General features: G+C 43.4%; 5 protein-coding genes and 1 long non-coding RNA gene across 10 annotated transcripts; 4 read left to right on the plus strand and 2 right to left on the minus strand.

Moving 5' to 3' along the window:
- Nucleotides 1-20677: 20677 nt before the first annotated feature.
- LOC124002179 (furin-like) lies at nucleotides 20678-209329 on the plus strand. Of its 3 annotated transcripts, XM_046309524.1 has the most exons (16): nucleotides 20678-21526; nucleotides 28222-28565; nucleotides 51248-51560; nucleotides 115506-115604; nucleotides 126000-126104; nucleotides 134237-134365; nucleotides 137119-137195; nucleotides 168913-169001; nucleotides 173473-173645; nucleotides 199632-199844; nucleotides 201217-201317; nucleotides 204001-204104; nucleotides 204211-204508; nucleotides 204810-204937; nucleotides 205375-205503; nucleotides 206877-209329. In XM_046309524.1, exons 3-16 carry the CDS (start codon nucleotides 51372-51374, stop codon nucleotides 207578-207580), a joined length of 2538 nt encoding a protein of 845 aa, XP_046165480.1. In that variant the 5' UTR covers nucleotides 20678-21526; nucleotides 28222-28565; nucleotides 51248-51371; the 3' UTR covers nucleotides 207581-209329. The 3 variants fall into 3 exon arrangements, with proteins under 3 accessions (XP_046165480.1, XP_046165473.1, XP_046165488.1); XM_046309517.1 differs by lacking the exon at nucleotides 28222-28565 and having other exon boundaries at nucleotides 20679-21526; XM_046309532.1 differs by lacking the exon at nucleotides 28222-28565 and having other exon boundaries at nucleotides 20679-21083.
- A 22317-nt stretch (nucleotides 209330-231646) lies between these two features.
- Nucleotides 231647-250113, minus strand: LOC124002196 (alpha-mannosidase 2x-like). 3 transcript variants are annotated; one of them, XM_046309543.1, is made up of 23 exons: nucleotides 249500-250113; nucleotides 246576-246730; nucleotides 245654-245911; nucleotides 245319-245463; nucleotides 243266-243437; nucleotides 242727-242854; nucleotides 242265-242438; nucleotides 241819-242005; nucleotides 238295-238472; nucleotides 237966-238168; nucleotides 237574-237756; nucleotides 237328-237442; nucleotides 237034-237104; nucleotides 236786-236951; nucleotides 236391-236627; nucleotides 236008-236130; nucleotides 235626-235874; nucleotides 235400-235541; nucleotides 234770-234903; nucleotides 234432-234509; nucleotides 233914-234108; nucleotides 233670-233783; nucleotides 231647-233339 (listed from the first exon to the last, which is right to left on the minus strand). In XM_046309543.1, the coding sequence occupies exons 2-23, from the start codon at nucleotides 246708-246710 to the stop codon at nucleotides 233187-233189; spliced, it is 3540 nt and encodes a 1179-aa protein (XP_046165499.1). In that variant the 5' UTR covers nucleotides 246711-246730; nucleotides 249500-250113; the 3' UTR covers nucleotides 231647-233186. The 3 variants fall into 3 exon arrangements, with proteins under 3 accessions (XP_046165499.1, XP_046165516.1, XP_046165508.1); XM_046309560.1 differs by lacking the exon at nucleotides 234432-234509 and having other exon boundaries at nucleotides 249500-250112; XM_046309552.1 differs by lacking the exon at nucleotides 249500-250113 and having other exon boundaries at nucleotides 246576-247098.
- A 7982-nt stretch (nucleotides 250114-258095) lies between these two features.
- LOC123992774 lies at nucleotides 258096-259260 on the plus strand. Its single transcript, XR_006831311.1, has 3 exons — nucleotides 258096-258140; nucleotides 258390-258628; nucleotides 259127-259260. It is a non-coding gene; the product is annotated as an uncharacterized LOC123992774 (long non-coding RNA).
- A 9247-nt stretch (nucleotides 259261-268507) lies between these two features.
- Nucleotides 268508-278509, plus strand: LOC124002217 (protein unc-45 homolog A-like). The gene is made up of 17 exons (XM_046309570.1): nucleotides 268508-268683; nucleotides 271911-272103; nucleotides 272206-272381; nucleotides 272481-272570; nucleotides 272681-272848; nucleotides 272950-273118; nucleotides 273230-273400; nucleotides 273608-273779; nucleotides 273976-274276; nucleotides 274433-274527; nucleotides 274620-274761; nucleotides 274926-275066; nucleotides 276191-276318; nucleotides 276413-276479; nucleotides 276577-276690; nucleotides 276850-277239; nucleotides 277369-278509. The coding sequence occupies exons 1-17, from the start codon at nucleotides 268660-268662 to the stop codon at nucleotides 277642-277644; spliced, it is 2817 nt and encodes a 938-aa protein (XP_046165526.1). The 5' UTR covers nucleotides 268508-268659; the 3' UTR covers nucleotides 277645-278509.
- Nucleotides 278510-283421: 4912 nt separating this feature from the next.
- LOC124002230 (calcium and integrin-binding protein 1-like) lies at nucleotides 283422-285969 on the minus strand. Its single transcript, XM_046309596.1, has 7 exons — nucleotides 285798-285969; nucleotides 285375-285409; nucleotides 284959-285058; nucleotides 284306-284459; nucleotides 284082-284200; nucleotides 283773-283861; nucleotides 283422-283686 (listed from the first exon to the last, which is right to left on the minus strand). The coding sequence occupies exons 1-7, from the start codon at nucleotides 285846-285848 to the stop codon at nucleotides 283665-283667; spliced, it is 570 nt and encodes a 189-aa protein (XP_046165552.1). The 5' UTR covers nucleotides 285849-285969; the 3' UTR covers nucleotides 283422-283664.
- A 53-nt stretch (nucleotides 285970-286022) lies between these two features.
- gdpgp1 (GDP-D-glucose phosphorylase 1) lies at nucleotides 286023-287743 on the plus strand. Its single transcript, XM_046309584.1, has one exon. The coding sequence runs from the start codon at nucleotides 286526-286528 to the stop codon at nucleotides 287639-287641; it is 1116 nt and encodes a 371-aa protein (XP_046165540.1). The 5' UTR covers nucleotides 286023-286525; the 3' UTR covers nucleotides 287642-287743.
- The last annotated feature ends 615 nt before the right edge of the window (nucleotides 287744-288358 follow it).

A 288358-nucleotide genomic window follows, 5' to 3' on the forward strand; every position in this document is an offset into this window, starting at 1 on the left:
CTCAACAGCCTTGGTTTCTCAAATGACTGCCTTGCCTGGTTCACCAACTACTTCTCAGATAGAGTTCAGTGTGTCAAATCGGAGGGCCTGTTATCCAGACCTCCGGCAGTCTCTATGGGGGTGCCACAGGGCCGACTCTTTTCTCTGTATACATCAATGATGTCACTCTTGCTGCTGGTGATTCTATGATCCACCTCTACGCAGACGACACCATTCTGTATACTTCTGGCCCTTATTTGGACACTGTGTTAACTAACCTCCAGACGAGTTTCAATGTCATACAACACTCCTTCCGTGGACTCCACCTGCTCTTAAATGCAAGTAAAACTAAATGCATGCTCTTCAACCGATCGCAGCCCGCCCGTCCAGCATCACTACTCTGGACGGTTCTAAATTAGAATATGTGGACAACTACAAATACCTAGGTGTCTGGTTAGACTGTAAACTCTCCTTCCATACTCACATTAAGCATCTCCAATCCAAAATTAAATCTAGAATCTGCTTCCTATTTCACAACAAAGCATCCTTCACTCATGCTACCAAACATACCCTCGTAAAACTGACTGTCCTACCGATCCTTGACTTTGTCGATGTCATTTACAAAATAGCCTCTGACACTCTACTCAGCAAATGGATGCAGTTTATCACAGTGCCATCCGTTTTGTCACCAGAGCCCCATATACTACCCACCACTGCAACCTGTATGCTCTCGTTGGCTGGCCCTCGCTTCATATTTGTCGCCAAACCCACTGGCTCCAGGTCATCTATAAGTCTTTTCATGGTAACGCCCCGCCTTATCTCAGCTCACTGGTCACCATAGCAGCACCCACCCGTAGCATGCGCTCCAGCAGGTATATTTCACAGGTCATCATCCAAACCCAACTCCTCCGTTGGCCGCCTTTCCTTCCAGTTCTCTGCTGCCAATGACTAGAACGAATTGGAAAAATCACTGAAGCTGGAGTCTTATACCTCCCTCACTAACTTTAAGAATCAGCTGTCAAGAGCAGCTTACCGATCATTGCACCTATACACAGCCCATCTGTAAATAGCCCACCCAACTACACCCATACGTAGAATGTATGCACTCATGACTGTAAGTCGCTTTGGATAAAAGCGTCTGCTAAATGGCATATATTATTATTATTATTATCCCCATATTATTTATTTTTTGCCCCTTTGCACCCCAGTATCTTTACTTGCACATTCATCTTCTGCACATCTATCACTCCAGTGTTTATTTGCTAAATTGTCATTACTTCGGCACTATGGCCTATTTATTGCCTTTACTGCCCTAATCTTACTACATTTGTACACAATGTAAATAGACTTTTCTATTGTGTTATTGACTGTTTGTTTATCCCATGCGTAACTCTGTGTTGTTTGTGTCGCACTGCTTTGCTTTATCTTGGCCAGGTTGCAGTTGTAAATGAGAACTTGTTCTCAACTGGTCTACCTGGTTAAATAAAGGTGAAAATAAATGTGGTTGTGCTGCAGTTGTGGCAGGAGTACCAAATGGGATTGATGAAGTAGCAGGGGCATTAAGTAGAGCACTGTGTCCAGAAGTGGCAGAGGATACAGTTGAGTCTGTAGTGACAGGAAGAGCAAACAGTGGGCCAGTAGGGGGCAGTCTGTGTGACAGTGACCAGGGCCCCATTTAACTTGCTAAACAGAAGGAGCTCACGCTGTCTCTCTTTCTCTGCCCTTCCTTCCTCCTGCTGCTCCCGCTTATCCTTGGCCTGCGCCTCCCTCTCCAGCCATGCCTCCACCATGGAGAGGAGCCTCTGCCAGCTCAGGAACCGGACTACAGCTTCGTCCAGGGGACCCCAGACCCCACCTCCCCCACCAGCCCCTCTCCCTGCACACCGGACGCTTCCTCTGCCTCACAGGGGCTGCAGGTCGGAAGCACTCTGGTTCACGCTGGTTCCCTGTGTCCCAGCCACCAGGACCAGCCTTGATTGCCCATGTGCCTGAAGACCCAGTGTGATTCACTGACACTTGAGGAAGGAAAGAGAGAAAGAGGAGAGGGAAGAAGACATCACAAACACTTATTTTGCTTATTGAATTCATAATTACTGATTTTCAAAGCCATTGTGCTCCAGCTCCAGATATAATGACTGCATGACTTTTAAGCCCGAGACCTACCCATGTCCACGACTTTCAGCCCCTACCCTACCCTGGCACAATTGCTTCTGCAAAATTTAAGGCCCTGCCCGAAACCAGTATTAACTTCCTCCATTAACTTCTCCTCTCGGTCTGTCACTCGCTCCCTGCAAGCAGCGTAATCTGCATGTATTCTTTTTATGGCGGCTCTGAGAATCCATAGCAACGACTCAGCTTGGGTTGCTCTGCTCAATGATGAGACAGTTTGCTGTGAAATACTTTGTCACTCTAAACTCTGACAAGAACATTCTTATTTTCAATGAAATAACCTTTCCTTTTTTATATTTGACACGGTTGAAGTATGTTATGATCTTAGTCAGATATGACTTCGCAGCAGAGCACGAGCAAATGGCTTAGCTTGTAAATGCTACTGATCAATTTAGTGATACTCGAGCCCTGCACGTACCCTAGTTATGGATGAAGAAAACAGGCCCTACCCGGCCCGAACCAAATGTATAATGTCTGGGCCAAGTTTATTGTAGTTTTGTGTTTTTATATCCATTTTTATTTCTATTAGTTTTTCAATGTTTATTTTGAATTCAGTTTAGTTTCAGTTTGCTGGTTTCTAATTAGTTTTATACAAATATTTATATTTCATTTTTATTTAATTAGTTTCAGTTTCAGTTTTAGTGATAGGGACAGAAAGCATGCATGGGGGGCTAGGAGCCATTTGGGTTGTTTATTGTTTATTTGGATGTCACTTGAGGGACAGTAATACATAAGGTGAATGGTCAGGTAATAGGTGAGGGTATCCTTTCTCATGACTCCAATGCTACATTGGAGTAATTTCACATCCCTTTTGATTAGCTGAGTGTGAAATACTATATCGAAAAAAATGTAGCCCGATTGCCATATGGTTTTGGAAACCTTGAACACTCAACTTAATTATTATCCAAAAAATAACTTTACAATCATAAAAGATACAGTTACAGGGCTGCCAACTTTTGATGAAAGCTTGGAGTGAAATTTGCAATGTGAATGTCATTGCCTCCTATTACAACCCCCTAGACGGGGGAAAATCTTACTGTTTAAAAACTAATTACCTGCATTTCTATGAATTTTGACATGGCTTAGGCCTATGACAAAAAAAGAATTAAACACACAGGTCAGGTGTTTTAAACGAACACTCAAAATGGAATGACTGTTACTTTGTAATTATTGGGGGATGAAATTTAAAGTACAATAATATTATTTATTTATTTTTACATCTTTTTTTGGGGTGGTTTGACAGACAGTAATTACATGAGATAGGGAGACATGCAAATGTTAAGAAACAGTGGAAGTCTGAAAGCAGGGATTGATCCCTGTTCTCAGGTGGAAAGTTGTACACAAAATGTGCCAGGGAGTGTCACCACTAAACCAAAGCTCTGCACAGGAAATACTAATGGTTGATGGCAGTGGGTAACCAAATCATAGATTTCAGTCTCCTTGTCTATAGACTGCTTTGAAGGTAAGGACACAAACATTTTGTAATTTGGGTGAACAATCTCTTTAAGGGCTGGATGAAAATCCTGCTTGTTTTCCAGGAGGATTGGCCATCCCTGATCTATGTTTCCCAAGTGCTGGGTGTTTGAAAATGTTTTTGTTATAACAATTCATTTCTCTAAATCACCAAACCGTCAAGAAAAATCTAATTAATATCAATATTCAGGTTGTTTATGCAGTGGGGCAAAAAAGTATTTAGTCAGCCACCAATTGTGCAAGTTCTCCCACTTAAAAAGATGAGAGAGGCCTGTAATTTTCATCATAGGTATACTTCAACTATGACAGACAAAATGAGAAACAAAATCCAGAAAATCACATTGTAGGATTTTTAATGAATTTATTTGCAAATGATGGTGGAAAATAAGTATTTGGTCAATAACAAAAGTTTATCTCAATACTTTGTTATATACCCTTTGTTAGCAATGACAGAGGTCAAACGTTTTCTGTAAGTCTTCACAAGGTTTTCACACACTGTTGCTGGTATTTTGGCCCATTCCTCCATGCAGATCTCCTCTAGAGCAGTGATGTTTTGGGGCTGTTGCTGGGCAACACAGACTTTCAACTCCCTCCAAAGATTTTCTATGGGGTTGAGATCTAGAGACTGGCTAGGCCACTCCAGGACCTTGATTATTGCATGGTTTGCTTTTTCCGTAAAGTTCTTTTGAAATCTGACACAGTGGTTGCATTAGGAAGAAGTATATCTCTAATTCCATGTATAACACTTGTATTTTCATCAACATTTATGATGAGTGTTTCTGTGAATTGATGTGACTCTCTGCAATCACGGCATGTTTTAGAACTACTGAACGTAACAACGTAAAATTCGATTTTTTGATATAAATATGCACTTTAGCGAACAAAACATACATGTATTGTGTAACATGAAGTCCTATGTGTGTCATCTGATGAAGATCAAAGGTTAGTGAATAATTTTTATCTCTATTTGTGCTTTTTGTGACTCCTGTGTTTTTCTGTGAGTTGGTGGTGACCTAACATAATTGTTTGTGGTGCTTTCGCTGTAAAGCATTTTTTAAATCAGACACTGTGGCTGGATTAACGATAATTTTATCTTTAAAATGGTATAAAATACTTGTATACTTGAGGAATTTTAATTTTGAGATTTTTGTAGTTTTGAATTTGGCGCCGTGCACTTTCACCGGCTGTTGGTGAGGTGGGACGCTACAGTCCCACATATCCCAGAGAGGTTAAACAGCGCTACTCTGTTTACTTACGTGATAATGCCCGAGATACCGGTGTTTGGAGGATATATTGGAACCGCATTTTAATTGAGATTTTTGTTGTTTTGAATTTGGCGCTATGCACTTTCACTGGCTGTTGGCAAGGTGGGACATTATCGTCCCACATATCCCAGAGAGGTTAAACAGCGCTACTCTGTTTACTTACGTTAGGACACTGTTGTCCAGAGGAGCTAGCCAACAACACAGCTAATACAATAACTTCAAACTGAAGCTGGAAAGACTGCAAACTAGCTGCACTTTGTTTCGTTTGACCTTTTTCAATTGGCATTTCTTTGTATATATCCATAAAAAGTATGCCAACTGATTCATGATTTAGACTGGCTGAGAAACGCTGCCTGCCTCTCTCTTTCGTCCCGACTCCTACACGTTCATTACACCGAGGTAAAAACAGTTTCAGGATATTCACCTATAGTTTTCCTAATGTTCACCAACAGCAGATAGGGACTGTCAACATAGTGACAAATCAAAATGTTTAAATTTCAATAGCTCTTTAACCATTACTCCTAAAACTTTCAAAACTGGTTACAGCTAACCCAATGGCATAGACAGACATTGCACACTTTTTTTGTCAATTTAAACCTTGCACTATTTTAAATTATGTATTTACATTTTTGTTTTTTCAATAGCTCATTGGTCATATGACCTATGACTTCAAACCAGGTTCAGAATGTCCACTCACTACACTTCTATATTACACACCCTTTAGTTTGTCCATTTTCATCTCACAAGATTTTACATTAATTTCTCTACATTTAACATTTCAATACCTCCTTGGTCATGTGACCTACTGACCTCAAAAAAGGTTCAGAATACCTATACACTCTGTTTGTCTACTTCCATCTCATGCTATAAGACTTAAATATGTAAGCTTGCATGGACTTCATTTTATAGGGGTGTTATAAAACATTATTTTGGGATGTTCCAGCCTCGCAATAACTATCTGTCATGTACACTGAAAAGATCCGCAAATGGCTGTATGTGGTATGGATCAAGGACATGAGATGTTCGAACAGAGGTGCTTAAAGGAAGACGACAGGTAAGCCTATTGAAAAACAATGTTTCACATGCTCATTTTAATCACAGTAATAGGCTGTGATTTGTCAGTCAGCGTGAGCTTGATGATGTGAAATAATCCTTTTCATAGAATCACTTTCATATACTGTATATTAAGACAGTTTACATAACCTGATAATGACTTGATATTTGAGTGCATTCACAACAAGCCACCTGCAGACAACTTACAAAATGCAATAGTGCATTTGAGGGTTCGTTTTTCTGATGAAAATAGTTATTTGATGCATGGCCTACTATTTCTAACTGGAAAAATAAATTCCTACGTCTTTTGTGAGTGAATTCCTTTTTCCAAAATTGATTTAGGTACATTTTTGTGAAGAGGTATGAGGATTGTGATATGGGTCATTGAATAGTAAAATAATTTAAGGGATCAATACATTTCTATATTGCTTCCCCAGTTTCTGCATGAACCATCAGGCCAAGTGTTTTTGGTTGACCCTACTGGACAGAAAGAGAAGGAGGAATCGGAACACGCTGCATTCAAATTCAGGTCTTAGTCTATTGCACTGGATCTAATACATATTAGCATTTTACATGACATACTGTGAAAAACTCTCTTGGCTGCTGGCTCTGTCACTTTCAGACATGCGCAGAGCAGACTGAAAGGGGAAGGGTAGCTCTTGACTTGAACCACAGGGGTACTCTGTAAAGAGAGAGTAATCCAAAAGGCACAGACACACCCCTTGACTTTCATGTATTCTCTCCTGATTGGCTCTGTGGTGCACAGTCTGGCAGTCTGACTAAAGTGCCAGATTTATGGGAACAAATATTTATGGGAACAAATATTTCCTAACACTTTGGATCCTATTCGTGGACAGTTAGAAGACACAATGCATCGATGCAACATTTTTTTTTTACTAATTACTGTCCATGAGTAACCTCAACCTTGTGAGTCTGTGGGTGTTTGGGCCAATAAAGTGCCAACTCAATTCTACCCGTGACGAGTCTCTCATGCTCCTATGAACGGGGACACAAGGCAATAGTTTTGAATCTAAACCAGCCCTTTTTTACTGGAGTACACTAACCCCTAATTGGGGATCTTTTCTATACACACAGTAGCAGTTTACCAGATGAGAAGTCAAGAAGATCAAAAAGTAGATTGCTGTAAGGGTGTCTTACTTCCTGTGCTGGACCCATTGTCATATCCATTCTGGATTCTGCGTGGTAAAATCATAGCTGAAAAATGTCTCTGCATGTGTATACATTTTCTGCCAAAACAGAACTGCCAAAGGAGGTGGAGTTGCAATCTACTGCAGAGACAGCTTGCAGATTTCTGTCATGCTATCCAGGTCTGAGCCCATACAGTTCGAGCTTCTACTTTTAAAAATCCACCTTTCCAGAAATAAGTCTCTCACTGTTGCCGCTTGTTACAGGCCCCCCTCAGCCCCCAGCTGTGCCTTGGACACCATATGTGAATTGGACACCATATCTGAATTAATTGCCCCCCATTCATCTTCACAGTTTGTACTGTTATGTGACCTAAACTGGGATATGCTTAACACCCCGTCTGTCCTACAATCTAAACTAGATGACCTCAATCTCACCCAAATGATCATGGTACCTACCAGGTACAACCCCAAATCCGTAAATTTGGGCACCCTCATAGGTATCATCCTGACCAACCTGTCCTCTAAATACAACTTTGCTGTCTTCAAACAGGATCTCAGCAATCACTGCCTCATTGCCTACGTCCGTAATGGCAGTCAAATGCTCCCTAAAACACTTCAGCGAGAAGGCCTTTCTAATCGACCTGGCCCGGGTATCCTGGAAAGATATTGACCTCATTCCATCAGTAGATACCTGGTTATTCTTTAAAAGTGCTTTCCTCACCATCTTAAATAAGCATGCTCCATTAAAAAAATGCAGAACCAGGAACAGATATAGCCCTTGGTTCACTCTAGACCTGACTGCCCTTGACCAGCACAAAAACATCCTGTGGCGTTCTGCATTAGCATCGAATAGCCCCCGCGATATGAAACTTTTCAGGGAAGTTAGGAACAAATATACACAGGCAGTTAGGAAAGCAAAGGCTAGCTTTTTCAAACAGAAATTTGCATCCTTCAATTTTTTAAGCAATGGGTAAAGTTGATCAAATTTGTCCACTCTGTTCGTAAAATATACAAATTTTGGGGAACAGAAAACTGTATTGAGATTAAGTATTTCATCGTTAAAAAGATTAGCAGACAATCAGTCAAAATCCATGCTGTTCCATCTTCTCCCACTGCCGGACATTTGGCTTGTGGAAAAGCCAAGCGGATGCTTCACATTTATATATCCAGTGCAATTATCTACCTCATTGTTCTATCTGTGGATAGAGTGCAACGGCAAATTTAGTTATTGCACATGTGCGTGCACTTCAAAGAGTAGGCATTCCCGAATGGAAATATGCAAATAAATGCTAGAACGCGCCAATAGAATCTCAGTAGCTCATGCTTGGCTCTGCCCACCTCCTTACTTGTTTCTGCCCATTATGATTAATTTGCTCCCATTGGAAATTACAGGCTCTGGTCTATCTTGGGTTAGTTCCAAATATCTTTGGTCGTACATGTTGGCCACAGTCAATTGTTCAAATGAGAACCCTATGGCTGTATGGCCTTGTTTCCCTGGAGCTAAGGTTGGGATAGGTTTTCAATTAAAATGGTCAAAAAGAAACAAAAATAGCTTCTTTGCGAAGGGCAATTTCTCATGCAACAATTTTGCAAGGAATGTCTGGGAGTGGTCTGAGTGTGGAGGGGAAAAGAGAACATTTTCTGTTATTGGCAGAAAGGTTTGGAACTCTTATTGGTCTATACACTAATTTACCACATGGTAAATTAAAAATATGGTGGTAGGAAACACTCGCCCATATTTACTCCAATCCAATGCTTATTTTACTGTAAAAATAATCAAGTTAGCTACCTAGATGTTTTTCCCTCTTAGCTACTGATAGCTAGAGATAGTGATGCAAAAGCCGAATATGTCGTTGAAACATTCACAGTGTAGGTTGGGAAAAATATGTAAACCCCTCGGTTAATGACTTCTCCAAAAGCTAATTAGAGTGAGGAGTCAGCTAACCTGGAGTCCAATCAATGAGATGAGAATGGAGATGTTGGTTAGAGCTGCCTTGCCCTATAAAAAACACTCTCAAAATTTGAGTTTGCTATTCATGAGAGGCATTGCCTGATGTGAACCATGCCTCGAACAAAAGAGATCTCAGAAGACCTAAGATTAAGAATTGTTGACTTGCATAAAGCTGGAAAGGGTTACAAAAGTCTCTCTAAAAACCTTGATGTTCATCAGTCCACGGTAAGACAATTATTGTCTAAAAATTGAGAAAGTTCAGCAGGAGAGCCGTCCTGCACAGATGTGCATGTCAGAGCAAAAACCAAGCTATGAGGTCGAAGGAATTGTCCGTAGAGGTCCGAGACAGGATTGTGTCGAGGCACAGATCTAGAGAAGGGTACAAAAACATTTCTGCAGCATTGAAGGTCCCCAAGAACACAGTGACCTCCATCATTCTTAAATGGAAGAAGTTTGGAACCACCAAAACTCTTCCTAGAGCTGGCCGCCCGGCCAAACTGAGCAATCGAGGGAGAAGGGTCTTGGTCAGGGAGGGGGTCACTCTGACAGAGCTCCAGGTTCCTCTGTGGAGATGGGAGAATGTTCCAGAAGGACAACCATCTATGCAGCACTCCACCAATCAGGCCTTTATGGTACAGTGGCCAGAAGGAAGCCACTCTTCAGTAAAAGGCACATGACAGCCCCCTTGGAGTTTGCCAAAAGGCACCCAAAGGACTCTCAGACCATGAGAAACAAGATTCTCTGGTCTGATAAAACCTAGATTTGGCCTGGAGGAAACCTGGCACTATCCCTACAGTATAGCATGGTGGTGGCAGCAAAATGCCGCGGGGATGTTTTTCAGGGGCAGGAACTGGGAGTCTAGTCAGGATCGAGGGAAAGATGAGAGGAGCAAAGTACAGAGATCCTTGATGAAAACCTGTTCCAGTCTCTGAATGTCCTTGAGTGGCTGAGCCAGAGCAAGGACTTGAACCCGATCGAAAATCTCTGGAAACCTGAAAATAGCTGTGCAGCGACGCTCCCCATCCAACCTGACAGAGCTTGAGAGGATCTGCGGAGAAGAATGGGAGAAGCTCCCCAAATACAGGTGTGCCAAGATTGTAGCATCATACCCAATAAGAATCGAGGCTGTAATCACTGCCAAAGGTGCTTCATCAAAGTACTGATTAAAAGGTCTGAATATTTATGTAAATGTGATATTTAAGTTTTTTATTTTTAATACAGTTGTGTGTAGTATAATGAGGGGCCAAAAACGATGTAATCCAGGCTGTAATGTAATAGAATATGGAAAAAGTCAAGGAGTGTGCAGGCACACGCACGCATACACACTCACTTTGGACTCTTACCTTGCTGATCCCCCACATCACATGTGTTCTCTGGTGGTCCGGCAAGCTGCAAGCACACCATTGTTAATGTCCATTCAATAGGAAGGGCCTGTGTGTGTCATGTTTTGTCATTTATTATCTTGTCTTGTCCCTGTGCTTCCCATTCTATTCGTTTCCCTCTGCTGGTCTTATTAGGTTCTTTCCCTCTTTCTATCCCTCTCTCTCCCCCTCCCACTCTCACTCTCTCGCTCTCTCTTCTCTCTATCGTTCCGTTCCTGCTCCCAGCTGTTCCTATTCCCCTAATCAATCATTTAGTCTTCCCACACCTGTTCCCGATCCTTTCCCCTGATTAGAGTCCCTATTTCTTCCTTTGTGTTCCGTTCCTGTCCTGTCGGTTCCTTGTTTAGTATTCACCGTGCTGTGTTTGTGTATCGCCCTGTCGTGTCGTGTTTTCCTCAGATGCTGCGTGGTGAGCAGGTGTCTGAGTCTGTCTGGTTCAAGTGCCTTCCCGAGGCAACCTGCTGTTCACCTGCTGTTCAAGTTCGAGTCTCCAGTTTGTCCTCGTCATATCGAGTGAAAGTTGTGTTTTTTGTTTGTATTTACTTTACTGGATTAAAGACTCTGTTTTCGCCAAGTCGCTTTTGGGTCCTCTTTCACCTCCATGACAGAAGGAACCGACCAAGGAATGGACCCAGCGACTTCAGACGCTCGTTACACTGCCGTCGAGATCCAAGGAGCCATGCTCGGCAGACACGAGCAGGAATTGTCTGCTGCTCGCCATGCCGTGGAGAACCTGGCCGCTCAGGTTTCCGACCTCTCTGGACAGTTCCAGAGTCTACGTCTCGTGCCACCTGTTACTTCCTGGCCTGTCGAGCCTCCAGAACCTAGGGTTAATAACCCACCTTGCTACTCCGGGCAGCCCACTGAGTGCCGCTCCTTTCTCACGCAGTGTGAGATTGTGTTCTCTCTCCAACCCAACACATACTCTAGAGAGAGAGCTCGGGTTGCTTACGTCATTTCACTCCTTACTGGCCGGGCTCGAGAATGGGGCACAGCTATCTGGGAGGCAAGGGCTGATTGCTCTAACAAGTTCCAGAACTTTAAAGAGGAGATGATTCGGGTTTTTGACCGTTCAGTTTTTGGTAGGGAGGCTTCTAGGGCCCTGGCTTCCTTATGCCAAGGTGAACGGTCCATAACGGATTATTCTATTGAGTTTCGCACTCTTGCTGCCTCTAGTGAGTGGAACGAGCCGGCGCTGCTCGCTCGTTTTCTGGAGGGACTCCACGCAGTGGTTAAGGATGAGATTCTCTCCCGGGAGGTTCCTTCAGATGTGGACTCTTTGATTGCTCTCGCCATCCGCATAGAACGACGGGTAGATCTTCGTCACCGGGCTCGTGGAAGAGAGCTCGCATCAACGGTGTTTCCCTGCTCCGCATCGCAACCATCTCCCTCCTCTGGCTCAGAGTCTGAGCCCATGCAGCTGGGAGGGATTCGCATCTCGACTAAGGAGAGGGAACGGAGGATCACCAACCGCCTGTGCCTCTATTGCGGAGTTGCTGGACATTTTGTTAATTCATGTCCAGTAAAAGCCAGAGCTCATCTGTAAGCGGAGGGCTACAGGTGAGCGCAACTACTCAAGTCTCTCCATCAAGATCCTGTACTACTTTGTCGGTCCATCTACGCTGGACCGGTTCGGGTGCTACATGTAGTGCCTTGATAGACTCTGGGGCTGAGGGTTGTTTCATGGACGAAGCATGGGTTCGGAAACATGACATTCCTTTCAGAGAGTTAGAGAAGCCTACGCCCATGTTCGCCTTAGATGGTAGTCATCTTCCCAGTATCAGATTTGAGACACTACCTTTAACCCTCACAGTATCTGGTAACCACAGTGAGACTATTTCTTTTTGATTTTTCGTTCACCGTTTACACCTGTTGTTTTGGGTCATCCCTGGCTAGTATGTCATAATCCTTCTATTAATTGGTCTAGTAATTCTATCCTATCCTGGAACGTTTCTTGTCATGTGAAGTGTTTAATGTCTGCCATCCCTCCCGTTTCTTCTGTCCCTACTTCTCAGGAGGAACCTGGCGATTTGACAGGAGTGCCGGAGGAATATCATGATCTGCGCACGGTCTTCAGTCGGTCCCGAGCCAACTCCCTTCCTCCTCACCGGTCGTATGATTGTAGTATTGATCTCCTTCCGGGGACCACTCCTCCTCGGGGTAGACTATACTCTCTGTCGGCTCCCGAACGTAAGGCTCTCGAGGATTATTTGTCTGTGTCTCTTGACGCCGGTACCATAGTGCCTTCTTCCTCTCCGGCCGGGGCGGGGTTCTTTTTGTTAAGAAGAAGGACGGTACTCTGCGCCCCTGCGTGGATTATCGAGGGCTGAATGACATAACGGTTAAGAATCGTTATCCGCTTCCCCTTATGTCATCAGCCTTCGAGATTCTGCAGGGAGCCAGGTGCTTTACTAAGTTGGACCTTCGTAACGCTTACCATCTCGTGCGCATCAGAGAGGGGGACGAGTGGAAAACGGCGTTTAACACTCCGTTAGGGCATTTTGAGTACCGGGTTCTGCCGTTTGGTCTCGCCAATGCGCCAGCTGTTTTTCAGGCATTAGTTAATGATGTTCTGAGAGACATGCTGAACATCTTTGTTTTTGTCTATCTTGACGATATCCTGATTTTTCTCCGTCACTCGAGATTCATGTTCAGCACGTTCGACGTGTTCTACAGCGCCTTTTAGAGAATTGTCTCTACGTAAAGTTTGAGAAGTGCTCTTTTCATGTCTCCTCCGTTACTTTTCTCGGTTCCGTTATTTCCGCTGAAGGCATTCAGATGGATTCCGCTAAGGTCCAAGCTGTCAGTGATTGGCCCGTTCCAAGGTCACGTGTCGAGTTGCAGCGCTTTTTAGGTTTCGCTAATTTCTATCGGCGTTTCATTCGTAATTTCGGTCAAGTTGCTGCCCCTCTCACAGCTCTTACTTCTGTCAAGACGTGTTTTAAGTGGTCCGGTTCCGCCCAGGGAGCTTTTGATCTTCTAAAAGAACGTTTTACGTCCGCTCCTATCCTCGTTACTCCTGACGTCACTAGACAATTCATTGTCGAGGTTGACGCTTCAGAGGTAGGCGTGGGAGCCATTCTATCCCAGCGCTTCCAGTCTGACGATAAGGTTCATCCTTGCGCTTATTTTTCTCATCGCCTGTCGCCATCTGAGCGCAACTATGATGTGGGTAACCGTGAACTGCTCGCCATCCGCTTAGCCCTAGGCGAATGGCGACAGTGGTTGGAGGGGGCGACCGTTCCTTTTGTCGTTTGGACAGACCATAAGAACCTTGAGTACATCCGTTCTGCCAAACGACTTAATGCCCGTCAAGCTCGTTGGGCGTTGTTTTTCGCTCGTTTCGAGTTTGTGATTTCTTACCGTCCGGGTAGCAAGAACACCAAGCCTGATGCCTTATCCCGTCTGTTTAGTTCTTCTGTGGCTTCTACTGATCCCGAGGGGATTCTTCCTTATGGGCGTGTTGTCGGGTTAACAGTCTGGGGAATTGAAAGACAGGTTAAGCAAGCACTCACGCACACTGCGTCGCCGCGCGCTTGTCCTAGTAACCTCCTTTTCGTTCCTGTTTCCACTCGTCTGGCTGTTCTTCAGTGGGCTCACTCTGCCAAGTTAGCTGGTCATCCCGGTGTTCGAGGCACTCTTGCGTCTATTCGCCAGCGCTTTTGGTGGCCGACTCAGGAGCGTGACACGCGCCGTTTCGTGGCTGCTTGTTCGGACTGCGCGCAGACTAAGTCGGGTAACTCTCCTCCTGCCGGTCGTCTCAGACCGCTCCCCATTCCTTCTCGACCATGGTCTCACATCGCCCTAGACTTCATTACCGGTCTGCCTTTGTCTGCGGGGAAGACTGTGATTCTTACGGTTGTCGATAGGTTCTCTAAGGCGGCACATTTCATTCCCCTCGCTAAACTTCCTTCCGCTAAGGAGACGGCACAAATCATTATCGAGAATGTATTCAGAATTCATGGCCTCCCGTTAGACGCCGTTTCAGACAGAGGCCCGCAATTCACGTCACAGTTTTGGAGGGAGTTCTGTCGTTTGATTGGTGCGTCCGTCAGTCTCTCTTCCGGGTTTCATCCCCAGTCTAACGGTCAAGCAGAGAGGGCCAATCAGACGATTGGTCGCATACTACGCAGCCTTTCTTTCAGAAACCCTGCGTCTTGGGCAGAACAGCTCCCCTGGGCAGAATACGCTCACAATTCGCTTCCTTCGTCTGCTACCGGGTTATCTCCGTTTCAGAGTAGTCTGGGTTACCAGCCTCCTCTGTTCTCATCCCAGCTTGCCGAGTCCAGCGTTCCCTCCGCTCAAGCGTTTGTCCAACGTTGTGAGCGCACCTGGAGGAGGGTGAGGTCTGCACTTTGCCGTTACAGGGCACAGACTGTGAGCCGCCAATAAACGCAGGATTAAGAGTCCAAGGTATTGTTGCGGCCAGAGAGTGTGGCTTTCCACTCGCAACCTTCCTCTTACGACAGCTTCTCGTAAGTTGACTCCGCGGTTCATTGGTCCGTTCCGTGTCTCCCAGGTCGTCAATCCTGTCGCTGTGCGACTGCTTCTTCCGCGACATCTTCGTCGCGTCCATCCTGTCTTCCATGTCTCCTGTGTCAAGCCCTTTCTTCGCACCCCGTTCGTCTTCCCTCCCCCCTCCCGTCCTTGTCGAGCGCACCTATTTACAAGGTACATAAGATCATGGACATGCGTTCTCGGGGACGGGGTCACCAATACTTAGTGGATTGGGAGGGTTACGGTCCTGAGGAGAGGAGTTGGGTTCCGTCTCGGGACGTGCTGGACCGTTCACTCATTGATGATTTCCTCCGTTGCCGCCAGGATTCCTCCTCGAGTGCGCCAGGAGGCGCTCGGTGAGTGGGGGGTACTGTCATGTTTTGTCATTTATTATCTTGTCTTGTCCCTGTGCTTCCCATTCTATTCGTTTCCCTCTGCTGGTCTTATTAGGTTCTTTCCCTCTTTCTATCCTCTCTCTCCCCCTCCCACTCTCACTCTCTCGCTCTCTCTTCTCTCTATCGTTCCGTTCCTGCTCCCAGCTGTTCCTATTCCCTAATCAATCATTTAGTCTTCCCACACCTGTTCCCGATCCTTTCCCTGATTAGAGTCCCTATTTCTTCCTTTGTGTTCCGTTCCTGTCCTGTCGGTTCCTTGTTTAGTATTCACCGTGCTGTGTTTGTGTATCGCCCTGTCGTGTCGTGTTTTCCTCAGATGCTGCGTGGTGAGCAGGTGTCTGAGTCTGTCTGGTTCAAGTGCCTTCCCGAGGCAACCTGCTGTTCACCTGCTGTTCAAGTTCGAGTCTCCAGTTTGTCCTCGTCATATCGAGTGAAAGTTGTGTTTTTTTGTTTGTATTTACTTTACTGGATTAAAGACTCTGTTTTCGCCAAGTCGCTTTTGGGTCCTCTTTCACCTCCATGACAGTGTGTGTGTGTGTGTGTGTGTGTGTGTGTGTGTGTGTGTGTGTGTGTGTGTGTGTGTGTGTGTGTGTGTGTGTGTGTGTGTGTGTGTGTGTGTGTGTGTGTGTGTGTGTGTGTGTGTGTGTGTGTGTGTGTGTGTGTGTGTGTGTGTGTGTGTGTGTGTGTGTGTGTGTTACCTCTCCATACTAAGGACGCTGTGGAAGGTGGCTGTCTCTTCAAACACCATCAGCATGTACACCTCATATATAATGGTGTGCAACTCATACCTGACACAGGGGGAAGGAATGGAGAGAACAGAAAGGAAAAGTGAAAAAATGTATTGAGTAAAGGGTCTGAATACTTACGTAATTGTGATATTTCAGTTTTTTTATTTTAATACATTAGCAAACTGTAACAGCTGTTGGTGGAAGACGGTGAGGACCAAGGTGCAGTGTGGTACATGTTCATGTTTGTTCATTGACACTGAACACTAAATACAAAAATAACAAGGGGAATAACCTAAACAGTCCTGAAAGGTGAAAAAACACTAAACAAAAAATAACTACCCACAAAACCCATGTGGGAAAAAGCTACCTAAGTATGGTTCTCAATCAGAGACAACGATAGACAGCTGCCTCTGATTGAGAACCACACCCGGCCAAACAACAAAGAAATACAAAACATAGAAAATGAACATAGAATACCCACCCTAGTCACACCCTAGCCTAAACAAAATAGAGAAAAAAAGCCTCTCTATGGCCAGGGCGTGACACAAACATTTCTAAAAAACAGTTTGTCCTTTGTCATTATTAGGTATCTGTGTAGATTAATGAAGGAAAAAAGCAATTGAATGAATTTTAGAATAAGGCTGTAATGTATCAAAACGTTGAAAAAGTGAAGGGGTCTGAATATTTTCCGAATGCACTGTAGATATATACCCAAAAATGTACGGGGGATTGGAAATGATGCAGACAATTATGAGTATTGAAACTACAATCTATCTGCAATATTAAGGCTGATCTACCCCCTAAGAAAGAAAATAAAAAAAGGTTAATTATGTGGTGTGTTTATACAATAACAAAGTCCAGTTCGTACAGCCTTGAAACATCACCATTGAATTGTACAATAATACAGCTATTACTACGGTAGGCTTGCTGTTGCTAGCTAATTTGTCCTGGGCTATAAACATTGGGTTGTTATTTTACCTGAAATGCACAAGGTCCTCTACTCCGACAATTAATCCATAGATAAAAGGGTCAACCGAGTATGTTTCTAGTAATCTCTCCTCCTTTAGGCTTCTTCTTATTCTTTCGACATTTATATGGCAGTTGGCAACCAACTTTAAGGCGCATTACCACTCCCAACTGGAATGGAGTGAGGACCTCAGTTCATCTTTCAATCCGACATGTGGATGGATATATGCTCCTAAAAACCAATGAGGAGATGGGAGAGGTAGGACTTGCAGCATGTCAAGTGTCACAAATTATCACAAATAGAACCACGCTACGCAGACACTCATTGAAGCGCGAGAGCAGTATGGGAGCAATTATTGAATAACATGTAACACGACATGAGCAGTGTGGTCAGCATGTTACAAAATAAATGTACACATACATGTTATTCAATCTTTGCACCCTCACTGCACACGTGCGTCAACGACCCACTGCGTAGCCAGGCACTAAATTAGAACTTGGTTCTATCTGTGACGCTTGACGCGCTGCAAGTCCCACCTCTGCCATATCCTCATTGGTTTTTAGGAGCATATACCCATGTGCCATCTCCTTATGAAAGTGTTGGGGCTAAAAATAAAAGTTGCCTCTACCCTAACTTCCGATAACATTTCTGAATGAATATCCATGCAAAATAATACAGGAGATTAGGCCAATCAACCTCATCTGCTGTTTTAGCCAACCTGAAGTAGAGAATCGCGCGCTCGGCATACACTCTTCTCACACCATCTTGACTGAGCTCTCTTGACCCAGTCCGGCAGACTTCCCATTGGTGTCATGCTCATCTCCAAACCCTATATGGTACAGCATCTCTGGGTGCGCAGCATCAGAGTTCAGCAGTCAATTCTCAGACTCTGCATCCTCGCAATTTGTCTCCAGCAGCTCCCCCAGCCTGGGCAGATGACCAAAAATACCAAAGAAGAACCTGCAACGAACGTTGTCAGGGAAATGACCGGACCAAGGTGCAGCATGGTGAGCCTACATTTATGAATTTATGAATGTCGCCAACAAAAACAAGAAACAAAAAAAACAAACGTGAAGCTTACTTAGGCTATACAGGCCACTAACAAAGTAAACTACCCACCACTAAGGTGGAAAAACAGGCTACCAAAGTATGATTCCCAATCAGAGACAACAATAGACAGGTGTCCCTGATTGAGAACCATACCCGGCCAAAATAAAGAAACGAGAATGCCCACCCTAGTCACACCCTAGCCTAACCAAAATAGAGATGGCCAGGGCGTGACAGTTACCCCCCCCGGGCTCCGGCCGCAGAACCTGACTCTATAGGGGAGGGTCCGGGTGGGCATCCACTTCGGTGGCGGCTCCGGTGCAGGACGCAGACCCCGCTCCACCTCTGGCTCCCCCCACTTAGGTGGCGCCTCTGGACTGGGGACCCTCGATGCAAGCCCAGGACTGGGGACCCTCGCTGCAGTCTCCGGACTGGAGGCCGTCGCTGGAGGCTCCGGACTGGAGGCTGTCGCTGGAGGCTCCGGACCAGGGGACTGTCGCTGGAGGCTCCGGACCGGGGGACCGCCGCTGGAGGCTCCGGATCAGGGGACTGTCGCTGGAGGCTCCGGACCGGGGGACCGCCGCTGGAGGCTCCGGACCAGGGGGCCCGCCGCTGGAGGCTCCGGACCAGGGGACTGTCGCTGTAGGCTCCGGACCGGGGGACCGCCGCTGGAGGCTCCGGACCGCGGATCAATGCTGGAGGCTTCGTGCCATGAATCCTCACTGCAGGCTCCTGGCCATGGATCATCACTGGAGGCTTCGTGCCAATGATCATCACTGGAGGCTTCGTGCCCTGGATCATCACTGGAGGCTTCGTGCCATGGATCATCACAGGAGGCTTCGTGCCATGGATCATCACTGGAAGCTTCGTGCCATGGATCATCACTGGAAGCTTCGTGCCATGGATCATCACCGGAGGCTTCGTGCCATGGATCCTCACTGGAGTGAGGAGACGTATAGGCAGCCTGGTGAGTGGAGCTGCCACAGGGCTTACCAGCTCTGGATGACCTGGTGGGCTATAACAGTACTGCCCAAAGAGGAGTAGACTATGGCCGGGTTGGTTCGCTAAAACCCGGTACATTACATCATAAGACTTCCACGACTTCCCGCCGTGCTTGACCTTGATGCGGCGGTACTCCAGTTGAATCCTTTTGATATTCTCCCTGCACTGGTCGCTAGTGTGATAGATGCCTTTCTCTCACAGGACGCCCGCTTTTCGGTTGAAAACATGTTGATTTCTGAGGAAACTCTCCAGCTCTAGTTGGACCGACTCATCTGACCACTGCTGGAGGAGTTCTGCCACCTCTGGGTAAGACCAGTTGCTGCCCCGCTTATATTTTATTCCGCAGAAGTTCATTTTAGATGTCACTTTGACAGATGATAGGTCCTCTGAGTTATCTTTTCTATGGAAATATAAACAAAAACAACCCTGTTTATTATTCTTTTTAATATTTGTATCAAATAACCAATCATTAGACTGAGTTTGGCTAATGTAGCCAAATAGGCCTATGCCTATTATAACGAAATTAGCTAATAAATAATCCATAGGGTAAAATAGTGTAACGACCCTGGGTTTATCTCTGATTGGGTTTGTGTGTTAGCAAGCGAGTCAGAATAAACAGGATCGCTCTTTTGCGCCCTCTCCCATACAACATTGCATGGAAGCCATTATTTATGCATGCGCGGTATAAATCCGGTAGATGCCGCTCGTAGACAGTTTGGAAATGTGGTGGCACCACGTATGATCTAACCAAAGACATTAAATTATGAAGATAGACTAAGGGTGTGTTCGTAAAATCCCTCTCGAGTGCTCTCCTGTCGTTCGTAAATTCAGAATCGTCAGATTGTCTGTTCATAAATTCAGAGCGATTCGCTCCAGGAGCGTTCAGAGCGCTGACTGGACGCTCTAACGGAGTTGATCCGAGCGTTCTGACCACACAACGGCAGTCAAGCACCCAAATTAACTGGCTTAAATTGGCTAGTTTGCTAGCTACTTCATGACAAAAATGAGAGAACACATCATTCTGATCATTTTACTCGCCCTAGCAGAGCTAGGCTGTTTTCATGTTATCTTGGGAGGTAGCGACTAACTGTGCTGCTAGCACCAGTTAAACTCCGTTTTTTTCCAACCTTTACTGCCACCGGTCATATTCAACGGGTGTTGTGCATTCATAAATGCATATTCTGCGCTCTGGCACACACAGGCGAGAGAAAGGAGAAGATAAGATTAATTTACGAAGGCACCTTGAAATTGTCATGGCGACTTTGCCTGGCATCGGGTCGCGAAGAACTGCGCATGTGCCACTATATAAGGTTACTTTCACGAGGTTGGAGTAATAACATGTTCAACTACTTAAGTCATTGGGTGGAATCTAGGTGGTGCTTTTTTTTTCGAGAAATTTAACAACTAGGGAAGAATTGTTCACTTCTCTCACTTCTCTCAAACCCCGGACTGGTCTATTTCGCAAGCGTTCCCGGAAGTCTCGTGATGTTGCGCCTCTGGGTTTAGAAACTCTGTGATCTAACGATGACGTAGGGCTGGGGCGTGTGGATTTACTTCCTGGGATTTGTAGCTTGTAAATGCAGCGTTCAAATATCCGATGTACGAATTCGTTGAACGTGGCACGTGATTAACTTACAACCAGTTAGCGAGTCGGGAATATCAGAGTTTCTTAGTTCCAACTAGCACTTGAACGCGGCACGATTCCTGGCCAAGTGGACGATGTCAGTTTCTCGTATAAAGGAATTTATGACATTTTTAGAATTTTACAACATGCTTTAAATATAATAGTTTGTTCGAATAGAGCAGTATGCATGTCACGGAATTGTGTTGAATGCCCTAACGTTACATAGGGGGGGAAAGCGTGTTGGAAGTCCTAGCTAGCTAGTTAACGTTACTCGGACGGAGGCTAGCTGAAACGACCACCATGAGAGGCAACGACAAGACGTGGAAAGTTTACTCCGAACCAAAGATAACAGAGGGGTGACAATATTGCAGTACCACGATACACCGGGGGACTTGGTGTCTGGGTATGTCACACGAGTAACTCCACAGAGTTCCGAGCCACGCCTCGAGAGGAGAGAGAGCTGTCAACCAGGCAGTTGAGACATGATTTGGTTCTTTCATCCGACAGAATGGTACAAGTCATAGCCAACGTGTGTTGTTTTGTTCTTTGAGCAAAGAGGTTGGAGTTGGAGGTATCCCGATGTGGGTAGTGCCTTGGCGGGCTGGGAGGGAACGAATTAATGAGAGGCATAGGGTAGCATAAGAGCGCATTCTCTTCCAGTGTCTGACAGCGCTGTCAATACTTCACTTCACAATTTGGAGCTAGGACTCGGGAGTTCGGCGAACATTGGTGCTCAAGCTACACATGACCAGCCAGCTGTCTGATGTTATGTTTTATTTGATGAAATTAAACCAGATCTACGAAGCTTGCTTATTGAAGTGCAGGTCCTCAAAGAGATAACTCGTGGTAAGATCTTGGCATAATATATATTTTGTTTGTTTCTAAAGTAAGACATTTACTTGCCTTCAACATAGTCGATTGTGTGTTTTTATTTGTTCCTTCATTTTTTTTCTTCCCCTATATAAATGCCTAAATCACTTTTGTATGATTTGTTTTGCATAAATATCGTTATTACTTATTACTATGTTATTGGCATTTTGAGTAGCATACGTCATTGATAATAAGATCAGGAGTTACAGTGAGCCGACATAATATGACTGGTCTGAAGATAAGTATCAAAGAAACAAATGAAAAGCTTATAGGAGAGTCAGTTTATGTTCTAAAAATGAACTTTCTGTGACCCAGCTAATCCATCCTCGGGCTATTGTATATCTGATGTTTCATGCCCATAGGAATCTCAGCAGGGTAAAACGAAGGTCTTACATTACTGTAGAATGCAAAACAACGTGAAGTGTGGTGGAGTTGTACTGTACATATGCAGAGTTTTCCAATAGGATTTACACTGCATGACACGATTTGCACTTTTTAAAGTAGATATTTTGGTTACTTATCAGGTCCAACGTCTTAGCCTTTTAGGAGGCTACATTCAGGAGCGGTTGTTTTGTTTACCTGTGAACTTCTCTGACTGGCTAACTCTGGCTGTAACTTTTAGTTTAGTTTCGTTTATTTTATTTTTACAGGGACAGTGCACATTAATCAACGTTTCAGTAAAAGTGCCGGTTTTAGCCAGCCGGCTAATTTTCAACTGCAGTCCCTGGGCAGGTTATTAAAAACAATTACAATATAGACAATATCACCATAGACATAGCAACATAGGACAAGCAATACATAGCATACAGACAGAGCAACATAGGACAAGCAAGACGTAGCATACAGACATAGCAACATAGAACAAAAAGCAGCAAGACAAAATTCATAAAAGCAACAAAGTGTTTCCACACCTCACAAGCTACAGACAACAGACAACATGGAAAGCGGCAACACACAGCTAGGGACCATGTTCACAAATCTGATTGACCTTTAGCCATGTCTTCAAGCATTTTGTGTAAGTGTGATATGTGGTGCAGTTATGTGTGTCTGATGGCAGTGTATTCCAGACATGGGAAGCTCTCACAGAGAATGCAGATTTACTAAAGGTGCTTTTCCTTAGGGGAACTATACAGTCACCTCTCATGGCAGACCTTGTGGATCTGCTGCCATATGTCTGGGTTTTCTGTTTAACAAAAATATTGAGTGGAGGGGGAGCCAGGCCATTAAGGATCTTGAATACAAGACATGTGTCGGTGTATTGCACAAGATTTTCCCAACTCAAGAGCTCATGTTTTCTAAGGATGTGACAATGATGATGGCTATTGGGCTTCCTATCAAGCACTTTGAGAGCCTGTTTGTAGACAGACTGAATAGGTTTTAATGTTGTACAGCAAGCTTGGGCCCAACTAGTCAAGCAGTATGTTAAGTGGGGGAGTATCATAGATTTGAAGTAGAGTTTTGCTACCTCTGTAGTCAAACAATTTCGTATAAATCGGAAATTAGCTAGATTGAATTTAGTTATTTGAATTACGTTTTTCACATGCTTTTTAAAAGAGAGGTTGGAATCAAGTATGATGCCAAGGTACTTAAAATCAGATACCACCTGGAGCTTCTCCCCTGACACACGACTCACTGAGCCACTTTGTAACCTGGACCATTACAGTAGTGAGTTCTTGTGCAGCTTGTTGTTTGCTCTTTGCATGCACATATATCACTGTATCATCTGCAACTCATCTGTTGAACATATTGACCGGATGGTATTCTAGAGTGACCTGAATCCTATTGAAATGACACTCACTTGGGAATGGCCTTTATTTAGGTGACACAGATCTGCAGGGAGGACCTTGATGTTTTGTTCATTGGGTCTAAGGAGGTATAGAGTCACTGTCAGGGTGATATAATGGTAATGCTGACATACAACCCTCCTGAGGATTCCATTGACTCAGGTTGTATCAGTGGATTAATGCACCATGCAGTACTATGGGCTGGTGCTTGTCAGTGGCTGGCAGCATTCACCCACTCTCTTTGTGTTTTCCTTAGTAGAGCCAGTCAGGAGCTGAGTCAGACTGAAAATGAAGGGGAAATTCAGCAACTTTTCAAGGACAAATAAAGTTAACTTCCAAAAATGTTCTTTTGTGAGTTTAAAACAAAAAACTATAAGTGCACTTTCATTGTCCTTCAATAGTTGCTGCATTCCTCCTTAAGTATGCTCCTCTGTACAAAGTGAGCTGAGCTCAGAGAGAGAGGAGACAGTGATACCTAGCCACGGCAGCCTCTGACTCACCTTTACACAGCAGATCCACACACTGAAGATGAGAACCGAGGTCACTGCCTGCCATGTGGAGGCCTCCAGTGTGTGTGTGTGTGTGTGTGTGTGTGTGTGTGTGTGTGTGTGTGTGTGTGTGTGTGTGTGTGTGTGTGTGTGTGTGTGTGTGTGTGTGTGTGTGTGTCTCCCACTGCTGTGATGATTATTGTTCCACTCCCTGAGCATTGTGTGTCTCTAGAGAGGATGTGGTGTGGTGGTATGCTCTGTTTCACTCCTCTGCGGTTCAGTAGAAACTCCTGGAATATAAGCCTTTCTAAGAATGAGTCGGCCAGAGCTAGGACACAGGGCTCAAAACTGCAACCAAAACACTTGCATTTGCGACCCTTTGACTTGGCAGTGCTACACTCTTAAAAAAAAAAGTTTATTGGTCTCTAGGGTGGCGTATAAATTGTTTTAGCTGGTCACACTAGGTTTTGGCTAACAATTAGCTTATTTTTTATTGAGATTTATTCAAACAGCAATGGGTATGTAGACCAGGTATTCAATAAGTTTGGTGATGAGCAATTGACAGATGATAGGTCCTCTGAGTTATCTTTTCTATGGAAATATAAACAAAAACAACCCTGTTTATTATTCTTTCACAATTCTCTGTCAATTGTGATGCGCAATTCAGTCATCATGCGCTGTTTGAATTAACATTTCTAAAGGCTTTCCCCAAAAAACCTTCCTCATCAAATGTTGACTGCAAAGCAGGCCTACCTAGCTGAATGATATCATGATGATTTGTACCAATTGCAGGGGCATTTGTTTTGCAAACTATGTCATAAAATGTAGCCTACACTTCACATTGTACAGTAAAAAAACACCGCCAGCGAAATGCAACACAATGATCTCTTGATAGGTGTGCAATTGAAGTAAAGGGCAAGTACACCCTCCATTTGGGGGAGGGGGTTGTTCCCAGACCTCAAAAGTGGACTCCTGATGTGATTTAAGCATTGTTGTGCTCCCCCCTAAAAGTGTGATTTTGAGAGTGAAAACCTGGGGGGGTAAAAGAACTCAGAAACCTGGAAAATATAATTTACCAAAACACAACCTGATTTTATAGGGCCCTGGGTCAATGACGTGAAGTGTCCATTTTGGTGTCCGAAGCATATTTACAGTATTATAGTCCGAAGCATATTTACAGTATTCTAAAAATACATTATAAGATCTAACTTTCCCCTATTTATAGGCATAAGAGTATTCATTGTGAATAATGGGAATTCAGAGAGCTATAGAGCTCAGAAGTAGCAAAATGCCATTAGGATTAACTGTCCACAACTAAAATCAATATGCATAGATTTTTTTGTAAACAACCATAAAAATCCAATAAACTCCTCTGGCATAATTGTGAGGGTATCTGTATTGATAAATACAAAATAATGTTGAGGATCCTAAAATGTATTTCATTTTTATGCTTTAAAATACTTTAGTCCATACATTGGGATTTCATTAAATGTCATTCAGTATAACAGACATTCAGGAGGCATTTCAGACGATTCTTTGCGATAGTCACATGACAGGATATTGCATCAGAAAGAAGATTCAGAAGACCTCCACACAGTGCAGAAAGGTCAGTAAGTCTCTCGTAAAATGTTGATTATTTCACCTTTTTGGTCACTGGTACACTATAATGTCCTGTCATACGATACAACTCTTTAAAAAATATATATTTTAAGATGTCATATTAGATGTGAAATTACTTTAAAAAGCTGTAGATCAAGGTCATAGTTTTTTCATAGTTGGATGGGCCTGTAGAATAAGTTCAATCAATCAAATGTATTTATAAAGCCCTTTTTACATCAGCTGATGTCACCCAGCCTAAAACCCGAAACAGCAAACATTGCAGGTGTAGAAGCACAGTGACTGGGAAAAACTCCCTAGAAAGGCCAGAACCAAGGAAGAAACCTAGAGAGGAACCAGGCTATGAGGGGTGGCCAGTCCTCTTCTGGCTGTGCTGGGTAGAGATTATACAAGAACATGGCCAAGATGTTCAAATGTTCAGAGATGACCAGCAGGGTCAAATAATAGTTCAAGCTGTTTTTTGTCATACGGAGTGTCAATTATGTCATTCATTACTTCGCATGACACATGTATATAGTTTTTGTTTTTTAGGACTATTCTTAAGATTTATGGGAATGTAGTGTATGTTTTATTGATGACATTTACAGTTGAAGTCGGAAGTTTACATACACCATAGCCAAATACATTTAAACTCAGTTTTTCACAATTCCTGACATTTAATCCTAGTAAAAATCCTCTGTCTTAGGTCAGTTAGTGTCACCACTTTATTTTAAGAATGTGAAATGTCAGAAGAATAGTAGAGAGAATTATTTATTTCAGCTTTTATTTCTTCATCACATTCTCAGTGGGTCAGATGTTTACATACACTCAATTAGTATTTTTTAGTAGGGCCTTTAAATTGTTTAACTTGGGTCAAATGTTTCGGGTAGCCTTCCACAAGCTTCCCACAATAAGTTGGATGAATTTTGGCCCATACCTCCTGACAGAGCTGGTGTAACTGAGTCAGGTTTGTAGGCCTCCTTGCTCGCACACGCTTTTTCATTTCTGCCCACAAATGTTCTATAGGATTGAGGTCAGGGCTTTGTGATGGCCACTCCAATACCTTGACTTTATTGTCCTTAAGCCATTTTGCCACAACTTTGGAAGTATGCTTGCGGTCATTGTCCATTTGGAAGACCCATTTTCGACCATGATTTAACTTCCTGACTGGTGTCTTGAGATGTTGCTTCAATATATCCACATAATTGTCCTGTCTCATGATGCCATCTATTTTGTGAAGTGCACCAGTCCCTCCTGCAGCAAAGAACCCCCACAACATGATCCTGCCACCACTGTGCTTCACGGTTGGGATGGTGTTCTTCGCCTCGCAAGCATCCCCCTTTTTCCTCCAAACATAACGATGGTCATTATGGCCAAACGGTTCAATTTCTGTTTCATCAGACCAGAGGACATTTCTCCACCAACTATGATCTTTGTCCCCATGTGCAATTGCAAACTGTAGTCTGGCGTTTTTATGGCGGTTTTGGAGCAGTGGCTTCTTCCTTGCCGAGCGGCCTTTCAGGTTATGATGATATAGGACTTGTTTTACTGTGGATATAGATACTTTTGTTCCGGTTTCCTCCGGCATCTTCACAAGATCCTTTACTGTTATTCTGGGATTGATTTGCACTTCTCACAAGTATTTTCATCTCTTGGAGACAGAACGCGTCTCCTTCCTGAGCGGTATGACAGCTACATGGTCCCATGGTGTTTATACTTGCATACTATTGTTTGTACAGATGAACGTGGTACCTTCAGGCGTTTGGAAATTGCTCCCAAGGATGAACCAGACTTGTGGAGGTATACATTTTTTTGAGGTTTTGGCTGATTTCTTTTGATTTTCCCATGATGTCATGCAAAGAGGCACTGAGTTTGAAGGTAGGCCTTGAAATACATCCACAGGTACACCTCCAATTGACTCATATTATGTCAATTAGCCTATCAGAATCTTCTAAAGTCATGATATTTTCTGGAATTTTCCAAGCTGTTTAAAGGCACAGTCAAATTAGTATATGTTCTGTTCTACTTAGTGTATGTTCTGTAACTTCTGACCCACTGGAATTGTGATACAGTGAATAAGGGAAATAATATGTCTATAAACAATTGGAAAAAAGTACTTGTCATGCACAAAGAAGATGTCGTAACCGACTAGCCAAAACTATAGTTTGTTAACAAGAAATTTGTGGAGTGGTTGAAAAACTAGTTTTAATGACTCCAACCTAAGTGTATGTAAACTTCCGACTTCAACTGTGTATGTATTTTTATGTGTTAAGGAATATTTTGTCTATCTATTACATTGTGAAAAACAAACGTAATGACAACATTATCATAGTTATTTGTTTTTTGTGAAGTCACATATTCAAGTCATAAGAACTTAATATAAGGTTTTATTAGTGTTTTATCAGTACAGTTTTGATATTGAGGGAATATATGTACTTATAGATAGGTGCTTCTATCCATCAAAGAGAGAGTTGCATGTTTAGGGCCCGGAAGAACTCAGATCCTCTTGTTAGGGAAGAGTGGCATCTGAGCAGGAAGCCTTGTTATTATAGTGGTCATGCAGTGACAAGTGCAGTTCAGTAACCAGCAAACCTGAATTAAGACTAAGTTCAATTAGGTTCACACTCATTTGAATAAGGCTAGATCTTTTAGGTAATCAATACAATGTATGGGTGTCAGACTAAGCTGTTGGCTATTACGCAAAGGTTGTTTACAATAGCGTTTAGGAAATATTCATGTATTGTAAGTAATTTTGACTATAGCCTGCAGTATATCTCTGTAATTATATTTGTCTTGTGTTTAGCTACCGCACATGTAAGGAGGATGGGCACATAGACCATCACCCAGGTAGGGAGATGACGACCTCTGCAGCTGAAAAGAGAAGGGATAAACAGAGGGAAAACCAGAGGAGTCAGAGGCAAATGCATGCTGTGATAAACCTCACTCCAGTGTCCATGGATGGTGACCATCTTGAGGAGCACCCTGAGCAATCTACAAACTCAACAGCAGCACCCACCTCAACCCTCAACTCCACAGCAGAGCCAACCACCTTAACATTACCCACCTGAGATGCCACCAACATAGCAGGGACAACCACTTGCTTCATCAACCCCAGAGAGAAGTGATGTAGAGAATATATCCAGTTAGGTAAAGAAAAAGCACAGTTGAAGCAACAAATGATCAGACTAGAAATACACCTTGCACTGTCAAAACGAAAATGAGAAAGAAACAAGCAAATAGGGAGAAAGAAACTGGTTGCAGAGAAGAAGGCAAAGGTCACTAAATTATCGTGTAGGGATTTTTTTTTTCACCTTTATTTAACCAGGTAGGCAAGTTGAGAACAAGTTCTCATTTACAATTGCGACCTGGCCAAGATAAAGCAAAGCAGTTCGACAGATACAATGACACAGAGTTACACATGGAGTAAAACAAACATACAGTCAATAATACAGTATAAACAAGTCTATATACAATGTGAGCAAATCAGGTGAGAAGGGAAGTAAAGGCAAAAAAGGCCATGGTGGCAAAGTAAATACAATATAGCAAGTAAAACACTGGAATGGTAGTTTTTCAATGGAAGAATGTGCAAAGTAGATATAAAAATAATGGGGTGCAAAGGAGCAAAATAAATAAATAAATTAAATACAGTTGGGAAAGAGGTAGTTGTTTGGGCTAAATTATAGGTGGGCTATGTACAGGTGCAGTAATCTGTAAGATGCTCTGACAGTTGGTGCTTAAAGCTAGTGAGGGAGATAAGTGTTTCCAGTTTCAGAGATTTTTGTAGTTCGTTCCAGTCATTGGCAGCAGAGAACTGGAAGGAGAGGCGGCCAAAGAAAGAATTGGTTTTGGGGGTGACTAGAGAGATATACCTGCTGGAGCGTATGCTACAGGTGGGAGATGCTATGGTGACCAGCGAGCTGAGATAAGGGGGGACTTTACCTAGCAGGGTCTTGTAGATGACATGGAGCCAGTGGGTTTGGCGACGAGTATGAAGCGAGGGCCAGCCAACGAGAGCGTACAGGTCGCAATGGTGGGTAGTATATGGGGCTTTGGTGACAAAACGGATTGCACTGTGATAGACTGCATCCAATTTGTTGAGTAGGGTATTGGAGGCTATTTTGTAAATGACATCGCCAAAGTCGAGGATTGGTAGGATGGTCAGTTTTACAAGGGTATGTTTGGCAGCATGAGTAAAGGATGCTTTGTTGCGAAATAGGAAGCCAATTCTAGATTTAACTTTGGATTGGAGATGTTTGATATGGGTCTGGAAGGAGATTTTACAGTCTAACCAGACACCTAAGTATTTGTAGTTGTCCACGTATTCTAAGTCAGTGCCGTCCAGAGTAGTGATGTTGGACAGGCGGGTAGGTGCAGGTAGCGATCGGTTGAAGAGCATGCATTTAGTTTTACTTGTATTTAAGAGCAATTGGAGGCCACGGAAGGAGAGTTGTATGGCATTGAAGCTTGCCTGGAGGGTTGTTAACACAGTGTCCAAAGAAGGGCCGGAAGTATACAGAATGGTGTCCTCTGCGTAGAGGTGGATCAGGGACTCACCAGCAGCAAGAGCGACCTCATTGATGTATACAGAGAAGAGAGTCGGTCCAAGAATTGAACCCTGTGGCACCCCCATAGAGACTTCCAGAGGTCCGGACAGCAGACCCTCCGATTTGACACACTGAACTCTATCAGAGAAGTAGTTGGTGAACCAGGCGAGGCAATCATTTGAGAAACCAAGGCTGTCGAGTCTGCCGATGAGGATGTGGTGGTTGACAGAATCGAAAGCCTTGGCCAGATCAATGAATACGGCTGCACAGTAATGTTTCTTATCGATGGCGGTTAAGATATCATTTAGGACCTTGAGCGTGGCTGAGGTGCACCCATGACCAGCTCTGAAACCAGATTGCATAGCAGAGAAGGTATGGTGAGATTCGAAATGGTCGGTAATCTGTTTGTTGACTTGGCTTTCGAAGACCTTAGAAAGGCATGGTAGGATAGATATAGGTCTGTAGCAGTTTGGGTCAAGAGTGTCCCCCCCTTTGAAGAGGGGGATGACCACAGCTGCTTTCCAATCTTTGGGAATCTCAGACGACACGAAAGAGAGGTTGAACAGGCTAGTAATAGCCAATTTCGGCAGATAATTTTAGAAAGAAAGGGTCCAGATTGTCTAGCCCGGCTGATTTGTAGGGGTCCAGATTTTTCAGCTCTTTCAGAACATCAGCTGAATGGATTTGGGAGAAGGAGAAATGGGGAAGGCTTGGGCGAGTTGCTGTTGGGGGTGCAGTGCTGTTGATCGGGGTAGGAGTAGCCAGGTGGAAAGCATGGCCAGCCGTAGAAAAATGCTTATTGAAATTCTCAATTATGGTGGATTTATCAGTGGTGACAGTGTTTCCTATCTTCAGTGCAGTGGGCAGCTGGGAGGAGGTGTTCTTATTCTCCATGGACTTTACAGTGTCCCAGAACTTTTTTGAGTTAGTGTTGCAGGAAGCAAATTTCTGCTTGAAAAAGCTAGCCTTGGCTTTTCTAACTGCCTATGTATAACGGTTTCTAGCTTCCCTGAATAGCTGCATATCACGGGGGCTGTTCGATGCTAATGCAGAACGCCATAGGATGTTTTTGTGTTGGTTAAGGGCAGTCAGGTCTGGGGAGAACCAAGGGCTATCTGTTCCTGGTTCTAAATTTCTTGAATGGGGCATGTTTATTTAAGATGGTTAGGAAGGCATTTAAAAAAAATATCCAGGCATCCTCTACTGATGGGATGAGACAAGGATATCCCTATCAGCCAAACCTTCCCTAACCCGGATGACGCTAGGCCAATTGTGCATCGCCCCACGGACCTCCCGGTCACGGCCGGCTGCGACAGAGCCCGGGCGTGAACCCAGAGTCTCTGGTGGCACAGCTGGCTCCCTTAACCACTGCGCCACCCAGGAGGCACTAAGTGCCAAAATCTTAAAGAAAACATTGGTGACAATGAAGTAGTTGTTCACATGGACTTCTCAGAAAACTATGCATGTTAATTGCATACTAGTGTGTTGTACACGTTTCAGGGGTGCCAGTCATATGCTACATTATCAGATAGCGTCCGCCACGATGAAAGAGCCATGTGAGCACACCGTGAGCCTATTTTGAAGGAAGTGAAGGGGCAAAATCCCTCTAACTATTCTTCACTTCATGTGTGGCTATCCTGTCACACAGTACAGGAGCAAAAATGATATTTGACCTATTCACCATTTCTTTTGGGATTCAAAGAAGTAACATGGAACTTCTCAGAGAAGGGATACGGTAAAGGTGCTCCTGATGAAGTCGGTGGAGCAGGCAAACGTACGTAGTGCTGATAACATGGTGAAAATGGGAGCAGGTATCCAGACCCCAAACGATCTATACAGCAAACTACAGGAAAACACAAGCTCAAGCGTAAAGTACTTTTGGATATCTGAAGTTGACGTGTGTAGATATGACGATGCAGTGCAGAGTCAGTTGCAAGTGGTTAAAGACACCATGAAAATACATCAGATTGCCTCAGATTACCTTTTCCAAGCTTGGAAGGGATGAGAGAACAAAGCCTATGGGTTGAAACTACGAACCCATAGGCTTTGCTCTCTCGTCCCTTCCAGGCTTGAAAAATGAGCCTGTCATAGCAGATGTAAGCAATGTCCCCACGCGCTCTGGCAGCTTTCATGGCTGGGATAATTTCTTTCCTTTAATGACACACTGCTTCAGGATATTTCTCATTGAGGAAGATATACGTTCTTCTCAAGTTCGTGGCTCTTTCCAGAACAGCTACCTTGTCCTTGAACATCAGGAACTTTACCACTATCGGCATGGGCCGGTTTTCCAGTCTTTCCTTCTTAATGCGTTTGAGCTAATCAGGTGTGATATGACATAGGGGTGGTATACAGAAGATAGAGGTATTTTGTGAAATACCAAGTCCATATTATGGCAAGAACAGCTCAAATAAGCAAAGCGAAACAACAGTCCATCATTACTTTAACCTGTTTGGGATAGGGGGCAGCATTTTCACTTTTGGATGAATAGCATGCCCAGAGTGAACTGCCTCCTACTCAGTCCCAGACGCTAATATATGCATATTATTATTAGTATTGGATAGAAAACTCTCTTAAGTTTCTAAAACTGTTTGAATGATGTCTGTAAGTATAACAGAACTCATATGGCAGGTGAAAACCTGAGAAAAATCCAACCAGGAAGTGGGAAATCTGAGGTTTGTAGTTTTTCAAAGCTTGGCCTACAGTGTCTATGGGGTCAAGTTGCACTTCCTAAGGCTTCCACTAGATGTCAACTGTCTTTAGAAACTTGTTTCAGGCTTCTACTATAAAGGAGGGGGGAATGGGAGCTGAATGAGTCAGTGGTCTGGCAGAGTGTCTCAGACTCGTGACTCGCGTTCCCGACAGAGTTTGCTCTCGTTCCAGTGCTTTTCTACAGACAATGGAATTCTCTGGTTGGAACATTATTGAAGTTTTTTTGTTAACAACATCCTAAAGATTGATTCCATACATTGTTTGACATGTTTCTTCGACCTGTAACGGAACTTTGAGTATTTGTCTGGACGTAGTGCTCGCGCCTCATGAAGATGGATTACTGGGCTGAACACGCTAACAACAAGTGGATATTTGGACATATATGGTGGACTTTATGGAACAAATCAGCCATTTATTGTCGAACTGGGATTCCTGTGAGTGCATTCTGATGAAGATCATCAAAGGTAAGTGAATATTTATAATATTCTGTTGACTCCAACATGGTGGATATTTCTTTGGCTGGAATGGGCTCTGAGCGCCGTACTCAGATTATGCTTTTTCCGTAAAAAAAGAAAAGAAATCTGACACAACGGTTGCATTAAGGAGAAGTCTATCTTTAATTCTGTGAATAACACTTGTATCTTTTATCAATGTTTATTATTAGTGTTTCTGGGATTTGATGTGGCTATCTGCAACATCACTGGATGTTTTGGAATCAAAACATTACTGCACGTAACGCTGCAATGTAAACTGAGATTTTTGGATATAAATTTGCACATTATCGAACAAAACATACATATATTGTGTGACATGATGTCATATGAGTGTCATCTGATGAAGATCATCAAAGGTTAGTGATTCATTTTATCTATATTTCTGCTTTTTGTGACTCTTATCTTTGGCTGGGAAAATGGCTGTGTGTTTTTTTGACTTGGCTCTGATCTAACATAATCATATGTTGTGCTTTCGCTATAAAGCCTTTTTGAAATCGGACACGATGGGTAGATTAACAAGAAGTGTATCTTTCATTTGCTGTATGTGTGAAAGTTACATATTTCTAAAAAAATATTTTTGAATTCCGCACGCTGCATTCTCAGAGGAATGTTGTCGAGGCGCTATAAATGTTATTAAGACACGAAGGTCAGTTAATCCATAAAATGTCAAGAACTTTGAAAGTTTCTTCAAGTGCAGTCGCAAAAACCATCAAGCACTATGATGAAACTGGCTCTCTCGAGGACTGCCATAGGAAAGGAAGACCCAGAGTTACCTCTGCTGCAGAGGATAAGTTCATTAGAGTTAATCTTCACTTCAGATTGCAGCCCAAATAAATGCTTCACAGAGTTCATGTAACAGACACATCTCACCATCAACTGTTCAGGGGAGACCGTGTGAATCAGGCCTTCATGGTTGAATTACTGCAAAGAAACCACTACTAAAAGACACCAATTAGAAGAGACTTGCTTGGGTGAAGAAGCATGAGCAATGTACTTTAGACTGGTGGGAATCTGCCCTTTGGTCTGATGAGTCCAAATTTGAGAGTTTTGGTTCCAACCACCGGGTCTTTGTGAGATGCAGAGTAGGTGAACGGATTATCTCTGTATGTGTGGTTTCCACCGTGAAGCATGGAGGTGGTGGTGTGGAGTGCTTTGCTGGTGACACTGTCAGTGATTTATTTAGAATTCACGGCACACTTAACCAGCATGTCTACCACAGCATTCTGCAGCAATACACCATCCCATCTGGTTTGCGCTTAGTGGTATTATCATTTGTTTTTCAACAGGACAATTACTCAAAACACAGCTCCAGGCTGTGTAAGGGCTATTCGATCAAGAAGGAGAGTGATGGATTGCTGCATCAGATGACCTAGCTTCCAATCACCCGACCTTAACCCAATTGAGAAGTTTTAGGACGAGTTTGACCACAGAGAAAAAAAGCAGCCAAGACATGCTCAGCATATGTGGGAACTCCTTCCAGACTGTTGGATAAGTATTCCTCATTAAGCTGGTTGAGAGAATGCCAAGCGTGTTCAAAACTGTCATCAAGGCAAAGGGTGGCTACTTTGAAGAATCTCATATATTTTGATTTGGTTAACACAATTTTTAGTTACTACATGATTCCATGTGTGTTATTCCATAGTTTTGATGTCAGAACAATGTAGAAAATAGTCAAAATAAAGAAAAACCCTTGAAGGGATAGGTGTGTCCAAACCTTTGACTGGTACTGTGTGGAAGGCCAGCATCCGGGAGTCTCCTCTTCACTGTTGACATTGAGACTGGTGTTTTGTGGGTACCATTTAATGAAGCTGCCAGTTGAGGACTTGTGAGGCATCTGTTTCTCAAACTAGACACTCTAATGTACTTCTGGCTCAGTTGTGCACCGGGGCCTCCCACTCCTCTTTATATTCTGGTTAAAGCCAGTTTGCGCTGTTCTGTGAAGGAAGTAGTACACAGGCAATTTCCCGCATGGAATAGAATCCATTTCTCAGAACAAGAATACACTGATGAGTTTCAGCAGAAAGTTATATGTTTCTGGCCATTTTGAACCTGTAATAGAACCCACAAATTCTGATGCTCCAGATACTCAACTAGTCTAAAGGACAGTTTAATTGCTTATTTAATCAGAACAACAGTTTTGTGCTGTGCTAACATAATTGCAAAAGGGTTTTCTAATGATCAATTAGCCTTTTAAAATTATAAACTTGAATTAGCTAACACAACATGCCATTGGAACACAGGAGTAATGGTTACTGATAATGGGCCTCTGAACCCCTATGTAGCTATTCCATTAAAAATCAGCTGTTTCCAGCTACAATAGTCATTTACAACATTAACAATGTCTACACCGTATTTCTGATCAATTTTATTTTAAATGAACAAAATAAATGTGTGTGTGTGTGTGTACATACAGTTGAAGTTTGGAAGTTTACAAACACCTCAGCCAAATACATTTAAACTCATTTTTCACAATTCCTGACATTTAATCCTAGTAAAAATTCCCAGTCAGTTAGATCAGTTAGGATCACCACTTTTTATTTTAAGAATGGGAAATGTCAGAATAATAGAGATGTATTTATTTAAGCTTTTATTTCTTTCATCACATTCCCAGTGGGTCAGTAGTTTACATATACTAATTAAGTGTTTGGTAGCATTGCCTTTCAATTGTTTTGGGTAGCCTTCCACAGGCTTCCCACAATAAGCTTCTAAAGCCATGACATTTTCTGGAATTTTCCAAGCTGTTTAAAGGCACAGTCAACTTAGTGTATGTAAGCATCTGACCCACTGGAATTGTGATACAGTGAAATAACCTGTCGATTTTCGCATTTATCATCGAAGGACTGAGCGTTACTCCGAGGCCTGTACTCTGGAGTGGGAACGAGGTGGCGGGTCCGTCATGGTCTGGGGGCGGTGTGTCACAGCATCTTTGGACTGAGCTTGTTGTCATTGCAGGCAATCTCAACACTGTGCTTTACAGGGAAGACATCCTCCTCCCTCATGTGGTACCCTTCCTGCAGGCTCATCCTGACATGACCGTCCAGCATGACAATGCCACCAAATCAAAGTTTATTTGTCACGTGTGCCGAATACAACCTTACAGTGAAATGCTTACTTACAGGCTCTAACCAATAGTGCAAACAATGTATTAGGTGAACAATAGGTACAGTGGGGCAAAAAAGTATTTAGTCAGCCACCAATTGTGCAAGTTCTCCCACTTAAAAAGATGAGAGAGGCCTGTAATTTTCATCATAGGTACACTCCAACTATGACAGACAAAATGAGGGGGAAAATCCAGAAAATCACATTGTAGGATTTTTAATGAATTTATTTGCAAATTATGGTGGAAAATAAGCATTTGGTCAATAACAAAAGTAAATAACACCATAATTTGCAAATAAATTCATAAAAAATCCTATAATGTGATTTTCTGGATTTTTTTTCTCTCATTTTCCCATTTCTCTCAAAGGTGAAAACTTTTTTTTGTCTGTCATAGTTGAAGTGTACCTATGATGAAAATTACAGGCCTCTCATCTTTTGAAGTTGGAGAACTTGCACAATTGGTGGCTGGCTAAATACTTTTTTGCCCCACTGTATAGTTAAGTCACTATGCATATATGATAAACAGAGAGTAGCAGTAGCGTAAACGAGTGGTTGGGGAGGCATACAATGCAAATAGTCCGGGTAGCCATTTGATTACCTGTTCAGGAGTCTTATGGCTTGGGGGTAAAAACTGTTGAGAAGCCTTTTTGTCCGAGACTTGGCTCTCCGGTACCGCTTGCCATGCGATAGTAGAGAGAACAGTCTATGTGACTAGGGTGTTTGACAATTTTTAGGGCCTTCCTCTGACACCGCCTGGTGTAGAGGTCCTGGATGGCAGGCAGCTTAGTCCCAGTGATGTACTGGGCCGTACGCACTTCCTTCCCTCTGTAGTGCCTTGTGGTCGGAAGCCGAGCAATGCCGTACCAGGCAGTACCAGGCAGTGATGCAACCAGTCAGGATGCTCTCGATATTGCAGCTGTAGAACCTTTTGAGGATCTCAGGATTTCAGGATTTCCTGCAAGACCGGAATGTCAGTGTTCTGCCATGGCCAGCGAAGAGCCCGGATCTCAATCCCATTGAGCACGTCTGGGACCTGTTGCATCGGAGGGTGAGGGCTAGGGCCATTTCTCCCCAGAAATGTCCGGGAACTTGCAGGTGCCTTGTTGGAAGAGTGGGGTAACATCTCACAGCAATAACTGGCAAATCTGGTGCAGTCCACTAGGAGGAGATGCACTGCAGTAGTTAATGCAGCTGGTGGCCACACCAGATACTGACTGTTACTTTTTATTTTGACCCCCCCCTTTGTTCAGGGACACATTATTCCATTTCTGTTAGTCACATGTCTGTAACTTGTTCAGTTTGTCTCAGTTGTTGAATCGTATGTTCATACAAATATTTACACATGTTGAGTTTGCTGAAAATAAACGCAGTTGACAGTGAGAAGATGTTTATTTTTTTGCTGAGTTTATATACACACCACACTAATGAAGGTAGAAATAACTTTAATTATCTTATTTGACACATTTTTCTTCTCATTTTTAAATCCTTGCTAGTCATTGACCCGCCCTACAACTGTAGAGTGACTGTTCAAAATCACTAACATTAACACCCTTTTTGTAAATATGATCGTGTCCAGTCAAAATGTCATTATTTGTGTATGGAGGGTATAGACTATAGGCTACTTGCTCAATCAGAAATGTAAACATAACATTTAAATGATGTACGCATCATCTGCTTTCCCAGGCCAGTATTCTTTTCAATCTGGCCAGTAGTTTGAAGTTGGTACTAGCCAGGTGTGCCATTTACCTGAATGTCAAGCCCTGCAAGGGCATGCTAATTTTCAAGATTGCTAGTCATTATTAGCCTGGTTCTGAATGGAATGCAAACACATTATGGACACAGTTCAGGTCATTATCACTGCGCAGTGGTATAACATTGGTGTAACCAAATCATGTGCTCGTGCCATCAACTGAAAAAGTTGGTGTCACCAGTGGAAAACGTTAGTCTAGAGCTCTGTGGATGGGTGTTGACACGCACTTGGTGGGTGTTTAGGTTCTTGAGAGCACTTTGTCGCTGCTTGTCTTCATCTTTATCAGGAGGAACTGTTTCAAACTGCCAATTCATGCTCTTCAACAGCAGATAGGTGGAAAACGTTAGTCTAGAGCTCTGTGGATGGGTGTTGACACGCACTTGGTGGGTGTTTAGGTTCTTGAGAGCACTTTGTCGCTGCTTGTCTTCATCTTTATCAGGAGGAACTGTTTCAAACTGCCAATTCATGCTCTTCAACAGCAGATAGGTTCATCCTGGATCACTTTGTCAGTTTTCCTGTATCATTTTACAAGATCTACCTACCTGCTTTGTATAGACCAATACTGATCAATCCTTGGCACTCTCCAGTCTGATAATGCAGAGAGAAAGACTAGTTGGTGTCGTTTAAAGCTGCTGATACGCAGACTTACCGCCAGTTATAGCTGCCACCCAACTACTTTTTGATCACATTAAAACAGTAATGAATCACACACACCGTGTGGTAATCACTGTGCTGAACTCCTCCACTTCTCAGTAGTGTAGTGCTGCTGAATCCCACATCGACCCATAGCTCCCAAGGCTCGCCATTAGCTTTGAGGCATGGATAGGTTTAAACAATGTAATTACTGTATTTCACCTTGCCTGGGTTTTGCCATATTGATGCTAACACCTATCCATTTCTTTCAGATCTACAACAGCGCCAAAAGGGTGGATACTATAGTCAAACTAGGGAGTTCTCCTTTCAAATTGGTAGTGGTGCGTATACAGGGACCAGAGAGCGCTTTAGGAGTGACTGGAACTCAAGTCAGCTGGAAAAAGAGAGGGATAGGGTCATTCAATGCTACTATATTGAAAGAGAGTTCTGAAGGAGATATCAGCTTCACTAAGTCTTTGAGTGAAACAGCATCACCCAACTCCAGTATCAGTTTGTTACAGAAGGTAAACAGTATGCTGCTGCATGTGTAAGTACAGCAGTCCATTTTTTTTGCATAATTGCCAGTTAACTGTAGCTTTAATATTCACCCAGATAATACACTGAATGGCAATGTTTTATTTGTGTGGTATAGATTTGTATCATTGTTTAGTGTCCAGTTAGCCCAAGAATGGACTCTTAAGGAGTGTAGGCGAGCCTACTCCTTTAACGTCCAAGGACCTTATAGGTTATGTTCAGAGGGAAACTGGCTCTGGCACACAAAACAACCAATTATTCTATCTAATTGTGAATCGTATTGTGGAAACATAAAGTGACTTTCATATCACATCAAAATAATTTCACAAATGCAAAACAAACACTTTCTATACTCTGGTTTAACCAGTTTTAACAGTTGTAGCCGGCAGTGTTTTTCAGTTGCAAAAATGTTCTGGTGTCGTTCTTCGTCTACATTTGACATTTTAGTAATTTAGTAGACGCTCTTATCCTGAGCGACTTACAGACATGTGTTCGAAGGCGCTATCTAGCTAATTAGAAGAGGTGGTCATCGTAACATGGAAATATGACAGTCTAATTTTAAACTGTGTTTTGAGTAATTTAACCTTTTTTTGTTTGAAAATGATCTCATTGATATGAAAGTTAAAAGGTGCAATATGCAGAAATCCCGCCCCCATTTCCTGGTTGCTAAAATTCTAATAGTTCGCCTAATTTCATTTTATGTGACAAAACAAGCAATGTATAGTTTAGAGCAGGGTTTCCCAAACTTGGTTCTGGGCCCCCCAACTCATCATCAAGCTTTGATTATTTAAATCAACTGTGTAGTGCTAGGGCAAAAAACAAAACGTGCATCCAGGGGGGCCCCAGAACCGAGTTTGGGAGAGAATCAATGTGCCATCGAAACCGCTGTGAAATATCTTTTCAATTACCAAAAATATTGTATTTTCGGCTGTTTGAAGCTGATGTACAAAACAGAATGTTAAAGATGCAAAAACAAAACTTAAGAATGGGAAGCACTTTTGAATCTGTAAAAGTTCACTTCCCTTTGCACGTCACCTGTAAGAAGTCTGATTAGGACTTTAATGAGGAATCTCACCTATATTATCTTTCTGGCAGGCTTCTCGAAGAAGACAGATCTCATCCATGTCACAAGTGATGCAACTTCAGAGAAATATTTGTAGTGGTGCCAGGTCTCACCCACCAGATTGATTACATGGCAGAGATAGGTTACATGGACACTGTTGGGCATCACTCCTTTCAGAACCTCCTTTTATGCCTTCAGCCAGTAAGAGGCACTATCTGTAACCACTGCCCAGGCATCATTCAGGTTCAGATCGTTGCTGTAGAGGGAGGCTAGTACAGCTTGGGAAAACGTTGAGAAGTTGCGTCTATCCATGAAAATGATATCCACCAGAAAGTACTGGTTTAACACGTGCAATGAAAAATAAGGAACAATTTTAATTGTTTTAACCTAAAATAATATTGTGACAAAATAAGTGTTATTTAAATTGAAAGTATAAACACAATATAGATACTGTGATAGTTAGCTAGATGGAGGCAGACAGCTGCTGACATTATGCATCGCTATATTTCACCACGATAACTTGTTTAGAATATCACAATTTGCATCTGGACAATTCACATTGCAGAATGTAAATGTAGGCTATTGCAACATTATATTAATAGGCTGTTAAATTAACTCACCAATAACGATGTTTAGAGCGCTGCAATCCCTTGCATCTGTTGTGTCATCAATAACCACCGCAAACTTCTTCCCACGGATCTTCTGTAGAACGGCAGTCATATGTTGATTGAACACACGGGGCAGGTAAGTTTGACGGAGGCTCCTCTCATTTTCGGGTAACGCTCTTCCCTGATTGCAATGCTTCACTAGAAACAGCCGTAGCTTTCTTAGCTTTTCTAAGGGGATGTCAGACTCGGCGCACACAGCCACAAAGTCCTGAATAAATGATCGTATTGAATCTGCTGATGCGCTTGCAATAGTAATTGTCGTTTGAAGATGTATGATCTGGCTAACACAGTGCTTTTCCATGTTCTTCACATGGGCTTTAGACTTTAAGTGGTTGTCACACGTAATTTTACGTGTCCAATCAATAGTATGTTGACAGAATTTGCAAAACAGCTTATTGCCTGACTCATAATAACAACTGGGTATTGCTCTACATTTAGGGGTTAGGGTCGAATGATTCGTTTTTGAAAACTAATTGGCGCCTCTTCGACATGTTTCTCAAAGTGACAGCCAAGTTGTGAGGTGACGTAAGGGTTCCACCCACGACCCACCCCAATTGAAAACAGAATTATTTCTCTAGGCCTACTCGTCTGTAATTTTACAATTATGAAATAATTTATCCAAATTATGGAAAATTCTGCAATATTCCACGTTTTACAGTTGATTCCATTTTTTATTACCAGATTCTGTCCGCATGATGGATATCATAGGGCCCTACATAATGGGATCTTAATTAAGCCAGGAACCACCACTCAGGAAACACACCTGTGTGGAAGCACCTGCTTTCAATATACTTTTTATCCCTCATTTACTCAAGTGTTTCCAGTATTTTGACAGTTACCTGTATCTAAATCAATTACATTTTATAACAGTTTCAGCAAACACTGATGGTGATAATGATCAGCAATGACATTTCATTTTCCTGCTTGCCTCACTCTTCTCAGTCCAGTGATGAGCACTAAGATGGTCCTCTCTCATTTGGACAGTTTGAGGTTCAGTCTAGAGTTAGGATGTCTTATGGTAGGACTGTTTTAAACAGATCTTTTGTTCATTTTTTATTTAAACTTTATTTAACTAGGCAAGTCAGTTAAGAACAAATTCTCATTTACAATGACGGCCTAGGAACACTGGGTTAATTGCCTTTTTCAGGGGCAGAATGACAGATTTTTACCTTGTCAGCTCAGGGATTCAATCGAACAACCTTTCGGTTACTGGCCCAACACTCTACCTGGCTACAATACCCACTGTAGTGTGTGTAGATCGCAAGCCGATAGTAAGTCAATAGGGCTAAATGACTAGCTACTACTGTTATCTAGCCAGATAAGAATTGTTAGCTTGCTAGCTACCCACAAAGAATTTGCATCTACCTTGCATAACATTCGTTTTAAGTCATTTTTGCCTGTTAAACTATCTGGTTAGCTAGATTACTACGATTCACATATAGCTAGATGATAGTTATGAAGAAAAAATGTTTACTTTGTGTATATCTTGTTTTGTCTCCGTTGCCAGTGTCCTAGTTGGAAGAAGGTTCACTGAAGGAAAGGTGCAGCGTGAAGTAATACAGTAGGGGTGTGCGAGTGCTTCTCAAATGTCATGTTTTATGCATTCTCCACACTCATCCTCACACGAACCTTCTTAAGGGAACTTCCTCTGAGAGTGTGGAGCACGGTAGTATGCATATTGAGAAATGCAGATTGTCTCAAATTCCCAGTGTCGTTGAGACCAACCACTCAGACAACCAGTAGAGTAAGTTCAAATGTAATTTTAGTCAACATTCTGGCTTGTAAAGATTGTTTCTAAATTTCCAAATAGGATCATGTCAGACGGTACCTAGCTAGCGTTCGCATGAGCTATTACCGGCTGATCTAATAGGCTAAACCACAGTAGGGCTGGGCGACATATCGCCAATACCGGTATACCGGTTTGGGTCTATTTTGTGGCCTCCAGTATATTCTAATGCCTTGATTCCATCTGAAATACACAGTGAAATGATTGAATACTTTATCGATTTTCTAACATTTGTTGTGGTATTGTGTAGAAAGGCAATTTAAATGACAAACTGTAAAATTAATGTATTGTTAGTTGTTTTGGATATCATCTAAGTCTATATGATCGACTATTTTGAAAGTAAGAGAACATTAAAACTTTAACATTTAACCTGTCCTCTCGAGATTCAAATCTTATTTACAGTTTTAGTGCACAATATGCATTGCCAAAGATGTTTGTTCTTCAAATTATGTATTTTATTAAACAGAAAAATGAAGTATATAAATAGCCCACATGTAACGGTTTTCTTCCTGGAAAGGAGAGGAGGACCAAAATGCAGCGTTGTTATTTATAAACATCTTTAATTAATGAAAGATGAAAACGTGAACACTATACAAAATAAAAAAACGTGGAAAAACCGAAACAGTCCTAACTGGTGCAAAACACAGAGAGAGGAACAATCACCCACAACATACCTAAAGAATATGGCTGCCTAAATATGGTTCCCAATCAGAGACCACGATAAACACCTGCCTCTGATTGAGAACCACTCCAGGCAACCGTAGACTTACCTAGAACACTCAACTGAACACAACCCCATAGACTACAAAACCCTTAGACAAAACAAGACACATAATTCACCCATGTCACACCCTGGCCTAACCAACATAATCAAGAAAACACAGAATACTAAGGCCAGGGCGTGACACCACATTTAAAAAGATATTTAGAAAATACATGAAATTGAATTAATAAAAGGGTTATATCAGTTTTAAGTATTATATTGTTCAGATTTTACATTGCCTACATTAATTTAAAATGAGGAAGGGCCCTATAAAATCTGTTTTCTCAGTTTTGTTTTTCCAGGTTTTAGTCCCCCCCATTTGTTTTCAGGATCTCGCCCTCAAAGTCACACTTTTTAAATAGAAAAACAACACAATTGGATGTTATAAGTCCATACCAATGCTTAAACCACATCAGGAGACCAGTTTTGAGGTCTGGGTTATTTCGATTTTTGGGTGAAGTTACCCTTTAATTCAAGTTTGCATCTAGCAAAAGGCTGTTGTTTAGTATTATTTTTGTTGTGCACACGTAATGTAGAATTTGTGAAAACAAATAGGCCTACCGACTGGATTGATTCAAATAATAATGATATCATTGCATGATATTATTGGTAAGCATAGTGGCCAAGACAAACATATTTTCCCGTATTCACTCATATCGTTAAATCATAGTTTGTTTCTAGGTTCATTCAGTAGTTTTTACCAGATATAGAATCCTGTTGAAAAATAATCTTAAAAGTGCCATCTATATTTGTGATACTGTTGTTGCGTCCTGTTGTCATGGCTTTTTGATTTATCAGCGAGTGTCAAAACACTGGTTTTAGATGTCTAAATTCATAATCATTATGCTGAAATAAGTCCTAATATTTTGAGGACCAATACAGAACATTTGCTCCCTACACACAAGCGTCACACTTGTGTTCAGATTACTTGTATTTTGCTAAATTAGTACCTTAAACTGCACACGCACCAATATTTACCAAGCGGTCACTCAAGACTGGAATTGATTTGCTTATTCTACTGTAATCAATAGTATGCGCAAATTAATCACTCACATCAATATTGTATTGAAATCAATGGAACTGGGATAACAACTGCGGCGACATGTACCGTTTGCGCTCTTCTAACAGACAAACCCCAAATGAACTTGGGTATGCTGCATATAGTGTATTCAGACCCTTTTTCCACATTTTGTGACGTTACGGCCTTATTCTAAAATGTATTAAATAAATACAAATCCTCATCAATGTACACACAATAACCCCTAATGACAAAGCGAAAAAACTAGTTTTTTGAAATTTTTGCACATGTATTAAATTACAATATGTATTCAGACCCTTTGCTATGAGACTCGAAATTGTACTCCGGTGCATCCTGTTTCCATTGATCATCCTTGTAGTCCACAGGTGGTAAATTCAATTGATTGGACATGATTTGGAAAGGCACACACCTGTCTATATAAGGTCCCACATTTGACAGTGCATGTCAGAGCAAAATCAAACCATGAGGTCAAAGGAATTGTCTGTCTGGAGTGGCCAAAAGGCACCTAAAGGACTCTCAGACCATGAGAAACAAGATTCACTGGTCTGATGAAATCTAGATTGAACTCTTTGGCCTGAATGCCAAGCGTCACATCTGGAGGAAACCTGGCACTATCCCTACAGTGAAGCATGATGGTGGCAGCATCATGCTGTGGAGATGTTGTTCAACGACTGGGACAGGCAGACTAGTCAGAATCGAGGGAAAGATGAAGCAAAGCAAAGTATTGAGAGATCCTTGAGGAAAACCTGCTCCACTGTGCTCAGGACCTCAGACTTGGGTGAAGGTTCACCTTCCAACAGGACAACAACCCTAAGCAGACAAGACAGCACAGGAGTGGCTTTGGGTCAAGTCTCTGAATGTCCTTGAGTGGCCCAGCCAGAGCCTGGACTTGAACCCGATCAAACATCTCTGGAGAGACCTGAAATAGCTGTGATGCTCCCCATCAAACCTGACAGAGCTTGAGAGGATCTGCAGAGAAGAATGGGAGAAAGTCCCATAGCGTCATACCCAAGACTCGAGGCTGTAATCGCTGCCAAATGTGCTTCAACAAAGTACTGAGTAAACGGTCTGAATACTTATGTAAATGTATTATTTTAGTTTTTTTTTAATACATTTGCAAAATGTCAATAAATCTGTTTTTGCTTTGTCATTATGGGGTATTGTGTATAGATTGAGGGAAATAACAATTTAATCAATTTTAGAATAAGACTGCAACATAATAAAATGTGGAAAAAGTCAAGGGGTCTGAATACTTTCCAAATGCACTCTATATCTGTTGATAGATGACAACCTGTCATAGCCATTTATCAACATATCTCTCTGAGATTTCTTTCCGGTAGATGGCCAATACGGAAAAGGAAGCAACACTTTTTTTGACTAAATAATTTAAACAAATCACTACCTCAAATCTGTTTCTAAGTAGTGACAGGGGTTGGTTTTCATTAGAATGATAGTTTAACCCTCAAATCAATGTGAACCCAAAGAGGAGCGCCCACATTTTTTCTTTTTGCCATGTGGTTTGAAAAGGACAGTCCCACTACGGACTGCCACGTATGACAAACACGGGTACTAACTCAAAGATATTGATCTGTTTTAAGCAAATTATTTCATGAGATTGTAATAACTATACACTTTAATACTAACATCAAGAATCTGAGGTAAAAAGGATGTGTATTTCCTGTAATTCTTGTGTGGTGAAAATGTTAGTCTGTGTAATGTAGTAACACGTTCTGTCCAGCATAGGGAACTTTGCGTAAACTAACTTACTTTTGGTTATGTAGTGTATTTCATTATGTGGACACCTGCTTGCCGAACATCTCATTCCAATATCATGGGCATTAATATGGAGTTGGTCCCCCCCCCCTTTGCTGCTATAACAGCCTCCTGGCATCTGCCAAATTCGTCCGTCGCACTGCCAGATGGTGAAGCGTGATTCATCACTGCAGAGAACGCGTTTACACTGCTCCAGACTCTTGGCTGCTCGGCCATGGAAACCTCTTTCATGAAGCTTCCGACTAACAGTTCTTGTGCTGACATTGCTTCCAGAAGCTGTTTGGAACTTGGTGGTGAGTGTTGCAACCAAGGACAGACGTATTTTACACACTACAAGCTTCAGCACTCTGCGGTCCCTACCACTTTGCAGCTGAGCCGTTGTTGCGCCTGGACGTTCGGGCCATTCTACTGCCAATGTTTGTCTATGGAGATTGCATAGCTGCGTGCTTTATTCACCGGTCAGCAACTGGTGTGGCTGAAATAGCCGAATCCACTAATTTGAAGGGGAGTCCACATACTTTTGTATATAGTGTATTGGACCAGAATGAGGCTCTCCACTACCTATTGCTGCAGTGATGATTCACCATTTTCATCAGATGTTTTCATTATTCATCTTCAGATAAACGCCTAAAAGCCTACATCTACCAGTAGCCTATGCAAATTAGGGAGCCTAATGAACTCACCGATACGATTCGGTAGACTACACTGATTGATAAGACGAGTCACTCACTTTAGCGTCACTGTCTGGCAAGCCCCAACATCCGAGGAAAGGAAACCTAGAAAATCCTTTGGTTTACTTGTCCCAATGCAATACCATGGACATATAACCACATAGCCTGTGGCACATAGGCTATGTGAAACGGGCTAAACAAAATGAGTGTGCCAGAAAACAATAATTAGGCGAAGTGGATTTCAACTCATCGTTACCACTTACATTACATGGGATGTGCAAATTAACAAGCATCATGTTTTTTCCTTCCTCCGTGTAAAGAAATTTGACACAGACATACTGTGTTTACCTGTCATCACTCGCAGTGTGAGTGACAGGTGCCTATCATTAGATTGCTAGAAGATGCGTATCGTTCATTCTAGAAGGAAAGGGCTCGTCGGGCTGGCGAACTTAAGCTTTTAAATTAAAAGTAGTCTAGTTAATATGAAGTGGCTAGCTGAAAATTAGTCTGTAGGAAAACACTGGATGTGATGTTCTCCCACTCAGTCCTATCCTCTGCCTCTGTTGTCTAAGATAGATAGATCCTCCTAATTAAAGATAAGGAACGTTGTGTCCTAGATGTTTTATGGAATGTTTTTTGACAGATTCAGATTTTAATGGTCACCGCGAGACTGGGATATCAATAACTATGTTTTACCACCTTATGCCTGATCATGTTAAATTGCCTTCAGCTTATTGAATAATGGGTGGTCGAGTCAGCGCAGAGCAGACATTGACATCTAAGACTGTAGGGCATTTCCATCAAAAGGACCCATGACTAAAAACTATTTAGTCAGCCACCAATTGTGCAAGTTCTCCCATTTAAAAAGATGAGAGGCCTGTAATTTGCATCATAGGTACACTTCAACTATGACAGACAAAATGAGAAAAAAATCCAGAAAAACACATTGTAGGATTTTTATGTTTTCAAATTATGGTGGAAAATAAGTCAATCAAAAGTTTATATCAATACTTTGTTATATACCCCTTGTTGGCAATGACAGAGGTCAAACGTTTTCTGTAAGTCTTCACAAGGTTTTCATACACTGTTGCTGGTATTTTGGCCCATTCCTCCATGCAGATCTCCTCCAGAGCAGTGATGTTTTGGGGCTGTTGCTGGGCAACAGGGACTTTCAACTCCCTCCAAAGATTTTCTATGGGGTTGAGATCTGGAGACTGGCTATGCCACTCCAGGACCTTGAAATGCTTCTTACGAAGCCACTCATTCGTTGCCCAGGCGGTGTGTTTGGGATCATTGTCATGCTGACCCAGCCACGTTTCATCTTCAATGTCCTTGCTGATGGAAGGAGGTTTTCACTCAAAATCTCACGATACATGGCCCCATTTATTCTTTCCTTTACACGGATCAGTCGTCCTGGTCCCTTTGCAGAAAAACAGCCCCAAAGCATGATGGTTCCACCCCATACTTCACAGTAGGTATGATGTTCTTTGGATGCAACTCAGCATTCTTTGTCCTCCAAACGTGAGTTTTTACCAAAAAGTTATATTTTGGTTTCATCTGACCATATGACATTCTTCCAATCTTCTTCTGGATCATCCAAATGCTCTCTAGCAAACTTCAAACGGGCCTGGACATGTACTGGCTTAAGCATGGGGACACGTCTGGCACTGCAAGATTTGAGTCCCTGGCGGCGTAGTGTGTTACTGATGGTAGGCTTTGTTACTTTGGTCCCAGCTCTCTGCAGGTCATTCACTAGGTCCCCCCGTGTGGTTCTGGGATTTTTGCTCACCGTTCTTGTGATCATTTTGACCCCACAGGGTGAGATCTTGCGTGGAGCCCCAGATCGAGGGATATTATCAGTGGTCTTGTATGTCTTCCATTTCCTAATAATTGCTCCCACAGTTGATTTCTTCAAACCAAGCTGCTTACCTATTGCAGATTCAGTCTTCCCAGCCTGGTGCAAGTCTACAATTTTGTTTCTGGTGTCCTTTGACAGCTCTTTGGTCTTGGCCATAGTGGAGTTTGGAGTGTGACTGTTTGAGGTTGTGGACAGGTGTCTTTTATGCTGATAACAAGTTCAAACAGGTGCCGTTAATACAGGTAACGAGTGAAGGACAGAGGAGCCTCTTAAAGAAGAAGTTACAGGTCTGTGAGAGCCAGAAATCTTGCTTGTTTGTAGGTGACCAAATACTTATTTTCCACCATAATTTGCAAATAAATTCATTAAAAATCCTACAATGTGATTTTCTGGATTTATTTTTCTCATTTTGTCTGTCATAGTTGAAGTGTACCTATGATGAAAATTACAGGCCTCTCTCATCTTTTTAAATGGGAGAACTTGCACAATTGGTGGCTGACTAAATACTTTTTTGCCCCACTGTATGTAGGCACCTAGTCTGAAATGACTAAGCATCTACCAACCCACTACCACGGGCAATGTGGCCTATGTTATTTGTCTCCCACTTTGGTTCTGAAATCACCATCACCCACTAATTAGCTTGTCATTTTACAGATTGTGTTTGAGCTAGTAATGTGAAACTTTACCCTGTATATCTAAAAATCACCATATACTGTACACTGATTGTTTAAAGGAAAACTACAAGCAAGTACTGTACCTGTTCAGCAGGTAGCTCATAGCCAGATGAGTTGTGTCTCGGGTAGCTTACTTTTATTCCAGTAAAACACAATTTACAAACAGCTTATAGATGACAGTAACCTAGCAAATTACATAGGCTTTATTAGTTGTTTGACAACCTAATATCGCGCAAGCCACTTTAGCATTTGGTATGCTGAAGGTGCCACGCAGAAGATCAGGAACAAGCCGCCTATCTCGCATTGGTCAGTGTGCGACACTGGACACTGCGCAGTTTGACTAAGCTACTGATATTACCTAGGGTTGTTCGGCATGCAAAATTACTTGTAGATCAATTACTGTCAATACGGTTACATGCTTAGTTCAACACTGAAGGAGAGAACACATCAGTTGTCACAAAATACTAGGTATTTTCGGGAAGGTAGATCGAAATTAATTTGAGGGGGGAAAAAATGAGTATGCAATTCGTAGCGTTTGAATCGATTTTCTGACCAATGCGGGTTTGGGGTCCTTGGACCGATGCAGGCCTATCTTAAACATTTGATTTGGGGACCGATGCGTATCGGTATCAGTATATTGTATATTGTACTGAAACTCCACCCTACACTGCTGTTTTGTATTGTTCTGCACTGTACTCTACTGTGCTGTGCTGTGATGTCCAAACTTGTGAAACATAAGGAGATTGACATTCATATCCACAATACAGAATTACATCATGGGTCCCTGATGTATTTCTGTTACCGTAATTCCGTTACCGGGTGTAAATCCACTTCACTTACTGTAGTTCAATAACCAAAAAAGATTATTTTCAAACTCAATGTGACATATCATAGCTGACACCCCATTCTTTCTGCAATATGCACCTTTGAATCTTAATTCGGAGCAGATATTTAAGACTTTTTGGGAAACATGGTGAGGGAGATTTTACCGTAATTCCATTACCAAAGTTTGTATCTCCACAGTTTTAAGTAGCCATTGTGTATCGAGTAGCGTAATTCCGTTACCGTGGAATTGACCTGCATCATCACCGTAAGTTATGCTTGGGGGGCTTCCTGAGTCTCTATTCTTACTGTACTGTCTGTGTGTAACTGAAAAGCCCATCTATGGAAAGGCTGAGTGTTCTCAGGGGAGACAGACAGAGCTTTACCCACTCTGTTTTTAGATACCACAGCCTCAGCACAAATTACAGCTTAGCTCTCCCCCACATGACGGCTCACAACTAAGATTGAAGTCAGACTGTCAAAAGCCCAGAACAATGCAAGCTGCCTTCGCACAGTAGGACTTCTCTCGCAAGCAACCCTACTCTCTTGATCCTGTTTCGCCTTCATATGGATTGCGCTCCAACTTGTTCAATTACCGCTCTACTTGTTTTAGGGTTATTCCTTGTGTTTTGCTGATCGGCTCAAAGCATGAAGCACAAACACTTTTGAAGAGGCAGTCTCTCATGCTGTTGTAGCCTCTTTCAGCTAGAGAAAGTCTGTCTGTGTCTCTAGAATAAACTGTGGTGGTAGAAAGTGAATGCATTCTACAGAATGCATGCTGTGGTCTGTGGTCTTTTATTTTTGCTCTGTGCTGTGGCATGTGGGGTTGTGCGCACTGCACACTGAATGAACAAGTACCTGTGTGTGTTTGCGTGCATTCCTGCATACATGCATGTATGTGTTTACAAGTCAATGTGTGGTTTTATAACTTTGTTCTTTTTTTCTTTAGGTCACTTCTCTATTTGGCTGCTGTGAGGGAGGCCAGTGCTGTTACTGGTGAGCATTGACACTTCTCCTCCCCAGAAAGACAGACGGACGGAGTTCCCCTGCCCAGTGCCCCTGTTCTCCTTTTCATGGATGCCAGGCTGGCCCTGCTGCAGCTTGGGACTCTCCTGGTCCTCCTGTCCGCAGCACTGGAGTCGACTCCTAAGCTGACTGCTGGAGAGGAGGTCTACACTAACACTTGGGCAGTCCACATAGAGGGGGGACCGCAGGAGGCTGACCGAATTGCCAGGAAACACGGCTTCATCAACCATGGCAATGTGAGTAGCACAGCAGTGCACCCTGTGGAACCCCTCTAGTCAGTCAGAGTGTATGATCTCTCTATGCCCTGCATCTGTGGTCAGTTGAAACTCTGTTCTATTTCAGTGACAGCCTGCTCAACAGGCTTTAATGTGCAACAAGATATACAGACAGGACAGCCTATAAGCCCTCGTGTTGAGAGTCAGAGTGCATGTCATGACTCTTCCATCCCTTGCTGAGTTTATCTGTCAGCTAAAGCCTGCACTCCTCCTATGGGTTCTATACAGAACAAAAATATGAACGCAACATGTCAAGTGTTGGTCCCATATTTCACAAGCTGAAATAAAATATCCCCAAAATGTTCCATATGCACCAAAGGTTTATTCGTTTACATCTCTGTTTGTGAGCATTTTTCCTTTGCCAAGATAATCCATCTACCTGGCAGATGTGGCATATCAATAAGCTGATTAAACAGCATCATCATTCCACAGGTGAACCTTGTGCTGGTGACAATAAAAGGCCACTCTAATATGTGCACTTTTGTCAACCGGCCTCACAACCGCAGAGCACATGTAACCACACTAACCCAGGACCCCCACATCCGGCTTTTTCACCTGCGGGATTGTCTGAAACCAGCCACCTGGACAGCTCATGAAACTGAGGAGTATTTCTGTTTGTAATAAAGCCCTTTTGTGGGGAAAAACTCAGTCACATGGGTGAACTCCTGCCCAGTCATGTGAAATCCATAGATTAGGGCATAATGCATTTATTTAAATTGACTAATTTCCTTATATGAACTGTAACTCAGTCAAATCTGAAATTGTTGCATGATGCATTTATATTTTTGTTCAGTATAGATAATTTGGGCATACCATACCGTGTGTGTCAGGGTTTCATATGTCTCATATGTATTAAAATGTTCAGTTTGATACAATGAAGTACATGTTTTCAAAATGCAAAGCCTACTGCCTCTAGCTCATTACAAAGTAGTGTGTGACGTCCTGATGAAGCCTGCCTTCCGTTGCTGTTTGAGATGCTGCAGCAGTAGCTCTCGTACTGTCTGTCTGAAAGGCTTTGTATCTGTATGCTGTAAGCGTGTGATAAATGAATATAGTGTAGCCTACACATGCGACAATTTCATTCAAATAAATTACGCAAATTAACATATAGACCGATAAGCATGACCAGTCAAATGTATTTCATTCGACTTTTACATTCATGAATCAGCTAAAAAGCATTATTTCGCAATGGGATTGTTTCTTCTCCCGGACAATTGGCCAGTTTTATTTATTGACATTTCAAAACAAATGTATAGGCCAAAAGCAGGCTATTACCGGCGAACGGAATCCCTGGTCCAGTCACTCCACAGGAGACTTCACTGTCTGCATTGAATACATGCGTAGGAGGCTCTGAACTACAGTACCAACCCTCCCTCCACCCTATCCCCCACAAAAAGAGGATTTTCAGAGCGGTTTTCAAATTGAATTTAGGCTTATCTTCTGCTTTCTTTATGTTGCTGTCCATGCAGCTTCTGTCTTGAGCTCCATCACAGATGTTTTTTCTCCCGTTATAGTAGTAGATCCTACGGCGGTCATAAAGTAGTAGGATGAGATGTGATATTTTGAATTTGTGAGATGCCTCTCGTTGTCACACTCATCATCACCACTCAATTGTCTCCTTGGCTCTGATTGTGTCCTGTAGTTTCTCGCTCTCAGCTGGCTTTGATTGGAGTTCTTTGGTTATTGATTTCATCTAGCAGGAACTGCTGTTGGGATGCTATGAAAGGATTCTGCTGCAGAGAGAGAGGGAGAGGGGGAGGAGGCCATTAGAAAAATGTGCCTTAAATAACCTTTTATTCATAATTGGCTCTTTGAATGCAAGTCATTATTTGCTCTATTGAATAGGCCTTATTCTGCTTTGAGACTGCCAAGCAATCAAGCTCCACACAGATTGACGCACATGTGCATGCCAAACACACAGTCACACACACAGTCTCACACATTCTTTCCCCCAGAAGATAGTTATATGTTTATACCTTCATCGCTTGTTACGAACACATCATGAAGGTACTTCTGGTAGACAGGAACAATGGAATAATAGTAAGTGGGTTTTTCTGTCTTTTCCCTCTCTACAGCCTTGTAGCCCCACTACCACACCAGTATTCCCAGTTGATGCCATAGTTTCGAGCCTGAAACACCTGTATGCCTCTGCCAGTAAAGCACAGGGCAGACAGAGACTTATCCAATCAGAGATCCAGGGCTTGTAAGGACTGGCAGGGGTTGATTGTTATTTTGGGGGACCTAAATTGGCCTGTCTTTTTTAACCTTGGTATCGGGCGTTGTCCTCTGGTGATGTGTCATGAGTTTAGTCTTTCTCTCGCTCTCTTTTTCTCTCTCTCCCTATCCTCCCCGTCTCGTCATCTCACTCTGCGCTCTCGTCCACTTTCACTCTTTCCTTATGCACACATATATTTCATCTCCCTCTGCTCTCTCTGTTTATTCTCTCAAAAGCTCCCCAAAGCATTGTCCTTCTCTGCTCTTTTTCTCTTTCCCTCCCATCACTCACTCCCTCCATATGCTCGGACTCGTAAGTCTAAAACCGATAGATCAATTTAATGGGGAAACATACGTCTGCGTTTTTTTCTGTCATTACTCACTCATGCTGAACAGTGGGTTTGGGAACAGAGGACTCCTTGAAGATGGGTCGGGTTGTCAGAGATGGATGTCTGATGCCATATGGTACAGAGTCCTGCTCACATCCCACAGACAAACAGTAGGCTACATAGTAAAGCCCTACTCTCATTCATCTCTATTCTCTTCTCCCGTTCTCTCCTTTTCTCTTCTTTTCTCCAAACCAAATCAAATGTATTGGTCACATACACGTGTTTATCAGATGTAATTGCGGGTGTAGTGTGTTTTGCGGGTGTACTTGTGCTTCTAGCTCCGACAGTGTAGTAATATCTAACAAGTAATATTACAACATATACCCCAAATACACATAAATCTAAGTAAGGAATGGATTAAGAATATATATATACGTATATGTCAGAGTGGCATTGGACTAAGATACGGTGGCGTAGTATAGAATACAGTATATACATATGAGATGGGTGATGCAATATCTACACACAATTAAAGTGACTAAGATACCATAGAATAGTATAGAGTACAGTTTATACATATGAGATGAGTAGTGCAAGATACGGAGACATAAATGTGTCTAGTGTTTCATTTCCTTAAAGTGGCCAGTGATTCCTAATATTATGTCTATAGGCAGCAGCCTCTGATGTGCTGGAGATGGCTGTTTAACAGTCAGTGGTGTAATATAGAATACAAGACAGTATATACATATGAGATGGGTGACGCAATATCTACACACAATTAAAGTGACTAAGATACCATAGAATAGTATAGAGTACAGTTTATACATATGAGATGAGTAATGCTAGATACGGAAACATTATTAAAGTGGCTCGTGTTTCATTTCCTTAAAGTGGCCAGTGATCCCTAAAATAGGCAGCTGCCTCTGATGTGCTAGTGATGACTGTTTAGCAGTCTGATGGCCTTGAGGTAGAAGTTGTTTTTCAGTCTCTCGGTCCCAGCTTTGATGCACCTGTACTAATCTCGCCTTCTGGGTGATAGCGGGGTAAACAGGCAGTGGCTCAGGTGGTTGATGTCCTTGCTGATATTTTTGGCCTTCCTATGGCATTGGGTGCTGTAGGTGTCCAGGAGGGTGGGAAGTTTTCCCCCGGTAATGCGTTGGGCAGACCGCACCACCCTCTGGAGAGCTTTACGGCTGTGGGGAGTGAAAGAAATAAAGAAATATGCCATTTAGCGGACGCTTTTATCCAAAGCGACTTACAGTCATGTGTGCATACATTCTACGTATGGGTGGTCCCGGGAATCGAACCCACTACCCTGGCGTTACAAGCGCCATGCTCTACCAACTGAGCTACAGAAGGCAGTTGCCTACCAGGCGGTGATACAGCCCGAGAGGATGCTCTCAATTGTGTATCTGTAAGAGTTTGTGAGCGTTTTAGGTGTTAAGCCAAATTTCTTTAGCCTCCTGAGGTTGAAGAGGCGCTGTTGCGCCAACTTCACCACACTGTCTGTGTGCGTGGACCATTTCAGTTTGCCAGTGACGTGTACGCTGTGGAACTTGAAGCTATCCACCTTCTCCACTGCGGTCCCATCGATGTGGATAGGGGGGTGCTCCATCTGCTGTTTCCTGAAGTCCACGATCATCTCCTTAGTTTAGTTGACATTGAGTGAGAGGTTGTTTTCCTGGCAGCGCACTCCCAGAGCCCTCACCTCCTCCCTGTAGGCTGTCTCATCATTGTTGGTAATCAAGCCTACTACTGTTGTGTCATCTGCAAATTTTATGATTGAGTTGAAGGCGTGTGTTGCCACACAGTCATGGGTGAACAAAGAGTACAGGAGGGGGCTGAGAATGCACCCTTGTGGGGCCCCAGTGTTGAGGATCAGCGAAGAGGAGGTGTTGTTTCCTACCTTCACCACCTGGGGGCAACCTGTCAGGAAGTCTAGGACCCAGTTGCACAGGGCGGTGTTCAGACCCAGGGCCTCGAGCTTGATGATGAGCTTGGAGGGTACTATGGTGTTGAATGCTGAGCTATAGTCAATGAACAGCATTCTTACATAGGTATGCCTCTTGCCCAGATGTCCGTCACTACAGACCCTGGTTCGATCCTGGGCTGTATCACAGAATGTCATAAATCAATAGAATGAATGCTTCAATCTAGTTGACATCGGTAAAGTTCTGTCATCTCTGCTTCTTTCATGAAGCAAAGACATTTAGGGATTGGGGGAATTATTGTTATTATTTGTTGTAGATAGGGAGGCAGAAAGCTAGATATAAATATAGTAGGGGAGAAGTTTAAAATGAAAGGATCCAGTTAGAGAGAAGCGAGTGATCGGAACTGAGAGGAAAGAGGAGAGATTATGAAGGCAGGAGAGTGAGTGGGAGGATTTGGCGAGGGGAAAAAGAGTGGGAGAGAATGGATGAACAGTGGCTAAAGACTGAGATTGAGAGTGAGAGGAAGAGACAGAGGGGAGGATTGCTAAGCAACATTTAAACAGTTGTCTGAAATGAGATTATGGAGGCGTACATCCTTAGTCATTGTTTCGTTTAGGTACCAGCCGCACGAGAATAATGAGCCGTATTTCAGACTTTTGTCTCTGAGTAGGTGATAGGAGGCAGCAGGGAGATAAACATAACTAATGCAGTCTTCCAATGTCTCGGCTACACAGTGGCTTTATTTGGGGAGATGGGTGGGTTAGATAAAGGATGTGTGGCCTGGGGATGGTTGAGTGAACAGGGGGAATGATGGCTTAGTCATTCTCACTTCCTTTCTCTCTTGTGGTGGATGTTCTCTAGGGCCAGCCACCAGGGATGTCACTGGAGTTTCATAACATTCGGGCCTTAACCCTGAAGAACAATAAATTGTCTTTTCTAAAATTATTTCCTGCAATTCTACATGACTGGAGACATTAAAATAAAATGTTTTAATACCACACAAATAACCAAAATGACAGGATACAGGATACTCGGGACTCCTGAGTGGCGAAGCGGTCTAACAGGCTGACTGCATCGCGAGAGTTGCAAAATACATTTTTAAATCTATATTATTCAATAATTGCACCCACACTGCTCACGCGCGCCAACGAGTATCTGCGTTGCCAAGGGATAAAATAGAAGTAAATTCTATTTGTGACGTAGATCGCGCTGCAATTCCTGCCTCTCCCATCTGCTCATTGGTTTAGAGAAGCAGATACCCACGTGCCATCTCGTCATTGGTTATACCCACGTGGGTAACTGAAAGACGAACAAGGTCAGTGGCGGTAATGCACCTAATTTATGAAAGATGCCGATCGCAATATAAAGTCAAGAGAAGAAAAAAGCCTAGGAGGAGAGATGACTAGAAACGATTCGGTTGACCATTTTATGTCGGAGTAGAGGACCTTGTGCATTTCAGGTAAAATAACAACTCAATTTTTATATCACAGGACAAATTAGCTAGCAACAGCAAGCTAGCTAAATAGGACAAATTAGTTAGCAAGTGCAAGCTAACTAGCTAAATTGCCATAAATGTGTAATGCTTTTCGACCTATCCCCAAATTAATGTCATTGGTTCAGAGTTTGTTTTGATATTTTAACCTGCGTGTCATGATTGTGTTTGGTGTGGGGGGACAAAATACATTTATGCACGATGGCGCACGCACGCAGCCGGTTTGAGTTCTGTGTAAGGCCTCAGTGCTTGAGGCGTTACTACAGACTAGAGGTCGACCGATTTATGATTTTTCAACGTCGATACCGATTATTGTAGGACCAAAAAAGCCTATACCGATTAATCGGACGATTTTGTATTTTATTTGTAATAATGACAATTACAACAATACTGAATGAACACTTATTTTAACTTAATATAATACATAAATCAAATCAATTTAGCCTCAAGTAAATAATGAAACATGTTCAATTTGGTTTAAATAATGCAAAAACAAAGTGTTGGAGAAGAAAGTAAAAGTGCAATATGTGCTATGTAAGAAAGCTAACGTGTCAGTTCCTTGCTCAGAACATGAGAACATATGAAAGCTGGTGGTTCCTTTTAACATGAGTCTTAAATATTCCCAGGTAAGGAGTTTTAGGTTGTAGTTATTATAGGAATTATAGGACTATTTCCCTCTATACCATTTGTATTTCATTAACCTTCGACCATTGGATGTTCTTATAGGCACTTTAGTATTGCCAGTGTAACAGTATAGCTTCCGTCCCTCTAGCTAGCCATTTCACTTCGGTTACACCAGCCTCATCTCGGGAGTTTATAGGCTTGAAGCCATAAACAGCGCAATGCTTGACGCACAACGAAGAGCTGCTGGCAAAACCCACAAAAGTGCTGTTTGAATGAATGTTTACTCGCCTGCTTCTGCCTACCACCGCTCAGTCAGATACTTGTATGCTCAGTCAGATTATATGCAACGCAGGACACGCTAGATAATATCTAGTAATATCATCAACCATGTGTAGTTAACTTGTGATTATGATTGATTGTTTTTTATAAGATAAGTTTAATGCTAGCTAGCATCTTACCTTGGTTTACTGCATTCGCGTAACAGGCAATCTCCTTGTGGGATGCAATGAGAGAGAGGCTGGTTGTTATTGCGTTGGACTCGTTAACTGTAAGGTTGCAAGATTGGATCGCCCGAGCTGACAAGGTGAAAATCTGTCGTTCTGCCCCTGAACCAGGCAGTTAACCCACAGTTCCTAGGCCGTCATTGAAAATAAGAATGTGTTCTTAACTGACTTGCCTAGTTAAATAAAGGTATAAAAAATAAAACAAAACATTGGCGCCCAAAAATAGCGATTTCTGATTGTTATGAAAACTTGAAATCGGCCCTAATTAATCGGCCATTCTGATTAATCGGTCGACCTCTACTACAGACACCCTGGTTCAAATCCAAGCTGTATCACAACCAGCCATGATTGAGAGTTCCATAGGGCGGCGCACAATTGGCCCAGTGTCGTTCAGGTTAGGCCGGTGTAGGCCGTCATTGTAAATAAGAATTTGTTCTTAACTGACTTGCCTAGTTAAATAAAAGGTTTTAAAAAAGACATTGACACACTGAGATCAATAAAACGAAGAACCCATGTCCTAAATGCAATCAATAGTGTAGGCCAATGAAAAAAAATGGATACATACATTTTAAGTCTACAATATGAGGAGAAAAGTATAGTCCACCAACTTTCCAGCGGCACTCACTTATCCAAATAGTTTTTTCACTCAATTGTGTTTTAAAATATTGCGAAAGATATTGTAGCTTTTGCCTGCTGTTCATTAACAGCCATATTAACAGCCACAACTCAACACTCAGCTGTTTGATATTTGCCATGGGCTGCTCAATTGCGAGATTCCGACTGTAGACCCATGTGCTTGTGCCAAAACACAATCCACAGCAAAAATGTTTTAAATAAGTTGATTTGAGTTATTTCTGTACAGACACGAGTAATTACATTTGGCACATTTATTAAAATGTATCTGCAGCACTTCCAGCACCCCTTCCATGGATTGAGGTCAGTAATCCAATGTGGCTTTATTGCTTAGGTAGGCCAACTGTTACAATAATATATAAAATCATCTATCAGCGAGTAACGCACAATTTTGTATTTGCATCAGTAGGCTAAGTGGCTAAAATGCATCAAAAAAGTATTGGAAAGATCTGGAAAACATCAGAGAAGCTCATCAGGTAGGCTATAGGCACTCACTTCAATTTAGCTAGATCATGAGCACTCACATTTCCCAGCCGAATTGTAACCAAATAGCCAAACGGAGATTCAGTGAAAACAGAAATCTGACATTGATTGATTTATCAAGATGAGTTCCCATGCTTGTCTAAAAGTAACGCAATGACGCTGTCCCAATGAAAACGCTGCTGAAATGATCAGTTGACCACACACGGCAAGTGCTTTTCATGAATTATAACCAGTGGTGTAGTGCTATTTTTTGGGATAACCTAAACGATACTTCTTATGTTTTCTGGGTGAAACGTCCATGCTGCATGCATGGCAACCATTTGATCCCAATCGGTTTAATTGGAATATGCATTTCAATCTTCTTGGATGAAGTAGGCTAAGTAGCTTAACTACTGTTTAATCAATTTCTTGAGCAGATGGAGTTAAACACAGCCACCTGTATTTTGTTTCAATCAAAGCATATTTTGCGTGCTGTTGATTACTGCACACAATTTTTTACATCTCTGCACAATCATCCTAAATTGTCATAAGAAAGTATGATATGTTTTTGGTCTAACAGTAGCCTAACATTATCTATGCTATTATATTCAGTCGTTTATGTAGAACACTAATTAGTCATTAAGTGATCTTGAGACATCGCACCATTCTGAGAAGTGGCGGAGTGCTCTCACTTATAAGGTTGGATGACTTCTACGAACTAAGCTGCGCATTCAGTTGAGTACATTTTTTTTCCGCAGCAGCGCAAAATATTCAGGGCTGACCCAAAATCATTCCTGGTTAAAACCCAGAAAGCCAAGTCCTGGTGACATCCTTGCCAGCCACACACACAGAGAGCTGGCAGAGGGTGTGTGTATTCGGGAAGTCATGAGATATTTATCGCTGAGGTGATATCATCATCATGTAACTGATTATTCCCTTCAGTGTTGTGCTAAATTCTTTATTGTTAGGACACATTCATTTCTGTGTGTGTGTGTGTGTGTGTGTGTGTGTGTGTGTGTGTGTGTGTGTGTGTGTGTGTGTGTGTGTGTGTGTGTGTGTGTGTGTGTGTGTGTGTGTGTGTGTGTGTGTGTGTGTGTGTGTGTGTGTGTGTGTGTGTGTGTGTGTGTGTGTGTGTGTGTGTGTCTATGTTTAAATGTCATGCAGTGTTCCTTTTGCAGCCTGATCACAAGAAATAGATTTTGGTTGTTTGTAAAGGTCCCGAGAACGTCGATATATGCCTTCCTCAGCGCTCACCAAAAAAGATTGCCGAGAACTCTGTGCGAACTCATGGTGCTTGGAGCCGAAACGCGTTGCTCAGACCACTATGGCAGTTCACAATGTTTTAGCAAGCCATGAGAATACTGATGATACCTGATGGTAATAGCCTGTCGTTTTTAATTATTTGGTTTTAAGCCTTTCCCAAACCATAGCCTTCCCCAAACCATACCCTTAACACTCGGGAACTAATGCCTAAACTGTTAACCTTTAGAGTTGTTTCTGTTTTAATCCTGCAACCATGCAGAATTAACCCTGTAAACACACAGAATGAATGTGTCAAAAATAGAAGTTCATCCATAATGCATAGAATTTCGAAGGGAAACTATGAGATCTTTTTGCAGCGTGAGCCAGTCAGGTTCATTGTTCTGTGAGAGGTGACTCAACTTGCTCAGTGGAGAGTGGCTTCAATGCCACCGTCTCTCACACACACACACAAACTCACACACTTTAATAATGTACCTACACATTTAGACAGACACGCAAACCCACAAACCCAGCACAGAAGAACATTATGGTGCTGCATTAAGCAGACACTGCCATTAGCACCTGACATTCGAGCAGTTTTCTAATCCCTGTGGATTGTTAGAGGAAGAAAAGGAGCATGTCTTCAGTTCCTCTCAACAGATAAACTATAAAGGCCGTCAGCTAAAAACAGAGAGTTTGAAAAAGTAATATTGAATCATAATTCCTGCAGTCTTTCATGAGGTAGTTTATATTGTGTAGCTTATATATAACATCACTTTTTTATTCCGCCCTCAATCTCCGTCATCTTTGTTTTTTTCATCCATCCCCTCTGCCCTCCCACTTCCCACTGTTTCTAGTCTCTTTCTCTCTCTCACTCTCATTGGTGTAAACTACATCTCCTCTCCTCCTTCTCATGGCCATAGATAGAGTAGACAAAAACCCAGGCGATTAGCCGCCTCCTGGCACCCTGTTCGCGCCACAGAGCACAGTGCTGCTCTGCCACCACAACCCCGTTGTTGCCATGGAGAAGGTTGCCAGCCAGCAGGTTATTATCAGCAGATTGGGCCCAGTTTCATGTTTAATTAGTCTGTATGTACAGGATACACATGGTATACACTCCAACTAAATGCTTACTTTACGACAATGCAACAACAATAAGAAATAATAAAAAGATAACAATACGAACATAAAGTAAATATAAGTTATTTATATCCTTGTTAGTTAGCATTTCTACTTTTCTAAGATAATCCATCCACCTAACAGGTGTGGTATATCAAGAAGCTGATTAAACAGCATGATCATTACACAGGTGCACGTTGTGCTGTGGACAAATCGGCCACTTTAAAATGTGCAGTTTTGTACCTATACACAATGGCATAGATGTCTCAAGTTTTGAGGGAGTGTGAAATTGTCATGCTGACTGCAAGAATGTCCACCAGAGCTGTTACCGGATCATTTAATGTTAATTTCTCTTCCATAAGCCGCCTCCTACGTCATTTTTAGAGAATTTTGCAGAACGTCTTACCGGCCTCACAAATGCAGACCACATGTAATCACGCCTGCTCAGGCCTTAAAATCCAGCTTCTTCAACTGTGGGATCATCTGAAGAGGGGGCGGGGGGGGAATGCTGAGGAGTATTTCTGTCTGTAATAAAGCTCTTTAGTGGGGAAAAACTCATTCTGATTGGCTGGGCCTGGCTCCCCAGTGGGCGGGCCTGGCTGCCAAATGGGTGAGCCTATGCCCTCCCAGGCCCACTCATGGCTACACCCCTGCCCAGTCATGTGAACTCCATGGATTAGGGCCTAATTTATTGACTTCAATTGACTGATTTCCTTATATGAACTGCAACTCAGTCAAATCTTTGAAATCGTTGCATGTTGCGTTTATATTTTTGTTCATATCTAATTTTATTGGTCACATACACGTGATGCAGATGCTATTGCGGGTTGTGTTTCTCGCTCCAACAATGCAGTAATATCTAACAAGTAATATCTAACAATTTCACAACAATATACACACATCTAAAGTAAAGGAATTAAACCAAGAATATATAAATATTTGGACAGGCAAATGTCGGAGCTGCATTGACTAAAATACAGTAGAATAGAATAAAATACAGTATATAGATATGAGATGAGGTCTGTTTCCGGTTGTATGTAATATAAATTCTAGGCTAATAATTGAAGAAATAACGCACAAAAAAATGAAATACTGCCAAGTTGCTTAGGAGCTAGAAGCACGGCTGCCCTATCTGTCGGCGCTATCTTCTTTCAGTGTATATTCAAGTTATAAAAAATAAATAAAACTGCATATTAAATAACAGAAGAATATCAAGAAATTGTCCATATCATCTAAACTGTTTTAAAATAATATTTGATGCATATTAGGGTTAATTTGCTCATCTGATGGCCATAATATTGGGTCAAATTATTCATTAGATCTATGATTTATTATTCATTACAGCTAAATAGGTTAATGTATTAAATGACATAAAAAGCACATTTCTGCAGCATCCACCCTGAGTGTAGAAAACATTAGGCACACCTGCTCTTTCCATGAGGTACTGACCAGGTGAAGGCTATTGATGTCACTTGTTAAATGGTGGTCCTGTGTAGCTCAGTTGGTAGAGCATGGCGCTTGTAACGCCAGGGTAGTGGGTTCGATCCCCGGGACCACCCATACGTAGAATGTATGCACACATGACTGTAAGTCGCTTTGGATAAAAGCGTCTGCTAAATGGCATATTTTTTTTTTTTTTTTTTTTTTTTTTTAAATCCACTTCAAATCAGTGTAGATGAAGGGGAAGAGACAAGTTAAAGAAGGAAAATATTTAAGTTGAACAAAGTATGGTAGTAGGTGCCAGGGGCACCAGTTTGTGTCAAAAACGGCAACGCTGCTGGGTTTTTCATGCTCAGTTTCCCATGTGTATCAAGAATGGTCCACCACCCAAAAGACATCCAGCCAACTTTACACAACTGGAGGATGCATTGCAGTCAACATGGACCACCTTCCCTGTGGAACACTTTCGGGAGGGTTCAACTTAATATTAAGAAGGTGTTTTGTACACTCAGTGTATATTATCAATGTCCTCATTCAACCATGACTCTGAGAAACATAGAATATTACAATTTTTTTAGGTCCTGTTGATAGTCTCGAATGGAGCTCATCCAGTTTGTTCTCCAGTGACTGGACGTTCACCAATAAAACATAATTAGCATTTTAGCATAAGTATAATACAGGAAAGCAATTTATAGTCCAATATTTACACGTGTTTTGGGGGAGCAAGTATTTAAATTGTTCAGTATTTAATAATATTAAGAGTCTGGTAGTAGCAGTTGTGATGTGTATGGGCGTGAATGAGTGCCTAAGGTGCGGAGAGTCATTGCAGGTGGTCAGTCCAGTTCAAATGTTCAGCAGTCTGATGGCTTGTCGATAGAAACGGTCTCCGAGCCTGTTGCTATCAGACCTTATGCTCCAATATAGTCTGCCCATGAGGGAGGAGGTCTGTTTTGTTGCAGCTCCCTTCCAGTACACACCCTGCATCTGCCTTTGTGATAGGAACAGTGAGTCTCTGTGGATCCCAGGCCACATGGCAGATTGGAACACATCCAACTCCTTCCTGCTAGTGTTGTTCACTCACACCTCTCGTCTTACTTTTATCTTCTTCCTTCCATTCTCTATACCTCCTGTTTTATACTTTTCTCCTTAGGTAATTTTGAATGACAGTAACAGCCAAATAACAGCATTTAAATAAATAAAAAATAATAGTTTTTCTCCTCTCCTTTGCTCCTGACTACATGTGCTGCCATAGAAATAGAATGTCAATGATTGCATAATGTGTGGACTAGCGGCCAATTGCAAGTGTACCCATAGCTGTGTTAGGTGATGCTAAGAAACAAATGCATTTTCACTAAATGTCAATAATGTGGTTGTCAAAATACATCATAAATCACATGAATATGGCAGTTGTTACCTATGTCTAAAAATCTAAAATACTGTACATTATGATATTTACTCAAAATGATCCCAAATATAAAGCAAGTGCCGTGTTTGAACGTTCAAATATGTGGTACAGACCTTTTGTGAAATCAGCAAAATCGGTGTGTTTATATTTGCTCTTACTCAACCTACCAGAGTAAGATCAATATGAATTGGTATTGCTAAGAAGTATTGGAATGTCCTGAGGGTCATCGGACGTCCTTGGCCTGAAATATAAGGTCAAACGTTTTTTTTCCAACTATGTCAATTATGTTCTCAGAGACACAAAAAAACATAGCAAGTTACAAAGTAGAGCCTTGTAGCTTCATTTTGATGTATGTGTTGTCAGGGATTGATCCAAATTCACATTTCGCCACCCCCATTTCCATGATGAGTGCTAGCTTGCTAGTGTGTGGGACTGCCTGACGCAAATGGCTATGGGCTACACTAGTTCATTGAGCAGACACGATTTGCTTAGAATTTTCTCCAAATTATTTGAGAGTTAACAAAGAAATAGGTACTCCTATATGCCTAACTTAGAGTTATTAATGTAACTTTAGTTGTTCTAAAAACGTTTGTTTAGATTTTTAAACATTTTACAGCTGTATGATGCGACTCTAATGATGATTCGAATAAAAGGCATGAGCTTTGCTTAGTTTTTTGCACAGGCTGGACATTCTTCATTAGTCTCTCATTCACAATTTGACAAGAACTTGATAATACATTGAGTTTCACAGCGGCCTCCCCTTTGTGGCTGTAATGCACCATAAAAAAATCCATGCCTTTGTTGTGCCCTACTCCCTGAGTGCTGCTCGCACTCCATCACGTGATTGGGTCTTTATCACAGGCTACAAGTGAAGACAGACACATTGGGGACCCAACTGCACGTGTCCTTAACCAATTCCAGGGCACATATAAGATATTGAAAGAAATGTCCACATTTACTTTTCATCAGCCTACAAGATGAGTAGACCTAACGAACAGCAAAAGCACTAGCATATGTCAATCTACTATCCCACATAATACAAAAGTCGACCTATTCTGTGCGAGAAATAAATATTCCAAATATAGTCTGGGACAGTTGTGGGATACAATAGATCCCAAATTAATACAACCACGAACATAAACATTTTTAAGCAACGAGTCTGACAGAACAGTTTAGCTTAAAATGTTGATAAACAGTCTATATAGACCCTGATGAGGAGACAACAGCACATGGAGAAGTAAACCTTTGTGTTTAATATGGATATTTTATTTTATATAATTATTTCTTCACATTATACGCACAGTAATGCACACATGGCAGTAGGCTATGAACTGGAATATTCCATTAGTGGGAAAACACCATTATCAAAAGTGACCACAAAGGCGATTATGCATGTAATGCTTTTATTCTAAAGGTGTAACGGTTACGTAACCACAGATGCTGGGAGACAGGATGCAAGTACAGGTGAGGATTTAATCATAAATAGACATGAAACTAAACAAGAAACAGCGTCTGAACAAGAGAAACAAAACAGCATCAATGCAGACACGGGAATGAAACTGAGGAAGTGACAAATAGAGGGGAGGCAGTCAATGAGGTGATGAAATCCAAGTCCGATGATGGGCTGTTGCGCGTAACGATGGTGACAGGTGTGCGTAATGATGAGCAGCCTGGCGACCTCGAGCGCCAGAGAGGGGGAGCGGGAGCACTTTTTGGGTGAAAATTATCTTCCTTAAATTTTAAAATCATGCGCTGCTTATGTATGCCAGTTAGGCTCTAAACCCCTTGTAAAGCGGATTAATATGCTTATGTTTTTTAAAATGTTTTTTGTCCACTTTAGTTGTGGTACAAACCTTATCAAAAAATATAGGCCTATGGGCTAGGCTGCATGAGGTGTGCGACTTTGATTAAAAACATTCACAAAAAAAGGCTGTTTCTTATGCTGGGCATCATTCAGAAGTTATAATATATAATTCACAAGTGATAGGCTAATACTCCTGTTGTAAAGAGAAGCAATGTGCTTGATATTAGGAAAGTTGATAAATAAATATAGTAGGCCTAGCCGATAGAAAACTGATGGGATCCTCCTCTTTTAAATAGATGTATCATCAATCTGTTTTCTCACGCAATTGCATAGCCTATAGAAATGTTGCGCAACATAAGCTCTTGGCCTCTCATGAAGTGTTTGATTTGATTTTCGATGACATTTGCATTGATATTAGAGGGTCAATAGAGTGCTGAGTACCAGGCAGATAGCAAGTTTGGTAGACTACTAATGACCATAAGCAGCATCAGAGCTTGGAGAAGCATAATTACAGTGATTAGACGGTCATGTGGAATTTGACTTGCCTTCATAACTCGTGACCGCTGGTGTGGCTGTAATAGAGTAACCGCAACAGCCCTAATTATAGATGGGGCTATCTTTCTTTTCAGCTGTCTCTTCTGAGCCTTATCGTTTGCTGGAATGTGTAGTTTATCCTCCCATCACTAGACCTATCTCATCAACACCAAAAATAACAATGTAACCCAACTCAGGTGAAGGCCTACTTTAGTAAGCTATGTTATTAGACTAGTGTAGCCTTCTGTGTTACAGTTCAGACTTGGTGAGAAGTGTGTGTCTGTTAAGGCGCTTAAAGACAGGTCGCGGTGAAGGTTTCAGACTTCAATGGGAGTAGGGTGGCCAAACGCAAGCACTTTTGCAATCGTTTGTGTTAGTGGTGCTCGCTCCCGTGTACGGAGCCGCTGGCTCAGCACTAAAGCATGAAAATAGCTGAAATCTTGAGCGGCCGCCGCGCATGGTTGACGAATGAGCAGAGTTCATGTTGTCAAACAATGTTTTAATGACAATGAGCTGGCAACAACCAGGACCGCTGGTCTCTTGACATGGTGGAAGATGTTTCTGCGGTTTAATTTCCGTTTAACGCAGCCGGTCTGTAAGCACCTTTTAGGCTGTGTGTGTGTCTGTATGTGGGGATGCTGTGTAAGTGTGTATGTTATTTGAATTATTATTTAACTAGGCAAGTCAGTTAAGAACAAATTCTTATTTTCAATGACAGCCTAGGAACAGTGGGTTAACTGCTTTGTTCAGGGGTAGAACGGCAGATTTTCTTAACCTTTCGGTTACTAGTCCAACGCTCTAACCACTAGGCTACCTGCCACCCCGGCTGTGTGTGTGTGCCGGCTGTGTGTGTGTTTGCATGCAAATGGGTGGTGCCTTACTCTTCAGTTACCACCTTACTTTAAATTAATGGTAATAACATGCTGTATTTATATATTCTATACAGCGATATTGAGATATTCATTATCTAATTTGCATAAAGTAGTAGGAAAAGTTGTATTCTAATTATAGAACTTGTTACAAGCTCTGTTTTGCATAAAGCATCAAGATTTAAAAATTATTAATATGACCACCCTGCAATTATTGGGCTTAAATTACTGTAATGGTGTATTCCATACTGCCTAATTTGCATATGAAGTGCCTAATTTGCATAATATTGCATTTTAATTTCAGAAATTTTGCTTTCATTTCAATCATGTGTTCTACATCAGCCTTGAAAATGTCATAACAGTATGATCACCCTATCTTGAGATATTGGACAAAAAGTGTTGAGTTTAAGGATCGAGACTGGTGATTTGGTGCCTTATTGACAAGGGATTAATCATTGACCTGTCCCCGACCTTTTCCGTCACTTTTAAACAAGATCCCAGCAATAGTAAGTCCTATCCTCATGAAAAGTGGCATGCGTTCCTGAGATGCTGCTCTATAACATGGAATACAAAGTATAACACCAGTACCAATGTTTCATGTTGATCCCTAACACCCTAACATAGGAGCAAAGCAGGAAATGTTCCCATCAAACATATTAGGTGCTGTGAATTGTTCAACTGAGCTGACCTTACAAAAAATACATTCCATTGTATGAGCTACGTCACTCATCATTTGAATTAACATTCTACATGGCCATGTAAATTGCATCACAATACCAGTCTGACATTGCAAGGGTACTCATGAGTTTACCAGTCAAATTGCCAGGGTTAGAGGTTCCAAGAATGTTCTATTCATTCTATTTTCATGTGTGCTGCTGCATTGTGGGTGGCTTTGCTCATTTATTTCCATTGTTGTCTTTGTTCAAATATGTTACACATTTACAGCTAACCCACATGAAAAAATACTATACTATGGTCTAAATAAATGTATATACTGTAGTATTCACTGTAGAGTTTTTGCAGACATGACTGCAGTATACCTTAGTATGTACTAGTGTTTCTGTGGACATGACTATGGTATATTGTAGTAAAACCTGCAGACTGGGGTTAGCTAAATTGGCTAACCAGACTATGCCTACCGTTTAATGAGTGAAACACCTCAACCAGAACATAAGTCACAGGTTCGTGAAAGGCCACCTACTGAGTTGAGTGAACAGCTCAGAGCAATGCGATGGAGCAGAAAACACTTTAGCAAAAATATTACAATTGTAATAAACATTTTATATTTGAACATTAGATAAGTTCCAGGCCCATTATTTAATTTTTTATTTAACCTTTATTTAACTAGGCAAGTCAGTTAAGAACAAATTCTTATTTACAATTACGTCCTACACCGGCCAAACCCTAACCCGGACGGCGCTGGGCCAATTGTGCGCTGCCCTATGGGACTCCCAATCACTGCCGGTTGTGATACAGCCGGAATTGAACCAGGGTCTGTAATGACACCTCTAGCGCTGAGATACATTTCCTTAGACCGCTGCGTCACTCGGGAGCCCAAAGGGAAACGGTACAGAAGCAGATATAAAGAACAAGCAAAGTATATTAAGGTTAGAGGATTAGGTTTGCTCGTTTGACACAGATAACACATTAACAAGAGTACATAAAAATGACTTTGATCTTATACTTCCACTAGATAGATTCTGAAATACAACAGTGCTTCACACAGATTCAGCTGACCAAGTTCACAAGATGACCAAAAGCATTGACAAACAATAATGTACTTCTGAAATGGCCACTGCATTTACATAAACAATAGATATTTTAGAAATGCAAATTAATTTACTTAAAGACAGTCAACTTTATTGGAGGGCACTGCCAATAAACTGCATGGACCTCAAACCAGCAAACCTCTCCAAACAACCCATCTGAAAAAAATGACATTATTGCAGTAGCTTTACATAATCTCGTGGGCCGGCTAAGGAGTATTGTTGTCTCTGAAGGTCTTTGGCTTGGTTTGCTAACTACCTCTCTCAAAGAGCACAGTGTATAAAGTCAGAACATCTGCTGTCTCAGCCACTGCCTGTGACCAAGGGAGTACCCCAAGGGTCGATCCTAGGCCCCATGCTCTTCTCAATTTACATCAACAAGATAGCTCAGGCAGTAGGAAGCTCTCTCATCCATTTATTTGTAGAGGATAGTCTTATACTCAGCTGGCCACTCACCGGATTTTGTGTTAAATGCTCTACAACAAAGCTTTCTCTGCCCTTAACCTTGTTCTGAACACCTCCAAAACAAAGGTCATGTGGTTTGGTAAGAAGAATGCCCCTCTCCTCACCGGTGTGATTGCTACCTCTGAGGGTTTAGGACTTGATGTAGTCACCTCATACAAGTACTTGGGAGTATGGCTAGGCGGTACACTGTCCTTCTCTCAGCACATATCAAAGCTGCAGGCTAAGGTTAAATCTAGACTTGTTTTACTCTATTGTAATCGCTCCTCTTTTACCCCAGCTGCCAAACTAACCCTGATTCAGATGTCTCCGTAATCTAGCATGGGTAGGATGGTTAATTTATAGATTGTCAGGTAAGGGTGCTCTCGAGTGGCTAGATGTTCTTTACCATTCGGCTATCAGATTTGCCACCAATGCTCCTTATAGGACACATCACTGCGCTTTATACTCCTCTGTGAACTGCTCATCTCTGTATACCCGTCGCAAGACCCACTGGTTGATGCTTATTTATAAAACCATCTTAGGCCTCACTCCCCCCTATCTGAGATACCTACTGCAGCCATCATCCTCCACATACAACACCCATTCTGCCAGTGACATTCTGTTAAAGGTCCCCAAAGCACACACATCCCTGGGTCAGTTCGCTATAACTAGCGACTGGAATGAGCTGCAAAAAAACACTAAAACTGGACAGTTTTATCTCAATCTCTTCATTCAAAGACTCAATCATGGGCACTCTTACTGACAGTTGGCTGCTTTGCGTGATGTATTGTTGTCTCTACCTTCTTGCCCTTTGTGCTGTTGTCTGTGCCCAAAAATGTTTGTACCATTTTTGTGCTGCGACCATGTTGTGTTGCTACCATGCTGTGTTGTCATGTGTTGCTGCCTTGCTATGTTGTTGTCTTAGGTATCTCTTTATGTAGTGTTGTTGGTGTCTCTCTTGTCGTGATGTCTGTTTAGTCCTATTTTTATTTTTTATCACAGCCCCTGTCCAGCAGGAGGCCTTTTACCTTTTTGTAAGCGATCAATGTAAATAAGAATTTGTTCTTAACAGACTTGCGTAGTTAAATATAGGTTAAATTAAAAAATATATATTTTGAGCATCTTGAATGGTTGTCACACATTAATAAACTCACTGATGGTCAAACTCAAAACTCAAATATTTGTTCAAGACAGAGTGGTCACAAAATACACATACACTACCTTCCAGATACAAGGTCCTCAACTGAACATGACCAAGGGGAGGTTTTATACATTTCCTGCATGTCCTCCCCTAATAAGGGTGCCCAGGGAAATACTGACCTAAACATTGGTTCCTAGCCTGTCACAATATTCTTCAGTTACAAGATTGTTACTGCTTTGCTTGAGGTTTAGGTGAGGGTTATGGTAATTAGGGCTGTCGCGGTGATCGTATAACCACCACACCGGCAGTCACGGGTCATGACCGCAGTCAAAATCCCATCCAAAACTTGCTAATGGCCCTTGCTAATGGCCTGGTACTCAGCACTCCATTGTCACTAATCACTCTTAAACACTTAATGATTTAATTTGAATAATCTGAATGATGTGGACAAATGGTGATTGAGTTAGAGCTCCTGTTCTGAAATGGACAGGGGAAAGACCGGGACACAATATGCATAAATACTTTATTTTTTATTTTTTTACCGTTCCGAAAGGACAACCGGTCCGATCCGAGTGAGGGATGCAACAGGCACGGAGGGAGAGACGGCAACCACTCTAGCTTGGCTAATTGCATCTAGCTATAACATTACTGTGCTTCTAAACCGTCCTACAGTTATTCTACACAACTCCATTCAGATTATAGCCTAAATAGCAGCCTGTAATGGGCGCGTGTTGGTGGCAGGGAAGTCGGGAGCAGGAGAACGAACTTGGTAAAAATGGAGTTGTTTAATAAATGCTGATAAAACTCCAAAAACCAAAATGTACAAAATAACAAAAATGGGTACAAAACCCGTCGCACACCAACATAATACATGCACATCACAAACAAACAATCTCCGACAAGGACATGAGGGGAAACAGAGGGTTAAATACACAACATGTTATTGATGGGATTGGAACCAGGTGTGAAGGAAGACAAGACAAAAACAATGGAAAATTAAAAATGGATCAGTGATGGCTAGAAGGCCGGTGTTCGAACAAGGAGAGGGACCGACTTCGGCGGAAGTCGTGACACAGCCTGTTGGCTTTTGGTCATTGTAGACTTTCTTTCTAATTTCACTTTTATGTATGTTATTTAAGCAAATAATAAAGGCAATAACAGCAATGAACATACATAATTAATCAGCTGTTAATGGCAATATGCAAATGCAATTTCCATATAAGTTGGTAACGCTATGCATAAGTATAGCAGCAGTTAACAATGAATGTTTCAATATCACGTGCACAAGTACAGTGAAATTACTTTCTTCCCAGCTTTAAACCCAACAATGCAGTAATCAATATCATTGTAGTACTACTGCCAGAAAGGGGGTGCAATAGCATGCGGAATTGTAGGCCTGTAGCTGTAATAGGCTAATTTAGGCTAATTTATCAATAGCTACATAGCATGGCAAGCAAACAAACAATATAAAGCTAACAAAAGTAACCATAGCCATAAAGCAGGCCTAGTTAGCATAACAATGGCCATGCACAAAAGTGCAACAATTATTAACATGTTACCATAACACTACAAGTATCTGGGTATGTATTATTGGTTTTCTGATGATTGTTGGTTATTTATATTGGTAAAGCCAAAACAAACTGCCAGTTGGTTTTTCATCTTTGTACATAATTCCATGCTTGTGATGTGGATGCTGGGGAAGGCATTTGTGGCAGCTGTACCCTCTACCCATCTCTTTTGTCGCGTGAGGATGGAGGGCACTCTTAGCAGGTGTGCCTTCTATACTCTATGGCAATGTATTTATATGGGCAGGTTCAAAGGTGCCTCTTTCAATCCGGGTCCAGCATCCAGACAGAGCTGAGTAGTTAAGCATGACAAACAACTCTCACAAACAACAACCAGTCATTGAAATGTGAGTACAAGCCTTTTATCTTATAAAAGAGGATAAGAAAATAACTCACTTTTGATGGAAAACTGAGGTTTTTGAAAAACAGTTAATTACTCTGAGCTTCATTATCTGGAGCACCAGTATCAAACATAACATCACTAGGACTCGCTCACCATTTTTTGTTTTGTATAGTAGATATTGGCTGCTAACGGCTCAGTCAAACAGCCATTTTGCCTCTATTGATCTGTTTTCTTCGATACTTGTAGTGTTAATGGAAACATGTTGATAGCATAATGCACAACAAGTGCAACAGTTAACTCCCAAGTGATTCCATACATTTAAAGTAGTTCAGAGGGGTTTGCCCTTTCCCCCTCTTTCCCTGTAGAGTTTGTCCTCTCTCCCTATAGTGCTGTACTGAAACAGCTCGTGTTCGATGACCCGTTTTTGCAGCCAACTCTGGATGCCATCTCTTTTTACACTTTGCGTGACTAACTTCATCTGCGATATGCCTATCTGCGATATGCCTAACTATCAACTTGACATCAACCTCCATATAAGGGCATATCATGACGTTTCTAAGTAGCAGGGTCTCCCCCATCAAAGGCGAAGATATGTGCAGTTGTTACCCATCTCCACTGCTGTGGCTTCTTGACAAAACTGATAGTACTTTTGACAAAAATGGCTAATTCGGTCGTACGCCTTTAATAAAACAACAAATGTTTCCACACTTCATGGATTTGTGAATCATGATTTCACTGGCAACGGAGCAGAGCACGGCCTGCATCCAGCAATGTCACAAGTCACATGACTGTTTTTCAGTACAGCACTACAGGGAGAGAGGGCAACCTCCACTGAACTAGGGAGTTTCTCTATTTTGGGATCAGATATCAGAACTACAGGATGTAATGAAAACAGAACCTCTGCTAACCAGAGGTGTGAGAGAATGGGGTTTGGAGAGATCAACACAGCGAAGGCTGAATTCCTGTGATAATGAAACCTTTTCCATAGAGGGTTGATAAGTCACTTCAGGGGCTGGGACACCCTACAGCCATGTCCACAAAAGCATTACAGTGAATACTACAGTCATATCCGCAAACGCACTACAGTTAATACTATACTACAGCAAAGTCAGCTAAAACACAACAGTGAATACTGTGTACTAGTCATTTTGGCAAAAACACTACAGTAAATACTATATTATACTATAGTCCTGTCAGCAAAAACACTACAGTGAATACTATAGATACTAGAGACATCCTTTAAGCTTAATGAACTTTGCTTGTTCTTTATATCTACATCTGTACTGTTTCCTTTAATGGGCCTAGAACCTGTCTAATATTCAAATGTTACAATTGTAATAAAATAAATATATTTTTGCAATGGTCTTGTCTGCTGCATTGCTCAGAACTGTTGACCCAACTCACGAACCTGTGTGTCTTTATGTTCTGGTTTAGGTATTCCCCTCATTCAACAGTAGACGTAGTCTGGTAGTTGTGCCATTTTAGCTAACCCTAGTCGGCAGGTGTTACTACAATATACTACAGTCATGTCTGCAAAAACACTACAATAAATACTGCATTATACTACAGTCATGTCTGCAAAAACACTACAGTATATTAGTCATGTCTGCAAAAACACTACAGTTAATACTATAGTATACTAGTCATGTCCACAATAACACTACAGCAGTGGCCACCAACTGTTTCTAGTCAAATATTTACGTTAAAAAAAGAACAATAAAGCATTGCGTTCCATTTTTTTGTTGTCTAGTGCTGTTGGCGATAGGTGCACCCAATTCACCTGCCTGTCAGGAAATGTGAAGTGTTCCGATTTAGAACCATTTCATGTGTCTGAAGATACAAATCCACCTACCCGGCGGGCCCAGAGAATAAATCAAGTGCGCTATATAGGCCTACCGCTGGCCAATCGGATTACTCAGATGTGTCTGCAGTAGCGTAGCAAGCAAAAATATATATTTTTAAATAAAATACAACAGCAAAGTTGATACTGTGAGGTTTCTAGACTTTTAAAACCATGACTAGAGAGAGCTTGTCAACGAATACAGCAAAGAGCTGCTGTTTTTATGAGTGAGTTTATGTTTAAGTTCTTGCTCAGCACTGTCAACTTTTTATTCAGCACTTCGGCTATATAAGCCATAGAATGTGCGTTCTTCCTTTTTCCACTCGCACTACAACCAGCACTTCATGTCACGTTCTGACCTTAGTTCCTTTCTTATGTCTTTGTGTTAGTTTGGTCAGGGCGTGAGTTGGGGTGGGTAGTCTATTTTCTTTTTTCTATGTTGTATTTCTGTGTTTGGCCTGGTATGGTTCTCAATCAGAGGCAGCTGTCGATCGTTGTCTCTGATTGAGAATCATACTTAGGTAGCCTGTTTTCCACATTTTGGTTGTGGGTGATTATTTTCCGTGTCCGTATTTGCTCAATGCGGGACTGTCGATTTCCATTTACTCTTGTATTCTTTTGTTTTCTGTGTTTAGTTATATTTCGTAAAAATTGTATTATGGACACAACACGCTGCGCATTGGTCCGATCCTTCCTACTCCAACTCAGAAGAGGAGGACGAAAACTGTTACACTGCATCTGTAATTAATGAGGAGAAAAGTGCATCGATAGGCTTGCGTTGTTATTATTAGCATCTTGGGTCATTTTTAATATCGAGGAATATTTCCCTTTTTCTGTTCATAGGAGTAACAACATGAATCCGGTACGACTCTAGTTTAGCCATCAGCTGGAAGACGGTGACCCTTTTTGGTCAGTGGAGGAAAGGGAGAGCAGAGGAATGTTGAGACAGACCCTCAGTCTGCTGCTCTCTCCCTCCGCTGAGACTGACCATCAGATGCAGGCACCATCAGCACAGTAAAATAAAAAGCAAAGGTTTTAAATGTATGCTCATTCAGCTGTGCCTCAAGTAATACAGCAACTGATCTATTGTGATCATATAGTCTACCTCAAATTTTGAAATGTAATTTAAAAATGGTCTGATCAACAATGCATTGGTAGGGCAATTCAAGCAAAGCAATATACGGTGATAATGTATTGGGCTTATAGTCTACTGCACAAACCTCATTTGGACAGTACTGTTTTTAATAGGTTCATGTTACATAGGGATACGTTTTTTAAGTCATGTTAACAAAAAAATCGGAGCAGCAGATCTTGGCTTGCATTTTGACTCAAAGTGATCTTGAGTCAGAAAGGTTGGTGAACACTGCACTACAGTAAATGTCCGCAAAAACTACAGTGAATACTAGGTAAAATCTGCAAAAAAGGTATGGCGAATAGTATAGTTTCAAGTTTTAATGTCATATGCACAAGTACAGTGAAATGCCTTTCTTGCAAACTCAAAACCCAACAATGCAATAATCAATCAAATGTTTTACCAGAAAAAAAAGCAATAAATAAGAATAGGAAATATGAGATGCACAATAAAATAAGTTAGTAAGCATACTATATACAGGAAATATTTGAAAAGTCAGTTCCAATATATATTACATGTGCAGGGATACTGGAGTGATTGAGGGAAATATGTATAGGGGTAAGGGGACAAGGCAACAGGATATAAGATAAACTGAGTATGTGAGTGGGTGTGTAGAGTTAGTATAAATGTATGATTTGTGAGTGAGAAAATGTTGGAGTGAGTGTTTGTGTGTGGGTTGGAGTGACAGTGTGAGTGAGTGGGCAGGGCCCTGTGGGTGTGCATAAAAATTTGAAATAAAAGATCAATAAAGATACAAGGTTAACTCAGTCCATGTAGCTATTTTGTTAGCTATATATCAGTCGTATTGCTTGGGGATAGAAGCTGTTCAAGAGCCTGTTGGTGTCAGACTTGATGCGCCGGCACCTCTTGCTGTGCGCCAGCAGAGGAAATAGTCTATGGCTTGAGTGATTGGAGACTTTGATGATTTTCTGGGATTTCTTTTCACACCGCCTGATTTAGAGGTCATGGATGGCAGGGAACTTGGCCCCAGTGATGTACTGGGCTGTCCGCACAACCCTGTGTAGTGCCAGGCAATCGAGGGTGGTGCTAAAGCCATACCAAGCAGTAATGCAGCCAGTCAATATGCTCTCAATGGTACAGCTGTAGAACCTTTTGAGGATTTGATTCCCCATGCCAAACGTTTTCAACCTCCTGAGGGGGAAGAGGCACTGTCGCGCCTTCTTCACTACTGTTGCTAGTGTGTTTGGACCATTTTAAATCTTTGGTGATTGGGACGAGAGGTCGACCGATTATGATTTTTCAATACCTGTACCGATTATTGGAGGACCCCAAAAAAGCCGATGCCGATTAATCGGCCGTTTTTAAAATGTATTTATTTCTTTGTAATAATGACAATTACAACAATACTAAATGAACACTTTTATTTTAACTTAATATAATACATCAATAAAATAAATTTAGCCTCAAATAAATAATGAACATGTTCAATTTGGTTTAAATAATACCAAAACAAAGTGTTGGAGAAGAAAGTAAAAGTGCAATATGTACCATGTAAAAAAGCTAACGTTCCTTGCTCAAGAACATGAGAACATATGAAAGCTGGTGGTTCCTTTTAACATGAGTCTTCAATATTCCCAGGTAAGAATTTTTAGGTTGTAGTTAGTATAGGAATTATAGGACTATTTCTCTCTATACCGTTTGTATTTCATATACCTTTGACTATTGGATGTTCTTAAAGGCACTTTAGTATTGCCAGTGTAACGGTATAGCTTACGTCCCTCTCCTTGCCCCTACCTGGGCTCGAACCAGGAACACATCAACAACAGCCACCCTCGAAGCATCATTACCCATCGCTCCACAAAAGCCACGGCCGTTGCAGAGCAACATCTACTTCAAGGTCTCAGAGTGAGTGATGTCACCTATTGGAACGTGGTTAGCGCGCACCCCACTAACTAGCTAGCCATTTCACGTCGGCTACACCAGCCTAATCTCGGGAGTTGATAGGCTTGAAGTCAAACAACTCAATGCTTGAAGCACAGCAAAGAGCTACTGGCAAACGCACGAAAGTGCTGTTTGAATGAACACTTACGAGCCTGCTGCTGCCTACCACCGCTCAGCCAGACTGCTCTATCAAATATCAAATCATAGACTTAATTATTACATAATAACATCCAGAAATACGAGCCGTAGGTCATTAATATGGTAAACTATCATTTCGAAAACAAAACGTTTAGTCTTTCAGTGAAATATTTTATCTAACGGATGGCATTGATAAGTCTAAATATTCCTGTTACATTGCACAACCTTCAATGTTATGTCATAATTACGTAAAATTCTAGCAAATTAGTTTGCAACGAGCCAGGCGGCCCGAACTGTTGCATATACCCTGACTCTCCGTGCAATGAACGCAAGAGAAGTGACACAATTTCCCTGGTTTATTATTGCCTGCTAACCTGGATTTCTTTTAACTAAATATGCAGGTTTAAAAGAATGTACTTCTGTGTATTGATTTTAAGAAAGGCATTGATGTTTTTGGTTAGGTACATTCTTGCAGCGATTGTGTTTTTTTTTTCACAAATGCGCTTTTAAAAAAATCATCCCCGTTTGGCAAAGTTGGCTGTCTTTGTTAGGAAGAAATGGTCTTCACGCAGTTCACAACAAGCCAGGCGGCCCAAACTGCTGCATATACCCTGACTCTGTTGCACAGAATGCAAGAGAAGTGATACAATTTCCCTAGTTAAAAGAAATTCATGTTAGCAGGTAATATTAAATAAATATGCAGGTTTAAAATGTATACTTGTGTATTGAATTTAAGAAAGGCGTTGATGTTTATGGTTAGGTACACATTGGTGCAACGGCGGTGCTTTTTTCGTGACTATGCTTGTTAAATGGCCCGTTTGGCGAAGTAGGCTATGATTCAATGAATTAACAGGCACCACATCGATTATATGCAACGCAGGACAAGCTAGATGATAAACTAGTAATATCATCAACCATTATGTTAAGATTGATTGTTTTTTATAAGATAGTTTAATGCTAGCTAGCACCTTACCTTGGCTCCTTGCTGCACTCGCATAACAGGTAGTCAGCCTGCCACACAGTCTCCTTGTGGAGTGCAATGTAATCAGCCATGATTAGTGTCCAAAAATGCAGATTACCAATTGTTATGAAAACTCGAAATCGGCCCGAATTAATCGGCCATTCCGATTAAACGGATGACCTCTAATTGGGACACCAAGGAACTTAAAGCTGTCTACTGGCTCCACTGCCACCCCATCCTGTAGTCCACGATCAGCTCCTTGGTCTTGCTGATGTTGAAGGAGAGGTTGTTGGCCTGGCACCACACTGCCAGGTCACTGGCCTCCTTCCTCTAAGGCTGACTCATCGTCACAGGTGATCAGGCCTACCACTGTCGTGTCGTCAACAGTGGTAGTTGATAATGGAACTTGATAATGGTGTTGGAGTCGTGCATGGCCTCACAGTCGTGGGTTAACAGTGAGTACAGAATGGGACTGAGAACACACCCCTGTGTGGCCCCTATGTTAAGGGTCAGCGTACCCTCACGCCCTGGGGTCGGCCTGTCAGGAAGTCCAGGATCCAGTTGCAGAGGGAGTTGTTCAGACCCAGAGTCCTAGCTTGTTGATTAGCTTAGAGAGGACAATGGTGTTGAACGCTGAGCTGTAGTCAATGAACAGCATTCGCACATAGGTATTCATCTTATCTAGGTGGGTGATTGCATCGTTTATGGATCTGTTGGGGCAGTATGGAAATTGGAGTGGTCTAGGGCGGCTGGGAGAATGGAGTTAATGTGTGCCAGCCTCTCAAAGCACTTCAGGATTACAGAAGTGAGTGCTACAGGGCGGTAGTTATTGTGGCATGAAGCCTTAGAGTTCTTAGGAACAGGAACGATTGTGGTCATCTTAAAACATGTTCAACCGCTCAAGGAGATGCTTGGCAGTTGTTCTGGAAGTCCTCTGTGAACGCGCCCTGGAATACCATCTGGCCCATGGCCTTGCGCGTTTTGACCTGATTAAAGACCATTTTCAAGTCAGCCTCAGAGAGCGAGATCACCCAACCCTCTGGGTCGGTGACGGCCCTCACACCCGGCTCGATGTTGTTGTTGTCAAAGCATGCAGAAAATGTAGAGAGGCATTGTTGTGCAGATCACTTTTGGGTCTTCCTTTGTAATCCATAATGGACTGTAGCCCCTGCCACGTGCAGTGGGCATCGGAGCCTGTGGAATATGATTCCACCGTATTCTTATATTGTCCTTTTGCTCATTTGATGACTCCACGGAAGTCATAGCGGGCCTTGTACTTATTTGTGTATACTACAGTCATGTGACGCAGAGTTGTCATAATGCTTCAGCAAATATTCATTACACCAGGGGTGTTGGTAGATGGCAGGTAGCCTAGTCTATCTCCACAGAGGAACTCTAGTGCTCTGTCAGTGACCATTGGGTTCTTGGTCGCCACCCTAACCAAAGCCCTTCTTCCCCGATTGCTCAGTTTAGCCTGGCGGCCTTCTCTAGGACAAGTCTTGGCGGCCATCTCTAGGACAAAACTTCTTCCATTTAAGAATGATGGAGGCCACTGTGTTCTTGGGGACCTTCAATGCTGCAGACATGTTTTGGTACCCTTCCCCAGATCTGTGCCTCGAGACATTCCTGTCTCGGAGCTCTACTGAAAATTCCTTCGACCTCATGGCTTGGTTTTTGTTCTGACATGCACAGTCAACTGTGGGACCTTATATAGACAGGTGTGCCTTTCCAAGTCATGTCCAATCAACTAAATTTACCACAGGTGGACTCCAATCAAGTTGTAGAAACATCTCAAGGATGATCAATGGAAACAGGATGCAGTCTTGTCTTGTAGTGAAGTGTCTGAATATTTATGTAAATAAGAATTTCTGTTTTTTTTTGTTGCTAAAATAAAAAATTACAAATTGTTTTCACTTTGTCATTATGGGGTATTGTGTGTAGATTGAGTATGTCTTATTTATTTAATCCATTTTAGAATAAGGCTGTAATGTAACAAAGTGGGAAAAGTAAAGGGGTCTGAATACTTTCCGAAGGCATTTGTGTGTGTGTATGTATATACATATATTCCGGCACCGACAGAGATGGCCGCCTCGCTTCGCATTCCTAGGAAACTATGCGGTATTTTGTTTTTTTTACGTGTTATTTCTTACATTGGTACCCCAGGTAATCTTAGGTTTCATTACATACAGTCGGGAAGAACTACTGAATATAAGAGCAACGTCAACTCACCATCAGTACGACCAGAAATATGACTTTTGCGAAGCGGATCCTGTATTCTGCCTTCCACAGGAACATACAGGAACTCAAGTCCTTCTGTTCACCTGACATAGAATTCCTCACAATCAAATGTCGACCGTGTTATCTACCTAGGGAATTATCTTTGATTATAATCACAGCCGTATATATTCCCCCCCATGCAGACACATCGATGGCCCTGAACAAACTTTATTTGACTCTTTGCAAACTGGAAACCACATATCCTGAGGCTGAATTCATTGTAGCTGGGGATTTTAACAAGGCTAATCTGAAAACAAGACTCCCTAAATTGTATCAGCATATCGATTGCGCAACCAGGGCTGGTAAAACCCTGGATCATTGCTATTCTTACTTCCGTGACGCATATAAGGCCCTACCCCGCCCTCCTTTCGGGAAAAGCTGACCACGACTCCATTTTGTTGCTCCCTGCCTACAGAGAGAAACTAAAACAAGAAGCTCCCGCGCTCATGTCTGGTCAACGCTGGTCCGACCAATCTGATTCCACGCTTCAAGACTGCTTCGATCATGTGGATTGGGATGTGTTCCGCATTGCTTCCAACAACAACGTTGACGAATACGCTGATTCGGTGAGCGAGTTCATTAGAAAGTGCATTGACGATGTCGTTCCCATAGCAACGATTAAAACATTCCCAAACCAGAAACCGTGGATTGATGGCAGCATTCACATGAAACTGAAAGCGCGAACCACTGCTTTTAACCAGGGCAAGGTGACCGGAAACATGACCGAATACAAACATTTACATTTACATTTACATTTAAGTCATTTAGCAGACAAACAGTGTAGCTATTCCCTCCGCAAGGCAATCAAACAAGCTAAGCGTCAGTATAGAGACAAAGTAGAGTCTCAATTCAACGGCTCAGACACAAGAGGTATGAGGCAGGGTCTACAGTCAATCACGGATTACAAAAAGAAAACCAGCCCCGTCACGGACCAGGATGTCTTGCTCCCAGACAGACTAAATGACTTTTTTGTCTGCTTTGAGGACAATACAGTGCCACTGACACGCACTGACACTGCAGCCGACGTGAGTAAAACATTTAAACGTGTTAACCCTCGCAGGGCTGCAGGCCCATACGGCATCCTCAGCCGCGTCCTCAGAGCATGCGCAGACCAGCTGGCTGGTGTGTTTACGGACATATTCAATCCATCCTTATCCCAGTCTGCTGTTCCCACATGCTTCAAGAGGGCCACCATTGTCCCTGTTCCCAAGAAAGCTAAGGTAACTGAACTAAACGACTACCGCCCCGTAGCACTCACTTCTGTCATCATGAAGTGCTTTGAGAGACTAGTCAATGACCATATCACCTCCACCCTACCTGACACCCTAGAACCTCCCAAATAGGTCCACAGATGACTCAATCGCAACCACACTGCAAACTGCCCTAACCCATCTGGACAAGAGGAATACCTATGTGAGAATGCTGTTCATCGACTACAGCTCAGCATTTAACACCATAGTACCCTGCATCAAGCTCGAGACCCTGGGTCTCGACCCCGCCCTGTGCAACTGGGTACTGGACTTCCTGATGGGCCATCCTCAGGTGGTGAGGATAGGTAACAACATTTCCACCCCGCTGATCCTCAACACTGGGGCCCCACAAGGGTACGTTCTGAGCCCTCTCCTGTACTCCCTGTTCACCCACAACTGCATGGCCATGCACGCCTCCAACTCAATCATCAAGTTTGTGGATGACACTACTGTGGTAGGCTTGATTACCAACAACGACGAGATGGCCTACGGGGAGGAGGTGAGGACCCTCGGAGTGTGGTGTCAGGAAAATAACCTCACACTCAACGTCAACAAAACAAAGGAGATGATTGTGGACTTGAGGAAACAGCAGAGGGAGCACCCCCCTATCAACATCGATGGGACAGTAGTGGAGAGGGTAGTAAGTTTTAAGTTCCTCGGCGTTCACATCACGGACAAACTGAATTGGTCCACCCACACAGACAGCGTCGTGAAGAAGGCGCAGCAGCGCCTCTTCAACCTCAGGAGGCTGAAGAAATTTGGCTTGTCTCCAAAAGCACTCACAAACTTCTACAGATGCACAATCGAGAGCATCCTGTCGGGCTGTATCACCGCCTGGTACGGCAAATGCTCCGCCCACAACCGTAAGGCTCTCCAGAGGGTAGTGAGGTCTGCACAACGCAACACCGGGGGCAAACTACCTGCCCTCCAGGACACCTACACCACCTGATGTCACAGGAAGGCCATAAAGATCATCAAGGACAACAAACACCCGAGCCACTGCCTGTTCACCCCGCTATCATCCAGAAGGCGAGGTCAGTACAGGTGCATCAAAGCAGTGACCGAGAGACTGAAAAACAGCTTATATCTCAAGGCCATCAGACTGTTAAACAGCAAGCACTAACATTGAGTGGCTGCTGCCAAAACACTGACTCAACTCCAGCAACTTTAATAATGGGAATTGATGGAAATTGATGTAAAATATATCACTAGCAACTTTAAACAATGCTACTTAATATAATGTTTATATACCCTACATTACTCATCGTATATGTATATACTGTACTCTATATCATCTACTGCATCTTTATGTAATACATGTATCACTACTTTATGTACATATTCTTTATCCCTTTACACTTGTGTGTATAAGGTAGTAGTTTTGGAATTGTTAGGTTAGATTACTCGTTGGTTATTACTGCATTGTCTGAACTAGAAGCACAATCATTCCGCTACCCTCGCATTAACATCTGCTAACCATGTGTATGTGACAAATACATTTGATTTGATTTATATTTTTATATACACACATTTGATGTTCTAAGTCCACATCAATGCTTAACTCACATCATGAGACAACTTTGATTTTTTTGTTTTTTGGAGTGTGTAGTTAGTTGTCCTCCTGGTGTTTGGCTAGTGGTGTTTTGGTAATGCGTGCGATAGCAGAGTTTGCTAAACAAATACCCACCCGATTGATACAAATCATCATGATGCATTCTGTAATATTCTTTACATGTGTGCTTTAGACTGAAAAACTATTTCTCCCAAATGCTCTGTGTGACCACCCGCCAACGTGGCTGGTGAAATAGATATTCTTACCCGCTAATGCCAAAATCTACCCACATTTGGCAGGTGTTTTTTTTTTCAGCTCCACTAACCTATCTTCCATCACACCCTCTCACTCTCATTTCTCTTACTTATACACACCTCCTATTTTCACCTCTCCCTCTATTCCATCACCTCCTGTTCTCATAATACCTCTTCCAATCCTCAGGTGTGCCCTCACCTCCTCTCTCGACTCCTTTAATCCACTCTCTTGGAAGTTCCTCAGGTCTCGTCCCCTCTTTCGCTCTTCCTCCTCTCCTCTGACTACTATATCTACCTCAGCCCCAGAGATCTCTCATTTAAATGCACCACATCATTATGAGGAGCCTGCAGCCACAGACTTTTATTTGTTTCAAATAGTTCCAGTAATGAGTTGACACCGCGCCAGAGCACCAGAAATAATTTCACAAAATGTACTCAAAAAGACATATCACAATGGAAGAGAGTTTGACCACTGGAACTCTGTACAGAGTGTGTAACTGTTAATGGCTAAGTACACTTCGGAGAAATGAAGGAAGAAAGGAGGGGGGCAGAGGGAAAGATGAGAGTACAGGTCAAAGAGTTGGTAAAACGTGAATTGTTCGTTAATGATCAAGGCTTCAGAGACCGTCCAGAGCTGAAGAAGGATGAGGGCAGCGTGGCAGCAGGGCAAACTAGAGGTCAGACAAAGGGGCAGATCTAAGTCATGAAAGACCGAGAGGGAAGTGTGGGGGATGGGGGGGAAATAGTGGGAGGAGGGAGCAGAGTAGACAGCAGGTCAGGTGACAGGGTGACATGTGGGCTAACCTGTAGAGAGCAGTGAGGTGTAGGAGGATTAAGGTTATTGACCTGGCCTATTTCTCTATCTCAGAGACCTGTAATGTGACCAGCCGTGTGTGAGAGCTGTCAGGCTAGCTACCGTATCCACTTCAGAAACACAACGTACTGTACTTTTAATGTAATCTCCACAGCAATCCAGGTCATTTGGTTCTGCTATTAGATGAAGCACAGTGAGAACACATTTATTTGAGGAAGTCTAGCCTGTCTGGGGACTGCTTGTGTACGAGGAGGACGCACACAGGCTAAGAATCTCTCTCAGCGCTTCCTTTTATTTTACTGAATCATTGCAAACTAAGACTGACTGCAATACTGCTTGACTAGTCATCAAATGCCTGTAGACAAATGTAGTTCTCTAATCTTTATTTTCCAAATTCTGAGTAGCTTCTGGCATATTTCTCTGAAAGGAAAGTTTCATTGTTCATCTTCACATCAAGAAAATCATTATCAACCTAAATTGGTCTGGCACCATTCTATGCAGAATATAATCTAGAATAATTTAAACGTTCTAGGAAACAATGCCAGAGCTGTTCTATTGGAACACATGCCTGCAGCCAAGGACTCTATCTTCCCTGGGTTCCTCCTGGATTCTTATCAAGCCTTCCAACCAAGTCAGGTGGCTGCTCTTCCCCTGTGACTCTAACCCCACTCTACCTTCTCTCCCCTCTGCTCTGTAGATGAAACAAGTCTGACTCTGTCTAGAGAAAGACACACATTTGTTTCAAATAGTAGGAGGCCTCTTTCATCCCACCCTGATAAAAGGAGTGCAACGGCAGCTCACATTTCCCTTCATGTGTTTAACTGCAACTCCCAGGGAACTCAACACAACCAGAGAGAGAATGACAGCTTGCCCTGGTGTGTGTATTAGCTACTGGAGTCATGCAGGAGAAGATCTAGATAATACTAAAGCACCAATGCCTTTCCACGTTGTCAACATGTATAATTTATGAAGTCCACTCCTAGAAGTATAAGCTTCACACAAGTGTGGCTGAATATGTTCCCCTCTCTCCAGCAGGCTGCTGGGAGGCAGTGGTATGTAAGGGGTTAACCATGCAGGTTTAAGGCTTCTGCTTACTGGATATTTGTGCAGGAGGAAGTGATTTCCAGAAACTGCAGCAGTATTGACTTCCTCAATGTGTTTGTCCACTGTGGTCCATGGTGTCATGTGAAATGCCGTGTAGTACAGTAATAAGACTAACCTATTCCCCATCTCTCTATCGCAGTCTTTTTAGAGCTTATGGGAAGTGGCCATCTGAACTTCCAGTCTGTGTGCACAGTCGCCTAAAGATGACTGGATAATGGGGAAAGAGTCTGGAATGTGTAAAGAGATGGCATCATCAGCATGTCTTCAACAAATCGTTATATATTTCACAATGGAGTGAATGCATTCCATAATGGTGCTACAAACCCCTTATAGCTAAGCTTCTACGTATGTCCAACCACAAGGAATGCTATAAATGGCTTCACTACAAAATATGATAATGCTAGTTCCTTTCTTAGAACAACTGTTTCCCTCTTTAGCCACACAATAAACAATACTCTTGTCGTGGCCATAAGGGACAAAAATAGCCCGTATTAAAAACATTTCCTCGAATAAAATGTTGTTGATTCCCAATCAGTTGCTCCAGGGCATTTGTTTAGTTCAGTAGATAAGGTAACACCTTCCAGAATGTTCTAATCTGAGGAGAAACTGATTGTTTCCTGCGAGAATGAGGGTGAAGGTCATGTGATCTACCCAAATAGAGTGCATTACACATTTATCGTCGTTATGAGGACTATCATGGCACCCCGCATGAGACGATCTTACAATAACCGCTCTGTTCCTCCATATTTTCTCTACTCCCTTCTTCACACTCACAAACAAACACACACACTGAGATATTAATCGAGTGATAGCCTTAATATTTTATGTTATACCACATACATTACATGCTCGGCGCGGCAAAAGATCCAGACTCTGCAGCATCCTAATGAGGCTCCTCAAACAGCAGATGAATAATCAGCTCAACTCTTCTTAACGCCATGAAAAAAAGACCTTTAATATACCATTCACCACCAGCTCCTCTCCCTGTTTTTACTGTGTTTGTGGTTTTGGCTGCCAACAGAGCGATGAGACTTGGCCATGTGATCACACAGAACAGTGTTCAAATGGAATGGTGGTAAATGTCATGCCATTTGCAGCCATGGGACATCTCTCCTTTTAATAGCACTGTAACAAAGCCTACCTGAAATGGCTGAATGTCATCCCAGATAAGCTCCCTGCCTTGTAACTTTGATGCCTATGGTGAGTCTTAGCGGCAGGAAGCTGGTCTGTGTGTGGGTGTGTTCGTGTTCTCTCAGTGTGTGTATTGTGTCTGTGTGTGAGTGCATGTAGGTGTGTGTACATGGGTGTGCGCTGGCATGTGACACTGTGGTCGAGCCGCTTTGCATTACTCCATCACTCGATGGCACAGGGACAGCTTTACTCTGCTCAGTTCAGCGCGGCTCCTTCCTGGGGTTGTATGAGGGCATCCTGGATGAGCCTGTGTAGAAACACAAGTCTATTCTCCTCACATAGAGAAAGCCTGCAGGGTGGCCTGTGGTGCCGAGTTGTAATGGAACGTACCAGCCATTTTAAAAGGGCCTGCTAGGTTCAAAGGAACACATCCCCTTTCTCCTACCTCTATGCCTCAGCCCTTTCCAGAGGCGGCAGCCCCAGACTTTGAGTGACCGGTCTGGACAGCCTGTGTTTGGTCCTTGATCTGAGTCCTGTCTGTCTAGAGGCTTGGCTTCTCTTCCTCAAGGTCTGGTGGGTCACTATCACGCAAGGGAGGAAGCATGTTCATGTAGCACCAAGCGGTTTTCCTGACCACATGACTTGACTAGGACAAACTCCAGATCCTAGTTATAGGTAGGGCTGTTGCGGTGAAGATATTACTGCCACACCAGCAATCTTGACCTCAGTAAAATTCCACATGACTCTTGAGTCATGGTAATCGAGTACAAAGGGCTTTATAAATACATTTGATTAATTGAATAGCCTAGTAATAGGGAGTGTTTTATATTTTCATAATTAATTGGGTGACACTAGCTCTAGTTGTACAGAATATTTCACCACCTTACGTTTCCATCTCCTCCTCTCTTTCAACAGTTTAATGAAATATATTTTGTTGCGATGTTCCCAAACAGATTTCACATGGTTTCCCAAGTGAAGCACCAGGTAGCTGCAGGAACAAGGTTGGAGAGCCCATGGCATGCAGAGTTTACGCGGAATATCACATTTTGCACAACATGAGCATGCTCCTCAAACAGTGGTTGATGCATGGAGTGAAATAAGTGTTCTTATAATTATTTCTCAACTACTCATATTAATCACATGCTCCGCTATAAAAACCGAAGTAGCCGACAAACAGACCGGCGGGAAAGCGCAACGCCTACATTCGCTATTCGAGTCCATGCAGATTCGTAGTGCAGGGGTCAGCTGTTTGTTCACCGGCTCGCAATTGCTAATAACCCATCCGCAACCGCCCGATTACATATGTGATGAAGTGAAAACTGAGGCCCGCACCCAAACATAACCCACAAATATAGAAAATCAGCTATAGGCTACAGTTGAAGATGGCAGAACGATGTTTTTTTTGACAGGGGGCGCAGAACTTTTTTGTTTCTGCCAACACAATATCACACTCATGTTGTGTTGGTTTCTGCTTATCATTTTTGTAGACTATTTATTAGTCAATTTGTCTATAATTAGATACATGTAGCTTCTCTTTTGTCATTATATGTTGCCCTGGAATATTAAAATAAACCCTTGTTCAACAGAATAATGTAATAAATCACTAGAATGAATGCTTCAATCGAGTTGACATCGGTAAAATGGTCTGTCAATTTTCGAGAAGCAAAGACGGGAAATATTTACTGTGGAAAATGTCCAAATAACATCAGTTTGGACAGTTGTAAGGAAAAAGAAAGCTGAGATAATGAGTCAACCCACGCATCACTAATACAGATGCATCTGTTCCTGCCCGTTTGATAATGGGCCATTCTAAATCTAAACAAATTTGACATATTAGTAAAAACAAAATTAAATTGAGAGTAGTCTGATGGGTGAAAATATGATCACTTGATGAGAGAACAGCTGTGCAGCCTGAGGCAAGAAACGGAGCGCAAGCTTTTTTTCTACTTTCTCAAATCATCAATAGTCTATAGTCACATCATGCAGACCATATGTTTTGATTTCTAAGACATTCTAAGGTTTGTATCATTCACAACTAAAGTTGCCAAAATCTAGAATATAGGACCAAATTATCACTTTTACGCTCAAAATAGCCACTTCATATCAGCACTCGCTACGAAATGGGGAAAATATCCTTTCTATTTTATTCAGCTGAGTTACTATGAAATCATATAAAATAATGGCACGGGATTTCTAAGCATAAACTCTTGTCAGCTAAATGAACAAACCTACAGCCTATGGCATGGAGCATAGCCAGATAACATACAGTAGGGTAGGCCAACGCATATTCTTCTGAAATCATTTTCTTCATATCATAATGTTTATTTAGACCTGACTAAAATGCATGTATTTTATTGTGATGGTGTATATTAAATTGATTTATTAGACTTTTCAAAGGCGTGCATCAGCGGCTTGAATATACTGACAGTTTTTCCAGTACTTGTGATCCTATGAGGAAAACTCGCTTGCTAGCCTATATACCGTATAATGTCTAGTCAAATGACCTACTAAATTACTTTGAAAAGGTTAGCTTTTAATATAGTACCATAATAATAATATTCTCTGACAAATCTGTGAGCTGCTGGCCCCAGAACAAGACATCGTGTTAGCTGGTTAACTCTAATAATGGGACTGACCTCACTGAACTCTCTTTGATAAATTGGTGCTTAGGATTTTAAGTCTATAGTGAGCCTAAATGGTGCTTTGGACCATAGATGTATAAGGAATATTCTATGTTGAGTCTCGCTGAGGGATGTTTACGGGTAGCTAGTCAGTTATAACATTAGCACTGAGCTTACAAATATGGGGCTGTGGGTTTTAATTTATAGGGCTTTATAACTTTCTAGTCCAGTGTTAATGAGTTGAGTGGGAGACATTGAGCTGTTTGTATCGTTCAGCTGTATCAGACGCTGAGCAGTATGTATCTAGTCAGGTTGAAACTGCTGGAGACTGACACGATGGTACATTGGTAGGGAGAGGGGGAAAGAAAGGGGAGAGTTAGATATGGAGAGTGAAATAGTTAGATGGAAAGGGTAATGTGTATAGAGGGAGGGAGAGGGTTAGAGAACGGAGGGAAAGTTAGGCTATAGGGAAATATAGAGTTACAGAGATTTAGTGAGAAGGAGGGCGTGAGAGAGAGAGAGAGCGAGAGAGAGAGACTTAGAGAGGAGGGGAGGAGCTTTAGAGAATGGGAGAGTTTGAGCGATGAGTGAGTGGTAAATGGAAATGAAATGGATGTCATTACCCAGTCTGTTTCCCAGAAGGCCTCAGTGGCTGGGTGGCTGGCTTGGCACAGGGGACCCTGGGATATGTTACATGGAAGAGCGGCGAGCGCTATGGTGGGTAAAACACACCCATGAATCATTTATGAGACCCTCTCAGCATCCCACTGCTACAGTACATGCTGGAAGGGACAGCTAACCTGCAGAGGGCTACTTTACACACAGAGCCAGAGAAAGAGACACCTACATTAGGTTTGTGAAGCATAAGTGTGTCTTGTGAGTCTGTGTGTTTACAGGGTCTGACAGCTTCCACTTCCCTTAGTTGTGTGAGCTATGTGTTATTGAAGTGAAGGGCGCTTATGGGTAGAGTACATACAGTTGAAGTCGGAAGTTTACATACATCTTAGCCAAATACATTTAAACTCAGTTTTTCACAATTCCTGCCATTTAATCCTAGTAAAATGTCCCTGTCTAAGGTCAGTTAGGATCACCACTTAATTTTAAGAATGTGAAATGTCAGAATAATAGTTGAGTGATTTATTTCAGCTTTTATTTCTTTCATCACGTTCCCAGTGGTTCAGAATTTTACATACCCTCAATTAGTATTTGGTAGCACTGCCTTTAAATGGTTTAACTTGGGTCAAACGTTTCAGGTAGCCTTCCACAAGCTTACCATAATAAGTTGGGGGAATTTTGGCCCATTCCTCCTGACAGAGCTGGTGTAACTGAGTCAGGTTTGTAGGCCTCCTTGCTCACATACGCTTTTTCAGTTCTGCCCACACATTTTCTATGGGATTGAGGTCGGGGCTTTGTGATGGCCACTCCAATACCTTGACTTTCTGGTCCTTAAGCCATTTTGCCACAACTTTGGAAGTATGCTTGGGGTCATTGTCCATTTCGAAGACCCATTTGCGACTAAGCTTTAACTTCATAACTGATGTCTTGAGATGTTGCTTCAATATATCCAAATATTTGTCCTGCCTCATGATGCCATCTATTTTGAGAGGTGCACCAGTCCCTCCTGCAGCAAAGCACGCCCACAACATGATGCTGCCACCCCGTGCTTCACAGTTGGGATGGGGCTCTTCGGCTTGCAAGCCTCCCCCTTTTTCCTTCAAACAATGGTCATTATAGCCAAACAGTTCTATTTTTGTTTCATCAGACAAGAGGACATTTCTCCAAAAAGTATGATCTTTGTCCCCATGTGCAGTTGCAAACCGTAGTCTGGCTTTTTTATGGTGGTTTTGGAGCAGTGGCTTCTTCCTTGCCGAGGAACTTTCAGGTTATGATGATATATGACTGGTTTTACTCTGGATATAGATACTTTTGTGCCTGTTTCCTCCAACATCTTCACAAGGTCCTTTGCTGTTGTTCTGGGATTGATTTGCGCTTTTCGTACCAAAGTACTTTAATCTCTAGGAAACAGAACGAGCCTCCTTCCTGAGCGGTATGACGGCTGCGTGGTCCCATGGTGTTTATACTTGCATACTATTGTTTGTACAGATGAACGTGGTACCTTCAGGCGTTTGGAAATTGCTCCCAAGGATGAACCAGACTTGTGGAGGTCTACAATTGTTTTTCTAATATCTTGACTGATATCTTTTGATTTTCCCATGATGTCAAGCAAAGAGGCACTGCATTTGAAGGTAGGCCTTGAAATACAGCCACAGGTACACCTCCAATTGACTCAAATTATGTTAATTAGCCTATCAGAAGCTTCTAAAGCCATGACATAATTTTCTAAGCTGTATAATGGCACAGTCAATTTAGTGTATGTAAACTTCTGACCCACTGGAATTGTGATACAGTGAATTATTAATGAAATAATCTGTCTGTAAACAATTGTTGAAAAAAATACTTGTCATGCACAAAGTAGATGTCCTAACCGACTTGCCAAAATATAGTTTGTTAACAAGAAATTTGTGGAGTGGTTGAAAAACGAGTTTTAATGACTCCAACCTAAGTGTATGTAAACTTCCTACTTCAACTGTATTCTTTCCTTCCGTTCACTAATTTGTCATCATTACCACATACACGCACACTCTTAATTTATCTAGATGGCTAACAAGAGGTTATCGTACATACACAGGCTCAATGCTTCTCACTGATGCAATCCCATCTGTAGTCATTGATTGATCGACTGAATCTGGTTTAAAATCAATAGGACAGTTCTCTGAGTGCTTGGCTATAGATTTCTCATAGAAAACTAGGCCCTCTACTAACGAGGCTTCAGCTCTCTTTTGAGAGATAGACAGAAAGAGAGAGATGGATAGAAGGAACGAGAGACAGAGACATGGAAAGAGAGATAAAAACAGAGATACAGAGAGAGAAAGTTAGTGATTACTGGGGCTGTACTGGGTGAACGGATTGCATACTGTTCACATCACAATAGTTCTGAAACTTTTGACATTGCCATCCAGGCAACACAGTGCCTCCAGGCTTATTCTGTACAGGTAGTGACACTCAGTGCCTGCGAGACTGAAATAATCTAGCTAGACACTCACACACACCAGGACGTTTCTACAAGGTAGTGTTTCATAATATAATTTTACATTTTTAAAGTGGAGTGTTTGTGTCATCAAACGTATTTCTAACACCAGTCAAATCCCAAAGAACAGTGATGAGTGGTCAGGAGGGTGTTTTTGTCCCTTCCATTGACAAACAGTGCATTCAGGAAAGTATTCAGACCCATGGGCTTTTTCCACATTTTGTTATGTTACAGCCTTATTCTAAAATGTATTATGTTGTTATTCTCATCAACCTACACACAATACCCCAAAATGTCGAAGGTTTTAGAATTCTTTGCAAATGTATAAAAGATTAAAGAATGTAATATCACATTTACATAAGTATTCAGACCCTTTACTCAGTACTTTGTTGAAGCACCTTTGGCAACGATAAAAGCCTCAAGTCTTCTTGGGTATGACGCTACAAGCTTGGCATACCTGTATTTGGGGAGTTTTTCCCATTCTTCTCTGCAGATCTTCTCAAGCTCTGTCAGGTTGGATGGGGAGTGTCGCTCATCAGCTATTTTCGGATCTCTCCAGAGATGTTCAATCGGGTTCAAGTCCGAGCTCTGGCTGGGCCACTCATGGACATTCAGAGACTTGGCCTGAAGCCACTGCTGCATTGTCTTGGCTGTGTGCTTAGGGTTGTTGTCCTGTTGGAAGGTGAACCTTCACCCCAGTCTGAGATCCTGGGCGCTCTGGAGCAGGTTTTCATCAAGGATCTCTCTGTACTTTGCTCCGTTCATCTTTCCCTCGATCCTGACTAGTCTCCCAGTCCCTGCCGCTGGAAAACATCCCCACAGCATGATGCTGCCACCACCATGCTTCACCGTAGGGATGGTGCCACGTTTCCTCCAGATGTGACCCTTGGCATTCAGGCCAAAGAGTTTCATTAGACCATAGAATCTTGTTCCTCATGGTCTAAGAGTTCTTTGGGTTCATTTTGCGTGCTGTAGTGCCTTTCAATGAGGAGTGGCTTCCGTCTGGCCACTCTACCATAAAGGCCTGATTAGTGTAGTGCTGTAGACATTGTTGTCCTTCTGGAAGTTTATCCTATCTCCACAGAGGAACTCTGGAGCTCTTTCAGATTGACCAAGTAATGATGGTCATCCCCCTGACCAAGGCCTTTCTCCCCTGATTGCTCAGTCTGGCTGGGCGGCCACCTCTAGGAAGAGGTGGTTCCAAACTTCTTCAATTTAAGAATGATGGAGTGTGTGTTCTTAGGGACCTTCAATGCTGCAGACATTTTTTGGTACCCTTTCCCAAATCTGTGCCTCGACACAATCCTGTCTCGGAGCTCTACGGACAATTCCTTCGACCTCAAAGCTTGGTTTTTGCTCTGACATGCACTGTCAACTGTGGGACCTTATATAGACAGGTCTGTGCCTTCCCAAATCATGTCCAATCAATTGAAATTACTACAGGTGGACTCCAATCAAGTTATAGAAACATGTCAAAATCAAATCAAATAACATTTTGTTTGGTCACATACACATATTAATCTAAATGCTTGTTGCGGGCTGTGCAGCCTGCAGTTGCGGGCGGTGCAGTTGCCGTACCAGGCAGTGATACAGACCGACAGGATGCTCTCAATTCTGCATCTGTAGAAGTTTGTGAGGGTTTTAGGGGTCAAGTCAAATTTCTTCAGCCTCCTGAGGTTTCAGATCGTCAGTGATATGTACGCCGACGAACTTGAAGCTTTTCACCTTCTCCACTGCGGTCCCATCGATGTGGATAGGGGCGTGCTCTCTCTGCTGTTTCCTGAAGTCCACGATCCGCTCCTTTGTTTTGTTGACATTGAGTGAGAGGTTATTTTCCTGGCACCACTCTCCCAGGGCCCTCTTTTCCTCCCTGTAGGCTGTCTCGTCACTGTTGGTAATCAGGCCTACTACTGTTGTGTCATCTGCCAACTTGATAATTAAGTTGGAGACTTGCGTTGCCACGCAGTCATGGGTGAACAGAGAGTACAGGAGGGGCTGAGTATGCACCCTTGTGGGGCCCCTGTGATAAGGATCAGCAAAGTTGTTGCCTACCTTCACCACTTTGGGGCAGCCCGTCAGGAAGTCCTGTACCCAGTTGCACAGGGCGGGGTTCAGACCCAGGGCCCCGAGCTTAATGATGAGCTTGGAGGGTACTATGATGTTGAATGCTGAGCTATAGTCAATGAACAGCATTCTTACATAGGTATGCCTCTCGCCCAGATGGGATAGGGCAGTGTGCAATGCGATGGCGATTGCATTGTCTGCTGATCTATTGGGGCGGTAAGCAAATTGAAGTGGGTCTAGGGTGTCAGTTAAGGTAGAGGTGATATGATTCTTAACTGGCCTCTCAAAGCACTTCACGGTGACAAAAGTGAGTGCTACAGGGAGATAGTCATTTAGTTCAGTTACCTTTGCTTTCTTGGGTACAGGAACAATGGTGGACATCTTGAAGCAAGTGTGGACAGCAGACTGGGATAGGGAGAGATTGAATATGTCTGTAAACACTCCAGCCTGCTGGTCTGCGCATGTTCTGAGGACGCGGCTAGGGATGCCGTCTGGGCCGGCAGCATTATGAGGGTTAACGTCTTACTGACGTCGGCCACGGAGAACGAGAGCCCACAGTCCTTGGTAGCGGTCCGTGTCGGTGGCACTGTGTTATCCTCAAAGCGGGCGATGAAGGTGTTTAGCTTGTCCGGAAGCAAGACATTGGTGTCTGCAACGTGGCTGGTGTTCCTTTTGTAGTCCGTGATTGTCTATAGATCCTGCCACATACGTCTCGTGTCTGAGCTGTTGAATTGCGACTCCACTTTGTCTCTGTACGGATGTTTTTCCTGTTTGATGTCCTTACGGAGGGAATAACTACACTGATTCTCGACCTGAGCTCGTCTACTTTATTATCCAGAAACTGAACATTAGCGAGTAATATACTCAGAAGCGGTGGACGGTGTGTACGCCATCCAAATACCTCTTCTCGCCGGCGGTGTTTTGGTTCAGCCTCTGGAATAAGTTCAATTGCCCTGGGGGTAACGAACAAAGGATCCATATCGGGAAAGTCGTATTCCTGGTCATAAGGATAGTGAGATACTGCCCCTCTGATATCCAAAAAGTTATTTCCGGCCATATGTAATAACAGCAAAACAATTCTGGGTTAATAATGCAAGAAATAACACCCCAAAAAATCAAAATACTGCAAAGTTGCTTAGGACCTAGAAGGGGAACTGCCATAAATATCAGCGCTGTCATACATAGGATGATCAATTGAAACAGGATACACCTGAGATCAATTTCAAGTCTCATAGCAATGGGTCTGAATACTTATGTAAATAAGGTATTTCTGTTTAGTTTTTTTTTTTTATACATTTGCAAAAACCTTGTTTTTTTTCGCTTTGTCATTATGGGCTATTGTGTGTAGATTGAGGAAACAAATTAATTTCATATTTGTTTAGAATAAGGTTGTAATGTAACAAGATGTGGAAAAGGGGAAGGGGTCTGAATACTTTCCGAATGCACTATATGTTATATGTTGGAAAGAATGTATGTGTTTGAGTACTCTCATGAGTTGAAGTACTCTCATGTTAGCATGAAACAGGGCTGAAGGTTAAAACAGTTTCAGTATGCTAGCATTTGTTCCAATTAATGGTTGATCTGACACAACATGAAAATGTTTCACTGCACTTGACATATTCCAAACAATAAACACAGCTTTGAGTTAGAGATTTTGGCATTGCTTATACATTTAACCTGCTAAATAGTTGCATTTGTAAATTTGGAGTACTTTATTAGTAGGCTAAACGAATACAAACCTTAAATTGAGTGCTGGGGTACTCTTGTCCATCCCTAGTTAGAAATAAGTCCTTGTGAGACCTTTAAAGCCAGCTCCAAAGTAATACAAGCACATCAAATAATTATCCAAGTGCAGGAACATTTGAAAGGAGTAGAAATAGCTGCACACAGTTTCTCTCAAGCCTGTTTGATTTCCATTTTGAGTCTTGAATGTTCCTTCTCTGTATTTTTAGTGGCGCTTACTTCTCTTTTGAAGTTTCTCTGTCAGTGTTGTGTGTAGTTATCATAGCATTTATCAGATGTTTTATGTAGGCATTTAGCAGAAAAGGGGTGTTTTCATCTGGCTTTTCTCACTCCTTGAAGATATATGGGGTCAACAGAGTAAAACCCCCTGTGGCCAAAGCAGGAGCTAGCTACACATTCTGTTTCATATGCCAATGATGGAGAACTTCTCTCTCTCCCTCGCTCTCACACTTAGAAGGAATTACAGGGAGTAGCCTTCACCCCTCTCTCTCCTCTTGTCCCCAGACAAACCATTACTCTGTATAACATTGGAGCAACGATATAGGCTTGTGTGACATAGGCTTCTAATGCTACTGATAGGCTATAGGCTTAGGCTTACTGCTGTGAAGGTGTGTGTGTGTGTGTGTGTGTGTGTGTGTGTGTGTGTGTGTGTGTGTGTGTGTGTGTGTGTGTGTGTGTGTGTGTGTGTGTGTGTGTGTGTGTGTGTGTGTGTGTGTGTGTGTGTGTGTGTGTGTGTGTGTGTGTGTGTGTGTGTGATGTCGAGATGAATCCAACTCCCATTTAATATTCAATGCCCCAGTGAAGCAGGTTGAGAACTCAGTGTTTACTCATTTGGTTAGCATATTTCCAAACCCCATAGAGGGATTTAAGATTAAACATTCATCCCAGTGGGAACATTTTGAATTAGAAAAGGCTACATTGAGTATACAATGCGTTTCATCTGCCTTTCTCAAAATGTTTCTATTTCCCTCGATCCCTCCCCCTCACTATTAATTCCAATCTCCTCTTTACTCTTCCTCTCACTCTCTTTCACTCTCTTTCTCTGTTTTTGTTATATCTTTCTCTTCTCAGGACTGGTAATCTGTGTCATCATGGTATTCTAAACTCTGGTTCTGTGTGTGTTTGAAAGAGATACGTGGCAGGGAAGTTATCTATAGGTGTGTGTTTTCCTACCTTATCAGGACCAGAATGTCCTGACAAATCACCAGAAATGTCAGGACTTTTTTAATTTCCTGAATTTGTTACAATGCTATTTTAGGCTTGGGGTTAAGGTTAGGGTTTAGGAAAATAGGATTTTGAATGGGAATATATTATTACTCCGGGGAGGGAGGGAGATCTTGGTTTGTGTGTACTGTGAAATGAGGGATGATGAGGCTTTGTAGTGTGGGATGTGTGACATATGGCTGGCCAGGAGATAGAGGCTGGAGAACAGCAGTGGAGCTTCTCAGAATTCACACCTCTTTAGTCCATCTCTCCCCTCTTGTCTCCAATCTATCCCATCTCTCCCCTTCAAATCACCTCTCTTCCCTAATGTCTCCCCTCCTATCCTGTCCTCTCTTTTATATTATTTTCCCTCTCCAGTCCTTAGTTTCTTCCCCTCAAATCTCTCCCTCAGGTCTTTCCCCTCCTCTCTTCTTTCCCTCATCTCCTGCAGCAGACAGACAGCAGAATGGATTTGAAGCAGTCCAACTCATGATTTATCATTGGTCGTCCTGACTGTCACAGTCTCAGCTTCTAGTAATTAACCTTTTTCATTAGCCTCCCTTCGTTCTCCACTTCATTCTCTACTCAGTCTTCCCTTCACTGTTATGCACACATTTCACAATGCCACGGCGTTGTTTTTCTGACACCACTGAATGGTTCTCTATGTATGTATTCTGCCAGGTAATTCATTATGAACTGTCTCTTGTTACAGTGTTGCCCTGAATAACAGGTGTCATGGAAAGACAAAGCCCAGATCCAGATAGACATATGAAACACACTGGATTAGCTCTGAGGGAGCAACCAAACAATTAGTCTGGATTTCACAATAAACAATTAGCCTGCATTTCAAAGTGAATAATTAGCTTGCATTTCAAAAACACAATTAGTTTGCATTTCAAAATGAATAATTAGTGTTTCTGAGAGAAACCCTAGAGTTTCTGTTTTTTAATTTGTGCTTTAGTCAGTAGCCCACTTTGCACCTGTGTGTGTGTGTCGGGGTTTCCGTTATCCGGTAATTGCTGGCTTTTGTCCGAAAATAAAACCCAATGAAAGCTGATAATTAAAATATTGTTGCCGGCCAAATTTACCGGGAGAAAAAACAACGGTAGGCAGGCTATCAGCATGCCACCCACAGGGTTGGGGAGTAACGGATTACAAAAAACGAATTACATGTAATCTGTTACATGTAAGGGAATACAAAAATACGGTAACTGTAATTCGTTATGTTACCAGCAAAAATACTGTAATCAGATTACAGATACTTTTGAAATTCTAGATGATTACTAGAGGATGTTTGTAAAAATGTATATTTTACACTTCTCTGTCTCAATCACATTCAAATCAGCATTGAAAGAAGGCGCAAGTTTAAATTTGTTCCACCTGAGCGAGTCTGACCACAAGTCAGAGACCACTCTGATGACACACCACATGTGTTTGATGGATTCTGGGAAAAGAGCAGGGATAGCTTTTGTAGGATACAGTCCAAGCTATGCCTTCCAATGGTGGGACTGCTGTTGGCATCCAAAGATTATCCAATTTGAATAAACGCTTGGAGGTAAGGATGACAGTAGTGGTGTAGTCTATGGCGATATGTATATCACTTATTATTCATATCTACATAGCGCATTGATGTGAATCACACTGCTGCTCTCTCATTTAGCTATTTGCTGTCACGAATCCCGCTTTCCGAGTCTGTGTTTGCCTGTGTTTCTGTCCTGGAGTGTGTTTCCGGTGTCCTGGAACACACCCTGTCTGGTTGCCGGGCGAATTAGCTTGTTTGGAGATGATGTTCACCCGCACCTGTATCCCATCAGTAATCTGCACACCTGTCCTGATCATCACCTCTCCCCTTCAAAAGCTCTGACCTGACATCCATTCCCTGCCGGATCGTTAGCCATGAACAGTATGTTGTGCCATAGTATCAGCCTCAAGTTGGATATTTTTTTTTTATTTTTTTTTTTACGTATTGCTTGTCTTAAACTGGGAGGATGCGGTTCATTTCTTTTACAGTGTGGGTTAGTTCTTGATCTGCAGCCCTACTCTTACGCCACAGATAAGGATAGGATAGCTTTTGTTATTGAGCTGCTGCGTGGTAGAGCTCTGGAATGGGCTTCAGCTGTTTGGGAACAACGGGACACATGCATGACGTCATACCAGGGTTTCACGGCAGAGATGAGAAAGCTTTTTGACCATCCAGTCTGAGGTAAGGATGCAGCTAAACGTTTGTTCTCTCTTCGCCAAGGAGCTCGCAGTGTGGCAGACTTTGTGATAGAATTCAGGACATTGGCTGTGGAGAGTGGTTGGAATGAGGAATAACTACAAGCGTTTTTTTTTACCAGGGGTTGTCGGAGCAACTCTAGGACGAGCTGATCTCCTATCCAGAGCCTAGTGACCTAGATAGTTTGGTCACCTTAGCTATTCGGGTAGATAATAGAGTCTGAGAGAGAAGGAGGGAGAAGCAGTGGGGTCCATCTAATCAATCTGAGACTCGGTTACCATTCGGGTCAGGAAGTGGACCAGAACGGGTTGATCATTTTCCCTCACACGGGATTAGTGGAGGAGTCCTGCCACCAGATCCTGAACCTATGCAAGTGGGCCGACACGGGTTAACTAAGGACGAGCGCCAACGTAGACGTGAGACCAACAGCTGCCTCTACTGTGGTAGTTCGGGACATTACATCTCCGTTTGTCCTCAGCGCTTGTTAAACTGCTCTGCTCGTTAAGTTTGGGAGGTTTGTTAGCGAGCCAGTTTCAACCTCTCAAGAGCCCTGTCAGACCTCGTTTTCCTGCTACCCTCATAAATAAGAATCAGAGTTTAGCGATTAACGCTTTCATCGATTCAGGTGCCGATGACAGCTTCATTGATGCCGACTTAGTGGAACAGCTGGGGCTTTCCAAGGAGCAATTACCGGAAGCCATTGCAGCAACCACTCTGAACGGCAGTAGTCTGGCACGGATCACTATGAGGACTGAACCGGTTAAGATGTTGTTGTCGGGGAATCATTCAGAGGTTATTTCTTTTTTCATTTTGCCCCCATGTTCCTCTGGTTCTTGGATACCCCTGGCTAAGAGAACACAATCCTTCGTTCGATTGGGTGACTGGTAAGGTAACTAATTGGAGCATTGAGTGCCATGCTAACAGCCTCAGGACTGCCTGTTCTCATGCTGTCCCCAGTCGGGTCATTGAGTCTGCTCCTCCTGATTTGTCCCTGGTTCCTGAAACATATCATGAGTTGGGTGAGGTGTTCAGTAAGCAGAAGGCTCAGTCACTTCCTCCCCACCGACCTTATGATTGTACAATTAAGCTGTTCCCTGGAGCTGCCTTTCCCAAGGGACGGTTATACAGTATTTCTCGACCTGAGCGGGAAGCCCTGGAGACCTACATAAAGGAGTCTCTTGCTGCAGGTCTCATTCGTCCCTCGTCATCACCCCTGGGAGCTGGATTTTTTTTGTGAGTAAGAAGGATGGCTCTCTTCGACCGTGTATTGATTATCGGGGGTTGAATGATATTACGGTCAAGAACAAGTACCCCTTGCCCTTGATGAGCTCCGCTTTCGATTCTTTACAGGGTGCTACTGTGTTTACGAAGCGTGATATACGCAATGCGTATCATCTGGTTCGGATCAAAGAGGGGGACGAGTGGTTGACTGGATTCAATACACCTATGTGACATTTCGAGTACCAGGTGATGCAGTTTGGACTTTCCAACGCTCCAGCAGTGTTCCAAGGTTTGGTGAATGACGTGCTGAGGGATATGATCGGTCTGTTTGTGTTCGTTTACCTGGATCACAACCTGATTTTCTCCAAGGAGCTTTCCAGCCACATCCAGCATGTTAAGCAGGTCCTGCAGCGGTTATTGGAGAACCGTCTGTTTGTGAAGGCAGAGAAGTGTGATTTTCACGCCCACACTACATCCTTCCTCGGGTACATCATCTCCAGGGGTGAGATCAAGATGGACCAAGAGAAGGTTCGGGATTGGGCCCGGCCCGGTACGAGATTGCAGCTCCAGAGATTCCTGGGATTTGCAAACTTCTATCGTAGGTTTATCCGTGATTACAGCTGGGTGACCGCCCCTTTAACTGCTCTGACGTCGTGCACCAGAATTTTCTGTTGGACTCCTGAGGCAGATCGAGCATTTCTGAACTTGAAGAGCCGATTCACCAACGCGCCGATTCTCCCTCAACCTGACACTTCCCGTCAATCTGTTGGTGAGGTGGACGCGTCTGATGTGGGGGTGGGCGCCATCCTGTCCTAGCGTAGCTCCACTGACGGTAAACTCCATCCGTGCGCCTTCTACTCTTGTCGTCTTTCACCAGCTGAGAGAAACTACGATGTGGGTAACCGGGAGCTTCTCGCTGTGAAGCTTGCCTTGGAGGAGTGGCGTCACTGGTTGGAGGGAGCGGAGCAACCGTTTGTGGTCTGAACTGACCACAAGAATATGGCTTACGTGCAATCGGCTAAACGTCTCAACTCCCGTCAGGCCAGGTGGGCTTTGTTTTTTGGACACTTCAATTTTTCCCTGACGTTCCGACCTGGGTCGAAGAACGGCAAAGCGGACGCCTTGTCCCGGATGTTCTCCAAGACGGATGAGAGTGGGGCCAAGACTGAGACGATTCTTCCCCAGAACATTGTCGTGGGAGCTGTTACATGGAGGATCGAGGAGGATGTGATGGCGGCCCTTCGGACGCAGCCCGGCCCCGGTAACGGTCCACCCGGTCGGTTGTTCATGCCTGAGTCGGTCCGTTCTGCTGTTCTTCAGTGGTCCCACCAGCAAGATAACTTGTCACCCTGGCGTTGCTCGGACTATGGCGCTACTGCGCAGATGATTTTGGTGGCCTGCCATGGGAGAAGATACCCGGAGGTTTGTTGCCGCATGTCCTGTTTGTGCTCAGAACAAAAGTACCAATCGGCCCAGCTCTGGGCTTCTTCACCCCCTACCTATTCCTCGGCGACCTTGGTCGCATCTGGCCCTGGATTTTGTCACGGGATTGCCCCCTTCTGTTGGGAACACGGTCATTCTGACCATCGTGGACAGATTCAGCAAGTTTGCTCATTTTGTCCCTCTCTCCAAGCTTCCTTCTGCCACGGAGACGTCTGAGATCCTGGTTAGGGAGGTTTTCAGGGTCCACGGATTGCCCAGTGACATTGTTTCTGACCGTGGTCCTCAGTTTACCTCTGCTGTCTGGAGATCCTTCTGTTTGGCCATTGGAGCTACAGTCAGTCTCACTTCTGGATTTCACCCACAATCTAATGGTCAGGCAGAGAGAGCCAACCAGAAGATGGAGTCCACGCTGCATTGTCTCCTCTGATCCCACCTCTTGGTCATCTCAATTACCTGGGTCGAATATGCCCATAATACCCTTCCTTCATCTGCCACTGGGATGTCCCCCTTCCAATGCCTGTACGGATACCAACCTCCCTTGTTTCCTTCTCAGGAGAGGGATCTTTCGGTTCCTTCTGTCCAGGCCCACATTCGTCGTTTCCACCGGACCTGGCATCGGGCCAGGAAGGTCCTCCTTAGAGTTTCTGACCGGTATCAGATCCAGGCGAATCGTCGCCATATTCCTGCTCCCGCTTATACCATCAGAGATAAGGTTTGGTTGGCTACACAGGACCTTCCTCTACGGACTGAGTCGAGGAAACTGTCACCAAAGTTCATTGGTCCGTTTGTGGTGGAGAGAATCATTAACCCTGTTGTGGTCCGACTCAAATTGCCGGCAACACTTTGAGTACACCCCACCTTTCATGTCTCCTGCCTCAAGCCGGTTCTCCTCAGTCCTCTGTTGCCTCCTCGTCCTCCTCCTCCTCGGATGATCGGAGGTGGTCCTGCCTACACTACACGGTGCGCCGCATAATGGATTCCAGACGGCGGGGTCATAATGGATTCCAGACGGCGGGGTCGAGGTTTCCAATATCTCGTGGATTGGGAAGGATATGGTCCAGAGGAGAGGAGTTGGATTCCTCGGCGTCAGATCCTTGATGACGACCTGCTTCGTGACTTCTACCGCCTCCACCCTGGCGCTCCAGGTAGTCTGCCCGGTGGCGTTCGTCGGAGGGGGGGGGTACTGTCACGAATCCCGCTTCCTGAGTCTGTGTTTGCCTGTGTTTCTGTCCTGGAGTGTGTTTCCGGTGTCCTGGAACGCACCCTGTCTGGTTGCCAGGCGAATTAGTTTGTTGGGAGATCGATGTTCACCCGCACCTGTATCCCATCAGTAATCTGCACACCTGTCCTGATCATCACCTCTCCCCTTCAAAAGCTCTGACCTGACATCCATTCCCTGCCGGATCGTTAGCCATGAACAGTATTTTGTGCCATAGTATCAGCCTCAAGTTGGATATAAATTTTTTTATATTTGTTTTGTTAACGTATTGCTTGCCTTAAACTTACCTCCGTTTGTTCTGTCTTCAGTTACTCACCTGGATCATTTACCCCATTTCCGCCTGGTCGTAGGAGGATTCCACTACCCCATTGGATCCACCAATTTACTCCCATCAACTCACCACCGCTGCCCACTATTCCACCTGGATATAATATCTACCCATTCACGTGTAAATAAATACTCACCTTCTTCCTACTCTCCTTATCCTGGTCTGCTTCTGGGTTCGATTTTGAAAGAACGTGACATTTGCGCCTTACGTGGATGGCTGTTCACAAATCTAAATGTGCATTTGAACCCAATATTGGTTGAATTCAAGAAGTTTACACTGCCTATCAATCTTCTTTTTTTTAAACCAGTGGACAGCCAATGGAAAATGCACTCTTGCAACAGCTGCATAGCGCGGATCCCAGCCTATGGAATAAAAGTGGGGCTTTTATTGCTCAATCTAATTCATGCTGATAAAACACTTTTGATAGACTTAAAGGGGCAATCTGTAGTTGCTACATCAATTTTTGGACTTATAAATTATATATATTAATGTAAAGATAGAATTAAATCATTATTATATGAAGTAGAAAGCGATGGGTTAGAAGAAGCCTACATAACCAACCCATAAAGTAAAATGTAACATCCATATAAGGCCAGCTATGTAAACTTTAACATTGATTTATCCTGCAATAGGTGTCGTTCAATTGGCAACATACATTTTTGTCTTCTTCTAATGCCTCTTAAGGGGAAAGTAATCTAAAAGTAACTGAATAATCAGATTACGTTACCGAGTTTGGGTAATCCAAAAGTTACGTCACTGATTACAATTTTGGACAGGTAACTAGTAACTGTAACGTATTACATTTAGAAAGTAACCTACCCAACCCTGGCCACCAACCACTTTACAATGTGAGCTGGAGGCTGTATGCATTTTGAAAACATACTTAATTGTTTGCAACCTGAATGTTTTACTTCATATTATGAAGCATGTCTTACCTTGCTTCAAAATCTGACCATAGAAACATGTAGGGAATTCTTTTTTAAATACTTCATAGGAGGAGCATGAGTTTCAAGTTTGGGGATGCATTCACTTTATACTACTACCATTTCTACCGATCTGCGTGCCAGTTATGATTTTCCTAATACACATTTTTGTGGAACAGTTTTATTTCAATAATAACGTTTTTGTTTCTCAATCATTGTCACATGGTTAATCATAAAAATCTTAAAATTATATAAAACGGCATTCAGTTGGTGTCTATTCCACAAGTAACCACCGGCTAAATCTATGACGTTAAAATGCCTATTTACTCTGTTCGATCTAACTGCACAATCCACTGTCTCATGGGCCCAGCCATGCACTTTATTAACTTGATGTCACAAAGGGGAGACCAAAGCGCAGCGTGATTAGAATACATTCTTATTTATTGAAGGAAGAACACGAAGAACACTTAAACAAAAACAACAAAAACGACCGCTAATACCAATGAGTGCAGACACAGGCAACTAGACATAGACAATAACCCACGAACCACAATACAAAACAGGCTACCTAAATATGGTTCCCAATCAGAGACAACGACAAACACCTGCCACTGATTGAGAACAATATCAGGCCAAAACACATAGAAACAGACTTAACTAGACATGCAACATAGAATGCCCACTGAAATATTAACCCTGACCAAACATATAAACAAACAATGCAAATAATGGTCAGAGTGTGACACTTGATCTCCACTATAAAAACATATAGACATTATCTCACATTTCTTTCAGACTAACATTTAGTTTTCAACAGCTGAGTTTGAATTAAACCTTGGTATCTGTCTCTCCAACATTTGCAACATTGTTTCAATATTCAAATATTCCAGCTATCCCATAGTAATGGATGTGTCGGGACGAGACAGACAGGCAGGCAGCGTTTCTTAGCCAGTCAAAATCATGAATCAGCTGGCATCATTTTTATGGATATATACAAAGAAATGTCAATTGAAAAAGGTCAAATTAAACGAAGTGCATCTAGTTTGCAGTCTTTCCAGCTTCATTTTGAAGTTATTGTATTAGCTGTGTTTGTTGGCTAGCTCCTCTGGACAACAGTGTCCTAACGAGAGAGCACATTTTCTATGCCAGGCGAAATACCGCCTCATTAGCTCATTGTTATGTATCCAAATAAATGTCACTAGAAAACAGCTTAAAAATGCAAATGCGGCTACTTTGCTGTTATTCTGGCTGCACTTTTTTGACACGACTGTAAATTAGCCGTAGTTGGCTAGCTAGCAAGCAAGGGATGAAAAAAATGTCTCACCATTTTTCATTATTCTCAAGACACGTTATCTAAACACATATTTTAGATGCTTTTCACTGAAAGATGCAACTCAATAATCAGCAAGGACTTTTGCCACACATGCTGCCTATGAAAGACTTCCTCATATGCCATCGTTCTCCTGTTGTAATCCTAGTCATACAGTATTAGCAACCCATACTAAATTGCTCCATCTTTAGATTCACCATCTTTCGAAGTTTCTAACTGAGATATTCATCTCTGTCATATACCGCTCTCATCAGGTGCAGTGTTTAGAATGTTTTTTTCCCCACTAATTGCATTTTGGCAAATGTTTCAAAATGACTTTTTATTGGCTGCTTCCTTACAGGAGTTGCATGTCCTGTTAAGATGAATTACCATAATCTAAATGTGATTTCTGTCATTCTGAGCACTGTTGGTGGACACCACGATGGGTTACGCATCCAATACATATGGATCCGGTAAATATCTCAAATGGCAGATAAATGTAAATCTTCCCGGTCACATTTTCCTATCGGAAACCCTGGTGTGTTTGTGTGTGTGCATTTAGTACGTACGTCCATGATAAGAACAACAAAAGCGCAATCAATGAGCAATTCAGCAGATACATTTCTTTGGGATGTGCAGTGTGCGTGTACGTCAATGCATGTGTGTGTGAGTGACTGTGAGGGCACACAACATTAAAAAGCACAGCGACAGCAGTCAATGAGCTACGACTGTGAAGCTGACATTTCCAACTCTGGAGAGTGGCTGACTAAACACTGACTCATCCTGCTGTGTGTGAGAGGGTTTGTGTAGGATGTGAATGTTGATGTGCATTGGGCTGGCTTTGCTTATGGAGGGTAGGGTATAACACACAACCTGAATTAAAGTGCATAGTGGTTAAAGTGAATTACAGATATTATCATCTCTACCCAACAATTGAGACCAATGTTCTTCCTTAAGAGATAGACATGATTGACACAGTCTCCAATAATCTAGATAGGCTGCTGTGCACTCCCCCTGCTCAGGCACCAGGAAATAGGCTCAGTCTCAGTCAATCCAGCCACTGTGGGCAGGCTGAGCCAAACTACCAAGAAGAGGGTCTCTGGCTGATTAACTAACTACCACATCTGCCAACATCCCCCCAGAACACACACACACGTGTGATTGTGAAATAAGGGCTCAGACTGAGCAGCTCTGTCAGGCACCACTGAGCTGGAGCCAATCCCCAGAGGCCAATATTGACTCTGTCACAGAGAGTGGAGGCCAGCATACCTCTGGAGGAGAGGACAGAACAGAAGACAGAATAGGTCTGACACACACACACACACCAGGACATTGAGTCAGGTTATTAAGTCAGGTAGCGTTGTATTATGTTCATTACCTTAACAGACAGAAATCATGTGCTCTGCAATGGACTAAAACAGAATAACTGATGGAGATTAGCCAGAATCTCAGCTGTTGTATATTCAGTTCTGCTTGAGCGAGAGGGGAAGCGAAAGAGAGACATGGGCAAAACAAGAGTGGGAACAAGAGATTGGGAGACAGTGGGTGGAGAGAGGGGGGACAATCAGAGAGAGTGAGAGAGATACAGAAAAGAGAGCGGTAGAAAGAGGTAGAGATAGTCAGAAAACAGTGAGAGCGCAAGAAAGAAGAAGCAGAGAAGGAGAGCGTTTAAGGAAAAAGGCCATTTTAAGCTTGGGAATTAGGTTTAAGAGTTAGGTTAGAATTGGGGTTAGGTTTAGCTTTTTGGGTTAGGTGTTAATGTGGATGCTACCATGATTACAGATAATCATTAATGAATTGTAAATAATGATAAGTGAAAAAGTTACCAATGCATAAATATCATACCCTCCAAGAAAATCCTACCCTTCCCTGTTCTCAGTAATTGTGAGAGGTTAGCATGTTTTGGAAGGATGGTGTTTGTGCATCTAACGATTCATTCATGATTATCTGTAATCATGGTAGCATCCACATCATGGTAGCATCATGGTAGCATCCACACAAACCCCTAGAGTAGATGTCTGAGGGCCTGCGGAAATCTAATTGTCATAAGGTGAATGCACCAATTTGTAAGTCGCTCTGGATAAGAGCGTCTGCTAAATGACTTAAATGTAAATGTAAATAATAACAAAATCACTATAAATATCTGTCAGTTTAAGCTTTTTTGCAAATCTACGCATCCACCTATGTCGTACTTCCTCATCTGCTGTGAAAGGTGACAGAACTGGATCTGTGTTTGTCAGACCATGAGACATCCCGCAAATCAGTCTTCTCACAAAATAATCTGTTGTGTCTGAGCGATTTGTCCTTCAAACTAAAGATGAGACTCTCACCAACACGATGGTGTTCTCCACTTTGCTCTATGGCCACAAGAATCTTAGGACTCTGAAGTCGGTTCAGCTGATCTGCCAACCTCTGTCTGTAGGGTCCGAACAGTTTGGGCTACACACTAATATGACCCCTCTGTGGAAAGGTGAGACTCTCACAAACACATACAGGGGGGCAAAAAAGTATTTATTCAGCCACCAATTGTGCAAGTTATCTCACTTAAAAAGAAGGTCATACCCCCCCCCCCAGCTTAGACAGGGTTTAGACTGTTATGGTTAATGTAGATGTGTTCAGAAACATATTCTTATTTACAAAAAAAGTCACTCCAAATTGCACAACACATTATTGACCATTAATGTCCGCTGGGCACAACATAATCCAAAACAAACTGTGTTTTTGTGTTTGTCCAAATGTATCCAGCAAGTTTGTGGAGTCACAAGCTTGATGTAGTCATTGCATGCTAGGAATATGGGACCAAATACTAAACCTTTGACAACATTTAATACACTATAAGTTAAATTGTCCAAACACTTATGACACCTTCATTAGTTGTATGTACAGGATACACATGGTATACACCGTCCAAACGAAATGCTTAATTGCAGGTTCCTTCTCGACAATGCAACAGCAATAATAAATAAAAGATAAGAATATGGAGATAAAGTAAATGGCTAGATACATAAATGAAATTCATTTCTAAATGGTAAAATAGATATGAATGAAAGCACCCTCAAAAGGTGACATTGTGACATTACTATCGCCTCATATAAAACATTAGATCTCAAATCCAAACTGCTGGAGTATAGAGCTAAAAAAGTGTTCCAAAACATTTGCACGAGGGAAGAGAGAGAGTGTGAGGTTTTCTCATTAGAGCAGCCAAGCCCCAGCGAAACAGGCACGTACAGGAATCATGAAGATAACATGCTTTAGAGTTTGACCAAATTATGGTTTTAGCCGCCCCAAAAATATAACGTTTTGATTGAGGTGACCAGGTAGAAGGTGCAGCTCGCACCAGTGCGACCAATTCCAAATTTAACTTGCACAGGCAAGTCGAGAGGTCGCAAAATGTGTCTAAAGGGTTGCAGTCTGGAGCCCTGGGTGTGTGTTTGTGTGTATGGGTCACCCTGTTGGTCTCCCTGTGGGTCTGTGTCTGTGCGTGCGTCTGTATCTGTGTGCTGTGATGCATGCAGTCTGTCAAATCTCTTTTTGTGTTCGTCCATATTTTGTATGATGTGTTTATGCTGTGAGTGTATTTAAAGACAAAGGTATGATTGGCTGCGTGACTGAGTTTGACTTGCTTCTTTGTGTGTTACTATAGTGATTCCTCTGAGGGCTCACACACGCTCTCTGTCAAATCAAATACATTTTAATTGGTCACATGCAGATGTGTGTGTGTGTGTGTGTGTGTGTGTGTGTGTGTGTGTGTGTGTGTGTGTGTGTGTGTGTGTGTGTGTGTGTGTGTGTGTGTGTGTGTGTGTGTGTGTGTGTGTGTGTGTGTGTGTGTGTGTGTGTGTGTGTGTGTGTGTGTGTGTGCGTCCAGACTGCTGTTCATTGAGGAGTGTAAAGGTCTCTGTATCTCTGACGCCGTCACTCAACAGATTGGCAGAATTAGTAATGATTCTGTGCTGATTCTCATCTCTGACACACATGAACACAACATGACTCAAACTACATGTATAGTACAGTATATCTTCAGCAAGATTATTTTCCTCTTATCTCTCTATTTCACAAACACACCTGAACGCACAGAGCATGAGTCTCGTACTGTCCATACTGTACTGACACACACACATCTCAGTGTGGATTCCAGTGCTGAGCCCCAGTCTCCTCAACATAGCAGGCAGGTCTCTCTGAGACTCCGCTTGAGATCCTATCAACGGGCCCTGAAGAACTGTAATATTCAATGTTTCTCGAAGGACATGGAGAGAAGTCGCCGATAGACATGGCTGCTTTGTTTTAGGCTCCTGAGCAACTTTCCAGTATTTTTAAATGTATTATGTTATTTCTCACGATATTAACCCAGAACGTTCTTTGCATTATTACATACAGCCAAAATAACTTTTGGATATCAGAGAGGCGGTAACTCATCAACATTTTGACCAGGAATACGACTTTCCTGAATTGGATCCTTTTTTGTACCTTCCAGGGCGATTTATCTTATCCCAGAGGCTGCTCCAAGACGCTGCCAGCAGAGAAGAGGTATTCAGAGTGGACTTTTAGTCGTGGCGTGCACACCATCCCCCGCTTCCGAGTATATTACTCACTAATGTTCAGTCCCAGACAATAAAGTAGACAAACTCAGGGCGAGGATCTCCTTCCAGAGAGACATCAGACACTGTAACATACTCTGTTTCATAGAATCATGTGTATGTTCCATGAACTAATGGTGTGATTATGATAATGTACAGGAACTCAACTCACAATGAAATGGGACCACATTACCTCCCTAGAGAACTTTCTTTGATTATCATCACAGCCGTGTATATCCCCCCTCATGGACACTGGACCTGGTGCAAACTGGAAACTGCATATCCTGAGGCCGCATTTATTGAAGCAAATCTGATGAAAATGCTACCAAAGTTCTATTAACAAATCGTACTCGCACTTCAAAAACTCCTGGCCATTGTTACTCTCCCTTCTGGGATGGCTACAAGGCCCTCCCCCGACCTCCCTTCGACAAATTAGATCATGACTACATTTTGCTCCTCCCTTCCTATAGGCAGAAACTCCAACAGGAAGTACCTGTGCTAAGGTTTATTCAACGCTGGTCTGACCAATCGGAATCCATGCTTCAAGACTGTTTTAATCAGACAGACTGGGACATGTTCCGGGTTGCCTCTGAGAATAACATTGACGTATACACTGACACTGTGACTGAATTTGTCAGGAAGTGTATAGGGGATGTTGTTCCCACTCTGACGATTAAAACCTATCCAACCAAAAACCGTGGATAGAAAGCAGCATTCGCGCAAAACTGAAAGTGCAAACCGCCGCTGTTAACCACGGCAAGGTGACTGGGAATATGATTGAATACAAACAGTCCACTTATGCCCTCCTCCGTAAGGCAATCAAACAGGAAACATGTCAGTCATACAAGGTGGAGTCGCTATTCAATGGCTCAGACAAGACGTGTGGCAGGGACTCCAGAAAATCACAGATTACAAAGGGAAAACCAGCCATGTCGCGTAACACAGTGCCGTTGACATGGGCCGCTCCCGAGAACTGTGAGCTCTTGTTCTCCGTGGCCGATGTTTTTTTATTTATTTTATTTCACCTTTATTTAACCAGGTAGACTAGTTGAGAACAAGTTCTCATTTGCAACTGCGACCTGGCCAAGATAAAGCATAGCAGTGTGAACAGACAACACAGAGTTACACATGGAGTAAACAATTAACAAGTCAATAACACAGTAGAAAAAAAGGGGGGGTCTATGTACAATGTGTGCAAAAGGCATGAGGAGGTAGGCGAATAATTACAATTTTGCAGATTAACACTGAAGTGATAAATGATCAGATGGTCATGTACAGATAGAGATATTGGTGTGCAAAACAGCAGAAAAGTAAATAAATAAAAACAGTATGGGGATGAGGTAGGTGAAAATGGGTGGGCTATTTACCAATAGACTATGTACAGCAGCAGCGATCGGTTAGCTGCTCAGATAGCAGATGTTTGAAGTTGGTGAGGGAGATAAAAGTCTCCAACTTCAGCGATTTTTGCAATTCGTTCCAGTCACAGGCAGCAGAGTACTGGAACGAAAGGCGGCCAAATGAGGTGTTGGCTTTAGGGATGATCAGTGAGATACACCTGCTGGAGTGCGTGCTACGGATGGGTGTTGCCATCGTGACCAGTGAACTGAGATAAGGCGGAGCTTTACCTAGCATGGACTTGTAGATGACCTGGAGCCAGTGGGTCTGGCGACGAATATGTAGCGAGGGCCAGCCGACCTAGAGCATACAAGTCGCAGTGGTGGGTGGTATATGTTGCTTTAGTGACAAAACGGATGGCACTGTGATAAACTGCATCCAGTTTGCTGAGTAGAGTGTTGGAAACCATTTTGTAGATGACATCGCCGAAGTCGAGGATCGGTAGGATAGTCAGTTTTACTAGGGTAAGCTTGGCGGTGTGAGTGAAGGAGGCTTTGTTGCGGAATAGAAAGTAAGTAACATATTTAAGCGTGTTAACCCTTGCAAGGCTGCCGGCCCAGACGGTATCCCTAGCCACGTCCTCAGAGCATGTGCAGAACAGCTGGCTGGAGTGTTTACGGACATATTCAATCTCTCCCTATCTCAGTCTGCATAAAACCCCAATAGATCCACGGATGAATCGTTCCCCATCACACTGCACACTTCCCTATCCCATCTGGACAATAGGAATACCTATGTAAGAACACTGTTCATTGACTACAGCTCAGCCTTCTACACCATAGTAGCCTCCAAGGGTCTTGGATTTCCTGATGGGCTGCCCCCAGGTGGTGAAGACAGGCAACACTTCCACTACGCTGATCTTCAACACAAGTGCCACCGAAGGGTTCGTGCTCAGCCCCCTCTACTCCCTGTTCACCTACGACTGTGTGGCCGCGCACAACTCCAACAACTTCATTAAGTTTGCTGATGACACGATGTGGTAGGCCTGATCACCAATGACAATGAGCCATCCTATAGGGGGAGGTCAGTGACCTGATAGTGTGGTGCCAGGACAACAACCTCTACCTCAACGTCAGCAAGACAAGGGAGCTGATCGTGGACTACAGGAAACAGAGAGCCGAGCATGCCCCCGTCCACTTCGACAGGGCTTTAGTGGAGCATGGTCCACACACACCAACCCAGTCGTGAAGAAGGCACAACAACGCCTCTGCCCCCTCAGGAGGCCCATCAAGATTTGGCATGGGCCCTAATATTCTCAAAGTTCTACAGCTGCACCATTTGAGAGCATCACCGCTTGGTATGGTAACTGTTTGGCATCCGACCGCAAGGCGCTACAGAGGGTAGTGCTTACGGCCCACTACATCACTTGTGCCATCCAGGACCTCTATACTAGCTGGTGTCAGGAAGGCCCTAAAAATGATCAAAGACTCCATCCACCCAAGTCATAGACTGTTCTCTCTGGTACTGCACTACAAGCGGTACCGGAGTGCCAAGTATAGGTCCATGAGGCTTCTAAATAGCTTCTACCACCTTCCCATTGCCTAATCACATTACCCCTACGTACCTCATTTACATTGTACCCTTGCACATCGACTAGGTACTGGTACCCAGCGTATATAGCCAAGTTATCGTTACTCATTGCGTATTTCTTCCTCGTGTTATTATAAAAAAATGAATAATTATTTTCCTCTCTGCATTTGGGAAAGGCCAGTAGATAAGCATTTCACTGTTAGTCTACACATTTGACATTTTAGTCACTTTTATCCAGAGCGAGTTACATCAACAGATTTCTTTTACCTATTCAGGTCAGGGATTTGAACCAGCAACCTTTCGGTTACTGGCCCAACGCTCTGAACCGCTAGGCTACCTGCGCCCAACGACACTTGTTGTTTACGAAGCATGTGACAAAGAGAATTTGATTTGAGCAGTCAGTGAAACATAACTCTGCAGGGATTTGGTACCAGTCAGATATTGCCAGACTGACAGTAAAGTTGGAGGCCACAGACAGAAGGAACTGTCCAACTGTGTGGAGGACAGATGAAGGGTGTAGTGTACAGAATATGCCTTCCCCTAGCCTTAAAAGCTATTTTATGAGTGAGTGGGATTGTGGACCCTGTCCGCAGGTACCACATTGGGACATTTCTGTGTCACTTGTCTGCAGGTACCACATTGGGACATTTCTGTGTCACGTGGCGGAGGTTTCGTAATGTATTTGTCTGTCTCTAGCTGTCTGAAAATGTCATGTGTGTGTACATGTATGCCCTCGTGCTATCGATGTGTTTCTTTGGTTTTCATTGGGACTTGATATCAGTATCTCCAATGTTCTTTTTCTGTGTCTGCAGGTGTTCGGGGATTATTATCACTTCCGTCATCACACCGTAGTGAAGAAATCCCTATCAGGCCACAGGGGAACATATGTCCGACTGCAGAAGGAACCACAGGTATGTTACTGAGTCATAAATATGCAAATGTCCCTCCAAACCACACAATAACAGCTGGACCTGTCTGTGTTTGCATTCTTATTTTGTGGCGCGTATTGATTTTATCCAAATGTTAATGAGAAGAGGAATCTTGACATTAGCCCATCTGTTACACAAGGACGTTCACAGAACCAGAAGTTTGCTTTGTTTAGGCAGCTGGCTGTAACTGCGCTCTCAGCTCTCTCGACAACAGAGAACAAGTATTTTTCACCTCAAAGTCTGCTTGTTCTATTCAAATCCTCCAGCATAATTGTGCATCAAAACTCTACTTTTCAAGTTCAGTTCCTCGAGCATGCTCTCATTCTGCCTTATGCAGTACAGTTACAGGCAGAACCGTATTGTTTGGATCAGTGTTCACTTAGTCAAAAATAACTATGACAAACGAATGACGATAACGAGACGAGATGCAATGCAAATGTTTTTGATAACTGTAGCAAATTAGTTTTCACTTTAGTTGACGAAAATGTGACGAGACGAGAATTCCACTTGAGACTAATGGACATTTCATTTGACAGGAAGCTCCTTCCTCTTTTTTCCCCCGGTCTGATGCATGGTGTGATTGAGCTTATCTGCACGGCTCTCCCACTCAGCTCCCGGGCGGGTCACTCCAGTCACTCGACAATCTTTTGATCTGATGCATAGCCAGGACACAATTGTAACTAACCTAAGCTTGAAACAATCGTGTTTACACTCTATTACGTGTAATTTAGTGTGCTGGGGTATTTGGGTAGAGATCAGGCCTTTTATGTACTACTACTACTGTAAATCTAAAGGGAGTTATCCAGATGCTCAATCTGGAGGACTCTTATGTTCCAAAAGCACAAATACAGATGTAGGATCTTCATTTGAGCCATTTTGCTACAGCAGGAAAATAATCCTGCGGCAAAAGGAAATGTAGATTACAATTATTGGAGAAAAAATGTGTAGGGGTTGAAGATACATTTTTCATTGGGGCAAATCAAGTCTGACATTTTAAAGTGGAAATTACAAACAAGCCTTTCTAAACCATGAATACACTACAAGTTTGCATTACAAAGGAGTAATTAAAAATGAGTTCCTACATCTGTATGCACCCTGATGAAAATGCTGGAAGAGCTTGACACAGCCCCAGGCTGTTGTGCCAACGCTGCTTTCTGGGCCCGGACAGTGTGTTAGCTTTAACCCTTGGCCCCTCCAGTCCTCAGGGCTTCTGGTAAAAACATCCCCTTAGCACAGATGAGTTGTTCCTCCAATTCGGTGCCTTTTGAAAGGAGTCACTTGGTGTAACTTTATCTTCATAAATTACTTTGTCAAAGCAACAAAATAACTAGGGCTTTACAATGATGGATAAAACTTGGAGAAATGATGGGGTCAAGTGGATTCAAATATTCCTAGAATCATAGAGGAAGGACATGTCAAAGTGCTGATTTTTGGCACTTTAGCAAGTCTTTATTTATATTAAAAATGAGGTTTAGGCCTCCTGGGTGGCGCAGTGGTTAAGGGCGCTGTACTGCAGCGCCAGCTGTGCCACCAGAGACTCTGGGTTCGCACCCAGGCTCTGTCGTAACCGGCCGCGACCGGGAGGTCCGTGGGGCGACACACAATTGGCATAGCGTCGTCCGGGTTAGGGAGGGCTTGGCCGGTAGGGCCTGTGGTGGGCCGGGCAAAGTGCGCGCCAACCAAGGTTGCCAGGAGCACGGTGTTTCCTCCGACACTTCCGGGTTGGATGCGTGCTGTGTTAAGAAGCCGTGCAGCTTGGTTGGGTTGTGTATCGGAGGACGCATGACTTTCAACCGTCGTCTCTCCCGAGCCTGTAAGGGAGTTGTAGCGATGAGACAAGATAGTGGCTACTAACAATTGGATACCACGAAATTGGGGAGAAAAGGGGGTAAAAAATCAATTGAAAAAATGAGGTTTATTCAATTCAATTCTTTGTCTGTTCTATACTAAAAGGCACTTCATTTAATATAACAGGCTTTTAAAATGCAATATTGGTGCACGATTTCTACTTAAAATATCAAAGGGTTGGGTCCAGAATCAGCTTTCATCCCAATTTAGGTCTCTTTACTTTGATGACACAAACTAGGTCCAGAAGAGATACACACGTGTGTAGTTTAAAGAGACGGCTCTAGATTCAAATCTCTCTTTAATGTATGTCTCCCACACTACATCCGGAGGTACGGCGGTAGTGTGGGAGACATACACACTACATACCCCCCCTCTGAATGGTTCAATGTTAAGACAACGGCTCTCCCACACCACGTCCCTGTAATAATTACCCTAATTACCCTAATACCACTAGACAGCATTTTTGCTCTGTTAGCCAAATTGAAAATGAAAGGCTTGTAAAATATTCACACATTTGTGAATCATTGCATTAATCAAGTGTACAACACTATGCACAATATGGTTTAGATGAGAAGCTCATGTATAGTTTGAATTGCTGTCCTTATTTGGTTTGTCTGTCTACTATGGAATTTACGGTATGCTAATAGCTGCACTCACACATGAAGCAGGAATGTGGCTTTTGCCACACGACCTCCAAGGCTAGTGTAAACAGAAAAACACAACATCTGATGTTGAAGAGAAAGATCTCACTAGATATATTTTACTACATAGGGCAACTTTGTCACACACACACAGAGAGAGAGAGGGATCAGGCTGGGGAACAGCTTGTCCAGGGTAACCTCGTTCTAACAGAGCCTGCCCAGGGCGAGGCCAGGGGCACTCTGTCAGACAGCGACCACAACAGTAGAGTTGCCAATACACTTAAGAAAAGGTCAAATGTGTGTGGGTGCATGCACACCTGTTCTAAATAAAACACATTCATAGTGTTGGGTTTATGTGTGTTTTCCCCAAGATGGATGTACAAAGTAGGGTGTCATCTGAATATTAATGAACTCAATGTCTTTGCTGAACATGGAATAATACAGAGGAGAGAACTCTGTTTGTGACGGTATAATGTAAGGATTAGATAATGCATGTAAAACGTCAGCTAATACTAGACCTGTCTCTCCCATTCATCACATTGTCTCGTGTCTTCAGCCCTGCCTGGCTGACATACTGCTTATGTACATCTGCTTTGAATAATCACACAGCGTCCCATAACCCCTGCCATTAACCCGGGCAGTCTTTGTCATTAGGGGTGAGCATTTGAAATGATTTCAGTATTGGAATAATATGTTATTTTTTTCGGATATCCAGATAGTCGAAATACATGTGTTTTTAAAGGATTTTTCATTATTTTTAACTTCAATGGAGACTTGCTCGCACGAGAGAGGGGAGGGGCAAGATAGGAGCAGGGGCCTGTGTGTGTCACAGTCTCTGTGTGGCACAGAGGGAGAGAGAGAAAGTAGTGAATCTGACTTGTGCTAGTTAACAAACTTTCATACCATCTGTTAGTGCCTGTATGGACTGCATCAAATGGTTGTAAAGAAGCTAGCGAGCTACCGTAGCAAGGCTAATTGAAGCAATTTAGAGGCATCCTTGTCCTCATATGAACTCCATTCATATGAAACAACAGCCTACCTGTTAGTTGATCATTGTAGCCAACTCCTTCTCATTTTGCCAACTTAATTTCTTCATTTGAATTCCATTTTAATTAGAAATCTCCCTCTTCACTTTTTTGACTGACAATAACAATAAGTGTGGAGTGTAATCATTAAAATGATTGTTTTATAAACATTTTAAATGTAATGGTCTATCCTTGTAGGCTATGTAGTGATGTCACATTTGTATTGAATTACAAAGCCTTTAAAAATATATATATTTGAATGACTGTGCCCGTCCCTATTTATAATCTCCTCCTCCCTCTCCCTTTTCCTCTCCTCTACTCCCTCTCTCTTTTCCTCTTCTCTACTCTCTCTCTTTTCCTCTCCTCCCCTATCTCTCTCTTTTCCTCTACTCTCTCTTTTCCTCTCCTCTACTCTCTTTCTCTTTTCCTCTTCTCTACTCTCTCTTTTCCTCTCCTCTCCTATCTCTCTCTTTTCCTCTACTCTCTCTTTTCCTCTTCTCTACTCTCTCTCTTTTCCTCTTCTCTACTCTCTCTCTTTTCCTCTCCTCTCCTATCTCTCTCTTTTCCTCTACTCTCTCGTTTCCTCTCCTATCTCTCTCTCTTTTCTTCTCCTCTACTCTCTCTCTCTTCCTCTCCTCTACTCTCTCTCTTTTCCTCTCCTCTACTCTCTCTCTTTTCCTCTCTACTCTCTCTCTCTCTTTTCCTCTCTCTTTTTTCCTCTCTCTCTCTTTTCCTCTCTCTCTCTTTTCCTCTCATCTTCTCTCTCTCTTTTCCTCTCTCTCTCTTTTCCTCTCATCTTCTCTCTCTCTTTTCCTCTCTCTCTCTTTTCCTCTCATCTTCTCTCTCTTTTCCTCTCATCTTCTCTCTCTTTTCCTCTCATCTTCTCTCTCTTTTCCTCTCATCTTCTCTCTCTCTCTGTCTCTCTCTCTCGCTCTCATCTTCTCTCTCTCTCTCTTTTCCTCTCATGTTATCTCTCTCTCTTTTCCTCTCATCTTCTCTCTCTCTCTTCTTCTCTCTCTCTTTCTTTTCCTCTCAACTCTCTCTCTCTCACTCTCTCTCTCTCTTTTCTTCTCATCTACTCTCTCTCTTTTCCTCTCATCTACTCTCTCTCTCAATTCAATTCGCTTTATTGGCATGACGTAACAATGTACATATTGCCAAAGCTTATTTTGGATATTTACAATATAAAAATAAATAAAAATGAGAATCAAATTGTCAACGGGACAACAGTAACAACAATAACCAAGTTTCAAAATAACCATACATTCAACAATAACAATAAGTATACAGTAGAGGACATGTGCAGGTTGATTGGTCTGTCAGACACTGTCCAATAATCTTATGGCAGGCAGTAATGTAGTGCGCTGCCAACCCACAGCTCTCTGCGTCCTCCCCCAACAGGACGGGTAGCCTATCCTCATCAGAGAGGTCTTTGAAACCTTGAATAATGGTTTCAAATTTTGGAAAATGACACTCTCTAATTGTTTTATATTTTTGACATTTTGTCAGGAAATGCAGCTCCGTCTCAGGTTCTGCTGTTGTGCAGTGGTTGCACAGCCGTTCCTCTACAGGGAACCAGGTTTTCCTGTGTCTATCCTTCTCAATGGCAAGGCTGTGCTCACTAAGCCTGTACTTTGTCAAGGTTTTTCTAAAGTTTTGATCAGTAACCATGGTCAAATATTTAGCCACGGTGTACTGTCGATTTAGGGCCAAATAGCACTGCATTTTTCTTTGTGCTTGTGTTTGTGTTTCCCAATAAGCAATATAGTTTTGTTTTGAATGTGTTGTAATTTGGTCTATCCTGGTTGATTGGATATTCTGGTCCTGAGGCTTCAGTGCGTTAATAGAACAGGTTTGTGAACTCAGCCCCAGGACCAGCTGGATGAGGGGACTATTTTCTTTGCTCAGCTCTTTGCATTGCAGGGCTTGGTAATGATATGAGAGGGGGTCACTGTATTTTAGATATTTAGTGGATATTGGCCTAATTCTGCCCTGCATGCATTGCTTGTAGTTTTCCTCTGGACATGTAGGATAATCTTACAGAACTCTGCATGCAGGGTTTCAATGGGGTGTTTGTCCCATTTGATGAAATCTTGTTTTGCAAGTGGACGCCACACCTCGCTGCCATAAAGTGCAATTGGTTCAATGACATATTTAATTAGTTTTAGCCAAATTTTAATAGGTATTTCAATTTGAATTAGCTTTTTAATGGCGTAGAATGCCTTGCATGCTTTGTCTCTCAGCTCATTCACTGCCTCATTAAGGTGTCCAGTTGAGCTTATTTTTAATTGTAGTGTGTGCAGAACTCTCTCTCTCTCTTTTCCTCTCATCTACTCTCTCTCTTCTCCTCTCTCTCTCTCATATTTTCCTCTCATCTTCTCTCTCTCTCTCTCTCTCTCTCATATTTTCCTCTCATCTCTCTCTCTCTCTCTTTTCCTCTCATCTTATCTCTCTCTCTCTTTTCCTCTCATCTTCTCTCTCTTTTCCTCATCTTCTCTCTCTCTCTTTTCCTCTCATCTTCTCTCTCTCTCTCTTTTCCTCTCATCTCTCTCTCTTCTTCTCATCTACTCTCTCTCACTCTCTCTCTCTCTCTCTCTCTCTCTTCCTCTCACCTCTCTCTCTCTCTCTCTCTCTCTCTCTCTCTCTCTCTCTCTCTCTCTCTCTCCATCTTCTCTCTCCTTCTCATACTCTCTCTCTTTTCGTCTCACCTACTCTCTCTCTCTTTTCCTCTCCTCTACTTTCTCTCTCTCTCTCTTTTCCTCTCCTCTACTTTCTCTCTCTCTCTTTTCCTCTCCTCTACTTTCTCTCTCTGTCTTTTCCTCTCATCTCTCTCTCTTCTTCTCATCTACTCTCTCTCTCTCTTTTTTCTCTCTCTCTCTCTCTCTCTCTTTTCCTCTCTCTCTCTCTTTTCTTCTCTCTCTCTCTCTCTCTCTCTCTTTCCTCTCTCTCTCTCTCTCTCTCTCTCTTTCCTCTCTCTCTCTCTCTCTCTTTTCCTCTCATCTCTCTCTCTCTCTCTCTCTCTCTTTTCCTCTCATCTCTCTCTCTCTCTCTTTTCCTCTCATCTCTCTCTCTCTCTCTTTTCCTCTCATCTCTCTCTCTCTCTCTCTTTTCCTCTCATCTCTCTCTCTCTCTTTTCCTCTCATCTCTCTCTCTTTTCCTCTCATCTCTCTCTCTTTTCCTCTCATCTCTCTCTCTCTCTCTTTTCCTCTCTTTTCCTCTCATCTCTCTCTCTCTCTCTTTTCCTCTCCTCTACTTTCTCTCTCTTTTCCTCTCCTCTACTTTCTCTCTCTCTCTCCTTCTCATCTACTCTCTCTCTCTTTTCCTCTCCTCTACTTTCTCTCTCTCTCTTTTCCTCTCATCTGCTCTCTCTCTCTCTCTTCCTCTCACCTCTCTCTCTCTCTCCTTCTCATCTCTCTCTCTCCTTCTCTATCTACTCTCTCTCTTTTCGTCTCATCTACTCTCTCTCTCTTTTCCTCTCATCTCTCTCTCTTCTTCTCATCTACTCTCTCTCTCTTTTCCTCTCCTCTACTTTCTCTCTCTCTCTTTTCCTCTCATCTGCTCTCTCTCTCTCTCTTCCTCTCACCTCTCTCTCTCTCTCCTTCTCATCTTCTCTCTCCTTCTCATACACTCTCTCTCTCTTTTCCTCTCCTCTACTTTCTTTCTCTCTCTTTTCCTCTCATCTCTCTCTCTTCTTCTCATCTCTCTCTCTCACTCTTTTCCTCTCATCTCTCTCTCTCTCTCTCTCTCTCTCTCTTTTCCTCTCCTCTACTTTCTCTCTCTCTCTCCTTCTCATCTACTCTCTCTCTCTTTCTCTCTCTTTTCATCTCATCTACTCTCTCTCTCTTTTCCTTTCCTCTACTTTCTCTCTTTCTCTCTTTTCCTCTCATCTCTCTCTCTTCTTCTCATCTACTCTCTCTCTCTTTTCCTCTCTCTCTCTCTCTCTCTCTCTCTCTCTCTCTCTATTCCTCTCATCTCTCTCTCTCTCTCCTCTTCTCTCTCTCTCTCTCTCTCTCTCTCTCTCTGTTCTCTCTCTTTTCCTCTCCTCTACTTTCTCTCTCTCTTTTCCTCTCCTCTACTTTCTCTCTCTCTCTTTTCCTCTCCTCTACTTTCTCTCTCTCTTTTCCTCTCATCTCTCTCTCTCTCTCTTTTCCTCTCATCTCTCTCTCTCTCTCCTTCTCATCTACTCTCTCTCTTTCTCTCTCTTTTCATCTCATCTACTCTCTCTCTCTTTTCCTTTCCTCTACTTTCTCTCTCTCTCTCTTTTCCTCTCATCTGCTCTCTCTCTCTCTTTTCCTATCATCTTCTCTCTCTCTCTTTTCCTCTCATCTACTCTCTCTCTCTTTTCCTTTCCTCTACTTTCTCTCTCTCTCTCTTTTCCTCTCATCTGCTCCCTCTCTCTCTTTTCCTATCATCTTCTCTCTCTCTCTCTCTTCGTCTCATCTCTCTCTCTCTCTCTCTCTCCTTCTCATCTTCTCTCTTCTTCTCATACGCTCTCTCTTTTTGTCTCATCTACTCTCTCTCTCTTTTCCTCTCCTCTACTTTCTCTCTCTCTCTTTTCCTCTCCTCTACTTTCTCTCTCTGTCTTTTCCTCTCATCTCTCTCTCTTCTTCTCATCTACTCTCTCTCTCTCTCTCTCTCTCTTCCTCTCACCTCTCTCTCTCTCTCTCCTTCTCATCTTCTCATCTTCTCTCTCTTTTCATCTCATCTACTCTCTCTCTCTCTTTTCCTCTCATCTTCTCTCTCTCTCATATTTTCCTCTCATCTTCTCTCTCTCTCTCTTTTCCTCTCATCTTCTCTCTCTCTCTTTTCCTCATCTTCTCTCTCTCCCTCTCTCTCTTTTCCTCTCATATTCTCTCTCTCTCTCTTTTCCTCTCATCTACTCTCTCTCACCCTCTCATCTCTCTCTCTCTCTCTCTCTCTCTCTCTCTCTCTCTCTCTCTCTCTCTCTTCGTCTCCCTCTCTCTCTCTCTCTCTCCTTCTCATCTCTCTCTCCTTCTCATACTCTCTCTCTTTTCGTCTCATCTACTCTCTCTCTCTTTTCCTCTCCTCTACTTTCTCTCTCTTCTCTACTTCCTCTCTCTGTCTTTTCCTCTCATCTCTCTCTCTTCTTCTCATCTACTCTCTCTTTTCCTCTCATCTCTCTCTCTCTCTCTCTTTTCCTCTCCTCTACTTTCTCTCTCTCTTTTCCTCTCCTCTACTTTCTCTCTCTTTTCCTCTCATCTCTCTCTCTCTCTCTCTCCTTCTCATCTACTCTCTCTCTCTTTCTCTCTCTTTTCATCTCATCTACTCTCTCTCTCTTTTCCTTTCCTCTACTTTCTCTCTCTCTCTCTTTTCCTCTCATCTGCTCTCTCTCTCTTTTCCTCTCATCTGCTCTCTCTCTCTTTTCCTCTCATCTCTCTCTCTTCTTCTCATCTACTCTCTCTCCTCTCTCTCCCTCTCTCTCTCTCTCTCTCTCTCTCTCTCTCCTTCTCATCTTCTCTCTTCTCATACGCTCTCTCTTTTCGTCGCATCTACTCTCTCTCTCTTTTCAACTCCTCTACTTTCTCTCTCTCTCTTTTCAACTCCTCTACTTTCTCTCTCTGTCTTTTCCTCTCATCTCTCTCTCTTCTTCTCATCTACTCTCTCTCTCTCTCTTTTCCTCTCACCTCTCTCTCTCTCCTTCTCATCTTCTCTCTCTTTTCGTCTCATACTCTCTCTCTTTTCGTCTCATCTACTCTCTCTCTCTTTTCCTCTCCTCTACTTTGTCTCTCTCTTTTCCTCTCCTCTACTTTCTCTCTCTCTCTTTTCCTCTCATCTCCTCTCTCTCTCTTTTCCTCTCACTCTCTCTCTCTCTCTCCTTCTCATCTACTCTCTCTCTCTTTTCCTCCTCTACTTTCTCTCTCTCTTTTCCTCTCCTCTACTTTCTCTCTCTGTCTTTTCCTCTCATCTCTCTCTCGTCTTCTCATCTACTCTCTCTCTCTCTCTCTTTTCCTCTCTCTCTCTCTCTCTCTCCTTCTCATCTTCTCTCTCTTCTTCTCATACTCTCTCTCTTTTCGTCTCATCTACTCTCTCTCTCTTTTCCTCTCCTCTACTTTCTCTCTCTGTCTTTTCCTCTCCTCTACTTTCTCTCTCTCTCTCTTTTCCTCCTCTCCTCTCTCCGTGAGGGGCAGAAGGAATCGATATGTTTCAGGGCCTCACCGTTACTTATTGCATACTTAGGAGGGGATATTTGCAGGCCCTACTCTCTCTGATCTCCTCTCGCTCTGTGGAGTTTGTAGATGTCACACACACACACACACACACACACACACACACACACACACACACACACACACACACACACACACACACACACACACACACAGTGCAGTGATTCTGGAGGCTGTGGCAGTGGCCTTATGGTTTATGTATCTCCTCTCTCTATAAGCCAGACACAGTGTCTAGCAGCCCAGCATTAGATTTGCATTTGTTTGACTGTAGTTAGCTTCATGTCCTTTTTTCAATAAGATAATTTATTGGGCTAGACACTATGATTAGACAGACACTAGACAGACACTACCCACTGGACCGCATATATCGAGCAGAAAGTTCTGGCACATTTGCCTACAGCAGGGTGATGAAACACACATACACACACACATACACACAACTTCTCAGCAGATTAATGAGATTTGCCTCCTAACTCTCACTTTAGATGTTGCTAAACTAACCCCGCTGGACAGTTTGTAAAGTCTGTATGCGGCTGTAGGACCTTAACCATTAGAGTGTTGACGGCCACATGAAAGCCAACGTGGGAGGCAGACTGTGGATAGTTGTCTCTCATGTCATGGGTGTTTCATTACCAGAGCTAATGGGTGTGTGTGTGTGTGTGTGTTCCTCTCTAGGTGCGTTGGGTGGAGCAGCAGGTGTCGAGGCGGAGGAAAAAGAGGGATGACTACAACGAACCTTCCGACCCCAAATTCCCCCAGCAGTGGTACCTGGTGAGCAAGGTAGTAATAATAATTATTCACTTATTTTATATTGCACTTTTTTTTATTCCAGAAAGTATCTCAAAGGCACTTTCTGAAAGGTTAAAGTCAGATCCCCCATAACACTGTACCCTCTATACTGTACCGAAGCCAGGAGTTCTCCCTTGTTGAACACATTGGACAATTTTAATTAGAACCTCTTTAACACCCCTTTGATATTATCTCAAATGTATAAGACAGCAACATAAATACCTGTAGTGATATAGGGATTAAGCCAAGGCAGCTGTGTTAAATGCCTCAAGGAAAACAAGATCTAATCAAATGAGCTAATTGAATAGCTGTCTCCGGGCATTTAGAGTAGCCGTAGGGAAACGATAGAAATGCACTTCGCTGCTGTTTACCCCGTTCACATCTTCAGACCAAAGAAACCCGCTGCCGTACAGAAAGGGCAGGATGTTCAGAGTATTTCAGTGAGAAACCGACTTTGTTTCCCCCCAGTCTGTACGTCTCTTGATATTTAGCTGAAACAGCTGGATGTGCTGCCTGCTGAGAGCACTCATCACCTGGGTATCGTTTATCAAACTGAATGTCGTCAAAAAGTTCTAAAGGGCACTTTGTTTACTTCAACTTTCAAGGCCCAAGTTTATTTGCCATGTGTAATGAATAATTGATGGCAATGACTACATGGAAATCATCTGCAGGCAGCACTGGAAGGAAAGTTTGCCAAAGTTGAAAGCTGATTAACAGGACTGTGACTCTGTTATCAACCGGTTGTCATTCATCAATATAAATGTCACCAAATGCTCCTCAGTTTGTCATATGTTTGAAAGGGTCCAGATCAGAGCTAATGAAACAGAAGGCCATGATGAAACCTGTAGCACTGTTGCTTTCAAAAATAGACAATGTCCATCCTCCTTCTCTCATTTTCTCCTTCTCATAGGCTCAGGGATGCTTTGAATTCCCCTTATCCTCCTCCTCATTTTCTGAACTAAGCCATGTGGTGATGTGAATGGATTAATTCCAGCATTGACTGGGCCAGACATAAATCACCTGTGAATGGAAGACTGTGAAACTACCTCTGTCATTCAGCATTACTGCTCTAATCGGCTGAAGGCTCTGAGCCTGTTCTGCTGTTTGTTTGAGGCTGTTCCACCGTTCCTCTAAAGCCAAACACTGGAGGATTGTTTGTAATGAGGTTTGCATGGGATGAATGCAGATGTTATAGGGTGATATTGCATACAAGCCTTTTGGACAGTGTATACTAACCTTTTATTTGTCCTGTCTGAGTATTTCCTCATGGAATACAGGGTTTGCACATAGTAGGTACTGCCATAGACTATTCAACTAACGATTGAAAATAGTTACAACATTTGCTTCCTCATAGGTTGTATAAATAAGACGACATTATACTGTATGCCTCAAGGATGACACAAGCAGGAAAATAACTGCCTTAGGCTGTGTAGTTCCTTAGACCATGTCAGCAGCACAGTGGCTTCCCTGGGGCTAAAGGCCCTGACAGTGCATTGGCCCAGCAGGATGATTGCCTTGTTAGGAGAAATCAGCAGGGAGGTTTGGGAGGTGGAAAAAGGACCCCTAGGGGGAAGCATATTTTTTCACTCTACCTTTTTCACTCTGTTTTTCTCTCTGCCTCCTTCCTTCTTTCACTTTCTCTCTTTTTTCTATATTTTTGTCTTCACTCCCCATCTATCTCCTACATTTCACTCTTTATCTGTCACTTCCTACACATTCTCCTCTATCTCGCTTCCCCCTCCTGCAATTCTCCCTGCTGGTTAAAGTGGAGCTGTTTTTATAATTCCCCTGAGCAAGGTAAATGCTCTCATCAGGATCTCTCACTTATTCATATTTCCAGCTGCAGGCCTGCTTCCTCTGACAGGGAAATTATAGTCAGCCCCTGCTCTGTTCGGCTTAGCCCCGCCAAAGAGGCTTCCCAGAGACACACTGTGTGTCAGACGCGGCGCCAGCATAAAGTGACTAAGGGGCAGTTGAAATCGCTGATATCTAGGCTAACCTGGGCTGGCTCCTCTGTTCCATGATCATCAGAAATAGTCTGAGAGGGAAACTGATGTGGAGGCATTGTCCTGGCGGAACTTGTGGAGGCGTGGGTAGGCTCTGCACACGGAGCTAGCTGGAACTCGGCAGCATCATCGCTGCTGGGCTGAGCGGCAGCCTCGGTGGTATGATGCTGCTGCTGCTCATCGTTCTCCTCCTCCTTTGTTTGGGTACTTTGGCAAAGGCCATTTCTGATATCCATTGTGGCAGATTAGCTGGTTCAAGCTGGCTAAATAGGCCAAGGCTAATAACACGAACACGTTTTACAGCTAGCTAGCTGTCACGCCCTTACCTTAGTTATCTTTATTTCTTTATTATTTGGTTAGGTCAGGGTGTTTAGTTTTTGTATTGTCTAGGGGTTTTTGTATGTCTAGGTTTGTTTCTAGTCTAGGTGTTTAAATGTCTAAGTTGCCTAGATTGGTTCTCAATCAGAGGCAGCTGTTTATCGTTGTCTCTGATTGGGAACCATATTTAGGAAGCCATATTCCTTGATTATTTTGTGGGTTGTTATTCTATGTTTAGTTGCCTGTTTACACTAGTCATATAGCTTCACGGTTCGTTTTGTATAGTTTTGTTCAGTGTTCGTTCTTTTCATTAAAATAGTTATGTACACTTATCACGCTGCGCCTTGGTCTCCTCGTTATGACGACCGTGACACTAGCTAAGAGTGAAGCAGCTTCAACTGTAAACTTGACCCCGCCCTTATCAATCAAAATCAAATATTACAGGTGGTAGCATATGACGTTATTCAGCTACCGTAGAGATGAGAAGTGTTTTTTTCCCGCTTTTTGTAGAAACCCAAAGGAGCATGCATAACCGGCCAGTGGCTTCCCATGGCCCCCCAATACACACCGCTGCGCGCTCTGTCCACTGTGCTGATTTTTTTGTGCCAACCTGTCACTCAATTAGGACTGTCCCCGACTAAAAATAAATCTTGATCGACCAGGAGTCGATTGGTAGAAATGTTAAAACATATTTTTCCATATATTGACCAATTCTATGTGTTTTAATCAAATCAAATATATTCACTGGGCTTGTCTGATGCTTTAAACAAACAGTTTGATTAAATAATTAAGACACCCAAATGACTAGAGGGAGTCAGACCAGCAATTGATGAGATTTTTATGAACAAATCATTATTTACAATGACAGCCTACCGGGGAACAGTGGGTTAACTGCCTTGTTCAGGGGCAGAACAACAGATTTTTACCTTGTCAGATCGGGTATTTGATCCAGCAACCTTTCAGTTACTCTAACCACTAGGCTACCTGCCGCCCCTGATTGTGCCGGGCCAGGCTCAGACTTGTAAAAAAATTGTGTAAAAAAACAAAACAGCGAGTGACTGTGTGACTAGCACCAATTGTGTGCCTCTCTCCTGCTGCAGCTACCACCACAGAACGTCAAAGTGTTTATCGAGCTGTACTTGTTGCTGAAACTGCAACATAATTGCAGACATTTCTGACTGAAAAGTTCCGTTACCAAAACCCCTAATTTGTTTAGGAAAAACATTCCCTTTTATCCTCAACCCTTGCTCTCTGTACATGACATGTATGCATCGCAGGCACACAACCAAATACCTATTTGCACGGGACTAGTATTACTAGAGAACGTTGCTTATGTAATTATTACTTTGTTTTTCCAGAGGACGATTCGATTAGTTTTTTCCCAAACCGTCCCCTGTAATTCATAGTTTTGTTCAATAAATTGACAGTTATGACGAAAGCCTGGAGGTTTTTATTCTAGGCGTGAAGATACAGTATTTGTCATTGCCGTCAGCTGGTCCAACCCCTGAAGTGCATGAAAAACAAAAAGATGTACAGCATTAAAGAAGAGCCAACAGAGTAGTAGTTCAACAGGAAAAAGGGTTGGGAAACACTGGCCTAAAATGCTCCAACTAGCACATGTTGCTTGTAAGAGTGCCACTCTTGCAACACAGCAGCCTCTGGCACTCCAGAACGGCCTGGAGAGGAGGGTCAGGTTAAAGGTGCTTTTCCTCTCACTAGAGAATGCAGCCTGAGGCCCCAACACACTGAATGCCCCCAGAATCTCCAGGTGTTATAACCTCCGTTCTAGGCTGTCCTGGAGGCCAACAAGATATGAATCCATTACCTAATTACAGCACGAAACAGAAAATAAGTGATTAATAGCTGTTTATTTTAGTTTATCCAACGCACATGATGTAACATTGGTTCCATTTCAGCATTAGAAAACCAATGTTTTTACCTCCTCTCTGAACCGAGCCCAGAACTGCTCCCTGGTCTTGGTCTTCTCCACCTTGCCTCTCCCTCTCCTCCTCCTCCTCCCTCTCTGAACCTGAGCCCAGAACTGCTCCCTGGTCTTGGTCTTCTCCACCTGGCCTCTCCCTCTCCTCCTCCTCCTCCCTCTCTGAACCCGAGCCCAGAACTGCTCCCTGGTCTTGGTCTTCTCCACCTGGCCTCTCCCTCTCCTAACTCCTCCTCCCTCTCTGAACCAACCCCAGAACTGCTCCCTGGTCTTGGTCTTCTCCACCAGGCCTCTCCCTCTCCTCCTCCTCCTCCCTCTCTGAACCCGAGCCCAGAACGGCTCCCTGGTCTTGGTCTTCTGCACCTGGCCTCGCCCTCTTTTCATTGATGTTGAATGTGCCCAAACCCATTGGGTCATCGAGGTCCTGGTGGAGTTGGCTCAGAAATAAACACATAATGCTGTACACTAGTACAGACTAAATATGCACAATTAATTTTTTTGCCCTTAGTCTAATTAAAGGAAAGTTGACTAACCATGTGGCGTATTTTATAGCCACGGCTTCAGTCTGTCAATTTTAAGCCAGTTTGGGTCCCATCCGGATTGCCGGTGGTGCGCACTTGGGCTTACATGGCCTTACTCCTCTCTCCTCCTCCTCTCCTTAATTATTCAGACCCTTTGCTATGAGACTCGAAATTGAGCTCAGGTGCATCCTGTTTCCATTGATCATCCTTGAGATTTTTCTACAACTTGATTGGAGTCCACCTGTGGTAAATTCAATTGATTGGACATTATTTGGAAAGGCACACACCTGTCTATATGAGGTCCCACATTTGACAGTGTATGTTAGAGCAAAAACCAAGCCATGAGGTCGAAGGAATTGTCCATGGAAACCCGAGACAGGATTGTGTCGAGGCACAGATCTGGGGAAGGGTACCAAAATATTTCTGCAGCATTGAAGGTCCGCAATAACACTGTGGTCATTCTTAAATGAAAGAAGTTTGGAACAACCAAGAAACTGTTTTTCAGCGGCAGGGACCAGGAAACTACTCAGGATCAAGGAAAAGATGAACGGAGCAAAGAGAGATCCTTGATGAAAACCTGCTCCAGAGTGCCCAGGACCTCAGACGGGGGGGGGGGGATTCAACATCCAGCAGCACAACAACCCTAAGCACACAGCGCAGGAGTGGTTTCAGGACAAGTAACTGCGTGTCCTTGAGTGGCCCAGCCAGAGCCTGAACTCGATTGAACATCTCTGGTGTCGTGACGTTGTATTAGTTCATGTGACGACTGTTGCTCATCGAATGATTACAAGTTTCTAATTGCGTGATTAACTGAATCAAGCAATTATTAACTCATTAACCTGGGGCACCATGGGAAAATACGTTTTTATTGAGTTTCTATTTCCCAAATGAACTCAAAGAATATCAGAATATCGATTTTACAACAGCCGCTAATTAATCAGTTACCTCTACAATCTCGTTCTGAACGTCGCATAATCCGGGAATCTGCACGGACCCGGGTCTCACCAATGAGTTCGTACCACACCAATCTTAGTTGAGTATTTATTTACTAGAAAGCTAAAATGTAATTTTACCTTTATTTAACTTGGCAAGTCGGTTAAGAACAAATTCTTATTTTCAATGACGGCCTAGGAACAGTGAGTTAACTGCCTGTTCAGGGGCAGAACGACAGATTTGTAAGCTCTGGGATTTGAACTTGCAACCTTCTGGTTACTAGTCCAATGCTCTAACCACTAGGCTACCCTACCCTGATGATAAAAAGATACACATACACAAAAACACATTCTAGACTATTGATTAGAACTTAGTATAACGGGCCAACACACTATGGCGCATGTTATCCAAAATGGGGATATAAAAGAGAGAGAAAAAGAGAGAGTACATGAGAGAAATACACATTTGTGTGAATTTGTCAGCTATGCTTATTCTAACCCTAGCCTTGCCCCAAACTGCTGCTCTTATGGGTCAGAATATAATGATGTAATTACGTGAGGAAGGTCTCTGTGGATTCTCCGCGTGCACCGTCCAGGCTGCTCAATGATGCACTTCTCCGGCACACCTCTCTGGTCGTACTCACAATGTCAGTGTCCTTTTGGCTTAGGAGTTTGCTCCCTCGCCCTTGTTCTGGAAGGGCTCTTCTGAGGACAGACCGCTCTGTAGCTCAGAGCTCACAGCGTAGGAATGAAACAGTGTAGATACGCCGATTCGATGAGGAGTGGAGGCTAGGTGGTTCGACTTGAATTCACCCGCTTAGACACAGCTACTCATCCGTAGCTTGGGTAGAAAAATATTTCTTTGTCTTCAAACTTGTGTTGCATTTTGGGTTTGTTTACTTTTATAGACCTCGGCTGCAGCTTGGGTCACGTAGTCTCCTCTGTAAATTATTTATTCACATGTTTTATACCCTTGTGTCAGAAGTGGGCGTAACCGCCTTTAGGGCAATTCTCTGGGCGTACCTAGTTAAGAGGCAAGGTCTAGATTTGACTCAAATCCAATTTTACACAACTTCACATTTCATCTTTACCAAAACATCCTCTTTGATGTATAAACCTCAAACATATACTAGGTAAACTGTTGACGTTACAATGTTTTCGTAATAACGTCATCTATTATCCTTTAATAACAAAACAAAAATGACATTTTCAGATTCCATCTATCGTCATGACCACCATTGTGGCTGACGGAAACCATTGTTCCAAAGTCCCTTTATTTCATGTTTATTGTTCTGAGGCTGGTTCTCCATAGTAACAGGACAAAAGGAATTTGTCTGTGGCCTAAGATTTACCAGGGGAGTGAGGGGTCATACAATTCCACATCTTCAGACCCCTAGATCTCTCCTCCTCTGTTGGGGTTGAGAGATAATCTGTAGGGTTGTGGTCTCCTGTAACCTGACCTGATCAGGACAGTCATGACACTGGAGAGACCTGAAAGTATCTGTGCAGCGACACTCCCCATCCAACCTGACAGGGCTTAAGAGGATCTGCAGAGAAGAATGGGAGAAACTCCCCAAATACAGATGTGCCAAGCTTGAAGTGTCATACCCAAGAAGAGACTGTAATCGCTGCCAAAGGTGCTTTCTTTAAAGTACTGACTAAAGGGTCCAAATACTTATGTAAATGTGATATTTCAGGTTTTTATTTTTTATACATTTGCGTACATTTCTTTTAAAAAGCAGCTTTTGCTTTGTCACAATGGTGTATTGTGTGTAGATTGAGGAGGGGGAAACTATGTAATCCATTCTAGAATAAGGCTGTAACGTAACAAAATGTGGAAAAAGTCAAAGGGTCTGGAAACTTTCCATATACACTGTACATGTTGTGTTTAATTTTGGAATGTTGACCTTCCTACGTACTGTAGATCGCAAGCTCATAGTAAGTCAATAGGGCTAACTGGTTAGCTAATAGTACTGTTAGCTAGCCAGATGGCCACAAAGAATTGTTAGCTTAGCTACCAATGAATAATTGACATCTATCTTGAATAATATTAGTTTTAAGTAATTTTAGCCTGTTTAACTAGCTAGCTAGATTATTATTATTACGATTCACATATATAACTGATAATTATGAAGTAAAAAGTTTGCTTTGTGTATATCTTGGAAGAAGTTTCAGTGAATGGGGAGCCGAAGTGTGAGGTAATACAGTAGGGGGAGTGTGAGTCCTTTTCAAATCTATTGTTTTACTCATTCTCCACACTCTTCCTCACAAGAACGTACTCAAGAGAACGTGGTCGGAGAATGCACTCGGAGCATGAGAGTTTGGAGCACGATGGGATGCATATTGAGAAACACCCTGTGTGATAGCAATGGCTTCATGAATGCTTGTTCTTCTGTGTTCTCTCCAGTCCAACCCCAGCGAAGCAGACCTGAATGCCAGGGGAGCGTGGTCCCAGGGGTACACTGGGAGAGGAGTGGTGGTCACCATCCTGGATGACGGCATAGAGAAAGACCACCCAGACCTTGCCTCCAACTACGTGAGTACTGCAACCACAACCTGCTCTGTCTCGATAGATGGAAGAAGTACGTTACGAATCGCCTATTCATTTTTTTATATTACATTCTTTCTACCTTCGGAAAATACCACTTATATTTTGTGACAACTGATGCGTCTTCTCCTTCAGTGTCGAACTAAACATGTAACCGTCATTGATCTACAAGTCATTTTGCTGAACAGCCCCAGACGATATCAGTAGCCTAGTCAAACGGTGCACTGTGCCCAACTTTGTGGGCTGACAACAAATCTTTCACATCTGATCTTTTACATCGTTAGGGCACTTTCAGCATTCAAATAGGAAAACGGCTTGCGCTATATTAGGCTTTATTAGTCGAGTGACAACCTATGTACAGAGCATTCGGAAAGTATTCAGAACCGTTGACTTTATCCACATTTTGTTATGTTACAGCCTTATTCTAAAATTGATTACATTTTAAAAATAGTGGTGCACTCCAATCAAGTTGTAGAAACATCTTAAGGATGATCAATGGAAACAGGATGCGGCTGAGCTCAATTTCAAGTCTCATAGCAAAGGGTCTGAATACTTATGTGAATGAAATATTTCAGTTTTGTATTTTTTATACATTTGCATACATTTCTAAAAGCCTGTTTTTGCTTTGTCATTATGGGATATTGTGTGTAGATTGATGAGGAGAAAAAAACGCTTTAATGCATTTTAGAATAAGGCTGTAATGTAACTAAATTTGGAAGAAGTGGAGTGGTGTCAATACTTTCAAAATGCACTGTAATTTGCAAGGTTATTGTTGTCAATGCGCTGTTGAAAATGGTGTTTTACCGGAGACACTCTTATCTGACTTTACCTGCTGAACAGGGCTTACAATAGATTTTATTTTGATTGTTCAGGTTCTCCATCTGCAATGGTTTGGGTCATTTCGCTTTAAACAATCAGTGTATATGGTCATTTTTAGATATAAAGGCAGTGGTGTAAAAATAATTAAGTGGAAATACTTATGTTTTTTAGGGTATTTGTACTTTACTTTCTAGATTTTTGACTACGTTTTACTCCACTACATTCCTAAATAAAATATTTACTTTTTACTCCAATCAATTTTCCCTAGCACCTAAAGGTACTTGTTACATTTCGAATGCTCAGGCAGGACAGAATTATGGTTCAATTCATGCAGCTATCAATATAACGCATTATCATCCCAACTGCCTTTGATCTGGTGGACTCACGAAACACAAATACTGCATTTGTAAATGATGTCTAAGTGCTGGAGTGTGGCCCTGTCTGTCTGTAAAATACAAAACAAACAATTGTGCTGTTTGGTTTGTTTAATATAAGGAATTTGATGTATAGCATTTACTTTTACTCAAGAATGACAATTGGGTACTTTTTCCACAGCTGTACTTTAGTATATTTAATACCAGATACTTTTACTCAAGTAGTATTTTACTGGGTGACTTTTACTTTAACTTGGGTCATTTTATGTTAAGTATCTGGTTACATTTACTGAAGTATGACAATTTCATATTTTTTCCACCAGGGTAAAGTTGATCATTTCATGAGGACAGAAACAAGCTCACTTCATAAATCTTCCAAACGGTCTAAATGGGTGAAATCCAAAGTTCTGTTATATATTCATTGGCTATGTCATAATTAATTTGTCAATTATAAATATTGATACATTACTAGCCCCCACAACTTAATCTGCAACAATGACAGGTTAATTAGTGGGTGATGGTGATTTCAGAACCAAAGTGGAGTGACAAAAAACATAGGCCACATTGCCCGCCCAAATCTGATAGTGGTAGTGGGGTGGTAGATGCCTAGTCTCCCTAATGGCTCACCTAGACATACATCATTTACACGCACGCACGCACACACACACACACACACACACACACACACACACACACACACACACACACACACACACACACACACACACACACACACACACACACACACACACACACACACACACACACACACACACACAGAAGTCAGCTCAGATAGATCCAACTCAGAGGCACAGCACATGAGCTCCATCAGCAGCGGATTTTCATTTTATTTATGCCAGAAATGTTCCCGCATGGAACCAAGTCGCATCGATTCGTTCTCTAATAAAATCGAATCGCACTGAATAATTTACAATTAAAACATATCGTTCCTGTATCGGAGCCCATGTGTCTAGATACATATCAAATCGTCTTGAAAGGGAAAGATGTACATCCCTAATACCTACCTCAAATTAATTTCCAGGAATTGCTTTCGTTTGAGTGCAGCAACAGATGGAGGAAAAGAGACTCTTAAAATCCAATTTCTGCTTGATCTGACAATGTGGTCGGAGGCTTCGTATGGAGGGTGTTACGCAATTGTGGAGCCTTCGGAGACATATGCAGTGGCCAAATCGAGCTCCGTACTGCATCGCCGTGCGCTTCTCAAATTTTGGAACAATGCGGAGGGCTCTGTATAGCTCCGCATTGACATGATTGGTTGATGGTAGGTGGGGGCGAGAGGTTCTGTAAAAAACAGAAACTCACGGTCGGCTCTGACTTCTGCGGGGGCCGCATTGCAATAAATGGTGTACTGCCAATGCAGACGTCGGATTGACGATGCAGAGCCTTTAAGGCTATTGAGATTCATCCTGAGAGTGGTCACTCTCACTATTACCATATGCTTACTTCCTTAACATGAAAGGAAAGGATGCTCTTCAGCCATAGCCTGAGTCTCACATCTCAGACACCTGTTTCTATCTCTGTTCCCAGGACCCTGATGCCAGCTATGATGTTAATGATGGAGACTCTGATCCCCAGCCACGCTACACACAGCGCAACGAGAACAGGTACTGTAATGGGATTTCCCTGCTCTGCCCCACACTACTAAACTGGACCATACATACAGTACATACAGCCAAATGAGCTATGTCAAAAGTTTGTTAGATTGTGCAAGCTTATTTTGCAGGTTCACTGCATCATGTAACGCTGTTTCTTTCAGAATAGGCCCTCAAGCAAGCACTTGTCTTTCAGTCTGTCTGCTCTCATTTACAAACAGCAACAGCCTACAGCAGTCAAACAACACTGCTTCTCTGATGCAGTGTCATCCATTAATAACTTGAGGGGATTGTTGACTGGTGATTTAATCATATGAAATACCAGTATGCACTGCATTGAAGGTACCCAAGAACACAATGGTAGAGTGGCCAGACGGAAGCCACTCCTCAGTAAATTGTGCATGACAGCCCGCTTGAAGTTTGCCAAAAGGCGCCTACAGGACTCTCAGACCATAACAAACAAGATTCTTTGGTCTGATGAAAGATTGAACTCTTTTGCCTGAATGCCAAGCATCACATCTGGGGGAAACCAAGCCCAGCTCATCACCTGGCCAATACCGTCCCTACGGTGAAGCATGGTGGTGGCAGCATCATGCTGTGAGTATGTTTTTCACAGGCAGAGACTGGAAGACTAGTCAGAATAGAGGCAAAGATGAATGGAGCAAAGTACAGAGAGATCCTTGACCAGAGCATTCAGGACCTCGGACTGGGGCAAAGGTTCACCTTCCAACAGGACAATGACCCTAAGCACACAGCCAAGACAATACAGGAGTGCCTTCGGGACAAGTCTCTGAATGTCCTTGGCCCAGCCAGAGCCCGGATCTGAACCCGATCGAACATCTCTGGAGAGACCTGAAAATAGCTGTGCAGCAACACTCTCCATTAAACCTGACAGAGCTTGAGGGATTTGCAGAGAAGAATGGGAGAAACTCCCCAAATACAGGTGTGCCAAGCTTGTAGCGTAATACCCAAGAAGACTCAAGGCTGTTATCGCTGCCAAAAGTGCTTCAACGAAGTACTGCGTAAAGGGTCTGCATTGTGCCCCATCACCCGCCAGCCCCTCTTTTGTTGTTTTTATTTCTTTACTTACCTATTGTTCACCTAATACCTTTTTTCACTATTGGTTAGAGCCTGTAAGTAAGCATTTCACTGTAAGGTCTACCTACACCTGTTGTATTCGGCGCACGTGACAAATAAACTTCGATTTGATTTAAGTTTGTTTTTTTTTTGCTTGGGTTAGCTTTATCATTATGGGGTATTGTGTGTAGATTGACTAATACTTTTTTTTAAATTGAATAAGGCTGTAACGTAACAAAATGTGGAAAAAGTCAATGGGTCTGAATACTTTGCGAATGCTCTTCACATTTAGGCAAGGATAAAGTGACTAGGCAACAGGATAGATTAAAAAAACAGTTTTAGCAGCGTATGTGAAGGGTTAGTGCAAAAAGGGTCAACACCACTACTTCTACCACCACCTCAGAGCCTGAGCAACTTTGTTTGTAGCTAGTGCAGTAGTTTATTTGCCCTGGCTGATACCACCTCCTCTCTCACAGCTTTTTGGTGATTGAAGTAAAAAAGCGCTGGTCCAAAAGTAAAAGGGGGTTTCCAAAGCGCCTCCTCCTCAGGCCCTCTCACTCCCTCACCGTGACCCCAGCGTGTGGCTGTGTCTTCTGCCATGGCTCCATCTCCCGTGGATGAGATTAGAAAAGGGGAAACCCCTCCCTGGCCAAACCCTCCCCTAACCCGGACAGCGCTGGGCCAATTGTGTGCTGCCCTTTTGGGCTCCCTGGCACATCCGGCTGTGACAGCCTGGGATCGAACTCAATGCTGTAGTGGTGCCTCAGCACTGCAATGCCTTAGACAGCTGCGCCACTCTGAAGGCCCACAGTCTTTTTGTTTGTTTTTCTCATTTATTTTGTTTCAAAGCTTAACAGGATCTTGCAGTATGTCAGGAAACATGATAAATGTTTACATTATTTGAGCTGCCTCTGCCTCTACTGTAAATACTGAAGAGATTCAATGCATTTCTACCAGTGAACTGAAAATGGCTTTTCATGTTGTATCACCAAATGTTTTACCTTCCCTTGAACAAGAACCCCGTCTTCTTTTAAGCTGCCTCTTTGCTGTACATATTGGTGTGAGTTGTACTGTATCTACTGTACATATTGAAGTGATTTAACAATTGATTGGCTATACCGAAAGCATTTAAGTCTAGTGTTTTATTCTGTCTCTACAGAAGAGATTCCCTCTCTCTTTTCCCCACTGGGAGAAAAGCAATTGATTTGCATAGTCAAGGCCCAAGGCGTTCACTTTAACCAGGGACCTTGTTTCCATCGTTGCCTGGAGTAGTACTAGAGTAGCTCTGCCTAGTACACCCCTGCCCCTCTGTCTGTTTGAGGCAGGTTCCACTCAGTTCTGCTGACTAGGGAACACAAGGCTACTCCTTGGTTGGTTAAGCTTCTCCTTTCCAGATCCGCTGCTGCTGCACAGAACTTCAGAAAACGCACACAGACAGTGCCCTGAAAAATGATTAGCCCCCTTTCTGATTTTCTGTTTTTTTTTTTTCATATTTTGGACACTGAATGCTATCAGATCTTCAACCAGAACCTAATATTAGATTAAGGGAACCAGAGTGAACAAATAACACAACATATTGATACCTTTTTCATTTATTTCATAAACAAAGTTATGCAACACCCAATGCACTCGTGTGAAAAAGTAATTATACCTTTAGCTGCGATGACTGCAACCAAACGCTTCCTGTAGTTGTTGAACAGTCTCTCACATCCCTGTGGAGGAATTTTGGCCCTCTCTTCCATGCAGAATTGCTTTAACTCAGCAACATTGGTGGTTTGTCCTGCCACAACATCTCAATCGGGTTTAGGTCTGGACTTTGACTATAGGCCATTTCTATAGGCCATGCTCCCAAGTGGCGCACTGGTCTAAGGCACTGCATCTCAGTGCAAGACGTGTCACCCTGGTTCGAATCCAGACTGTATCACACCCGGCCGTGATTGGGAGTCCCATAGGGCGGTGCACAGTTGTCCGGGTTTGGCGGGGTAGGCCGTCATTTTATATAACAATTTGTTTTTAACTGACTTGCCTAGTTAAATAAATATATATAAAAAAAATATTTGTTGCTTTTGAGCCATTCTGGACATGCTTGTGTGTTTTGGATCATTGTCTTTCTGCGTGTTCCATCTGCTCTTCAGCTCACAGATGGATGGCCTGACATTCCCCTTCAGAATGATCTGATACAGAGCAGAATTCATGGTTCCTTCAATGATGGCAAGTCGTCCGTGTCCTGAGGCAGCAAATCATCCCCAAACCATCACACTACCACCACCATGCTTGACCGTTGGTATGCAGTGTTTGGTTTTTGCCAGATATAGCAAAGACTGATCAACAACTACAAGAAGTGTTTGGTTGCAGTTATTGCACCACCAGTTATTGAGTGTAAGGGGGCAATTACTTTTTCATACAGGGTCATTAGGTGTTGCATAACTTAGTTAATTAAATAAATGAAATAAGTGTCAACATTTTGTTATTTATTCATTCAGGTTCCCTTTATCTAATATTGGGTTTTGGTTAAATATCTCATAATATTCAGTGTCAGAAATATGCAAAAATTGAGACAAATACTTTATCAAAGCACTGTATACACATGGTACCTAAGCAAGCACATGCACACACAGTACAGACACAGTACACTACACACACAGTACAGACACAGTACACTACACACAGAGTTCGGCTGTTGCTGTCAAAGTAATTATCCAGGACGGAATCAATATCTGACCATGAAATGAGAAGCAAGTGTGTCTGTCAATAGCTCTGAGCACTGTGTGTTTGGAGTGACCTGAGAAGAAATTATAGCAGATGAGTACAGTAAATCCCCATAGAGGCGTGCGGCCAGATGCTGAGTAATGCTCTCCGCCTCCCCACAATGGGATTATATGAATATTTTCATGGGGAGAAAAGGGAACAGGAGACTTAAGTCGGAAGCTTACGTCCCCTTCCCCTGCCAAGGCTGGTTCATTTGTATTGGTGACATGCAAGGTTGGGTTTTGAATTTGCATCCAGTTAGTAGTTGTTCTGGGTAGCTGCTTTGTACTGCAAGTTGGCAGGACTGGCAGGTACTGTTGAAAGGGTTTCAAGCCAGGTGAGGCTCACTCAAGCAGGTAATTCTTTTGTGCTCCATCATCAGAATGTTTGTCCTCTGTGCTTTCTCTCCTCCTCTCCTCTATTATAGTGCTGTCAATACTGTGGATTGGAGATTGGAGAGGGTGAGAAGAGCCTGAGATTCTAGTAGTCCCAGGTTTAGTTTATTTGTCAGGTGCACGGCATACAGCAGGTGTAAAACAGTTCAGTGAAATGTTTACTTACTAAGCTTTTTCCCAACAATTCAATATCTAGGTGAGAGGAAATAATAAAGTAATAATATAGGTTAAAAAATATATTTATATACACTACCGTTCAAAAGTTTGGGGTCACTTAGAAATGTTTTTGTTTTTGAAAGAAAAGCACATTTTTTTTTGTCAATTTAATATAACATCAAATTGATCAGAAATACAGTGTAGACATTGTTATTGTTGTGAAATAAAAAATTTAAAAATATATATTTTTTTACCTTTATTTAACCAGGTAGGCCAGTTGAGAACACGTTCTCATGTACAACTGCGACCTGGCCAAGTTAAAACAAAGCAGTGCGACACAAACACAAAGTTACGCATGGAATAAACAAACGTCCAGTCAATAACACAATAGAAAAAAATCTATATACAGTTTGTGCAAATGGCATAGGAGGTAAGGCGGATTGGCTGTGTACAGCTGCAGCGATCGGTAAGCTGCTCAGATAGCTGATGCTTAAAGTTAGTGAGGGAGATGTAACTTCAGCAATTTTTGCAATTTTTCCAGTCATTGGAAGCAGAGAACTGAAAGGAAAGGCGGCCAAAGAGGTGTTAGCTTTGGGGATGACCAGTGAGATATATCTGCTGGAGCGCGTGCTACGGGTGGGTGTTGTTATGTTGACCAGTGAAATGAGATAAGGCGGAACTTTACCTAGCAAAGACTTATCGATGACCAGGAGCCAGTGTGTCTGGCGACGAATATGTAGCGAGGGCCAGCCGATGAGAGCATACATGTCGCAGTGGTGGGTAGATTATAGGGCTTTGGTAGACTGCATCCAGTTTGCTGAGTAGAGTGTTGGAGGCTATTTTGTAAATGACATCACCGGAGTTGAGGATCGGTAGGATAGTCAGTTTTACGAGGGTATGTTTGGCAGCATGAGTGGAGGCTTTGTTGCGAAATAAAAAAGCTGATTCTATACTTCATTTTGGATTGGAGATGTTTAATATGTTTCTGAAGGAGACAGTCTAGCCAGACACCTAGGTATTTGTAGTTGTCAACGTTTTCTAAGCCAGAACCATCCAGAGTAGTGATGCTAGTTGGGCTGGCGGGTGCGGGCAGAGATCAGTTGAAAAGCATCCATTTAGTTTTACTAGATTAAGAGCAGTTGGAGGCCACGGAAGGAGTGTTGTATGGCATTGAAACTCGTTTGGAGGTTTGTTAACACAGTGTCCAAAGAAGGGCCAGATGTATACAGAATGCTGTCGTCTGCGTAGAGGTGGATCAAGGAATCACCCTCAGCAAGAGCGACATCGTTGATATATACAGACAAAAGTGTCGGCCCGAGAATTGAACCCTGTGGTACCGCCATAGAGACTGCCAGCAATTCAGACAACAGGCCCCCTGATTTGACACACTGAACTCTATCTGAGAAGTAGTTGGTGAACCAGTCGAGGCAGTCATTTGAGAAACCAAGGCTGTTGAGTCTGCCGTTAAGCATACGGTGATTGACAGAGTCGAAAGCCTTGGCCAGGTCAATGAAGACGGCTGCACAGTATTGTCTTTTATCGATGGCGGTTATGATATCGTTTAATACCTTGAGCGTGGCTGATGTGCACCCGTGACCAGCTCGGAAACCGGATTGCACAGTGGAGAAGGAGCGGTGGGATTCGAAATGGTCAGTGATCTGTTTTGTTTACTTGGCTTTCACAGACTTTAGAAAGGCAGGGCAGGATGGATATAGGTCTATAACAGTTTGGGTCTAGAGTGTCACCCCCTGTGAAGAGGGCGATGACCGCGGCAGCTTTCCAATCTTTAGGAATCTCAGACGATACAAGAGAGAGGTTGAACAATGGCGGCGGATCATTTTACAAAGAGAGGGTCCAGATTGTCTAGCCCAGCTGATTTTTACGGGTCCAGGTTTTGCATCTCTTTCAGAACATCTGCTATCTGGATTTGGGTGAAGGAGAAGCTGGGGGAGGCTTGGGCAAGTAGCTGTGGGTGGTGCGGAGCTGTTGGCCGGGGTTGGGGTAGCCAGGAGGAAAGCATGGCCAGCCGTAGAGAAATGCTTATTGAAATTCTCGATTATCATGGATTTATCGGTGGTGACAGTGTTTCCTAGCCTCAGTACAATGGGCAGCTAGGAGGAGGTGCTCTCATACTCCATGGACTTTACAATGTCCCAAACTTTTTGGAGTTGGAGCTACAGGATGCAAATTTCTGTTTGAAAAAGTTAGCCTTTGCTTTCCTAACTGACTGCGTGTATTGGTTCCTGACTTCTCTGAAAATTGAAAACTAATGCAGTCCTCCAGAGGATGTTTTTGTGCTTGTCGAAGGCAGTCAGGTCTGGAGTGAACCAAGGGCTATATCTGTTCTTAGTTCTACATTTTTTGAAAGGGGCATGCATGTAGCTGGGGGGTTCTAATGGTCAATTTGCCTTTTAAAATTATAAACTTGGATTAGCTAACACAACATGCCATTGGAACACAGGAGTGATGGTTGCTGATAATGGGCCTCTGTACCCCTATGTAGATATTCCATAAAATAATCTTCCGTTTCCAGCTACAATAGTCATTTACAACATTAACAATGTCTACACTGTACTTCCGATAAATTTTATGTTATTTAAATAGACAAAAAATGTGCTTTTTTTCAAAAACAAGGACATTTCTAAGTGACCGCAAACAGTTGAACGGTAGTGTATATGAAAGAAAAAAAGGAAAAAAACACGTGCAAGCTGGAAACAGGTCAGTGCCAGTACCATCATTACATTGTGCAGGTGTACCGGAGTAAATGGGGTAGGTATGTACATGTAAAAAGTGACTGGTAGCAGGATAAATACTAATGGTAATAATAATCAATACTAATTCATATAGCAGCAGCGTAAGTGGGTGTGTGCATGGTGATGGGTGTGTGTGTAAGATTGTGAGAATGTGTTGCTAGAGACCTGGGTGAACATAGAGTCAGTGCAGTTAGCTGTTCAGGATTCTTATGGCTTGGGGAAAGAAGCTGTATTGGAGATGTTGGTCAAAAACCCGATGCTCCAGTACCGCTTGCCGAACGGAAGCAGCGAGAACAATCCATGGTATGGTTGATGGGAGTCTATGGCAATTCTTCGGGCCTTTCTTAGACATCGCCTGGCATGAATGTCCTGAATGGCTGGGAGCGTTTCACCAGTGATGCACTGGGCCATATGCACCACCCTCTGTAGAGCCTTGCAGTCGAGGGCAGGAAGTCCAGGATCCTTGCAGAGGGAGGTGTTCAGTCAGAGGGTGCCTAGCTTGGTAACGAGCTGGGAAAGCACTATGGTGTTTAATGCTGAGCTGTAGTCAATGAACAGCATTCTCACATACATTGAGTTTACAAGACAAAAAGGACACCTTCCTTAAACCCAGCAGCGTTGCAGTTCTTGACACGAACCGGTGCAACTACTACCATACTCTGTTCAAAGGCACTTACAGTTTAAGTCTGTGTTTTACATACACCTTAGCCAAATACATTTAACCTCAGTTTTTCACAATTCCTGACATTTAATCGTAGTTAGAATTCCCTGTCTTGATCAGTTAGGATCACCACTTTATTTTAAGAATGTGAAATGTCAGAATAATAGTAGAGAGAGTGTCAGGCATATGTGTATAGGTGGCAGGGAAGTCAGGCGCTGGAGTCAAACGGAGTGTAAAATGGAGTCTTTTAATAATGTCCTAGTAACATGCTCCATAACACTAAACAGGAAAAGAACATAAACAAATATAGGTACGAAGACCCGTCGCGCACCTATACAACAAAAACACTACACTGACAATAAACAATCTCTGACAAAGACATGAGGGGAAACAGAGGGTTAAATACACATCAGGTAATGAATTGGATTGAAAACAGGTATGTGGGAAGACAAGACAAAACCAATGGAAAATTTAAAATGGATCAATGATGGCTAGAAGACCGGTGACGTCGAACGCCGAGCACCGCCCGAACAAGGAGAGGTAACGACTTCAGTAGAAGTCGTGACAGAAAGTGATTTATTTCAGCTTTTATTTCTTTCATCACATTCCCAGGGGGTCAGAAGTTTACATACACTCAATTAGTATTTGGTAGCATTGCCTTTAAATTGTTTAACTTGGGTCAAATGTTTTGGGTAGCCTTCCACAAGCTTCCCACAATAAGTTGGGTGAATTTTGGTCCATTCCTCCTGACAGAGCTGGTGTAACTGAGTCAGGTTTGTAGTTCTCCTTGCTCGCACTCACTTTTTCATTTCTGCTCACAGATTTTCTATGGGATTGAGGTCAGGGCTTTGTGATGGCCACTCCAGTACCTTGACTTTGTTGTACTTAAGCCATTTTGCCACAACTTTGGAAGTATGCTTGGGGTCATAGTCCATTTGGAAGACTCATTTGCGACCAAGCTTTAATTTCCTGACTGATGTCATGAGATGTTGCTTCCATATATCCACATAATTTTCCTACCTCATGATGCCATCTATTTTGTGAGGTTCACCAGTCCATCCTGCAGCAAAGCACCCCCACAACATGATGTCGCCACCGCCGTGCTTCACGGTTGGGATGGTGTTCTTCGGCTTCCAAGCTTCCCCGTTTTTCCTCCAAACATAATGATGGTCATTATGGCCAAACAGTTCTATTTTTGTTTCATCAGACAGAGGGCATTTCTCCAAAAAGTACGATCTTTTCCCCCATGTGAAGTTGCAAACCATAGGTTGGCTTTTTTTATGGCGGTTTTGGAGCAGGGCTTCTTCCTTTCTGAGCGGCCTTTCAGGTTATGTCGATATAGGACTCATTTTACTGTGGATATAGATACTGTTGTACCCATTTCCTCCAGCATCTTCACAAGGTCCTTTGCTGTTGTTCTGGTATTGATTTGCACTTTTCACACAAAGTACGTTCATCTCTATGAGACAGAACGAGTCTACCTCCTGAGCGGAATGACATCTGCGTGATCCCATGATGTTGATATTTGCGTACTATTGTTTGTACAGATGAACGTGGTACCGTCAGACGTTTGTAAATTGCTTCCAAGGATGAACCAGACTTGTGGAGGTCTCCAATTCTTTCTGAGGTCTTGGCTGATTTTCCCATGATGTCAAGCAAAGAGGCACTGAGTTTTTTTAGGTAGGCCTTGAAATACATCCACAGGTACACCGCCAATTGACTCAAATTATGTGAATTAGCATATCAGAAGCTTCTAAAGCCATGACATCATTTTCTGGAATTTTCCAAGCTGTTTAAAGTCACAGTCAACTTAATGTATGTAAACTTCTGACACACTGTAAGTGAAATAATCTGTCTGTAAATAATTGTTGGAAAAATGACTTGTGTCATGCACAAAGTAGATGTCCTAACCGACTTGCCAAAACTATAGTTTAACAAGAATTTTGTGGAGTGGTTGAAAACCAGTTTTAATGACTCCAACCTATGTGTATGTAATCTTCTGACTTCAACTGTAAATATTTTTGTCTTGGCCGTTCACCCTCTGAATGGCACACATGCAAAATTAATGTCTCAATTGTCTGTAAGCTTAAACATCCTTCTTTAACCTGTCTCCTCCCCTTCATCTACACGGATTGAAGTGGATTTAACAAGTGACATCAGTATGGGATCATAGCTTTCACCTGGATTCTCCTGGTCAGTCTGTCATTGAAAGAGCAGGTGTCTTTAATGTTTTGTACACTCGGTGTAGGTATTCCACTTGTAGGGGTGTGCCGATCTCGTCATATTCGTAATCGTATCCATTTCATCACAATTGATACTCGTAATTGGATTTACTCATATTAGGCTCCAATTCTCAGAGTACAAAACTCAACGGACACTGAAAGCTTAACCAAGTCTAATTCTTCCCAGAGGGTCAATACAGCTGCATTCAGACAAGGACAATTTTACACAAGCACTGATATTTAACCGTTCCTCATAGGCTGTCTCCTGTACAGCTGTCAAACATTGTTCTTTACTCCTAGGCAGGACTCTAGTGACACAGGACTTAAAAAATATATATATCCCTTAAAGTGACCTGACCTGACCTCAACCACCCTCCATCACTAATCCATGGCTCTCTCCTCTTACCAATGCCTGCCACATGTAAAATCGCTTCCCTGCACTCAATCCATTCCAAGCTTAATTGCACACACTATATATCTTCCTCCTATAACCATTAACTCCGGGTGTAGACCCTCTAAACCTCAGCACTCCCTCATTGACATGACTAAGTATATTTAATATTCTCAGAACCCAACACTCTTGATCAGATAACCCGGAAGTGCATTTTAAATGCCTGCAAAGCCTATACCTCAAGTGTGCATTACTGCGCTATAAGTGCATCTCAGAGCACATGGTTATGTTACTTCACTCACGACCCCAACAGATTTTTTTTTTTTTTTAACATGATTTACTTCCTTAGTCCTATGCAACTATCAATTAAATAGGTTAATAGGCTAACACTTCCTGCCTTCATTCCAGACACATATTTAGATGAAGGTAGACTAATTTGCTTGCCCCATATATTGTTTCAAAATAAAAATATGCAATCAAAATAAACAATTTATATTTGTAATTGTATTTTCTAATGATTGTCACTCTGTAAATATGCCTGGGCAAGAAGTAATAATAGCAAGCAAGCATGGGCTTGAATCATGACATAACGACAGACGTCGTCGGCAAAGGAATAATTATACGGACATCAAAGTAGGCCTACTAAACAGCGCCAAGTAGACAGACAAAAACAACCATATGGCCTCAGCAAAGTCGACAGGAAATAACTACATGGAACAAATATATAAACGCAACATGTAAAGTGTTGGTCCCCATGTTTCATGAGCTGAAATAAAAAATCCCAGAAATGTTCCAGACGCACAAAACTTATTTCTCTAACATTTGGTGCAGAAATGCGTTTACGTCTTAGAGAGCATGTCTCCTTTGCCAAGATAATCCACCTGACAGGTGTGACATATCAAGAAGCTGATTAATTTAAACAGCATGATCCGCTCAAAACAAGCAAGTACAGTGTAGAGCAGGGTGGCAGGGTTTCTCTAACTGGACCCTGAGATCCCCCTGATATAGTGTTGAGCAGGGTGGCAGGGTTTCTCTAACTGGACCCTGAGATCCCCCTGATATAGTGTTGAGCAGGGTGGCAGGGTTTCTCTAACTGGACCCTGAGATCCCCCTGGTATAGTGTAGTGCAGGGTGGCAGGGTTTCTCTAACTGGACCCTGAGATCCCCCTGGTATAGTGTAGTGCAGGGTGGCGGGGTTTCTCTAACTGGACCCTGAGATCCCCCTGGTATAGTGTTGAGCAGGGTGGCAGGGTTTCTCTAACTGGACCCTGAGATCCCCCTGGTATAGTGTAGTGCAGGGTGGCAGGGTTTCTCTAACTGGACCCTGAGATCCCCCTGGTATAGTGTAGTGCAGGGTGGCGGGGTTTCTCTAACTGGATCCTGGGATCCCCCTGGTATAGTGTAGAGCAGGGTGGCAGGGTTTCTCTAACTGGATCCTGGGATCCCCCTGGTATAGTGTAGAGCAGGGTGGCGGGGTTTCTCTAACTTGATCCTGGGATCCCGCTGGATGCACGTTTTGGGGCCAGGATCGAGTTTGGGAAGCCCTGCTCTACACTTTACTTGCTTATTTTAGAACATGAACTATTAGAATTTTAGCAACCAGGAAATCGTGGAGTGATTTCTGCATATTGCACCTTTTTATCTTTCATATCAATGAGAATTTTTTTTATTTTTAAGAAAATAGGTAAAATTACTGGAAACACACAGTTTAAAATTACACTGCCATGTTTCCATGTTACAGCGCTTGTTTACGGAAGACAGAGGCAACCACCTGTTCTAATTAGATAGATAGCATCTCCAAACACCTGTTAGTAAGTTGCTCAGGATAAGTGCATCTGCTAAATTACTAAAATGTCAAATGTAAGGGAAGAAGGATGCCAGAAAAATGTTGCAACTGAAAAACACTGTAGGCTGCAACTGATTAAACCAGTTAAAACAGTGAATAGAAAAATGTTTTTTTTTTGCTTTTGTGAAATAATTTTGATGTGATATGAAAGTCACTTTATGTTTCTACAAAATGATTCATAATTAGGTAGAGTATTTGGTTGTTTTGTGTGCCAGAGCCAGTTTCCCTCTGAACATAACCTATAAGGTCCTTGGATATTAAAGGAGTCGGCTCGCCTACACTCCTTAACAGTACATTCTTGGGATAACTGGACACTAAACAATGATTATAAATGTATACCACACAACACAAGTAAAACTTTGCCATTCAATGTATTATCTGGGTGACTATTTTAGCTACAGTTAACGGTAATTATGCAAACAGGCGATATGCAAAGAATTTACTTCTGTACTTGCATATGAAGCAGCATACTGCATATCTTCTGTAACAAACTGATGCTGGAGTTGAATGATGCTGTTTCACTCAGACTGAGTGAAACCGATATCTCCTTCAGAACTCTTTAAATACAGTTGCTATGCATGACCCTATCCCTTCCTTTTCTCAACTGACTAGAGTTCCAGTCACTCCTATACAGTGGCGATTTTAGCATGCACATTTTGGTGGGGCAAAAGAATAAATATGTTTTTGATGAATACCAGCAAAGCCACTACACAGCACTCAAGAATACATTAATTGCACTATAACAGTGACAAACAGTGCCCCCAAACTGTTAGGGCGTCGATAAAGCTGTCCCAACAGCAGAGTCCCAACAGCAGTCCCAACACCTTACCACTGCTACACCTGGCTATCAGTAGAGCCTTGTCTAGCAGAGAAACAGTTCATTTAAAAAAAACAAAGCTGATATGGTTGACTTGCTTAAACAAATGTGTTTTCTACTGACAATTGAGATGTACAAACTATGGCATAAGGGGACGACAAGCGTATAAGAGGCAATCCGTAATTTAGATTAATTCATTAATGAGCGAGCTAAAAACGGATGTAGTCAAAATAACTATTTGTTTAGCACTTGAAATGTACAGCAACAGAATTCAGAACATGAGCCGCTCTTACAGTATTCTCCCTGTACACCAAGTCAGAACCGTAAGACAAATAAAGGGGGCATAGAAACAGACAATGAAAGCTCTTACAATATTCAATGATGACACATCTCTAAAAACAGGCTATAGGCTAAATGTGCACCACCAAGTCAGAATAGTAGGCTAAATTAGGAGGGGAAAAGGACCAAATTATTAGGGTGAGGCACGTGGGCTACAAACAGCTTTATACACAATATACACGTAGTATTACTTTCAGCAGCATACAATACATTTTTGGACTCCCCTTTGTCATCAAAGTCTGGCATTCTCTGGATTTATGGTGATGACCACAGATAAGCCTTTTGGATGGCCACACTCATTGTAGGTTTTAAGGTGACGTTGTGTCCCCATGAGTGACAGAACACTGACCCAATCACGGCTGGTCTTATACGGTCCCGCAGATGAAGAAGCCGGATGTGGAGGTCCTGTGCTGGCGTAGTTGCACATGGTCTACGGTTTTGAGGCCAGTTGGAGGCGGTTTATGATAGAGAAATGAACATTCAATTATCTGCCAAAAGCTCTGGTGGACATTCCTGCAGTCAGCATGTCAATTACACGCTCCCTCAACTTGAGACATCTGTAGCATTGTGTTGTGTGACAAAACTTAACATTTTAGAGTGTCCTTTTATTGTTCCCTGCACAAGGTGCACCTGTGTAATGATCCTGCTGTTTATCAGCTTCTTGATATGCCACACCTGTCAGGTGGATGGATTATCTTGACAAAGGAGAAAAGCTCACTAACATGATGTATACACATTTTTTCCCAAAAAATTGCGAAATAAGCTTTTTGTACATATGAAACATTTCTGGGATCTTTTATTTCAGCTCATGAAACATGGGATGAACACATTACATGTTGCATTTAGATTTTTGTTTGGTTTAGATTGAACAACAATGACTAGCTATGGATTCTGATTCATACACAATGTTTGGAGAAGGGGAGACTTGTGTCCTGAGACAAGTGACTGTCTGAGGAAACGAGAGCAGAGGGAGAACAGCTTGTTCTAATCAAATCGTTGCAGCAGGCTCAACCAATACCCCGCCCATTTCTTTACAGACAGAAGAACTAGTCAATAGTTGTTTAGAGAACACAGTGCTTCTTTTGAGTGAAATAGGAATGCTTGCTGGCAGATAATTATTTTTTTCCCCCAATTACGGATAATTACAAAAAAATACTTTTGGGGTAATTATCAAAATCGTATTCAGAAAATTCTACATATCTGTTACGATACTTGTATTCGGCACATCCCTATTCTTTTGTCTAGGTGGTAGAGGGCAGTGTGGATTGAGATTGCATTGTCTGTGGATCTGTTGGGTCTGTATTCAAATTGGAGGGGGTCCAGGGTGTATGGGATGAAGGACTGGATGTGTGCCATGACCAGCCTTTCAAAGCACTTAATGATTACAGATGTGAGTGCTACAGGGCGGTATTCATTGTAGCAGGTTGCCTTAGAGTTCTTGGGAACAGGAATGGTGGTGGTCAACTTGACGCATGTGGGGATTACAGACTGGGACAAGGAGAGGCTGCAAATCTCTGTGAAGATGCCTTCCAGCTTGCATGCGCATTCTCTGAGGACGTTCCCTGGTGTTCCGTCTGGCCCCGCGGTGTTAGGATTGTTGACCTGTGTAAAAGTCTTACTCACGTCAGCCTCGGAGAGCGAGATCACCCAGTCCTCCGGAAACAGCAGGGGCCCTCATGCAAAGCTCTGATTTATCAAAGCATGCAAAAAAACATTGAGTTTGTCTTGCAGGGAGGCGTTGTTGGGCAACTCACGTCTGGTTCTTCCTTTATAATCCTTTAAAAAAACTAGAATCCTTGCCACGTGTTGGAGCCAGTGTAGAAGGATTCAAACTTATTCCTGTATTGTCCTTTTGCATGTTTGATGACTCTGAGGTTGTAGAGGGACTTCTTATATGCGTTTGTGGCCTCAACCGTAGCCTCAGGGTTAGCTGTGATAGCCCTATTTGTGGTGGCCCTGTCCTTTAGCTTAGCGAGTATCTCACCATAAATCTTTTGGTTGGGGAAACAGCAGACCTTCACTGTGGGGACAATGTCTTCGATGCACTTTCTTATGAAGCCAGTAACAAAGGTCATAAGCTTGTCGAAAGTTATTGGCGGAGTCCCTGAACATATTCGCAGGTAGCCTGGCAGGTAGAAGTGTTGGGCCAGTAACCCAAAGGTTGCTGGATCGAATCATTGAGCTGACAAGGTAAAGAAAATAATAATGTCATTCTGCGCATGAGCAAGGCGGTTAATGCACTGTTCCCCGGTCGCTGATGACGTGGATGTAGATTAAGGCAGCCCCCTGCACCTCTCTGATTCAGATGGGTTCGGTTAAATGCGAAAACACATTTCCGTTGAATGCATTCAATTGTACAACTGACTAGGTATCCCCCTTTCACTTTCCCTATTCCAGTCTGCACTAGCAAAACAGTCCTGTATCTTATCATCTGCTTCGTAAGACCATTTCTCTACTGAGCATATCACAGGCACTTCCTGTTTTTAAACAGGAAGCAGGAGTATAAAGTTGTGATCTGATTTGCCAAAGGGGGATGAGGGAGGGCCTTGAATGCTTCCTTGTGGGTTGAATAACAGTGGTCCAGAATTTTTGCAGCTCTCGTGGCACAGGAGATGTGCTGGTAAAAGTCATACATCACACATTTTAGTAATGCAGAGTTAAAATCCCCCACCACAATAAACACAGCCTCGGGGTGTACGGTTTCCTGTTTGTTTAAAGCCTCGTACAGTGATGATAACAGATGTGAAATCGAAGCATCGGCATTTGACCATCAGGTATTCCAGGTCGAGTGAAAAATAGGACGAAACTCTCTGCTCTATAGTCTGCATACCATTTGTTGTTGATGGGGAAACATGATGACAGGGCTGCTGTCCACAGACTTGTAGTTTCTAATCCAACCACCACCCTGTCGGTCTCTGGGCTTGGTCTTAATCCCTGTTACTGTATATCCTATCAATCGGGAGACACAGTGCACGTATCCAGTGACACAGTTCCACTTTGGATCCCTAATTGGTGCACCTTGGTTAGTACGAGGTAGTTCCAGTATACATTTAGCTCTGTGAGGAGAAGCAGCTAGCTGTAGCAGGTCTTCTCACATCCAAAGCACTCTACTGTGACACCCACCCACTGGCATAGTAATGTTTGAATGTCCTCCCTTTGTTTCACCTCCCCTGAACAATCTTCACCTAAAGTCTGGACACCTCTTACACCTCTGATTGCCTCGCCTTGTTCACCAACTACTTCTCAGACAGAGTTCAGTGTGTCAAATCGGAGGGCATGTTGTCCGGACCTCTGGCAGTCTCTATGGGGGTGCCACAGGGTTAAATTCTCAGGCCGACTCTTTTCGCTGTATACATCAATGATGTCGCTCTTGCTGCTGGTGATTCTATGATCCACCTCTAAGCAGACGACACCATTTTGTATACTTCTGGCCCTTCTTTAAACACTGTGTTAACTAACCTCCAGACGAGCTTCAATGCCATACAACTCTCCTTCCGTGGCCTCCAACTGCTCTTAAATGCAAGTAAAACTAAATGCATTCTCTTCAACCGATCGCTGCCCCCCGTCCATCATACCTACTCTGGACGATTCTGACTTAGAATATGTGGACAATTACAAATACCTAGGTGTCTGGTTAAACTGTAAACTCTCCTTCCAGACTCACATTAAACATCTCCAATCTAAAATTAAATCTAGAATCGGCTTCCTATTTCGCAACAAAGCCTCCTTCTCTCATGCTGCTGTTGGATTCGACATTTTGAACATTTAGATATTAAATAAATGACAGAAAAGAAGCATAGAATCGAAGGAGACTGGGCCTCTGTAGAAAGACAGATAGCTGTGGAATGAGTTGGAATGTGTTGGGGGACGGGAGCAGAACACAGTGTTGATACAGGGGAGACAGATGGACATCTGTGAATTAGATGGAGGGGTTGAGGTCAGATTCCCTTAAGGGAGTAAGGGTTTGGTATCCTGTTACCCTCTTTCTGTTGAACCATAAGATGTAAGGATTGGCGAGAAGGCTTGTCTTAAGTAGGATGTATATAACTGTGATGGGGAGAAATGTTTGCTGTCTGAATACAGCTGTACAGAACCTTTGGAAATAATTAAACTTGGTTAAAGCTTCTCCAGTGTCCATGAGTTATTTCCTCTGAAAAATAAGAACCTAACACTGCCAAACATACCCTCGTAAAACTGACTATCCTACCAATCCTTGACTTCGGCGATGTCATTTATAAAATAGCCTTCAACACTCTACTCAGCAAATTGGATGCAGTTTATTACAGTGCATTCCGTTATGTCACCAAAACCCCATATACTACCCACCACTGTAACCTGTATGCTCTCGTTGGCTGGCCCTCGCCAAACCCACTGGCTCCAGGTCATCTATAAGTCTTTGCTAGGTAAAGCCCAGCCTTATCTCAGCTCAGTGGTCACCATAGCAGCACCCACCCGTAGCACACGCTCCAACAGGTATAATTCACTGGTCACCCCCCAAAGCCTATTCCCCCTTTGGCCGCCTTTCCTTCCAGTTCTCTGCTGCCAATGACTGGAACAAATTGCAAAAAATCACTGAAGCTGGATACTCATATCTCCCTCACTAACTTTAAGCATCAGCCGTCAGAGCAGCTCACAGATCACTGCACCTGTAAATAGCCCATCCAACTACCTCATCCTTGTTATTTGATTTTTTTGCTCCTTTGCACTCAGTATCTCTACTTGCACATTCATCTTCTGCACATCTATCACTCCAGAGTTTAATTGCTAAATTGTAATTACTTCACCACTACGGCCTATTTATTGCCTTACCTCCCTAATCTTACCTTATTTGCACACACGGTATATAGATGTTTTCTATTGTGTTATGGACTGTACGTTTGTTTATTCCATGTGTAACTCTGTGTTGTTGTTTGTGTCACACTGCTTTGCTTTATCTTGGCCAGGTTGCAGTTGTAAATGAGAACCTGTTCTCGACTGGCCTACCTGGTTAAATAAAGGTGAAATAAAACATGTAAATAAAAAAATAAAACTCCTGCAGGGTTGGAGGCAGTTATGTGATACGAAGAGCAAGAGCCAGGTATAACGAAAATGTTTTCCCTCTTTCACTGCCTCTCTTTCTCTCTATTACACAACTTAATCGAAAGCCTTGCCCCCGACTCCTAACCGCAAAGTTCAACACATAAAAAGTGCCCGTCTTTTCAAAGGCCTGGCTATGTTGTTTACCATCTTCCTCTGTTTCTATCTGTCTGAGGTTGTGTGTTTATTTCCCAGACAGCCCAGAGCTTTGAGATGATTCAACAGACAGACTTCAGGAGAGGATGTTGGCAGGTGCCCGACCTTCCACCTTCACACCTGATTCCTCTCTCTCTATGTCTCTCTCACTCTGTATGTGTGTTCCATTATTACCCTCAATGTCCAGAGAGCGGGACCAGAGGGCTGAATGATTGAAATTGTGCCTGTATGTGTGATGTAAGGCTGCTGTGCTCTTGCTCCAGCCACTTCAATAAGGCCCAGGGCAGTGGGGAGCAGTGATTGAGCCCTGTAGATGGTCTAAGCCCCTGAAACCCCCCAGCAGACCAGACACCATCCACAATATACAGATACAGACACTGAGAAGGCCTGATAAATGGAAGATTTAATCAGGTGTGTCAGTGGTGTGAAGAGTTAGTCCTTCCTCGGTGAGACACGGCACGTTTTTAATTGTCTCATTAGCTTGGCTTGCTTTGTTTCTTTGTTTAGAAGCCTCTTTGTTTGACTGGGTTTATCCCACGAGTCTCCTTTAAACCACTGCCGAATTAATCACTTCATTATAGTTAAAGTGTGTGTCTCATTGAGTTGGCGTGCATCTTCTAAAGCCATTTTCAGAAAGCTTATCATTCAGTTAGGTAGTCTTAATCGCATGAGCCTGGTCGAGTTGCCTGATGAGCGATTCTCTTTAGATGTGCAACCAGAGACGTGTGAGCACTGACAAGGGCAGTAGATTGCCCTCTTCCCAAGGCCTGAAAGAGAGAGAATGCTCCCGATCGATTGGGCTCAGGAGGAACTCCAAGTAACTGTTTGAGCAGCAACCAAGGCTCTAGCTTCCTCTGGGCTCAGTTAAGCCAAGCAAAAAATAACCTAATCCTTTTAGCAGGCCCCTGGATCCAGCCCCATTCACTCACACTGCCACAGCACAGATACCCCACAGCCAAAAGCTCCACTACAGTAGGCAGCGGCAGAGCACAAATCCACCAAGTTAGCCAAACATCCCTCCGGCATCAGTCACACACTATAACACACTACATGACCAAATGTATGTGGACACCTTCTCATTCAACATCTCATTCCAAAATCATGAGAATTAATATGGAGTCGGGCCCCCATTTGCTGCCAACACTCTTCTGGTAACGCTTTCCACTAGATGCTGGAACATTGCTGCAGGGACTTGCTTCAGCCACGAGCATTAGTGAGGTCGGGCACTGATGTTGGGCGATTAGGCCTGGCTCGCAGTCAGCGTTCCAGTTCATCCCAAAGGTGTTGGATGGGGTTGAGTTCATGGCTTCAGGCCGGTGAAGTTCTTCCGTACTGATCTCAACAAACTATTTCTGTATGGACCTCGCTTTGTGCACGGGGGCATTGTCATGCTGAAACAGGAAAGGGCCTTCCCCAAACTGTTGCCACAAAGTTAGAAGCACAGAATCGTCTAGAATGTCACTATGCTGTAGTATTAAGATGTCCCTTCACTGGAGCTAGCCCGAACCATGAAAAACAGCCTCAGACCATTATTCGTCCTCCACCAAACTTTACAGTTGGGCCTATTCATTGGGGCAGGTAGCGTACTCCTGGTATCCGCCAAACCCAGATTCGTCCATCGGACTGCCAGAATGTGAAGCGGGATTCATCATTCCAGAGAACAAGTTTCCACTGCTCCAGAGTCCAATGGCAGCAAGCTTTACACCCCTCCAGCCGATGCGTTGGTATGGCGCATGGTGATCTTAGGCTTGTGTGCGGCAGCTCGGCCATGGAAACCCATTTCATGAAGATCCCCACAAACAGTTATTGTGCTGAAGTTGCTTCCAGAGGCAGTTTGGAACTCGGTAGTGAGTGTTGCAACCGAGGACAGACGATCTTTACACGCTTCAGCACTCGCCAGTCCCATTCTGTGAGCTTGTGTGGGCTACCACTTCGCGGCTGAGCCGTTGTTGCTCCGAGACATTTCCACTTCACAATTACAGCACTTACATTTGACCGGGACAGCTCTAGCAGGGTAGAAATTTGATGAACTGACTTGTTGGAAACGTGGTATCCTATGATGGTGCCACGTTGAAAGTCACTGAGCTCTTCAGTAAGGCCATTCTACTGTCAGTGTTTGTCTATGGAGATTGCATGGCTGTGTGATTGATTTTATACACCTGTCAGCATCGGGTGTGGCTGAAATAGCCGAATCCACTCATTTGAAGGGGTGTCCACCATAGTGTCTGCATATTTCAGACCTTTTTGTCTGTGTCTAAAATCAGAACATTCTTTGCGGAAGAGACAAAACAATAACACAAAATGACCACATTGCCTCATACCATTCTGAAGTAAAGGGACACGGCAACCAATAGGCTGGAAGAGGTTGTATTAGCCTGAAGGAGAGAGAGATACAAAATATTCCCTCGCTGTCCCCCTCCATCCCTCAGATAAGATAAAGAGGGCACAGTGACCTTGTAGATAGTGTTTAGGCTTTCTTTCTTTGTCTGCCATGGACTACTGCAGGGGTGGCCTTCCAACCCTTCTTCTGGAGAGCTACTTGGGGATGCAGGCTTCTGGGTTTACACTGAGGAGGGGAGGCTGCATGATGGATGCAGCACCTTTATAATTGGTCTTCTTACATGTTTAACACCTAACATGGATTAACTGGAGGACCGAACCCTTCCTTCAGTCATATAGGTAATGTAGCAGGTTGTTCAGTTAACCCCATGACTTAGGAGTTGGGTACAATAGGTACTGTTCAGAGAAGGTGTTATTTTACGAGAACACAGCCTTTGACTTGACAGTCTTGTCTGTTCCATGTTCTGTGTGACACTTTAACCAGTGCATTAAGGACAGAAAAAGAGAAAGAAGAGAGTGGGTCAATAAAGTGCCTCTAAAATCATTTCCTGCGATTTTTGTTTTGACAAATGTAGAATTAAGATGTCATCTGGTCGTCAGACACACACTCCTGGGCCACTTCCACACATGAAGCTGTCATCTGTCTCATCTGAAAGGGGTCCAGTTCAATTACATTCTGCATCTGTGTATTTGTCTGTTTGTGTGTCTGGTAAATTTGGATGGCTACCCTCAAGCAGCCCAAATTTAAAAATGTGAAAGTCCATCCATGGCTTGTACTTTAGTTGTTGGCCGCTATGAGTGTGGTGGATACCCTCCCCGCTTACACATATTTGGCCAAATTACGATTGTGCCAAGATACCCACTGCCACAAATACCATTTTGAGATCCTATGGATGAAATGATGATATCACTGGCAGCCAGGAATAATTGAGGAAAAATGCTGGCCCAGACAGGCCAGTTGCCTCCTAGCTACTGTTCTGGATTGGACCAGTATAGACAGACTCCGGGTTAGTAGGGCTGCTTTCTCTCTTGATGGTGATTAAAAACATGTAGTATGTTGTGCCTTAGGATCCCCCCTTTCTTTAAAATTCAATCTGACTCTCTTAGAAACGAATGCGACACAGGGTTTCTGTCTATGGCAAGGATAAAAATGTGGGTTTGTTTTGTATGTTTGGCCAGCAGCCAGAGGAATATACTGTGTTTGTGGGTGACATGGCTAGTGTGCACGTTTTTAGTCATGTTCATGAGTTAACTGTCACATTCAGTGTGTGCATTCTTGCATGGGTATGTGTGATTGTGTGTGCACATTGACAAGTTGACTGTTCTATTCATGGATTGGCTGATAAACATGTTACCAAAGCAACACAACGAACAAGCACAACATCTTAATTGCTAAGATTTAACTTTAATTGCTTCTTTGTGTTCACGGATGGTGTACGACATGTTAGCATATGCTGTGCGTGGCATATTGGGGGAAAGGGCAGAGCTGTCAGTGAAGAATAGCCATTTTCATGACAGTGTCATTGCTTATAAATCACTCTAATCCAACGTGTGACAGCCGAGGTCACGCGATAAGTGAAGTGTAGAAAACATCATTTTACTTTTTTCTCTACTTTCCAAGCATTTGTCACAATTTCTCTTGAGCTGTGCAAAACCTTTCTGTGTCGATTAGTATGAATTGTGAAAGTGTCTTGTGTTGCATTTTTTTCTATACATTATGGGTAAATAGCAGGTGGGTAATGTAATGAATTACAGAGCCACGCTCCAGTGTAATCAGCTTCTCAGCTTGAGATAGAGCTCCTACCCTTTTCCTCTGACGCACCAGCAAGGTACTGTGTACTAGGGTTTAATAGCAGGAACCGGGTTTTCCTGCCCAAACCCACTTCTGTATCCTGGGATAAATAACTGTGTGAAAAACTGTAAATTATAATCAATTATTTATATGAACAGCATGAGGTGAAATGGAACTGTTAGATTATATGCAATGTCTAAATCTGGCATCTCCGTGACCTCTCTGCTATCTGCATGATCAATCATCAACGCTCAGGGTGGGAACAGGAAGTGCACCACATTATGCAGCACAATTCGCAATGCATGTGTACAGTATCACGTCATCAGTTGGTTAAAAAAAGTATTGTGACAGGTACTTTACATTTGCTGCAGCCTATGCTGGAGTAATATTAATGCGCGTCTAATTTACACATCTCCATCTCGCTTTATTTTGTTATTGTAAAGATCTTTTTTTTTATTGGAGCTGCAGAGTTTTAAAACAACCTCTATCATTCAAATATCATTCAAATTGAATCCCCAAAAATTCATTCAAAAATGACAGGTTGAAATGTCTTGAGTCAATAAGTATTCATCCCTTTTGTTAGGGCAAGGCTAAATAAGTTCATGAGTAAAAATGTGCTTAACAAGTCACATAATAAGTTTAATGGACTCACTCTGTGCAATAATAGTGTTTAGCAATATCTTTTAATGACTTTCTCATCTCTGTGGAATGCTGGCCCATGTTGACTCCAATGCTTCCCACAGTTGTGTCAAGTTGGCTGGATGTCCTTTAGTTGGTGGACCATTCTTGATGAGCGGGAAAAACCCAGCAGCGTTAGTTCTTGACACAAACCGGTGCGGCTGGCACCTACTACCATACCCCGTTCAAAGGCACTTAAATGTTTTTTCTTTCCCATTCACTCTCTGAATGGCACACATACACAAGAGGGATTGAAGAAGGATTCAAGCTTGCTCTTGTTTGCTGAATGTTAAATACAGCAGCCAAAAGAACTTGAGTGGAGTTTAAAAGAAGACCCAAAACCATTCAGTCTTCAGGAGGAGAAGCGAAAGCCTTCTGCATCTTATTCAAGTCCTATATTATTCAAGCATGCCATTACAATGATGAAGATAAGGACAGAACGTATTTCTTTTAACTGTTGGAAGGGAGGAAGGAATAAAGCAACAATAAAGAGACAAGGAGGAGGTAATACACACTTCACACAACATTAGGTGAAATATTAGGAAAGGTATATGCGTCCGCCTACTAATTATACAAATGTAAAATAGGTTCTATGATATTTCAACATTTAAATCTAATTCGCTAACCTATAATTGTAACTTCCACCAGCATTGCGTGTTCTCTCCTAGCTTCAAGGTTTGAGTGAGGTGTGTAATTCAAGTCCATATAATACCGTATAATACAATACATTATATAAAATAAAGCTTAGATTCATAAAAGAAAACAATTATACCATGGCATTGTTAAATACTTGTTTCTGATTGGCTTGAAGGGCATTCTAGAGCGTGCGTTATTTCGTTCTTATCCCTTGCTTGCTAGTGAGTCAACTACGGCTAACTTAGTCACTTCAAACAGTACAGCCAGAATAACAACAGTAGCTGCATTTGCAAAAACAATGAGCTAACTAGGCACGGTTTAGCCTGGTATAGAAAATGTGCTCTCTCGTGAGGACCCTGTTGTTCAGAGGAGCTCCCCAAAAACACACTACATGATCAAAAGTATGTGGTTGTTACGGTGACCGTATTACCGCCACACCAGAGGTCACGAGTCGTGACGGCAGTCAAATTCCACATGACCGTTTCGTCACGATAATTAGGCTTCTCCAAGCTCTGATTCTGCTGATGGTCATTAGTAGCCTACCAAACTTGCTAACTGCCTGGTACTCAACACTCTATTGTCCCTCTAATCACTCTGACATCAATGCAAATGTAATCCAAACAAACACTTCATGAGAGCACAGGACAGGCTATGCAATTGCGTGAGAAAACAGATTGATGGACTCTATTAAAAAGAGGAGGATCCCATCAGCTTTCTATCGGCTAGGCCTACTATATTTATTTCTCAACTTTCCTAGTATTAAGCACATTGCTTCTCTTTACAACAGGAGTATAGTCTACCTGGCTGGTATGAAAATGAACCATGGGAAAAGTGTCCTCCATTCGCTATTTTCCACTGCCCCTGTTTTGAGACAGGTGCATGATAATGGTCCATTCTAAATCAAAACAAATAATAAACATATAGTATTGAATATATGTAAAGACAGGATTAAATCAAGAACTGTGTGATGGGTGACAATAATAGAGCTTGTGAATGATGCCCAGCTTCAGGCAAGAAACAGCACATGCTTTTTTGTGACTTTTTAAAATTATAGTCGCACACCTCATGTAGCCTAGCCCATAGGCCTATATGTTTTGATAGGTTTTTTTAAAAGATATTCAGGAGCAAAAGGTTTAAAATGGTTGTTTTTAATTCATTGAAGAAAAAGAATATATATATATATATTGGAATGGAATATAACTAATATTAAATAACATTAGAATATAACATTTAATAACAATAACTTAACAAATTAATTGATGTGGCAACTCTCTTAACTAATCTAATTTGTACAAAGTTAGCCCCAATAAAATTAGAGCACAACTCATGAACCTCTTACACTGCTCACACCTAATCCAGTCCCCACCTGTGACTGAAAACAGGAGGAGAGATGCCAATTGAAAAGCTCTCTTAAAAACGTAGCTATCTAGCTATGTGACATAAAATGCTGTGTAAAATAACTAAAAGGCTATAAAGTAACATTAATTGTAAAGCTATCAGTGCCTAGTGGACTGCTAGTAAAGTTGCTAGCATAAACTAGCGCTAATTGGGCTAGGCAATATCTAAATGACAGATGGAAACACATTCAAATCAAATGTTTTATCACAAGCGCAGGGGACTGTGAAATGCTTACTTACAAGCCTTTAACCAACAATGCAGTTCAAGAAATAGAGTTAAGAAAATATTTACTAAATAAACTAAAGTAAAAATCGAATAAAAAGTAACAATAACAAGGGGGTACAGGGGGTACCGGTACCGAGTCAATGTGTGGGTGTACAGGTTAGTCGTGGTAATTTGTACATGTAGGTAGGGATAAAGTGACTATGCATAGATGATAAACAGCAAGTAGCATAAGTGTAAAAACAAAAGTACATGTAAATAGTCTGGGTAGCCATTTGATAAATTGTTCAGCAGTCTAATAGCTTGGGGATAGAAGCTGTTAAGGAGCCTTTTGGACCTAGACCTGGTGCTCCGGTACCGCTTGCATTCATAACCCTAATAGGGGGGCTGGGAGGCAGTTACCCCAGAGGGCTAGTTATACCCATCCGCAGCGCTTGAGTTTCAAGTTTGGGGAAGATCATTTTCATCATAAAAATGCACCTCTATAATAAAAGCACGACATGCATTATCACATTTGTGGTCACTTTTTAGAGTGGTGTTTTCCTGCTAATGGAACATTTGCGCTTATAGCCTAATGCCGTGTGCACATTGCTGTGCTTATAATGTGAAGAAATAGCCTAATGGTTTATTAACATTTTAAGTTAAACGTTCTCATCTGTTGCGTCAGGCTCATTGCTTAAGAGGTTTTTTGATGCTAGTGGTTGTATTGATTTGGAATCTATCGCATCTAACAAAAATATGTATTTCTCATATAGAATAGGTCAACTTTTGTACTATGGGGGATAATAGATTGACATATGCTAATGCTTTTGCTGTTCGTTAGAGCTACTCATCTTGTTGGCTGACGAAAAGTAAATGTGGACTGTTCTTCCAATATCAAATTTTTTTGTACCTTTTTTATTTAACTGGGCAAGTCAGTTAAGAACAAATCCTTATTTACAATGACGGCCTACCCCAGCCAAACCCTCCCCTAACCCGGACGACGCTGGTCCAATTGTGCGCAGCCACAATGGGGCTCCCGTTCATGGCCGGTTGTGATACAGCCCGGGATCGAACCCGGGTCTATAGCGACACCTTAGACCACTGTGCCACTCGGTCATATCTTCAATGTGTGCACCGGAATTGGATAAGGACACTTGCAGTTGTGTCCCCGATGTGTCTGACTTCACTTATAGCCTGTGAGAAAGACCCGATCACGTGATGGAGAGCCATGTGAATGAGAGGTGCTTCGGCACGCAGCAGGGAGAAGGGAATTATAATTATTATATTCAGCCCAAGTGCACAACGGCCACTAGCTGCAAAATACATTGATTTTTTTAGGGGGCATTGTGGCCACACAAAGGGGATGCAGTCGGGAAATTCGAGGCATTATCAAGTTGTGAATGAGTGACTGATGTAGTGTGTTCAGCCTGTGCAAAAAAACAAAACAAAGCAGAGCTCATGCCTTTCTTGCAACTTTTTTCAAATCATCATTAGAGTTGGATCATGCAGCCTTAGAATGTATTAAAACCTCTTGATACTACCCATCCCAGATCCGGGAGCGTAATCATCGACTGACACTAATTAGCATAACGCAACGGACATAAATATTACTAGAAAATATTCCTATTCATGAAAATCACAAGTGAAATATATTGAAACACAGCTTAGCCTTTTGTTAATCACCCTGTCATCTCAGATTTTCAAAATATGCTTTACAGCCAAAGCAAGACAAGTATTTGTGTACGTGTATTGATAGCCTAGCATAGCATTATGTCCAGCTAGCAGCATGTAACTTGGTCATGAAAATCAGAAAAGCAATCAAATTAAATCGTTTACCTTTGATGAGCTTCGGATGTTTTCACTCACGAGACTCCCAGTTAGATAGCAAATGTTCCTTTTTTCCAAAAATATTATTTTTGTAGGCGAAATAGCTTTGTTTTGTTACAAATTGGCTCCATAATATCGACAGAAACATGGCAAACGTTGTTTATAATCAATCCTCAAGGTGTTTTTCAAATATCTATTCGATAATATATCCACCGGGACAATTGGTTTTTCAGTAGGAGCGAAAGGAAAAATGGCTACCTCTGTATTTTACTCGAGAATCACTCTGAGAGCCATCAGGTGACCACTTCCACAATGTAGCCGCTTACGGGTATTCTTCAACATATAGGCGTAAAACTACGTCACAATGCTGTAGACACCTTGGGGAATTACGTAGAAAAAGTAATCTGGTTGATAGCCCATTCACTGCTCAATAGGGACGCATCGGAACGCAGAAATGTCAAAACATGAGTCACTTCCCGATTGGATTTTTCTCAGGCTTTCGCCTGCAATATCAGTTCTGTTGTACTCACAATATTTTTACAGTTTTTGAAACTTTAGAGTGTTTTCTATCCTACGCTGTCAATGATATGCATATTCTAGCATCTTGTCTTGACAAAATATCCTGTTTACTTTGGGAACGTTATTTTTCCAAAAATGAAAATACTGCCCCCTAGTTACAGGAAGATAAAAATCAAAACATATAGCTCAACATTTGTATCACAACTAAAGTTACTTAAATAACTAAAAATGAAGCATGATTCTTGTTTAACTGCTCAACATTCCCTCAAATCATTTAGAGAAAATATCCTTTCTATTTTATTCAGCTGTGTTCAATTGTATTCTTCATAATATAAAATAGAATTCTAAGCAAATCTTGTCTGCTAAATGAACTAGTGTAGCCCACAGCCATATGGCATAGCCAGATCAGGGCCTAACATAAGTAAATCTCAGAGTATGCTATTCTGTTCTTCTGAAATAGCCTACATTTTCATCATATATTACATGGATTTATTACACTTTTTCAAATGTAGATGTTCCAAATGTTTACATCAGAGGGTTGAAGGCTATGCATGAAAGCCAGGAGATGCTAAATATGTTTATGTTAATAATAGTAAATTACCATGAGACTGACAGTTATTTACTTGACAATCACTAGCTGACAAAATTTCATGACCACCATATCCCTAGTTGATCCTAGATGTTTCCACTTCACAATATCAGCACTTATTGGCAGCTCTAGCAGGGCAGAAATTTGACAAACTGACTTGTGCCACGTTGAAAGTCACTGAGCTCTTCAGTAAGACCATTCTACTTCCAATGTTTGTCTATGGAGGTGGCATGGCCTTGTGCTCGATTTCATACACCTGCCAGCAACGGATGTGGCTCAAATAGCCGAATCCACTCATTTGAAGGGCTGTATATATATTTTGTATATGTAGTGGAGTTGCTAAAGCAAGTGCATGTCTCTCTTCTTAAGTGTGTGCGTATACTTGTGTGTGTTCAAGTTATATAGGTGTAAGTACAGTGAAATGCTTAACTTGCAAGTCCTACAAAACAGTGCAGTATTCAATATCAAGATAGTGTAACTCATAAGAACTAAAGACCAAGAGAAATGAGAGAGGAAGCTATATCCTATATCCAGGGTCAGTGCCAGTACCAAATTAACAATGTGCAGGGAGTATCAATACTGGAGTATTTGAAGTAGAAATGTACATGTAGGCAGGGATTAGTACAAAGTGAGTGGTAGAAATACTAATGGTAATGGCAATCAATAATTAATGAACAGCAGCTTAGTGGTAGTAATAAATCTAATCAATAATATTTTTAGCAGCAGCCTAGGTGTGAGGGATAGCAGTAGTTGTTAGCTATTTAACAGTCTTATGGCCAGAGGATATAAGCTGTTCAGGAGTCTGTTGGTCTGAGACTTGATGCATCGGTACCGCCTGCCGGACGGGAGCATGGAGAACAGTCCATGTTTCGGGTGGCTGGAGTGTTTGGAACTGTTTTGGGCCTTTCTCTGACACCCCCTGGCATATATGTCCTGGATGGCTGGGAGTTAACCTCAGTGATGCACTAGTCCGTCTGCACCACCCTCTCTAAGGTCTTCCGGTCGAGGGCAGTGCATTTGCCATACCAGACGGTGATACAACCAGTCAGGATGCTCTCAATGTTGCAGCTGTAAAAGTTGCTAAGGACCTGAGGGGCCATGCGAAAAAATGTCAGCCTCCCGAAGGCCAATAGGCACTGCCATGCCTTCTTCACGACTGTGCTGATGTGAAAGAACCATGTTAAGTCCTCAGTGATGTGGACACCGAGGTACTTGAAGCTCTTGACTCTCTCCACTGCGGCCCCGTCGATGTGGATGGGGGTGTGCACCCGCCCCTGTTTCCTGTAGTCCACCATCAGCTCCTTGGTCTTACTGACATTGAGGGAGAGGTTGTTGTCCTGGCACGACATTGCCAGGTCTCTGACCTCCCGTTGGTGATCAGGCCTACCCCTGTTGTGTCTTCAGAAAACTTGATGATGGAGTTGGAGTCGGAGTCGTCGGTGGAGGGAACTATGGTGTTGAATGCTGAACTGTAGTCAAACAGCATCCTCACATAGGTATTCTTCTTTTTTAGGTGGGAGAGGACAGTGTGGAGTGCGAATGTGTTGTCTGTTGATCTGTTGGCGAGGTATGCAAATTAGAGTGGGTCTGGGATGATGGAGTTGAGGTATGCCATGACCAGTCTTTCAAAGCACTTCATTATTACAGATGTGAGTGTTAGAGGGCGGTAGTCATTGTTGCAGGATGCCTTAAGAGTTTTTGGGAACAGGAATACTCGTAGTCAGCTTGAAACGTGGGGATCACAGGTAGAAAATGTCCTTCAAGATGCCTGCCAGCTGGTCTTCACATGCCCTGAGGACACGCCTTGGAATACTGTCTGGCCCTGCGGCCTTACAAGTGTGTTTATGTACGTACGTGCTGCATGCGTGCTTGTGTGATGCCCAACAGCATGCCAGCAGCAAGGTAGAACTGAGAGGGGTGATGAACCTGCCGTCCTCAGATCGCCTGTCTCTATCTCTTTACACAAGGCAATACTGCTCATAATCATTGATGAAGGTCACAGTAAATCATTCAGACATATCAATAGTATCCCATATTTTTCTCTGTTGGCCTGCGTCCAGTGACCGTCCATCATAGTTTTAGACAGTGCCATGTCTTTCAGTTTTATCTCCACATTTGACAAGGTAGCAGGTCCGGTGAACAGGTCAGAGTTCCATAGCCGCAGGCAGAACAGTTGGCCCTCAGTGTTTTTCGTGTATTCGTTGGTGTGCTGATTAGGCTTGGGCGGTATCCATATTTTTACATGATGGGATTTATGGTATTACCAGCATAGCACACAAGTTAGCGCTAAAAATGCAACAACAAAAAAAGCCCAATGGTGTGCTAACAAATGCTAACAATGCTAAGAATGCTAACGAAAGCACAAGTAATAGTGACATCACATAGACGCTGTTAGCTAAATGCTAACAAACGAAAACTAACAAAGTAGTTGTGTTGCAGAAAGCCGTTATAAGATATCTGATGGCAAACATTTAGTAGTGAATTGCATACAAATGTAGTCACCTCATGTTCGTCACACAACAGCGACTCGCCAATAGATATAGAACGCTATGGACTCAACAGCTCCCGCTTTCTCATTTACATTTACATTTAAGTCATTTAGCAGACGCTCTTATCCAGAGCGACTTACAAATTCTCCCATTGCACTATTTACAAACAAACACGTGGTTGGCTCAACTGTTCTGAGGAACTACAGTAAGCTTCATAATGTAAAATAATGTGACAGGTGAAATTATGATCGCAATCTGCTTTATCTTCTAGCGTATTGCACAAGTTGACTGCAGTTATTAACTTAATTAAAGTAGCTACTGATATTCAGATTTATTGAAACTTAAATTAAATAGTTTGGACGGTATTACGGTATTGAAAAATTACAGTATTACGGTATTTTTCCAAATACCCCGGTATACGTTATATATACGGTATACCGCCCAAGCCTAGTGCTGCTGTGTATTTTTAGCAGCCGTTCTAGAAGTTATTGTTTTTGAAGATCCCTGCGCGGTTCAGGGTGGTTGCTATGAGGAATGAGTGTTTTTGTTAATGAATCCTAACTTGTTCTCTCTTTCTCTCTACCTCTCTCGCTCTCTCTCTCATTCTCTCTCTCATCTAGACATGGAACACGGTGTGCTGGTGAGGTTGCTGCGGCTGCCAACAACGATGTTTGTGGGGTGGGCGTGGCCTACAACGCCAAAATTGGAGGTGACTGAGGCATGCTCTGCCAATAGCTAATTGTGATTGGTTGACTAGGGTCTGCTGTCAGTTGAACCGGGGTCAATTTTCAGTAGAGCACATCGTAGCGATCTCTATACTTGCTAGCTGCCGCTTCTGAATATTTACCAACTTTTGTCTCTAATCTTTTGTCAAAACCAAGTAATTGAATCAGTCTAATGGACTATATCAAGCAACTTTCTGGCCTTTACCTACTTGTGTCCCTAAGCACTCTATCAAAGACAAGCAGCCAACAGTGGAGCCTTGAGAGCAGTCCCCAGCAGTCAGCCATAACTCTTCTACTCCTCCTAGCATGCATCTCCTGGTCTAGCAGCTCAGTGTGTGTGTGTGTGTGTTCTCCTGCTGGGCCGTTCCTAATTACTGTGCAGTGATTAGCATTTAGTGGCTGCGTTGACCCCACCCCCAAAGATACACACACACACACTCATCTCCCACAGCTCACAGCTTTTAGATAGGAGTCAGTGAACACAGCTGGATGGAAAGTAACCCAGCAGTGTCTCTCCATGGGATTCTAACTTCCTGCCCATTTTTAAAATGTTATGTAACTAGGCAAGTCAGTTAAGAACAAATTGTTATTCACAATGATGGTCTAGGAACAGTGGGTTTAACTGCCTTGTTGTTTTTTTATTTTAATTTGATTGTTTTTTTTTACCTTTATTTAACTAGGCAAGTCAGTTCAGAACAAATTCTTATTTTCAATGACGGCCTAGGAACAGTGGGTTAACTGCCTGTTCAGGGGCAGAACGACAGAGTTGTACCTTGTCAGCTCAGGGATTTGAATTTGCAACCTTTCGGTTACTAGTCCAACGCTCTAACCACTAGGCTACCCTGCCGCCCCATGACACTAATGATTATGATGATGATTGTTATAGCGGCATTAATGTGTTAGCTACTGCAGGATTCAAGACATTACCATTCATATTTACCTGACCCCAATTCATCTTTCAAACGCCATCTTGCTTTTATCCAGACTGATTGCTCCATACACACGCAATCAATTTGTGTCTCTCTGCAGGGCCTGTGTTTTTTTTATTTAATTTAATTATTTTTAATTTTTTTCACCTTTATTTAACCAGGTATGCTTTCTAGAGTGTGTAATTTAAGTCTTTGGTTTATCATCTGTCTCTGAGATACAGCAGATAACCTGTGGTTAGCTAGTCAGGTACCATTGCAGTGTAGGACTTATTTGACGATGGCTCATTTCACGCCTTCTGCTACCATTACTGTTCAGAACACTGATCTGAGGCGGTCCACATCAAAGCTGCAGACAGGCCCCTGTCACAAAGAGCAAGTTTTTCCATCCCAAGATCTTAAATAAAACAATTACTATAGTAAGTGCTAGGTAAGTAACGATTCACCAATATGCATCCTCTAGTTCAAATATATAAGTTATGAGTGCATCAGTCTGCGGGTACTCCAAACCGATCCAAATGCATGAGCATGCATCGGTCAGAAAATCGATTCAAACATTACGATTCACCGTTTCACAAATGTTTATTGCTCAAATTACTTGCTTTCTACCTTCCAAAAATACCTCTCATCTTTTGTGACAACTGCGTCCTCTCCTTCAGTGTCGAACTAAGCATGTAATTATGTTGACAGTCATTAATCTGCAAGTCATTTGGCATGCCAAACACCCCGAGGCAATATCAGTAGCGTAGTCAAACTGTGCGCGCTGGCCAAGGAGAGGTAGGCCTATTCCTGATCTGGCACATCTGCGCTTCAGCATTCAAATTGTTGTAAAATGGGTTGCTCAATATTAGGCTTTATTAGTTGAGTGACAACCAATGTAATTTGCTAAGTTATTTTTATCAAATGTTCTGATGAAAACAGAACAACAGCAAAGGACCTTGTGAAGATGCAGGAGGAAAAAGGTACAAAAGTATTTATATCTACAGTTAAACGATTCCTATATCGATATAACCTGAAAGGCTGCTCAGCAAGGAAGAAGCCACTGCTCCAAAACCGCCATAAAAAAAGCCTGACTACGGTTTGCAAATGCACATGGGGTCAAAGATCATACTTTTTGGTCTGATGAAACAAAAATAGAACTGTTTGGTCGTAATGACCATCGTTATGTTTGGAGGAAAAAGAGGGAGGCTTGCAAACCGAAGAACACCATCCCAACCGTGAGGCACGGGGTGGCAGCATCATGTTGTGGGGGTGCTTTGCTGCAGGAGGGACTGGTGCACTTCACAAAATAGATGGCATCATGAGGTCAGAAAATTGTGGATATATTGAAGCAACATCTCAAGACATCAGTCAGGAAGTTTAAAGCTTGGTCGCAAATGGGTCTACCAAATGGACAATGACCCCAAGCATACTTCCAAAGTAGTGGCAAAATGGCTTAAGGACAACAAAGTCAAGGTATTGGAGTGGCCATCACAAAGCCCTGACCTCAATCTTATAGAACATTTGTGGGCAGAAATGAAAAAGTTTGTGCGAGCAAGGAGGCTTACAAACTTGACTCAGTTACACCAGCTCTGTCAGGAGGAATGGGCCAAAATTCACCCAAATTATTGTTGGAAGCTTGTGGAAGGCTCCCCAAAACCTTTGATCCAAGTCAAACAATTTAAAGACAATGTTACCAAATACTAATTGAGTGTATGTAAACTTCTGACCCACTGGGAATGTGATGAATGAAATAAAAGCTGAAATATATCATTCTCTCTACTATTATTCTGACACTTTACATTCTTAAAATAAAGTGGTGATCCTAAGTGACCTAAGACTGGGAATTTTACTAAGATTAAATGTCTGGAATTGTGTAAACTGAGTTTGAATGTATTTAGCTAAGTGTATGTAAACTTAAGACTTCAACTGAATGTGGCTTGTCAAGCACATCTTTACCCCTGAACTTATTCAAGCTTGCCATAACAAAGGGGTAGAATACTTATTCACTAAAGACATTTCAGCTTTTCATTTTTAATTCATTTGTAACATTTCTAACAACATATTTCCACTTTTACACTGTGGTATTGTGTGTCGGCCAGTGACACAAAATCTCAATTTTTAATACATTTTAAATTCAGGCTGTAATTACAACAAAATGTGGAAATTTCAAGGGGTGTGACTACTTTCTGAAGGCACTGCATCTAGATTTGATTTGAATTGAAAGGGTAAGATGCACATCCCTAGTAAGTGCCTATTGAGTGTCAATTAAAGTACAGGGTTGATGATTTCATCTTAAATCAGCCATGAATCCCCCTGTGACAGGGGGAATGGAAGCTTAATATGTGCAGCAGGTAGGGGATATTGAATGCAAGCTTTAAAAATATGTTGTTAAAACATTTATAGCCTGCTTCCTACCACAAAACACCAGGAAATGGCCAGAAACCTGCTTTTACGCTATGTTTTGACTATTAGATGTTCAAAATTTATTTTGAAAAAAATATTTAAAAATGAATAGTTTCACCATATTAAAACGAGAGTTCACGTAACAGGATTGACTTTCAAATGAGAGACATATCACTAATCAGATCACTAATCACATTAAATAAATAATAATCTTCAGAAATTATATTGCCAAAGCAACGAAGGCTTTATGATGAAGACATGTTGCAGTTAAAATCTTCCTAGAAGTCACAGAGGATACAGAGGGACATGTCAAAATGCATAATTTTGACAATTTAGCAAGTCTTTATTCATATACAAATTTGGATTTATTGAATTCTCTATGTGGTCTATATTAAAGGGCACTTTATTTAATATAACTGGCTTTTCAAATTCAATATTGGTGCACAATTTCTACTTAAAAATAAGGCACTCATTTCAATGAATGACCCTGCTACTGGGCTAGTTGGTTTCCCTCAGGTCACAGACACTGTTGGAGGCACCGTAAAAACCCTAAAACCCTCCCGCACTTGTTCGTCAGAAGGAATGTTCTGCCCATCTTGTGTTGTTTGCGAGATGTATGTTTTCCTACCTGGTTGTTTAATGAAGGAGAAGGTATTGACTCTTGTTTTAATGGCCAGCTGTGCTTTTTTATAGCTACAACAGTAAAAAGTGTGTGCGTGTGAGTAAGTGAGCACACTTCTGCATGCTTGTGTCTGAGAGTACAATTGCTCATCACATCTGACAGAGTGACAGGCTCATAAGCCCTTTTTCTCCCCAGTGTGTTTGTCAATATGACAGCCAGACACAAAAGGCTTTGTATCCCAACTGCATCATGTTTATAGCACCCTACCTCTTCACCGCTCATGCTGTCTCTCTGACACAATGTCCCTCTGTCTCTCTCTTTCTGTCACCTCTCTTTCTCCCTTTGTCTCACCCCACCTGTCTATCTACTTTATTTTACCTCTAATTTCACCTGTCTCTCTCTTTCTGTCACCACTCTTTCTCCCTTTGTCTCACCCTACCTGACTATCTACTTTATTTTACCTCTAATTTCACCTGTCTCTCTCTCTCGATCTGTGTACTGACCTTGCGTGTGTGTGTTCAGGTGTGCGTATGCTGGATGGAGAGGTGACAGATGTGGTGGAGGCCCACTCCCTCAGCCTCAACTCGCAGCACATCCACATCTACAGCGCCAGCTGGGGCCCAGAGGATGATGGGAAGACGGTAGACGGCCCCGCCAAGCTGGCCAAGGAGGCATTCCTCCGAGGAGTCACTGAGGTCAGTCAGTGGAGCTAATTCATTACTGGAGCACACATGGTTTATGATGCATACCTACCTAGGGTTGTTGCCATGACCTTATTATTGCCACACCAGCATTCATGAGTCGTGACTGCAGAAATATTCTATGTGACCCCGGAGTCACGGTAATCTCCTTTTATGCACTCTGGACATGCTTTGGTAGTACCCAACTTGCTAACGACCATTAGGTCGTTAATGGCCTGGTACTCAGGGCTCTATTGTCTCTCAACCGCTCTGACATCAATGCAAATGCAATCGAAATTCACATCAAACACTTATCATCAAAACAGTAGGCCTATCATACTTTTACAACTCACCTCACTGTGATGATCAATTTGAAGAAAGAATTTCAACAGCAGGTTGTGTAAAACATGGTTGTTGTGGATGTTGTTTCAAAGCCTAACACAACGAAATGGACAGAGCTTTAAAAATGGATGATTAATTCAAGACTCCCATGAGCAGATTAGAGTTTGTGAGCCTAAGCCCCCCTCCCATTTTTTTTAGAAATATAAAAAGTATGATTGTGCCATTATACAGTACATAGCTGTACTGCATATTACACATGGCAGAAAAATATCAAACAAAACTGTTTTAAGATGTCTTTGGTACATAGTTGGTCTAGCCTATACTCAAAAATTACACAAATTCTAGTAATGGCCTTTGAGTGTGGACTGTATTATTATGCATATTGGATAGGCTGGTTACCTTATCCTACTCCAAAATGTATATCCATTTTGTATAGTGCACGGCGAGGTTGTTGGTTCATTGATTGTGCAGGGCGGCTTACAGTTAGCCTACAATTAGTGAATTTGATTTTAATCGCCTTTTTATATTTCATTGGGTGACACATTACCTTCAGCAGAATATCTTGCCACTATCCGTTTCCATCTCCTCCTCTTTCTGCTTTACTCCTTTATCAAGCGCGCAGATAGGCTGTCAACAGTTTAGTGAAATATGTTTAGGTGCGTAAACATGTTACTATCGATGTTGGAGAGCCCATGACGAGAGCATGCTCCTCAAACAGTGGTTGATGCATGGAGTGAAATAAGTGTTCTTGTAATTATTTTTCAGCTGCTCATATTAAGAACATGCTCCACTATAAACCTGAAGTAGCCGACAAAACAGACCGATGGGAAACCGTGCAGCCTTCATTCGCTATTCAAGTTCCTGCCCGTTTGATAATGGGCCATTCTAAATCTAAACTATTTTGACATATTAGTAAAAACAAAATTAAATTGAGAGTAGTCTGATGGGTGAAAATATGATCACTTGATGAGAGAACAGCTGTGCAGCCTGAGGCAAGAAACAGAGCGCAAGCTTTTATTCTACTTTCTCAAATCATCAATAGTCTATAGTCACATCATGCAGCCCATATGTTTTGATTTCTAAGACATTCTAAGGTTTGTATCACTCACAAGTTGCCAAATAACTCTAAATCTAGCATATAGGACCTGTTTCAAATGACCACTTTTACGCTCAACATAGCCACTTCATATGCGCTCTCGCTCCATAATGGGAAAAATATCCTTTCTATTTTATTCAGCTAAGTTAAATTATATTCTTCTTATTAAAAATTAAAATAGTGTCATGGGGACTTATAAGCATATCTTTTCAGCTAAATTAACAAACCTACGGCATAGAGCATATGTAGATAACATAGGCCAACTCATTATGTTCCTCTTAAATACTTTTTCTTCATATTATGTTTCTTTAGACCTGACCAAAATAAATCATGCATTTAATGTGATGGTGTATATTAAATGGTTCATTAGACTTTTTTTCAAATGTATACTGAACAAAAATATAAATGCAACATGCAACAATTTCAATGATTTTACTGAGTTAAAGTTCATATAAGGAAATCAGTCAATTGAAATAAATGAATTTGGCCCTAATCTATGAATTTCACATTACTGGGCAGTGGTGCAGCCATCCTCTTGGGAGCCAGACCCACCTACTGGGGAGCCAGCCCCAGCCAATTGGAAATAGTTTTTTCCCACAAATTGGCGTTATTACAGACATACATACTCCTCAGTTTCATTGGCTGTCTGAGTGGCTGGTCTCAGACAATCCCGCAGGTGAAGAAGCCAGATGTGGAGGTCCTGGGCTGGCGTGGTTACATGTGGTCTGTGGTTGTGAGGTCGGTTGGACGTACTGCCAATTTCTCTAATATAACATTGGAGGCGGCTTATGGGATGAAATTAACTTTCAATTCTCTGGCAACAGCTCTGGTGGACATTCCTGCCATCAGCATACCAAATTTGAGAGATCTGTGGCAGTGTTGTGTTACAAAACTGCACATTTTATCTCACTGTTCCTAGGCCTTCATTGAAAAGAAGAATTTGTTCTTAAATAATGGTTAAAAAAAAATTACGTTGAGTGCAGCGACACTTCCCATTCAACCTGACAAAGCTTGAGAGGATCTGCAGAGGAACTCCCCAAATACAGTTGTCAAGCCTGTAGCGTCATAACCATGAAGACTCAAGGCTGTAATCGCTGCCATAGGTACTTCAACAATGTCCTGGGTGAAGGGTCTGAATGTGACATTTTTTTTGTTGTTTTGTTTTACATTACTTGTTTTTTTGCTTTGTGATTATAGGGTATTGTGTATAGAATGATGAGGGGAAAAATAAGGCTGTAACGTAACAAAAATGTAAAATGTCAAGGGGTCTGAACTTTATGTCCTACTTTCTGAATGCGTTGTAGCTTCCTCACTTATTCCTTATTTCTCATGTTATTTTTTATTAGTTATAATATTTTGATATTGAATACTGCACTGTTGGGTGGGGCTTGAAGGTTAAGCATTTCACTGTACATGTCCATGTGACAAATAAAAGTTGAAAGTTGAACTTGAACTCTGGGTTTCAAAGTGCGAGCAGCGCAAGTGATTTAGGCCAAACAAGGAGGTGAGTTTGGGATATTGGAATGTATGCATCTTGAAATAGTTTTCACATAACTTTATATATCTGAACTCAGAATCAATTGGGCTAGCCAAAAATAAAATTGGCACTGTGATAGAACATTTATTTTGATTGACGATTTTCGGAATTTTAATACAGCTGTGGCAGGCTCTCTCTCTACCCACACCCCTTTCAAGTCCTATTTTGTTGCACAGTGTTACCAGTCTTTAAATGCAGTAGCAATTGAGCCTGGGGACGAGTTTACAGAACACCCAATACATTACCCATGTCATTCAGATCTCGTGTAATCCCAGCCTACACACACACGCACACCCTCTGGCAAAGATTTCCAGCTGGCAGGCAGACGCTGGAATGAGTTTGAGTGACAGAGTTAGGGCTTTGCATAGGCGCTTTGTTGTGACTTTTGTGGGACTAAATTTGAAAATAACATTATTAACCGGTTCCCATGCTTTAAAAATAAGTTCTGTTCCGGAACAGTATAGATCACTTTAGGTTCAGGTTCTGTTCCTCAAATCATTTTGCTATTTTTCAGTTCTGTTCGCTGAACCGGTTCCAACCCTTGGTGCAGACTCTAGCGCAGTGGAAGTTTCTACTTATTGTTCACCCGTCTTGGAATACCTGATGATCAAATACTGACCCTTCTACCTCCCGAGAGGTAGAAGGGTTGGGTAGAAGGGTTTTCTTTGTTATCGTGACTGCTGAATATATTCCACCTCAGGACAACAACAACAAGCTGGCACTTAATGAATTGTAGGAGGCAATAAACAAGCAGGAAACCATTCACCCAGAGGCTGCTTTTCTTTTTGCTGGCAATTTTAATTCCACGTTACTAAGACACGTGATGCCCACCCATAGCTTGTGCTCCAACAGGTATATTGCACTGATCATCCCCAAAGCCAACACTTACTTTGGCCGCCTTCCAGTTCTCTGCTGCAAATGACTGGAACAAATTTTTTAAATCTCTGAAGCTTGAGTCTTATACTCTAACTTTAAGCATCAGCTGTCTGAGCTGCTTACCGATCACTGCTTTGCTTTATCTTGGCCAGATCGCAGTTGTAAATGAGAACTTGTTCTCAACTGGCCTACCTTTTTAAATAAAGGTGAAATAAAAAAATAAAAAACGTATCAACACATCTCCTTCTCCACTGGGGCTGATAAAGTCCTAGACCACTGTTACTCAACCCACAAACAAGCATACAAGACCCTCCCCCGTCCCCCCTTTGGCAAATCAGATCATGTCTCTATACTCCTGCATCCTGCTTACAGGTTCAGAGGCTATGTTGCAGGACTGCTTTGCTAGCGCTGACTGGAATATGTTTTTCCTGCTGATACCACCGGCGCGCTAACCACCTCCGTCTCGTGCTTCATCAGGAAATACATTGCAGACGTTGTCTCCACAGTGAAGATTCACTGCTTCCCCAATCAAAAACACCGGATTAACACTGACATATGCGCTAAACTAAAGGACAGAGCTACCGCACACAGGGCTATTGCAGCCAACCCCGAGCCTACGGCTAAGGACACGAACATGTACAAGAAGTCCCGCTACGACCTCCACAGAGCCATCAAACAGGCAAAATAACAATATAGGAACGAGGTGGAATCCTATTATACCGGCACCGACGCTCGACGCGTGTGGCAAGGGCTACGGTCCATTATGGATTACAAAGGTAGGACTAGTCATGATGCCTCCCTACCAGTCGAACGCAATACATTTATTTGAGCTGTGCATGAGGGCCCCTACTGTCCCAGAGGACTGAGTGATCTCGCTCTCCAAGGCCGACTTGAGTAAAGTTTTTAATCTGGTCAACACTCTCCAAGGCCACGGGGCTATATGCTATTCCAGGGCGCATTCTTAGAGCATGCACAGACCAGCTGGCAGGCATCTTCACGGTCATTTTCAATCTCTCATTACCCCAGTCTGTAATCCCTACTTGTTTTATGCTGACCAGCATCATTCTTGTGCCCAAGAACACATCATCTCCATCATCCCAGACACCCTGGATCCACTTCAATTTGCATACCGCCCCAACAGATCAACTGACAATGCACTCTACACTACCCTCTCACACGTGGACAAGAGGAATACCTACACTACCGTTCAAAAGTTTGGGTCACTTAAAAATGTCCTTGTTTTTGAAAGAAAAGCATGTTTTTTTGTCCATTAAAATAACATCAAATTGATCATAAATAAATTTGTGGGTTCTATTACAGGTTCAAAATGGCCAGAAACAAATAACTTTCTTCTGAAACTTGTCAGTCTATTCTTGTTCTGAGAAATGAAGGCTATTCCAATGCGAGAAATTGCCAAGAAACTGAAGATCTGGTACAACGCTGTGTACTACTCCATTCACAGAATAGCGCAAACTGGCCCTAACCAGAATAGAAAGAGTAGTGGGAGGCCTCCAGAGCACAACTGAGCAAGAGGACAAGTACATTAGTGTCTAGTTTGAGAAACAGACGCCTCAGAAGTCCTGTCAGCTTCATTAAATAGTACCCGCAAAACTCCAGTCTCAACGTCAACAGTGAAGAGACCACCCCGGGATGCTGGCCTTATTGATTAGATGTATTACTCCCTTACTCTGCTGTCCATTGATTATTGACTGCCATTACCATTAGTATTTACCTATTTATCCTGCTACTGGTCACAATTAATCCTATTTACATGTATACATTACCACTAGTATATTACCACTTAGTGAACAAAACATTAGGAACACCTGCTCTTTCCATTACATAGATTGATCAGGTGAATCCAGGTAATGTGTGCCAGAGGGTGAATGGGCAAGTCAAAATATTTAAGTGCCTTTAGAACGGGGTATGGTAGTAGGTGCCTGGCGCACCGGTTTGAGTGTGTCAAGGTCTGCAACGCTACTGTTTTTTCACACACAACAGTTTCCCATGTGTATCAAGAATGGTCCACCACCCAAAGGACACCCAGCCAACATGACACAACTGTGGCATTGGAGTCAAAATGATCCAGCATGTTGATGCTTCCAACACCAGCATGCTTTCAACACCTTGTAGAGTCCATGCCTCGATGAATTTAGGCTGTTCTGAGGGCAAAGGGAAGTGCAACTCAATAATAGGGAGGTGTCAGTGTATATTCCTGCTACCAGTCACTTTTCAGCCCTGTTTACATGTATATCCTTCTACTAGTCACCTTTCAGCCCTGTTTACATGCATATCCTTCTACCAGTCACCTTTCAGCCCTGTTTACATGTATATCCTACTACCAGTCACCTTTCAGCCCTGTTTACATGTATATCCTACTACCAGTCACCTTTCAGCCCTGTTTACATGCATATCCTTCTACTAGTCACCTTTCAGCCCTGTTTACATGTATATCCTTCTACCAGTCACCTTTCAGCCCTGTTTACATGTATATCCTTCTACCAGTCACCTTTCAGCCATGTTTACATGTATATCCTACTACCAGTCACCTTTCAGCCCTGTTTACATGTATATCCTTCTATTAGTCACCTTTCATCCCTGTTTACATGCATATCCTTCCACTAGTCACCTTTCAGCCCTGTTTACATGCATATCCTTCCAATAGTCACCTTTCAGCCCTGTTTACATGTATATCCTTCTATTAGTCACCTTTCATCCCTGTTTACATGCATATCCTTCTATTAGTCACCTTTCAGCCCTGTTTACATGTATATCCTTCTATTAGTCACCTTTCATCCCTGTTTACATGTATATCCTTCTACCAGTCACCTTTCAGCCCTGTTTACATGTATATCCTTCTATTAGTCACCTTTCAGCCATGTTTACATGTATATCCTACTACCAGTCACCTTTCAGCCCTGTTTACATGTATATCCTACTACCAGTCACCTTTCAGCCATGTTTACATGTATATCCTACTACTAGTCACCTTTCAGCCCTGTTTACATGTATATCCTACTACCAGTCACCTTTCAGCCCTGTTTACATGTATATCCTTCTATTAGTCACCTTTCAGCCCTGTTTACATGTATATCCTTCTATTAGTCACCTTTCAGCCCTGTTTACATGTATATCCTTCTATTAGTCACCTTTCAGCCATGTTTACATGTATATCCTTCTATTAGTCACCTTTCAGCCATGTTTACATGCATATCCTTCTATTAGTCACATTTCAGCCATGTTTACATGTATATCCTTCTATTAGTCACCTTTCAGCCCTGTTTACATGCATATCCTTCTATTAGTCACCTTTCATCCCTGTTTACATGCATATCCTTCTATTAGTCACCTTTCATCCCTGTTTACATGCATATCCTTCTATTAGTCACCTTTCATCCCTGTTTACATGCATATCCTTCTATTAGTCACCTTTCAGCCCTGTTTACATGTATATCCTTCTACCAATCACCTTTCAGCCCTGTTTACATGTATATCCTACTTACCAGTCACCTTTCAGCCATGTTTACATGTATATCCTTCTATTAGTCACCTTTCAGCCCTGTTTACATGCATATCCTTCTGTAGTCACCTTTCAGCCATGTTTACATGTATATCCTACTACCAGTCACCTTTCAGCCATGTCCATGGACCACCCAGTCACCTTTCAGCCCTGAATGTATATCCTACTACCAGTCACCTTTCAACCATGTTTACATGACTACTAAGTCACCTTTTGGTATATCCTTCTACCAGTCACCTTTCAGCCCTGTTTAAATATCCTTTATTATTATTCAGCCCTGTTTATATTATATCCTTCTATTAGTCACCTTTCAGCCCTGTTTACATGCATATCCTTCTATTAGTCACCTTTCAGCCCTGTTTACATGCATATCCTTCTATTAGTCACATTTCAGCCATGTTTACATGTATATCCTTCTATTAGTCACCTTTCAGCCCTGTTTACATGCATATCCTTCTATTAGTCACCTTTCATCCCTGTTTCATGCATATCCTTCTTTAGTCACCTTTCATCCATGTTTACATGCATATCCTTCTATTAGTCACCTTTCATCCCTGTTTACATGCATATCCTTCTATTAGTCACCTTTCAGCCCTGTTTCATGTATATCCTTCTTCCAATCACCTTTCAGCCATGTTTACATGTATATCCTACTTACCAGTCACCTTTCAGCCATGTTTACATGTATATCCTTCTATTAGTCACCTTTCAGCCCTGTGTACATGCATGTCCTTCTGTAGCTCAGTTGGTAGAGCATGGCGCTTGTAACGCCAGGGTAGTGGGTTCGATCCCCGGGACCACCCATACGTAGAATGTATGCACACTTGACTGTAAGTCACTTTGGATAAAAGCGTCTGCTAAATGGCATATATTATTATTATTATATTATATCCTTCTATTAGTCACCTTTCATCCCTGTTTACATGCATATCCTTCCACTAGTCACCTTTCAGCCCTGTTTACATGTATATCCTACTACCAGTCACCTTTCAGCCCTTTTTACATGCATATCCTTCTATTAGTCACCTTTCTATATCCTTCTTCCAGTCACCTTTCAGCCATGTTTACATGTATATCCTACTACCAGTCACCTTTCAGCCCTGTTTACATGCATATCCTTCTACTAGCTACCTTTCAGCCCTGTTTACATGCATATGCTTCTATTAGTCAACTTTCTATATCCTTCTTCCAGTCACCTTTCAGCCATGTTTACATGTATATCCTACTACCAGTCACCTTTCAGCCCTGTTTACATGTATATCCTTCTACTGGTCACATTTTATGTATAAACCCTCTTCAACCATTCCAGTACCCCTGCACATTGAATAAAAAATAAGGTACTGGCACTGACCTGTATATACTTGCATTATCGTGTTTCTTTAACTCTCATCGTAGTTCTTGTGTGTTTTTAGTTATTTATTTTTATACTATTTTCTATTATTTATATTTTTATTATTATTATCACTATTTTGGGAAAGAGCTCTCAAGGTAAGAATTTCACTGCACTATTTTACACCTTTTATTTATTTATTTTTCACCTTTATTTAACCAGGTAAGGTAGTTGAGAACAAGTTCTCATTTGCAACTGCGGCCTGGCCAAGATAAAGCATAGCAGTTCGACACATACAACAACACAGAGTTGCACATGGATGTAACAAAACATACAGTCAATAATACAGTAGAAAAAAAGAAAAAAAGTCTATATACAGTTAGTGCAAATAAGGTCAAATAAGGGAGTTACGGCAATAAATAGGCCATGGTGGAGAAGTAATTACTATATGGCAATTAAACACTGGAATGGTAGATGTGCAAAAGATGGATGTGCAAGTAGAGATACTGTGGTCCAAAAGGAGCAAAATAAATGCATACAGTATGGGGATGAGGTAGATAGATGGGCTGTATACAGATGGGCTATGAACAGGTGCAGTGATCTGTGAGTTGCTCTGACAGCTGGTTCTTAAAGCTAGTGAGGGAGATGGGAATCTCCAGCTTCAGTGATTTTTGCAGTTCATTCCAGTCAGTGGCAGCAGAGAACTGGAAGGAAAGGCGACCAAAGGAGGAATTGGCTTTGGGGGTGACCAGTGAGATATACCTGCTGGAGCGTGTGCTACGAGTAGGTGCTGCTATGTTGACCAGCGAGCTGAGATAGGGCGGGGCTTTACCTAGCAGAGACTTGTAGACAACCTGTAGCCAGTGGGTTTGACGACGAGTATGAAGCGAGGGCCAGCCAACGAGAGCGTACAGGTCGCAGTGGTGGGTAGTATATGGGGCTTTGGTGACTAAACGGATGGCACTCTGATAGACTACATCCAATTTGCTGAGTAGAGTGTTGGAGGTTATTTTATAGATGACATCGCCAAAGTCAAGGATCGGTAGGATGGTCAGTTTTACGAGGGTATGTTTGGCAGCATGAGTGAGGGAAGCTTTGTTGCGAAATAGGAAGCCAATTCTAGATTTAATTTGTGATTACAGATGCTTAATGTGAGTCTGGAAGGAGAGTTTACAGTCTAGCCAGACACCTAGGTATTTGTAGTTATCCACGTATTCTAAGTCAGAGATGTCCAGAGTAGTGATGCTGGATGGGCGGGCAGGTGCGGGCAATGATCTGTTGAATAGCATGCATTTAGTTTTATTTGCGTTTTAAGAGCAGTTGGAGGCCACGGAAGGAGATTTGTATGGCATTGAAGCTCGTCTGGAGGTTAGTTAACACAGTGTTCAAAGAAGGGCCAGAAGTATACAGAATGGTGTCATCTGCGTAGAGGTGGATTAGAGAATCACCAGCAACAAGAGCGACATCATTGATGTATACAGAGAAGAGAGTCGGCCCGAGAATTGAACCCAGTGGCACCCCCATAGAGACAGCCAGAGGTCCAGACAACAGGCCCTCCGATTTGACACACTGAGCTCTATCAGAGAAGTAGTTGGTGAACCAGGCGAGGCAATCATTTGAGAAACCAAGGCTGTTGAGTCTGCCAATAAGAATGTGGTGATTGACAGAGTCGAAAGTCTTGGCCAGGTCGATGAATACAGCTGCACAGTAATGTCTCTTATCGATGGCGGTTATGATATCGTTAAGGACCTTGAGCGTGGCTGAGGTGCACCCATGACCAGCTCGGAAACCAGATTGCATAGCGGAGAAGGTACGATGTGATTCAAAATGGTCAGTAATCTATTTGTTAACTTGGCTTTCGAAGACCTTAGAGATACAGGGTAGGATAGATATAGGTCTGTAGCAGTTTGGGTCTAGAGTGTCTCCCCCTTTGAAAAAGGGGAAAGCTTTCCAATTTTTGGGAATCTCAGATAATACGAAAGAGAGGTTGAACAGGCTAGTAATAGGGGTTGCAACAATTTCGGCAGATAATTTAAGTAAGAGAGGGTCCAGATTGTCTAGCCCAGCTGATTTGTAGGGGTCCAGATTTTGCAGCTGTCTCAGAATATCAGCTATCTTGATATGGGTGAAGGAGAAATGGTGGGGGCTTGGGTGGGCTGCTGTGGAGGGTGCCGGGCAGTTGACCGGGATAGGGGTAGCCAGGTGGAAAGCATGGCCAGCCGTAGAGAAATACTTCTTGAAATTCTCAATTATAGTGGATTTGTCGGTTGTAACAGTGTTTCCTAGCCTCAGAGCAGTGGGTAGCTGGGATGAGGTGCTCTTTTTCTCCATGGACTTTACAGTGTCCCAGAACCTTTTTGAGTTTGTACTGCAGGATGCAATTTTTTTTATTTTTAAAGCTAGCCTTAGCTTTCCTAACTGCCTGTGTATATTGGTTACTAACTTCCCTGAAAAGTTGCATATCACGGGGGCTATTCGATGCTAATGCAGAACGCCACAGGATGTTTTTGTGCTGGTCAAGGGCAGACAGGTCTGGAGGGAACCAAGGGCTATATCTATTCCTGGTTCTACATTTTTTGAATAATGGGGCATGCCTATTTAAGGTGGTGAGGAAGGCACTTTTAAAGAATAACCAGGCATCCTCTACTGTCGGGATGAGGTCAATGTCGTTCCAGGATACCCCGGCCAGGTCGATTAGAAAGGCCTGCTCGCAGAAGTGTTTTAGGGAGCGTAGGACAGTGATGAGGGGTGGTCGTTTGCTCGCAGACCCATTACAATGCAGGCAATGAGGCAGTGATGGCTGAGATCTTGTTTGAAAACAGCAGAGGTGTATTTGGGGGTGAGTTAGTTAGGACGATATCTATGAGGGTGCCCGTGTTTACGGATTTGGGGTTATATCTGGTAGGTTCATTGATAAATTGTGTGAGATTGAGGGCATCAACCTTAGATTGTAGGATGGCTGTGGTGTTAAACATGTCCCAGTTTAGGTCACCTAGCAGCACAAGCTCAGAAGATAGATGGGGGCAATCAAATCACATATGGTGTTGAGGGCACAGCTGGGGGCAGAGGGTGGTCTATAGCAAGCGGCAACGGGGAGAGACTTGTTTCTGGAAAGGTTATTTTTTAGAAGTAGAAACTCAAATTGTTTGGGTACAGACCTGGATAGTAAAGACAGAACTCTGCAGGTTATCTTTGCAGTAAATTGCAACACCGCCCCCTTTGGCAGTTCTATCTTGTTGGAAAATGTTATAGTTAGGAATGGAAATTTCAAGGTTTTTGGTGGTCCTAAGCCAGGATTCAGACACTGCTAGGACATCTGGATTGGTGGAGTGTGCTAGGGCAGTGAATAAAACAAACTTAAGGAGGAGGCTTCTAATGTTAACATGCCTGAAACCAAGGCTTTTACGGTTGCAGAAGTCAACAAATGAGTGAGCCTGAGGTATGGGAGTGGAGGTAGACACTGCAGGGCCTGGATTAACCTCTACATCACAGGAGGAACAGAGGAGGAGTAGGATAAGGGTACAGCTAAAGGCTAACAGAACTGGACTCCTAGTATGTTCAGAACAGAGAGTAAAAGGAGCAGATTTCTGGGCACGGTAGAATATATTCAAGGCATAATGTACAGACAAAATACAGTGGGGGTAAACCTGTGTATATAGTGATAATGAAAGAGATATTGTCTCTAGAAATAGCATTTAAACCAGGTGATGTCACTGCGTGTGTGGGGGGTGGAACTAAATTGTTAGCCGAGGCGTGTTGAGCAGTGCTAGAGGTTTCCGGGTTGGAGCGAGCGGTCGCATCCGCACTTCGCTCCGCAGGTAGTATAACATTTTCATTACATTTCATTATAGTACAACGGTTTGATTTGTCTAATCTTAGCAATTTCTTCTTAGCTAGCTACATAGCCGTCTTTGTATCAAAGATAATTGCGTAATTATCGTATTTCGTCGTCCTAATGTAGTCTTCACTGCTCTGCCCAGCAGCTAGCCAGCTAGCAAACATCCACCGATAAGCAGCACTGTAGAAACTATTACACTCAACTGAACGACTTGATTAGTGTAGTGTTAGCTAGCTACATAGCTGTCTTTGCTGTCTTCGTATCCAAGATAATTGTGTAGTTTAGAGTGTGTAGTCTTAGAGTGATTATCTTAATTTACCGAGGTTAGCTAGCCAGCTATTTGTCGTCCTTAACGTAGGAGACACTGCCAACAGCTAGCCAACGTCTACCGAATAGAACTTCCGCACTCAACAACACTCAACAACCCGGTCGCATTCTGCTTCGCTCCACAGGTAGTATCACATTTTCACTTCATTTCATTACAGTACAACGGTTTGATTTGTTTGATCGTAGCTAGCTACATAGCTAGCTACATAGCCGTCTTTGTATCAAAGATAATTGTGTAGTCTAGAGCGACTTTCTAGGTTAGCTAGCCAGCTATTGTCGTTCTTTTAACGCAACATAACGTAATCAACACTACTAGCTAGCCAGCTAGCCCCCGAATAGCAGCACTGTAGAAACTATTACACTCAACGGAACGACTTGATTAGTGTAGTGTCAACAACACAGCCACTGCCAGCTAGCCTACAAAGTCAACAACGCAGCCACTGCCAGCTAGCCTACTTCAGCAGTACTGTATCATTTTAATCATTTTAGTCAATAAGATTCTTGCTACGTAAGCTTAACTTTCTGAACATTCAAGACGTGTAGTCCACTTGTCATTCCAATCTCCTTTGCATTAGCGTAGCCTCTTCTGTAGCCTGTCAACTATGTGTCTGTCTTTCCCTGTTCTCTCCTCTCTGCACAGACCATACAAACGCTCCACACCGCGTGGCCGCGGCCACTCTAATCTGGTGGTCCCAGCGCGCACGACCCACGTGGAGTTCCAGGTCTCCGGTAGCCTCTGGAACTGCCGATCTGCGGCCAACAAGGCAGAGTTCATCTCAGCCTATGCCTCCCTCCAGTCCCTCGACTTCTTGGCACTGACGGAAACATGGATCACCACAGACAACACTGCTACTCCTACTGCTCTCTCTTCGTCCGCCCACGTGTTCTCGCACACCCGAGAGCTTCTGGTCAGCGGGGTGGTGGCACCGGGATCCTCATCTCGCCCAAGTGGTCATTCTCTCTTTCTCCCCTTACCCATCTGTCTATCGCCTCCTTTGAATTCCATGCTGTCACAGTTACCAGCCCTTTCAAGCTTAACATCCTTATCATTTATCACCCTCCAGGTTCCCTCGGAGAGTTCATCAATGAGCTTGATGCCTTGATAAGCTCCTTTCCTGAGGACGGCTCACCTCTCACAGTTCTGGACAACTTTAACCTCCCCACGTCTACCTTTGACTCATTCCTCTCTGCCTCCTTCTTTCCACTCCTCTCCTCTTTTGACCTCACCCTCTCACCTTCCCCCCCTACTCACAAGGCAGGCAATACGCTCGACCTCATCTTTACTAGATGCTGTTCTTCCACTAACCTCATTGCAACTCCCCTCCAAGTCTCCGACCACTACCTTGTATCCTTTTCCCTCTCGCTCTCATCCAACACCTCCCACACTGCCCCTAATCGGATGGTATCGCGCCGTCCCAACCTTCGCTCTCTCTCCCCCGCTACTCTCTCCTCTTCCATCCTATCATCTCTTCCCTCTGCTCAAACCTTCTCCAACCTATCTCCTAATTCTGCCTCCTCAACCCTCCTCTCCTCCCTTTCTGCATCCATTGACTCTCTATGTCCCCTATCCTCCAGGCCGGCTCGGTCCTCCCCTCCCGCTCCGTGGCTCGACGACTCATTGCGAGCTCACAGAACAGGGCTCCGGGCAGCCGAGCGGAAATGGAGGAAAACTCGCCTCCCTGCGGACCTGGCATCCTTTCACTCCCTCCTCTCTACATTTTCCTCCTCTGTCTCTGCTGCTAAAGCCACTTTCTACCACTCTAAATTCCAAGCATCTGCCTCTAACCCTAGGAAGCTCTTTGCCACCTTCTCCTCCCTCCTGAATCCTCCTCCTCCCCCCCCCTCCCTCTCTGCAGATGACTTCGTCAACCATTTTGAAAAGAAGGTCGACGACATCCGATCCTCGTTTGCTAAGTCAAACGACACCGCTGGTTCTGCTCACACTGCCCTACCCTGTGCTCTGACCTCTTTCTCCCCTCTCTCTCCAGATGAAATCTCACGTCTTGTGACGGCCGGCCGCCCAACAACCTGCCCGCTTGACCCTATCCCCTCCTCTCTTCTCCAGACCATTTCCGGAGACCTTCTCCCTTACCTCACCTCGCTCATCAACTCATCCCTGACCGCTGGCTACGTCCCTTCCATCTTCAAGAGAGCGAGAGTTGCACCCCTTCTGAAAAAACCTACACTCGATCCCTCCGATGTCAACAACTACAGACCAGTATCCCTTCTTTCTTTTCTCTCCAAAACTCTTGAACGTGCCGTCCTTGGCCAGCTCTCCCGCTATCTCTCTCAGAATGACCTTCTTGATCCAAATCAGTCAGGTTTCAAGACTAGTCATTCAACTGAGACTGCTCTTCTCTGTATCACGGAGGCGCTCCGCACTGCTAAAGCTAACTCTCTCTCCTCTGCTCTCATCCTTCTAGACCTATCGGCTGCCTTCGATACTGTGAACCATCAGATCCTCCTCTCCACCCTCTCCGAGTTGGGCATCTCCGGCGCGGCCCACGCTTGGATTGCGTCCTACCTGACAGGTCGCTCCTACCAGGTGGCGTGGCGAGAATCTGTCTCCTCACCACGCGCTCTCACCACTGGTGTCCCCCAGGGCTCTGTTCTAGGCCCTCTCCTATTCTCGCTATACACCAAGTCACTTGGCTCTGTCATAACCTCACATGGTCTCTCCTATCATTGCTATGCAGACGACACACAATTAATCTTCTCCTTTCCCCCTTCTGATGACCAGGTGGCGAATCGCATCTCTGCATGTCTGGCAGACATATCAGTTTGGATGACGGATCGCCACCTCAAGCTGAACCTCGGCAAGACGGAGCTGCTCTTCCTCCCGGGGAAGGACTGCCCGTTCCATGATCTCGCCATCACGGTTGACAACTCCATTGTGTCCTCCTCCCAGAGCGCCAAGAACCTTGGCGTGATCCTGGACAACACCCTGTCGTTCTCAACTAACATCAAGGCGGTGGCCCGTTCCTGTAGGTTCATGCCCTACAACATCCGCAGAGTACGACCCTGCCTCACACAGGAAGCGGTGCAGGTCCTAATCCAGGCACTTGTCATCTCCCGTCTGGAGTACTGCAACTCGCTGTTGGCTGGGCTCCCTGCCTGTGCCATTAAACCCCTACAACTCATCCAGAACGCAGCAGCCCGTCTGGTGTTCAACCTTCCCAAGTTCTCTCACGTCACCCCGCTCCTCCGCTCTCTCCACTGGCTTCCAGTTGAAGCTCGCATCCGCTACAAGACCATGGTGCTTGCCTACGGAGCTGTGAGGGGAACGGCACCTCAGTACCTCCAGGCTCTGATCAGGCCCTACACCCAAACAAGGGCACTGCGTTCATCCACCTCTGGCCTGCTCGCCTCCCTACCACTGAGGAAGTTCAGTTCCCGCTCAGCCCAGTCAAAACTGTTCGCTGCTCTGGCCCCCCAATGGTGGAACAAACTCCCTCACGACGCCAGGACAGCGGAGTCAATCACCACCTTCCGGAGACACCTGAAACCCCACCTCTTTAAGGAATACCTAGGATAGGATAAAGTATTCCTTCTACCCCCCCCTTTTAAAGATTTAGATGCACTATTGTAAAGTGGCTGTTCCACTGGATGTCATAAGGTGGATGCACCAATTTGTAAGTCGCTCTGGATAAGAGCGTCTGCTAAATGACTTAAATGTAAATGTAAATGTAGAGGCTCTACAGTGAAATAAAACAATAGTTACAAACCAGAACAGCAATCGACACGGCATGGTGACGTTAGGGAAAGGCATGCGTAGCTGGGTGATCATACAAGTCCAGTGCTTCAGGCAGCTAGCGGCACGGGGCTAGCAGGCTAACAGAAAGGCCTTAGAGGGATGACGCGACGGAGGGAAGTCTGTTGTGGCCCCCTTGTGAAGTTACATCAGTGGACGGATCAGCAGGGCTCCATGTGGTAAACCAGGCCAATTGGCAAAATGTGTATAGTGGCCAAATAAATATGTCCGAAGGGCCTCTTAAGCCAGAAGTCCAATGTGCTTTAGACAGCTAGCAGGCCGCAGATTAGCGGCTGTGCGTTCAGGGGTCGGTTGCTGCTATAATTCCAGGTGGAGAAAAAATAATAAAACGTATCATAATAAAAGCTTTTTAAAATTTTAAAAATAGGTTCAGAGCTTGCGGTAGGAATCCGGAGATATCGAGGAGAATAAGTCCTACTAGCTCTGGTTTGAGTCACGCTGTACAGACTGGTGAGAGTTGTCCGGGATAAAGGTAGCTGATGACCGCTAGCAAAGGATAGCTGACTGCTAGCTAGTGACTTCGGAATGTATTCGATGGGCCTCGTAAGCCAAAAGTCCGTTCGTTGTGCTCTAGACAGCTAGCATTCAGGGGACGTTAGCTGCGAAGGTCGGAAGGTGATAAGGTTCAGAGCTTGCGATAGGAATCCGGGGATATGGAGAGAAAAATAGGTCCGGTATGCTATGGTTGAATCGCGTTGTACAAACTGGCGAGAGCTTTCCGATCTAGAGGTTAGCTGATGACCGTTAGCTGGCTAGTTAGCTGGCTAGTTTATGTTGGAGATATTCCAGTAAGAGGCAAAGAAAAATACGTTAAGAGAAAAAGCAGGTCCACACCACATTGGGTGAGGCGGGTTGCAGGAGAGTATTTTGAAGTAAGGGTTTAGAAAAATATAAAAAGATATGGGAAGAAAATATATAAAAATATATATACATGGGACACGACAAGACGAACGGCAAATACATCTGACTGCTACGCCATCTTGGAATTCCGCAACACCTGTTGTGCATGTGGCCAATAAACGTTGAAACTTGAAACAAATCTGCAATGACAAATGGCAGAGGAGAATTGGGAGCAAAATCGCTGACACAGAGTTAGATTTAGATAGGAAGGGAATAGAGGATAGCCATCGCTGTAAGAATGTGGGGAGAGGGAGTTTCTGTTATGCAGGTGAGTGAGGACCCAAAAGCGACTTAACAGAAACTGAGTTTATTCAAGTCCAAACAGAAAATAACAAATCCTGAATCCTTAACAGGAAATGTCCAAACGGGGATAACAGAAATCCTCTAGATTGTAGAGGGGAATAACAGGATAAGCGGCCACAGACTGCAGGTCCCTTCGGGTAGGTGCAGGCCGTAGCTGACAGAGACACCTGCTCACACGCAGCATCTGATGAAGGCAAAACACAACAGGACGGAACAAGAACACAGCACAGCAAACAAGGATCCGACAAGGACAGAAGCAGAAACAGAGAGAGAAATAGAGACTTAATCAGAGGGCAAAATAGGGGACAGGTGTGAAAGAGTAAACGAGGTCGTTAGGAGAATGAGGAACAGCTGGGAGCAGGAACGGAAGGATAGAGAGAGAGAGGGATAGAGAGAGGGAAAGAAACCTAATAAGACCAGCAGGGGGAAACGAATAGAAGAGAAAGCACAGGGACAAGACATGACAATATATGACAATACATGACAGTACCCCCACTCACCGAGCGCCTCCTGGCGCACTCGAGGAGGAACCCTGGCGGCAACGGAGGAAATCATTGATCAGCGAACGGTCCAGCACGTCCCGAGATAGAACCCAACTCCTCTCCTCAGGACCGTAACGGGAAACGATGAAGAGGGAATCTAGTGCAATTACTATTATAAAAATGAGACACGGGTAGAGAACTGTAAGAGTTAGAGCAATCAGGACCAAACAGGCCAGGAGAGTAACAACTAGGGACAGACTGAGACACAGCAAGGCTAAGACCAGGAACAGGAGAGAGGCGGTGGCTGTGGACAGACTGAGACACAGCAAGTGCAGGAACAGGACCAGGAGAGATGCGGTGGCTGGGGACAGACTGAGACACAGCAAGGGCAGGAGCAGAAGCAGGAAGAGAGTTACCGGACTTAGTCTGCGCGCAGTCCGAACAAGCAGCCACGAAACGGCGCGTGTCACGCTCCTGAGTAGGCCACCAAAAACGCTGGCGAATAGAAGCAAGCGTACCCCGAACGCCGTGGTGGCCAGCTAACTGGGCAGAGTGAGCCCACTGAAGAACGGCCAGACGAGTAGAAACGGGAACGAAAAGAAGGTTCCTAGGACAAGCGCGCGGTGACGGAGTGTGAGTGAGTGCTTGCTTTACCTGTCTCTCAATTCCCCAGACATTCAACCCGACAACACGCCCCTCAGGGAGAATTCCCTCGGGGTCGGTAGAGGCTACAGAAGAACTGAAGAAACGGGATAAAGCATCAGGCTTGGTGTTCTTAGTGCCCAGACGATAAGAAATAACGAACTCGAAATGAGCGAAATACAGCGCCCAACGAGCCTGACGCGCATTAAGTCGTTTGGCAGAACGGATGTACTCAAGGTTCTTATGGTCAGTCCAAACGACAAAAGGAACGGTCGCCCCCTCCAACCACTGTCGCCATTCGCCTAGGGCTAAGCGGATGGCGAGCAGTTCGCAGTTAGCCACATCATAGTTACGTTCCGACGGCGACAGGCGATGAGAAAAATACGCGCAAGGGTGGACCTTATTGTCAGTATGGGAGCGCTGGGACAGAATGGCTCCCACGCCCACCTCTGACGCGTCTACCTCGACAATGAACTGTTTAGTGACGTCAGGTGTAACAAGGATAGGAGCGGATGTTAAACGCTTCTTGAGGAGATCAAAAGCTCCCTGGGCGGAAACGGACCACTTAAAGCACGTCTTGACAGAAGTAAGGGCTGTGAGAGGAGCTGCCACTCGACCGAAGTTACGAAAGAAACGCCGATAGAAATTCGCGAAACCGAGAAAGCGCTGCAGTTCGACACGTGACTTAGGAACGGGCCAATCGCTGACAGCATGGACCCTAGCGGGATCCATCTGAATGCCTTCAGCGGAAATAACAGAACCGAGAAAAGTGAGGAGGAGACATGAAAAGCGCACTTCTCAGCCTTCACATAAAGACAATTCTCTAAAAGGCGCTGGAGGACACGTCAAACGTGCTGAACATGATTCTGGAGTGACGGTGAAAAAATCAGGATCTCGTCAAGGTAAACAAAAACAAAGATGTTCAGCATGTCACTCAGTACATCATTAACTAATGCCTGAAAGACAGCTGGAGCATTAGCGAGACCGAACGGCGGAACCCGGTATTCAAAATGCCCTAACGGAGTGTTAAACGCCGTTTTCCACTCGTCCCCCTCCCTGATGCGCACGAGATGGTAAGCGTTACGAAGATCCAACATAGTAAAGAACCTGGCTCCCTGCAGAATCTCGAAAACTGAAGACATAAGGGGAAGCGGATAACGATTCTTAACCGTTATGTCATTCAGCCCTCGATAATCCACGCAGGGACGCAGGGTCCCGTCCTCTTCCTTAACAAAAAAGAACCCCGCTTTGGCGGGAGAGGAGGAAGGAACCACGGTATCGGTGTCGAGAGCTACAGACAAATAATCTTCGAGAGCCTTACGTTCGGTAGCCGACAGAGAGTCTAGTCTACCCCGTGGGGGAGTAGTACCCGGAAGGAGATCAATACAACAATCATACGACCGGTGAGGAGGAAGGGAGGTGGCTCTGGACCGACTGAAGACCGTGCGCAGATCATGATATTCCTCCGGCACTCCTGTCAAATCACCAGGCTCCTCCTGTGAAGAGGGGGCAGAAGAAACAGGAGGAATAGCAGACATTAAACATTTCACATGACAAGAAACGTTCCAGGAAAGGATAGAATTACTAGACCAATCAATAGAAGGATTATGACACACTAGCCAGGGATGACCCAAAACAACAGGTGTAAAAGGTGAACGAAAAATCAAAAAAGAAATGGTCTCACTATGGTTACCAGATACAGTGAGGGTTAAAGGTAGTGTTTCACATAATATACTGGGGAGAGGACTACCATCCAAGGCGAACATGGCCGTGGGCTCCCCTAACTGTCTGAGAGGAATGTCATGTTCCCGAGCCCAGGCTTCGTCCATAAAACAGCCCTCCGCCCCTGAGTCTATTAATGCACTGCAGGAAGCTGCCGAACCGGTCCAGCGTAGATGGACCGACAAGGTAGTACAGGAACTTGACGGAGAGGACAGAGTAGTAGCGCTTACCAGTAGCCCTCCGCTTACTGATGAGCTCTGGCCTTTAACTGGACATGAAATGACAAAATGACCAGCGGAACCGCAATAGAGACAGAGGCGGTTGGTGATTCTCCGTTCCCTCTCCTTAGTCGAGATGCGAATACCCCCAGCTGCATGGGCTCAACACCTGAGCCAGTGGGGAAGATGGTAGTGTCGGGGAGAGGGGGACACAGTTAACGCGAGCTCTCTTCCATGAGCTCGGTGACGAAGATCTACCCGTCGTTCTATGCGAATAGCGAGTTCAATCAAAGAATCCACGCTGGATGGAACCTCCCGGGAGAGAATCTCATCCTTAACCTTAGCGTGGAGTCCCTCCAGAAAACGAGCGAGCAACGCCGGCTCGTTCCATTTACTGGAGGCAGCAAGAGTGCGAAACTCTATAGAGTAATCCGTTATGGATCGATTACCTTGACATAGGGAAGACAGGGACCAGGAAGCTTCTTTCCCAAAAACAGAACGATCAAAAACCCGTATCATCTCCTCCTTAAAGTTCTGATACTGGTTAGTACACTCAGCCCTTGCCTCCCAGATAGCCGTGCCCCACTCACGAGCCCGTCCAGTAAGGAGAGATATGACGTAGGCGATACGAGCAATACCCCTGGAGTACGTGTGGGGCTGGAGAGAGAACACTATATCACACTGGGTAAGGAACGAGCGACATTCAGTGGGCTCCCCAGAGTAACAAGGTGGGTTATTAATTCTGGGCTCCGGAGACCCGGAAGCACAGGAGGTAACCGGTGGATCGAGGCGGAGATTGTGAATCTCCTCCGAGAGGCCGGAGACTTGGGCGGCCAGGGTCTCAACGGCATGTCGAGCAGCAGACAATTCCTGTTCGTGTCTGCCTAGCATCGCTCCCTGGAACTCGACAGCAGAGTAGAGAGAATCTGTAGTTGCTGGGTCCATTCTTGGTCGGATCTTTCTGTTATGCAGGTGAGTGAGGACCCAAAAGCGACTTAACAGAAACTGAGTTTATTCAAGTCCAAACAGAAAATAACAAATCCTGAATCCTTAACAGGAAATGTCCAAACGGGGATAACAGAAATCCTCTAGATTGTAGAGGGGAATAACAGGATAAGCGGCCACAGACTGCAGGTCCCTTCGGGTAGGCGCAGGCCATAGCTGACAGAGACACCTGCTCACACGCAGCATCTGATGAAGGCAAAACACGACAGGACAGAACAAGAACACAGCACAGCAAACAAGGATCCGACAAGGACAGAAGCAGAAACAGAGAGAGAAATAGAGACTTAATCAGAGGGCAAAATAGGGGACAGGTGTGAAAGAGTAAACAAGGTCGTTAGGAGAATGAGGAACAGCTGGGAGCAGGAACGGAACGATAGAGAGAGAGAGGGATAGAGAGAGGGAAAGAAACCTAATAAGACCAGCAGGGGGAAACGAATAGAAGAGAAAGCACAGGGACAAGACATGACAATATATGACAATACATGACAGTTTCAATGTAAGAAATATGATTCATATAACATAAATCTCACATCTAACACTCCTAGGATAATGGACCGATGGAAAGAAAATAATAGCCTGCAGCAAAACAGGACATTTTGTGTTTTACTGAAAAGATTCCCATAATGATTTGAACTGGGGAATACCTGTTGATTTAGATTTAATCCATAAGAAAACAAAGCAATGCATCAGTAGAACCATGCTGAAAAGAGATGGTCTTCTTTTTAAGGTATCAGGACTGGTGAGCTGGAAGAGAGCAGGAGAGTCCCACTGAGTCACACGCTGGGACAAACCCTCTACAGGGGATAGGGATTGGAAAATAACATTCTCACAGCACTTCTTTAGATCCGTAAAGACTGTGGGCGCATTCCCTAAGCAGTACTGTAATGCGATGTGTGAGATACGATTTGTTTTGTTCATGTCGTTGGCACTCCCACTCCCACCTCTACTGTTTCTCATCTCAGTCTCAGCTGGAGTTGAGGCACAACACAGTGTGTGCCTATCTAGCCCCTCCTTCCCGTCATATCTCTTTCTAGCCCCTGCTCTTTTATGCAACCTCTTTCACATGTTCAATCAATCCCTCTATTTCTCCATTGGGGATGAGCACGGATATCCGAACGGATATTAGTATTCGATTACTTAGTGGGGTTCCGAGAGGTGTAGTGGTCTAAGGCACTGCATCTCAGTGCAAGAGGTGTCACTACAGTCCCTGGTTCAAATCCAGGCTGTATCACATCCGGCCGTGATTGGGAGTCCCATGGGGCGGCGCACAATTGGCCCAGCGTTGTCTGAGTTTGGTTGGGGTAGGACGTCATTGTTAATAAGAATTTGTTCTTAATTGACTTGCCTAGTTAAATAAATTGGGGGGGGGGGTGATAGGCCTATTTTTATTATGGAAAAAGTGTTGTTATAAATTCAATATTAGATTTTCCTTGTGACATTGTTAAAGGATATATATATATATATACCATGACCTGTTACTTTTTGCGGAAAACTACGGAGAAAAGCAGCCTGTCCTGTGTTTACCTCTCCCAGGTGCATTTGCATCATTCTGGCTGGACAAGAGTCACTTTTTTTATTTATTGTGAATTTCGACTATATCCGAAGAAATGTGATATTATTCGAACAGTGAAATAATGTCAAATGCCCATCCAGTGCCGCTCTGCTATATCCATATCCTTTTCATTGTTGAATGTTGTCTTTCTCCATCTCTATTGTTTTCCCTCTTCCTCTTCTCTCTCCCACTCTCCTTTCTCTCTGCACTCTCTATTTCTCTCCTTTCTCTCTGTACTCTCCATCTGAAGGATATTTTCTCCTCAGTATGTAGCTCCTCTTATATATTTGGTTCTGAAAAGAAAAAGCTTCAAAGTGTATCTTTATTGTGATATGCCTGCATTTCCATTGTTATGATGGAATGGCCCAGTTGTGACTAATGGCCTCCTTATGGAGATGACAGAAGGAGAGAAGTTGGATATATGTGTATTCAGTAGATAATATTATACTGTATCATCATGCAGCTGCTGCTCCTCCTACCAGTCCAGTACAATCATGCCCTCCCGAGTTGCGCAACGGTCTAAGGCACTGTGTCTCAGTGCTAGAGGCGTCACTAAAGACCCTGGTTCGATTCCGGGCTGCATGACAACCGGCCTTGATTGGGACTCTCATAGGGCGGCGCACAATTGTTCCAGCGTCGTCTGCGTTATGGTTTGGCCGGGGTAGGCTGTCATTGTAAATAAGAATTTGTTATTAGTTAAATAAAGGTTAAATAAATAAATACATTGGAAAAACTGTCCACATTTAGTTTTCGTCAGCCAACAAGATGAGTAGGCCTACCGAACAGCAAAAGCATTAGCATATGTCAATCTACTATCCCCTATAGTACAAAAATAGACCTATTCTGCGTTGGAAATAAATATTCCAAACAGTCTGGGACAGTTGTGGGATGCGATCGAACTAACTTCAGTGATGAAGTGATCATTTTTAACTGGCTTTTTCGCAGCAGTAGTCTACCATATAGTTCATGATGCATTAATAAGAGTTATGCCGGCAGCAGTGCAGTGTGTGTCAGAAAGAATACAACAGCATATCACATCCAGTGAAAGGATGTCAAGGCTTTCACAGGATGGAGGGGTAAACATCCTTGTCTGGTGCAATATTTCACACTATCAGTCTCTCAACTGAAAACTCACACACATACAGATGCATGCACGCACACACACACAAACTCCATCTGCATCCATCTCTCCACATACACACACTTGAACGTGCGTGCGTGTTATATCTATGCCTGTGTGCTATACTGTATGTCTGTCTGTGCTATACTGTTTGTCTCTGTATGTATATCTGTGTGCTATACTGTATGTCTCTGTATGTCTGTCTGTGCTATACTGTTTGTCTCTGTATGTCTGTCTGTGTGTGTCTGTGCTATACTGTATGTCTCTGTATGTATGTCTGTGTGCTATACTGTATGTCTCTGTATGTCTGTCTGTGTGCTATACTGTATGTCTCTGTATGTCTGTCTGTGTGCTATACTGTATGTCTCTGTGTCTGTGCTATACTGTATGTCTCTGTGTCTGTGTCTGTGTCTGTCTGTCTCTCTGTCTCTCTCTCTCTCTGTCTGTCTGTCTGTGTGTGTCTGTGCTATACTGTATGTCTCTGTATGTATGTCTGTGTGCTATACTGTATGTCTCTGTATGTCTGTCTGTGTGCTATACTGTATGTGTCTGTGTGTCTGTGTGCTATAATGTTTGTCTCTGTATGTCTCTGTATGTCTGTGCTATACTGTATGTCTCTATGTGTGTCTGTGTCTGTCTGTGCTATACTGTATGTCTCTGTGTGTCTGTGTCTGTCTGTGCTATACTGTATGTCTCTGTGTGTCTGTGTCTGTCTGTGCTATACTGTATGTCTCTGTGTGTCTGTGTCTGTCTGTGCTATACTGTATGTGTCTGTCTGTCTGTGCTATACTGTATGTCTCTGTGTCTGTGCTATACTGTATGTCTCTGTGTCTGTGTCTGTCTGTGCTATACTGTATGTCTCTGTGTCTGTGTCTGTCTGTGCTATACTGTATGTCTCTGTGTCTGTGTCTGTCTGTGCTACACTGTATGTCACTGTGTGTCTGTCTGTCTGCTATACTGTATGTCTCTGTATGTCTGTGTGTCTGTCTGTGCTGTACTGTTTGTCTCTGTATGTGTCTATGCTATACAGTATGTCTATGTGTATCTGTGTCTGTCTGTGCTATACTGTATGTCTCTGTGTATCTGTGTCTGTCTGTGCTATACTGTATGTCTCTGTGTCTGTGCTATACTGTATGTCTCTGTGTGTCTGTGTCTGTCTGTGCTATACTGTATGTCTCTGTATGTCTGTCTGTGTGCTATACTGTATGTCTGTCTGTGTGTCTGTCTGTCTGCTATACTGTTTGTCTCTATGTTTGTCTGGCTGTCTTTGTCTGTCTGTCTGTCTATACTGTTTGTCTCTATGTTTGTCTGTCTGTCTGTCTGTCTGTCTGTCTGTCTGTCTGTCTGTCTGTCTGTCTGTCTGTCTTTTTTTGTGTAGATACCCGTGTGTCATCCTTGCCTATATGTGTTCATTTCCAGGGCCGCGGCGGGCTGGGCTCCATCTTTGTGTGGGCGTCGGGGAACGGTGGTCGTGAGAAGGACAGCTGTAACTGTGATGGTTACACCAACAGCATCTACACCCTGTCCATCAGCAGCACCACCCAGTACGGCATGGTGCCCTGGTACAGCGAGGCCTGCTCCTCCACCCTCGCCACCACCTTCAGCTCTGGGAACCCTAACGAGAAACAGATAGTGAGTAGTACTGACACACACACACACACACACACACACACACACACACACACACACACACACACACACACACACACACACACACACACACACACACACACACACACACACACACACACACATCTTCCATGCATTTTCAGCTCTAGAAACCCCAATGAGAAACAGATGATGTGAGTCATCATTAGCAATCCCTCGAGATCCAGGATGATCTTTATCACATACAACAAAGCAGAAAGTACAACATAAAACCGTCTCCTAATAATGAAGCATATCGAAACACCCACACACCCACTTCAACCTCAACCAGAAACATTTAGCAAGTACCTCTGATACGCACACACACACACCTCTAGGATCGCTCCAACACACATCAGAGGAAACCTCATAGAAACAGATTGACACTGAAACACAAACACACAGCAGCGTAAAACTCCACTTGAAACAGATAGTGATTCATTCCAAACGATTGACTAATATAGTGCGACTAATGTAGTCACTATAGTGACTAATATGACTATAGTGACTAATATACCAAACTGTAGTGACTAATATACACCACTCTTCCCTGACCACAACTAATATGAATCCTCCTGCAACTCAATGCTTTCTTCGCGTTCCTCCCAAACACACCAGAGGGCTGCTGCAGGTGAACAAACACGTCTCTCAGTCTGGCAGTGTCATTGTCTTACTCTGAGGTGGTTAACTGAAGGCACAACGCTCCAACTAATGCACTTCTGCTGCTTGCTGTCTCAACAAGCAATCAATCGCAATGTTTACACTCTGTTATCGGTACGGTTACAAGACAATAACCAGTCACAATGTTTGTGACAGGACCAAGTTGCAGGTGGTGTTTCAGTTCATGGATTCAGTTCGTGGAAGATCCTCTGCTTTTGTGTCATTATTCCAGTGATGTAAGCTGTAAGAACCAGTCTTGATACCCTAAAATGAACGCCATCTCTTTTCAGCGTGGTTCTAAAGAGATGTGTTCACTAGACCGTAGTATTTTCAGTGTTCTGGGGCATACAGTAGCTTGTAAGTTACACAGACACACACACACTGAGTGGGTTGATTAGCTAACGTTCTGCCTGTCATACCTGATGTGTCTTCACATTGCTCCAGACATGCCTCATTAACTCTGCCTCTGACAACAGGTACAACACTCTGGACGTTGCTGAGCCTCCTCCCTTTCTTCTCTATCATTTTTTTTGTCCCTCCTGGGCAGAAGTCACCCAATGTCAAAATACTCACAACTCTTTATTTTGCATAGATAAGTAATGCGTTTAAATGAGTTGTTCCATTTGCATGTGAGATCAGCCCGTTTTTCTGTAGGAATCTATATGACCGTTCTTTTTTCTTGTCTCTCTTCCCCTAGGTGACCACAGACCTGAGACAGAAGTGTACAGACACCCACACGGGGACGTCAGCATCGGCCCCCCTGGCTGCTGGGATCATCGCCCTGGCTCTGGAGGCCAAGTGAGTTACCTCTGTTTAGGGATGGGCGCGGTTATCTGGAAATCCGAACGGTCGTTAGTATTCGATAACTTGAGTGAGTGTTCATTTTTGGATAATTTATTTTTAGGCTTATTTTGACAATGTGGCATTTGAAATACTTTATTTAATAAAACAACACATTTTTGAATGTAGTTTTTTATAACCGCCCGTTGACCTACTGCTGCGCGTTTAGCCCTTGTCTGCCCTGACATCAGTATGCTATTTCCACCCACTTCAAATAGCAACTACAGGGCGCATACAGAGTTTCAATTAGACCTGACAGATCTATGCAAAATACTCACCAGAAACTATTTTTGTAACAGAATCAGTTCTATCGTGGCGAAAAACTATGTAGAAAAGCATCCTGTCCACTGTTTACCTCTGCCATGTGCATTCGCGTCATTCTGATTGGTCCAGAGCATGTTTAATTTTGTTTTGTTTTTTTTACCCGAAAAAAATGTAATGATATTATTTGAATAGTGAAATAATGTCAAATGACCAGCAGTATCTCAGTTACACGCTAATATCTCTGTTAACCTGTCATCTCTTACTAGAACAGGGCTTTCCAACCCTGTTCCTGGAGATCTACCATCCTGTAGGCTTTCGCTTCAACCCTAATCTAGCGCACCTGATTCTTATAATTGGCTGGTTGATAAGATGAATCAGGTTAGTTACAACTGGGGTAGAAGCGAAAACCTACAGGAGGATAGCCCCCCCAAGAACAGTAGACCACCTCTGTTTAACTAGTCTCTCAGTAGAACATATAGTATCTCAATAGAATAAGACAACTGCCCTGAAAAGAATAGTGTGTGGTGGCTTGTGAGACTGGCATGGCCAGCCGGTGATCAGGTCTGTAGACTACTCCTATAGTAGCCTACATCTCTTTGTATCTCCTCCCTCATTATTGATAGGCTGTCAGATCCAGTCAGCTGTCAGTCCTCAGGCTCATACACTCTACATCTTCATTAGCGCATGCCTGGCATGTGTCCGAACTGTCCCCCCACAAACACTGTCACTGGGCAAAGACAAAAGGTGTGTATAGTAGTATACGGTGCATTCGGAAAGTATTCAGACCCCTTGACTTTTTCCACATTTTGTTACGTTACAACCTTATTCTAAAATTGATTAAATTGTTTTTTTCTCATCAATCTACACACAATTCCCCATAAAACAAACAGGATTTTATACATTTTTGCAAATGTAGAAACAATTCCAAACCGAAATTTTACATTTACATAAGTATTTACATTGGTAATTTGATAAAGCACCTTTGGCAGCGATTACAGCTTCGAGTCTTGGGTATGACGCTACAAGCTTGGCACACATGTATTTGGGTAGTTTCTGCCATTCTTCTCTGCAGATCCTCTGAGGCTCTGTCAGATTGGATGGGGAGCATTGTTGCACAGTTATTTTCAGTTCTCTCCAGAGGTGTTCGATCGGGTTCAAGTCCGTGCTCTGCCGGGGGCCACTCAAGGAAATTCAGAGATTTGTCCCTAAACCACTCTGGCATTGTCTTGGCTGTGCGCTTAGGTGGATCAGGTTTTCATAAAGGAAAAAGTCAAGGGGTCTGAATACTTTCCGAATGCACTGTATGTACTGCATACTGGTAGTTATTGCAACCCTCCAGCCACTGCAGCCACAGAGAAGGGCGTTGTCAATGCAGGGAGGAAGTTTGCTTCAATATACCCTATCATTCACAGACAATGAATGTCCAAACCCAATAATTCTCCACAAAGTGTAGATCACCTCAGTATTTCCTGAGAGAGAGCAATAATAACAGATCTGCCTGCATTTCTCCAGCAGATGGAATTCATGGAGATTGAATCATTTAATAAGGAGAGCGCTGTTTTTCCAGCGAGGTGACATTGAGTGGATGGAGGGATGTCCATTAATAACACATGAGTGTGAGACGTGAATGGTGACGGAGGGAGTGTATGGATGTGAAAGGTTGTTGAGGTGAGAGTCTGCTGCTTCCACTACCTCTGTCAAGCTGCGGAGCAGTTCTAGCGCTTCTATTTCTGCCTCGGCCCGGCGCAGGCAGCGAGTTGAGCTGTAAACCCATGTGATTCATGGTTTGATTATCTTTGCCCGCGGGCCTCCATTTCTCTGCTCACTCCAAAGGCATGAGCTCCCTAAACTTCTTGTCCTCTCTGCTCTACCTACCTACATACTGCCGCTCCCTGCTAAATCAGCTGGAGAGGTTTAATGTGGCCCTTCTATTTAGTGGAAGGTGACCCGTCCTGGCGTCCTTCAAGAACAAAACCTTTAGCAGCCCGGCTTGACGTCATTACTGACTGCTCTACGTGGGCTACTGTTCAGTACAGTACTCTGCTATACTACTTTAAGGTGTTACTGTGTTCTCTCACCATTAAACACCAGTGTTTTATGGCTGCCTTTTATTATGGTGCTGTTACTGGACACTGCTGATAAAACCTTATGGACCAGGTGCACGTCCATTTCACTGCTGTGTGTGACTGACATTGACATGTCTCTAGTGGTGTTTGTATCCACCTTTTTGTGTTGCATGTCTTTCTTTCCTATCTGTCTGAACTTTGAACCTGATGTGGACGGACATCTCTCTTTCTCTCTCTAGAAATGTCTCATAAACTCTCTTTTATTCGGACATCTCTAATATAAGAGTACATATCTTTCTCTCTCTGTATAGTATGAACCTGACGTGGCGGGACATGCAGCACTTGGTGGTGAGAACCTCTCACCCCGCCCACCTCAGCACTGACGACTGGAGGACCAATGGAGTGGGCCGCAAAGGTAACAGGAGAGCTCTCATTGGACATGCCTTGGCTGACTGAACTACATGATAAGTGGACACTCTGACTCTTTGGAACTTCACTAATGGTTTTTCTGTCTCTGTCAGTGAGTCATTCGTATGGGTATGGTTTGCTGGATGCGGGGGCCATGGTGGCTCTGGCTCAGAACTGGACCAGCGTGGGCCCACAGCACCAGTGTGTCCTCACCATGCTCTCAGAGCCGAGGGACATAGGTAGCCGGCTGCTGTTCAGTAAGACATTGGACTCCTGCTGGGGCAGACCAGAGTATGTCAATTCTCTGGAGCATGTCCAGGCCCGCCTCACTCTCTCCTACAACCACAGAGGAAACCTGGCTATACACCTCATCAGCCCCCTAGGGACACGCTCTACCCTGCTGGCTCCCAGGTACACCCTCACACACACCTACTGTACAAATACAAAGGAAACCTCATCAACCTCATATCAGTCTGATAGATACACCATCCTCCAGGTAAACATAAACATATTCACGGAATAACACAGTGTAGTGTTTGTCGTTTTTAATTTATGTTTGCTTGAAGTGCTGTGTATTTTTAGCAGCCATTCTGGGAGGTATTGTTTTTGAAGAGCCCTTCATGGTTTAGGATGGTTGCTATGATATCTATGTTTTTGGCTGTGAGCCCTAACTACTCTCTCTGTGTCTCTCTCTTTCTCCCCCTCTTTTCAGGCCTAAAGACTATTCGCCAGAGGGATTTATTGACTGGGCTTTCATGACCACCCACATGTGGGATGAGGACCCTCGAGGGGAGTGGACCCTGGAGATTGAGAACGTCTCAGAACAAGGACACGACTATGGTAAGAGGACATCTGTGTACCTTCATACCCCTCCTCACATACACGGGAGAGGTTCCTCCCTCCTCTTTCCTCTCTCCTTTCCCTTCTCCTTACTCCAGAAGGTCTCTGCTGTCGTTTGTTACAGTCTCAGCACAGCAGGAGAAATAAGATGAGTGATTCTCTTTACTCCCTCTGCCTCCTCTTCATCCATATTCCTGTCCACACCATATCAGTTCTCTCGCTCGTTCTTAATCAGCAATTGTTCTCCTCTCCCTGTGTTTGTCAGTCAGTTCACCTACCTCTTCACCGTCATCATATTAGTATCTCTCTGACACTCACCCATTCTCTCCTCTTAGAGGTATTGAATTGTTCATTCCTTCTGTTATTCTTTCTCCCATGAATTTGAAATGTGTTCACCCTCTCTCTCTCTCTCTTCCTTTCTCCTCCACCCCTCCCAGGTGAGTTGAGTCAGTTTACTCTGATCCTGTACGGTACGGGCTCCAGCTCCAATAACCCCTCGTCTCCTGACTTCCCCCGGCCTTCCAACAACAGCTGCAAGACCTTCGACTCCCAGCAGATCTGCATCGGTGAGACTGACTGTCCAAGACACACAGACATCTGTAGCACTAAAAGATTCCAGATGGGATTAGAAGCCTCTTGGTGACACTCAGCATGTGGATGTGGGGTTCTGCATATGATGCAGGTTGGCATTTTTTGAGATGACTCATGTGGTCCCGGGGATCGAACCCACTACCCTATGCTCTACCAACTGATGCAGGTTGGCATTTTTTGAGATGACTCATGTACTAGAGGCAGCTCTGCAGAGTGGTCACTAGCTGGCACAGCCACAAAGTTATCAAATCGGATTTTAAACCTATGCTTAACCTCCACCAAACTGCTAAAGCCAGGTATACACAACACGGTTTTGGCCCCAATATAGTTTTTGAGATCAGAGACAAAATTCCCATCTCGTTGCCTACTCGGGGTGCGAGCTGGCCCCAACACTCGTTTAATGTGAGCGAGTAAGCGACACAATCTGATTCCATCTTTGAGCAGTTCCAGACATCCCAATATTTTCAAAAATGTTGGATTTTATCAGCACAAAATCTTCAATGCTCTTGCAGTGTGAGATGTGCAATGACAAGTTTTAAGAAAGGTGATCAGCAATAGCCTATGAGAGCTTTCAAAAAGAAGTATCCAGTGAGATGATGACGTTGTTTCGCATCACACAAAATGTGTAGACTCTCGAGCAGGAGCGATGCATTTGTACTTGCCTTTAACCAAAGTGAAAAACGCCTCTGAAGTTCACAAGCAATGTTATTCAAATCAAAATGTTGACCAAATATTTTAATTCTGTATGGCAGGTGTGAATGTCTGACTGAAATTTTTTTCGTGAGACATTGTGGTGGTATCGAAAATCCTCACGGCCAAGTGAAGAATCTTGTAGTGTGTGACACCCCATCTGTGCCACATCGTGTAGTGTGCGTACCACTACTTTGGCAAGACAAAAAAACACAGGAAAGAGAGTCGTTTAATGTGAGAGGCTCAGCGATGTTAGGATTTTGAAAGTCGTGTAGTGTACACCCGGTTTTACCATAATGCCTAAACCTAACCTTAAATTAAGACCTAAACGCACATTTTTGCTTTCATACATTTCTACGATATAGCCAATTTTGACTTTGCAGCTGGCCCATCTAGCGAAACCACTCGGTTCTGCCTCCAGGGCAAGACTTATGACAATAAACATCAACCTGCACATATAACAGGAGTGTAAAAAGGCTTAATTCGTGGCATGTTTTTGCTTTTTTGTGTGTGGGTGTATATTCAAGCCTTTGTCCCCACTGAATGCTCAGAAAATCAGCACCTCATCCCCATGTGTGTGTATCATCTTGCTTTCTCAGTGTTTCTCTTTCTCTCACTCATCTCTTCCTCTCTCTCTTCCCCTCTCTACCCTTTCCAGAGTGCAGCCGAGGCTTCTCCCTGTTCCTGCAGGGTTGTGTGAAGCTCTGTCCCCCCGGCTTCACCACGGGCCCCCAGCTCCTCAACATGTCCCTGGACAACTGGGTGGACTTGTCCTCCGTCCAGTCCTGCCTGCCATGCCACCCTGCTTGCCTCACCTGTTCCGGCCCCGGGCCCAGCGATTGCCTCTCTTGCCCCCCTCACAGCCACCTGGTCCTCACCGCCTGCCTGCACCAGAACCAGATCCAGCGCAAGTCTCCCACTGGCCCCGACCTCCAGGGAGATGTGGGTGGACCAGGGGAAAGCCCAGTGGGGTTAGAGCAAGAGGGAGGTGGGGGAGTGGGGGAGCCTCCAGGACCTAGCCTGGCCCTGTCCTCCCCTCTGGCCACCCTCCTGGCTGTGCTCAGCTGTGCCTTCATCCTGGCAGCCTTTGCCGGGGTCTTTTTTATGCTGCAGCTGCGCACTGGTGGCGCCCCTTGGGCCCGGAGGACCAAACTGCAGTCTGTGGAGACGGGGGGATGGGCTTCGGGGGGCTTCGGCCTGGGGCTAGGCTGGGAGAGGCAGGGCAGGGTATCCTATAAGGGGATCCCCACCGTGTGGGTTGACGAGGACCAGGTAACATTGGGGGGCTCTGATTCCGACAGTGAAGAGCTGAACTGCCACAGTGAGAGGACAGCCTTTATCAGGACACAGAGCTCTCTCTAGCCCCCTCTCTGACCCCTACATCTGGAGGAAACTCTCTTCAGAGGGTTTGGTCTCTCCAGCCCCTCCCTCTGCTAGAGCTCATGGGTCTGTAGTGGGAGTCTGGTTCAGGCATTGTCCCTGGCTAATAGACAGAGATTCTGATCCAGGGATGTAATGGCTCAGCCCAGCAAGCACCTCCTGGTCCACTGATTCACCCTCAAGCATTAATCAACTGAAAATGTTTTTGTTTTATAATGACTATATAGATATATATTATTTTTGTTTTATTTTTTGCTTTTAAACACTTGAATAAGATTATTTGCCCTGGCCCAAGGGTCTAGGTAATGGTAAAGTACAGTTTTCACTATTATTTCCCATTGACCTTTAGTTTATTGTAGAAAGGCCGATTTCTGTATTTTGAAAGTTGCATATCTTGAAAACTTGATTGCTGTGACATGCAAAACATTTTGGGACTATATCAATGGACTAATGAAACAAAAGATAGTTTTGGGGTGGAGTTTTCCTTTAAGCAGATGTCAAAAGAGATGTCCGTATGTATTAGTATACATGTGTGCCTATGTGACAGTGACTTTGTAGACAAGAACTGAATAGCCTCCCAACACAGTTTCTGATTGGATGAGGACCACAACAGGGTTTTATTTAATGTACGAGAATGAGAGAAAGTTGCAGATTTGGGCACTGATAAATGCCTACATTTGAACGCAGTGGCTGTACAGTAACATGCTACACATGACGTCAGACCTCAAGCTCTGCGCTTCACAGCGCCGAATGGGTTTCGACTGACAGCCGTTCTGCACTTGAACACCGCACGCGATATGAAGTTGCCCCCATCTCGCTCACTAATTGGGCAACTTTTTTTGTTGACTGAGTGAGGGAAAGCTGTAAATTAATGACACTATGTATTTTGAAAGATGAGACGTTGAGGATTATAACTAAATACTGTTTTGATGTCATACAAGCAAGCCAAACACCCATGAGTCCAAATGTGTACTTCACATTTCCGTATATGATCTATATTTAAGGTACAGTTACAAGATCACATGGCGTCATACCCTGGGTTATTCTGAACAGAAAGTGCATATGTTTGTCTACTGTGAAGAACATTTGACGCAGTACATGCACCTGAATGCACTCATGACTCCTTTCTATGCGCACCAAAATAACGATCTGTTTCCCTGAATTGCATTTTGAAAGCCTAAAACTGTAATATCGTGTTTTATAATTTAGCTAGTCATGTTGGCAATAGAACAAGCTTTCAAATTATACCCACCTGACCCAGATTGCGCTTTATAATGGTTTTTGGATTGCGTAAACAACACCAGTAATTGTGTAATGGCGGGGACAATGGGTTGTGTTCCAAACAAAACAACTTCAAGTGTGCTTGCTCTAGTTCCTCAACGGCACATCTAGAAGAGCTCAAAACAGCACCTTATAGTTGAAGGCTGTTCTTTGAGTCATATAAGTGCATTGAAATTACTTAGGAAACGTGCTTTGGAGAGGTGTGTGGCCACTTGGAGACACCAGTTAGTCCTCTCACTCTCACTCTTGTCAGTAGTGCTAAGCGATTTTCGATGTCGGTTTCGATGTTTTTTTTACATTAAATGCTCTATGCATTATGTAGGTTGAATACTGTAACAACACAGAATAAAACAATTAATAAAATACAATGATGGTAGTGACTGCCCATTACTGTTTATCACTTATGAACCATCATTTATTCACATTACTTTAATAAAATATTTAAGTTGTTGTGTATATTACATTTGTTTTATTTTATGACTTTATTATTTAATTCCATGTCATCATCTCATCTCTATAGAGCTGCTGCCTATGCTGTCTGACAAAATCACTATTTTGTAGTTCTTCAAAGTCAATTAAGGCATACTTTTATGACTGCTGAATACCAACTATCAATCACTTAGATCATGTATTTTCAGGTAGACACCACGCTAAACAACTGCTGCTCTCTAAATTCCCTCAGGGTCGCGCATTCTTCTCTCTCCCGTAGCTGTCATTTAAGACCGACTGAACAAGTAGATGAGCAATGGATTATGGTGATTGTAGTTAATTTCCACGTTTTATGCGCTGAACTATGTAGGATATTGGCCAATTGGAAACCACAACTCCCTACTACATCACACAGTTCAGGCTGGATCGGAATTATCTCTAGAGAAACTGAGTGATGTGAGCATTGAGTTCACAGATACATTTTTTTTAACGAACGACTACGGTCAATTTGGTTAATCGCTCAGCACTAATAGACAGTGTAATGTTTTGATTCAGTAAGATGAACTGTTCTTTCCTCACCTTTCAGTCTTAGAATTTCCCATAATCTCCAAACTTTTCCTTTCAATTGCTTCCATGGTTATGCATATGCTTTTAATATTTATTCTGTAAGAAACCTTTCAATTTAGCCCTATCAATAGTCCCACGAGTGTAAGGGGTTAGGCCCAATGCAGACGTTTTTTCTCAATATCAAATAATTTTGGGGTAACAATTGAGTACATTACTGTGATAGTTTTTTTAACCATTTGATTGAAAACAAAATTTTCTTAGCAAGAGCAATTGCAATTCAAGAGCAATTCTTAGCAAGACTGTTTGGGAGTGGTGTAAGTGGGGAGAGGAAAACTAGCTGTTATTGGCAGAGGTTTGGAACGCTCATTCTTATTGCCTGGTGATGTCACCAGGCAGGCCAAAACTCCATCCCACCAAAACAGTGTCTTTTCAAACAGCTCTTACACTAAAAGGGCATTATCAACTTTTTTTAATCAATTTCACAGTATTATTCCAATCTCGTAGTGTGGCAATATATATAAAACACAGGAGAATCACATGTTTGACTGCACTGGGCCTTCAAACACTTTTTTGTGACACTTTTTCCTACCGTTTGTTTTCTGAGTTTCCTACTCTTCTCCATAATCAGTGGGCTCCAGCATTTCTTAATCAGCTAATAAAACCCCAATATAGACAACACATCAAAAATACAGCAGACTTTTTTGGTGTAGTCTTCAAGGTTTTGATAACTATTGAGCTTTAGCTTAGCAATATTGTCACCAACAGCTTACAAGCACTTAATACCAATATAGATAATTGTTGAAAGGCCAAACTTCTAGTATTGTGGTTTTGGGATGTAAGTAGAAAGCTCATGCATCAATCAGCAAACAGATACACTACAGAACAAGTGGGTGAAGGGATGGCAGGTAATGTTAGCCAGACACTTTTTTCATTTGCGCAGTGGGTTACTTACAGAAGGATTACCAACCCTGCAGTACTGTGTTCCCATCTTTCTGATGTAGAAGATGAAAGAAAACACTTAACCCAAAGCTATTTGACCTTCTCAACATGTCTCTATTCTCTTGCTATCGGCAAGAAATAAGATAATTTTGTCTTCATTTTCCCCATATGGAGGCTCTATTGATTTGCAGGGTTTGTTTCTCTGCCAAGTCTTTATCAGTGGAAAAAAGATAATAGCTTTCTCTTGTTATTACACATTTCACATATTTTGACAAGCAAATGTATTGGCCTGCAGGTATTTGAGTCAGGCATTATTAAGTTATTTGTCAACTTTAAGAACACATATTTTGGACTGGTCTATACAATCAAAGCTCTTGAGTATTGTATGTGATAAGAACTGCTATGGTGAAATGTTTATAAATCAGTTACAGCATATTTTAAATAGATTGTATTTTCTATCCTTTTATATTTTATCCTTTTTTATTTAACTGATGATTGATGTCAATATTGTGGGGATAAATGTCGTGCTAAAATAAAAATGACTTTGTAGGTCATGTGAGATGAAAGCTGGTGTGTTAACCCATTCTGTGCTCTGTATCACCCTTGTGGAGCTCTGTGTCGGCGTGGTTTCACAGCAGTCAGCAAAAGCTTACAGACACTCACAACACACACGCCACTAATGCTTTGTCAGTGCCCGCCAGCGATACACAAGCCCACTTCCTCATATCTAGGGCTTCTGTCCTCTACCGTTTTCTCTTCCACTTTCTCCAGCTACCGGAAGAGCATCACCACAACCCCCTAAGATACAATAACTTCCTCTCGTCCTAAATACTGCTGAAATACAAGGACATTAATATTTAAACTAGATTCATATGGAAAGTTTTGCGTGTCTGTAGGTTGTATTTGTGGAGTTCATTAACAGGAAATGTCCTCCATTCCCCAGTAGAGGGGAGCAGGTCTAAGATAATAGTACATTCTGAATGCACCCCATAATTAGATCTACAGGGAGAACCTGTGCATACCTTGCATGGCAAGTATGTGTGTTGAGTGAGTGAGCAAATGAGTGTGTCTGTGCATGTGTTGAATCTGAGGAAATGGAGAGTCACTTGTCATTCACTGACCCATGTACTTGTGTGTGGGTGTGCTGTAGGGGTTGTTCAGTGGTCATTTAGTCTGTCTCTTTGTCGTTCTGCAGGGGGATGGAGGAAGGATCTACTGTAGTGGAGGCTATCTGGCTGGTTTGGATCTCCTGGAGGGGGCCAGGCTGGCAGGATGGATTCTGCTCCTGGCTATTAAGCAGATCCCCGTAGAACAGTCATGGTCTATGGAATACTGTTCACTAGTGTTTCAGTTAGTTTGCGAAGTTGGCCTTTTAAGCTCTTGGTTCAATTTGAGTAGTTCTGTAACATGCCTGTTTCTGCCAAGGAACAGAATACGAAATACTGGGCAAAAACATAAAAAAATCGTGATAAAATGCTATCAGTCTAGTACAAAGACAAGCTACAAAATAAAGAATAAATAGTATCTTATCTACAGGATAAGATAAGGAATAGTATTACTGTTGTTAAAAAGGTCAGTCAAAAGGTCAAATTCTGTTAATCCAGAAATAAATCCCATCTGATAAAACGGATTACAATGCAGTGTTTTGTTGCCCCAGGATTCCTCCAGCATCATCTCTCCTCTCAGCCCTCTACCTCCCTGACTCCATTATCCCCCTCCCATAAAGGCACAGCAGGCTCTCCTCTCTGTACTGTGGAGATCACCCTCAGGTCCTCAACCTGGTCTCAGAGCATTTTGCATTATTCTGTACGTAAATCTGAGGCACTCCATTTCGTATGACATATTACGAATTTGCAAAATGTACAAAATGTAACGAATTTGCAAACGTACAATATGTTATGAATTTGCAAAAGGTATATGTCAATCACCGTATTCTTATCGGAAGACTCAAGAGCCTTGGTTTCTCAAATGACTGCCTCGCCTGGTTCACCAACTTCTTCTCAGATAGAGTTTAGTGTGTCAAATCGGAGGGCCTGTTGTCCCACAGGGTTCAATTCTGGGGCCGACTCTTTTCTCTGTATATATCAACAATGTCGATATCGCCAGATGTGTCTCCCTGCTTAAGCCAGTACATGTCCAGGCCCATCTGAAGTTTGCTTGAGAGCATTTGGATGATCCAGAAGAAGATTGGGAGAATGTCATATGATGAAATCAAAATATAACTTTTTGGTAAAAACTCAACTCGTCGTGTTTGGAGGACAAAGAATGCTGAGTTGCATCCAAAGAACACCATACCTACTGTGAAGCATGGGGGTGGAAACATCATGCTTTGGGGATGTTTTTATGCAAAGGGACCAGGATGACTGATCCGTGTAAAGGAAAGAATGAATGGGGCCATGTATTGTGAGATTTTGAGTGAAAACCTCCTTCCATCAGCAAGGGCATTGAAGATGAAATGTGGCTGGGTCTTTCAGCATGACAATGATCCCAAACACACTGCCCGGGCAACGAAGGAGTGGTTTCGTAAGAAGCATTTCAAGGTCCTGGAGTGGCCTAGCCAGTCTCCAGATCTCAACCCCATAGAAAATCTTTGGAGGGAGTTGAAAGTCCCTGTTGCCCAGCAACAGCCCCAAAACATCACTGCTCTAGAAGAGATCTGCATGGAGGAATGGGCCAAAATACCAGCAACAGTGTGTGAAAACCTTGTGAAGACTTACAGAAAACGTTTGACCTCTGTCATTGCCAACAAAGGGTATATAACAAAGTATTGAGATAAACATTTGTTATTGACCAAATACTTATTTTCCACCATAATTTGCAAATAAATTCATTAAAAATCCTACATCCTAAAATGTGATTTTCTGGATTTTTTTCTCTCATTTTGTCTGTCATAGTTGAAGTGTACCTATGATGAAAATTACAGACCTCTCTCATCTTTTTAAGTGGGAGATCTTGCACAATTGGTGGCTGACTAAATACTTTTTTGCCCCACTGTATTAGAATATGGAAGAAGTTCAAGATGACGGTCAATTACCCTCAGTCTGGGGCTCCATGCAAGATCTCCCCTAGTGGGGCATCAATGATCATGAGGAAGGTGAGGGATCAGCCCAGAACTACACGGCAGGACCTGGTCAATGACCTGAAGAGAGCTGGGACCACAGTCTCAAAGAAAACCATTAGTAACACACTACGCCGTCATGGATTAAAATCCTGCAGCGCACGCAAGGTCCCCCTGCTCAAGCCAGCGCATGTCCAGGCCCGTCTGAGGTTTGCCAATGACCATCTGGATGATCCAGAGGAGGAATGGGAGAAGGTCATGTGGTCTGATGAGACGAAAAATAGAGCTTTTTGGTCTAAACTCCACTTGCCATGTTTGGAGGTAGAAGAAGGATGAGTACAACCCCAAGAATACCATCCCAACCGTGAAGCATGGAGGTGGAAACATCATTCTTTGGGATGTTTTTCTGCAAAGGGGACAAGACGACTGCACCATATTGAGGGGAGTATGGATGGGGCCATGCATCGTGAGATCTTGGCCAACAACCTACTTCCCTCTGTAAGAGCATTGAAGATGGGTCGTGGCTGGGTCTTCCAGCATGACAACGACCCGAAACACACAGCCAGGGCAACTAAGGAGTGGCTCCGTAAGAAGCATCTCAAGACCTGAACCCAATAGAAAATCTTTGGAGGGAGCTGAAAGTCCGTATTGCCCAGGGACAGCCCGAAACCTGAAAGATCTGGAGAAGGTCTGTATGGAGGAGTGGGCCAAAATCCCTGCTGCAGTTTGTGCAAACCTGGTCAAGAACTACAGGAAACGTATGATCTCTGTAATTGCAAACAAAGGTTTCTGTACCAAATATTAAGTTCTGCTTTTCTGATGTATCAAATACTTATGTCATGCAATAAAATGCTAATTAATTGCTTAAAAATCATACAATGTGATTTTCTGGATTTTTGATTTAGATTCCGTCTCTCACAGTTGAAGTGTACCTATGATAAAAAGTACAGACCTCTACATACTTTGTAAGTAGGTAAATATTTTCTTAACTCTTCTTGAACTGGACTGTTGGTTAAGGGCTTGTAAGTAAGCATTTCACGGTAAGGTCTACACTTGTTGTATTCGGCACATGTGACAAATAAAGTTTGATTTGACTCTGCAACTTGTAGATGCATTTGTTGTTTGTTTTGGTTATGTTTCAGAATATGATTCTTAACAGTTCTATGTGGATGCTAACGTGATTACGGATAGTCCTGAATGGATCGTGGATAATGATGACTGAGAAAGTTACAAATGCACTAGTATCATACCCCCCTCAAAAATGCTAACCTCCCCTCTTATTGTAATGGGGAGAGGTTAGCATGTCTTGGGGTATGATATTTGTGCATCTGTAACTCTCACTCATTGTATAAATTTAAAATCCAAAGTGCTGGAGTACAGAGCCAAAACAACAAAACATGTATAGTAAGCGTCATGTGGTAATGACACTGGGAGGCTGTTCTCTGATCCCATGTACCATGCCCTGTCAATGAGCAAGGCCCTTAACTCCCCAGAAAGAAGAATACCGGTTAGGAAACTGTATAATGTGGTCAAACCTCTGTCTGGAGAGCTACTGGGTGTGCAGGCTTTTGATTAAGCCGTGCTCAAACACAGAGCCAGTTTATCAAGGTCCGGTTGAGCAGCTTATTTCTAAAAATGTGGTTTGTTTGGAGGGGGACAGGAATAAAAGACTGCACACCCATTAGCTCTCCTGGAGGATGGTTGACCACCCTTGATCTAAAACATTGTAACCAAATACATTTTTTGCCTTTTTAAATAATTTGCTCATTCAATATATTAAAAATGAAATGGTTATGGTAGGCTACAAATCTTTTTATTCAGCTGAAGCAAGCCCACAAATTTTCAGGAAATGTAGCTTTTCTAGTTCAGTCATTTATTTTAGCTACCTTAGAAGTGTTTACTTTGCATGCTGACCAGCATTTATTAAGTTACAATGTCCCATACATTAGATGCTTAAATCAACTGGAAGTATCTACAAAACAAGTTTAAGTCACTTAATCCAAAAGAAAGGCTACATCTAAAAAGAAATCCTAATATTAATGTTCACGATTGACAAAATCTAATTATTTTATTCACGATCCCAACTAATACAATGGCAAAGTGAATCGTTATTTTTGACAAAAATAATCGCTTAAATGAATCATATGAAATGTTCAAAAAAGTCAATTAACTTTGTATGGCTGCTATTTTTATTGACTTGGCCAAAGCTTTTGATACAGTAGACCATTCCATTCTTGTGAGCCGGCTAAGGAGTAGTGGTTTCTCTGAGGGGTCTTTGACCTGGTTTGCTAACAACCTCTCTCAAAGTGTGCAGTGTATAAAGTCAGAAAATCTGCTGTCTCAGCCACTTCCTGTCCCCAAGGAGTACCCCAAGGCTCAATCCTAGGCTGCATGCTCTTCTCAATTTACATCAACATCATAGCTCAGGCAGTAGGAAGCTCTCTTCCATTTATATGCAGATGATACAGTCTTATACTCAGCTGGCCCCTCCCAAGATTTTGTGTTAAATGCTTTATAACAAAGCTTTCTTCGTGTCCAACAAGCTTTCTCTACCCTTAACCTTGTTCTGAACACCTCCAAAACAAAGGTCATGTGGTTTGGTAAGAAGAATGACCCTCTCCCCACAGGTGTGATTACTACCGCTGAGGATTTAGAGCTTGAGGTAGTCACCTCATACAAGTACTTGGGAGTATGGCTAGACGGTACACTTTCCTTCTCTCAGCACATATCAAAGGTGGAGGCTAAAGTTAAAATCAAGACTTGGTTTCCTCAATCGTAATTCATCTTCTTTCACCCCATCTGCCAAACTAACCCTGATTCAGATGACCATCCTACCCATGCTAGATTAGAGACATAATTTATAGATTGTCAGGTAAGGGTGCTCTCGAGTGGGTAGATGTTCTTTACCATTTGCTCATCAGATTTGCCATCAATGCTCCTTATAGGACACATCACTGCACTCTATACTCCTCCGTAAACTGGTCATCTCTGTATACCCGTTGCAAGACCCACTGGTTGATGCTTATTTATAAAACCATTTTAGGCCTCACTCTCCCCTATCTGAGATACCTACTGCAGCCATCATCCTCCACATACAACACCCGTTCTGGCAGTCACATTCTGTTAAATGCCCCAAAAGCACACACATCCCTGGGTCGCTCGTCTTTTCAGTTCGCTGCAGCTAATGACTGGAATGAGCTGCAACAAACACTCAAACTGGACAGTTGTATCTCAATCTCTTCATTCAAAGACTCAATCATGGACACTCTTACTGACAGTTGTGGCTGCTTTGTGTGATGTATTGTTGTCGCTACCTTCTTGCCCGTTGTGCTGTTGTCTGTGCCCAATAATGTTTGTGTGATGTTTTTGTGCTGCTACCACATTGTGTTGCTACCATGTTGTTGTCATGTTGTGTTGCTAGCATGCAGTGTTTGTTTTATTTTCACCTTTATTTAACCAGGTAAGCAAGTTGAGAACAAGTTCTCATTTACAATGGCAACCTGGCCAAGATAAAGCAATGCAGTGCGACATAAACAACACAGAGTTACAGATGGAATAAACAAGCGTACAGTCAATAACACAATAGAAAAAGTAAGTCTATATACAGTGTGTGCAAATGGCGTGAGGAGGTAGGCAATAAATAGGCCACAGTAGCGAAGTAATTCAAATGTAGCAGATTAACACTGGAGTGATAAATGAGCAGATGATGTGCAAGTAGAGATACTGGAAAAGAGCAGAAAAGTAAATAAAACAAATATGGGGATGAGGTAGGTAGATTGGGAGGGCTATTTACAGATGGACTATGTACAGCTGCAGCGATCGGTTTGCTGCTCAGATAGTTGATATTTAAAGTTAGTGAGAGAAATACACTGCTCAAAAGAATAAAGGGAACACTAAAATAACACATCCTAGATCTAAGTGAATGAAATGTTCTTATTAAATACTTTTTTCTTTACATAGTTGAATGTGCTGACAACAAAATCACACAAAAATGATCAATGGAAATCAAATTTATCAACCCATGGAGGTCTGGAGTTGGAGTCAACCTCAAAATTAAAGTGGAATACCACACTGATCCAACTTTGATGTAATGTCCTTAAAACAAGTCAAAATGAGGCTCAGTAGTGTGTGTGGCTTCCACGTGCCTGTATGACCTCCCTACAACGCCTGGGCATGCTCCTGATGAGGTGGCGGATGGTTTCCTGAGGGATCTCCTCCCAGACCTGGACTAAAGCATCTGCCAACTCCTGGACAGTCTGTGGTGCAACGTGGCCTTGGTGGATGTAGCGAGACATGATGTCCCAGATGTGCTCAATTGGATTCAGGTCTGGGGAACGGGCGGGGCAGTCCATAGCATCAATGCCTTCCTCTTGCAGGAACTGCTGACACACTCCAGCCACATGAGGTCTAGCATTGTCTTGCATTAGGAGGAACCCAGGGCCAACCGCACCAGCATATGGTCTCAAAAGGGGTCTGAGGATCTCATCTCGGGACCTAATGGCAGTCAGGCTACCTCTGGTGAGCACATGGAGGGCTGTGCGGCCCCCCAAAGAAATGCCACCCCACAACATGAATGACCCACCGCCAAACTGGTCATGCTGGAGGATGTTGCAGGCAGCAGAACGTTCTCCAGGTCGTCTCCAGACTGTCACGTCTGTCACATGAGCTCAGTGTGAACCTGTTTTCATCTGTGAAGAGCACAGGGCGCCAGTGGCGAATTTGCCAATCTTGGTGTTCTCTGGCAAATGCCAAACGTCCCGCACGGTGTTGGGCTGTAAGAACAACCCCCACCTGTGGACGTCGGGCCCTCATACCACCCTCATGGAGTCTGTTTCTGACCGTTTGAGCAGACACATGCACATTTGTGGCCTGCTGGAGGTCATTTTGCAGGGCTCTGGCAGTGCTCCTCCTGCTCCTCCTTGCACAAAGGCGGAGGTAGCGGTCCTGCTGCTGGGTTGTTGCCCTCCTACGGCCTCCTCCACATCTCCTGATGTACTGGCCTGTCTCCTGGTAGCGCCTCCATGTTCTGGACACTACGCTGACAGACAGAGCAAACCTTCTTGCCACAGCTCGCAATGATGTGTCATCCTGGATGAGCTGCACTACCTGAGCCACTTGTGTGGGTTGTAGACTCATACCACTAGAGTGAAAGCACCGCCAGCATTCAAAAGTGACCAAAACATCAGCTAGGAAGCATAGGAACTGAGAAGTGGTCTGTGGTTACCACCTGCAGAACCACTCCTTTATTGCGGGTGTCTTGCTAATTGCTTCCTAAGTGGACAGTTTGATTTCACAGAAGTGTGATTGACTTGGAGTTACATTGTGTTGTTTAAGTGTTCCCTTTATTTTTTTGAGCAGTGTATATGTCTCCAGCTTCAGCGTGTTGCTGCCTTGCCATGTTGTTGTCTTAGGTCTCTCTTTATGTAGTGTTGTCTCTCTTGTTGTGATGTGTGTTTTGTCCTATATTTATAACACATTTATTTTTAATCGCATCCCAGGAGGCCTTTTGCTTTTTAGTAGGCAGTCATTGTAAATAAGAATTTGTTCTTAACTGACTTGCCTAGCTGATTGTAAATAGCATGTGAACATTTAGAAAGCTGGCGGCAGAGGGTACTGCGTTGTTCGTAACTTGTTTTGTACATAATATTGCTGCTACCATCTATTATGACTGAAAAGAGCTACTGGACATCAGAAGTAGGATTACTCCCCTCAAATTGTACGAGGAGTCATTGAGTCGGACGCGAGAGATATACTATGGTCACCTGGTCAGTCCCAGATCCCCGTGATTCGCTGGAAAAGGAAACTTTAGGTTTCGTGGAAAGAGATCAAGATGCCTTGTGAGGATCAGGTGACAAATCTGCCCTTGCCTTCCATTCTGCTAGCTAAAATTCAATCCCTGGAAAATAAATGGGACGAACTGAAAGCATGTTTATCTTACCAACGAGACATTAAAAACTATAATATTTTTGTATCTTTATTGAACGAGGAAAGTCAGTTAAAAATACAGGCTACAGGGTTAACTGCCTTGTTCAGGGGCAGAATGACCATGTTTTACCTTGTCAGCTCGGGGATTCGATCCAACAACCTTTCGGTTACTGGCCCAACGCTCTAACCACTAGGCTACCTGCCGCCCCAAATATCTTATGTTTGTCGTCGTTCAGCCACGACTCGGTGAATAAGAACATACAGTTGGCGGGTTATACACTCTATCGGCAGGACAGAACAGCAGCCTCTGGTAAGACACGGTGCAGGGGTCTATGCAAATTTGTAAACAATAGCTGGTGCACAATATCTAAGGAAGTCTCAGGGTTTAGCTCGCCTGAGGTAGAGTATCTCATGATAAGCTGTAGACCACACTATCTACCTAGAGAGTTTATCTGTATTTTTTGTAGTGGTCTACATACCACCACAGACTGAGGCTGACACTAAAACCGCACCTAACGAGCTGTATTCCGCCATAAACAAAGAGGGAAATGCTCATTAAGAGGCGGCACTCCTAGTGGCCGGGGACTTTAATGCAGGGAAACTTAAATCAGTTTTTCTATCAGCATGTTAAATGTGCAACCAGAGGGAAGAAAATACTAGACCACCTTTACTCCATACGCATACAAAGCTTGCCCTACATTTGGCAAATCTGACCATAACTCTATCCTCCTGATTTCTGCTTTCAAGCAAGAAGCACCAGTGACTCAGTCTATAGAAAATGTGGTCAGATGTAGCAGATGCTAAACTACAGGACTGTTTTGCTAGCACAGACTGGAATATGTTCAGGGATTCTTCCGATGGCATTGAGGAGTACACCACATCAGTCACTGGCTTTATCAAGAAGTGCATCGAGGACGTTATCCCCACAGTGAATATACGTACATATCCCAACCAGAAGCCATGAGCTAAAGGGTAGAGCTGCCGCTTTCAAAGAGCGGGACTCTAACCCGGAAGCTTATAAGAAATCCCGCTATGCCCTCCGACGAACCATCAAACAAGCAAAGCATCAATATAGGACTAAGATCGAATCGTGCTACACCGGCTCCGATGCTCGGCGGATGTGGCAGGGCTTGCAAACTATTACAGACTACAAAGGGAAGCACAGCCGAGAACTGCCCAGTAACACAAGCCTACCATACAAGCTAAATAACTTCTATGCTCACTTTGAGGCAAGTAACACTGAAACGGATGCTGGCATCAGCTGTTCCAAGCGACTGTGAGATCACACTCTCTGCAACAGATGTGAGTAAGACCTTTAAACAGGTCAACATTCACAAGGCCGCTAGGCCAGATGGATTATCAGGACATGTACAGCTGGCAAGTGTCTTCACTGACCTTTTCAACTTCTCCCTGTCAGAGTCTGTAATAACAATATGTTTCAAGCAGAAGTCCCTGCCCAAGAACACAGCCTGCCTAAATGACTACAAGCCTAGCCATGAAATGCTTTGAATGGCTCAAATACAATTATGCCAGAAATCCTAGACCCACCTCAATTTATGCAGATCCACAGATGATGCACCATCACTGCCCTTTTACAAAAGGAACACCTATGTGAGAATGATGACAGCTCAGCGTACAACACCATAGTGCCTTCAAAGCTCATTAATAAGCTAAGGGACTGGGACTAAACACCTCCCTCTGCAACTGGATCCTGGTTGTAGGAGGTCAGATGCCAACCTCAACACAGGGGACTGTCAGTCCCCTCCTGTACTCCCTGTTCACTCATGACTGCAAGGACAACACCATCAACCTCTGACACACCGATGAGACGGCCTATAGGTAGGAGGTCAACATGACGACAGGAAAAGGAGGACCAAGCACACCCCCATTCTCATCAATGGGGATGTAGTGGAGCAGGTTGAGAGCTTCAAGTTCCGTGGCGTCCACATCACCAATTAACTAACATGGTCCAAGCACACCAAGACAGTCGTGAAGAGGGCACAACAAAACCTATTCCCCCTCAGGACACTGAAAAGATTTGGCATGGGTCCTCAGATCCTGAAAAGGTTTTACAGCTACACCATCGAGAGCATCCTGACGGGTTGCTTCACTGCCTGGTGTGGCAACTGCTCGGCCTCCAACCGCAAGGCACTACAGAGGGTAGTGCGTACGTCCCAGTAAATCCCAGGGGCCAAGCTTCCTGCCACCCAGGACCTCTATACCAGGCGGTGTCAGAGGAAGGCCCTAAGAATTGTCAGACTTCAGCCACCCTAGTCCTAGACTGTTCTATCTGCTTCCGCACGGCAAGCGGTACCAGAGCACCAAGTCTAGGTTCAAGGCTTCTGAACAGCTTCTACCCCCAAGCCATAAGACTCCTGAACAGCTGCACAGACTATTTGCATTCCCCCCCACGCTGCTGCTACTCTGTTATCAATGCATAGCCACTTTAATAACTCTACCTACATATACATAATTACCTCGACACCGGTGCCCCCCACACATTGACTCTGTACCGGTACCCCCTGTATATAGCCCCGCTATTTTTGTTTTACTGCTGCTCTTTAATGATTTGTTATTCTTATCTCTTCCTTTTAGCATTTAACATTTAACATTTAAGTCATTTAGCAGACGCTCTTATCCAGAGCGACTTACAAATTGGTGCATTCACCTTATGACATCCAGTGGAACAGTCACTTTACAATAGTGCATCTAAATCTTAAAGGGGGGGGTGAGAAGGATTACTTTATCCTATCCTAGGTATTCCTTAAAGAGGTGGGGTTTCAGGTGTCTCCAGAAGGTGGTGATTGACTCCGCTGTCCTGGCGTCGTGAGGGAGTTTGTTCCACCATTGGGGGGCCAGAGCAGCGAACAGTTTTGACTGGGCTGAGCGGGAACTGTACTTCCTCAGTGGTAGGGAGGCGAGCAGGCCAGAGGTGGATGAACGCAGTGCCCTTGTTTGGGTGTAGGGCCTGATCAGAGCCTGGAGGTACTGAGGTGTTGTTCCCCTCACAGCTCCGTAGGCAAGCACCATGGTCTTGTAGCGGATGCGAGCTTCAACTGGAAGCCAGTGGAGAGAGCGGAGGAGCGGGGTGATGTGAGAGAACTTGGGAAGGTTGAACACCAGACGGGCTGCGGCGTTCTGGATGAGTTGTAGGGGTTTAATGGCACAGGCAGGGAGCCCAGCCAACAGCGAGTTGCAGTAATCCAGACGGGAGATGACAAGTGCCTGGATTAGGACCTGCGCCGCTTCCTGTGTGAGGCAGGGTCGTACTCTGCGGATGTTGTAGAGCATGAACCTACAGGAACGGGCCACCGCCTTGATGTTAGTTGAGAATGACAGGGTGTTGTCCAGGATCACGCCAAGGTTCTTAGCGCTCTGGGAGGAGGACACAATGGAGTTGTCAACCGTGATGGCGAGATCATGGAACGGGCAGTCCTTCCCCGGGAGGAAGAGCAGCTCCGTCTTGCCGAGGTTCAGCTTGAGGTGGTGATCCGTCATCCACACTGATATGTCTGCCAGACATGCAGAGATGCGATTCGCCACCTGGTCATCAGAAGGGGGAAAGGAGAAGATTAATTAGGCATTCTCTTAAACTGTATTGTTGGTTAAGGGCTTGTAAGTAAGAATTTCACTGTGAGGTCTACACCTGTTGTATTCAGCGCATGTGACAAATCAAATTTGATTTGTGTGCTGTATGAATTGTCTTTAATACAGAAATCCTCTGAAGCCAACAGCCATGTGAGAAAATTTGTTTGAAAATTACTAGTTGTTCATTGTTGAATTACTAGTTGTTCATTGTGAAATTGTACCATAGTTTTAAAGTGTATAATGAATACACAAAACAAATTAAGGTCTTGTCAGAGTTGAACTTACTGTCCCATGTTGATAAACAATCAGGTAGAAGGATTTAGTAACTACACACACTCACACATAGTGCATCTAAGTAGGCCTAGCTACAACCATTCTGTCCTGGAAGTCAATTCTGCTTTCCACAGAGGTGAAATACTTTACATTTTTCCCTGACAGAAACTGCCTCCTGTGACCTGCTCTGTTGGCCTGGATGACTATGCCTCTCATGCCTTGACTCATCCCTGCTCCACCCAGCTGTAGCCACATCACAAGGCTTTGTGAGGAAGTTATGGCACATTGCAACCACTAGGGTATCAACCTTGCTTGGCAGTAGGTTTATTTTTTGGTAGAGGATCCTCCATCTGGCCGCAAGGATCCCGAATGCATTTACAACATTTACATTTAAGTAATTTAGCAGACGCTCTTATCCAGAGCGACTTACAAATTGGTGCATTCACCTTATGACATCCAGTGGAACAGTCACTTTACAATAGTGCATCTAAATCTTAAGGGGGGTGAGAGGGATTACTTATCCTATCCTAGGTATTCCTTAAAGAGGTGGGGTTTCAGGTGTCTCCGGAAGGTGGTGATTGACTCCGCTGTCCTGGCGTCGTGAGGGAGTTTGTTCCACCATTGGGGGGCCAGAGCAGCGAACAGTTTTGACTGGGCTGAGCGGGAACTGTACTTCCTCAGTGGTAGGGAGGCGAGCAGGCCAGAGGTGGATGAACGCAGTGCCCTTGTTTGGGTGTAGGGCCTGATCAGAGCCTGGAGGTACTGAGGTGCCGTTCCCCTCACAGCTCCGTAGGAATGCCTTCTCCACTGTCATTCTAGCTCGACAGAGACGATAGTTGAACATTTCTTTCTCGTAGCTGATGTTGTGCCCAGCTTATGGCCTCATCAGGTAGGGCTTTAGTGGGAAGGGAGTGTCCCCCACCATTGTGCATGGTATCTTTCCAAAATCTTCACCCAAAGGCAGAAAGGCATCTTGGGGCACCTGCAGGGTTTTTGACACCATTGCCCTTGGGGAGTTGGCATAGACTCCTCCGTCGCTGTTTCTCCCAAAATCCCCCACTTGAATAGCTGTGAAGCGGTAATTAGCATCCACAGGGGCGAAAGGTTCCTTTTTACAATTTAAAAAACAGCTCCCTGAGTTTGGTGGTCATGTTTTCCATCAACTGATCCCAAACAATTGGGAATGTCCAATTTTTCATTCAACTGTTGGGTAGATTGTCTCCAGATTTCCTCAGTGGGTAGTGGCAAATGGGTCGTCAGTATCCTCCTCTCTATGGCCTCACAGATATCCATAATGCACTGCGACACTGTCTCGAATCCAAGACGATAGGTGAAGGCCAGGCTGCAAATAGTCTCCAGATGCCAAATACCTGTAATGACAAAATAAATGTTTTGTTATTGGTTAAACAATCAATTCTATTTTACTCTTCACAGAAGTTGAATTGTGCAAAACCAGATGGAAGTCCATCCGCAACACTTTTGTAAGGCACCTACGGAAGTCCCAGCCCAGTGGTTCTGGGGGAACCAATCAGAAAGAATGGAAATACATATGACAATATTGTCATTCTTGTCAGCCTGAACAACAGTCAAGACCAACCACTAACAGACACGGCTCAAGACCAACCACTAACAGACATGGCTCAATACCAACCACTACAGACACGGCTCAAGACTGGCAGCCAAGAAAAAGAAAACAGGTCAACTATCAAGATGTGGATGAAGAGCTGCTTGCATTTGTCAGGAAGCAAATCCCTTCTGCTCCTACCTCGACAGGTGAGGTATTTGTGCTCAGCCTTGTGCCAGAGCTGAAGAAAATAGGAAAAAACAAGGGTTGTCTGAAAGTGCAACTACTATCATTGATTGTAAACTGGGATGGCCAGCATGGAACAGCTCTGCCCACCACCACAACAGCTCTTTGATGCTCCATATGGAAGAGTTGGACTGCAGCCTATGATGTACGGCCAGCCCAGGCATCAATACTCCTACTCACCAGGATCTAGGTCTCCAACACATAACTAGGATGACCAGCAGGCAACACCAATGCCACCACCACGGCCTGCATTACTTACCAGAACCTAGGTCTCCAACACATAGCTGGGATGACAGCTTCAGTACATTCTCTCAAGAGAGCTGGGACAGAGGCTCACAGTTACATCAATAATGCCCTCCTGAAAGGCAGATCCCAGCCATGTGCATACTTAGGCCTATGTTCTGTTTTAGTGTTTTTAAAAAGGGAAACATTTATGTATGCACTATTTGCACTTTGTTGCAGTTATATATGCATTGCATCTTGCATTTAACTTTTTTTAAATCGTTTTCTGCTATTCAGTGGATATTGTTATTGGGAGGGATATGCCATATTTGTTTACATGCCTTGCTGTGGCTGTTCATCTCCCCTACAACAGGTGCACCATGCCTTGCTGTGGCTGTTCATCTCCCCTACAACAGGTGCACCATGCCTTGCTGTGGCTGTTCATCTCACCTACAACAGGTGCACCATGCCTTGCTGTGGCTGTTCATCTCCCCTACAACAGGTGCACCATGCCTTGCTGTGGCTGTTCATCTCCCCTACAACAGGTGCACCATGCCTTGCTGTGGCTGTTCATCTCACCTACAACAGGTGCACCATGCCTTGCTGTGGCTGTTCATCTCACCTACAACAGGTGCACCATGCCTTGCTGTGGCTGTTCATCTCACCTACAACAGGTGCACCATGCCTTGCTGTGGCTGTTCATCTCACCTACAACAGGTGCACCATGCCTTGCTGTGGCTGTTCATCTCACCTACAACAGGTGCACCATGCCTTGCTGTGGCTGTTCATCTCACCTACAACAGGTGCACCATGCCTTGCTGTGGCTGTTCATCTCACCTACAACGGGTGCACCATGCCTTGCTGTGGCTGTTCATCTCACCTACAACGGGTGCACCATGCCTTGCTGTGGCTGTTCATCTCACCTACAACGGGTGCACCATGCCTTGCTGTGGCTGTTCATCTCACCTACAACGGGTGCACCATGCCTTGCTGTGGCTGTTCATCTCACCTACAACAGGTGCACCATGCCTTGATGTGACTGTTAATGTCACCTTGAATAATTATAAATCAAAAGACTAAACAAAGAACGGTGTGTCTTGCTTACCTTGAATATAATGAAGACACTATACCTGATCTATCTTCTTCCTTAGATGTAATGGAACATAGGCCTACATCTGTGGAGTATCAGTGTGCTGGAGTTTCTTTACACCATAGTATACTGCTTTTCTCCATGCACCTGCTTACACAGTACAACCTTTTACAATAACTAACCTTAAGAGTGGCAGCTAGTCTTTTCTTTGGCTCTATTGGTGTCCTGTAGTTGGTTGCCTGCTTGGTGAGGTCTGGGCCAACAAAAGACAGTGTCCATCTCTTCTGCACTCATCCAGAAGTATCAGTGATGTTGGGGCACAGTCCAAGAGCAGCTCCTGGACAAGGTGGTAGCATTGCCCATGCTCCCTTCTCAGCACATCTATGAGATGCACCCATAACTACCACCTCCTTCCCTGTCTGCACCTCAATAATTCAAGGGAGACCAACTTCTGTTTTAGCAGGTGGTGTCTGTTTAATCCATGTTGTTTAGAAAAGCATGCATAAAGTATTTATTTTTTATTCAGTAAATGCATTGTTTATATCTAATACCAGTGTGGTTTGGTTGTGAAGTGAAAGAGACTGGCTAATTATAGTAATCAGCCTGCCATCATGTGTATTATTGGCATATGGGAGTCTGTAAGAGGAAAGCGCCTAGATGTGTAAAACTACAATTTGCATTTATTAAATGTATTAACTCCTGTCCTGGCATCACTACTGTAAAATATGCAATCATGTACTTACCCATGTATCTCGGTGCAATCAGAAGAATCAGAATACATTTCAACACGGTCACTGAAAAATGTAGGCAAGAACAGGCTCGAACATCGTCCCGCCCCCATGAGAAGTAATATTATTGGCTCAGAGTTTGATGTGATATTTCAGTGTCATGATCTTGTTTGGTGTGTGTGTGTGTGTGTGTGTGTGGGGGGGGTCCGGTTTGGGCATGTTTAAAAAAGTAAATCAAATTTAAAAAAGGAATAAAAAGTATTATGAAGACAACAAACACAAAAAAAAACTGAAATATGCAAACAAGAGTACATAAACCTAACAGACAGGGTTTGGGCATGGTGTCACACTGCCATAAATGCAAGGTAAGAAAAGTCACGTTTTGTCACACGATTTGGGACAAATCAGTCAAGACACCGACCATGATAAAGAGTTAAACAGTTTTTAAATGAACTCGTGAATTTGATTGACTATAGCTATGATCTCCCTTATATCTTAATGTAATGACATGAAAAAAATGCCTTATCAACAGCTGTAACAAGTTGTCTAGTGGTAGGAAATCCTCACTGGCACTATAGTTTATATACTGAACAAAAATTCATGCAACATGCAACAATAAAGATTTTACTGAGTTACAGTTAATCTAAAGAAATCAGTCAATTGAAATGAATTCATTAGGTCCTAATCTATGGATTTCCCATGACTGGGAATACAGACATGCATCTGTTGTTCACAAATACATTTTTATTTTAAAGGTAGGGGCGTGGATCAGAACTAGTCAGTATCTTGTGTGACCACCATTTGCCTCATGCAGCAAGGCATCTCTTTCACATAGAGTTGATAAGGTTGTTGATTGTGGCCTGTGGAATACTGTCCCACTCCTCTTCAATGGTTGTGTGAAGTTGATGGATATTGGTGGGAACTGGAACATGCTGTCGTACACGTATTTCGATGGGGCGGCACGGGGCCATGAATTATGATGAAACATGGTGATGGCAGGGGATGAATGGCACGTCAATGGGCCTCAGGATCTCATATCCTCACCATGGGGCCCTCTCTTCACAACGTTGCAAACCGCTCGCCCACACCGTTCCATACACATGGTCTGCGGTTGTGAGGCTGATTGGACGTACTGCCAAATTCTCTACAACGACATTGGGAGTGGCTTATGACATAAATCAACATTCAATTATCTGGTAACAGCTCTGGTGAACATTCCTGCAGTCAGCATAACAATTGCACACTCCCTCAAAACTTGAGGAATCTGTGGCATTGTGTTGTGTGACAACTGCACAAGTAGTCTATTATTGTCCCCAGCACAAGTTGCACCTGTGTAATGATCATTCTGTTTAATCAGCTACTTGATATGCCACACCTGCCAGGTGGGTGGATTTTCTTGAAAAAGGATAAATGCCTCACTAACAGGGATGTAAACATGTGCACAAAATGAAAGAAATACAATTTGTGCATATGTAACATTTCTGGGATCTTCTATTTCAGCAATTTTTTACATTTAACTAGGCAAGTCAGTTAAGAACAAATTCTTATTTACAATGACTGCCTAGTGGGTTAACTGCCTTGTTCAGGGGCAGAACAACAGCTTGGGGATTCGATCCACCAACCTTTCGGTTACTAACCACTAGGCTAACTGCCGCTGGGAAAAACATTTTACATGTTGCGTTTATACACTGAGTATACAAAACCTTAACACCTGCTCTTTCCACAAGGAGAATCCAGGTGAAAGCTATGATCCCTTACTGAGGCCACTTGTTAAATCCACTTCAAATCAGTGTAGATGAAAAGGAGAACGGTTAAAGAAGGATTTTGTCTTGAGACAACTGAGACATGGATTGCGTATGTGTGCCATTCAGACGGTGAATGGGCAAGACAAACAATTTAAGTGCCTTTGAACAGGGTATGGTAGTAGGTGCCAAGAACTGCAATGCTGCTGGGTTTTTTCACACTCAACAGTTTCCTGTGTGTATCAATAATGGTCCACTACCCAAAAGACATCCAGCCAACTTGACAACTGTGTGAAGTACTGGAGTCAACATGGGCCAGCATCCCTGTGAAATACTTTCGGCACCTTTTAAGAGTCCATTCCCCAACGAATTGAGGCTGTTTTGTTCTTCAACTCAATATTAAGGTATTCCTAAATGTTTGGTATACTCTGTGTATTTTTCTTCAGTGTAGAAAGACAACAGTTTTATCCGTTCGATTTGGGTGGATTTATCTTTATTGCGGCAAATTATGGAAACTGTTTTTCAAAATGATTATTGCAGAAAAAAGGTACGCGGAGTACGTGATGTCAACACAACTATGAAGCTCCACTACACATTTAATTCTAGACTGACTGCTAAATCAATTTTTAAACTATAGAAAATGATGTTTCTTTGCAGGATCGTTTTCCCGACTTTAAAGAATGGCTGAATTGCTTTTCTGGTTGGATGGATGCAAGTTTCACCATGACATGCACACAATATTGTGAATCTTGTGTGTCAGATTTCTATAATAGTTTGCTTTATAAGCAGAATGATTTCCATAATAATCCTGTTTACACAGACACATCTGACATCAGGCTACCCGATGGGACCTTGATAAATGCAGAAAATCACTAATCAAAATAAACTTACCACAGAGACCATGTTTCTGTGGAGATTATTAACAGCCTCAATGTAACAGTAGAACTTTAAACCGTCCCCTCGCCAATACCCGGGCGCGAACCAGGGACCCTCTGAACACATCAACAACTGACACCCACGAAGCATCGTTACCCATCGCTCCACAAAAGCCACAAGCTCAGGCCTAGCCCTGATATCAGGAGCCTGCGGCAAAAAGTTTGATGAAACAATTGAGACTGAAATGAATAAATCAGACATATTTAAGGACTTCCGGGTCAAACCCAGAATCAGCTGTAACTTCAACAGTAAAACAAAGCTTAAAACAATGTGAGTGAACCCTGAACACAGCAAATGAATGGTGAAGTCGCTTCCGTAGACTTCTTTCTCCTCACCGCGCTATAAAAGCCATTTTCAGTTTTCCCTCTCCCCGCTCAGACCACTCTGATACAGTCCTAGTAAAATGATAGGTAAAAACCTATTTTTGCCCATTTTAAATGGAAACCTATTACAGTAAGGTACTTAAATTGTTACCCATAAATGATTTGATATTGATATAAAAACGGCTGCATTGGGCCTTTAATAAAAGGTGTTAACATAAAGAGTTGGTTATAAGAGGAAAATAAGCAGTGGCAAAACACATTCCAAGTATCATATTTGATCTTTATTGTGTCTCCACCTTGTCTGCAATTGATTTCTATGCATCTTTTTTGAAACACACATCCAGGAAGAAACAAAAACTGAGGAAAACATAAAATTATTCCTTCATAAATTCCATCTTAAAAAATTAAAAAAAGTGCTACAACAAATCACATACAAGAGACAAGTCTACAGAGTGACTCAGACACAGACAGTAGGAAATAGAGGAGGAGAAAGGGACGACAGGGGAGAGTACTGTACTAGGTACAGTGGTAGTGTCATGTCATGGTAGAACATATAATCAGAGGGAAAAATGCAACCTGAAAAGTGATGCAGGTACATTGGTAATCTGGTGGTCCAGTGTGCTGGTACTTCAACCACACCTCTGTTCTTTTGTTGTCATATCAATAGAGGAATTGGCTACAGCACATACTGTATAGAACCAGGCTAGTGCCTGAGCATTGTGGAGTGAAATGTTGGACCGTAGGGAAGTGTGTTCTGAGGAAGGAGTGTAAAACACCAGGGATGTAGCGAGGGAGGTATAACAGAGGACAGCAAGGTGGAGAAATAGAAAAAGCCCAGAGGAAAAGTAGCATTGGACACTAGGCAGTGGAGGCTGGTGGGAGGAGCTATAGGAGGACATTGTTATGGATGGAATGGAATTTTAAAAAGGGACGTTTCAAACACAATGGAAATGACATGTTTGACTCCGTACCATTCATTCCATTTCAGCCATACCAAATAGATCCTCCCACCAGCCTCCACTGATGCTAGAAGAGGAGGAGAAACATCTAGTACGTAGAATGTATGCACACATGACTGTAAGTCGCTTTGGATAAAAGCGTCTGCTAAATGGCATATATTATTATTATTATTATTATATGGCAGAGAGAGAGTGGCCCGATATCAACATAGTGCATCTGCTATTACTGATGATTTACCTTCACCACCAAAGACATATGGATCATAGAGTACCTTCACCCAACCAGGGTCAAGGCTATAGAGATGTTTTATGATGAAAGCTGATAAATAAAAAAGACCACATATGCAAAAAGTACACTGGTTGTCTAAGTCAACCCTGGAGGACCCCTGTTAATGTCTCCACATAATTAGGTAGTGAAGGTTGAACCACAGTCCTCCCTGCCTGGCTTTGAAACAAGGAGATAAGGAAGTACGCCGATGCTCCATCATCACAACACAGACTCACTAATATGACGATTAGCAGTCCAGTGGTATGAACCGAAACCTTGTCCCCGATACTGCACTCTGGGTCTCACTACACACTCACTACTCCTCCGACATACTGCATCTTCACAGAAGTTTTCCACAGCAACATAACAATGTGTCATATGTTAAACACGAGGTATAGTCATCATAGTTGTATCTTCCACTGCATACAGGAGAGTACACAAGAACAGCTTTAGGAGAATTTAAATACAAACATAATTTAAATTCCATTCCAGGTCCTCCACTGCCAGCCAACTCATCAGGAAATGACAGCGTTGTCCAGACCATCTATAAGCAGGGGGGGGGGTGAAAGGATAGCAAGCCGTCCAGTTCATTCGACAATGATGACTGACAAAAAAGCAGTGTGAGGATTGGGATGTCTGTAGTGTGTGTGATCTAGTCACCAGTCTGGTAGTGACTACAGAGTGACTGTAGTGACCTGACATACAGTATCTTACAGAGCCATAGCTACTGAGAGAGAGAGAACACATTCACACTGCGAGTACACAGCTGCAGTCAGTCGGTTAATGCAGTCAATAGAAAACAATGAGCAGTGATGGGCACCTAATGGAATGAACAGTTCTCTAGTCCGCCGCAGGTAGGCTCCATCAGGATTATATATAGATTTTTTTTAACTGTCCACACCAAATAAAGCTTTAGAAATTGCACTCGTCGCCACGTTATTCCCAGGTCCTTATCCTTGTGATATTTACATTCAGTAGTTAGTCCAGGATGGGATACAAAAAAATAATCAAATGAAGTGATCTTACAAACTGAAAACAAAGTATGTTTGTGTTACTTGACATCACTACTGCAATGCAAAGGCAGAAGACCGCCAGTATCTGTTCTGTGATAAAGACAGCACCTGTATTATCACAAGCACAAAAGGTTTCTGGTTCTGAGATTGTCTGTGTCTGCGACAGCCATCTTCTGCCCCCTGCAGATAGAGTCTAGTCATGAAGGCTGAATTTACAGTTCAGAGTGTGTAGTGCGTGTGGTGTGTAGTTGGTGTGTGGTACGTAGTGTATACACAGGTTGGACCAGGAAGCACCAGCGTGGCCACCCCTCTGTGCACTGGGATGCAGTTTTCCTATAGAATAAAACTGAACAGAGCAGGACCAGGTGGGACCAAAACTGGTCTGGATGGGTCTTGTCTGGGCCTGGACTGGTGTGGAGGTGTGTATCTGGGCTTGGCTAGCGCAGTTTGAGCCTGAAGGCTGAGATCTCCATGGGCTCCAGGCTGACGGAGGAGTCGTTGGCCATAGGGGGGCTGGAGTACATCAGGGACAGCGACACGGGCTGGAGAAGCTGGAGGTCCAGGTTACGGAACAGAGACGACAAACCCAGCTGGAGGGATAGCCACAAGGAGAGAGAAGTAGAGAGAGACAGACAAATACACTTTGTGAAAGAGGGGTAGAGAGTGTGTTTGACAGAATAATCTTTCCAGACTACCATAATGACTCCAATTGCATGCATGTGCAACCTACAGTACTATCCAGTTGTGTCTGTGGTAAGCCATGTGTGTAACCTACAGTACTATCTAGTTGTGTCTGTGGTAAGCCATGTGTGTAACCTACAGTACTATCCAGTTGTGTCTGTGGTAAGCCATGTGTGTAACCTACAGTACTATCCAGTTGTGTCTGTGGTGAGCCGTGTGTGTGGTTGAGGACCACTGACCTGTCCCACGGTAGTGGTACAGTTGAAGCCGGGGTTGGGGGTCTCCAGACCACAGTCCAGACCTTTTCTATGCAGGATGAGGGCCGTGTAGGGAGACGGGGAGTGGGTGTCCTGCTACACGTCACACAAACAGCAAAGCAGAAACATATCAGCATCAATGGTAAACACACAGAACCCTACATGCATTATATCTTCCAGTATACTGACGCTCAACAAACAAGAGAATGTCTTCACTTCTAGTTACCTGGTGCTGGATGCTGCGCAGGTTGATCACGTGGAAGTCGCAGGGCAGAGCCCCTGTGAAGGGGGCGAAGGTGTGCAGGGGAGGGATGCCACGCTTCTTGGGCAGCACGGGCAGCGCAATCACCTCGTGGTTGAGGATGGCCGAGGTCAAGTGACTGAGTAGGGAGGGGAAGCTGGTTGGTCCACTGTCCACCACCTGAGAGGCAGAGAAACACATCACAACAGACAACACGGGTCATATCTGACAACTAACCCCATCCCACCGTGCTTAGCTTCAGCACTCAACACAGCAGGGAAGCTGCAGAGCTGAACAGCTGAAAACATTTATTTTAATTTTAAGCGCATATCCAATTCCAGGATGCTGCTATGGCAGACCTTTGAGCTACAAGGCAGAGGGCAGCTAAAACACAGGTTAAACTAAAGTGAAGAACTACAGCTATAGCACAGATTACACAGACAGACTACCAGCCAGCTACGGCTGGGGAGCAAGCAACCTCGCTGTTGCCGTGGCAACGTTACCTCTTGAGCACCGCCTCTCAGAGTGATTGTGATGAGCGAGTGAAACATGGAGGAGAGTTTGGCAAAGAAGCCAGCATGCTGGAGTGCAATGGAAGAGCAGACAGACAAAGATAACAAAAATAAATGAAAGGGGGTGACAAAAGAATGGAGGGACAGTGGTTAACAATCGCAGCATGAGAGAGATGAGACATTTTCAACAACTGCTGATAAACAGAATTCCTGGCTTACCCACTGTTTCCACTCAGACTATATTGGCTTCATTTGCTTGGATATGACACCTATAAACAAGATCCAGGAAGTTCCAGTAACTTCCATCTGAGGACTCTAGACTGACTGACCTTGTTGCCAGTGGACCTACTCTCCAGTAGGAGGCGGAAGCGGTTGGCAGTCTTCTTGTTGTCCTTCAGTCCCTGGCCCAGGCCGCGGTTATCATCTTGCATCAGCCGCCGGTCCAGAATCACCTCCAACTGGCCTGAAGTATGGAAAAGCAGAGACATGCACATAGAGCTCTATCATAGATCCTGGATATAATGCCATTTATGATTGACATTCCCATTGACGACTTCCACCATTCTAACTGGGTGGGGATTCCTATGGGTTGGGAGCGTTCAGACAAAGATCATAGCATTGTCTTCTTCAAATTGGGTTGCCTATGGATGGTCAATTGCATTGTCCCTGCCTCTGTTGTGGTAAAAAGCTGAGGTATGGGCTGGAGTAATATAACCAAATTCATAGACAGAGCTAAAGATGCAAGGACTGGCCAAACTATGATATCAAAAAGGCTATATAGTGTTTGTTACATTTACTTAGTTTACAAACATTGGCTTAAGACAAGCTTATATTTTGGGTTCGACAGTTCAAATAAGCACATGAGGCATTTATATGTGATATTCTTAAAGAGTCAATGGGTACATATCATTACTTCATAAATCTCTTAAATTGATGTAGCAACTGCAGTCCTTCCCTACCGCTCTCTAGGCTCGTGGCACCCAGGGCCTGGGCAGAGTGCAGGGTGAGGCGGTGCTGGCTGTCCTGAATGTAGGCCTGGCTGGCGATTGGGTAGAAGTTGGCCTGCAGGGGGAGCTTCAGGAAGCGGCGTCGGGGCTGCATCTGTGGAAACATTACAGTATCGAGGTACATGTTGAAGCCAAAGGTCAGACATTCTATAGTGTAAAGTGTGTGTTGTGGTCTGACCTGGAATCCGTTGAGGTCTGTGTAGAAGGTGTCGTCATTCTGGATGTCAGTGACCAGCCGCATGGCCAGCTCCTTGTTAGACTGTTCTCTGATGTCCACCATGGTGGTGACATCCAGAGACAGACCATCCACACCTGGCACATTGTGTATGCGGATGGTCTGTTGGAAGTGCTGGTAGAAAGCCACTACCTCAGAGAAAAGAGGTCCCTCCACCACACGCACCACCGGAGGCTCCTTCTGACTGTAGGGCTGAAAGATGGAGAGACAGTGTGTTTCTCTAATGGTTAAGGTTAGGATTGAGGCAGGTTATTGATCCAAAAATGGTCTACATGTAACGTACTGTATCTCTAGTAGAGGTAGGAGGGTTTTAAAGCTTGCACACCTTAGCCTTTCCGTCAGGCAGGAAGAGGTAAGCCCCGCTCTTATCCTTGGAGGACCGAGTACCATATGTCACAAACTGGATCTGAACCTTCAACTCCTGAGGGTCATCTTTGCGACGGATACTCTGCTCGAGAGAGACCATATTATACATTACACTTCAACCAACTGAGTCTGTGCTGCCTATTTGGAATTCATCAAATGAGAAAAGGGCCTTGGACGAATTTGATCATTTTAGTCAACTTTTAGGCTGAATTCCAAATCTGTTAGAGACTAAGCACAGTCAGTGGCTGCATCCCCAAATGACAATCGAGGCCCTTGGCCAAAAGTACTGCATTACATAGGCTACCATCTTGGCTGCAGCCAGCCTTCTACCCATCCACGCACCTCCAGCAGGCCTGTGGTTCCTGAGAAGCCCAGTGTGAGGGACTGGGTGGAGGTGTAGAAGGGTTGTGGGTCTGCCGTCTGGGAGCGGAGGGGGAGGGGATCCACGGCGTGGGCAGTCTGCCCCCGACCAGACAGCCTCAGCAGGGTCTCAGAGCGCAGCGTCATGGGGGTGTCGGCAGAGTCATACAGGTGGAACACAGCCAGGCCCAGGGCAGGCAGACGCACCATGAAGGAGGCCTGTAGACAGGACAGAACACAGTTAAAGACACACACGGCAGACAGACCGGGGCACTCATGCTACACCTAATATAATCAATTAATCTGTCAAATGAAGTACCAAGCAATGCCCATTAAGTAGCCATTGAGAGCACCACAAATTAAAACAGCAACCACACCTGGAAGACCTCTGCGCTCATCTGGCTAGCAGAGCTCCACTGGGCACTGAGCTGCACAGGGAGGGTCTGTCCGTCCTCTGTGAGCACCCTGACCCTGGCAGAGTTCACCAACACTGTAACCACACACAGCCTATCCTGCTCCACCGGGTTGAATAGCACCAGGTACCTGACGGAGAGACAGGGGGATATCAGTCACAAACACCGGACCCATGAGAGACTGTAGTGGGGCAGAGCGGGGGGGGGGTTACCTGGGTCCTGACTGGTCCAGTTCAATAAGAGTGCGCTGGGGCAGGGAGTCTTGGGTGGCACGTCTGTCATCCTATAGGATAAGGATATGAGTATGAGATTGTCAGTTGCACTGATTGCTTACACTAGAGAAGCACTGAGTAGTAGATCACAACTCCTTTCAACCACAGAATCCCATTGGAAAGTGACAGAAAAGAGAAGATAGACTTATATAAGCCATTGTAACACTGTTGTAATGCATTGTTAGAGAGCTCCATGTCATGAACAGGTTGACACTCCCAGTCCTTCTCCCTCACCGTCTCTAGGAAGGGTTCTGTCTGGTAGAAGCGATACACATCCTTGTTCTTCATCACTAGGAAGTGGGCTGCGTTAATGATCACTCTCTTCAGGCCCTGCAGGGAGTGCAGTAACCTACAGGAGAGACCAAGGACCAAGGACACATCATCCTAATATTCTTGAAGTTTGAGACATGAGTGTCTTTTATCAAACCAGTCTCCCCAAACCAGGCACATCTCTATTCTGCGTATCTCTTAGCTACTGACCTGTTGCCGTAGTCAATGACCACGTTCTCCTTGGCGGTGCCTGTGATGGCATCGTGATGCTGGAAGAGGGCGACGGTACGCCTTGCGTCCGTCAGCAGGGCGTAGTCTGAAGTGGGGTAGCGGCCCTCCATGCCTGTGTGGCGAGCATGAGCCACGGCAAGACTGAACAGGATCTCTGCCCCCCTTGGGAACACCACACAGGAATAGTTTAACAAAGACAAGTGAACCTTTGACAGTGTGCATGACAGGTTTCCATCTTCCAATTATTTAGCTTTTGAAAACTACACATGTGGCTAACATTGTTGAATTAACAACAGAGTAAGGCTCAGATGCCAACCTGCTGTTTCACAGGTGTATTAAAGCCATGTCTGTCAGATTCCACCTGGCCTTACCGGAGATGGGACTCCAGCACGCGGTCCATGCTCTTGTAAAAGGGCCGGGAGGTGTAGTAGCCGCTCCAGTAGTGGTCCTCGCGGTCTGCGTACGCAAAGAAGTCCCCGCTCAGCACCGGGTAGTCTGGGGGTCTGGCACCCTGGGGCACATTGTTGGCCTTGTAAACCGCAGTGAAGTATTCGGTCAGGGTCCCAAACTGGGCCTGGAGACATACAGGAACACAGGTGAGATTGATGTTTAGAGAAGACATTTTTAGATTCAATCAAAAACTAATGTTCAATAACTAACAGACCAGAAGAGCCAGAGAATTGTGGGCTTGGTCTCTGACCTGCACGTGCATCTCGGGGTGAGAGTTCATGTAGTCAAAGAGTCTCTGGTAGTTGAGATACTGCTGGTCCCACTCCAGGGCCTTGTCGTAACGAAAGTCATCTCCTAGTGGAACCAGGACCACCTTACTGCGGAAAAGCTTGGACTTCTTTCGGTACTGGTCCAAGAGCAGGTGGGCCCTAGGGTGGAGAGAGATTACACACAGATTAACATCACAATTGTGGCTTGTGGGTACCAGTATTACAGGATTCAAAACAATAAATTCCTGAACAGTGCTTGCTTTAGAACAGTGGTTCCCAAACTTTTTACAGTCCCGTACCTCTTATTAAAACATTCAACCTCCAGCTGCATACCCCCTCTAGCACCAGGGTCAGCTCACTCTCAAATGTTGTATTTTGCCATCATTGTAAGTCTGCCACAAACACACACTAATATAATACATTTATTAAACATAAGAATGAGTGTGTTTGTCTCAACCCGGCTCGTGGGGAGTGACAAAGGACTCTTATAGGACCAGGGCACAAATAATTATATAATACTAATCAATCATTTTGCTCTTTATTTAGCCATCTTACATATAAAATCTTATTTGTTCATCAAAAATTGTGAATAACTCACCACAGATTAATGAGAAGGACGTGCTTGAAAGGATGCACAGAACTCTGCAATGTTGGGTTGTATTAGAGTCTCAGTCTTAAATTATTTTCTACACACAAGTCTGTGCCTGTATTTAGTTCTCACGCTAGTGAGGGCCGAGAAGCCACTCTCACATAGGTACGTGGTTGCAAAGGGCATCACTGTCTTAACAGTGTGATTTGCCAAGGCAAGAAACTCTGAGTGCAGCCCTATCCAGAAAACTGGCAGTGGTTTCTGATTAAATTCAATTTTCACAAAACCGCTTGTTGCAATTTCGATGAGGCTCTATTGTTCTGATATTGGTAGTGGACTGGAGGTAGGGCATGAAAGGGATAACAAATCCAGTTGTTTGTGTCATCCATTTCAGGAAAGTACCCGGGGAATTGCGCACCCAGCTCACTCAGGTGCTTCGCTATATCAAATTTGACATTGTCCGTAAACTTGAGTTAATTTCCACACAAAAAAAAAAAAATCATACAATGATGGAAAGACCTGTGTGTTGTCCTTGTTAATGCAGACGGAGTAGAGTAGAGCTCCAACTTCTCAATCATAGCCTCAATTTTGTCCCGCACATTGAATATAGTTGCATTGAGTCCCTGTAATCCTAGATTCAAATTATTAATTTGAGAAAAAAAAAAAATCCCCACATAGGCTAGTCGTGTGAGAAACTCGTCATCATGCAAGCGGTCAGACAAGTGAAATTTACGGTCAGTAAATAACACACTAAGCTCGTCTCTCAATTTAAAAAAAACGTGTTCTTTGCTCTTTGATAACCAGCGCTCTTCTGTATGTTGTAAAAGCGTTACATGGTCGCTGCATAATGCAAAAAATACACAAGAGTTCAGGGGCCTTGCTTTAACAAAGTTAACCCTTTTCATTGTAAAACATCTTTCAAGCTGTCAGGCATTCCCTTGGCAACAAGAGTCTCTCAGTGGATGCTGCAGTGTACCCAAGTGGCGTTCGAGAGCAACTGCTTGCACGCGCGTTACCACTTCCGCATGTCTCCCTGACATGGCTTTTGCACCATCAGTACAGATACCAACACATCTTGACCACCAAAGTCCATTTGATGTTACAAAGCTGTCCAGTACTTTAAAAATATCCTCTCCTGTTGTCCTGGTTTCCAGAAGAGGATGTCTTCCTTAAATTGACCCCCCATAAACATAATGAACATATACCAGGAGCTGTGCCAGGCCCGTCACGGCTGTTGGCTCATCCAATTGTAACGCATAGAATTCACTGGCTTGTGTGCGAAGCAGTAATTGTTTCAGAACATCCCCTGCCATGTCACTGATGTGCTGTGAAAGTGTTGTTTGAGGAAGACATTGTCTGTATAGTTTTTATGGCCTTTTCCCCCAGCTTTGTCCCAACCATATCCACGGCAGCAGGAAGAATGAAGTCCTCCACAATAGTATGGGGCTTGCCTGTCCTAGCCACTCTGTAGCTCACCATATAAGACGCTTCTAGCCCCTTCTTATTAATGGTATCTGCTGCTTTTATACATGTCTTACTACTCAAGTCATCTTAATTGTCGCTCAAAAAAATCCTGTGGTTTATTTTTCAATTTGGTATGTTTTGTTTCTAAATGTCTACGCAACCGTGAAGGTTTCATCGAGTTGTGAGATAGTCCTTTTGCACATATAACACACAGTGGCTGAGGAAAGGCACTACTCCCAATATAAGTGAAACCCAACTCAATGTAGTTCTCATCATATTTGCACCTCTTCGATGGTCCAACATCCCTGTCTGTTTGGTGCTTTCCCGGGTTAGGGGACGACGGTAGCTCGTCGGCTGCATCAGATTCACAACTGTCAGTGTCCATGCTAGCTGTGCTAACAATAAATGTAGAATTACTGATGCTAGCATTGGATGTGCTTGTGGAAGCAGAATAACTTGTGTCATATATAGGTGCAGGTGTAGTACTGCTGGTAGTAGCAGTACTACCAGTAGAGCTGGTATGTGTCTCTATGGACGCAGGCCTTACAACAAAATGAGAAGCAGCTACGTTTGGTTACATACGGACCGTTAAGTGGAATTCCCGCGAGAGAGTAACGGTTAATGTGATTGGATGTTAATTATTTGACGAGGCTACCTGTATTTGACATTGTGTTGTTATTTCACTGAACACTAGATGGTTTAATTGTATTTGTGGCAGTAACACGAGGCCTTTCAGGCGAGAGAAACCCCACCGAAATGTATAGCCCCGCTGGAAAATATAAATGGACTGTTTGAAAATGTGAGAAATAATAATAATAATAATAATAATAATAGGTATTTATTATTTTAAATGTGAATCACATTTTTATTTGGCATACCCGACGGTTTGGGAATATCTGCTTTAGAATATTGACATTATTGGCAATAGCAACGTTTCTGTTTAGTGACCTTGGTCAAAGCATACATTTAATGAAAAGGAGAAAGCTTGCAAGCAGTGTGCAGAAATGTCTTCTTTTGAAATGCATTACATATTCAATCACATCTCTTAGATGTGTGAGTGCATCCCAGTGCAATGCCAGTGTTACAGGACAATAGATGACTGTACATGACCTTAGAAAATGGATTATATATATAAAAAAAGGACCTTTAATGGAAAAAGGCAATCAATAGATTTCAGTTAGAGAACTATTTTCTATTAGTCTCTCTCTGGAATATCTGCTTTGTAGAATTCTATGAGGCGTTTCTTTTTTCTACACAAAACTAGTGATTGACAAGCCAGTAGCATCTTTCCTGTATTTCTGCACCCACACCCCCCTGTTCTACTGCAGAGCTCTGACATCTCCTCACCCCCAATCCCCCACACAGTCCCTGGAAATGCTCCTTGACCCCACACCCCCCCCCCCAGCAGTGTGGTGTACAAGGCCCCGGGGAGGCTCTCTCTGCTTGGCTCACCTCTCTGCCACGTTGGCCTCCACCACGGCCCGCGGAGGAACCTTCCAAGGACAGTTGACCCGGCCTCCTGGGAGCCTCTTAAAGTCGAACTGGCAGCAGATCTTGGGGTCCGGCCCGCAGGTGTGTGGCACGTCATAACTGTAGAAGGGCATCATGTGGCAGAAGATGTCCGTTCCCGACTTTTGGTCTGGCAATACAAACAAAAGGAAGAAAATAGTTGACTTATTTGTAGTTTGTGAATATAAAAAGTTTAATGTAAATACAAGCAAGGAACACAGTTACTGTTCTTTGTTCAAACTATAAAATTGGCCATTGCCACATTTCCCACAAACTCAATTTGACTTTAAAAGACAGTCCAGAGTTGCAGCGCATTCCAGAGAGAAAAGCACATTATGGTGTAAATAGATGAGATGGTTTTCCTGGGAGCAGACCAGCCAGCCACTGACCCCAGGCCTGCCTCCACATGAATTCCAGGCTGCGGCTGGAGGCAAAGTGCTTCTTTATAGAGTAATGGACCCTCTGGATGAGCATGCTGGTCAGGTTGGCCCTCTTCAGCAGGTAGGGCATGGTGGCACTATGGCCAAAGGGGTCCACAGCCCAGCCTGACCGGGGGGTAACACCTACAGTAGGGCACAGCACAGGAGGGTTAACATCATGGAAAATACAACAGAGCATGGTGCACAGTTGATATGTCATCTTAAAGGAACTCAAACAGGAACAGAAGACATAACTACGTCCAAAGTCATACAGGATTTCACACAATATGCACAAAAGGTGTCGTTGCAAAGTTATCCGCTCAGAGTTTGAATCAGTTTAACTTTCAAATGCTTCCGCTCCAAACCTTAGGGTACAAAGCCCCTTACATGAATAAGAAAAAGTGTCTCGGAGAGGGCAGACGTGTCACTTACCTACGTTCTTCTCCAGCCACTGATGGCCTTCTATGAGCTGGTCGATCATGGCGAAGTAGTGAACGTTGGCCTCATCACTCATCACCCAGCCTCCAGTCACCATCTCCAGCTGACCACCTAGGATTAGCCTGAGACATCCACACAGTAGGGAGATGAGAAAAAGCAAACTCTTACTCCAAGCCACTGCATTAACCAGAAAGCAGGCTATGTCAGGAGTATCTAGTCTCTATGACAAGGCAGATGTGAAGCACATTAGTTAATTACTGTAGATCACCCTGCTAATGTGGCCTGGCAGGTTGTTTACAGCCTGTGATAAGTGATACTGAAAATATACTGTTTTGCTAGTTAGGTAGACATTCACAGCTGGACGAGTTCCTCATTACAGAAAACAACTGAAATCAAATCTACTAAGACCGGCACTATTGACTCTTCCCCCATGTGGGCAATCCTCAAAAGACAGCTCAAATACTTTAAGGAAGAATCCATTTGGGCAGTAGTAAGATGCCTGATAGCTAGTACTGTGACTGTGAGACACTTACTTGCGCATGGCTTCCTGCTTGTGCATGTCAGCACTCTCCCACCACTTGGCGAAATAGGAGATCTCAGACCAGATGAACTTCCTGCGTGGGTCCTCAGTCAACTTCACCAGCATGTTGTTGAAGATGTGCTGCGTCTGGTCTGTGTAGTACTTATCAAATGTCTTTATCCAGCCTGCCGGGATGGGAGACAGCAGCACAGAGGTAATGAGCAAAACAATACAGATCAGGAGAAACAGGGTCCTGTTCAGTAGGACTGGCAGTACGGACGCAAAACGCTTCAACTGAAAACGGGAGTTCCTTATTGGAAAAGTTCCTGAGGTAGGCTTTGGCTACCTCCCTGATTCAAAGCATTTATGGGTCTACAAAATATTTATTTATTTTATCTTTATTTAACCAGGCAAGTCAGTTAAGAACATATTCTTATTTTCAATGACGGCCTGGGAACAGTGGGTTAACTGCCTGTTCAGGGGCAGAACGACAGATTTGTACCTTGTCAGCTCGGGGGTTTGAACTCGCAACCTTCCGGTTACTAGTCCAACGCTCTAACCACTAGGCTACTATTGTACTGTACCATTTCCTATATTGTATTCTGGATTGTGCCATGACAAGATGAGGGGTAAGAGCAGGTCAGCAGTACAGTACCATACAAAACAGCTGTGCGGTATTAAAAATAACACCCGTTTTATTATTTAAACAGAACAGAAACTGTGCCTTACAATGAGCCACCTTGAATGCATTGTTAAAGGATGAGATGCATGTAGCAACGGATAATGTAATACCTGCTAATAATTTAACAACATTGGCATTTAAAATGTAATAAATGCTGATAATGTGATAAATTGCCAATAATGTAGTAAATGCTGAATGCATAACTTAAAGTTTTTGCGTATGAAATCATTATTACATTATGCATTAATTATTACAATATAAAGTGGGTTTAAAAAAAATACACAAATGTAATAACAATTTAAAATTGCTTTCTTTAAAAGCATGCATATTAAGCATCACACACTTGAGGAACACTTTGCATTCATTGCCACAACAAACTTGCAATTTGAAGACACCTTGTAGTCATGTGATTATCCAAATTGTAATGATCACAAAAATATTCAACAGGAGTTTCACTCCTCCTTATCCCAGGACTGACCAAGCTACTTTGCCTTAGAGTGCAGATGGAACCACTCATGTCAGACTGATTCACTCACACACACTAAACCCATTGGTTCGGTGCCAAAAACTGTGTTTTTTTCCACTACTGCCTTAAGTCATCTTAAGAGCCTCACATATGGAAGTTCTACATAGTGAAAGGGGCCTTTTACCATTGCGTTGTCTGCAGGTCTTGTTATGACTCTACGCCAGTCCTGCCATTAGACCTACTTCACTTTACCTGCAGTCTTGTTAAACCTTAAAAGGTCTGGCCTGGCTTTTGGAGGACATCCCAGTACAAAAGAAAAAAACAGCTTTAGCGTGATTCACTGACAAGTCCCAGTGGTCTCTCATAGCTCTCCGCAGACCCAAGACTAGCTGTGAACATTTACTCAGTGACACCTTAGTAATGAGTAAAGTCAATTCTAATTCAAATGGAAGCATAATGAATGGCCATTCCTGTTCTTGAGTGACAACCTGCAGGATCTACCACTGTCAACAAGTCAATAACTGTCAAGTTAGCTAGCGGGCCTCACACTGGCTGTAAATAAATCTAATGGAACTGTCAATCTCTGGCTAAAAATCAAATCTTGTGCCAAGTAACAGACATTCTAATCTAAAAATAGCCTAGACGTTGGCATTCTAATGTAATTATGTCACTCCATTTGTCAATCCTGTCATCAGCAGGTAATAGCAAAACATTAAAAATGTATTGAATTGTGGTAAGAACCAAAAAATAAAAGGTCTTCCCTGTCACTAGGCCTCAATCACACTTTGCAGTTTTGAAACAGCAAGGTAGATCTACTACCTGACCTCATCCAATAAGAAACCCTAATTTTCATTATTCATTTCATAATGTTTTGCTAAGGTGTGCTCTGAAGAAACTTGCTTTTGAGGCATGCCTCACCTGGGTCGTTGTGAGAGTGAGGGACCACAAACACCTGCAGAGGCTCACTGTCCCACTCCCCAGGCTCATAGGTGATCTCAAAGCCCTGCTTCCACACACCCCCATCCACATTGTCAAACTTCAGCAGGGAGTACACGTCCAGCATCTGGAAGACAACAGACCGAAGTTGGCAAAGTGGTGAGGGTGGAGAGAAGAGGCAAATCACATGAAATCGGTAATCTCTCACCTTAAATGTGTCACGTAGACAAGAGACAGTGTGTTAACAATTACATACGCATATGGCCTACTGATGGCCAACAGAACAATACCCAGAAAGTCCCTGGAGAGCAGCTCACCTGCAGGTCGGTCTGTCCACGGCGGCCCTGGGCAAACTGGCAGTCCTGGGGCTTGACAGAGAGGAAAGTGGGGCGTCCGTCAAAGGGCAGGACCCAGGAGCCGTTGGCACTGCGGAAAGGCAGCTGTCCGCTGGGGGACACAGCGCCGGTGTCAGTCAGCTCCAGGACAGAGTCCTTGATGTGGCTGATGATCTGGTGGTTCTCCTCCAGTAGCTGCTCCAGCTGTTCAATGCGGTTCTGCAGAACAGAGATCTGGCTCTAGAATGCAGGAGGAAAAAGGCCCCGGGAGGAAAATGGAGATGAACGTCACAGGAGGAGCTAAACATGGCAAGCAAGTCTATTTGGATGGATACACTACTTCACTGTCCCCTCCTCAAAGGAAACACTGTTGTGAAAATCCAGGTTGTTGTTCACTCAAGCTGTTGCAAATCCATAAATGAATAAATAAAAGCAAACAATTTATGAGTCCTATTTGAGGCAAATGCCAAAAAACAAGTTTAGGCCAACATGACAAAAATCCTGTCAGAAACAATTCAATCCAGGCTTCATTATTTACACTGTTGCTGGAGCAGGTCTTCAGGTCACAAATATCAGCACAGCTGTGGTGGCTGGGCATCTCTACACATGGTGTGTTTATGAAAATAGCTCAATGCCTCTCAGAATACAGTACAAAATAAATGGATAAATGAATTATTTAAACATGTATGCATCTCACCAATTAGGCCCTAGAGTATTATACGTTTGATAATTACAGCTTTGATGTAACTCAAATTCAAAGGAAAAGTGTTCATTAAACTTGAAAAAGGTACTGCCTCTGGCTTGTAACAGCACACAGATGTATCACAACAACGTGGTGTTTGATTGCAGACAAGGGTTGAGACTAACAAGCTTACTAGTGGTTCCATGTCTATAGATGGCTTACCCTTGGGAAGTTCCCGCCGCCGTTCTGTCTCCTTGCAGGGTCGTGTTGGACTCTGTCCAACATCAGGTATAAGGAGAATACTGCCACACAGAATATGGCTCCTCCACACACAGTCACCTGCTTCTTCAACTTCATCCTTTAGCCTGTAGAAAAGCCTTTTGAGGGGCAAAAATAAATAAATAAATACCTTGACTTGTAGTTCTTTACCTCCAAGATAAGCGGGAATGGTCCTTAGTTAGGACAGAGTGGAGTGCAGTCCTTGGAGTGCAAAAAGTGCCTGAAAGTGACCGGCAGGACCAGTGTCAGCAACAGTTCCCCAACCTTGCCTGCACTCCCTTAGACTTCCATTAACCAGAACAGTCAGGGGCGGAACAGTTGGCAGAGAAGGTGGATGTAAGGGTGTAGGTGTGGTGAGGGACATAGGGTACTTAAATCAGCAGTAGCTGGCAAGCAGTCTGTCAGCTCCGGCCAAACCACAGCCGGGCTCCTTCAAAGTGGCCCTTGTGCTCCCAACCATCCAAACCTGAGATTTGCGGAGGAGGGGGGGGACACAAAAAAACAAGCACTAAACAGCGAGGGCTCAAACAGGGAGCCTACTGTCTCCGCAGTATGGTGTCTGTGTGTGTGCAATCCTTTGGTCCAGTCCAACTCCCTGGGCTGTGTCTAATTCTTTAGCACTGGCAGAGTCCCCTTTCAATCTGGTTGGCTGCCAGGGCATAGCCATAACAGAAAGCACATGGCTTCAGTGGTGCGGAGAAACAGGGGTGAATGAAGAACTTGGCTACAGGTACCACCAGCTCTTTAGATAGTCTTTTTCGCTTGGCTCAAAGCACTCCAGTATGAGACAAATGTCACTACGATGCTCTCTTTGACAAAGCCTAAGCATATCAACAATGGCAAAAAAAAAGACATTTCCTTGGTCACGTTTGCATCATGTTTAAATTATGTCCTAGGGTCCTTTTCTGAAGCCGGAGGGTAATAATGTCCGTTTAAGGAAGCATGGCCAAAAAAAACTATGTAATCCTGCATTTAGTACTCAGTAAAAGGCTGTATGCAAGTGTGTAGGAGAGGGGAGTCACAGACAGATCTTGATAAAGAATGTATACCAAGAAGCAAAATAACCATGCTGAGCCCAGTGGCCTGGATTTCAGGACGCTTGCTAGCTAAAGAAAGACAGGTGTTCCTCCTTCCAACAGCAAATCCTGTATGATCATAATCCTATCAACTAACAGGCTGTCAGTGACAGCCTTGCCATGGGGATTTGTGATGATAAGACCCAACACTTACACTGGCTGCAAAACAACTAAATGGTTCCCAATTCAAAAATGATGTGTTGGGCCATCTGTGCATGATGACTAAACCTCTCCTAACATGGAAATGACAGGCTCCAGTGATATTAGCTAAGTAAAGTATTCTGCCTTTAATATAAATGAGCTTGCAATCTTTGCTAGGAAAAGTCACTGTTGCAAGCTCCACATTTTGCAATACATAAATCACTACATGAGGATATCAGACTCCAAAGACTAGATTTGATTATTTCCCATGTGTGAGCTTGTAAGAAAAAGATGGGCCACTGACTGCTGATTCCCCTTCATCAATACAGATGATGGAAACCGAAGTGGTAAAGAAATATCAGTTTGTGGAAATGTATCCTTGTTTGTCGAACCTGTAAATGAAAACAGCAGCAATCAGTGAAGTCAAATAAAGCTCCGGGATAGTTAATGTTGATTTACCCGTGTGTGGGATGAGGTGTGAAGCAACAATAACATGGCAACTCAATAATTCTTCATCTTTCAAGCAAATAAGTATCAATATAGCTAGCTAGCTATCAAGATCTAGTGACAGTGACAAATATATTTTTCGATGCTAGCTAGCTAACTTTACTGAGAGAATCTATGCATACTCACGTTACCCCTACCTATATCTACAAATTAACACAATTACCAGTACCCCTGCACATTGACTCGGTACAGGTATCCCCGTTATTGTATTGTGTAACTTTTATTTTATTTATTTTTACTTTAGTTGATTTAGTAAATGTTTTCTAAACTATATTTGCTTAAAACTTAAAAAGCATTGTTGGTTAAGGGCGTGTAAGTAAGCATTTCATAGTAAGGTCCTGTTGTAATTCGGCACATGTGACAAATAAAGCTTTCATCGGATAGTCAATGTCATTGTATTTTTAAATGAGCTAGGTAGTTCCAAATAGGATACCATTCATACACAGGCATAAACTATGATTCATGCAGTCATGCCTGACAGACAGCTAGCTATATTAGCTAGGATCTACAATGACAGGTTGGGTGGATTTCCAACAATTTGAGTGTACCCTAGTGTACATACGTTTCAATCTGTGCTGCGAGTCAACTCAACTGACATTAGAATAAAAAATACATTACATTGCAAGAGCTACATCAGCTAGCATCATTTGAATGAACAATCTACATCACCATGGCAATCCAGCATCAATTGACAGAACATTCCAAATTACCATTTAAATTATTGCATCGCAATACCTGGCAGTCACTGCGAGTGTACCTATGAGTTTACCAGTCTACTTGTCAGGGTTAGAGTGTCCAAGTCCGTTCTATTTCTATGGGTAGGCATTTCTCTGTTACCATAACAACTTAGCTAGCTAGTTAGCCTGTCTGTTTCATTTGCGCCTGTTAGCTAGCTAGCTAGTTAGCTAGCAGGTGCTGTTACATTACTGCATTAGCAAGCTTGCTTCAGCAATCCTTTTGCCACTGGAGTTTGCACTCATCTCTGACTGACTGACAGCTGCTGGGCACAATCCCACGGCTCAAACACTGTAAGGTTTGCTAGCTAACGTTACGTTAGTTATCTGACTACACAACCAGTTCGCTAGCATTAGCCTGGCTACCAGTAACTAGCTAGCTAGCTCAGTGTCTAAGAAATCAACCTACCAGTCAGAGTCAAATCATCCCGAATATCTGTTTTCAAAAGACATTGACGTTATGATGCCCGTGGACGGTTATCCATAGCTACCGAATGGTTTTCTGTTTCGCCGTCAGCAATAGATTGGATATGCGTGTCAGAGACGAAAGAGGAACCGAAATATCCCACTCCCTCATTTTTTTCTTTCAATGAGGTGAGGAGGAGGAGTCTACCGACGTGTCCATAAGCGACTTCAGTCACCATTCATTTTCTGGTTTCAGGGTCATTCAAACATCGTTTTAAGCTTTGTTTAGCTGGTGACATTTACAGCCGATTTCGGGATTGTATATCGATTCTCTCTCCTTAAATATGTGTTATCTGATTTATTCGTTTCAGTCTCTGAAACTTGTAATCAAACTTTTCGCCTCCGGCTCCCGATGTCAGGGCACAAAACAAGTCTCCTGAATTAGCCTAGTGCGCCCAGCTATATCCTTCCCGAGTTTTCCTTGGCTAAACTAGCTGGCTAGCGGAACTATGCTAATCCTCACTGCCAAACTTCATAAATACTGCACCCTCAACTTCAAAAGTAATTTGCTAGTTATACAATAATTAATCAAAGAAATTCGCTGGAAAGATCTTGAAATTATTTACTGTAAGAAAACGGTGGCGAAGGACATCATTACTACTTAACGCGGATCTAAGTTCAGTTTTGATATCCACCGGCATTGACGTAGTGTTAGCTGGACGTTTCTGACTGGTAAAAATAATATAATATAATAATATATAATAATAATATATAATATAAAAATATATAATATATGCCATTTAGCAGACGCTTTTATCCAAAGCGACTTACAGTCATGTGTGCATACATTCTACGTATGGGTGGTCCTGGGGATCGAACCCACTACCCTGGCGTTAGAAGCACCATGCTCTACCAACTGAGCTACAGAAGGACTGGTCTTGGAACTGTGACGACGGGCAGCCTATCCCTGCTTGGCTCTATGGGCTAAGAAGTGATTCTGCCAACACAGACAGATATGTACCACAGGTTGGTGGCACGTTAATTGGGGACGACGGGCTCGTGGTAATGGCTGGAGCGGAATCAATGGAACCGTATCAAATACATCAAACACATGGTTATTATGAGCCGTCCCCCCCTCAGCAGCCACCACTGATATGCACAGTCTTGTACCCTTAACCTTTTTTGTACCCTTAATCTTATTTGATTTAAATCTGACTTAATATATTAATCTGATTAATATAATGCGTAATCCTAGAATGACATGAGAAAATAGAAATTCTACAGATCACAATGACTACGATGAATGGGTAAATTACTTCCGGACAGGAAGGGTCAACAGATCTCCTCCTGCTACTCTGAGGGGACATGCTTTTCACACCACTACAATACAAAGTGATTTTTGCAAACTCACCCTTTCCCTAACCTTAACCTCAGACTCCTAACCTGCTACTAAAAAGTCACTATGGTATCGAAGTGGCATGAAAATAGTGTTTCCCGTCTATGGGAGAGCATCCCTTAACCTCTTACAGTGAAATAATACCATGCTATTGTTTGTGGAGAGTGCACAATTATGAACTTGAAAATGTATTAATAAACCAATTAGGCATATTTTGGCAGTCGATACAACGTTTTGAACAGAAATGCATTGGTTCATTGGATCACTCTAAATCTAAAACTTTGCATATACACTGCTGTCATTTAGTGGCCAAAATCTAAATTGTGCCTGGACTGGAATAATACATTATGGCCTTTCTCTTGCATTTCAAAGATAGTTTTTTTTCTTTGTATTATCTTTTACCAGATCGAATGTGTTAGATTCTCTTACATTAATTTCACTTTTCCACAACCTTCAAAGTGTTTCCTTTCAAATGGTATCAAGAATATGCATATCCCTGCTTCAGGTCTTGAGCTACAGGCAGTTAGTTTTGGGTGTGTCATTTTAGGTGAAAATTGAAAAAAAGTGTCGGATCCTGTAAGCAGACAGTGGTAGGCTTGATTACCAACAACGACGAGACGGCCTACAGGGAGGAGGTGAGGGCCCTCGGAGTGTGGTGTCAGGAAAATAAGCTCACACTCAACGTCAACAAAACTAAGGAGATGATTGTGGACTTCAGGAAACAGCAGAGGGAACACCCCCCTATCCACATCGATGGAACAGTAGTGGAGAGGGTAGTAAGTTTTAAGTTCCTCGGCATACACATCACAGACAAACTGAATTGGTCCACTCACACAGACAGCATCATGAAGAAGGCACAGCAGCGCCTCTTCAACCTCAGGAGGCTGAAGCAATTCGGCTTGTCACCAAAAGCACTCACAAACTTCTACAGATGCACAATCGAGAGCATCCTGGCGGGCTGTATCACCGCCTGGTACGGCAACTGCTCCGCCCACAACCGTAAGGCTCTCCAGAGGGTAGTGAGGTCTGCACAACGCATCACCGGGGGCAAACTACCTGCCCTCCAGGACACCTACACCACCCGATGTTACAGGAAGGCCATAAAGATCATCAAGGACAACAACCACCCGAGCCAGTGCCTGTTCACCCCGCTATCATCCAGAAGGCGAGGTCAGTACAGGTGCATCAAAGCTGGGACCAAGAGACTGAAAAACAGCTTCTATCTCAAGGCCATCAGACTGTTAAACAGCCAACACTAACATTGAGTGGCTGCTGCCAACACACTGACACTGACTCAACTCCAGCCACTTTAATGGTGGTGGCACCGGGATCCTCATCTCTCCCAAGTGGTCATTCTCTCTTTCTCCCCTTACCCATCTGTCTATCGCCTCCTTTGAATTCCATGCTGTCACAGTTACCAGCCCTTTCAAGCTTAACATCCTTATCATTTATCGCCCTCCAGGTTCCCTCGGAGAGTTCATCAATGAGCTTGATGCCTTGATAAGCTCCTTTCCTGAGGACGGCTCACCTCTCACAGTTCTGGGCGACTTTAACCTCCCCACGTCTACCTTTGACTCATTCCTCTCTGCCTCCTTCTTTCCACTCCTCTCCTCTTTTGACCTCACCCTCTCACCTTTCCCCCCTACTCACAAGGCAGGCAATACGCTCAACCTCATCTTTACTAGATGCTGTTCTTCCACTAACCTCATTGCAACTCCCCTCCAAGTCTCCGACCACTACCTTGTATCCTTTTCCCTCTCGCTCTCATCCAACACTTCCCACACTGCCCCTACTCGGATGGTATCGCGCCGTCCCAACCTTCGCTCTCTCTCCCCCGCTACTCTCTCCTCTTCCATCCTATCATCTCTTCCCTCTGCTCAAACCTTCTCCAACCTATCTCCTGATTCTGCCTCCTCAACCCTCCTCTCCTCCCTTTCTGCATCCTTTGACTCTCTATGCCCCCTATCCTCCAGGCCGGCTCGGTCCTCCCCTCCCGCTCCGTGGCTCGACGACTCATTGCGAGCTCACAGAACAGGGCTCCGGGCAGCCGAGCGGAAATGGAGGAAAACTCGCCTCCCTGCGGACCTGGCATCCTTTCACTCCCTCCTCTCTACATTTTCCTCTTCTGTCTCTGCTGCTAAAGCCACTTTCTACCACTCTAAATTCCAAGCATCTGCCTCTAACCCTAGGAAGCTCTTTGCCACCTTCTCCTCCCTCCTGAATCCACCTCCCCCCTCCTCCCTCTCTGCAGATGACTTCGTCAACCATTTTGAAAAGAAGGTCGACGACATCCGATCCTCGTTTGCTAAGTCAAACGACACCGCTGGTTCTGCTCACACTGCCCTACCCTGTGCTCTGACCTCTTTCTCCCCTCTCTCTCCAGATGAAATCTCGCGTCTTGTGACGGCCGGCCGCCCGACAACCTGCCCGCTTGACCCTATCCCCTCCTCTCTTCTCCAGACCATTTCCGGAGACCTTCTCCCTTACCTCACCTCGCTCATCAACTCATCCCTGACCGCTGGCTACGTCCCTTCCGTCTTCAAGAGAGCGAGAGTTGCACCCCTTCTGAAAAAACCTACACTCGATCCCTCCGATGTCAACAACTACAGACCAGTATCCCTTCTTTCTTTTCTCTCCAAAACTCTTGAACGTGCCGTCCTTGGCCAGCTCTCCCGCTATCTCTCTCAGAATGACCTTCTTGATCCAAATCAGTCAGGTTTCAAGACTAGTCATTCAACTGAGACTGCTCTTCTCTGTATCACGGAGGCGCTCCGCACTGCTAAAGCTAACTCTCTCTCCTCTGCTCTCATCCTTCTAGACCTATCCTTCTACTCCTCTCCACCCTCTCCGAGTTGGGCATCTCCGGCGTGGCCCACGCTTGGATTGCGTCCTACCTGACAGGTCGCTCCTACCAGGTGGCGTGGCGAGAATCTGTCTCCTCACCATGCGCTCTCACCACTGGTGTCCCCCAGGGCTCTGTTCTAGGCCCTCTCCTATTCTCGCTATACACCAAGTCACTTGGCTCTGTCATAACCTCACATGGTCTCTCCTATCATTGCTATGCAGACGACACACAATTAATCTTCTCCTTTCCCCCTTCTGATGACCAGGTGGCGAATCGCATCTCTACATGTCTGGCAGGCATATCAGTGTGGATGACGGATCACCACCTCAAGCTGAACTCGGCAAGACGGAGCTGCTCTTCCTCCCGGGAAGGACTGCCCGTTCCATGATCTCGCCATCACGGTTGACAACTCCATTGTGTCCTCCTCCCAGAGCGCTAAGAACCTTGGCGTGATCCTGGACAACACCCTGTCGTTCTCAACTAACATCAAGGCGGTGGCCCGTTCCTGTAGGTTCCATGCGGACTGGGACATGTTTCATCCGTCAGATGGGAATATTGACGAATACGCTGCCTCGAGTTCACAGAACGGCACAGGTCCTAATCCAGGCACGATAAAAACATTCATCTAACCAGAAACCTGGATTGACTGCAGCATTGCTGTTGAAACTGGGCGAACCACTGCTTTTAATCAGGGCAAGGTGTCTGGCCATTGAATACAAACAGTGCAACTATCCCCAGAAGGCTATTAAACAAGCAGCGTCAGTACTGGTGGAATCTCAATTCAATGGCTCAGACCAAGAGGCATGTTCTCAGTCAATCACGGACTACAAGATGAAATCCAGCCCAGTCCTCCAGGATGTCTTGCTCCCCACTGGCTTTTTGCCAGTTGAGGACAATACAGTGCCACTCACGCCTGCAAGAAACATGGTGCTCTCCTTCACTGCAGCTGTGAGGTGAGTAAGACATTTAAACAGTACCTCCAGGCTGCAGGCCCAGACGGCATCCCCAGCCGCGCCCTCAGAGCATGCCAGACCAGCTGGCCGGTGTGTTTACGGACATATTCAATCAATCCCTATACCATTGCTGTTCCCACATGCTTCAAGAGGGCCACCATTGTTCCTGTTCCCAAGAAAGCTAAGGTAACTGAGCTAAACGCTGCTCTAGCACTCACTTCCGTCATCATGAAGTGCTTTGAGAGGAAGGACCATAACTCCACCCTACCTGACACCCAGACCCACTCCAATTTGCTTAGTCAAATAGGTCCACCGATGCAATCTCAACACACTGCAAACCCCTAACCCACCTGGACAAGAGGAATACCTAGGAGAATGCTGTTAATCCTACAGCTCGGCATTCAACACCATAGTACCCTTAAACATATGTCGAGACCCTGGGTCTCGACCCCACTATTGTAAACTGGGTACTGGACTTCCTGACGGGCCGCCCCCAGGTGGTGAGGGTAGGCAACAACATCTCCTCCCCGCTGATCCTCAACACGGGGCCCCACAAGGGTGCGTTCTGAGCCCTCTCCTGTACTCCCTGTTCACCCACGATAAGCCAGCACGCCTCAACTCAATCATCAAGTTTGCGGACGACACAAAGTGGTAAATGATTAAATGTAACGAGACGGCCTACAGGGAGGAGGTGTGATTTCTTTGGTGTCAGGAAAATAACCTCACACTCAACGTCAACAAAACTAAGGAGATGATTGTGGACTTCAGGAAACAGCAGAGGAAAGAAATATGGAAAGTAGTGGTCAGCTAGTTTTAAGTTGCATACACATCACAGACAAACTGAATTGGTCCACTCACAGACAGCGTGTGAAGATGGCGAGCAGCGCCTATTCAACCTCAGGAGGCTGAAGAAATTTCAATGCTGTTCACCAAAAGCACTCACAAACTTCTACAGATGCACAATCGAGAGCATCCTGGCGGGCTGTATCACCGCCTGGTACGGCAACTGCTCCGCCCTCAACCGTAAGGCTCTCCAGAGGAGTAGTGAGGAAAATCAAGGGGCAAACTCACCTGAATTCCAGGACACCTACACCAGTTGTTACAGGAAGGCCATAAAGATTATCAAGGACTCAACCACCCGAACCACTGCCTGTTCACCCGCTATCAACAAAGGCGAGGTCAGTACAGGTGCATCAAAGCTGGGACCGAGAGACTGAAAAACAGCTTTATCTCAAGGCCATCAGACTGTTAAAACCACCACTAACACTGAGTGGCTGAAACACTGTCATTGACACTGAAACCAGCCATTTTAATAATGGAAATTGAAATGATGTAAATATATCACTAGCCACTTTAAACAATGCTACCTTATATAATGTTACTTACCCTACATTATTCATCTCATATGCATATGTATATACTGTACTCTACATCATCGACTGCATCCTTATGTAACACATGTATCACTAGCCACTTTAACTATGCCACTTTGTTTACTTTGTCTACACACTCATCTCATATGTAAAGATGATACCATCTACTGTATGCTGCTCTGTACCATCACTCATTCATATATCCTTAGTACAATCCCCTTACACTGTGTATAAGACAGTAGTTTTGGAATTGCTAGTTAGATTACTTGTTGGTTATCACTGCATTGTCGGAACTAGAGAGCACAAATTTCGCTACACTCGCATTAACATCTGCTAACCATGTGTATGTGACAAATAAAATTTGATTTGATTTGATTTGATTTGCTCTACAACATCCGCAGAGTACGACCCTGCCTCACACAGGAAGCGGCGCAGGTCCTAATCCAGGCACTTGTCATCTCCCGTCTGGATTACTGCAACTCGCTGTTGGCTGGGCTCCCTGCCTGTGCCATTAAACCCCTACAACTCATCCAGAACGCCGCAGCCCATCTGGTGTTCAACCTTCCCAAGTTCTCTCACGTCACCCCGCTCCTCCGCTCTCTCCACTGGCTTCCAGTTGAAGCTCGCATCCGCTACAAGACCATGGTGCTTGCCTACGGAGCTGTGAGGGGAACGGCACCTCAGTACCTCCAGCCTCTGATCAGGCCCTACACCCAAACAAGGGCACTGCGTTCATCCACCTCTGGCCTGCTCGCCTCCCTACCACTGAGGAAGTACAGTTCCCGCTCAGCCCAGTCAAAACTGTTCGCTGCTCTGGCCCCCCAAAGGTGGAACAAACTCCCTCACGACGCCAGGACAGCGGAGTCAATCACCACCTTCCGGAGACACCTGAAACCCCACCTCTTTAAGGAATACCTAGGATAGGATAAAGTAATCCTTCTCACCCCCCCCTTAAAAGATTTAGATGCACTATTGTAAAGTGGCTGTTCCACTGGATGTCATAAGGTGAATGCACCAATTTGTAAGTCGCTCTGGATAAGAGCGTCTGCTAAATGAACTTAAATGTAAATGTAAATGTTAATAATGGGAATTGATGGGAAATTATGTAAAATATATCACTAGCCACTTTAAACAATGCTACCTAATATAATGTTTACATACCCTACATTATTTATCTCATATGCATACGTATATACTGTACTCTATATCATCTACTGCATCCTTATGTAATACATGTATCACTAGCCACTTTAACTATGCCACTTTGTTTACATACTCATCTCATATGTATATACTGTACTCGATACCATCTACTGTAGAGCCTATGCTGCTCTGTACCATCACCCATTCATATATCTTTATGTACATATTCTTTATCCCCTTACACTGTGTATAAGACAGTAGTTTTGGAATTGTTAGTTAGATTACTTGTTGATTATTACTGCATTGTCGGAACTAGAAGCACAAGCATTTCGCTACACTCGCGAAACATCTGCTAACCATGTCTATGTGACAAATCAAATTTGATTTGACAGGAACTGACCATTTATTTTAACGTATTCATCATCTTTGTTTTAGCCTAGCGCGATTGATTGAGACCTGCAAAGCTTTGTGGGATGTACTCAAAAGCCAATGATTAAATAACCATCTATATCTTAAATCGATTTTTATGTGCACTCAGAAAAGTTGTTACATTATGATGAACTTTGTGAAATATGTTTTGATAACATTTGGTCCATCTGAGAATGTGTTCTTTTGTTTAATAAAAAATATCCTTCATTTTTATTATATTGCAGAGTATTATGACATAAACATATAGCAGAGTGCCTGACTATTCAGCTAATTATCTACTAGTGATGGATGATGACTGGATTGGGAGGAAGGTTTGGAAAAGGATTTAGGGATGATAAGGGACCAGATAGGGAGGTAAACAGGACATGCAAGGTTTTGCCATGTTACAAGCAGATCCCTAGGTGAGCATTCCCTGTGGAATGCCAGGTAAGTTTCCTGCTCTACATCATACATAAGCCACACGAAGCACAAACCAAAGGCAGGGGAATACTGTGGACTTAAACCAGGTAAGGCTATCCACTTTATCCTTCTATCTTAATTAAATCCTCTTTATCTTTAATTCTGCCTTGTTGGAAAAGGACCTGTAAGTAAGAATTTCACTGATAGTTTACACCTGTTGTATACGAAGCATGTGACAAATAAAATGTGATTGATTTAATTTGTAATATTAATTAAGTCACCTATTACTAACAATTGTAACTAACAATTGTCTTACATATCTTATATGCAACTAACAAGCTGCTTTTTATTGGCAGAAATCCTAATAGGGTGTAGGGTGTGGAGCTATGCTGTGTGAGGCCTACTCTGACCACTGGGGCGGTCACCACACAGGGTTTCACTGTCCCCGCCTCTCTGACCCCCCTGACCTGTCCTTCTGTTGCTGGCAAGGAGAGGGTCTGGGGCTCAAACAGTGCTGCCCACGTTCCCAGTACCACAATAGCACGAACAGCAGTCAGACAGGGACCAGAGTGAACTCCAAAGAACCTGTTTACAGGTTAGTAACCATACTCACCTAAACCTGTAGGCTAGTATGGCTACCCTAGGAGAGCAGAACTTTCTATCCAGCATTTATGTTGTGTTTTTCCTTAGATTGAGTGAGCGTATGGTAGGCTTTTTGGTTGATACAACATACTTCACACCCTATACTTGTTGCTTTTGTGGAAATATAAGCAAAACTGACACTTCAATAATTCATTAAACAAGCTGTTAGGAATATATTAGAGACAGATGGTGTTGTTTGTGACTCATTTCAGCCTTGGAACACTTATGGGCTTTGATCATATTGATATTTCCTGTGTTGTTATTTTTGCATTGTTGTTATGGATGTTTATTTGTTTTATTTTTTGTGGGAAACTGATCAAATCAAATTATTATCCTAAACTTTGGGCACTGTCTGCAAAAAATGACTTTCATGGAAGCATCATAGTCATTGACCACTGGAAAGCTTGGCTCTAGTTCTTCATGAGAGCTTTCTGTTTTGATTCCAATACAGCTACAGGTCCCTGTTCCAGACTGTGGTTCTGCTCTATGGGTCCTTGGTACTGGTCCTGATGCTTGTGGACTTCCTATGGTTCTGTCGTGCGCGGGGTCTTTCAGTAACGGCAGCTCTTACGAGGCATGTCACGTGTCCCCCGTTGGATCTCTAGCCTCCTCTTCCCGTACAGCAACAAGACACAGCAGCAGCTCTACTGCTACCATGGCAATGGGAGGGACTCACAAGTCCTAGGTGAGCACAAGATCCCTCAAGACTCCTCTTGTCTCTAAGGTAACAGAGGACACAGACAACAGTGAGGCAATTTGGCTGACCCATTAAAGTGTCCTAGGGGAGAAATGGCCATGCCAAGTTCTACATTTGAGCATTTGAATCCCTTGATGACCATCAATTTAAAACAACAAAATACTGGATAACATACATACACTATGGCATAACATGGTGTTTTCGTGCATATGGATCACACCAGAGTATATAGGGATAATGAGTGATCATAAGATATCTTATGGTTTTGCTTGTATATTTCCAATGTGTATAGTTTTAATAGGTACATTTATTCCCATCAGCACCATATTTATTAGGATATACAGTGAATCAGTAAACTACTTTGTCTCTATACTGAGCAAGAGGGCTCATACCTAATGCCCTGCATTGGGTGTCTACTTCAGGTAAATGTATGGAACATTAGATGATACTGTATGATATCTATGGTCTGTCTTTTGTCATCCTTATCATAATGAAATACAATGCTTTATACTAAATAAAAGTTAACATTGCAGCTCTAATAAAATCAATACTTGGTGAATCTTTTTATTTAGGGATGAATCTACATTTTCAGAATGATTACCTGGAGTAAAACGGGGGAGGGTCATGCTTTTTCAATTTCAGTGAACGGGAGGGTCATATAATTTGTAATTGATGAAATGTCAATATTTCTCAGTGTTTTAGAATAAGTTGCTTATTAGGCTATATATTGATGTGTGCCAGATGCTGCCCCTCATCTCTGATTCTCTGATGGGCATGCAATATCAAGTGTGCCTATAGGCTATTTAGTGTGGTCTCAATAAAATGATCAATAGGCTACGAAGTGCATTATCGGAGAAGCACAGACCAAAGTTATATTTCTAATAATAGCTGCTGGGATAGTGTAAATACAACTAGGCTGCAGTACACACTGCAATGTATATTCCAATCCTGAGCCCCCCCTGACCTCCTGAACTGCCACAATAGACCTACACAGCACAGCCAAAAACGTGTTTTAGCAAGAGCAGAGCAGGACTGTCATGTTTTGTCATATATTGTCTTGTCCTTGTGCTTTCCCTTCTGTTCGTTTCCCCCTGCTGGTCTTGTTGGGTTCGTTCCCTCTTTCTGTCCCTCTCTCTCCCCCTCCCTCTCTCACTCTCCCGCTCTCTCTTCTCTCTATCGTTCCGTTCCTGCTCCCAGCTGTTCCTATTCCCCTAATCAATCATTTAGTCTTCCCACACCTGTTCCCGATCCTTTTCCCTGATTAGAGTCCCTATTTCTCTTCTTGTTTTCCGTTTCTGCCCTGTCGGTTCCTTGTCTAGAATTCACCGTGCTGTGTTTGTGTATCGCCCTGTCGTGTCGTGTTTCCCTCAGATGCTGCGTGGTGAGCAGGTGTCTGAGTCTGTTTGGTTCAAGTGCCTTCCCGAGGCAACCTGCTGTTCACCTGCTGTTCAAGATCGAGTCTCCAGTCGGTCCTCGTCATTTCGAGTGAAAGTTGTGTTTTTTTATTGTGTTTTTCGTTACTGGATTAAAGACTCTGTTCTCGCCAAGTCGCTTTTGGGTCCTCTTTCACCTGCATGACAGAAGGAACCGACCAAAGAATGGACCCAGCGACTTCAGACGCTCGTAACACTGCCGTCGAGATCCAGGAGCCATGCTCGGCAGACACGAGCAGGAATTGTCTGCTGCTCGCCATGCCGTGGAGAACCTTTCGGGTTTCCGACCTCTCTGGACAGTTCCAGAGTCTTGTCTCGTGCCACCTGTTACTTCCTGGCCTGCCGAGCCTCCAGAACCTAGGGTTAATAACCCACCTTGCTACTCCGGGCAGCCCACTGAGTGCCGCTCCTTTCTCACGCAGTGTGAGATTGTGTTCTCTCTCCAACCCAACACATACTCTAGAGAGAAGCTCAATGTCATTTCACTCCTTAAGAATGGGGCACAGCTATCTGGGAAAGGGCTGATTGCTCTAACAAGTACCAGAACTTTAAGGAGGAGATGATTCGGGATTTTGATGTTCAGTTTTTGGTAGGGAGGCTTCTAGGGCCCTGGCTTCCCTATGCCAAGGTGATCGATCCATAACGGATTACTCTATTGAGTTTCGCACTCTTGCTGCCTCTAGTGAGTGGAACGAGCCGGCGCTGTGTTCGTTTTCTGGAGGGACTCCACGCAGTGGTTAAGGATGAGATTCTCTCCCGGGAGGTTCCTTCAGATGTGGACTTTGATTGCTCTCGCCATCCGCATAGAACGACGGGTAGATCTTCGTCACCGGGCTCGTGGAAGAGAGCTCGCATCAACGGTGTTTCCCTGCTCCGCATCGCAACCATCTCCCTCCTCTGGCTCTGAGACTGAGCCCATGCAGCTGGGAGGGATTCGCATCTCGACTAAGGAGAGGGAACGGAGGATCACCAACCGCCTGTGTCTCTAGGATTTGATGGACATTTTGTTAATTCATGTCCAGTAAGAGGCCAGAGCCCATCAGTAAGCGGAGGGCTACTGGTGAGCGCTACTACTCAGGTCTCTTCATCTAGATCTTGTTACTATGTCGGTCCATCTACGCTGGACCGGTTGGTGCTACATGCAGTGCCTTGATTGACTCTGGGGCTGAGGGTTGTTTCATGGACGAAGCATGGGTTCGGAAACATAACATTCCTTTCAGACAGTTAGACAAGCCTACGCCCATGTTTGCCTTAGATGGTAGTCATCTTCCCAGTATCAGATTTGAGACACTACCTTTAACTCTCACAGTATCTGGTAACCACAGTGAGACTATTTCTTTTTTGATTTTTCGTTCACCTTTCACACCTGTTGTTTTGGGTCATCCCTGGCTAGTATGTCATAATCCTTCTATTAATTGGTCTTGTAATTCTATCCTATCCTGGAACGTATCTTGTCATGTGAAGTGCTTAATGTCTGCCATCCCTCCCATTTCTTCTGTCCCCACTTCTCAGGAGGAACCTGGCGATTTGACAGGAGTGCCGGAGGAATATCATGATCTGCGCACGGTCTTCAGTCGGTAGCCAACTCCCTTCCTCCTCACCGGTCGTATGATTGTAGTATTGATCTCCTTCCGGGGACCACTCCTCCTCGGGGTAGACTATACTCTCTGTCGGCTCCCGAACGTAAGGCTCTCGAGGATTATTTATCTGTGTCTCTTGAACGGTACCATAGTGCCTTCTTCCTCTCCGGCCGGGGCGGGGTTCTTTTTGTTAAGAAGAAGGACGGTACTCTGCGCCCCTGCGTGATTATCGAGGGCTGAATGACATAACGGTTAAGAATCGTTATCCGCTTCCCCTTATGTCATCAGCCTTCGAGATTCTGCAGGGAGCCAGGTCTTTACTAAGTTGGACCTTCGTAACGCTTACCATCTCGTGCGCATCAGAGAGGGGGACGAGTGGAAAACGGCGTTTAACACTCCGTTAGGGCATTTTGAGTACCGGGTTCTGCCGTTTGGTCTCGCCAATGCGCCAGCTGTTTTTCAGGCATTAGTTAATGATGTTCTGAGAGACATGCTGAACATCTTTGTTTTTGTCTATCTTGACGATATCCTGATTTTTTCACCGTCACTCGAGATTCATGTTCAGCACGTTCGACGTGTTCTACAGCGCCTTTTAGAGAATTGTCTCTACGTAAAGGCTGAGAAGTGCTCTTTTCATGTCTCCTCCGTTACTTTTCTCGGTTCCGTTATTTCTGCTGAAGGCATTCAGATGGATTCCGCTAAGGTCCAAGCTGTCAGTGATTGGCCCGTTCCAAGGTCACGTGTCGAGTTGCAGCGCTTTTTAGGTTTTGCTAATTTCTATCGGCGTTTCATTCGTAATTTCGGTCAAGTTGCTGCCCCTCTCACAGCTCTTACTTCTGTCAAGACGTGTTTTAAGTGGTCCGGTTCCGCCCAGGGAGCTTTTGATCTTCTAAAGGAACGTTTTACGTCCGCTCCTATCCTCGTTACTCCTGACGTCACTAGACAATTCATTGTCGAGGTTGACGCTTCAGAGGTAGGCGTGGGAGCCATTCTATCCCATCGCTTCCAGTCTGACGATAAGGTTCATCCTTGCGCTTATTTTTCTCATCGCCTGTCGCCATCTGAGCGCAACTATGATGTGGGTAACCGTGAACTGCTCGCCATCCGCTTAGCCCTAGGCGAATGGCGACAGTGGTTGGAGGGGCACCGTTCCTTTTGTCGTTTGGACAGACCATAAGAACCTTGAGTACATCCGTTCTGCCAAACGACTTAATGCCCGTCAAGCTCGTTGGGCGTTGTTTTTCGCTCATTTCGAGTTTGTGATTTCTTACCGTCCGGGTAGCAAGAACACCAAGCCTGATGCTTTATCCCGTCTGTTTAGTTCTTCTGTGGCTTCTACTGATCCCGAGGGGATTCTTCCTTATGGGCGTGTTGTCGGGTTGACAGTCTGGGGAATTGAAAGACAGGTTAAGCAAGCACTCACGCACACTTCGGCGCGCTTGTCCTAGTAACCTCCTTTTCGTTCCTGTTTCCACTCGTCTGGCTGTTCTTCAGTGGGCTCACTCTGCCAAGTTAGCTGGTCATCCCGGTGTTCGAGGCACTCTTGCGTCTATTCGCCAGCGCTTTTGGTGGCCGACTCAGGAGCGTGACACGCGTTTCGTGGCTGCTTGTTCGGACTGCGCGCAGACTAAGTCGGGTAACTCTCCTCCTGCCGGTCGTCTCAGACCGCTCCCCATTCCTTCTCGACCATGGTCTCACATCGCCCTAGACTTCATTACCGGTCTGCCTTTGTCTGCGGGGAAGACTGTGATTCTTACGGTTGTCGATAGGTTCTCTAAGGCGGCACATTTCATTCCCCTCGCTAGACTTCCTTCCGCTAAGGAGACGGCACAAATCATTATCGAGAATGTGTTCAGAATTCATGGCCTCCCGTTAGACGCCGTTTCAGACAGAGGCCCGCAATTCACGTCACAGTTTTGGAGGGAGTTCTGTCGTTTGATTGTCGTCCGTCAGTCTCTCTTCCGGGTTTCATCCCCAGTCTAACGGTCAGCAGAGAGGGCCAATCAGACGACATACTACAGCCTTTCTTTCAGAAACCCTGCGTCTTGGGCAGAACAGCTCCCCTGGGCAGAATACGCTCACAATTCGCTTCCTTCGTCTGCTACCGGGTTATCTCCGTTTCAGAGTAGTCTGGGTTACCAGCCTCCTCTGTTCTCATCCCAGCTTGCCGAGTCCAGCGTTCCCTCCGCTCAAGCGTTTGTCCAACGTTGTGAGCGCACCTGGAGGAGGGTGAGGTCTGCACTTTGCCGTTACAGGGCACAGACTGTGAGAGCCGCCAATAAACGCAGGATTAAGAGTCCAAGGTATTGTTGCGGCCAGAGAGTGTGGCTTTCCACTCGCAACCTTCCCCTTACGACAGCTTCTCGTAAAGTTGACTCCGGTTCATTGGTCCGTTCCGTGTCTCCCAGGTCGTCAATCCTGTCGCTGTGCCAAGCTTCTTCCGCGACATCTTTCGCGTCCATCCTGTCTTCCATGTCTCCTGTGTCAAGCCCTTTCTTCGCACCCCGTTGTCTTCCCTCCCCCCTCCCGTCCTTGTCGAGAGCGCAATTTACAAGGTACATAAGATCATGGACATGCGTTCTCGGGGACGGGGTCACAATACTTAGTGGATTGGGAGGGTTACGGTCCTGAGGAGAGGAGTTGGGTTCCGTCTCGGGACGTGCTGGACCGTTCACTCATTGATGATTTCCTCCGTTGCACCAGGATTCCTCCTAGTGCGCCAGGAGGCGATCGGTGAGTGGGGGGTACTGTCATGTTTTGTCATATATTGTCTTGTCCTTGTGCTTTCCCTTCTGTTCGTTTCCCCCTGCTGGTCTTGTTGGGTTCGTTCCCTCTTTCTGTCCCTCTCTCTCCCCCTCCCTCTCTCACTCTCCCGCTCTCTCTTCTTCTATCGTTCCGTTCCTGCTCCCAACTGTTCCTATTCCCCTAATCAATCATTTAGTCTTCCCACACCTGTTCCCGATCCTTTTCCCTGATTAGAGTCCCTATTTCTCTTCTTGTTTTCCGTTTCTGCCCTGTCGGTTCCTTGTCTAGAATTCACCGTGCTGTGTTTGTGTATCGCCCTGTCGTGTCGTGTTTCCCTCAGATGCTGCGTGGTGAGCAGGTGTCTGAGTCTGTTTGGTTCAAGTGCCTTCCCGAGGCAACCTGCTGTTCACCTGCTGTTCAAGATCGAGTCTCCAGTCGGTCCTCGTCATTTCGAGTGAAAGTTGTGTTTTTTTATTGTGTTTTTCGTTACTGGATTAAAGACTCTGTTCTCGCCAAGTCGCTTTTGGGTCCTCTTTCACCTGCATGACAAGGACAGTCAAAGGCTTCTTTCAAAAATGATCTATTAGGCTTAGTCCAAAAAATGCACATCCTAAGCATAGACTTGCCTATGAGAAGGATTGCGCGAAAATGAGGACTACCGGTAAACTTTGATAGCTTTCTATACTATAATTTATTTTATTAAAAACAATATGTTTGTTGCCCATGATGTAGGCTATTTATCTGAGTTATTGACCTCACAATAATCCAGATTCAAGTCATTTACATTGGGGTTCTGAACCTTGAAGCAGCAGTCGCAGCACAATCGATCGGGAATGGACGCTGGAAATAAGCATAATTCAAAAGTATTCATTTTAATTAGACTTTACTAAAAAAAAGTATTTGTGTTGCAGCCTATTTCTTCAGTCAATTCCTCCACCCACCACGTACTCTTTTAATAGCCTACCTCCATGTCAGTGAAAATAGCCTTCCTCCAGGCTTTCAGTGAAAGGCTGTTAAGTTAAAACCAAGACTCGAATTGAGGGGGTATGACATATGCCTACTTTTGAATGAAGAAAAATGCAAAAAGCACAGGTCTATCCCTTGTTAGTTTATAGATTTTGAAAAAAAAAAATAAAACGGATCCGATTATATGAAATGATAACAGCGCTTTGGTCGGTGATGCTTTATGCTAGAAACAAGATGTAGAATACCCGGGAAAGACGTGACTCTGATGGATATGGGAATGTCATTGTTTCATTTCTTTGACATTAAGAGGCTGAGTTACAATCTTCTATACATGAGGAGACAAAAAAATAATTCGGTCTATCAATTGATTGTACTTTCTGTACAATAGAAGATGTTTAAACGCAGACAGCTTTTAGGAAACACGTGTGACCTCTTGTTAGGTTAACCTTACATTTCTCTGTGTTGGTAGGCCTTCTCTGCCTGGGGTAAAAAGGTAGGACCTAACTGTTGAAGGTACTGTACCATGCTCTGATTTCTAATGACGTCTCAGATATAATTATTTTCAAACAGTGACCGTTTTGTTGCAAACGAGTCCCATTGATTTGACATTGGGGAAATATGATAAGACGAACACATAGCCCTACCACCCTGTCCATTCTTCGCCTGTAATTTTGGTAAATTGTTTGGTCTTAAAAAAAGATTATACCCAATATGCAAATTTACGCAGAATTGGATGAAATGTTTTTTATATAAGGCCATTTCTTTCTCGGAACTGCAAATACGATGATAGATTCCTGCAATGCTTTTACTATAAAGTACATTTCCACCCCTACTCTTGTCCACGATGGTACGGAACCCATAACCTTCTGGCTGGCCCACAGCCATGTGCTCTATCAAAACTCCTGCGTTGCCATGTAATGCATATAGGACAAAGAACCGTTTCTAAAACTGCATACCCAAGGCTCTGGTCTGTCCAAGAAGTGAGTGTAAACAGTAGACATATCCACTTTGTTTTCATTATTATTTTGAGTATAGGGCAGGGTTACGTTTTTGTTTCAATAGTTCAGGGAGGGTTTAGGTTAAATATATTTTAATGAATGGTGGGCATTCCGTTTTAATTTAAGAGAGATCCAACTTTCTCCATGTAACGTTCACAACCTTAGTCTTTGTGTTTGTTATCACTGGAGTTGGGCTAGTTGGGACATTGAGGATCGTGAAAACCTCCTCATATTCGAACTGTCACATACAAAAAAAAACGATAAATAAATATATTGAACAAAAATATAAACACAACATGTAAAGTGTTGGTCCCATGTTCCATGAGATTAAATAAAAGATCCCCAACATTTTCCATATGCACAAAATGCTTATTTCTCTCAAATGTTGTACTCACATTTGTTTACATCCTTGTTAGTGAGCATTTCTCCTTTGCCAAGATAATCTATCTACCTGACAGGTTTGGCATATCAAGAAACTGATTAAACAGCATAATCATTACACGGGTGCACCCTGTGCTAGGGACTATAGGTTTGGAGGGAGTGTGCAATTGGCATGCTGACTGCATGAATGTCCACCAGACCTGTTGCCAGATAATTGAATGTTAATTTCTCTACCATAAGCCACCTCCATGTCATTTTAGAGAATTTGGCAGTATGTCCAACCGGCCTCACAACCGCAGACCACATGTAACCACGTCAGCCCAGGACCTCCACATCTGTCTACTTCACCTGCGGGATCATCTGAGACCAGCCACCCGGACTGCTGATGACACCGAGGAGTATTTCTGTCTGTAATAAAACCCTCTTGTGGGGAAAAAACAATTTTGAGTGGCTGGGCCTAGCTCCCCAGTGGGTGGGCCTTGCTCTGAACTGGGTGGACCTATGCCATCCCAGGCCCACCCATGGCTGCGCCCCTGCCCAGTTATGTGAAATCCATAGATTAGGGCCGAATTAATTTATTTCAATTGACTGGTTTCCTTACATGAACTATAACTCAGTAAAATTGTTGAAATTGTTGCATTTATATTTTTGTTCAGTAGTTTTCCTGTAGGATTCTGTTATTTTTTATCACTTAATGGATTTAGTAAGGCACCGGGCTTTGATCTGTATTTCATTTGAAAAAGACAACTACATATCCCTATATTATAGCGCTTAATTTTTTTTAATGAATAGTAATGTAATAATGTCACATCTTGAGGTTAGGCCTTGTTCAGATGCTTTGCACTCACTTTATCAGTCCCTATGTAAAAACCATTGACAGTAGGACTACTGGTCCAATACATAACATACCTGCAATGAAAATGTAACCAAATAAAGCGCTTAAGAGATAAACGGTCAAGTGTGAAAGCGTATAGAGATTCTCTGCCTTATTTGGTCATGGAGCATGTGTAGAGGGAGGGGCCACTCCATAATCGTCATCATCGTGCACCCACAGGAAGAACTTCATAAAATACTGTCACAAACTAGCGCCTGTAAAAGCAGAGAAATCAATTAAATAAAGAAACACATATGCAGTGAGAAGAGTCTCATTTATCGTCAGAGTTTATCGGCCAGAGAAGGAAGTCATGAGTGTAAACGGGAAGGAAAAGGTAAGAGATCGCCAGTAGCAGAGTTTTGAGTCTATTGCACTGTGGGTTTCTTAGCTAGGTAACGTTAGCTTCCCAGTAGCTGCGTTCACGTACTGTTCGGAATTAGGAAACTTGGAAATTTCAGACTTACTAATGGTTGCAGTTATACACGTCCCCGTTCCACAAATGTGTTGGTCGGGAATGTCTGCGTTTCCTAGTTCCGAATTATTTGAATGCAGCATATCTAGAGGGCTGAAAGGGTTGTCAAAATACGTTCGTTACTCAGAAAATACGGCCGGTATGTACATAAAAAAAAGTCTAAATAAACATTTACAAGCAACCGAAAAATGCACATTGTCGATACCTAACGCACATATACTGGGGCAACGTTAGCTTTAGTCTGATTCAGCAGGCTGTAATACACAATTGATTTGTAATACAGATTGAAACTACACAATATCGTGTAAATATTCCTTACAAGTCAGAATGTTGAATAAAATGACATTTCAACTTACTCTACCTGTTGGCTGTGCGGCTTGTCCTTCAGCTGCTCGATATTTGAGAGGAAATATCCACAGGAAAGTATGGTTAACCCTGACATGTCAACTTCACTACCGGTGCAATAAAATGTAGGGTAAATAATACGTTCCTATGGATATTTGGTCTCGGCCATCTGAAGGACAAACACCATGGACAACCTGTAGAGTAAGTTGAAATGTCATTTTATTCAACATTCTGGTTTGTAATAAAAATGTACACGATGTTGCAGTCATTAGTTTATCATATGTACCAATTAATTGTGTATTACAGCCTAATGAATCTGACTGTTAGCTATTTAGGTTCATCCACAGATTGAACATTTAACCACATGCTACTACGACAATACCTATATGCATTTGGTCTTATTCTGGCAATTTGACGTTTTATCAGTATTTTTACTTGCCATTATGAACAAGACCAATTTGTAAGTCGCTCTGGATAAGAGCATCTGCTAAATGACTTAAATGTAAATGTAAATGTAAGAGCTGGGCCATGCACCACTAGTTAGTACAGTTTCTCTACATTTGCATCTAACCATGTACAGTACCAGTCAAAAGTTTGCAACCACCTACTCATTCAAGGGTTTTTCTTTACTTTTTACATTGTAAAATAGTAGTGAAGGCATCAAAACTATGAAATAACACATTGAATCATGTAGTAACCCAAAAATATTTTCATTAAACAAATCAAAATAGATTTTATATTTGAGATTCTTCAAAGTAGCCACCCTTTGCCTTGATGACAGCTTTGCACACTCTTGACATTCTCTCAAACAGCTTCACCTGAAATGCTTTTCCAATAGTCTTGGAGTTCTGACAAATGCTGAGCACTTGGCAGTCCAACTCATCCCAAACCATCTTAATTGGATTGAGGTTGGGGGATTGTGGAAGCCAGGTCATCTGATGCTGCACTCCACCACTCCCCTTCTTCAAAATCAAATCAAATTTGATTTGTCACATACACATGGTTAGCAGATGTTAATGCGGGTGTAGCGAAATGCTTGTGCTTCTAGTTCCGACAATGCAGTAATAGCCAACGAGTAATCTAACCTAACAATTCCACAACTACTACCAAGGGTAAAGGGATAAAGAATATGTACATAAAGATATATGAATGAGTGATGGTACCGAACCGCATAGGCAAGATGGAGTAGATGGTATAGAGTACAGTATATACATATGAGATGAGTAATGTAGGGTATATAAACATAAAGTGGCTCGTGATACATGTATTACATAAAGACGGCAAGATGCAGCAGTTTAAATGAGTACAGTATTTATTTTATTTTACCTTTATTTTACTAGGCAAGTCAGTTAAGAACAAATTCTTATTTTCAATGACGGCCTAGGAACAATGGGTTAACTGCCTGTTCAGGAGCAGAATGACAGATTTTCCTTGTCAGCTCGGGATTCGAACTTGCAACCTTTCGGTTACTAGTCCAACGCTCTAACCACTAGGCTACCCTGCCGCCCCAGTATATACATATGAGATGAGTAATGTAGGGTATGTAAACATTATATTAAGTGGCATTGTTTAAGGTGGCTAGTGATACATTTTTACATCAATTTCCATCAAATCCAATTATTAAAGTGGCTGGAGTTGAGTCAGTATGTTGGCAGCAGCCACTCAATGTTAGTGGTGGCTGTTTAACAGTCTGATGGCCTTGAGATAGAAGCTGTTTTTCAGTCTCTCGGTCCCTGCTTTGATGATGCACCTGTACTGACCTCGCCTTCTGGATGATAGCGGGGCGAACAGGCAGTGACGCGGGTTGTTGTTGTCCTTAATGATCTTTATGGCCTTCCTGTGACATCGGGTGGTGTAGGTGTCCCGGGTGGTGTAGGTGTCCCGGGTGGTGTAGGTGTCCCGGGTGGTGTAGGTGTCCCGGGTGGTGTAGGTGTCCCGGGTGGTGTAGTTTCATCATACTGCCTGATGGTTTTTGCAACTGCACTTGAAGAAACTTTCAAAGTACTTAATGTTGGATTTCTGAATTGACTGACCTTCATGTCTTAAAGTCATGATGGACTGTCATTTGTCTTTGCTTATTCGAGACATATCGACTTGGAATTTGACCAAATAGGGATATCGTCTGTATACCCCCCTACCTTGCCACAACACAACTGATTGGCTCAAACGCATTAAGAAGGAAATAAATAATAAAAATGAACTTTTAACAAGGCTCACTTGTTAATTGAAATGCATTCCAGATGACTACCTCATGAAGCTGGTTGAGAGAATGCCAAGCTGTGGGTACTTTGAAGAATCTCAAATATAACATATATTTTGATTTAACACTTTCTTTAGGTTACTACATGATTCCATGTGTGTTATTTCATATTTTTGATGTCTTCACTATTATTCTACGATATAGAAAATGGTACAAATAAAGAAAAACCCTGGAATTAGTAGGTGTGTCCAAATGTTTGACTGGTACTGTATGTAAACGTGTGGTTGAGAGTAGCATGTTGGATGGCAGTGGGTGAAGGGAGTTACTACAGGAGTTTCAGAAATTGAAAGAAATAAAGGACCACCAGAAGGGAGGCACTCTTTATTGAGGCAAAGTGCCTCCAGATGACACGAGATGGGAAGAAGGTAGATAGCTTTTCAGGGCTACAACTGGTACCGTATATTCCATATGACCATGATATTGTGGAGAGAAGTTGGATGATCATGACAGTATTGTGCCCACTATCTGTACATCTTTGATCCAGGACCCTGGTGCCCTGAAGGAAGAGGGGAATACCCTGTTCAATGCAGGAGACATGCAGGGAGCTCTGTGCTTTTACACCAAGGCTCTCAAATTGAGCCACAGCCAGGCGGAGAGTGCAGTCCTGCACCGCAACCGCTCTGCCTGCTACCTCAAGCTAGAGGACTACACCAAGGCAGAGGCTGATGCCTCCAAAGGTGGGAGAGTGCAGAACAAACCCGTTGATGTTGTCATTCACCAATGAAAAAATAATATATACTACATTTGACAAAGTAGTGTTTCTCGCTCTCTCTCTCCAGCTCTTGATACTGACCCTGGTGATGTGAAAGCCAGGTTCCGGCGGGCACAGGCCCTGCAGAAGCTGGGTCGTCTGAACGAAGCGTTTCTGGACGCTCAGAGGTGTGCACAGATGGAGCCCACAAACAACACATTCAAGGAGATGCTCAGACTGCTGGGAGCACAGAGCCAGAAAAAGGTGACGAGCCAGCAGAGACTATGTAGTTCTGATGAAGTCTCTACAATGTACCCAGGAGGTCCAAGGCCATAATGAGGATTTATTTTCTCTCCCTTGTAGTCAGTTCAGATGTCCTCCACAGATGCTCGCGTTCAGCAGATGTTCTCTCTCCTGCTGGACCCCTCAGCACAGCCCTTGGACAGACAGAAGGTAAAACAATCACACCATACACACATAAACACTGACTACACAAAAGCGCACTCTGGCATGTTTTCAGCTTTGATGAACCTTACACCTTGTGATCTATTTCTCAATGGCAGGCTGCTCAGAACCTGGTGGTGCTGTCTCGTGAGGAGGCGGGAGCCGAGCAGATCTTCCGTAACGACGGGGTGAAGCTGATCCAAAGTCTGCTGGGCTCCAATCAGGAGGAGGTGGTCCTGTCTGCTCTCAGGACCCTGGTTGGCCTGTGTACTGGCCATCAGTCCAGAGTAAGTATTGGTCATATCTGTGTTTCTCTATATGAAACACTAGACATGATTTAAATAAAGAATCTAGCGACATTGCATTCAACCATGACCATATTCTCCAGACCATGGCCATAGTGAACGAGCTGGGCATGGAGCAGCTGTGTGGGGTAATGGGCTCTGGAGCGTCTGCTGTGTCCCTGGCTGCCTGTCACCTGCTGCAGGTGATGTTCGAGGCCCTGACAGGGGGCATGAACAGGGAGATCAGAGGGAAGGACGAGGCCATACTGCCTGGTGAGATGACATGTCTTCCGGTTACAGGTTGTGGCTTCTCGATAACACGGAGATAGAAAAGAAAGGTGACTGACTTAAATATACTTGTGTGTGTGTGTGTGTGCCGTACAGAGCCGTCTCGCGAGCTGCGCTCCATGCTGCGCCACCTGGTGGAGATGATGCCAGCGAGCAGTGTGTCCGGGCCGGGCCGAGACAGCGCCATCAACCTCCTGGTCAAACAGGTGCCCCGCAAGTCCCAGAGGAACCCAGACAACTCTCTCACACTGTGGGTCATAGACCAGGGTAAGAGACAGACTAACTTCTTCACACTGTATGGTAGAGACCAGGGTATGGTAGAAACAGAGCATGTTGTATTTTCCTCTTTGGTGGATGCAGCCATTCTGTCATGCAGATGAGGCTCACACAGTATTGTATAGTATTTTGAATCCGATGTACATGTAAATAAGTCAAGGTGTTAGATCAACCATATCTCTGTTCTCTCCTGTGCAGGGCTAAAGAAGATCCTAGAGGTAGCAGGAACGGTCCCTGAGATGTCTGAGGGACCTCCTCTCACAGACAACTCCCACATGAGCTGCTCTGTGCTCCTCAGCAAACTCTATGATGACCTGAAGAGTGATGCCGAGAGGGAGAACTTCAATAAACTCTGCGAGGAATATGTCCAGTGAGTGTTTGGTCCTGTCTTGATTTTCTAGTCTGTGTTGATTGTGATTGTGCCGCCCACCAAGGTTGCATAGTCATGTCTTGTAGGTTATTGAATTGTGAACATCTTTTTATTTTCATTGTCGGTACAAATCCAAACAATCTGCTTGTGTGTGTGAGAACTACTCTGATACCTTTACTGCTATTGTTCTGTGCAGGCATCACTTTGGCCGCCCCGGCCTGGAGAGTAAGCTGCGCGCCATTCAGACGGTGTCTGTGCTTCTGCAAGGACCCAGCGACGTGGGCAACAGGACCCTGGAGATGTCGGGTATGATGGATGCGGTCATCTCTCTGTGTGCCTCGGAGGTTGTGTGTCACCAGCAGGTGGCGGTGGAGGCTCTGATCCACGCTGCAGGCAAGGCCAAGAGGGCCTCGTTCATCACAGCCAATGGCGTGGCACTGCTCAAGGACCTCTACAAGAAGAGTGAGAACGACCAGATACGTGTTCGAGCGCTAGTGGTGAGGGTTCAGCCAATAGCTATGGAACAATACTATACAATTGTTATATTGTCTATGGTTCAGCTAAACTCCCAACACACTGGGCCAATTGTCCCATTGGAATAACAAAAAAACATTGAATAAGTAGTGACAACTGAAAAAGTATGTGTTTTACAGGGTTTGTGTAAGCTGGGCTCAGCTGGGGGGACAGATTTCAGCATGAAGCAGTTTGCTGAGGGATCCACACTGAAACTGGCCAAACAGTGCAGGAAGTATGTGACCTGTGTTTTTTTCAAAGTGTGTAACTTAAAATGTAGCTTGTTATTATAGAACCAGTCAGATGATGTACCTCTTCCTGTCCCAGGTGGCTGTGTAACGAGTCTCTCCCCCCAACGTCTCGGCGGTGGGCCATTGAGGGCCTGGCCTACCTCACCTTCGACGCTGACGTAAAGGAGGACCTAGTTGAGGACAGGAATGCCCTGCAGGCAATGTTTCAGCTAGCTAAGGTAAGCTTACCCCCCCAATATCAAAGTAAAATCAGCCAATATGATTGTTACATCGTGACTTTTTATATCATGAGGCTATATGTTCCTCCCAGCCTCCCTTAGAGATGTAATGATAACTAGTCATTTGATGTGATGTCTGATGGCGGTGTATTGTGTCCCTACAGTCAGAGGATAAGACTGTACTGTTTGCAGTGGGCTCTACTCTGGTGAACTGTACTAACAGCTATGATGTGGACAAGCCTGACCCTCAGATGGTGGAGCTGGCCAAGTATGCTAAACAGCACGTACCAGAGGAACATCCCAAGGTACTTCACTGTGTGTGTCAGGGCCGTGTTACCCAAGGTACTTCTAGACATCCAAACCTCACTAATCACTGGGTCTCGACTAGAGGTGTAATGGTACACGTATTAGTACCAAACCGGTCAGTACTGGGACCTCGGTTCAGTTCGCACTGTGAACCCGAATGAATACATTACAACAGATAAAAACACTAGGCCTATAGGCTATGTCTCATGAGTAAATCTGAGCTGGAAAACATTTTAAGGATATTAAAACAGAGCCAATGGGAAAAAATGAAATTTTAATTGCCGCATTTCAAACTGTCCTTTTGTGAGGTGCACCCGGGAGCTATTTCTCCGGTGGGGTCAATAAACCAGAATTGGAGGATCCTCCATCATCGTTTAAATCTCCAGTTTATTCAAATTTTGGCTTCCCAGTAGATTACAACAACGATGGACAGAGAGTTGTGGATATAACGTGAACGATCCTCCAACTGGTGATTACTAGTGGGAAAGTCGTTTATCATCCTGAGCACCCACTTCTTCCATATGGTGACCTCTGATGTCACGAACTAAGGAAATTGTCCTATAACAGCATTTTCGGCAGTTAAATGTTACAAAATATTATTTAGAAAAAACAATCTAATGTGGTTTTTGAATTCAAACTTTGTTTAAACATAATAGCTGTACTTTTTAGTTCATGGTTGACGTCGCATTAGAGTTCAAATCACATGAATGACTCCAACTGGTATTTACGACTTCACAACTGGTAAATTCCCACCTCCTACATGGTTACAAACGCAGCAGCAGTGTAAACTTTAGAGGCCCAACATAACAATCCTGTCACAACAGACCATGCCAGGAACATTATGAATGGCATTTTATTTTCCTCTTGTACTGAAACTGAATCGACCAGTGATATGTACCGAAGCGTGGGTTTGGTGAACCGTTACACCCCAAGTCTCGACACGGAATATTCCTCTAATTAGGTTATTTTATCAGCTCTTGTCCCAGATTCTATTATATTACTTAAACATTTTAAACCAATAAGTCCCATTGAGGTCAAAGACATCCTTTATTAAGAGAGAACTGGCCAATAGAGTAACTGACCAAGATAGCGAAGAGATTGCCCCACTGACTGTCTGTTTCAGGACGCTCACTCGTTTGTGGAGAAGAGGTTGATGAAGCTGCTGGAGGCAGGTGTGGTGTCTGCTCTGGTGTGCATGGGGAAACAGGAGAGTCCCGCCCTTACTGAGACCTGCAGGGAGTGCATCGCCAGGTTTGTCTGTCTTATCTTCCCTGGCTCTAGCCTAATAATACTCTTTCCTCTTTACAATGCAGTCTTTTCCCCCTGTGTGTATCTTTCTCTGCAGGGTGTTCTTGGCTCTGGTGGAGAGGCAGGAGGACAGGGGCACAGTGGTGGCACAGGGTGGAGGAAAGGTGAGACCATCCTCACGTCAGTTATGTCTAAACACACCACCTTTCTTACTTGATTTAATTGACCAGTAAAATGCATTTAATGATGCTGTCTTGCCAGGCCCTTCTCCCTCTGGTGTCTGAGAGTACTGATGTCGGGAAGACCAAGGCAGCACAGGCCCTTGCCAAGATCACCATCACATCCAACCCAGAGATAGCCTTCCCTGGGGAGAGAGTGAGATAACCGCCCTATCCTGCTCCACTGATGAGAAATAAATATGTTTGTGTGAAGATCTAGTAATAAGATATTGCTGAGCCTGTTCAGATTTCAATCATTGGTGGTGCTCTCATGTAAACTCCCTGATTCCTTTCTCGTGTGTGTGTGTGTGTGTAGATCTATGAGGTGGTGCGTCCCCTGGTCAGTCTTCTCACCCTGGACTGCACCCTGCTGCAGAACTTCGAGTCTCTCATGGCCCTCACCAACCTGGCTGGTATCAGCGAGCGGCTCAGACAGAAGATAATCAAGGAGAAAGCTGTACCCAAGGTAGAGGGTTACATGTTTGAGGAGCACGAGCTGGTCCGCGCTGCAGCCACAGAGTGCATGTGTAACCTGGTCCTGAGCACTGAGGTGCAGCAGCTCTACGTGGCCACGGGGAATGACCGTCTGAAGCTGCTGGTGCTCTACAGTGGAGAGGAAGATGAGAGGCTGAGGAAAGCTGCAGCTGGAACCCTGGCCATGCTGACTGCAGAGCAGCCTGAGCTGTGTGCCCGCATCCCTGGAACGGTGATGAATCCTCCCTCAAGATATATATATATACACACACATAGGTTAAATTGAATATACTGTACCAGACAACTTTCCTTTACTATTTCTGTCCAGAGTTTGTCTTTACTTCCCTCACTCTGATTCCAGACCAGTCACTGGCTAGAGATCCTTCAGGCCCTGTTGCTTAGTGACAGCTTGGAGCTGCGTCACCGTGGAGTGGTGGTCATGCTGAATCTAATGCAGGCGGAGAAGAGCCTGGCCGAGACGCTGATGGAGAGCGAGGCGCTGGAGATCCTCTCCGTCCTGGCTAAATCCACAGAGCAGAGCTCCATCTCCAGAGCAGCACAGCACTGCCTGGATAAAGCCATTGAGTACGGCATCATCAAGAAGCCAGAGGAAGGGGGAGAAGGAAATGAGCCCTGAGGACAGTATGGAAGTGTGTGTGTGTGTGTGTGTGATGCTACAGGAGAAAAGACCTAAGATGATTGTTCCACTGCTGTTCTGTGTGAGGTGTGTTTAGTAGAATAGGAGGCAAGCAGTTTTGGTGTTTGAGGGCAGTAGGCTTTGCTGGTTTCAGTTTGAGGGCTGATATGCTTTACAAACATTAAGGTATGTGCAACAATCTGAGAGCTGGAGTTGGTGAATGTTCATAATGAATCTTGAAGAAAGGAAAAAAACCCGCACTCACCTAAATATTATGTTTTAATCAAAAGAATTAGCAGCCTTTTCCTTCAAGTATATGCCTTTTGAAACTGCCACCCAAAGACCTTTTGTCTCTACAAACATTTGAGCACACCAATCTCTTTCAATCATAACAGATCTCCCAGTCCTGGGCTAAAGAGGACACATTATACATGCTTCAACTTATGTGCCACCTTCCACTCATGGATGATTCTGTTTGATGCTAGAGGCACAATGCATAGCCAACAAGAGTAGCACAACTTAAACAACCAAATATAGTACTTCATGCATTCATCACAAGTCATTCCTTTATCTTGCTGTACTTGTCTATTGACTTTTATATTCCAATACATGTTTTTCCTTAATGTTTGCATCACAATATTTATGTTATGATTTACTTGCACCTTATATGGATCATTGTTTTTATTTGCCTTTTCTTTTTCATCTACATTTCCAATGTCTTGGTTGTTTTTAAACAACCATCATGACCCAGTTAGAAGGCTGGCAGACAAAAACTGTTGCTATGTAAAGTCCGTGATTATTCATGAACTAATCCATTGTGTCAAATGTTTTCATCACTAAAGACTGCATCGAGACCACTAAGGTATGAGACATGTTTGCCCATTGTTTTCAAGGTCATCTACTCATGTTCACATATGCTGATTCACGGATCTTCTATATCTGGGTTTATTTTTTTATTTTATTTAACCAGGTAGGCCAGTTGAAAACAAGTTCTCATTTACAACTGCGACCTGGCCAAGATGAAGCAAAGCAGTGCGACAAGAGTTACACATGGGATAAACAAATCTACAGTTAATAACATAATAGAAAGATATATGTACAGTGTGTGTGTGCAACTGTAGTAAGATTAGGGAGGTGTGGCAAAATAATTACAATTTAGCATTAAACCTGGAGTGATAGATGTGCAGATGATGATGTGCAAGTAGAGATTCTAGGGTGCAAAAATAAGTAACAACTTGGGGAATGAGGTAGTTGGGTGGGCTATTTACAGATGCAGTGTTCGGTAAACTGCTATGACAGCTGATGCTTAAATTTAGTGAGGGAGATGTAAGTCTCCAGCTTCATTGATATTTGCAATTCGTTCCAGTCATTGGCATGAATTGGACCAACATCACATGCGCACAGACCTCGTGATGTTATCCAAAAACATGGCAGATATTGGATGAATATAAAATATCTTTGGTTGCGAGTGTGATGGAATAAAATCTGCCTCAGCAATTTTATGGGGGAATAATTCAATGGATGCTTTGTGCACAAAGGTGATGACTAAAGGGTCTTGGTTTTCAAATCTGACTTCTCTATGTGGCCGTCAATGAAAATTGTATTTCTGGGCCGGGCGTTAGTTAAACTGAAGTACTGAAGCAAATGTGTAGGAGCAGTCGAAATCGTGCTTCTAGACCCGAACCCTGGCCCATTTTTCTAGACCAGAGAAAGAGGCCCAACAGCGGAAAATATTTCTCCCTCCAGCAGGTGGCGTTTTTTTCATTGTTTCGAATGGAGTTCAATGAGTGTCGAATTTCGTGAACCAAAAATGATTATTTGGTACGTGAGGTTTAGTTGATCGAATATACATTTCGTAATGCTTAAGTTATGAGTGTACTGATATAAGTAGGACATGTGACATCCCGAAAACGTTTAGAGTTCTCCAGATGGCTTTGCATATTCATGGTACGACGCTAGAAGCATTGCATGTTTAACAAATGTGCTCATTTTTAACAAATGGGAAACAAGTATATAGAAATAATATACAAAGGACATTAAACCCATTACATGAATACAATAACAAAAAAAATATGCAACGCTGTTTCTGGGTGGTCATTAGAAAAAAATATATAAACTTCATATAGTGGTAGGCATGATAATATTTATGAATACTTGTTAATAACTAGGTGTGTGTGGCAACATCCAAACTTTTTTTTCCCCCAACAGACATCAATAAAACCATTCCAATAAGGCATGACATAAGGTATAGTATACAACATCCTGTTGAAACAAGGCTCTTATAGCTCTATTGTTGAATGGACTAAAATAAAAACAAAACTTTCCTATTACTGGGTCAACAGGGTTAATTGTAGGTATGTTCTGAGGGTTATGTCACATTCCTGAATAATAAAGTAACACCAGAGGGAATGGCATCTAAAACAATTGCAAAATATTTAGGTTTTACAGGGTCCAGAGCATCAGATACACGGGCTACATATAGAGGGGCGCTGTTTCGCTCGCTCGCTCAGATGCTTTCTCTGATGAAGGCAAGATGCAACCATTTCAATTATTTTACTGGGTTACAGTTTATATAACAGGGCATCAGTCAGTTGAAATAAATTCATTAGGCCCTAATCTATGAATTTCACATGACTGGGAATACAGATCTCAAATTTGATTTGTCACATGCGCCAAATACAAAAGATGTTGACCTTATGTAACGGATGTGAAACGGCTAGCTTAGTTAGCGGTGTGCGCTAAATAGCGTTTCAATCGGTTACGTCACTTGCTCTGAGACCTTGAAGTAGTGGTTTCCCTTGCTCTGCAAGAGCTGCGGCTTTTGTGGAGCGATGGGTAACGATGCTTCGTGGGTGACTGTTGTTGATGTGTGCAGAAGGTCCCTGGTTCGCGCGAGGAGACGGTTTCAAATTATACTGTTACACTTACAGTGAAATGCTTACTTACAAGCTCTTAATCAACAAAGAAGTTAAGAAAAATAAGTATTAAGTTAAAAAAAGAATTGAAGAGCAGCAGTAAAATAAGTTGCAATGCTATATACAGGGGTTACCGGTACAGAGTCAATGTGCGGGTAGAACATTGGCTAATAGGACTGATGGTAAAGGTAGATTACCCACTTGCTGTCCGATCCTTACAAGGCACCCCGACCTACGTCCCTGATATCTCGGTCTTTCTCCTGCGAAGGACGGGGATGAGGGCCTTGTCAGGTGTTTTAAGTAAATCCTTTGCGTCCGACTCATTAAATATTTTGTTTTATTCCAGTACGAGTTGAGTAATCGCTGACCTGATATCTAGAAACTATTTTTTGTCATAAGAGACGGTGGCAGAAACATTATGTACAAAATAAGATACAAATAACACGAACATACAATAGCACAACTGGCTAGGAGACCACAGATAACTTGTTTTCAAGGTAGGGGTGTGGATCAGAAAACCAGTCAGTATCTAGTGTGACCACCATTTCCCTAATGCAGCATTACACAACATCTCCTTCGCATAGAGTTGATCAGGCCGTTTTTTTTGGCCTGTGGAATGTTATCCTACTCTTCTTCTATGGCTGTGCGAAGTTGCTGGATATTGGTGGGAACTGTAACACACTGTTGTACACATCCATCCAGAGCATCCCAAACATGCTCAGTGGTTGACATGTCTGGTAAGCATGCAGGCCATGGAAGAACTGGGACATTTTCAGCTCCCAGGAATTGTGTACAGATCCTTGCGACGTGGGGCTGTGCATTATCATGCTGAAACATGATGGCGGCAGATGAATGGCATGACAATCGGCCTCAGGATCTCATCACGGTATCTCTGTGTATTTAAATTGCCATCGATAAAATGCTATTCTGTTCATTGTATGTAACTTATGCCTGCCCATACCATAACCCCACCATGGGGCACTCTGTCCACAATGTTGACATCAGCAAACCGCTCGCTCACATATCTACCCGGGACAGTTGAAAAACGGGATTCATCCATGAAGAGCACACTTCTCCAAAGTGCCAGTGGCCATCAAAAGTGAGCATTTGCCCACTGAAGTCATTTAACAGCGAACTGTAGTCAGGTCAAGACCCTGGTGAGGATGATGAGCAAGCAGATGAGCTTCCCTGAGACGGTTTCTGACAGTTTGCACAGAAATTATTCGGTTGTGCAAACCCACAATTATCAGCTTTCCAGGTGGCTGGTCTCAAGACAGTCCCACAGGTGAAGTAGCTTGATGTGGAGGTCCTGGGCTGCTGTGGCCACACGTGGTCTGCAGTTGTGAGGCCGGTTGGAAGTATTGCCAAATTATCTAAAATGATGTTGAGGCAGATTACGGTAGAGACGTTATCATTCAATTATCTAGCAACAGCTCGAGTGGACATTCCTGCAGTCAGTATGCCAAATGTATGATCCCTCAACTTGTGACAAAACTGCACAAGTGGCCTTTTATTCTCTCCAGTACAAGGTGCACCTGTGTAATAATCATTCTGTTTAAATCAGCTTCTTGATATGCCACACCTGCCAGGTGGAAGAATTATCTTGACAAATGAGAAATGCTCACTTACAGGGATGTAAACACATTTGTGCCCACAATTTGAGAGAAATACACTTTTTGTGCCTATGGAACATTTATAGGGTCTTATTTCGGCTCATGAATCATGGGACAAACATTTTGCAGGTTGTGTTTATATTTTTGTTCAGTGTAGAACATATATTATTTATGTTGTCTACCTGGACTGCTGTATGCTGTTTAGGTGGTGACAGCACATGTGAAGATCAAGAGGTGATCAGCAACGAGGTGTTCATCCACCAGGGTCACTCATTCATGTGAGGTCAGCAGGATCAGCTGTGGGTCGCGCCACACTGCGGCAGTCACAAGTAAGAGCCCTTCACATCAGCGTCCTCAAACTGCTAATTTAGAAATATAACATATTATATTCAAATGTATTTTTCTGGTACGGGTGATCGCTACACTTGCGGCTGGGGTAAGCTTAAAAAATATTAATGATTAGAAAATGTCACCTGTTCTTGGTGGCTTCGAGTAGGTCTAAGCATTGCATAAAGTCATTATGAATTCCAAAGCGCAATACATATCCAGGAATGGAAAGACATGGCCTTTCCTCATAACCACAGCTACAAGCTCTGCTTGTATCACTGTTTCAGCTGAATATGGCCAGCTGGGACAGGGGACTATGAGCAGCTCAGACGAGTCAAGATGAGTAGAGTTCTTCAAGAACCAGGGGCTGCGTGTGGTGGATGTAGTGTTTGGGCCATGGAACACTTTTGTTTCTGTTATCAAAGAGGACCCCTCTCCATCCTGACACATATCCTTTATAACTAAGGACTACATGGAATGGAAAAACTGTCTGTAGGAGTTGAGCACTAAGGACAGTGCATATTTTAATTGACTAGATTAGGGCTTTTTACAACCCTGTTACTGGAGCGACCGCCCTGCAGCTTTTCAGTCCAACCCTAATCTATCGCACTGGATTCTAATGATTAGCTGGTTGATAAACTGAATCACGTTAGTTACAGTATAACTAGGGTTGGAGTGAACATACAAGAGGGTAGCTCTCCAGGAACAGGGTTAGAGAGCCCTGGACTAGAATTTCATGGTTATTTAAAATATTCATGGTTATTTTGATGACAGATTTACCCCTTTTACCAAAGAGCACCTTCAATCTACCAAAATGTACTATTGTGTACCTTTACTAGCACTTCCCTTCCTCCTCTCTCTTCTATTCATGGTTATTTGTTCAGATAAATTAAAAATAAAAATAAATGACAAAATCAGTGACTAAGACTTGATTACTTTTATTCTAGATATTTAGATTGAAAAAACACAGTTAGAGGGCTCTTATCGCATATACATTATGTAAAAATACATTATCAAACATAATAGAAAATATTAATCTACAAAGAATTTAAGGCAAAATCAAAAAATATATATTATTACAATGGAGAAGAAAAAAAAGGTCTTCTGAGTATTAATAGGACAGAGAATCCAAGGCATCCATATCCTGGCATCTTATTTGTCGACTTCACAGAACAATCTTAAAAGAACTAGAGAACAACACAGAGCATTAGAGGGAGGCTCATAGGTGCAATGAAGAAATTATGAAGAGTATTCTAATCAGATTTGTACTGACCTGACAAAATCTGGTGACCTTGAGATGACGTGTTGGAACTCTGACAGATTCACAGTTCCATCTTTGTCTATATCAGACTCTTCAAGAATCTGCAATATTGTAAATAAGTATTTGTTTTAGCCTTGGAGACTGCAAACGGAGACCTGAAAGGTAGACTCAGTGAGAGGACCATAGATCATACTCAGCAATGCAATTTCCTGCGTTGAGACAGTATTCAAATTTGCCACAGCTTCCCAGTTTATGGTCTCCCCTGAGGCAGTGCCACATTGGAAAGAACCAGGCAATAGTGGCCTTAATCTGTTAACTCACATTGCTGATGAGCTGCCTCATCTCTTCAGTGGTAAGCCTTGTGTCATCTGTCTCACCAGTCAGACAGTTCACCAGCTTCTCCAGGTCCCCACCATCCAGAGTGCCATCATCATCAAAGTCTGAACAGACAAAACAATACCAACACAACATTTTCACCAGCCCCCCAAACAACAATGAATACACTACATACATATACAGGCCTAAGAATGTCTCAATTGTATTACCAAAAATGCGGAATGCGTAGTGGGACTTGATTTCCAGTGTAGCTGAATCACTGAAGGCACTCAAGAGATCAAGGAAGTCCTCAAAGGTGAGACTTCCATCTTTCATATCAGATGTTGAGAATACGTGACAGATCCTTTTTCTGAAAGGGTTGGACTAAAGGGTGGGGACAGAACATAAACATTAAGTCCAATGCTGACATCTGTCTCTGTCAAATCACTTCTGGGCAAACAATAAGTACCTTACTGTTTTAAATTCAAATGGCCAAAAATATTTTCTTAGCAAAGAGAAATCTCTCAAGCAAGAATTTTGCTAGGACTGTCAGGGTGGTCTGAGTGGGGAGGGTAAAACTACTAACTAATTTACTGCTTGGTGAGGTCACCATGGAAAGGCCAACACTCCATCCCACCAAAAAAGGCTGACATTTCAGGCAGTCTTTTCAAACAACTTACACTAAAAAGGCATTATCACTATCACAATATCATCCCAACCTCAGTATGGAAATATATATAAAACACAGGAAAACCACATTGTTCCTTGAGAAGGGCCAGTGCAGTCAAAAGTAAATCAAACATTTGTTACAATGTTTTTTAACTAAAAATAATTTGCTCGCTGTATTAGTAATTTAGTATAATTTTAATTGCAATCTTGTCACCTTGAGTTCTGGCAGTGAAAGGACTTTCTCCATGGGCACTCGCGGGGTGGGGATGTTTCTGTCCTCTTTGGAGAGGAGTTCACTGAATCTCTTGTGTGCCCTAAAAAAAACATGCATCACAACCTCCACTCTGCCTGTATGGATGTTGATTGCTCAACAAGTCTCTTTCGCAATAGATTTACAATGACAAACCTTTCCAACCCAGTTCAAACAGTTACAGTAAATTAATATTGCCTGTCAAACTTCCTTGTAAATTAGACTTTAGTACTTTGCGTAAGTAAGGATTAAAGTTAAGTTGACAAGGAAGTTTGTCACTGGCAAGATGGAGCCTATATATTTACTATATGATCAAAAAGGATATTGACAACAATAGCATCTGCGAATTGAAATAATGGGGAAAAACGCTAGTTACTTACAGAATAATTTCTTGCTTTGTAAGAAACGTCAGCTCCTGGAGGGGAAGAGTTGGTGCATTATTTTCAAATACACCACACATTCCAAATTGATATAATTATGCCTCAACTTCTTGCTTTTATCAGTGTCGTGTCACTTGCAATACGCTCAATAAGTTGTCCTACCAACAACGTCATCAAAAACTGACAATACACTTGAGAATTAATTTAAGGCAATTAATTCAAGCTGAACAGCGACTCTTTATGAGGACATAAACGATATAACGAACTAGTTGGCTAAAAACAACTTGGTTAGTTTTTAGATATCGCGTTAACTAGCTTGCTAATAAGTAAGCTATTTGTTAACCTAACCACGTTACCAGAAAGTACAATGACCAACAACTTGTGGTGTAACGTTACATTGGCTAGATAGCTGTCTTATTTCACCTGATATTCTGAGAGCAGATCCTTCCTTAATTGACTTGCTGTTGTTCCCATGTTTTTGTTTTTTTCTTCTGTTTGTTATTAGCTAGCCAACTTCAGAGAAAGAACACTTTCTGCTTCGATAACTTTCCGAAGCAGCTGGCCACTTCCCTTTTCTGAATCGACGAAATATACCATAGTAACAAGATTTGCATATTGCACGCCAACACACCGCCAGATGGCGATCACGTGCCTCAAATCGCTGACGCAGGAAGAAAAGCAGAGCGAAGATGGATCCTATCCACATTGACTTACAGTTTACGTATTTTTTCCTTCAATTATTTGTATAAATCCTGAATAAATACAGGTCATTGACACTTTTCTACTATTACGTGGAAAACTTTTATTAAAAAAATTCAGAAATGCTGAGATCCGGAAGTACTTTTTAGTGTTGTTGCGGAGACTGATAAAATATGCCATGTTTTTAGTTGCTTCCTGTTAGTTGTGGTAAATAACGTGGTTAAACTACTTATAGATTAGCGGTTATGTATCGATTTTTACATAAACTCAACAGAAATGTAATTTATTTTCTACGCTGCTGATTCAGATAACAGTGCGTTAGCTACATGCTATTTAACTTGAGATAAGACTCGGCGTTGTCACTCCATGCCATTCATCTCATTGTTGAAACGAGATACATCGTGCCACGTAACGTCTGGGTAGCAACCGGTGCTAATATTTACTGCAGACCAATGGAGGACGGCAAATCGCCAACACGTTTCGTCTACTGTAACCGAGATTTTGCTGACCATGTTTGCTGGTCTGGATGTGGTGACCGAACTGCCTCGATGTCTAAATTTGACACGACAATTCAAGCCGGATGGACTGACAGGATGGAGAGGGGGCTGTTCCGTTATCACCTGGGCGACTTGGAGACAAGAATTTTACCTGGGCCGGCTCGGTATGTGGCCCAACTGAATATTCAAAGAGGGATAGAGCGAAGACAGCCTCAGGAAATATTAAGCATCAAACAAAACTTTGACACCAAGCAGTTCAACTTCAACAAAATCAATCCAGAGGAAGTCATTTTTGAGATGAGTAAGCAAATTGAACCTACGTCGCAACCCAAAGGTGGGGGCCCCTGTAAAGAAAATGGACACCCATGTGATGAACTCTGTAGAATTATGGTGATGGTCAATGTTAGCCCATTGGAATTTGGTCACTGTTTATTAGTTCCAGAGCCCACCCAGTGTTCACCACAGGTCCTGACCCCCGCTGCCATCCAAATCGGAATCGAATCTGTGCTGCTGAGTTCTGACCCGGGCTTCCGGGTGGGATTCAATAGTCTTGGTGCGTTTGCATCAGTCAATCATCTCCACCTTCATGGATACTACATGAAGCAGGAGCTAAACTTAGAAACTGCTTCAACCCAACCCTTAGTGCCAGAAAAGGGATTTTACCGTCTGAGAGACTTCCCCATCGGCTTTATGTTCTACGCTGAAATGGATGACCTTGAGAAAGTTGTCTGTGCCATTAGTCAGGTCACAAACTCATTGGTGGAGAGGAACAAGGCACACAACCTGTTTTTCACTCGAGGCTGCCCACCTGGGAAGTCTGATGTGCGTGCCAGGCGTGGTGTGCGCATTGTCGTGTGGCCTAGGAGGTCCTGCTTTGGTGCCAAAGATGAATCTGCCTTCAATGTGGCTCTGTGTGAGCTGGCTGGACATTTACCATTCAAGAACAGACATGACTTTGAACACAGCACTGAAAAAGATGTGATGGCCATCATTCAGAGGTATCTGCTGCCTGACCAACAGTTTCTTCAGTTGGAACAGCAACTTACTGCACATTTACAGAAAGACATTTAAGCCTGATTTACCTGGAAGTGAACAATTGGGTTTATTATATTTCATGGGCATTCAAATATAACTCAACAAGTCTCAACTGAATAAAACATACTTGAAATCGTAGTTTAAAACAAATCATTTTTCAGATGTATTACCACAAACACTGGCGTAATGCAGTTTCTCTGTTTTTAGAATGTACAACTGTCCTGTATAGGATACCTGAACCTGCATGACAAGAGCGGTCCTCCGAACCCAAATAATATGCGCCTTTGTGCATACATTTATTTTGTCCCCCCACACCAAACTCGATCACGACACGCAGGTTAAAATATCAAAACAAAACTCTGAACCAATTACATTAATTTGGGGACAGGTTGAAAAGCATTAAACCTTATATGGCAATTTTTGCTAGCTAGCTAGCCAATTTGTCCTATTTTGCTAGCTTGCTGTTGCTAGCTCATTTGTCCAGGGATATAAACATTGCGTTGTTATTTTACCAGAAATGCACAAGGTCCTCTACTCCGCCAATTAATCTCCACATAAAGCGGTCAACCAAATCATTTCTAGTCATCTTCCAGGCTTTTTCTTCTCTTGACTTTATATTGCGATGGGCAACTTTCATAAATTAGGTGCATTACCGCCACTGACCTCGTTCGTCTTTGTCACCCACGTGGGTGGGTACCTGCTTCTATAAACCAATGAGGAGATGGGAGAGTCAGGACTTGCAGCGTGATATGC

Source organism: Oncorhynchus gorbuscha, linkage group LG02 (genome assembly GCF_021184085.1).
Source record: "Oncorhynchus gorbuscha isolate QuinsamMale2020 ecotype Even-year linkage group LG02, OgorEven_v1.0, whole genome shotgun sequence".
NCBI lineage: Eukaryota > Metazoa > Chordata > Actinopteri > Salmoniformes > Salmonidae > Oncorhynchus > Oncorhynchus gorbuscha.

What these genes read in the sequence shown, in the direction of transcription:
- LOC124002217 (XM_046309570.1), top strand. Translation starts at nt 268,660, where the DNA reads ATGAGTGTAAACGGGAAGGAAAAG. An exon ending in TACGTGTTCGAGCGCTAGTG is followed by an intron (nt 274,277 to 274,432) that starts GTGAGGGTTCAG and finishes TGTGTTTTACAG; the next exon opens with GGTTTGTGTAAGCTGGGCTC. An exon ending in GTGCCCGCATCCCTGGAACG is followed by an intron (nt 277,240 to 277,368) that starts GTGATGAATCCT and finishes CTCTGATTCCAG; the next exon opens with ACCAGTCACTGGCTAGAGAT.
- LOC124002179 (XM_046309524.1), top strand. Translation starts at nt 51,372, where the DNA reads ATGGATGCCAGGCTGGCCCTGCTGCAGCTTGGGACTCTCCTGGTCCTC. An exon ending in ACACAGCGCAACGAGAACAG is followed by an intron (nt 137,196 to 168,912) that starts GTACTGTAATGG and finishes TCTCTCATCTAG; the next exon opens with ACATGGAACACGGTGTGCTG. An exon ending in GCCCTGGCTCTGGAGGCCAA is followed by an intron (nt 201,318 to 204,000) that starts GTGAGTTACCTC and finishes CTCTCTGTATAG; the next exon opens with TATGAACCTGACGTGGCGGG.
- LOC124002196 (XM_046309543.1), bottom strand. Translation starts at nt 246,710, where the DNA reads ATGAAGTTGAAGAAGCAGGTGACTGTGTGTGGAGGAGCCATATTCTGT. An exon ending in GTGGACAGACCGACCTGCAG is followed by an intron (nt 245,464 to 245,653) that starts GTGAGCTGCTCT and finishes GTTGTCTTCCAG; the next exon opens with ATGCTGGACGTGTACTCCCT. An exon ending in TCACTCTCACAACGACCCAG is followed by an intron (nt 243,438 to 245,318) that starts GTGAGGCATGCC and finishes CCATCCCGGCAG; the next exon opens with GCTGGATAAAGACATTTGAT.
- LOC124002230 (XM_046309596.1), bottom strand. Translation starts at nt 285,848, where the DNA reads ATGGGAACAACAGCAAGTCAATTAAGGAAGGATCTGCTCTCAGAATAT. An exon ending in CTACGCATTCCGCATTTTTG is followed by an intron (nt 284,201 to 284,305) that starts GTAATACAATTG and finishes TTGTCTGTTCAG; the next exon opens with ACTTTGATGATGATGGCACT. An exon ending in TGAGGCAGCTCATCAGCAAT is followed by an intron (nt 283,862 to 284,081) that starts GTGAGTTAACAG and finishes ACAATATTGCAG; the next exon opens with ATTCTTGAAGAGTCTGATAT.
- gdpgp1 (XM_046309584.1), top strand. Translation starts at nt 286,526, where the DNA reads ATGGAGGACGGCAAATCGCCAACACGTTTCGTCTACTGTAACCGAGAT.